The sequence below is a fragment of the Lissotriton helveticus genome, chromosome 1_2 (assembly GCF_964261635.1).
Source record: "Lissotriton helveticus chromosome 1_2, aLisHel1.1, whole genome shotgun sequence".
Lineage (NCBI taxonomy): Eukaryota > Metazoa > Chordata > Amphibia > Caudata > Salamandridae > Lissotriton > Lissotriton helveticus.
This window is the reverse complement of record NC_136058.1, coordinates 453115421-453403778: the sequence shown is the minus strand read 5'-3', so window position 1 is coordinate 453403778 and position 288358 is coordinate 453115421. Positions and strand designations below refer to the sequence as shown.

At 49.7% G+C, this 288358-nt stretch overlaps 2 protein-coding genes across 8 annotated transcripts; both read left to right on the top strand.

The window, feature by feature from the left end:
- Positions 1–87072: 87072 nt before the first annotated feature.
- LOC144807712 (uncharacterized) lies at positions 87073–259741 on the top strand. 5 transcript variants are annotated; one of them, XM_078673364.1, is made up of 5 exons: positions 87084–87215; positions 164691–164787; positions 187134–187171; positions 188319–188477; positions 255343–259741. In XM_078673364.1, the coding sequence occupies exon 5, from the start codon at positions 256335–256337 to the stop codon at positions 258297–258299; it is 1965 nt and encodes a 654-aa protein (XP_078529490.1). In that variant the 5' UTR covers positions 87084–87215; positions 164691–164787; positions 187134–187171; positions 188319–188477; positions 255343–256334; the 3' UTR covers positions 258300–259741. The 5 variants fall into 5 exon arrangements, with proteins under 5 accessions (XP_078529491.1, XP_078529490.1, XP_078529494.1 ...); XM_078673365.1 differs by lacking the exon at positions 187134–187171 and having other exon boundaries at positions 87073–87215; XM_078673363.1 differs by lacking the exons at positions 87084–87215; positions 164691–164787 and adding an exon at positions 186744–186865.
- A 24138-nt stretch (positions 259742–283879) lies between these two features.
- Positions 283880–288114, top strand: LOC144807711 (uncharacterized). 3 transcript variants are annotated; one of them, XM_078673362.1, is made up of 2 exons: positions 283880–286593; positions 286741–288114. In XM_078673362.1, the coding sequence occupies exons 1-2, from the start codon at positions 284875–284877 to the stop codon at positions 286762–286764; spliced, it is 1743 nt and encodes a 580-aa protein (XP_078529488.1). In that variant the 5' UTR covers positions 283880–284874; the 3' UTR covers positions 286765–288114. The 3 variants fall into 3 exon arrangements, with proteins under 3 accessions (XP_078529488.1, XP_078529487.1, XP_078529486.1); XM_078673361.1 differs by having other exon boundaries at positions 283880–286689; XM_078673360.1 differs by having other exon boundaries at positions 283880–288114.
- The last annotated feature ends 244 nt before the right edge of the window (positions 288115–288358 follow it).

The following is a 288358-nucleotide window of genomic DNA, read 5'->3' as shown; positions in this document are numbered from 1 at the left end:
ATATATAGTGATTTAACCGCAGTTGGTTTTGTCAATGCTTGTTTTGTCATGGGTTTGAGTGGCGGCTTCACCTGTGCTCTACTGAACTTGTACGGTGATCATTCGAAGCGACAGATGAACAGAGTGCGGAGCTGTTCTATCTTACAACTTTCTTCTAATATAGAGTGATTTAACCGCAGTTGGTTTTGTCAATGCTTGTTTTGTCATGACTTTGAATGGCGGCTTCACCTGTGCTCTACTGACCTTGTACGGTGATCATTCGAAGCGACAGATGAACAGAGTGCGGAGCTGTTCTATCTTACAACTTTCTTTTCATATATAGTGATTTAACCGCAGTTGGTTTTGTCAATGCTTGTTTTGTCATGGGTTTGAGTGGCGGCTTCACCTGTGCTCTACTGACCTTGTACTGTGATCATTCGAAGCGACAGATGAACAGAGTGCGGAGCTGTTCTATCTTACAACTTTCTTTACATATATAGTGATTTAACCGCAGTTGGTTTTGTCAATGCTTGTTTTGTCATGGCTTTGAGTGGCGGCTTCACCTGTGCTCTACTGACCTTGTACTGTGATCATTCGAAGCGACAGATGAACAGAGTGCGGAGCTGTTCTATCTTACAACTTTCTTCTCATATATAGTGATTTAACCGCAGTTGGTTTTGTCAATGCTTGTTTTGTCATGGGTTTGAGTGGCGGCCTCACCTGTGCTCTACTGACCTTGTACTGTGATCATTGGAAGTGACAGATGAACAGAGTGCGGAGCTGTTCTATCTTACAACTTTCTTCTCATATATAGTGATTTAACCGCAGTTGGTTTTGTCAATGCTTGTTTTGTCATGGGTTTGAGTGGCGGCTTGACCTGCTCTACTGACCTTGTACTGTGATCATTCGAAGCGACAGATGAACAGAGTGCGGAGCTGTTCTATCTTACAACTTTCTATTAATATATAGTGATTTAACCGCAGTTTGTTTTGTCAATGCTTGTTTGTACTGTGATCATTCGAAGCGACAGATGAACAGAGTGCGGAGCTGTTCTATCTTACAACTTTCTTTCAATATATAGTGATTTAACCGCAGTTGGTTTTGTCAATGCTTGTTTTGTCATGGGTTTGAGTGGTGGCTTCACCTGTGCTCTACTGACCTTGTACTGTGATCATTCGAAGCGACAGATGAACAGAGTGCGGAGCTGTTCTATCTTACAACTTTCTTCTCATATATAGTGATTTAACCGCAGTTGGTTTTGTCAATGCTTGTTTTGTCATGGGTTTGAGTGGCGGCTTCACCTGCTCTACTGACCTTGTACTGTGATCATTCGAAGCGACAGATGAACAGAGTGCGGAGCTGTTCTATCTTACAACTTTCTTCTAATATATAGTGATTTAACCGCAGTTGGTTTTGTCAATGCTTGTTTGTACTGTGATCATTCGAAGCGACACATGAACAGAGTGCGGAGCTGTTCTATCTTACAACTTTCTTTTAATATATAGTGATTTAACCGCAGTTGGTTTTGTCAATGCTTGTTTTGTCATGGGTTTGAGTGGTGGCTTCTTCTGTGCTCTACTGACCTTGTACGGTGATCATTCGAAGCGACAGATGAACAGAGTGCGGAGCTGTTCTATCTTACAACTTTCTTCTCATATATAGTGATTTAACCTCAGTTGGTTTTGTCAATGCTTGTTTTGTCATGGGTTTGAGTGGCGGCTTCACCTGCTCTACTGACCTTGTACTGTGATCATTCGAAGCGACAGATGAACAGAGTGCGGAGCTGTTCTATCTTACAACTTTCTTCTAATCTATAGTGATTTAACCGCAGTTGGTTTTGTCAATGCTTGTTTCTTCTAATATATAGTGATTTAATCGCAGTTGGTTTTGTCAATGCTTGTTTTGTCATGGGTTTGAGTGGCGGCTTCACCTGCGCTCTACTGACCTTGTACGGTGATCATTCGAAGCGACAGATGAACAGAGTGCGGAGCTGTTCTATCTTACAACTTTCTTTTAATATATAGTGATTTAACCGCAGTTGGTTTTGTCAATGCTTGTTTTGTCATGGGTTTGAGTGGCGGCTTCACCTGTGCTCTACAGACCTTGTACGGTGATCATTCGAAGCGACAGATGAACAGAGTGCGGAGCTGTTCTATCTTACAACTTTCTTTTAATATATAGTGATTTAACTGCAGTTGGTTTTGTCAATGGTTTTTTTGTCATGGCTTTGAGTGGCGGCTTCACCTGTGCTCTACAGACCTTGTACGGTGATCATTCGAAGCGACAGATGAACAGAGTGCGGAGCTGTTCTATCTTACAACTTTCTTTTAATATATAGTGATTTAACTGCAGTTGGTTTTGTCAATGCTTTTTTTGTCATGGCTTTGAGTGGCGGCTTCACCTGTGCTCTACAGACCTTGTACGGTGATCATTCGAAGCGACAGATGAACAGAGTGCGGAGCTGTTCTATCTTACAACTTTCTTTTAATATATAGTGATTTAACCGCAGTTGGTTTTGTCAATGCTTGTTTTGTCATGGGTTTGAGTGGCGGCTTCACCTGTGCTCTACTGACCTTGTACTGTGATCATTCGAAGCGACAGATGTACAGAGTGCGGAGCTGTTCTATCTTACAACTTTCTTCTAATATATAGTGATTTAACGGCAGTTGGTTTTGTCAATGCTTGTTTTGTCATGACTTTGAATGGCGGCTTCACCTGTGCTCTACTGACCTTGTACGGTGATCATTCGAAGCGACAGATGAACAGAGTGCGGAGCTGTTCTATCTTACAACTTTCTTTTCATATATAGTGATTTAACCGCAGTTGGTTTTGTCAATGCTTGTTTTGTCATGGCTTTGAGTGGCGGCTTCACCTGTGCTCTACTGACCTTGTACGGTGATCATTCGAAGCGACAGATGAAGAGAGTGCGGAGCTGTTCTATCTTACAACTTTCTTCTAATATATAGTGATTTAACCGCAGTTGGTTTTGTCAATGCTTGTTTTGTCATGGGTTTGAGTGGCGGCTTCACCTGTGCTCTACTGAACTTGTACTGTGATCATTCCAAGCGACAGATGAAGAGAGTGCGGAGCTGTTCTATCTCACAACTTTCTTCTAATATATAGTGATTTAACCGCAGTTGGTTTTGTCAATGCTTGTTTGTACTGTGATCATTCGAAGCGACAGATGAACAGAGTGCGGAGCTGTTCTATCTTACAACTTTCTTTTCATATAGAGTGATTTAACCGCAGTTGGTTTTGTCAATGCTTGTTTTGTCATGGGTTTGAGTGGCGGCTTCACCTGTGCTCTACTGACCTCGTACGGTGATCATTCGAAGCGACAGATGAACTGAGTGCGGAGCTGTTCTATCTTACAACTTTCTTTTAATATATAGTGATTTAACCGCAGTTGGTTTTGTCAATGCTTGTTTTGTCATGGGTTTGAGTGGCGGCTTCACCTGTGCTCTACTGACCTTGTACGGTGATCATTCGAAGCGACAGATGAACAGAGTGCGGAGCTGTTCTATCTTACAACTTTCTTCTAATATAGAGTGATTTAACCGCAGTTGGTTTTGTCAATGCTTGTTTTGTCATGGGTTTGAGTGGCGGCTTCACCTGTGCTCTACTGAACTTGTACGGTGATCATTCGAAGCGACAGATGAACAGAGTGCGGAGCTGTTCTATCTTACAACTTTCTTTTCATATAGAGTGATTTAACCGCAGTTGGTTTTGTCAATGCTTGTTTTGTCATGGGTTTGAGTGGCGGCTTCACCTGTGCTCTACTGACCTCGTACGGTGATCATTCGAAGCGACAGATGAACAGAGTGCGGAGCTGTTCTATCTTACAACTTTCTTTTAATATATAGTGATTTAACCGCAGTTGGTTTTGTCAATGCTTGTTTTGTCATGGGTTTGAGTGGCGGCTTCACCTGTGCTCTACTGACCTTGTACGGTGATCATTCGAAGCGACAGATGAACAGAGTGCGGAGCTGTTCTATCTTACAACTTTCTTCTAATATATAGTGATTTAACCGCAGTTGGTTTTGTCAATGCTTGTTTTGTCATGGGTTTGAGTGGCGGCTTCACCTGTGCTCTACTGTACTGTGATCATTCGAAGCGACAGATGAACAGAGTGCGGAGCTGTTCTATCTTACAACTTTCTTTTAATGTATAGTGATTTAACCGCAGTTGGTTTTGTCAATGCTTGTTTTGTCATGGGTTTGAGTGGCGGCTTCACCTGTGCTCTACTGACCTTGTACTGTGATCATTCGAAGCGACAGATGAACAGAGTGCGGAGCTGTTCTATCTTACAACTTTCTTCTAATATAGAGTGATTTAACCGCAGTTGGTTTTGTCAATGCTTGTTTTGTCATGGGTTTGAGTGGCGGCTTCACCTGTGCTCTACAGACCTTGTACGGTGATCATTCGAAGCGACAGATGAACAGAGTGCAGAGCTGTTCTACCTTACAACTTTCTTCTAATATATAGTGATTTAACCGCAGTTGGTTTTGTCAATGCTTGATTGTACTGTGATCATTCGAAGCGACAGATGAACAGAGTGCGGAGCTGTTCTATCTTACAACTTTCTTTTAATATATAGTGATTTAACCGCAGTTGGTTTTGTCAATGCTTGTTTTGTCATGGGTTTGAGTGGCGGCTTCACCTGTGCTCTACTGAACTTGTACTGTGATCATTCGAAGCGACAGATGAACAGAGTGCGGAGCTGTTCTATCTTACAACTTTCTTCTAATATATAGTGATTTAACTGCAGTTGGTTTTGTCAATGCTTGTTTGTACTGTGATCATTCGAAGCGACACATGAACAGAGTGTGGAGCTGTTCTATCTTCCATTTTTCTTTTAATATATAGTGATTTAACCGCAGTTTGTTTTGTCAATGCTTGTTTTGTCATGGGTTTGTGTGGCGGCTTCACCTGTGCTCTACTGACCTTGTACTGTGATCATTCGAAGCGACAGATGAACAGAGTGCGGAGCTGTTCTATCTTACAACTTTCTTCTCATATATAGTGATTTAACCGCATTTGGTTTTGTCAATGCTTGTTTTGTCATGGGTTTGAGTGGCGGCTTGACCTGCTCTACTGACCTTGTACTGTGATCATTCGAAGCGACAGATGAACAGAGTGCGGAGCTGTTCTATCTTACAACTTTCTATTAATATATAGTGATTTAACCGCAGTTTGTTTTGTCAATGCTTGTTTGTACTGTGATCATTCGAAGCGACAGATGAACAGAGTGCGGAGCTGTTCTATCTTACAACTTTCTTTCAATATATAGTGATTTAACCGCAGTTGGTTTTGTCAATGCTTGTTTTGTCATGGGTTTGAGTGGTGGCTTCACCTGTGCTCTACTGACCTTGTACTGTGATCATTCGAAGCGACAGATGAACAGAGTGCGGAGCTGTTCTATCTTACAACTTTCTTCTCATATATAGTGATTTAACCGCAGTTGGTTTTGTCAATGCTTGTTTTGTCATGGGTTTGAGTGGCGGCTTCACCTGCTCTACTGACCTTGTACTGTGATCATTCGTAGCGACAGATGAACAGAGTGCGGAGCTGTTCTATCTTACAACTTTCTTCTAATATATAGTGATTTAACCGCAGTTGGTTTTGTCAATGCTTGTTTGTACTGTGATCATTCGAAGCGACACATGAACAGAGTGCAGAGCTGTTCTATCTTACAACTTTCTTTTAATATATAGTGATTTAACCGCAGTTGGTTTTGTCAATGCTTGTTTTGTCATGGGTTTGAGTGGTGGCTTCACCTGTGCTCTACTGACCTTGTACTGTGATCATTCGAAGCGACAGATGAACAGAGTGCGGAGCTGTTCTATCTTACAACTTTCTTCTCATATATAGTGATTTAACCGCAGTTGGTTTTGTCAATGCTTGTTTTGTCATGGGTTTGAGTGGCGGCTTCACCTGCTCTACTGACCTTGTACTGTGATCATTCGAAGCGACAGATGAACAGAGTGCGGAGCTGTTCTATCTTACAACTTTCTTCTAATATATAGTGATTTAACCGCAGTTGGTTTTGTCAATGCTTGTTTCTTCTAATATATAGTGATTTAAGCGCAGTTGGTTTTGTCAATGCTTGTTTTGTCATGGGTTTGAGTGGTGGCTTCACCTGTGCTCTACTGACCTTGTACGGTGATCATTCGAAGCAACAGATGAACAGAGTGCGGAGCTGTTCTATCTTACAACTTTCTTTTAATATATAGTGATTTAACTGCAGTTGGTTTTGTCAATGCTTTTTTTGTCATGGCTTTGAGTGGCGGCTTCACCTGTGCTCTACAGACCTTGTACGGTGATCATTCGAAGCGACAGATGAACAGAGTGCGGAGCTGTTCTATCTTACAACTTTCTTTTAATATATAGTGATTTAACCGCAGTTGGTTTTGTCAATGCTTGTTTTGTCATGGGTTTGAGTGCTGGCTTCACCTGCGCTCTACTGACCTTGTACGGTGATCATTCGAAGCGACAGATGAACAGAGTGCGGAGCTGTTCTATCTTACAACTTTCTTTTCATATATAGTGATTTAATCGCAGTTGGTTTTGTCAATGCTTGTTTTGTCATGGGTTTGAGTGGCGGCTTCACCTGTGCTCTACTGACCTTGTACTGTGATCATTCGAAGCGACAGATGAACAGAATGCGGAGCTGTTCTATCTTACAACTTTCTTCTAATATATAGTGATTTAACCGCAGTTGGTTTTATCAATGCTTGTTTTGTCATGGGTTTGAGTGGCGGCTTCACCTGTGCTCTACTGATCTTGTACGGTGATCATTCGAAGCGACAGATGAACAGAGTGCGGAGCTGTTCTATCTTACAACTTTCTTCTAATATATAGTGATTTAACCGCAGTTGGTTTTGTCAATGCTTGTTTTGTCATGAGTTTGAGTGGCGGCTTCACCTGTGCTCTACTGAACTTGTACGGTGATCATTCGAAGCGACAGATGTACAGAGTGCGGAGCTGTTCTATCTTACAACTTTCTTTTAATATATAGTGATTTAACCGCAGTTGGTTTTGTCAATGCTTGTTTTGTCATGGGTTTGAGTGGCGGCTTTACCTGTACTCGACTGACCTTGTACGGTGATCATTCGAAGCGACAGATGAACAGAGTGCGGAGCTGTTCTATCTTACAACTTTCTTTTAATATATAGTGATTTAACCGCAGTTGGTTTTGTCAATGCTTGTTTTGTCATGGGTTTGAGTGGCGGCTTCACCTGTGCTCTACTGACCTTGTACGGTGATCATTCGAAGCGACAGATGAACAGAGTGCGGAGCTGTTCTATCTTACAACTTTCTTTTAATATATATAGTGATTTAACCGCAGTTGGTTTTGTCAATGCTTGTTTTGTCATGGCTTTGAGTGGCGGCTTCACCTGTGCTCTACTGACCTTGTACGGTGATCATTCGAAGCGACAGATGAACAGAGTGGGGAGCTGTTCTATCGTACAACTTTCTTTTAATATATAGTGATTTAACCGCAGTTGGTTTTGTCAATGCTTGTTTTGTCATGGGTTTGAGTGGCGGCTTCACCTTTGCTCTACTGAACTTGTACGGTAATCATTCGAAGCGACAGATGATCAGAGTGCGGAGCTGTTCTATCTTACAACTTTCTTTTCATATATAGTGATTTAACCGCAGTTGGTTTTGTCAATGCTTGTTTTGTCATGGGTTTGAGTGGCGGCTTCACCTGTGCTCTACTGACCTTGTACGGTGATCATTCGAAGCGACAGATGAACAGAGTGCGGAGCTGTTCTATCTTACATCTTTCTTCTAATATATAGTGATTTAACCGCAGTTGGTTTTGTCAATGCTTGTTTTGTCATGGCTTTGAGTGGCGGCTTCACCTGTGCTCTACTGACTTTGTACTGTGATCATTCGAAGCGACAGATGAACAGAGTGCGGAGCTGTTCTATCTTACAACTTTCTTCTAATATATATAGTGATTTAACCGCAGTTGGTTTTGTCAATGCTTGTTTTGTCATGGGTTTGAGTGGCGGCTTCACCTGTGCTCTACTGAACTTGTACTGTGATCATTCGAAGCGACAGATGAACAGAGTGCGGAGCTGTTCTATCTTACAACTTTCTTCTAATATATAGTGATTTAACCGCAGTTGGTTTTGTCAATGCTTGTTTTGTCATGGGTTTGAGTGGCGGCTTCACCTGTGCTCTACTGAACTTGTACGGTGATCATTCGAAGCGACAGATGAACAGAGTGCGGAGCTGTTCTATCTTACAACTTTCTTCTAATATAGAGTGATTTAACCGCAGTTGGTTTTGTCAATGCTTGTTTTGTCATGGGTTTGAGTGGCGGCTTCACCTGTGCTCTACTGACCTTGTACTGTGATCATTCGAAGCGACAGATGAACAGAGTGCGGAGCTGTTCTGTCTTACAACTTTCTTTTAATATTTAGTGATTTAACCGCAGTTGGTTTTGTCAATGCTTGTTTTGTCATGGGTTTGAGTGGCGGCTTCACCTGTGCTCTACTGACCTTGTACGGTGATCATTCGAAGCGACCGATGAACAGAGTGCGGAGCTGTTCTATCTTACAACTTTCTTCTAATATATAGTGATTTAACCGCAGTTGGTTTTGTCAATGCTTGTTTTGTCATGGGTTTGAGTGGCGGCTTCACCTGTGCTCTACTGACCTTGTACGGTGATCATTCGAAGCGACCGATGAACAGAGTGCGGAGCTGTTCTATCTTACAACTTTCTTCTAATATATAGTGATTTAACCGCAGTTGGTTTTGTCAATGCTTGTTTTGTCATGGGTTTGAGTGGCGGCTTCACCTGTGCTCTACTGACCTTGTACTGTGATCATTCGAAGCGACAGATGAACAGAGTGCGGATCTGTTCTATCTTACAACTTTCTTTTAATATATAGTGATTTAACCGCAGATGGTTTTGTCAATGCTTGTTTTGTCATGGGTTTGAGTGGCGGCTTCACCTGTGCACGACTGACCTTGTACGGTGATCATTCGAAGCGACAGATGAACAGAGTGCGGAGCGGTTCTATCTTACAACTTTCTTCTAATATATAGTGATTTAACCGCAGTTGGTTTTGTCAATGCTTGTTTTGTCATGGGTTTGTGTGGCGGCTTCACCTGTGCTCTACTGACCTTGTACGGTGATCATTCGAAGCGACAGATGAACAGAGTGCGGAGCTGTTCTATCTTACAACTTTCATTAATATATAGTGATTTAACCGCAGTTGGTTTTGTCAATGCTTGTTTTGTCATGGGTTTGAGTGGCGGCTTCACCTGTGCTCTACTGACCTTGTACGGTGATCATTCGAAGCGACAGATGAACAGAGTGCGGAGCTGTTCTATCTTACAACTTTCTTTTAATATATAGTGATTTAACCGCAGTTGGTTTTGTCAATGCTTGTTTTGTCATGGGTTTGAGTGGCGGCTTCACCTGTGCTCTACTGACCTTGTACTGTGTTCATTCGAAGCGACAGATGAACAGAGTACGGAGCTGTTCTATCTTACAACTTTCTTCTAATATATAGTGATTTAACCGCAGTTGGTTTTGTCAATGCTTGTTTTGTCATGGGTTTGAGTGGCGGCTTCACCTGTGCTCTACTGACCTTGTACGGTGATCATTCGAAGCGACCGATGAACAGAGTGCGGAGCTGTTCTATCTTACAACTTTCTTCTAATATATAGTGATTTAACCGCAGTTGGTTTTGTCAATGCTTGTTTTGTCATGGGTTTGAGTGGCGGCTTCACCTGTGCTCTACTGACCTTGTACTGTGATCATTCGAAGCGACAGATGAACAGAGTGCGGAGCTGTTCTATCTCACAACTTTCTTTTAATATATAGTGATTTAACCGCAGATGGTTTTGTCAATGCTTGTTTTGTCATGGGTTTGAGTGGCGGCTTCACCTGTGCACGACTGACCTTGTACGGTGATCATTCGAGGCGACAGATGAACAGAGTGCGGAGCTGTTCTATCTTACAACTTTCTTCTAATATAGAGGGATTTAACCGCAGTTGGTTTTGTCAATGCTTGTTTTGTCATGGGTTTGAGTGGCGGCTTCACCTGTGCTCTACTGACCTTGTACGGTGATCATTCGAAGCGACAGATGAACAGAGTGCGGAGCTGTTCTATCTTACAACTTTCTTTTAATATATAGTGATTTAACCGCAGTTGGTTTTGTCAATGCTTGTTTTGTCATGGGTTTGAGTGGCGGCTTCACCTGTGCTCTACTGACCTTGTACTGTGTTCATTCGAAGCGACAGATGAACAGAGTACGGAGCTGTTCTATCTTACAACTTTCTTCTAATATATAGTGATTTAACCGCAGTTGGTTTTGTCAATGCTTGTTTTGTCATGGGTTTGAGTGGCGGCTTCACCTGTGCTCTACTGACCTTGTACGGTGATCATTCGAAGTGACCGATGAACAGAGTGCGGAGCTGTTCTATCTTACAACTTTCTTCTAATATATAGTGATTTAACCGCAGTTGGTTTTGTCAATGCTTGTTTTGTCATGGGTTTGAGTGGCGGCTTCACCTGTGCTCTACTGACCTTGTACTGTGATCATTCGAAGCGACAGATGAACAGAGTGCGGAGCTGTTCTATCTCACAACTTTCTTTTAATATATAGTGATTTAACCGCAGATGGTTTTGTCAATGCTTGTTTTGTCATGGGTTTGAGTGGCGGCTTCACCTGTGCACGACTGACCTTGTACGGTGCTCATTCGAAGCGACAGATGAACAGAGTGCGGAGCTGTTCCGTCTTACAACTTTCTTCTAATATATAGTGATTTAACCGCAGTTGGTTTTGTCAATGCTTGTTTTGTCATGGGTTTGAGTGGCGGCTTCACCTGTGCTCTACTGACCTTGTACGGTGATCATTCGAAGCGACAGAGGAACAGAGTGCGGAGCTGTTCTATCTTACAACTTTCTTCTAATATATAGTGATTTAACCGGAGTTGGTTTTGTCAATGCTTGTTTTGTCATGGGTTTGAGTGGCGGCTTCACCTGTGCTCTACTGAACTTGTACTGTGATCATTCGAAGCGACAGATGAACAGAGTGCGGAGCTGTTCTATCTTACAACTTTCTTCTAATATATAGTGATTTAACCGCAGTTGGTTTTGTCAATGCTTGTTTTGTCATGGGTTTGAGTGGCGGCTTCACCTGTGCTCTACTGACCTTGTACTGTGATCATTCGAAGCGACAGATGAACAGAGTGCGGAGCTGTTCTATCTTACAACTTTCTTCTAATATATAGTGATTTAACCGCAGTTGGTTTTGTCAATGCTTGTTTTGTCATGGGTTTGAGTGGCGGCTTCACCTGTGCGCTTCTGACCTTGTACAGTGATCATTCGAAGCGTCAGATGAACAGAGTGCGGAGCTGTTCTATCTTACAACTTTCTTTTAATATATAGTGATTTAACCGCAGTTGGTTTTGTCAATGCTTGTTTTGTCATGGGTTTGAGTGGCGGCTTCACCTGTGCTCTACTGACCTTGTACGGTGATCATTCGAAGTGACAGATGAACAGAGTGCGGAGCTGTTCTATCTTACAACTTTCTTCTAATATATAGTGATTTAACCACAGTTGGTTTTGTCAGTGCTTGTTTTGTCATGGGTTTGAGTGGCGGCTTCACCTGTGCTCTACTGACCTTGTACTGTAATCATTCGAAGCGACAGATGAACAGAGTGCGGAGCTGTTCTATCTTACAACTTTCTTCTAATACATAGTGATTTAACCGCAGTTGGTTTTGTCAATGCTTGTTTTGTCATGACTTTGAGTGGCGGCTTCACCTGTGCTCTACTGACCTTGTACTGTGATCATTCGAAGCGACAGATGAACAGAGTGCGGAGCTGTTCTATCTTACAACTTTCTTCTAATATATAGTGATTTAACCGCAGTTGGTTTTGTCAATGCTTGTTTTGTCATGGGTTTGAGTGGCGGCTTCACCTGTGCACTACTGAACTTGTACGGTGATCATTCGAAGTGACAGATGAACAGAGTGCGGAGCTGTTCTATCTTACAACTTTCTTTTCATATATAGTGATTTAACCGCAGTTGGTTTTGTCAATGCTTGTTTTGTCATGGGTTTGAGTGGCGGCTTCACCTGTGCTCTACTGACCTTGTACTGTGATCATTCGAAGCGACAGATGAACAGAGTGCGGAGCTGTTCTATCTTACAACTTTCTTCTAATATATAGTGATTTAACCGCAGTTGGTTTTGTCAATGCTTGTTTTGTCATGGGTTTGAGTGGCGGCTTCACCTGCTCTACTGACCTTGTACTGTGATCATTCGAAGCGACAGATGAACAGAGTGCGGAGCTGTTCTATCTTACAACTTTCTTTTAATATATAGTGATTTAACCGCAGTTGGTTTTGTCAATGCTTGTTTTGTCATGGCTTTGAGTGGCGGCTTCACCTGTGCTCTACTGACCTTGTACTGTGATCATTCGAAGCGACAGATGAACAGAGTGCGGAGCTGTTCTATCTTACAACTTTCTTCTAATATATAGTGATTTAACCGCAGTTGGTTTTGTCAATGCTTGTTTTGTCATGGGTTTGAGTGGCGGCTTCACCTGTGCTCTACTGACCTTGTACTGTGATCGTTCGAAGCGACAGATAAACAGAGTGCGGAGCTGTTCTATCTTACAACTTTCTTTTAATATAGAGTGATTTAACCGCAGTTGGTTTTGTCAATGCTTGTTTTGTCATGGGTTTGAGTGGCGGCTTCACCTGTGCTCTACTGACCTTGTACTGTGATCATTCGAAGCGACAGATGAACAGAGTGCGGAGCTGTTCTATCTTACAACTTTCTCTTAATATATAGTGATTTAACCGCAGTTGGTTTTGTCAATGCTTGTTTTGTCATGGGTTTGAGTGGCGGCTTCACCTGTGCTCTACTGACCTTGTACTGTGATCATTCGAAGCGACAGATGAACAGAGTGCGGAGCTGTTCTATCTTACAACTTTCTTTTAATATATAGTGATTTAACCGCAGTTGGTTTTGTCAATGCTTGTTTCTTCTAATATATAGTGATTTAACCGCAGTTGGTTTTGTCAATGCTTGTTTTGTCATGGGTTTGAGTGCCGGCTTCACCTGTGCTCTACTGACCTTGTACTGTGATCATTCGAAGCGACAGATGAACAGAGTGCGGAGCTGTTCTATCTTACAACTTTCATTAATATATAGTGATTTAACCGCAGTTGGTTTTGTCAATGCTTGTTTTGTCATGGCTTTGAGTGGCGGCTTCACCTGTGCTCTACTGAACTTGTACGGTGATCATTCGAAGCGACAGATGAACAGAGTGCGGAGCTGTTCTATCTTACAACTTTCTTCTAATATATAGTGATTTAACCGCAGTTGGTTTTGTCAATGCTTGTTTTGTCATGGGTTTGAGTGGCAGCTTCACCTGTGCTCTACTGACCTTGTACGGTGATCTTTCGAAGCGACAGATGAACAGAGTGCGGAGCTGTTCTATCTTACAACTTTCTTCTAATATATAGTGATTTAACCACAGTTGGTTTTGTCAATGCTTGTTTGTACTGTGATCATTCGAAGCGACAGATGAACAGAGTGCGGCGCTGTTCTATCTTACAACTTTCTTTTAATATATAGTGATTTAACCGCAGTTGGTTTTGTCAATGCTTGTTTTGTCATGGGTTTGAGTGGCGGCTTCACCTGTGCTCTACTGACCTTGTACGGTGATCATTCGAAGCGACAGATGAACAGAGTGCGGAGCTGTTCTATCTTACAACTTTCTTCTAATATATAGTGATTTAACCGCAGTTGGTTTTGTCAATGCTTGTTTTGTCATGGGTTTGAGTGGCGGCTTCACCTGTGCTCTACTGACCTTGTACGGTGATCATTCGAAGCGACAGATGAACAGAGTTGTTAGACGGGGACCCTGAGGGTCGGCCGGATACCGAGGGAGAGATCCCCGAGGGGGACCGTCTCCGGCGATCGTACAGACAAGTTACCTCCCTCCCCACAAACAGGCACCACACCAAGTCGAGTTCAAGGCTTTATATAAGGTTCTTAAGGCAAGGATATCAGCGATACAGGATATCTTGGACCCGGGGGTCCTCTCACTTCTAGTCTCTGTAGGGAAAGGGGGTAGCGGGACAGTCTTGGTACCGGATCGGTACAGGTGGTGGTAAAAGGCGAGCTCACAATCCTCGAGCTGGAGTGTCTGTGGATCGGGCCGCGGCAGCGCCAGCAGGCCAAGGTGATAGTCTCATAAAGCAGAGGGCCGCGGCAGCGCCAGCAGGCCAAGTCGATGGTTTCACGAGGCAGAGGGCCGCGGCAGCGCCAGCAGGCCAAGACGATGGTTTCACGAGGCAGAGGGCCGCGGCAGCGCCAGCAGGCCAAGACGATGGTTTCACGAGGCAGAGGGCCGCGGCAGCGCCAGCAGGCCAAGACGATGGTTTCACGAGGCAGAGGGCCGCGGCAGCGCCAGCAGGCCAAGACGATGGTTTCACGAGGCAGAGGGCCGCGGCAGCGCCAGCAGGCCAAGTCACGGATGAGTTCTTCTCGGGTCTCTCGACTCCAGGATACAACTGCCTTCCTGGTCTGGCCCTGCCCCAGTTATAGGTCTGGTCCCCTTTGATGTCCGGACCCTCGCGCCTGGGGGCCGGGAGGTCCGGGATGAGGGAGTCCAGACACCCAGCAGGGGGGTGGAGCCAGCGCCCAGGCGGCCTGGGGTGATCGACACCTGGCGGAGGAGAGCCGTTGACGATTCCTTCTCCTATTGACTCGCCAAGTGATCACTCTGCCTCCTGGGAGGATGGTGGGGCCTCGATGTCGGGGCTGGCCGGGCCCGGGGTTAGGGTCGAGTTGAGGCCACGCGGCCTCGTGCTGCAGTGCCCCAAGATGGCGGCCGGGTCGATGTCGTGGGGTAGATGGTGACCCGGGCCAGCTGGGTCCGGAGCTGGTGTCTTGTAGTGGAGGGATTGCAGGGTACTTCGGGTGGTCGTTTGTGGACTCTGGCTGGGGATGCAGGGAGAGCCAGGGTCCTGGTCCCATTGCGGGGAGGGGGGACAGCTCGAACATGCGGCCTGTCCAACATGCGTCCCCCCCAGCTGAAGGCGGGGAGAGTCAGCCATCTTCCTGGGGACTCTCCTCGCTGAGGCGGAAAAAGCGTGACAGGCCGTCGGCGTTGGCGTGGTCCTGGCCTGGACGATGTTCCACCGTGAAGTCCATCCCCTGCAGGGAGATGGACCAGCGCAACAGCTTCGGGTTCTCCCCCCGCATTTGCATCAGCCATTGCAGGGGTCGGTGGTCTGTTTGCACCCGGAAGTGGGTGCCGAAGAGGTATGGCCGGAGCTTCTTGAGTGCCCAGACTACGGCGAAGGCCTCCCTCTCAATGGTGCTCCAGCGCTGTTCTCGGGGCAAGAGGCGTCTGCTGATGAAGACCACCGGATGGTCGACCCCCTCGGTGTTGAGTTGGGAGAGGACGGCCCCCACACCATGATCGGAGGCGTCCGTCTGCACAATGAATTCCCGGCTGTAGTCGGGAGCCTGGAGCACGGGGGCCGTGCACATGGCGGTCTTTAGCTTCTCGAAGGCTGATTGGCAGTCCGGGGTCCAGTTGACGGTTTTGGGGCTCTTTTTGGAGGTGAGCTCTGTGAGGGGCCCCACGATGCTGCCATAGTCCTTCACGAACCGCCGGTAGTATCCGGTGAGCCCCAGGAAGGCCCGGACCTCCGTTTGGCTCGTAGGGGGTTGCCAGGCCTGGATGGCAGCAATCTTGAGTTGGAGGGGGGCCACCAGCCCGCTTCCCACCTGGTGTCCCAGGTAGGTCACGGACCCTTGGCCAACTTGGCACTTGCTGGCCTTGATGGTGAGCCCGGCTTGCTGGAGGGCGTGTAGAACCTCCCGCAGGTGGCGGAGGTGGTCGGTCCACTGGTGGCTGTACACAGCAATGTCGTCCAGGTAGGCGGCGCTGAAGTCTTCCAGGCCCGCCAGTACCTGGTTTACCAGCCGTTGGAACGTTGCCGGGGCGTTTTTCATGCCGAAGGGCATGACTTTAAAGTGGTAGTGCCCGTCTGGGGTAGAGAAGGCGGATCGTTCTTGGGCCCTAGGGGTGAGGCCGATCTGCCAGTAGCCCGCTGTTAGGTCGAAGATGCTCAGGTAGCGGGCGGCCCCCATCCGGTCAATTAGCTCGTCTGCCCGGGGGATGGGATGAGCGTCGGTCCGGGTAACTGCATTCAGCCCTCGATAGTCCACGCAGAACCGGAGCTCAGGGGCAACGCCCGGGGCAGCTGCCTTGGGAACCAGGACGACTGGGCTCGCCCAGGGACTGTCTGAGGGTTCGATCACTCCTAGGGTCAGCATCTTGGACACCTCGGTCTGGATGCAGGCTCGTACCCGGTCTGGTACGCGGTATGCTCGGTGTCGAATAGGAGGGCTGTCCCCGGTGTCCACATCGTGGAGGCACCAGGGGGTGACTCCGGGGGTGAGGGAGAACAGGGAGGCGAACTGCCTCAGGAGCGTTTGGCAGTCTTGGCGTTGCTCCGGGGACAGGGCCTCGGAGAGCTGGACCCCTTCCACTGAGCCATCCTGCTCGAGGGCCCTCAGTAAGTCCGGAAGGGGTTCGGAGTCTTCTTCTGTCCCAGTATCGGTAGCCATCAGGAGGCTGAGTTCGGATCGCACAAAATGGGGTTTGAGCCTGTTGGCATGGAGGACCCGTAGGGGGTTCCGGGCAGTCTCCATGTCGATTAAATAGGTGACGGGCCCCTTGCGTTCGATTACCTTGAAGGGCCCGGACCATCTGTCTTGGAGGGCACAGGGCTCAACCGGGGACATCACCCAGACCTGTTGTCCAGGTTCGAACTCAATGGAGGACGTGTGCTGATCGTACCACCTCTTCATGTCCTCCTGACTGGCCTCGAGGTTGGCTTTGGCGGTGTCTCGGAACCGCCGGGTCTGGTTGCGGAGAGCCAGGAGATACCGGTAGATGTCCGGGGGAGTTTTCTGGGGAGGCTGCTCCCAACCTTCCTTGACTAGGCTGAGGGGGCCCCGGACGGGGTGCCCGTACAGTAGTTCAAAGGGGCTGAAGCCGAGGGACTTCTGCGGGACCTCCCGATAGGCAAACAGGAGGCATGGAAGCAGTACGTCCCACTGGCGTCGAAGGGGTTCTTCTAGACCCATAATCATCCCCTTGAGGGTGCGGTTGAATCTCTCGACCAGTCCGTTTCCTTGCGGGTGATAGGGGGTCGTGAATTTGTAGGTGACCCCGCATTGCTGCCAGAGGGACTTCATATATCTGGAGATAAAGTTCGTGCCCCTGTCACTGACGACCTCCCGGGGGAACCCCACCCGGGAGAAGATCCCCATCAGGGCCCGGCCCACCACGGGGGCCGTCACAGTCCGAAGAGGGATGGCCTCGGGATAGCGGGTGGCGTGGTCTACAAGGACCAGGATGAACCGGTGTCCTTGGGCTGTTCGAGGGTCGAGGGGCCCCACAGGGTCTATTCCCACTCGTTCAAACGGGGTGGTGACGACAGGAAAGGGTTGTAATGGTGCTTTGCTTTTTCGGCCACTTTTTCCGCTGGCCTGGCAGGTGGGGCAGGCCTTGCAGTGGTTGGTGACATCCTTCCGCATGTGGGGCCAGAAAAAATGGGTCACCAGGCGGTCGTAGGTTTTATCCTGCCCCAGGTGTCCGGCAAGGGGGACATCGTGGGCTAAGTTCAGGAGGAAGTCTCGGAAGCGAAGGGGCACCACCAGCACCCGACTGGCCCCTAGTTCTGCAATTTTCTGCTCGCTGTAGAGCAGGTCTTGGTCCCAGTAGATCCAGTGGGCCCCCGAGGTATCCCCGGTGCTCTGGGCCAGGGCTTGCTGCCGGAGTCCTTCGAGAGAAGGACAGGTTTTTTGCTCGGCCCGGAATTGTTCCTGCGTGGGGCCTCCCTCCTGCCGCCATTGTGCCAGGTCAGGGACGTCCCGAAGCTGGTCGGGTCCTTCCTCGGTTTGGGTCAAGGGAATGGCTTCTGGGGCGGCCTCCTCTGGGATGAGCGCGGGAGGAGGTTCTGGCCACTCGGGCTCTTCTGGGCTGGGGACCGCGCGGGCGGTCATGGACCGGGTCGTGACGCAGACCCATTCGGGGAGGCCAAGCATCCCCAGGTGCTCCCTCCGTTCGACAGCTGCCCAGGGAGAGCTTTCAAGGTCGTTTCCTAGGAGGCAGTCCACGGGGGCATCATCGCGGACAGTTACTTTTAACATCCCTGTTACTCCTCCCCACTCGAAGGGGACGCAGGCCATGTGGCATAGGCTTTCGGAGTTGTCGGCTGATCGAACAGGGCAAAGAATGTTCGGCAAGATTTGGTCTGGAGTGACGAGGTGGCGTCGGACCGCCGTTACACTGGCCCCGGTGTCGCGGAGGGCTTCCGCCCGGCGGCCATTGATGTTGACCCATTGACCGTACTTCTGTGTGTTGGCGGGAAGGGGGGCCCGCGGAATCATGTCTCTCTCCCCTAAGCAGACCAGTGCCATGGCGGCGGGTGCCCATTCAGAGGGATCGGTCTCGTACTCCTCTTGGTCTTCCGGGATTATTTCTTCCCCTAGGGCCGCCGCTGCAACTTGGCGGGGAGTAGTGTTCGGATTCTTTGGGCAGTTGGGATCACTGGCGTAGTGGCCGGGTCGCTGGCACCTGTGGCACGTAATGTTGGCCCGGAAACCGGCCCGGACGGCAGGGCTTCCCCGGCCAACCGGGGTCGAGGGGTTTCTGGGGGGTGACGAGGGGCCGGGGTCTCTCCCCCGACCCTGACTTCCTCCTCCCCCTCGGGGGCGATACGATCTGGATACTTCGCTGGGTGCGCTCCGGCCAACTCGGGTGCTTTCCCACCGGTCGGCTTCGGCGGCGAGTTGTCGAGGGTCGGTTAGCTTGCTGTCCAGGAGGTGTTGCCGGAGCTCCACGAAGCAGTTGTTCGACAGGTGTTCCCATACGATAAGCTCAAAGAGTTGTTCGTAGGTGGTTACTTTGTTGCCCTTGATCCACCCCTCGAATGCTCGGCTAAAAAAGTTCACGTACTCCACCCAAGTTGTACCCGGAATCCGTTTGCAGTCGCGGAACCGTTGGCGGTACATCTCAGGTGTGAGCCCGTATCGAGTGAGGAGGGCGGCCTTCATGTGGTCGTAGGAGGTCATCAGCTGGTCCGGGAGTTGCAGCAGGGCGTCCCGCCCTTCGTTGACAAACCTCCCCCATAATCCGGCTCCCCAATCGCTTCGGGGAATCCGGTGGGAGGTCATTGCCACCTCATAGGCTTTAAACCACTGCTGGATATCATCGTTCTTGTGGTATTCCCGGATGACATCTTTGGGGATGTGAACCTTGGGTTCGGTCGAGGCAGACGGGGTCGGTCGTTCGGGGAGCCCGAGGTCTTTATTCTGTTTCTGGATCTCCAGTGCTTTGAGATTGCGCTCATGTTCGTACTCTAGTCTCTTTTCCTCTAGCTCTCTCTGTCTTTGCTTGTCTTCCCGCTCTTCCCTGAGCCGTAAGTGTTCCAGGGTTATTTTTTGTTCTGCCAGCTTGAGTTCCCCATCCAAGCGAAGTCGGGCAAGTTCTAATTCGTGGAGTCTGGTTTTTTCTCTTTCTCGGATCTCTTCCAGGGAGAGATCCGCTCTTTCTTTAGTTGGTGCGGGGCTCGTTTCGGTTGTTTGTGTTCGGGGTACGGCCGTACCCGTTTCTGCCCAAGCTTCTAGGGCTCGTTTGAAGTCTTCCTTTGTGCTAAGACCTGTGGTTGGAAGTCCAAGTTCTATGCAATATTGCTTCAGTTCCCGGTGGTTGTAGTCTTCCAATTTTTCCATCTGAAATTTTTCCGTTGTTCCGCTCTCTATTGACATGGTTGTTGTGTGTGGTGGGGCGAGTGACTTTCTGTACGATTATGCGTAGGTTCGGATCCCGTCGCTGGCCACCAATGTTAGACGGGGACCCTGAGGGTCGGCCGGATACCGAGGGAGAGATCCCCGAGGGGGACCGTCTCCGGCGATCGTACAGACAAGTTACCTCCCTCCCCACAAACAGGCACCACACCAAGTCGAGTTCAAGGCTTTATATAAGGTTCTTAAGGCAAGGATATCAGCGATACAGGATATCTTGGACCCGGGGGTCCTCTCACTTCTAGTCTCTGTAGGGAAAGGGGGTAGCGGGACAGTCTTGGTACCGGATCGGTACAGGTGGTGGTAAAAGGCGAGCTCACAATCCTCGAGCTGGAGTGTCTGTGGATCGGGCCGCGGCAGCGCCAGCAGGCCAAGGTGATAGTCTCATAAAGCAGAGGGCCGCGGCAGCGCCAGCAGGCCAAGTCGATGGTTTCACGAGGCAGAGGGCCGCGGCAGCGCCAGCAGGCCAAGACGATGGTTTCACGAGGCAGAGGGCCGCGGCAGCGCCAGCAGGCCAAGACGATGGTTTCACGAGGCAGAGGGCCGCGGCAGCGCCAGCAGGCCAAGACGATGGTTTACGAGGCAGAGGGCCGCGGCAGCGCCAGCAGGCCAAGTCACGGATGAGTTCTTCTCGGGTCTCTCGACTCCAGGATACAACTGCCTTCCTGGTCTGGCCCTGCCCCAGTTATAGGTCTGGTCCCCTTTGATGTCCGGACCCTCGCGCCTGGGGGCCGGGAGGTCCGGGATGAGGGAGTCCAGACACCCAGCAGGGGGGTGGAGCCAGCGCCCAGGCGGCCTGGGGTGATCGACACCTGGCGGAGGAGAGCCGTTGACGATTCCTTCTCCTATTGACTCGCCAAGTGATCACTCTGCCTCCTGGGAGGATGGTGGGGCCTCGATGTCGGGGCCGGCCGGGCCCGGGGTTAGGGTCGAGTTGAGGCCACGCGGCCTCGTGCTGCAGTGCCCCAAGATGGCGGCCCGGTCGATGTCGTGGGGTAGATGGTGACCCGGGCCAGCTGGGTCCGGAGCTGGTGTCTTGTAGTGGAGGGATTGCAGGGTACTTCGGGTGGTTGTTTGTGGACTCTGGCTGGGGATGCAGGGAGAGCCAGGGTCCTGGTCCCATTGCGGGGAGGGGGGACAGCTCGAACATGCGGCCTGTCCAACAAGAGTGCGGAGCTGTTCTATCGTACAACTTTATTCTAATATATAGTGATTTAACCGCAGTTGATTTTGTCAATGCTTGTTTTGTCATGGGTTTGAGTGGCGGCTTCACCTGTGCTCTACTGACCTTGTACGGTGATCATTCGAAGCGACAGATGAACAGAGCGCGGAGCTGTTCTATCTTACAAATTTCTATTAATATATAGTGATTTAACCGCAGTTGGTTTTGTCAATGCTTGTTTTGTCATGGGTTTGAGTGGCGGCTTCACCTGTGCTCTACTGACCTTGTACGGTGATCATTCGAAGCGACAGATGAACAGAGTGCGGAGCTGTTCTACCTTACAACTTTCTTTTAATATATAGTGATTTAACCGCAGTTGGTTTTGTCAATGCTTGTTTTGTCATGGGTTTGAGTGGCGGCTTCACCTGTGCTCTACTGAACTTGTACTGTGATCATTCGAAGTGACAGATGAACAGAGTGCGGAGCTGTTCTATCTTACAACTTTCTTTTAATATATGTGATTTAACCGCAGTTGGTTTTGTCAATGCTTGTTTTGTCATGGGTTTGAGTGGCGGCTTCACCTGTGCTCTACTGACCTTGTACTGTGATCATTCGAAGCGACAGATGAACAGAGTGCGGAGCTGTTCTATCTTACAACTTTCTTCTAATATATAGTGATTTAACCGCAGTTGGTTTTGTCAATGCTTGTTTTGTCATGGGTTTGAGTGGCGGCTTCACCTGTGCTCTACTGACCTTGTACTGTGATCATTCGAAGCGACAGATGAACAGAGTGCGGAGCTGTTCTATCTTGCAACTTTCTTTTAATATATAGTGATTTAACCGCAGTTGGTTTTGTCAATGCTTGTTTTGTCATGGGTTTGAGTGGCGGCTTCACCTGTGCTCTACTGACCTTGTACTGTGATCATTCGAAGCGACAGATGAACAGAGTGCGGAGCTGTTCTATCTTGCAACTTTCTTTTAATATATAGTGATTTAACCGCAGTTGGTTTTGTCAATGCTTGTTTTGTCATGGGTTTGAGTGGCGGCTTCACCTGTGCATTACTGAACTTGTACTGTGATCATTCGAAGCGACAGATGAACAGAGTGCGGAACTGTTCTATCTTACAACTTTCTTTTAATATATAGTGATTTAACCGCAGGTGGTTTTGTCAATGCTTGTTTTGTCATGACTTTGAGTGGCGGCTTCACCTGTGCTCTACTGACCTTGTACTGTGATCATTCGAAGCGACAGATGAACAGAGTGCGGCACTGTTCTATCTTACAACTTTCTTTTAATATATAGTGATTTAACCGCAGTTGGTTTTGTCAATGCTTGTTTTGTCATGGGTTTGAGTGGCGGCTTCACCTGTGCTCTACTGACCTTGTACTCTGATCATTCGAAGCGACAGATGAACAGAGTGCGGAGCTGTTCTATCTTACAACTTTCTTCTAATATATAGTGATTTAACCGCAGTTGGTTTTGTCAATGCTTGTTTTGTCATGGGTTTGAGTGGCGGCTTCACCTGTGCTCTACTGAACTTGTACTGTGATCATTCGAAGCGACAGATGAACAGAGTGCGGAGCTGTTCTATCTTACAACTTTCTTCTAATATATAGTGATTTAACCGCAGTTGGTTTTGTCAATGCTTGTTTCTTCTAATATATAGTGATTTAACCGCAGTTGGTTTTGTCAATGCTTGTTTTGTCATGGGTTTGAGTGGCGGGTTCACCTGTGCTCTACTGACCTTGTACGGTGATCATTCGAAGCGACAGATGAACAGAGTGCGGAGCTGTTCTATCTTACAACTTTCTTTTCATATATAGTGATTTAACCGCAGTTGGTTTTGTCAATGCTTGTTTTGTCATGGGTTTGAGTGGCGGCTTCACCTGTGCATTACTGAACTTGTACTGTGATCATTCGAAGCGACAGATGAACAGAGTGCGGAACTGTTCTATCTTACAACTTTCTTTTAATATATAGTGATTTAACCGCAGTTGGTTTTGTCAATGCTTGTTTAATCATGACTTTGAGTGGCGGCTTCACCTGTGCTCTACTGACCTTGTACTGTGATCATTCGAAGCGACAGATGAACAGAGTGCGGAACTGTTCTATCTTACAACTTTCTTTTAATATATAGTGATTTAACCGCAGTTGGTTTTGTCAATGCTTGTTTTGTCATGACTTTGAGTGGCGGCTTCACCTGTGCTCTACTGACCTTGTATGGTGATCATTCGAAGCGACAGATGAACAGAGCGCGGAGCTGTTCTATCTTACAACTTTCTTTTAATGTATAGTGATTTAACCGCAGTTGGTTTTGTCAATGCTTGTTTAATCATGACTTTGAGTGGCGGCTTCACCTGTGCTCTACTGACCTTGTACTGTGATCATTCGAAGCGACAGATGAACAGAGTGCGGAACTGTTCTATCTTACAACTTTCTTTTAATATATAGTGATTTAACCGCAGTTGGTTTTGTCAATGCTTGTTTTGTCATGACTTTGAGTGGCGGCTTCATCTGTGCTCTACTGACCTTGTACGGTGATCATTCGAAGCGACAAATGAACAGAGTACGGAGCTGTTCTATCTTACAACTTTCTTTTAATATATAGTGATTTAACCGCAGTTGGTTTTGTCAATGCTTGTTTTGTCATGGGTTTGAGTGGCGGCTTCTCCTGTGCTCTACTGACCTTGTACTGTGATCATTCGAAGCGACAGATGAACAGAGTGCGGAGCTGTTCTATCTTACAACTTTCTTTTAATATAGAGTGATTTAACCGCAGTTGGTTTTGTCAATGCTTGTTTTGTCATGGGTTTGAGTGGCGGCTTCACCTGTGCTCTACTGACCTTGTACTGTGATCATTCGAAGCGACAGATGAACAGAGTGCGGAGCTGTTCTATCTTACAACTTTCTTTTAATATAGAGTGATTTAACCGCAGTTGGTTTTGTCAATGCTTGTTTTGTCATGGGTTTGAGTGGCGGCTTCACCTGTGCTCTACTGACCTTGTACGGTGATCATTCGAAGCGACAGATGAACAGAGCGCGGAGCTGTTCTATCTTACAACTTTCTTTTCATATATAGTGATTTAACCGCAGTTGGTTTTGTCAATGCTTGTTTTGTCATGGGTTTGAGTGGCGGCTTCAGCTGTGCTCTACTGAACTTGTACAGTGATCATTCGAAGCGACAGATGAACAGAGTGCGGAGCTGTTCTATCTTACAACTTTCTTCTAATATATAGTGATTTAACCGCAGTTGGTTTTGTCAATGCTTGTTTTGTCATGGGTTTGAGTGGCGGCTTCCCCTGTGCTCTACTGACCTTGTACGGTGATCATTCGCAGCGACAGATGAACAGAGTGCGGAGCTGTTCTATCTTACAACTTTCTTCTCATATATAGTGATTTAACCGCGGTTGGTTTTGTCAATGCTTGTTTTGTCATGGGTTTGAGTGGCGGCTTCACCTGTGCTCTACTGACCTTGTACGGTGATCATTCGAAGCGACAGATGAAGAGAGTGCGGAGCTGTTCTATCTTACAACTTTCTTTTAATATATAGTGATTTAACCACAGTTGGTTTTGTCAATGCTTGTTGTGTCATGGGTTTGAGTGGCGGCTTCACCTGTGCTCTACTGAACTTGTACTGTGATCATTCGAAGCGACAGATGAACAGAGTGCGGAGCTGTTCTATCTTACAACTTTCTTTTAATATAGAGTGATTTAACCGCAGTTGGTTTTGTCAATGCTTGTTTTGTCATGGGTTTGAGTGGCGGCTTCACCTGTGCATTACTGACCTTGTTCAGAGATCATTTGAAGCGACAGATGAACAGAGTACGGAGCTGTTCTATCTTACAACTTTCTTTTCATATATAGTGATTTAACCGCAGTTGGTTTTGTCAATGCTTGTTTTGTCATGGGTTTGAGTGGCGGCTTCACCTGTGCTCTACTGACCTTGTACTGTGATCATTCGAAGTGACAGATGAACAGAGTGCGGAGCTGTTCTATCTTACATCTTTCTTCTAATATATAGTGATTTAACCGCAGTTGGTTTTGTCAATGCTTGTTTTGTTATGACTTTGAGTGGCGGCTTCACCTGTGCTCTACTGACCTTGTACTGTGATCATTCGAAGCGACAGATGAACAGAGTGCGGAGCTGTTCTATCTTACAACTTTCTTTTAATATATAGTGATTTAACCGCAGTTGGTTTTGTCAATGCTTGTTTTGTCATGGGTTTGAGTGGCGGCTTCACCTGTGCTCTACTGACCTTGTACGGTGATCATTCGAAGCGACAGATGAACAGAGTGCGGAGCTGTTCTATCTTACAACTTTCTTCTAATATATAGTGATTTAACCGCAGTTGGTTTTGTCAATGCTTGTTTGTACAGTGATCATTCGAAGCGACAGATGAACAGAGTACGGAGCTGTTCTATCTTACAACTTTCTTTTAATATATAGTGATTTAACCGCAGTTAGTTTTGTCAATGCTTGTTTTGTCATGGGTTTGAGTGGCGGCTTCACCTGTGCTCTACTGACCTTGTACTGTGATCATTCGAAGCGACAGATGAACAGAGTGCGGAGCTGTTCTATCTTACAACTTTCTTCTAATATATAGTGATTTAACCGCAGTTGGTTTTGTCAATGCTTGTTTTGTCATGGGTTTGAGTGGCGGCTTCCCCTGTGCTCTACTGACCTTGTACGGTGATCATTCGAAGCGACAGATGAACAGAGCGCGGAGCTGTTCTATCTTACAACTTTCTTTTCATATATAGTGATTTAACCGCAGTTGGTTTTGTCAATGCTTGTTTTGTCATGGGTTTGAGTGGCGGCTTCAGCTGTGCTCTACTGAACTTGTACAGTGATCATTCGAAGCGACAGATGAACAGAGTGCGGAGCTGTTCTATCTTACAACTTTCTTCTAATATATAGTGATTTAACCGCAGTTGGTTTTGTCAATGCTTGTTTTGTCATGGGTTTGAGTGGCGGCTTCCCCTGTGCTCTACTGACCTTGTACGGTGATCATTCGAAGCGACAGATGAACAGAGTGCGGAGCTGTTCTATCTTACAACTTTCTTCTCATATATAGTGATTTAACCGCGGTTGGTTTTGTCAATGCTTGTTTTGTCATGGGTTTGAGTGGCGGCTTCACCTGTGCTCTACTGACCTTGTACGGTGATCATTCGAAGCGACAGATGAAGAGAGTGCGGAGCTGTTCTATCTTACAACTTTCTTTTAATATATAGTGATTTAACCACAGTTGGTTTTGTCAATGCTTGTTGTGTCATGGGTTTGAGTGGCGGCTTCACCTGTGCTCTACTGACCTTGTACTGTGATCATTCGAAGCGACAGATGAACGAAGTGCGGAGCTGTTCTATCTTACAACTTTCTTCTAATATATAGTGATTTAACCGCAGTTGGTTTTGTCAATGCTTGTTTTGTCATGGGTTTGAGTGGCGGCTTCACCTGTGCTCTACTGACCTTGTACTGTGATCATTCGAAGCGACAGATGAACAGAGTGCGGAGCTGTTCTATCTTACAACTTTCTTTTAATATAGAGTGATTTAACCGCAGTTGGTTTTGTCAATGCTTGTTTTGTCATGGGTTTGAGTGGCGGCTTCACCTGTGCATTACTGACCTTGTTCAGAGATCATTTGAAGCGACAGATGAACAGAGTACGGAGCTGTTCTATCTTACAACTTTCTTTTCATATATAGTGATTTAACCGCAGTTGGTTTTGTCAATGCTTGTTTTGTCATGGGTTTGAGTGGCGGCTTCACCTGTGCTCTACTGACCTTGTACTGTGATCATTCGAAGTGACAGATGAACAGAGTGCGGAGCTGTTCTATCTTACATCTTTCTTCTAATATATAGTGATTTAACCGCAGTTGGTTTTGTCAATGCTTGTTTTGTCATGACTTTGAGTGGCGGCTTCACCTGTGCTCTACTGACCTTGTACTGTGATCATTCGAAGCGACAGATGAACAGAGTGCGGAGCTGTTCTATCTTACAACTTTCTTTTAATATATAGTGATTTAACCGCAGTTGGTTTTGTCAATGCTTGTTTTGTCATGGGTTTGAGTGGCGGCTTCACCTGTGCTCTACTGACCTTGTACGGTGATCATTCGAAGCGACAGATGAACAGAGTGCGGAGCTGTTCTATCTTACAACTTTCTTCTAATATATAGTGATTTAACCGCAGTTGGTTTTGTCAATGCTTGTTTGTACAGTGATCATTCGAAGCGACAGATGAACAGAGTACGGAGCTGTTCTATCTTACAACTTTCTTTTAATATATAGTGATTTAACCGCAGTTGGTTTTGTCAATGCTTGTTTTGTCATGGCTTTGAGTGGCGGCTTCACCTGTGCATTATTGACCTTGTACGGTGTTCATTCGAAGCGACAGATGAACAGAGTGCGGAGCTGTTCTATCTTACAACTTTCTTTTAATATATAGTGATTTAACCGCAGTTGGTTTTGTCAATGCTTGTTTTGTCATGGGTTTGAGTGGCGGCTTCACCTGTGCTCTACTGTCCTTGTACGGTGATCATTCGAAGCGACAGATGAACAGAGTACGGAGCTGTTCTATCTTACAACTTTCTTTTAATATATAGTGATTTAACCGCAGTTGGTTTTGTCAATGCTTGTTTTGTCATGGCTTTGAGTGGCGGCTTCACCTGTGCATTATTGACCTTGTACGGTGTTCATTCGAAGCGACAGATGAACAGAGTGCGGAGCTGTTCTATCTTACAACTTTCTTTTAATATATAGTGATTTAACCGCAGTTGGTTTTGTCAATGGTTGTTTTGCCATGGGTTTGAGTGGCGGCTTCACCTGTGCACTACTGAACTTGTACGGTGATCATTCGAAGCGACATATGAACAGAGTGCGGAGCTGTTCTATCTTACAACTTTCTTTTAATATATAGTGATTTAACCGCAGTTGGTTTTGTCAATGCTTGTTTGTACTGTGATCATTCGAAGCGACACATGAACAGAGTGCGGAGCTGTTCTATCTTACAACTTTCTTTTAATATATAGTGATTTAACCGCAGTTGGTTTTGTCAATGCTTATTTTGTCATGGGTTTGAGTGGCGGCTTCACCTGTGCTCTACTGACCTTGTACTGTGATCATTCGAAGCGACAGATGAACAGAGTACGGAGCTGTTCTATCTTACAACTTTCTTTTAATATATAGTGATTTAACCACAGTTGGTTTTGTCAATGCTTGTTTTGTCATGGGTATGAGTGGCGGCTTCACCTGTGCTCTACTGACCTTGTACGGTGATCATTCGAAGCGACAGATGAACAGAGTGCGGAGCTGTTCTATCTTACAACTTTCTTTTAATATATAGTGATTTAATCGCAGTTGGTTTTGTCAATGCTTGTTTTGTCATGGGTTTGAGTGGCGGCTTCACCTGTGCTCTATTGACCTTGTACGGTGATCATTCGAAGCGACAGATGAACAGAGTGCGGAGCTGTTCTATCTTACAACTTTCTTTTAATATATAGTGATTTAACCGCAGTTGGTTTTGTCAATGCTTGTTTTGTCATGGGTTTGAGTGGCGGCTTCACCTGTGCTCTACTGTCCTTGTACGGTGATCATTCGAAGCGACAGATGAACAGAGTACGGAGCTGTTCTATCTTACAACTTTCTTTTAATATATAGTGATTTAACCGCAGTTGGTTTTGTCAATGCTTGTTTTGTCATGGCTTTGAGTGGCGGCTTCACCTGTGCATTATTGACCTTGTACGGTGTTCATTCGAAGCGACAGATGAACAGAGTGGGGAGCTGTTCTATCTTACAACTTTCTTTTAATATATAGTGATTTAACCGCAGTTGGTTTTGTCAATGGTTGTTTTGCCATGGGTTTGAGTGGCGGCTTCACCTGTGCACTACTGAACTTGTACGGTGATCATTCGAAGCGACATATGAACAGAGTGCGGAGCTGTTCTATCTTACAACTTTCTTTTAATATATAGTGATTTAACCGCAGTTGGTTTTGTCAATGCTTGTTTGTACTGTGATCATTCGAAGCGACACATGAACAGAGTGCGGAGCTGTTCTATCTTACAACTTTCTTTTAATATATAGTGATTTAACCGCAGTTGGTTTTGTCAATGCTTATTTTGTCATGGGTTTGAGTGGCGGCTTCACCTGTGCTCTACTGACCTTGTACTGTGATCATTCGAAGCGACAGATGAACAGAGTACGGAGCTGTTCTATCTTACAACTTTCTTTTAATATATAGTGATTTAACCACAGTTGGTTTTGTCAATGCTTGTTTTGTCATGGGTATGAGTGGCGGCTTCACCTGTGCTCTACTGACCTTGTACGGTGATCATTCGAAGCGACAGATGAACAGAGTGCGGAGCTGTTCTATCTTACAACTTTCTTTTAATATATAGTGATTTAATCGCAGTTGGTTTTGTCAATGCTTGTTTTGTCATGGGTTTGAGTGGCGGCTTCACCTGTGCTCTATTGACCTTGTACGGTGATCATTCGAAGCGACAGATGAACAGAGTGCGGAGCTGTTCTGTCTTACAACTTTCTTTTAATATAGAGTGATTTAATCGCAGTTGGTTTTGTCAATGCTTGTTTTGTCATGGGTTTGAGTGGAGGCTTCACCTGTGCTCTACTGACCTTGTACGGTGATCATTCGAAGCGACAGATGAACAGAGTGCTGAGCTGTTCTATCTTACAACTTTCTTCTAATATATAGTGATTTAACCGCAGTTGGTTTTGTCAATGCTTGTTTTGTCATGGGTTTGAGTGGTGGCTTCACCTGTGCTCTACTGACCTTGTACGGTGATCATTCGAAGCGACAGATGAACAGAGTGCGGAGCTGGTCTATCTTACAACTTTCTTCTAATATATAGTTATTTAACCGCAGTTGGTTTTGTCAATGCTTGTTTTGTCATGGGTTTGAGTGGCGGCTTCACCTGTGCTCTACTGACCTTGTACGGTGATCATTCGAAGCGTCAGATGAACAGAGTGCAGAGCTGTTCTATCTTACAACTTTCTTCTAATACATAGTGATTTAACCGCAGTTGGTTTTGTCAATGCTTGTTTTGTCATGGGTTTGAGTGGCGGCTTCACCTGTGCTCTACTGACCTTGTACGGTGATCATTCGAAGCGACAGATGAACAGAGTGCGGAGCTGTTCTATCTTACAACTTTCTTCTAATATATAGTGATTTAACCGCAGTTGGTTTTGTCAATGCTTGTTTTGTCATGGGTTTGAGTGGCGGCTTCACCTGTGCTCTACTGACCTTGTACGGTGATCATTCGAAGCGACAGATGAACAAAGTGCGGAGCTGTTCTATCTTACAACTTTCTTCTAATATATAGTGATTTAACCGCAGTTGGTTTTGTCAATGCTTGTTTTGTCATGGGTTTGAGTGGCGGCTTCACCTGTGCTCTACTGACCTTGTACTGTGATCATTCGAAGCGACAGATGAACAGAGTGCGGAGCTGTTCTATCTTACAACTTTCTTTTAATATATAGTGATTTAACCGCAGTTGGTTTTGTCAATGCTTGTTTTGTCATGGGTTTGAGTGGCGGCTTCACCTGTGCTCTACTGACCTTGTACGGTGATCATTCGAAGCGACAGATGAACAGAGTGCTGAGCTGTTCTATCTTACAACTTTCTTTTAATATATAGTGATTTAACCGCAGTTGGTTTTGTCAATGCTTGTTTTGTCATGGGTTTGAGTGCTGGCTTCACCTGTGCTCTACTGACCTTGTACGGTTATCATTCGAAGCGACAGATGAACAGAGTGCGGAGCTGTTCTATCTTACAACTTTCTTCTAATATATAGTGATTTAACCGCAGTTGGTTTTGTCAATGCTTGTTTTGTCATGGGTTTGAGTGGCGGCTTCACCTGTGCTCTACTGACCTTGTACTGTGATCATTCGAAGCGACAGATGAACAGAGTGCGGAGCTGTTCTATCTTACAACTTTCTTTTAATATATAGTGATTTAACCGCAGTTGGTTTTGTCAATGCTTGTTTTGTCATGGGTTTGAGTGGCGGCTTCACCTGTGCATTACTGACCTTGTTCAGAGATCATTTGAAGCGACAGATGAACAGAGTACGGAGCTGTTCTATCTTACAACTTTCTTTTCATATATAGTGATTTAACCGCAGTTGGTTTTGTCAATGCTTGTTTTGTCATGGGTTTGAGTGGCGGCTTCACCTGTGCTCTACTGACCTTGTACGGTGATCATTCGAAGCGACAGATGAACAGAGTGCGGAGCTGTTCTATCTTACAACTTTCTTCTAATATATAGTGATTTAACCGCAGTTGGTTTTGTCAATGCTTGTTTTGTCATGGGTTTGAGTGGCGGCTTCACCTTTGCTCTACTGACCTTGTACGGCGATCATTCGAAGCGACAGATGAACAGAGTGCGGAGCTGTTCTATCTTACAACTTTCTTCTAATATATAGTGATTTAACCGCAGTTGGTTTTGTCAATGCTTGTTTTGTCATGGGTTTGAGTGGCGGCTTCACCTGTGCTCTACTGACCTTGTACGGTGATCATTCGAAGCGACAGATGAACAGAGTGCGGAGCTGTTCTATCTTACAACTTTCTTCTAATATATAGTGATTTAACCGCAGTTGGTTTTGTCAATGCTTGTTTTGTCATGGGTTTGAGTGGCGGCTTCACCTGTGCTCTACTGACCTTGTACTGTGATCATTCGAAGCGACAGATGAACAGAGTGCGGAGCTGTTCTATCTTACAACTTTCTTCTCATATATAGTGATTTAACCGCAGTTGGTTTTGTCAATGCTTGTTTTGTCATGGGTTTGAGTGGCGGCTTCACCTGTGCTCTACTGACCTTGTACTGTGATCATTCGAAGCGACAGATGAACAGAGTGCGGAGCTGTTCTATCTTACAACTTTCTTCTAATATATAGTGATTTAACCGCAGTTGGTTTTGTCAATGCTTGTTTTGTCATGGGTTTGAGTGGCGGCTTCACCTGTGCTCTACTGACCTTGTACGGTGATCATTCGAAGCGACAGATGAACAGAGTGCGGAGCTGTTCTATCTTTCAACTTTCTTCTAATATATAGTGATTTAACCGCAGTTGGTTTTGTCAATGCTTGTTTTGTCATGGGTTTGAGTGGCGGCTTCACCTGTGCTCTACTGACCTTGTACGGTGATCATTCGAAGCGACAGATGAACAGAGTGCGGAGCTCTTCTATCTTACAACTTTCTTTTCATATATAGTGATTTAACCGCAGTTGGTTTTGTCAATGCTTGTTTTGTCATGGGTTTGAGTGGCGGCTTCACCTGTGCTCTACTGACCTTGTACGGTGATCATTCGAAGCGACAGATGAACAGAGTACGGAGCTGTTCTATCTTACAACTTTCTTCTAATATATAGTGATTTAACCGCAGTTGGTTTTGTCAATGCTTGTTTTGTCATGGGTTTGAGTGGCGGCTTCACCTGTGCATTACTGACCTTGTACTGTGATCATTCGAAGCGACAGATGAACAGAGTGCGGAGCTGTTCTATCGTACAACTTTCTTCTAATATATAGTGATTTAACCGCAGTTGGTTTTGTCAATGCTTGTTTTGTCATGGGTTTGAGTGGCGGCTTCACCTGTGCTCTACTGACCTTGTACGGTGATCATTCGAAGCGACAGATGAACAGAGTGCGGAGCTGTTCTATCTTTCAACTTTCTTCTAATATATAGTGATTTAACCGCAGTTGGTTTTGTCAATGCTTGTTTTGTCATGGGTTTGAGTGGCGGCTTCACCTGTGCTCTACTGACCTTGTACGGTGATCATTCGAAGCGACAGATGAACAGAGTGCGGAGCTCTTCTATCTTACAACTTTCTTTTCATATATAGTGATTTAACCGCAGTTGGTTTTGTCAATGCTTGTTTTGTCATGGGTTTGAGTGGCGGCTTCACCTGTGCTCTACTGACCTCGTACGGTGATCATTCGAAGCGACAGATGAACAGAGTGCGGAGCTGTTCTATCTTACAACTTTCTTCTAATATATAGTGATTTAACCGCAGTTGGTTTTGTCAATGCTTGTTTTGTCATGGGTTTGAGTGGCGGCTTCACCTGTGCATTACTGACCTTGTACGGTGATCATTCGAAGCGACAGATGAACAGAGTGCGGAGCTGGTCTATCTTACAACTTTCTTCTAATATATAGTGATTTAACCGCAGTTGGTTTTGTCAATGCTTGTTTTGTCATGGGTTTGAGTGGCGGCTTCACCTGTGCTCTACTGACCTTGTACTGTGATCATTCGAAGCGACAGATGAACAGAGTGCGGAGCTGTTCTATCTTACAACTTTCTTCTAATATATAGTGATTTAACCGCAGTTGGTTTTGTCAATGCTTGTTTTGTCATGGGTTTGAGTGGCGGCTTCACCTGTGCTCTACTGACCTTGTACGGTGATCATTCGAAGCGACAGATGAACAGAGTGCTGAGCTGTTCTATCTTACAACTTTCTTTTAATATATAGTGATTTAACCGCAGTTGGTTTTGTCAATGCTTGTTTTGTCATGGGTTTGAGTGGCGGCTTCACCTGTGCTCTACTGACCTTGTACGGTGATCATTCGAAGCGACAGATGACCAGAGTGCGGAGCTGTTCTATCTTACAACTTTCTTTTAATATATAGTGATTTAACGGCAGTTGGTTTTGTCAATGCTTGTTTTGTCATGGGTTTGAGTGGCGGCTTCACCTGTGCTCTACTGACCATGTACTGTGATCATTCGAAGCGACAGATGAACAGAGTGCGGAGCTGTTCTATCTTACAACTTTCTTCTAATATATAGTGATTTAACCGCAGTTGGTTTTGTCAATGCTTGTTTTGTCATGGGTTTGAGTGGCGGCTTCACCTGTGCTCTACTGACCTTGTACGGTGATCATTCGAAGCGACAGATGAACAGAGTGCGGAGCTGGTCTATCTTACAACTTTCTTCTAATATATAGTGATTTAACCGCAGTTGGTTTTGTCAATGCTTGTTTTGTCATGGGTTTGAGTGGCGGCTTCACCTGTGCTCTACTGACCTTGTACGGTGATCATTCGAAGCGACAGATGAACAGAGTGCTGAGCTGTTCTATCTTACAACTTTCTTCTAATATATAGTGATTTAACCGCAGTTGGTTTTGTCAATGCTTGTTTTGTCATGGGTTTGAGTGGCGGCTTCACCTGTGCTCCACTGACCTTGTACTGTGATCATTCGAAGCAACAGATGAACAGAGTGCGGAGCTGTTCTATCTTACAACTTTCTTCTAATATATAGTGATTTAACCGCAGTTGGTTTTGTCAATGCTTGTTTTGTCATGGGTTTGAGTGGCGGCTTCACCTGTGCTCTACTGACCTTGTACTGTGATCATTCGAAGCGACAGATGAACAGAGTGCTGAGCTGTTCTATCTTACAACTTTCTTCTAATATATAGTGATTTAACCGCAGTTGGTTTTGTCAATGCTTGTTTTGTCATGGGTTTGAGTGGCGGCTTCACCTGTGCTCCACTGACCTTGTACTGTGATCATTCGAAGCGACAGATGAACAGAGTGCGGAGCTGTTCTATCTTACACCTTTCTTTTAATATAGAGTGATTTAACCGCAGTTGGTTTTGTCAATGCTTGTTTTGTCATGGGTTTGAGTGGCGGCTTCACCTTTGCTCTACTGAACTTGTACGGTGATCATTCGAAGCGACAGATGAACAGAGTGCGGAGCTTTTCTATCTTACAACTTTCTTTTAATATATAGTGATTTAACCGCAGTTGGTTTTGTCAATGCTTGTTTTGTCATGGGTTTGAGTGGCGGCTTCACCTGTGCTCTACTGACCTTGTACGGTGATCATTCGAAGCGACAGATGAACAGAGTGCGGAGCTGGTCTATCTTACAACTTTCTTCTAATATATAGTGATTTAACCGCAGTTGGTTTTGTCAATGCTTGTTTTGTCATGGGTTTGAGTGGCGGCTTCACCTGTGCTCTACTGACCTTGTACGGTGATCATTCGAAGCGACAGATGAACAGAGTGCGGAGCTGTTCTGTCTTACAACTTTCTTTTAATATAGAGTGATTTAACCGGAGTTGGTGTTGTCAATGCTTGTTGTGTCATGGGTTTGAGTGGCGGCTTCACCTGTGCATTACTGACCTTGTACTGTGATCATTCGAAGCGACAGATGAACAGAGTGCGGAGCTGTTCTATCTTACAACTTTCTTCTAATATATAGTGATTTAACCGCAGTTGGTTTTGTCAATGCTTGTTTTGTCATGGGTTTGAGTGGCGGCTTCACCTGTGCTCTACTGACCTTGTACGGTGATCATTCGAAGCGACAGATGAACAGAGTGCTGAGCTGTTCTATCTTACAACTTTCTTTTAATATATAGTGATTTAACCGCAGTTGGTTTTGTCAATGCTTGTTTTGTCATGGGTTTGAGTGGCGGCTTCACCTGTGCTCTACTGACCTTGTACGGTGATCATTCGAAGCGACAGATGAACAGAGTGCGGAGCTGTTCTATCTTACAACTTTCTTTTAATATATAGTGATTTAACGGCAGTTGGTTTTGTCAATGCTTGTTTTGTCATGGGTTTGAGTGGCGGCTTCACCTGTGCTCTACTGACCATGTACTGTGATCATTCGAAGCGACAGATGAACAGAGTGCGGAGCTGTTCTATCTTACAACTTTCTTCTAATATATAGTGATTTAACCGCAGTTGGTTTTGTCAATGCTTGTTTTGTCATGGGTTTGAGTGGCGGCTTCACCTGTGCTCTACTGACCTTGTACGGTGATCATTCGAAGCGACAGATGAACAGAGTGCAGAGCTGTTCTATCTTACAACTTTCTTCTAATATATAGTGATTTAACCGCAGTTGGTTTTGTCAATGCTTGTTTTGTCATGGGTTTGAGTGGCGGCTTCACCTGTGCTCTACTGACCTTGTACTGTGATCATTCGAAGCGACAGATGAACAGAGTGCGGAGCTGTTCTATCTTACAACTTTCTTTTAATATATAGTGATTTAACCGCAGTTGGTTTTGTCAATGCTTGTTTTGTCATGGGTTTGAGTGGCGGCTTCACCTGTGCTCTACTGACCTTGTACGGTGATCATTCGAAGCGACAGATGAACAGAGTGCTGAGCTGTTCTATCTTACAACTTTCTTCTAATATATAGTGATTTAACCGCAGTTGGTTTTGTCAATGCTTGTTTTATCGTGGGTTTGAGTGGCGGCTTCACCTGTGCTCTACTGACCTTGTACGGTGATCATTCGAAGCGACAGATGAACAGAGTGCTGAGCTGTTCTATCTTACAACTTTCTTCTAATATATAGTGATTTAACCGCAGTTGGTTTTGTCAATGCTTGTTTTGTCATGGGTTTGAGTGGCGGCTTCACCTCTGCTCTACTGACCTTGTACTGTGATCATTCGAAGTGACAGATGAACAGAGTGCGGAGCTGTTCTATCTTACAACTTTCTTTTCATATATAGTGATTTAACCGCAGTTGGTTTTGTCAATGCTTGTTTTGTCATGGGTTTGAGTGGCGGCTTCACCTGTGCTCTACTGACCTTGTACTGTGATCATTCGAAGCGACAGATGAACAGAGTGCGGAGCTGTTCTATCTTACAACTTTCTTCTAATATATAGTGATTTAACCGCAGTTGGTTTTGTCAATGCTTGTTTTGTCATGGGTTTGAGTGGCGGCTTCACCTGTGCTCTACTGACCTTGTACTGTGATCATTCGAAGCGACAGATGAACAGAGTGCGGAGCTGTTCTATCTTACAACTTTTTATTAATATATAGTGATTTAACCGCAGTTGGTTTAGTCAATGCTTGTTTTGTCATGGGTTTGAGTGGCGGCTTCACCTGTGCTCTACTGACCTTGTACTGTGATCATTCGAAGCGACAGATGAACAGAGTGCGGAGCTGTTCTATCTTACAACTTTCTTCTAATATATAGTGATTTAACCGCAGTTGGTTTTGTCAATGCTTGTTGTGTCATGGGTTTGAGTGGCGGCTTCACCTGTGCTCTACTGACCTTGTACTGTGATCATTCGAAGCGACAGATGAACAGAGTGCGGAGCTGTTCTATCTTACAACTTTCTTCTAATTTAGAGTGATTTAACCGCAGTTGGTTTTGTCAATGCTTGTTTTGTCATGGGTTTGAGTGGCGGCTTCACCTGTGCTCTACTGACCTTGTACTGTGATCATTCGAAGCGACAGATGAACAGAGTGCGGAGCTGTTCTATCGTACAACTTTCTTCTAATATATAGTGATTTAACCGCAGTTGGTTTTGTCAATGCTTGTTTTGTCATGGGTTTGAGTGGCGGCTTCACCTGTGCTCTACTGACCTTGTACGGTGATCATTCGAAGCGACAGATGAACAGAGTGCGGAGCTGTTCTATCTTACAACTTTCTTCTAATATATAGTGATTTAACCGCAGTTGGTTTTGTCAATGCTTGTTTTGTCATGGGTTTGAGTGGCGGCTTCACCTGTGCTCTACTGACCTTGTACTGTGATCATTCGAAGCGACAGATGAACAGAGTGCGGAGCTGTTCTATCGTACAACTTTCTTCTAATATATAGTGATTTAACCGCAGTTGGTTTTGTCAATGCTTGTTTTGTCATGGGTTTGAGTGGCGGCTTCACCTGTGCTCTACTGACCTTGTACGGTGATCATTCGAAGCGACAGATGAACAGAGTGCGGAGCTGTTCTATCTTACAACTTTCTTCTAATATATAGTGATTTAACCGCAGTTGGTTTTGTCAATGCTTGTTTTGTCATGGGTTTGAGTGGCGGCTTCACCTGTGCTCTACTGACCTTGTACGGTGATCATTCGAAGCGACAGATGAACAGAGTGCGGAGCTCTTCTATCTTACAACTTTCTTTTCATATATAGTGATTTAACCGCAGTTGGTTTTGTCAATGCTTGTTTTGTCATGGGTTTGAGTGGCGGCTTCACCTGTGCTCTACTGACCTTGTACGGTGATCATTCGAAGCGACAGATGAACAGAGTGCGGAGCTGTTCTATCTTACAACTTTCTTCTAATATATAGTGATTTAACCGCAGTTGGTTTTGTCAATGCTTGTTTTGTCATGGGTTTGAGTGGCGGCTTCACCTGTGCTCTACTGACCTTGTACGGTGATCATTCGAAGCGACAGATGAACAGAGTGCGGAGCTGTTCTATCTTACAACTTTCTTCTAATATATAGTGATTTAACCGCAGTTGGTTTTGTCAATGCTTGTTTTGTCATGGGTTTGAGTGGCGGCTTCACCTGTGCTCTACTGAACTTGTACTGTGATCATTCGAAGCGACAGATGAACAGAGTGCGGAGCTGTTCTATCTTACAACTTTCTTCTAATATATAGTGATTTAACCGCAGTTGGTTTTGTCAATGCTTGTTTTGTCATGGGTTTGAGTGGCGGCTTCACCTGTGCATTACTGACCTTGTACTGTGATCATTCGAAGCGACAGATGAACAGAGTGCGGAGCTGTTCTATCGTACAACTTTCTTCTAATATAGAGTGATTTAACCGCAGTTGGTTTTGTCAATGCTTGTTTTGTCATGGGTTTGAGTGGCGGCTTCACCTGTGCTCTACTGAACTTGTACGGTGATCATTCGAAGCGACAGATGAACAGAGTGCGGAGCTGTTCTATCTTACAACTTTCTTTTAATATATAGTGATTTAACCGCAGTTGGTTTTGTCAATGCTTGTTTTGTCATGGCTTTGAGTGGCGGCCTTACCTGTGCTCTACTGACCTTGTACTGTGATCATTCGAAGCGACCGATGAACAGAGTGCGGAGCTGTTCTATCTTACAACTTCCTTTTAATATATAGTGATTTAACCGCAGTTGGTTTTGTCAATGCTTGTTTTGTCATGGGTTTGAGTGGCGGCTTCACCTGCGCATTACTGACCTTGTTCTGTGATCATTCGAAGCGACAGATGAACAGAGTGCGGAGCTGTTCTATCTTACAACTTTCTTTTAATATATAGTGATTTAACCGCAGTTGGTTTTGTCAATGCTTGTTTTGTCATGGGTTTGAGTGGCGGCTTCACCTGTGCTCTACTGACCTTGTACGGTGATCATTCGAAGCGACAGATGAACAGAGTGCGGAGCTGTTCTAATATCGTACAACTTTCTTTTAATATATAGTGATTTAACCGCAGTTGGTTTTGTCAATGCTTGTTTTGTCATGGGTTTGAGTGGCGGCTTCACCTGTGCTCTACTGACCTTGTACTGTGATCATTCGAAGCGATGGATGAACAGAGTGCGGAGCTGTTCTATCTTACAACTTTCTTCTAATATATAGTGATTTAACCGCAGTTTGGTTTTGTCAATGCTTGTTTTGTCATGGGTTTGAGTGGCGGCTTCACCTGTGCTCTACTGACCTTGTACGGTGATCATTCGAAGCGACAGATGAACAGAGTGCGGAGCTGTTCTATCTTACAACTTTCTTCTAATATATAGTGATTTAACCGCAGTTGGTTTTGTCAATGCTTGTTTTGTCATGGGTTTGAGTGGCGGCTTCACCTGTGCTCTACTGACCTTGTACGGTGATCGTTCGAAGCGACAGATGAACAGAGTGCGGAGCTGTTCTATCTTACAACTTTCTTTTAATATATAGTGATTTAACCGCAGTTGGTTTTGTCAATGCTTGTTTTGTCATGGGTTTGAGTGGCGGCTTCACCTGTGCTCTACTGACCTTGTACTGTGATCATTCGAAGCGACAGATGAACAGAGTGCGGAGCTGTTCTATCTTACAACTTTCTTCTAATATATAGTGATTTAACCGCAGTTGGTTTTGTCAATGCTTGTTTTGTCATGGGTTTGAGTGGCGGCTTCACCTGTGCTCTACTGACCTTGTACTGTGATCATTCGAAGCGACAGATGAACAGAGTGCGGAGCTGTTCTAATATCGTACAACTTTCTTTTAATATATAGTGATTTAACCACAGTTGGTTTTGTCAATGCTTGTTTTGTCATGGGTTTGAGTGGCGGCTTCACCTGTGCTCTACTGACCTTGTACTGTGATCATTCGAAGCGACAGATGAACAGAGTGCGGAGCTGTTCTATCTTACAACTTTCTTTTAATATATAGTGATTTAACCGCAGTTGGTTTTGTCAATGCTTGTTTTGTCATGGGTTTGAGTGGCGGCTTCACCTGTGCTCTACTGACCTTGTACGGTGATCATTCGAAGCGACAGATGAACAGAGTGCGGAGCTGTTCTATCTTACAACTTTCTTCTAATATATAGTGATTTAACCGCAGTTGGTTTTGTCAATGCTTGTTTTGTCATGGGTTTGAGTGGCGGCTTCACCTGTGCTCTACTGACCTTGTACGGTGATCATTCGAAGCGACAGATGAACAGAGTGCGGAGCTGTTCTATCTTACAACTTTCTTCTAATATATAGTGATTTAACCGCAGTTGGTTTTGTCAATGCTTGTTTGTCATGGCTTTGAGTGGCGGCTTCACCTGTGCTCTACTGAACTTGTACGGTGATCATTCGAAGCGACAGATGAACAGAGTGCGGAGCTGTTCTATCTTACAACTTTCTTTTAATATATATACAGGCACATGCATCAAGCCAGGATTTTGCGAGTCCTTAATTGCGATTATTAAGGATTCGCAATTAAGGACTCGCCTATTCCTTATTTGCGAGTCGCAAATTGCAATTCGCAAATAAGGAATGGCTTCCCATTCATTCCTATGGGCCTACAGGCCCATAGGAATGAATGGGAGATTGCATGCGCAATTTGCGAGAACCAATAGGTCCTCGCAAATTGCGCATCCAATTTCAAGGGTGTAAGGGTGTCAAAAGAACACCCTGTTGCACCCCCTGAAACTGATCTGTGCACAAATGTTGCGCACACACATGTCCCAAGGACATGTGTGTTTAACCTACAACTTTGAAAAATGCACTTTAGTGCATTTTACAAAGTTTTTGCAAATTACCATGAAGTTCAACTTCATGGTAATATGCTACACCTAGTAGCAAAATCGCTACTTCAAAGGTGTTCTTTCATTGCATTTAAGGAATCACAAAATGCGATTCCTTAAATGCAATCGCAATTTGAGAACTCAAAATTAATTGCAAATTCTCAAATTGAGAGGGCCTTGATGCATCGCAAAAGCTAATTTTGCGATCGCAAAAAGCTTTGCTGCATTGTGTCTTCTGAAGGCGACGAGTCTTCAAATAATCGTGTCTTTGGTTACATGCGCCGCTAGAGTGTGTCTGATTTTTAAGTGTCTAAACACCTCCAGGTCAGCAAATGTATATTATAGTGCCTCTAGGGACATACTGCTGTCTTTTACCCAGATATCCCAGAGGGTGGTGATGCCTATTAGATCCCACCAGATTAACTCTTTCAATTAACCCCCTTCCGAGAGAGCATCGCTGGCTAAAAAACGGGGTTTGCTTTGTGAATTGCTTTTCCCAACCGAGATTTTTTGTGGCCTGCTTCCAGACTTGTGCCACTGTCAGTGTGTACTTGGGGGTCTTTTAAAAAAAATGTTTTATAGAGAATTAAGGGGCAGATGTATCAAGCCTTTTGCGTTTCGCAAAGGCCGAAATTCTGCGAATTTCGGCCGTTGCGAGTCGCAAACGGCTTTTCTGCATTATTTGAAATGTATGATAAAATCGCAAAATAAGGAATCACAAAAATTTGCGATTCCTTATTTTGCTCAAGCATTTAAGGAATCGCAAATTTTGCGATTTCTTAAATGCGATGTATGAAGCTTTTAAAAATTGCGATTTTGGGTTTAGAAATCGCAAATTACCACTAACTTGTAGTTGGTGATAATTTGCAATTTCATTTGAAAATGCCCTATTTGGCATTTGTGAAGGTGGCATGTGACGCACATACATGCCCTATCGCCATATGCACACACATGTAAATTTCAGGGGTGCAGCAGGGTGTCTTTGAGACACCCCTGCACCCTTGAAATTATTCCTTAATTGCGAATTCGCAAAATGCGGTTTGCAAATTAAAATTAATGCACAATCATTCCTATGGGCCTCCTGGCCCATAGGAATGCATGGGAAATTATTCCTTATTTGCGAATTCGCAAAGTGCGAATTCGCAAATAAGGAAGTCTAAGAAATCACAAAAAAATAGCGATTTTTTACATACATTCCATTTTGAGAATTCTAAATAGCGATTCCTTAAAAATCGCTATTTAGAAATCGCAAAAGGGAACAATGATACATCTGCCCCTAAATGTTTCCTAGCTCATGTGAAGGAAAGTTTCAATTCTATTAAGGACACGGAGACGAGGATTATGCTGTTCTTTCTTCGCTTTATTCAAATAGCAGCCACAAAAGGATTACATCAAAACGTTGAGGGGCTTTCTTTCCCATGAACACTAGGGAAAGTGGAGAAAAAAACAAAAGCAACAAAATTAACCAATAATGATGGCATATTCAGCAAGGTTCACTGTGTTCTCCCTCTTTCTTCGTGAGACGATCGACATCTCATCCTGGACTTTTATTCTTGTTTGGACGAGTCGTTACCTATGAATACAGAGCATGTATAAGCAAAAACACGAAATAATCTGTCCATTTTTCAAAACTATTCCTTAATAATCATAAACAATGAAATCAATAGAAGCTTTACAATAAAAGACGTATAAAAGGACCATTACTTACCGGATATGAAGCCATAATTAACCAGAATTACTGATCGCTGACCCATTAGTGATATAATCCTCGCCTATGTCCTTAAAATAATTTAACAAATTCCTTCACAAGAGGTAGGACATTTTTCATTCTATGTCAGGACCGGAGGCAGGGATAACACTAGTTTAAAACTTATCACCAGGGAAGCCAAGTTAATTACCGGCTTGAAGTAAAATCTTTTAAAAGCAGAATCGGAAGACCAATCCGCTGTGTTGGTAATATCTTCCAATCGGGCGCCCAGCTTGAATGCCTTAGAGGCCATTGCCTCTCTCATAGAATATGCACCAAACATCTGGGTATCAATACCCGCTTCTTGTATCACTCACCTGACCCGACGTGCAATGGTTTCTATATAGATATGAGGAGTTGCCTCTCCCTCGGGGGTCTCGACTCTTCTGTCATGGTCTCATATGCTTTGATGCGTCTAACCACGCGCGGAGATACCCCTTCGGGGGTCGATTCCTGCGCTATATAAGAATATAAATAAATAAATAAACCAAGCAAAGCTTGCGATTGTCATGAAAAGAAGGATAACAGATTTCACTAGTGTCAGTCTTTGTCCTGTGGGGAAGGGAACCCCTTCAGGGGTAAATACTCTATCTATAAAATCAAGAGATCGAACATCAGAGGCTCTCCGACAGGAGATGAAATATAGTAGCAAGGCCAGCTTACCTGACAGTTCCCTCCTTGACAGGTACCGCTTGCTTTGGAATGATAGGAAAATGTTAAAAACTCTGACATCCGGGGAGGAGCTTCGCGCGCAACCAAGATGGCCGCGTGAGCAAAGGGCTCCCGAGACCCTCGTAACCTCCCGAATATATCCTGTCTCTTATCCTGTTGGCAGATGACATCTTGGTGCGGATGAACCACCGGTGATCCTGAAACTGTTTCCGCCGTCCCGATCGGACCCCGGTGGCCGGAGTTGTGGCGCTGAGAAATTTGCGGCCTTCGTCTCCTGGATGACCGGCGCCCGAGTTGACATGGTGCCCGGGGCATAATTAAACAACAACGGCTTGGTGCAGCACAGAGCCCCGGTTCAGTTCAGTTTCACTTTCGTTTTTGATTATCACTGGGGTCTTTGGCTTGTGACGCCTCATTGACATCCAAAAGGGACGAATACCTGGGTTCCGGTGGGATCAACAATTGAAAACCTCTCCTTAATCCACACTGCCCACAGGATGCTCCCCTACTGGCAGATCCTCGATGGGGTCATAACCAGCGATTGGTGGCAGCGCACAGCCAGTGCCAGGTGTGGATGATTACAAGCGTGCACTGGAGGATTGGGTAGTGGTTAGCATAGTGAATGATTTGGAGGGGTTATCCGATCTAGCCCCATTGGACCCTAGGCTCAGAAATTATTTTCCAGGTTTGCACCACCCTGGGTTAGGGTGTGGGCTCCTTGATTCCCAGGAGCCTGCACGAGAACCAGACCCCTGGTCATGGGTCCAGGGGCCTGAAGAGGCCCCAGAGCGGGAAGAAGGGCCAGATGGCGTGAGGAGATCCCAGAGTAGGGGGGAGGGATTGCTGGCTAGCCCCTTGTCTCCAAAGAGGGGGGGGGGCAGAGTGAGCAACACCCCAGGGATCAGCAGCACCACCCAGGAAACTGGGGGGGTCGCAGGAGAGCCCCTGGCTGGAGGCCTCGTGCCTAGTTGCCAGCAGTGTGGGGAAGAACACCTAGGGTCAGGAGGGCGTGGGGAGTCTGGAGTCAGAGCTCCTGCCATCCTGAGGTTTGTGGGTGCCATTCCTAAGTGGCAGGCCCAGAAAATAAATGGAAGGTTAAGAGAGGATTGTGTTCCCCAGTGGGGACAACAGGGGGACAGTGTCCAGCCAGTACGGCTGGGTCCCCTAGGAGTGACCAAGGTAGACCCACTCTTAACCTAGAGGACTGTATGATTGGAGGTAGTATCCTGACCGATGCGCCTCCCCACGATACCACTCCAGGGAGGGGTTGGCATAGGTCCAGCTCCCCTGGAGGGGTCCCCCTAGCAGTGAGGGATCCATGGAACAGCATTGTTGGCTCGGGGAATCGTGATCAAGAAGTTCCCCTGGGGGTAGGAAGGCGAGGAACAGGAGGGTGTCCCTGTGGGAGAGGGCCTGCGTCCTGGTTCTATCGCCCGAAGCCGGGAAGTCCATCAAAGTAATGATTGGTCTACCCTGGCTTTTGGCTGGGAGGGGGTTGTGTAGGACTTGGCCTTTTTGGCTACGGTTCCCTAAACTTTTTGCTTTCCCCTGGACCGTTTTCCTGACATAGAGTTGCCAATTTAGATGCTTTGGGTACTTTGCCACTGCCGATCAGTCTCAAAGTACAAGAGTTCCCTTTTTAAAATGTAATAGTGATTGGTTGACCATGATTGGTATGTTGCCTTACTAGTAAAAGTCCCTAGTGATGTGCAATGTGTGTGCCAGGGATAGTAATGCAAGGGTGTGCAGAGAAGGGAACTCAGGCCTTCGGTGTAGGGCCTGCTCGCAGAATGCTAAGTTAGCATGTTGTCCTGAAAAGTGCAACCACTTCTCAGGCCTTACTTTCCCTTTTACATACACATTGGGCACCCCTGTGGTAGATCCCAGGTAACCCCTGGGCAGGGTGCAGTGTAGGTAAAAGGCAGAACATATCCTGAGATGTGTGTTATGTTCTGATAGTGAACAACTCTCCATTTCGTTTTTCACTGCTGAAAGGCCATTCTACCCATAGGACAGAATGGGGGAGGCTGAGTGTTGTTTGTTATGTTATGTTATGCACTTTTGTATTGCGCACAGCTGCCCCAGCTAAGGGGCGTCCTGGCGCATGGCAGGCAATGTGCAACAGTTAGCAGAGACACAACACAGATAAAAGAGTTTATTTAAAAAGGAAAGTTTTCAGTGCTTTGCGAAAGGCCAAGAGGTCATCCAATAGCCGCAAGTCCACTGGGAGGGAATTCCAAAGTTCAGCCGCCCTAACCCGGAAAGAGCGGCCACCAACCCGACACAGCCTGTATCAGGGGACCACCGCGAGCGCTAGACTTCCCGATCTCAGAGCGCGGGAAGGAACATACCACAACAGGAGATCAGCAAGAATTGGCGGACCTACTCCCCTCAAGATCTTAAACGCCAAGCACAACACCTTAAACTGGATGCGTGATTTGATGGGGAGCCAATGCAAAGATCTCAAGACTCCCGAGACAGAGCTCCTTCGAGGTAAGCCAACAATGGCTCTCGCCGCGGCATTCTGCACGCGTTGGAGGCGGGTGGTCTCCGCCACATTGGTCCCTGCCAAAAGCGAGCTGGCATAGTCCAGGCGAGATAATACCGTGGCCTGGACTTTCAGCTGCCTGGTACCACGGTCAAAGAACTTAAGAATGGGCCTCAGCGCCCGCAAGATGCCAAAACAGCAGGCCGCGATTTTCTTCGAATGGCCCTCGTAACTAAGAGCAGGATCCATCCAAACTCCCAGATTCCTAAGTTCAGTGACCGGGAGAGGGACCGGCCCCAGTTCAACGGGCCACCACTTGTCCCCCCACAGTTTCGCCCTCCTGCCGACGATCATGATCTCGGTTTTCTTCGCGTTGAGCTGGAGACAGTTGTTCTTCATCCAGCTTGCCACCTCCCTAAGTCCACTCTGAAACCTGGGGGCATCCCGGTCCGCATCCCCGCTGATAGTAACCGCTAGCTGAGTATCGTCAGCATACGAGACCATAGTCATGTCCCATTGCTTGACGATCTCAGCCAGCGGTCTCACGTACAGATTGAACAGCATGAGACTCAGCGAGGAGCCTTGCGGGACCCCCTGTCTCAGAGGAAGGAATTGGGACTGGAACGGTGGCAGCGCAACGCTAAAGAAACGATCGTTCAGGAAGGAGCGAAACCACTGGAGGGCAGAGCCACCCAGCCCGATCTCCTCCAGGCGATGCAACAGGATAGGATGGGACACGGTGTCGAACGCGGCGCTCAGATCTAATAAAACGAGCGCCGCTGTCTGCCCCGCATCCATCACTGTGCGCAGATGTTCAGCCATGGAGAGAAGGGTGGTCTCCGTGCTGTGACCAGCACGGAAGCCATTTTGGGTGGGATCCAAGATGTTAGCCTGGATAAGGTGGGCCGAGAGAGCTTTGTTGACATGGGCCTCCATTACTTTGGTAGGCCAGGGAAGCAAAGAGATAGGCCGATAGTTTTCAGGCTTGTCTGGGTCCAATGAGGGTTTCTTAAGAATGGGAGAAACCACCGCCCGCTTCCAGCTAAGGGGGACCGTGCCCGACTCCAACGAGATGTTGATCAAGGAGTGTACCACGGTCCGGCCCAAGAACGACTCATCTCTAAAGAGAGCCGAACTAAGAGGGTCAGCGGGGGAACCAGATTTCACCTGCTTTGCCAAGATGTCAAACCCTTCAGATGTCAACAGGGGCAGCGCGTGCAGGGCCGCGTCTCCACAGATGGAAATCGGAGACTCAACTGGGGGTCCTGTAGATGGAAAGGTCTTATAGATGTTTTGGACCTTTTCCTGAAAGAACACCGCAAGGGCCTCACAATGTGCAGTGGAGCCAGTCGTCGGAGCATCAGGGCGCTTAGCTAGAAGATCCTTCATCAATTTGAAAATAGTTTTCGAGGGATTAGAGCTGTTGCCAACTTCGGCAGTATAGTACGTTGCCCGAGCACGGCACACAGCCCGATGGTACACTTTGACGGAGGCGAGATAAATAGCTTTTTTCCCCGAATCGTACGCCTTCCGCCAAGCCCTCTCTGCACGCCTACAGCTACCCTTTAGCGCACGTAGGGCGCCATCGTACCACGGGCTAGATTCTCTAGCACTGGTCTTACAGGCGGTGAGTGGAATGAGCGCATCTAGCGCCTTGGAGATCCACGCGCAGAACCCATCGTAACCTGAATCAACAGTTACAAACGGGTCTAATGGCTCTGCAGCGAGGACACGGTGCAGATCTTCCAACCGTAATTTGCCCCAATGCCGCCTTACGACCAGCTTGGCAGGAGGAATGACAGTCCTACCTGGTAAAGGGGTACTAATGGCGACCAAAGAGTGGTCAGTCCAACCCAGGGGCGAGACGGCAGTGACAGAAGCATCTGCCAAATTAGTGAAGAAGGGATCTAGCGTGTGGCCACCAGTGTGGGTGGACTGCTGAACAAGTTGCGACAGCTGTGAAGCCTCCAGATCCGCGAGAATGCCATTGACCGCAGGTAGGTTAGGTCTGTCGAAATGGAGATTAAGGTCCCCCAAAATCGAAAAATTGGGACACCCTACCACCAAGGAGCTGACCACATCAGGGAAAGCAGTGCGAAACGCCGCCTCGCTCCCTGGGGGACGATAGACCACCATCCCCGAGAGTGAAAAGTGAGGAGTAACCAGAATTTTAAACATCGCACTTTCACATCCCGCAATGGTCAGTGCAGTCCAGGAGCAAGTGAAACTAGAACGAATAGCCAGGGCAATTCCCCCTCCCCTAGAAGATCGATTAAGGGTACGGACTGTATAGTCAGGGGGGAATGCCAGATTAATAATGGCTGCGTCCTTGTCTTTCAGCCATGTCTCGGTGATAGCCACGATGTCTGGGCTTTCATCCTGCAACAGGTCAAATACTGCCTGATAGTGCGACACCAAAGACCTAGCATTAAAACTAAAAATGCGGAAAGCATGCTCCGGGCGGTTATTGCAGACAGCTGCCACCGAATGCGTAGGGGCGATGGAAGTAGCTCGCTCCAAAAACCACTGACAGCCAGCACAATAATAAGGACCGACTAACGGGTGTAAGAGAGGTAAACTACACCCAGCAGTCCGGCGTCCTAAGTCTCGCAAGGTGTCACAGGAGTATGTCAACATGGCTGGAAAAAGCCACCCGCACACCGTACCAGCAGGGCCTAGCCCGAGTCCCGCACGTCCTTAGCGCGGACGGGCGCAGACGGGCAGGACTCAGGCACGAGTGTGTTTGTTAGTCTAGTTTCCTGTCAGTTTATAATGGATAATGGAGAGGTGAAGTTTAGTATCTACGAACTCACAGTGTTATAACACATCTTTCGGTGAAGGTGGTTTTGTCACTGTGATCATAAACCACTCTTTTAGAAAGTGGCTGAGTTTTATGCTCTGAGCATTTCTGTGCGTCTCTGAAATGTGGATTGTCTGTCTGGAACTGAAAGGTGAGAGGAGCTGGGAGAGGTCTTGACCCAGGGAGGGGTTGAGATGGCCCTAGGTTGCCCTGCATCTGGAGAGCAGGGGGAGGAGAAGCCCGGGAGGTGAAAAGGCCTGGGCTGGTACTAAAAACCAATTGACCCATCTCATGCTGAGTGATTAGGGATCCAGACCCCCAGTATCAAAGGGAGAGAGGGGACACTGGGAGGGAGACACCCAGAACTGATTTAGGGAGGGGTCATGTACCCCTGGGCACATACAAACTTCAAAGACATTAACGGGTATAACTAGGAGAGTTGAAACCCCTGAAAGTGGGAATGAAACAGATATGCATTGAGACTGTAAAGGCTTGGACACATTCCGTGGTCGAGAGTAACCTCTGCTAAAGAAGAAGCAACTGAACAGACTGCGGTGGAAAGACCAATCCTTGCTTCGTGATCTGGGGCTGGTCTGCAGTTTGCTGTTCTAACTAAGGGAGAGACTGTTGGGACTGAACTTGGAGGCGCTGGGTCCCCCTGCTTGAAGAAAACTGTGCTTTGTGCTGTGTCTTGAACCCCAAAGGGCCAGAGGTGAGCTGGTTTCCTGTTTGGAAATACAGGATCATAAAAGTTTCCGGAGAAATCCCAAGCAACGCGGTGTGCGCGTGCTTTTGCAGCTTGAGACCCTCAGAAGTTGTGCCGTGTGATCGTGGGTGTTAGACCTGGCATCACTGGCGTAGGTCTCCCTTCTCCTACGACTCTTCCTGTCTTGTATGTTGGCTGGATGTAGATGTTCTGGGCGCCGTGCCACTGCTAATCATTGCCACAGCGCAAATGCTCCATGTATAACTCTAATGCTTACATTTTAGTAAAGACCGTTTAGGTATTATGGGCCAGATGTAGGAGCCCTAATACCGGTCGGAAACGGCCGATTTTGTCCGTTTCCGACCGGTATTAGGGTTTTCAGATGTAGGGGCATGTAATTTAAAGAATCGGTAATTTTACCAATTCGGTAAATATACCGATTCTGTAAAATACCGAATCGGTATATTTACCGATTCGGTAAATCCATATGTAGCTGACACTCCTAAGAGTGCCACAGGCCCTTAAGAGTCGGTATTTTACCACCCAATCCTACTGGGTGGTAAAATACCGAATTCAGGTGTGCATGCACATCTGTGCATGCACACCTGTGCAATGTGACACACAGACATGCCCTTAGGGCATGTATGTGTGCCGCATGTCACACAAACCTGTACTTGGGGTGCTAGAGGGTGTCAAAGTGACACCCCCTACACCCTTGCAGGATTCGGTATTTACCGATTCGGTAAATACCGAATCGGTATTGCCCATTGATTCCTATGGGCTTCAAGGCCCATAGGAATCAATGGGCAATACCGATTCAGTATGTTACAGATTCGGTAATTCAAAATAAAAAATTACCTACATCTCCCTCCTTCTAATTTACCGATTCATAAATACCGAATCGGTAAAATTCGGTATTTATGAGTCGGTAAATTAGAGTTACCTACATCTAGCCCTATATGTTGTGAAATGCCTTTCCTGAAAACGTTGTTGTTTCTTGTTTAAAGCTTTACTGCAGGCTGTTGCGAGTAGGCGTATTGGCCGTCTGGTTTTGGAGCAGCAGGGCCAGCTGGGTCAGCCCTGGCTGGAGAGAGAGATTGGTATTCAAAGCGTGGGGAGGGGTGGCTCTTTGATCCAAGCAGGGTTGTCCCTGGCAAGGTGAATGATGGCTCCACCTCCCACTGGGTGTGTGATAGCAGACCCCCTCATGCGGAAAGGGCAGGATGCTGCCTCGTAATCCAAGTGCTCCTCGACCCCACCGAACTGGTTCTGACTGGAGTTAGTGATTTGCGACCTTAGAGAACAGAGACTTTTTTGGTATAAAATGCTGCGCTGGAACTCTGGCCAAGTGTGTTCCTTCTGGATGTCAAGACGAAACTCTGTCCGAGTGAACAGAGGAAGCAACTTTGACCAATCTTGCCGAAGAAACTACCCGAGGGCTCAAATCAAGGGAGCGTCCTTTCGAAGTCTCAGGGACATTAGACTTCACCCAGTCAGCCATCGGAATTCCCGTGCGAGGAGTTCTGCTTGCAGGTGAGGTCCCCGTCGAGTAATCCAGAGCCTCTAGTTCTACTGTAAGGGTGGTGGACGGGGCATCTTCTGAACTTTTGCTCAACCTGTGTGGGACGCTGCAGCTAAGACAAGAGCCGCCACCGCTGAGAGCCCACCCAAATCTGAGTTGGGATCTTCTAAACTTTTGCTGAACCTGCGAGGGCTGCTGCAGCTCAGAGAGAACTGCCGTCGCTGAATGCCCACCTGACTCTGAACCTTCGAGCCTTTCTTTGCTGAATCTGTGTGGGCCGCTACAGCTAAGACGAAAACTGCCGCCGCTGAGAGTCCACCTAAATCTGTACCCTCCAACCTTCCGCAGGATCCGTTTGGGCCACTGCAGCTGAGGGAGGGCTGCCGCTGCTGCGAGCCGCCAGAACCTGCACCATTGTCAATCAATCAATCAATCAATCAAGTAATTTGTAAAGCGCGCTACATACCCGCTAGGGTCTCAAGGCGCTGGGGGGAGAGGGGCTGCAGCTGGTGGTCAAAGAGCCAGGTCTTTTATTTATTATTTTTTTTTTTAAGACCTTTATTTACTTCATCTATGTTACACAGCCACGAGCCTACAACCCAGTGGGCCGGCATGCAATGTGTCAGCAAATGCTTAATCAGGAACAAGCAGAATATAAATCAGCCTTTATCATCAGCCGGAGTCGCCCCTGGCTTAACCTTTGCAGGCCTCGCGGCTAGCAATTCGATATGAGTCTCACATTCGGAGTTTTATAGAAAAAAACAGTAATAGAACACAACATAAAGACCAGACATCAAAATTGACCATATCTGACTGCACTCTCTTGTTAACGGATCTGGGTGTCACTTCGGACCATGTAATAGCCATGTTTAGCCTGCACATCATCTTTTGCCACCTTTGAATGTGTCACTAAACCTTTTATATTTCTATTTCCTCTTCCTGGGAGTTAAGGAAGTCTGTTAGGAAATGCCAGTAGTCCTTCGGCCTAGATTTCACAGGGAGGTTCTCTTCGTACGTCATCAACTTGTCTCTACATACTGACATGTCACGAAGCCACGTGGATTTTTTGGGTACCTTCCGGCTATTCCAGCACTGCGCCACCTGTCTCTTAGCTAGCAACAAAGATATCACGCAGAACTTGCGCTTCAGTGCCCGAAACTGTGGGACAATCCCAAGGAGACAGATCTGCACCGTGCATTGTACCTCCTCCTCTAGTATGACAGTGAGAGTGGATGTAACGTCTGCCCAGTATTCTGATATTTTGGCACAATACCATGCGAGGTGCGCAAAGTTCGCACCTTCCTTAATGCATTTCTTGCACCTGTCCTCGTCTTGCAACCCAAATTTAAGCAAATTGGAAGGGGTGTAGTATGCCTGGTGGATGAATTTGTAGTGTATAATTCTCAAGTTTCCGTTAGGCGTGAGAATCTGAGTCAGGGCACACGTTTGTTGCCATTCTTCATCTGTTAACGGAGCCTCTAGTTCCAAGTCCCATCTAGCCCTGGCCCTTGCTGGAACCTGCGCTATCTCAGCCTGTGCCGCCGTGTATAACCTGGACACCAGATGTGATAGATCCTGTGTTGTAATTATTAGCTGGAGTGATGCTAAGCACTCTGGTTCTAACGGAAATGTTGGATAGTGTTCCCGCAGGGCTCTCGTTAACCTGTAGTATGTGAAGCGGAAGTGGAGTAGTGTGGCTCACTGGTTAGAGGCGGCAGACCCGAGAGCAGAAGTCGGCCCGGGACAAGGGTTCGATTCCCGACGCGGCAGGGTCGTGGACCTTGGTCAGCGGACTCGATAATTCTCGCTTCGGTGCTTACTCTAATCAGGGATCACACTCAGCAACTCTGGGCATTAGCTTGCCTAATCTCCACAACGGCCCCACCAATTCCGGGGATGCCTGGCTCCACCTTGAGGACTCCCAGCAGGGACCATCCCACAGGGAAAGCCAGGACGGGTTCCCCAGAGTTATACAGCGCCGGGACGCCCCGTTGCTGGGGCAGCTGTGCGCTTTACAAGTATACTACATTTACATTTACATTTACATGGGGGTCATGTGTTGTATATATGTTAACTGTTCGATGTCCCTGAATGATCCCTCCTGAAACACATCTCCCATAGTGTCTATTCCGGCTTTACGCAGTAAGGACATGCCTACCTGCTCACTAGTGACTGACAGAGCTTGATGGTGGCACAGGGGTAGCGCCGGTGCATACAATGGACTTTTACGGGACAATTGTCCAAGTTTGCGCCAGGCCTTGATGGTGGTATCAATAGTGTTTATGTCCTTCGCATGTAGCGGCGGTCTGGTGTGTGTAATTATCGCTGATAGGGGTACAGGGCTCGCATCACTCTCTTCTATGGCCGTGTGTGTGAGGTACGGTACCTCGTGATACCAATAAGCCGCGTATTGCGCCTGGGCACACAGATAGTATAGGAGAAAGTCTGGTACCCCAAATCCTCCCTGTGCATACGGGAGCGTTAACGTCTGGAGATCGATTTGGGCCTGTTTGCCGGCCCATATCAGTGTCAGAACCATTGACTTAATGCGGCGGAAGGTTTCTTTGGTGGGCGTGATAGGAATGTTGTTAAAAAGGTAGAGAAGTTTAGGTAATATATTCATCTTAACGATCGCGATCCGATCAGCCAGGGAGAGAGGTAAATGGGTCCAGCGCTGGATTTTGTCCTCCAGTTTGGATATCACCACCCCATAATTCGCGCGCAGAACTTCTTCCGGGTCTCTATGATACATGACCCTAGATAGCGAATTGGTTCCTGTTGCCATTCCAGGGGATAGTCAATCTCAAAGGGGGTGGTGGTGTCTGTTAACGGTATTATGGAAGATTTGGACCAGTTAATTGTCAGTCCCGAATGACCCCCAAATCTTATATATTCTCTGAGTATATTATTCAGATGATTCTCTGGATCGCGTATATACAGCAGCATGTCGTCCGCGTATAAAGATATGTGTAGTGGTCTGGACGCAAACTGCAGAGCTGAATCCTTGTAATTTTGTCTAATTATACATGCCAGGGGCTCCAGCGCTAACGCGAAAAGTAAGGGGGAGAGGGGACAGCCCTGTCTAGTGCCACATTCTATAGCAAAGGGAGCGGAGATATAACCATTTATCCGGACTCTTGCGCATGGTTGGGTGTATAGTAGTGTTATCCATTGGACGAATCGTTTGGGAAAGCCCTTCCTGTGTAAAATAGCAATCATATAACTCCACTCAATAGAGTCAAATGCCTTAGCGGCATCGAGCATGACCGCCACTGCTTTAACTGAAGGTAGTGGGAGAGAGCGAACAAGGATCTTGTATTGTGGGAAGTGGATCGTGTGGGGATAAAACCAGTCTGATCTGGGAGGACCAGACGGGTCATTAAAGGGGATAAACGTTCCGCCAGCAGTTTCGCGAGTATTTTCGAATCTACGTTAATAAGCGATAAAGGCCTGTAGCAGTCACAATCTTCAGGGTTTTTGGACGGTTTCAGGAGGGCAATGATTAATGCCTCACGGAGCGTAGGGGGAAGTATCGATTTCTCAAAGGAGGCGCCGAACATGTCTACCAGGTAAGGTGCAATAATGTCTGCGAAGTGTTTGTAAAACTCATTAGTGTACCCATCCGGGCCTGGCGCCTTGCCATTAGGTAGTGACTTAATCACTGTTGTCACCTCCTCTACTGTGATGGGCATTGCTAGGTGTTCCCTCTGCGCATCCGACAGCCAACCAATCGCCACATCATGCAAATAGTCAAAAACCTCGCTTGCCGATTGTGTGGGTTGCGATGTGTAGAGTGCGCCAAAGGAGTTCACAAAGTTACGTAGAATGTCTTCCGATTGGGTCTGTATTAGGCCCTCTTTTGATTTAATGCTAAGTATGGCTGAGTGCCCTCTCCCCTCGCATATCTTCCTCGCCAACATCCCACCCGGTCTGCCCCCCTCACCAAAGTTCCTAGCTATGTGTTTGCGATCCAAATATTTGATTTCGACCTCTACTGCATCAGTATGCTCAGTATGCAGGTCCCGCAGTTCTGCTAGTAATGTAACATCCTGTGTAGTCTCATATGCTAGTTCTAAATTTCGGATGCGGGTCTCACAATGATGTATCTGATTTCTGATGTCTTTCAGTATCCCTGCAGTGGTGCCAATGCAGACACCTCTTATCGTAGCCTTAAAGGCCTCCCATAAAAGACCCGGATCTTCGACAGTGTTAGAATTAATGTGAAAATATTCTTTGATTGCCTTTGTTATGGTGTCTTCATAAACGGGATCTGATAAAGCTTGTGAATTGAATCTCCACTGAAATGGGGGAGGTGTGTATTGTGGTATTCTTATCTGTAATAGGACGGGGTTGTGGTCCGACAGTGTGCGTGGCAAAACCTGAAGTTCCTTCACCCACAGCGTGACATCATTCGTACCTAACCAATAGTCTAATCGAGACCAGCTGTTATGATAGGCTGTGATGTGAGTGGCACCTGGTTCATTGACATATTTCCGTCTCCAAATATCCGTTAACGACAGATCTTTCATCATGTGTCCCAACATTGTTCTAGCCTGTTTATGTTGTTCAGAGGAGTTGGAAGAACGGTCCAACCCGTCCACCAATGTTACGTTCCAGTCCCCACCGCATATTATGTGTGTGTTCGCGTGTGGTTGTAAGTGGCCCCACACCTCCCTGAAGAACTCTGGTGAATCCGTGTTAGGACCATATACGTTAAGAAGTGTCACGCGTTGGCCGCGTAATGTGCCCGAGACCAATACGTATCTACCATTAGGATCTTGTGTAACGTGCTGTGACTTGAAGTTTACCCCTTTCCGAATCAAAATCAATACTCCTCGTGAATAAGTGGAATAGGAGGCCCTATATGTCGATTCCGCCCATCTGGTTCCCAGAAGTGGGTGCGTGTTGGGTGCTAGGTGGGATTCCTGTATTAAAGCAATATCTATTTCCCATCTAGTGAGGCTTGCAAAGACCTGTCTGATCTTGCGCGGTTGTGTGAAGCCCCTAATGTTCCAAGTGAGGACGTTCAGATGGCTTCTATCAGTATGCCTAGAACCGTGAGATATGTATAGGCCTGCATCGGTCGATCCCTGTGCGATTCATAACCAAAGTGGACATTAGTATCATTGCATTCTGAGTACATAATCTAGTGATAGCAGTTCTCCTCCAGGGAGAATTCTGAGTTTCGTACAATTTCGATGTTATTGGTCTAACTAAACATTCAAAACTCTCAAAGCTTCCCAACCCACCCACTCCAGCAGCCCCAACATGCCGAAACCATCAACCCTTTGAAAATAAACCCCCCAAACAAAAAAACAAACAATCCCGTATCCATCTTACAACTTGTGTTGGGTATCACCCTCGTGGAGGACCGCAGGGGGCACAGTCTTGCACCCAATGTTATGGGTGTGGGCGATACTTCAAAAGCTGACATAGTCGTGATTCATGAGTCTGTGATTCCACTCCCCCCCCCCCCATCAACAGTTGCAAGTACATGTCAGGAAACGTGTGCCAATAGCAGTCTGCCAGACCTCTCCTCCCGCTGAAAGTCATATCAATCGGCAAAATGTTCCGCTGTGTACAGTGTATGGCTCGATCACAACATAAAGCCCGGTACCTCTCTCACCCATTGCAACATATAGAAAGATTTGTGTGTGGAGTGAAAGTTCATGTCCTCACCGCAGTACTAAGCGTGTTAGATTGTATTATGGTGTGGGCTGTTAGGTATGTCAAGTCAATATTACCAAAATGGCGTGAACAACCAACAGTGTCTATCCATGTTGTTACTACGGGTGTCCCATACCTTTCTCTGCTGCCTTGTTTGCCCATCCGTCGTCACACCGCCGCCAAAGTCTACCCTCGGAAGCGGGCTGTGGTATCGTGCAGGCCCCATACGCAACCATTGGGAGACTTACCGTCAAGTGTTGTAGGGACCCACCGGTGACTCTAGTCCGAGTCTTGATGTTGTGCATCCCGATCACTCTGTCTGTTCTCCCGCTGCACCTTTTTGACGAAGTCTAGGGCCACTTTGGGTGTGGGTAAAACAACCGCTTTCTCCTTCCACATTACTCGAAGTCTGGCAGGATAAAGCATGGAGTAGCTTATGTTTAGGTCCCTTAATTTTGCCTTGACAGTCGCGTACTCTTTCCGTGCCTGTTGAACCGCAACAGTATGATCCGGATAAAACTCCAGAGAGTTGCCTTGGTGTGTGATTTTGCCCCTCTCTCTCGCCAGTCTGAGGATGGTGTCCCGGTCTCGATAATTAAGTATTCTCGCCACTATTGGCCTCGGCGTTGCTCCAGGCGGTGGACGCGGCGCCAACGATCTGTGGGCCCGCTCTACAATGAAAAACGGCGACAACGCCTCCGCGCCAAAAAGATCCTTGCACAAGTTTTCGACGTATATTTCCATGCGTCCCGTGTTGGTCGTCTCCGGCAAGCCTGTAATGCGCACATTATTGCGCCTCGAGCGCGCCTCCAAATCCTCCTCCTTTGCTTTAATGACCTCCAGGATACGCTCTATTCCCGTACACTTGGTGGTGGAGGTGCACGCATCATCTTCCACTGCCGATAGACGCGTTTCGGCCTCGTCTAGGCGCTCACCATGCTTCTCTTGTCTTGCAGCCATACCGTCCATACGACATGTTAGGTTATCCAGCTTACCGTTGATATCTTGTAAATTCGACTGGATGGCCAGTAGTATTTTCTCCATGTTATTGTTTGGTGGTGTCTCGACTGCACCGCTGACGTCTGCCAAGTCCTCTGTGGTTTTGTTAGATTTTCTGCTGTCGAACGAGAGCTTGGGCTGTTGCTTGTCTTCAGCCTGATGTGTGGTAGCCCCGGACACGGTGCCCCTTGCCCTCGTGACTCTGGTCGCAGTGGCCGTGATGCCCACTTTGGCAGATGGCTGCACACCCGAGCGGGCAACGAACATGAATTGGCCCGCAATCTGAGTCTGCCCAACGTCGCTGTGCGTGCATGTGCCGCCTGAGGGGGAAGCGGGGTACCCCCGGTGTCACTCCAACAGGTACAATGAAGACGTTTACTCTGTGATGCAGCCTAGGATGGGAAGGGACGGTCGCTGCAGAATGGCAGAGCCTCACAGTATTCCCAGAGGAGCGGAAGCCTTATCTTCAATGCACGGCCCACGGAGCCAGTATCCGGCCTTTAAAATCGCGCTCTCGCAATGCCCTGCCCAGTCGTAAATTTGCCCATGTGGTAGTGTGCAATAGCGCTGGATCGCTGGGATGCGGGCTCATGCGGGCACAGATCCTGTGGCGCTGTGTCTTGAGTGCGGCATGCGGGGCCTGCGGCGTGTTGTGGACCGGCCAGATCTGCCCCCCGGACCGTTAGAATGGAGGCAGTGACGCTGTGGTAGTGGGCGCCACCATCTTGTCAGGCGAGTGGTCCAGTTTAGCGGCTGTGACGGGCGATGGGGCTCGTGCACTTCTGCTCCCTAAGTCGGCGATCTGGGAGCAGAGGGGGATGTCTCTTACCCGCTATTACTTCGACCAGCCGTCGCACTCCCCGCATTGGTCAGTCAGCCACCGCGTCTTCCAGCAGATCGGCGAGTCGGCTGTCCGCCATCTTGTCAGGTGAGCCGCGTATCACCGCTATCGTCGGTAATTATCTGTTCCGCCGCTATGATGCCGTGGTCCGCTGCATTTCGACGAGAGCACCGTCTCCCCACACGCCCGTGTGGCCGTTCTGTGGTCGATTTGGTGGGGTTAGCAGTAGGTCCAGCTCACATTGTTGTTGATCGCCCAGTGGAGCTGTGAATCACCCAGCCATCCCGCTGTGCGCCCCCTAGCGCCTCAACCAAGAGCCAGGTCTTGAGCAGTCTTCTGAATGCCGGGAGGTTTGTGGTCTGTCGTAGGTGGAGGGGGAGAGCGTTCCAGCTCTTGGCGGCACGGTGGGATAAGAATCTACCTCCGGAAGTGGTTCTGTGGATGCGTGGGATGGCGGCCAGGGATAGGTCGGCGGAGCGGAGTTTCATGTTGGGTACGTAGAAGGAGAGTCTGCTGTTGAGGTAGGCAGGGCCGGTCTTGTGGAGTGCTTTGTGTGCGTGGATCATGAGTTTGAAAGTGATTCTTTTGTCGACGGGGAGCCAGTGCAGTACTCTGAGGTGCGAGGTGATGTGGTCTCTGCGTGGGACGTCTAGGACCAGTAGTGTGGAAGCGTTCTAGATTCTTGGGAGTCTGCTGATGAGTTTGGCCAGGGCTCCGGCGTAGAGGGCGTTTCCAAAGTCGAGACGGCTGCTGATGAGGGCGTGGGTGACGGTTTTCCGAGTGTTCGTCGGGATCCATCTGTAGATCTTGCAGAGCATGCGCAGGGTGTTGAAGCAGGCTGAGGAGACTGCGTTGACTTGGCTGGTCATGCTGAGCTTGGAGTCGAGGATGACCCCCAGGTTGCGTGCGTGGTTGGTGGGTACTGGGGGGTCCCAGAGATGGGGGCCACCAGGAGTCGTCCCATGCTGAGGGGTTGGGCCCAAGGATGAGGATCTCCGTCTTGTCCGTGTTCAACTTGAGCCGGCTTGCTTCCATCCAGTCTGCGACGGCCTTCATTCCCAGGTGCAGGTTGGATTTGGCGGTGAGGGGGTCTTTGGTGAGGGAGAGGATGAGTTGGGTGTCGTCGGCATAGGAGATTATGTTGAGGTCGTGTAGTCTGGCGATGCGAGCGAGGGGAGCCATGTAGACGTTGAACAGCGTCGGACTGAGGGAGAATCCCTAAGGGATGCCGCAGATATTTTTGGTGGTTCCGGATTGGAACGGGGGGAGGAGGACTCTCTGGGTTCTGTCGGTGAGGAAGGATGTGGTCCAGTCCAGGGCCTTGTCTCTGATCCCTGCGTCGTAAATGTAAATGTAAATGTATTGCGACTTATATAGCGCACGTATCACCCGAAGGCATCAAGGCGCTTGCTTAGGGAACCTGTCCTGGTATTCCCCTGTGAGAAACCCCAGCAGGGTATCCACAAGGTGAAAGCAAGGCATCCCGCCACGAGGGGGCGTAGTGGAGATTAAGCAAGCTATTGCCCAGAGTCGCAGAGTGTGACCCCGTGAGTCGAGTAGGCACCGGAGCGAGAATTGTCGAGTCCGTGGAATTTTTGAGCCCGAGACCCGCCGAGGCAGGGAATCGAACCCTGGTCCACGGCCAATCTCAGCTGCCGGGTCTGCCGCCTCTAACCACTGAGCCACGCTTCTCCGTAGAGGCGTGTGCGAAGTGTGTGGTGGCAGACGGTGTCCAAGGCGGCGGAGAGGTAGAGGAGGATGAGGGCTGCTGTCTCGCCGTTGTCGAGTAGGATTCTGATGTCGTCTGTGGCAGCGATGATGGAGGTCTCGGTGCTGTGGTTGCTGCGGAAACCAGATTGGGAGGGGTCCAGGATGTTGTTGTCTTCTAGGTAGTGAGTGAGTTGGGTGTTGACGGTTTTTTCGATGACTTTAGCTGGGAACGGAAGCAGGGAGATGGGCCGTAAGTTCTTGAGGTTGCTCGGGTCCACCTTGGGCTTCTTAAGAAGGGCGTTGATCTCGGCGTGCTTCCAGGCCTCGGGAAAGGTGGCAAAGGAGAGGTTGATGACGTTGCGTAGGTGGGGTGCGATGAGGCTACGTGGTGGGGGAGAGGGACCGACGGGGAGCCTGAGTGGATGGTGCTCATGGTGTTGATTATGTCCTCGGTGCATACGTTGGTCCATGTGGTCAGAGAGACGTGGTCGTTGGGGTTGGGTGTGTTCGTAGTGGTAGGGTACGTCTGGTTCATTCGGGGGTTGAAGCTTTTGTGGATGTTGGTGATTTTGTGGTGGAAGAAGGTGGCGAGGGCGTTGCACAAGGCTTGTGACGGCTGGATGTCGTTGGTGCAGGAGCTGGGGCTGGAGAGTTCTTTCACGATGCTAAAGAGCTCTTTGCTGTTGTGTGCGTTGTTGTCCAGGCGGTCTTTGAATGAGGCTCTTTTGGTGGTCCTGATGAGGTGGTGGTGGTTGCGGATGGCGTCTTTGTGGGCTGCGTGGTTGGCGGGTGTTCTGTCGCTGCGCCAGGAGTTTTCTAGTTTTCGGCAGGTGCGTTTGGAGGCCAGGATCTCTGGGGTGAACCAGCTGGCTCTCAGGCTGGTGTCTCTGTCGGTGGGTTGTCGTTCTGGTGCTATGGTGTTGGCACAGTTTTCCATCCAGAGTCTGAGTGAGCGGCCAGAGTCTGAGTGAGCGGCCCCGTCCTCTGGGTTGGTGGGGCTGGTCGAGGGATCGAAAGCGAGGTGGGTTTCCAGCTGTTCTTTGGTAACTTTGCCCCAGCGTCGGCGGGGGATCTGTGGGATGCGGTGGCGGTTGACGGGTTTTTGGAAGGTGAAGTGGACGCAGTGGTGGTCGGTCCAGGTGAGCTCAGAGGCATGGCTGTAGGCGACGTGTGGGCTGGAGGAAACGATGGCATTGAGCATGTGGCCGGCGATGTGAGTAGGGGTAGTGACGATCTATTTCAGTCCGAGGGTGGCGAGGTTGTCGACAAGGGTGGAGGAGTTGCTGTCGTTGTTGTTTTCCAGATGGAAGTTCAGGTCGCCGAGCAGGATGTAATTGGAGGAGGTCAGTGCGTGCATGCTGATGAGGTCGGCGATGGAGTTCCTGAATTGGGGGCGTGCGCCGGGTGGTCTGTAGATGAGGGTGCCACTGAGGGTGGTTTTGGGGTCCGTGTGGATCTTGAAGTGCATGTGTTCGGTGGTGGTGAGGGTGTCGTCGGTGTTCGTGGAGACCCTGATGGTGTTCTTGTGGACGATGGCGATTCCTCTTCCGGCTCCGTTGGCGCGGTCTCTGCGGGAGATCTTGTATCCGTCGGGAATGGCCACTGCGATGTCTGGGGAGGAGGTTTCGTTGAGCCAGGTCTCGGTCAGGAAGGCGATGTCTGGGGATGCGGTGGTGAGTAGGTCTCAGAGCTCGACGGCGTGCTTGCGTGCGGAGCGGGTGTTCAGCAGAATGCAGTGCAGTCGGTTGGGTCCCGTTTCTGTAGGTGCTTTGGTGTTGTTGGTGCAGGTGAAGGTGCAGTTTCGGCAGGTGACGGGGCCGTGGGTGCGCTTGGGGGTAGCTTTGTGGCAGGTAGGCGTCCGTCCATTGTTGAGCACACTGAGGGTGTTGCGTCGTAGTGGAGTCTTGCTCTGTCGGTGGCGGGAGGCTGGAAGGCAGGTCAGCAAATGGGCACGGGGGCGGGGCCGCACGGGAGGCAGCGGCGGGAAAAAAAACCGGGGTTGGGGCAGCGGTGATGGGGACAAGGCTATCAGCGCACACGGGGGTACAGAAGGAAAAAGAGGGCAATATAGGCAATACAGGTACACAGGGGCACAAAAAAGAAGAAGGGGCACAGGCAGGCACTGGCACACAGGGAAGGTCTCCCAGGGGGGCCACGAGCGGAGCGAGGCGTGAAGGAGATTCGGCGCAGGCAGGAGGAGTCAAACAGCAGAGCAGAGCAGATGGTAGGCAGGCAGGAGGAGGAGGGTCCTGGCACAGGTGGCGCTGCAGTGGTGGGGAAGCGACCTACCCAGAGAGTAGGTCACCCGTGGGCCGCCGAAGCCGAGAGAGAGCTGTAGCCGCTGAGTGCCCACACCATTTGTTACTGTGCACCCCCGTGAGCTGTCCCGTGGGCCACCGCAGCCATGAGAGCACTGCAGCCGCTGAGCGCCCACCACCCTTTGTTACTGGGCATCATCGTGCTTTGTTGTGTGGGCCGCCGCAGCTAAGCGAGAGCTGTAGCTGCTGCACGCCCACACCCTTGACTACTTTGCCTCATCAGAATTGTCCTGTGGGCCGCCGCAGCTGAGAGAGAGCTGTAGCTGCTGAGCGCCCGCACTCATGACACGTTGCATCCCCTTTGGAATTGTCCTGTAGGCTGCCGCAGCTGAGGGAGAACTGTAGCCGCTGAGCGCCCGCACCCTTGATAACTTTGCATCCCCTCTGGAATTGTCCTGTGGGCTGCCGCAGCTAAGAGAGAGGTGCTGCCGCTGTGCGCCCACCACGGAGCTGCATGACGAGAGTTCTCATTTACCCCAACCCGGGCCGCTGCTGCTGCTGCTGAGAGCTCGCCTGTCCCTGAGTGCCCGAGTCAGTGTGGGTGTACGTTGCGGACCTCTGCCTCCCCGGATTGTGGTCGCTGGGAGTCAGCCTGTCACCGACTCCACTTCTTCGCGATGCTGCATGCTGTCCCCCATTGTAATGGGTCGTTGTGTGCACCGGGAGAGGGTGCGCGTTGAGGTGCAAGCGCAGCATTGGTGAAGAGCGCTGGATAGTCATGAGCACCAGAGAAGAGGCGAGTTTTGGACATGCGGTGTGCGTGTCGAAGTGCAACCTGAGGCGCTGGTGTGGAGTGCCTAAGTAGAGGGTGCACCGAACTGGAATCCGCCGCACCCTGTGACGGAGTTCTGGATCAAGGCACAAGTCGCTGACGTCGGGGAGGAGTGTGGGGTCGCGTCCCGCAGGTAACGTGGATCAACAAGTAGGGTGCGGGCCCGGATGGACACTCTTTTGGCCTCCCGTTTCAGTAAGATGCACGAGCCGTTGCTTAGTCTTGGATCCTGACCCATGCTGACTCAAGTAGGGGCAGTGCTGGGGCCAGAGTGGGAAGCAGTACTATTGTGTCATCATTTGATCCATAACGGGGGCACTGTTAAAGGAGCACGTACAACTGTTGTCTTACACCTTGCGTTATTGCTGCTAACGAACTATCGAACTGTCGTATTTCGCCTGACCTACTTTGTGCCTGACAAACTGCATGCTTGGTGCACTACGCACTGCGTTATTTTTCCCCTGCATATTACCTGATTGTAATGTGGCGCATTGCATTATTTCTTCAGTGCACAGTATTTGAGTAGAACGTAGCGCAGTGTATTATATCTTCATTGCGCCGTACAGGATTGTAGCGTGATGCATTGCATTGTTTCTTCCTGGAACAGGGCATGCTGGTGGTGATACGCATGGCATTATTCCTTCAATTGCAAAGTACATAACTGTGGCGCTACGTATGGCGTTGTTTCTCTGTTGCACAGTATAAGAGAATATTGTTACACATTGCAGTATTTGTTTCCTTTTGCAACATGTGTGATTCTAGCAATACGACAGGCCTAACCTTTTGGAAACGGTTAGAAGTGAGCTTAACTGTTGGTTAGAAGCGGTGGTTGGGATTTGAACCTACCAACCCACCGGAAAGAATACTACCCATTCTTTTATGCTGATTTTGTATCGTGTGGTCTTATTGTATAATTGCTTATATACAGATTATACTCATTTCGGGTGGAGTCTATTTGTGGTGACATCATGGGGTTACTATGAGCGTGGTTGCAAATACTCAACACTCGTGCCTTGGAGATAAGCCTGGCTGCTCGTGCCAAACTACTAAGGGGGTGAGCAGGGCTATCTCAGACAGTGTCCTTACTTAGCCTAGCGTTGAAGCGAGGGGTCGGGGACCTCCGCCTCCAGCATTTGGTGGCGGCGGTAAGTGATAACGACCCCCTCTTCCAACAGTCACCAAACCCCATGTAAAGGAACCTTGAACCCACATAAATTCAACCAAAGTTACTGGCCCAATGTGAACCATTTCTCAGAAAAAATCCTAAACAATTCTGTAAAGAGATCCTCAAGCCACCCTTCTAAATTCATCTTTGAGTGACTAGTGGCATCTGCTGGCCTACTGGGCTATTGATTGCACGCATTTTCACTATTTACAGAAATTATCTCAGAGTACCCCCTCTTCTCTTCCTTGAAAAGTGGCCTTTAAACTATATGCAATTCCAATCAAAGTTCTTGGTCTAGAGTCCCTCATGGGAACATTTACGAATCATGACAATAGACACACGTGTCTCAAAGACCGGCCAGGGGAGTTGACAACACTGTACAAATGTCACCCTCATTTGTGCCTTGAAAAGATCAAAAGTATGATATGTGCCCTTTGAACTTGCCCACCTCAGCCGCTCAAGTGAGGCAAGCATGTCATGTGTTTGGCTGCTGAGTTCTGGAAGGTTTGAGTCTTCTAATAAGTTGTTTGGTGAGCCCGGTGTAGAGGGTGTTCCCATTGCACAACTTGCTGGTGACTAGGGTGGGAGTGACAGTGGGGCATATTATCAAGGGGGGCGATAGGCAATTATCGCCTATTTAGCGGCCGTTTTCAGCCTCTAAGCGGCAATAATTCTATCGCCCTATTAGCAAGCTGTCGCTAACTGATGTTAGCGACAGCTTTTAGGCGATAGCGAGCGGTTTGGGGCCCGCTTTGCATGTCAGCGATGTTTATCGCTAATTACATGCAAAGTGGGCGTACCCAACCTGTTAGCGACTGAAAGCAGTCGCTAACGTAACTATCGCCTATTAGCAAGGCAGGCGTAGCGTTGGAAATATTCGCGCTAAGCGTGAATATCTCCAAAAGCTAACACCTGCCCAGACCAGTTCTTAGCCATGTTATCCAATGGGAGGTGGATAACATGGCTAAGAGCATTTCGTCGCTAATGTGTGAATATCGCTGTATTCCCAGCGATATTCACGCATTTCGCCGCTATCGCTGGATATTTTAGCACAATGGAGAAAAACGTTGCTAATAGCATGTTTTCTCCGCTAACATATCCAGCGATAGGCAGCGATAAAAAAAGCATCGCTAAGCCTATTTAGCGATAAATATCGCTACTTGTTGGTAATATGCCCTAGTGTTTCTAGTGTTGATGGGAGCAATTCGAATATCTTCCTCCGCTTCTTCAGGGTCTGGAAACAGGATACAGTGATGACGTTGACTTAAACAATCATTGGTAAAGTAGGGTTGTAATCTTGGTGTGAGTTCTGGGTGTGAGTTTGGCCGGCCACCAGTTGGAGTCCCATAGTGAGGTGTTCTTGCCAAAGAGCACTACCTCGAACTGGTCGATGTTGAGCTTAACCGCTACCGCGCTAGCAGGTTTTCCCGCTGTGCGCTGAAAATTCAAAAATCCCGCGTTACGTGACAAAGCCAGCTCGTCATGCGCGTAGCGCAGGTAACGCCCATGACGAGCTGGCTTTGTCATCCGCATCGAAGGGGTTAAGACAGTTGGCTTTCATGCAGTTAGCGACTTCAGTCATGCAGGTGGTGAACTTGTTTCTTGTGTGGGGGAACTCTTGTCTTAAAGGGAGAGTATGAGTTAAATTTTAATGTCTTGTGAGGCACTCTGCAGATGCGTTTTTGGGCTTCCATTAAACAATAATTTTCAGAGCAGTTAAAGTCCTTAGTCCAAGCACTGGTTCGCTCCAGATTTGATTATGGGAACTCATGCCTCTCTTGTCTCCTGAAATCTCTTTTGTCACAGAATGTTTGACCACATCACCACTATCCTGCCCCCCCCCCTTACAATCATGCATACCTGATTCAGACGGAAGACCCCCAATTTTTGAAGCCAAGAAATGGCTACATTTTGACTCTGTATGGCCTCAAATTGCCTTTGTTTCGATAGAAGCAAATGGGGAAAATACATTCTCCAGAATTATTTTTTTATCTCCCGCTTTCCTGGTCTAAAATGTTGGCATTATACCTAGAATGGCTCCCCATTGAAGCAAGACATCAATCTAAGAATGAATGAATGAATGAATCAAACAGTATTTGTTAAGCGCATAGCTACCCATGGGCATCCCAGCGCTATGGCAGTAACAGAGAAGGACATCGAAGCACACTTAAGGGAAAAGCCAAGTCTTCAATAGTTTCCGAAAGGCTAGATGGCTGGATTCCCTATACAGGCAGAGGGGAAGGGTATTCCACAGCTTAGCAGCATTGTAAGAGAATAGGCGACCCCCACTTCTGGCTTTTTTAATCCTGGGAACAACGCCAGACATAGATCGTCTGAGCGCAGCCGTCTTTTCGCCGCATAAGGCTGGAGCAAGGAGTGGTTGATTGCAGGACCATTCCCTGTTAACATCTTGTGGGTGATGCAAATGGCCTTAAAGTTGACTCTCTCCCAAACAGGGAGCCAGTGAAGGGACTTCAAGGCGGGCTTTGCAGATTGCCAGTTTGAGATCTCCACAAGAATTCTCGCAGCGCAATGCTGCACCGTTTGGAGTTTTGTGAAGGTCGAGGCCGGAGCTCCAAGGTAAAGGGCAGTCCCATAGTCCAGGTGGGAAAGAATAAGTGCCTGTACCATAAGCTTTCTTGCCTGTAAGGGGAGGAGTGGAAGCACTTTGCGGAGCATCCGGAGGATGCCATAGCAGGAAGCCGCAACCTTCTGTGCCTGGAACAAAAAGCTGAGATCTTGATCCAGCCAGATACCCAGACTCTTCATCTAGGCCTTAGTGACCGGGACAGGGCCCATGGAAGCTGGCCATATAGCATCTGCCTTGAAGAGAGATGGATTACCAAGGAGCATCAACTCGGTCTTGTCACCGTTTAGTTTTAAGTATGATTGATTCATCTATTTGACTACCTCTTCTAGACAGAGATAGAGGCCAATAGAGGTATTATCAGAGTGGTTCAGAGCTACGGCCAGTTGGGTATCATCAGCGTAAGTCACTATATGAACCCCAAATGGGAGCACAATCTCTGCAAGCGGAGTCATATAGACATTAAAAAGGGACGGACTAAGGAACGACCCCTGAGGGACTCCGCAATGACGAGGCAGAGGTTTTGAGGTGACATCACCCTCGAACACCTGGAAGGATCTCTTACAAAAATGACGGCAGCCATGTTAGGGCTACTCCGGTCACCCCCAAACTTCTGAGTCGATGGATCAGGATTTGGTGGTTGACCGTGTCAAAGGCTTCGCTGAGGTCCAGGAGGACGATCACTGTTGAACCTCCTGTGTCAAGAATCGTTTTTGATTCTTCGACAACTGCCAACAGCGCAGTTTCTGTTCCTTGATGTGGGCGAAAGCCAGTTTGGGAGGGATGAAGGAGGTTGTGGGATTCCAGGGATGTCGAAAGTTCCGCGTTGACATGTTTCTCTGCTATGTTACGAATCCCTGGGAGGAGTGAGATAGGGCGGAAATTACTAAGTAGACTCTGATCCATGCATCGTTAATAAAACTGTTCACAACTCAGGTCCCTCCCATCTGTCAGTCATGACAGGTTCTCCAGGTCGATGTGTGACTAGCTGCACCAGTCCCGGTATTTTCTTTGGATTCGTAGACTTGTAGTCTTTTTTTATTCCATCATGAAAACATGACTAGGACTCCCAGTATTCTAAAGGAAAGAACCTAGGGGCATATTACCAACGATTAGCGATATTTATCACTAACGAGGCTTAGAAACGATTGTTTTAACACTAAGCATCGCCGGAATTTATCGCAGAGATAACTTGCTATTAGCAAGGTTTATCTCAGAGGTGATAAAAATCCTCGCGCTAACTGCCAAATGAGAAATTATCGCTGGAAAACCAACGATAATCTCTCTAAGTTTGGCGTTAGCTTGAGGCTCACAAACTTAGCCATGATATCCACCTTCCATAGGATATCATGGCTAAGTCAGGAAAATACCAGGTGTAAAAAAAGCAGTGCTAACCGCGGTTAGTGCTGCTTTTTTTATCACTAACCGGGTTAGCGAAATCCTTGATAATAGGAGAAATGTCGCTTAACAACATTTCTCCTATCATTTTTCTCTGAAACGCCCCCTTTGCATCTCATTAGAGATGCAAGGGGAAGCGTAGAGAAAAGGGTGCTAACATGCGAATTTGCGTGTTAGCACCCTGTTGCTGATAGGGAGATACTTTTATCTCCGCTTTCTTGGCTTTTAAAGCCAAAAAAGCGGAGATAAATCCCTTGATAATATGCCCCCTGAACTGGAGAAGCTCATCACGGATTAACCTGGGAAATTGATCTCCTGGGAAAATTATCTGCTATGGTCCGGAGAAAACATGAAAGTCTGTGGTGCTCAAAGGGGATCGAGGAATGCTGAATCCATTCTCCTGGAACTTTCAAGCACAAACGCTCGATGAATCAGGCCTTCTCTGGCAGTATGACAAGGACTGCGAATTGGAGCAGAATTTATAAAGCGCGTCAAATGCCCGAAGGCGTCAAGGCGCTGCAATGTCAGGGGAAAATTAAAGTCTGACGAAAAGGAAAAAAACACTTCCTAGATGGAAAGGAAAGGAAGACGTTTTAACGTGAAAAGCCAGGTCTTTAACCACTTGGATGCTAAGGGTGGTACCTGATGATCAATGTAATTTCCATTGAAGTCAATGGAAACTCCATGACTTGAGGCACTATCAGCAGATAAAGGTGAGCTGTTGGCAGATTTCTCCTCAGGATATTCTGCTGGAACACCGCCTTAATTCCTGCCGGACTCCTTTGATGAAGGGCCTTGTGCACTATGCGAAGTCCTTGTACATGGTGCACTCTTGTACGGGTAGCCAATGCAGCTCAAGCAGTCACCTGCTGCCATGCCCCTATCCCCTGGGGCTCTGCCCCAACCCCTGGAGCCCCCTTCCATCCCCTGGAGCTTCCCCCATCCCCCGGGTGCTCCCTCTCAGCCCCTAGAGCTTCCTCTCAACCCCCCAGTTAAGACAGGGAGCGCAGTCAATGAGGTTAAATACTTATTTACTTCAGTCAATTCTAAGTATCAAAATCCCACAGGCATAGAGAAGAGCAGGTCCACATGCCCAACGTTCTCTGTCATCACATATATATTACCTGAGTGTTCTATGATGACATAAGTGGGGGAATGGTACAGGGATTGGCTAACAGGGAAAAAATGCAAATAGCAAAGAGAACTACAATGAAAATAGAAGAAATATTAATTGCAGCGTACAACATCCCCCTTTCTAACAGGGAAGAAAAGAAGAATTAATACATTAAGAAGAATTCTAAAACTTTTGGCAAAGCCACAGATCTTCCAAGAGAACTATATGCTGCGTTAGAATTGTAACAAGTATTAGGTGTGTTAACTTCAGAACCTAGATTAACCAATTCACGGTTACCGTTACAATTAGGAATATCATCCACACTTTTCTGCAAATTAGTATCAACGTTGACTTCACAACCAGTTCCATTATTTACACCTAAAGGTGTAGACTCCACAACATCATAGGTACAGTCGCTTTCCCGGAGTCCCGGTTATCCAGAGGCCGAGTCACCGGGCCCGCTCTCCCTGTCCGCCCTGCCCCACCTCCACCCATTCAAAAAGCCCTGGACGCTGCTGCTTCGTGGGACACCTTCAGTTTTAATCTTCCGCTGTTGCTGCTACTTACAAGGACACCAAACCTACTCCTCGCGGTACCCGCTTCGCGGGTCCCGCATCGCCCTGTTGTTCTGACTGTTTGGCTCCTGTGGTTCCTGTGGGGTGTGTGACTGGCTGCAGGGCTGCGAGCGTTGGAACCGGGACTCGCTTTCCCAGGAGTCCCGGTTATCCAGAGGCCGAGTCACCGGGCCCGCTCTCCCTGTCCGCCCCGCCCCACCTCCACCCATTCAAAAAGCCCTGGACGCTGCTGCTTCGTGGGACACCTTCAGTTTTAATCTTCCGCTGTTGCTGCTACTTACAAGGACACCAAACTTACTCCTCGCGGTACCCGCTTCGCGGGTCCCGCATCGCCCTGTTGTTCTGACTGTTTGGCTCCTGTGGTTCCTGTGGGGTGTGTGACTGGCTGCAGGGCTGCGAGCGTTGGAACCGGGACTCGCTTTCCCAGGAGTCCCGGTTATCCAGAGGCCGAGTCACCGGGCCCGCTCTCCCTGTCCGCCCCGCCCCACCTCCACCCATTCAAAAAGCCCTGGACGCTGCTGCTTCGTGGGACACCTTCAGTTTTAATCTTCCGCTGTTGCTGCTACTTACAAGGACACCAAACCTACTTCTCGCGGTACCCGCTTCGCGGGTCCCGCATCGCCCTGTTGTTCTGACTGTTTGGCTCCTGTGGTTCCTGTGGGGTGTGTGACTGGCTGCAGGGCTGCGAGCGTTGGAACCGGGACTCGCTTTCCCAGGAGTCCCGGTTATCCAGAGGCCGAGTCACCGGGCCCGCTCTCCCTGTCCGCCCCGCCCCACCTCCACCCATTCAAAAAGCCCTGGACGCTGCTGCTTCGTGGGACACCTTCAGTTTTAATCTTCCGCTGTTGCTGCTACTTACAAGGACACCAAACCTACTCCTCGCGGTACCCGCTTCGCGGGTCCCGCATCGCCCTGTTGTTCTGACTGTTTGGCTCCTGTGGTTCCTGTGGGGTGTGTGACTGGCTGCAGGGCTGCGAGCGTTGGAACCGGGACTCGCTTTCCCAGGAGTCCCGGTTATCCAGAGGCCGAGTCACCGGGCCCGCTCTCCCTGTCCGCCCCGCCCCACCTCCACCCATTCAAAAAGCCCTGGACGCTGCTGCTTCGTGGGACACCTTCAGTTTTAATCTTCCGCTGTTGCTGCTACTTACAAGGACACCAAACCTACTCCTCGCGGTACCCGCTTCGCGGGTCCCGCATCGCCCTGTTGTTCTGACTGATTGGCTCCTGTGGTTCCTGTGGGGTGTGTGACTGGCTGCAGGGCTGCGAGCGTTGGAACCGGGACTCGCTTTCCCAGGAGTCCCGGTTATCCAGAGGCCGAGTCACCGGGCCCGCTCTCCCTGTTCGCCCCGCCCCACCTCCACCCATTCAAAAAGCCCTGGACGCTGCTGCTTCGTGGGACACCTTCAGTTTTAATCTTCCGCTGTTGCTGCTACTTACAAGGACACCAAACCTACTCCTCGCGGTACCCGCTTCGCGGGTCCCGCATCGCCCTGTTGTTCTGACTGTTTGGCTCCTGTGGTTCCTGTGGGGTGTGTGACTGGCTGCAGGGCTGCGAGCGTTGGAACCGGGACTCGCTTTCCCAGGAGTCCCGGTTATCCAGAGGCCGAGTCACCGGGCCCGCTCTCCCTGTCCGCCCCGCCCCACCTCCACCCATTCAAAAAGCCCTGGACGCTGCTGCTTCGTGGGACACCTTCAGTTTTAATCTTCCGCTGTTGCTGCTACTTATAAGGACACCAAACCTACTCCTCGCGGTACCCGCTTCGCGGGTCCCGCATCGCCCTGTTGTTCTGACTGTTTGGCTCCTGTGGTTCCTGTGGGGTGTGTGACTGGCTGCAGGGCTGCGAGCGTTGGAACCGGGACTCGCTTTCCCAGGAGTCCCGGTTATCCAGAGGCCGAGTCACCGGGCCCGCTCTCCCTGTCTGCCCCGCCCCACCTCCACCTATTCAAAAAGCCCTGGACGCTGCTGCTTCGTGGGACACCTTCAGTTTTAATCTTCCGCTGTTGCTGCTCCTTACAAGGACACCAAACCTACTCCTCGCGGTACCCGCTTCGCGGGTCCCGCATCGCCCTGTTGTTCTGACTGTTTGGCTCCTGTGGTTCCTGTGGGGTGTGTGACTGGCTGCAGGGCTGCGAGCGTTGGAACCGGGACTCGCTTTCCAAGGAGTCCCGGTTATCCAGAGGCCGAGTAACCGGGCCCGCTCTCCCTGTCCGCCCCGCCCCACCTCCACCCATTCAAAAAGCCCTGGACGCTGCTGCTTCGTGGGACACCTTCAGTTTTAATCTTCCGCTGTTGCTGCTACTTACAAGGACACCAAACCTACTCCTCGCGGTACCCGCTTCACGGGTCCCGCATCGCCCTGTTGTTCTGACTGTTTGGCTCCTGTGGTTCCTGTGGGGTGTGTGACTGGCTGCAGGGCTGCGAGCGTTGGAACCGGGACTCGCTTTCCCAGGAGTCCCGGTTATCCAGAGGCCGAGTCACCGGGCCCGCTCTCCCTGTTCGCCCCGCCCCACCTCCACCCATTCAAAAAGCCCTGGACGCTGCTGCTTCGTGGGACACCTTCAGTTTTAATCTTCCGCTGTTGCTGCTACTTACAAGGACACCAAACCTACTCCTCGCGGTACCCGCTTCACGGGTCCCGCATCGCCCTGTTGTTCTGACTGTTTGGCTCCTGTGGTTCCTGTGGGGTGTGTGACTGGCTGCAGGGCTGCGAGCGTTGGAACCGGGACTCGCTTTCTCAGGAGTCCCGGTTATCCAGAGGCCGAGTCACCGGGCCCGCTCTCCCTGTCCGCCCCGCCCCACCTCCACCCATTCAAAAAGCCCTGGACGCTGCTGCTTCGTGGGACACCTTCAGTTTTAATCTTCCGCTGTTGCTGCTACTTACAAGGACACCAAACCTACTCCTCGCGGTACCCGCTTCGCGGGTCCCGCATCGCCCTGTTTTTCTGACTGTTTGGCTCCTGTGGTTCCTGTGGAGTGTGTGACTGGCTGCAGGGCTGCGAGCGTTGGAACCGGGACTCGCTTTCCCAGGAGTCCCGGTTATCCAGAGGCCGAGTCACCGGGCCCGCTCTCCCTGTCCGCCCCGCCCCACCTCCACCCATTCAAAAAGCCCTGGACGCTGCTGCTTCGTGGGACACCTTCAGTTTTAAACTTCCGCTGTTGCTGCTACTTACAAGGACACCAAACCTACTCCTCGCGGTACCCGCTTCGCGGGTCCCGCATCGCCCTGTTGTTCTGACTGTTTGGCTCCTGTGGTTCCTGTGGGGTGTGTGACTGGCTGCAGGGCTGCGAGCGTTGGAACCGGGACTCGCTTTCCCAGGAGTCCCGGTTATCCAGAGGACGAGTCACCGGGCCCGCTCTCCCTGTCCGCCCGCCCCACCTCCACCCATTCAAAAAGCCCTGGACGCTGCTGCTTCATGGGACACCTTCAGTTTTAATCTTCCGCTGTTGCTGCTACTTACAAGGACACCAAACCTACTCCTCGCGGTACCCGCTTCGCGGGTCCCGCATCGCCCTGTTTTTCTGACTGTTTGGCTCCTGTGGTTCCTGTGGGGTGTGTGACTGGCTGTGGGCTGCGAGCGTTGGAACCGGGACTCGCTTTCCCAGGAGTCCCGGTTATCCAGAGGCCGAGTCACCGGGCCCGCTCTCCCTGTTCGCCCCGCCCCACCTCCACCCATTCAAAAAGCCCTGGACGCTGCTGCTTCGTGGGACACCTTCAGTTTTAATCTTCCGCTGTTGCTGCTACTTACAAGGACACCAAACCTACTCCTCGCGGTACCCGCTTCGCGGGTCCCGCATCGCCCTGTTGTTCTGACTGTTTGGCTCCTGTGGTTCCTGTGGGGTGTGTGACTGGCTGCAGGGCTGCGAGCGTTGGAACCGGGACTCGCTTTCCCAGGAGTCCAGGTTATCCAGAGGCCGAGTCACCGGACCCGCTCTCCCTGTTCGCCCCGCCCCACCTCCACCCATTCAAAAAGCCCTGGACGCTGCTGCTTCGTGGGACACATTCAGTTTTAATCTTCCGCTGTTGCTGCTACTTACAAGGACGCCAAACCTACTCCTCGCGGTACCCGCTTCGCGGGTCCCGCATCGCCCTGTTGTTCTGACTGTTTGGCTCCTGTGGTTCCTGTGGGGTGTGTGACTGGCTGCAGGGCTGCGAGCGTTGGAACCGGGACTCGCTTTCCCAGGAGTCCCGGTTATCCAGAGGCCGAGTCACCAGGCCCGCTCTCCCTGTCCGCCCCGCCCCACCTCCACCCATTCAAAAAGCCCTGGACGCTGCTGCTTCGTGGGACACCTTCAGTTTTAATCTTCCGCTGTTGCTGCTACTTACAAGGACACCAAACCTACTCCTCGCGGTACCCGCTTCGCGGGTCCCGCATCGCCCTGTTGTTCTGACTGTTTGGCTCCTGTGGTTCCTGTGGGGTGTGTGACTGGCTGCAGGGCTGCGAGCGTTGGAACCGGGACTCGCTTTCCCAGGAGTCCCGGTTATCCAGAGGCCGAGTCACCGGGCCCGCTCTCCCTGTCTGCCCCGCCCCACCTCCACCTATTCAAAAAGCCCTGGACGCTGCTGCTTCGTGGGACACCTTCAGTTTTAATCTTCCGCTGTTGCTGCTCCTTACAAGGACACCAAACCTACTCCTCGCGGTACCCGCTTCGCGGGTCCCGCATCGCCCTGTTGTTCTGACTGTTTGGCTCCTGTGGTTCCTGTGGGGTGTGTGACTGGCTGCAGGGCTGCGAGCGTTGGAACCGGGACTCGCTTTCCCAGGAGTCCCGGTTATCCAGAGGCCGAGTAACCGGGCCCGCTCTCCCTGTCCGCCCCGCCCCACCTCCACCCATTCAAAAAGCCCTGGACGCTGCTGCTTCGTGGGACACCTTCAGTTTTAATCTTCCGCTGTTGCTGCTACTTACAAGGACACCAAACCTACTCCTCGCGGTACCCGCTTCGCGGGTCCCGCATCGCCCTGTTGTTCTGACTGTTTGGCTCCTGTGGTTCCTGTGGGGTGTGTGACTGGCTGCAGGGCTGCGAGCGTTGGAACCGGGACTCGCTTTCCCAGGAGTCCCGGTTATCCAGAGGCCGAGTCACCGGGCCCGCTCTCCCTGTCCGCCCCGCCCCCACCTCCACCCATTCAAAAAGCCCTGGACGCTGCAGCTTCGTGGGACACCTTCAGTTTTAATCTTCCGCTGTTGCTGCTACTTACAAGGACACCAAACCTACTCCTCGCGGTACCCGCTTCGCGGATCCCGCATCGCCCTGTTGTTCTGACTGTTTGGCTCCTGTGGTTCCTGTGGGGTGTGTGACTGGCTGTGGGCTGCGAGCGTTGGAACCGGGACTCGCTTTCCCAGGAGTCCCGTTTATCCAGAGGCCGAGTCACCGGGCCCGCTCTCCCTGTCCGCCCCGCCCCACCTCCACCCATTCAAAAAGCCCTGGACGCTGCTGCTTCGTGGGACACCTTCAGTTTTAATCTTCCGCTGTTGCTGCTACTTACAAGGACACCAAACCTACTCCTCGCGGTACCCGCTTCGCGGGTCCCGCATCGCCCTGTTGTTCTGACTGTTTGGCTCCTGTGGTTCCTGTGGGGTGTGTGACTGGCTGTGGGCTGCGAGCGTTGGAACCGGGACTCGCTTTCCCAGGAGTCCCGGTTATCCAGAGGCCGAGTCACCGGGCCCGCTCTCCCTGTCCGCCCCGCCCCACCTCCACCCATTCAAAAAGCCCTGGACGCTGCTGCTTCGTGGGACACCTTCAGTTTTAATCTTCCGCTGTTGCTGCTACTTACAAGGACACCAAACCTACTCCTCGCGGTACCCGCTTCGCGGATCCCGCATCGCCCTGTTGTTCTGACTGTTTGGCTCCTGTGGTTCCTGTGGGGTGTGTGACTGGCTGCAGGGCTGCGAGCGTTGGAACCGGGACTCGCTTTCCCAGGAGTCCCGGTTATCCAGAGGCCGAGTCACCGGGCCCGCTCTCCCTGTCCGCCCCGCCCCACCTCCACCCATTCAAAAAGCCCTGGACGCTGCTGCTTCGTGGGACACCTTCAGTTTTAATCTTCCGCTGTTGCTGCTACTTACAAGGACACCAAACCTACTCCTCGCGGTACCCGCTTCGCGGGTCCCGCATCGCCCTGTTGTTCTGACTGTTTGGCTCCTGTGGTTCCTGTGGGGTGTGTGACTGGCTGCAGGGCTGCGAGCGTTCGAACCGGGACTCGCTTTCCCAGGAGTCCCGGTCATCCAGAGGCCGAGTCACCGGGCCCGCTCTCCCTGTCCGCCCCGCCCTACCTCCACCTATTCAAAAAGCCCTGGACGCTGCTGCTTCGTGGGACACCTTCAGTTTTAATCTTCCGCTGTTGCTGCTACTTACAAGGACACCAAACCTACTCCTCGCGGTACCCGCTTCGCGGGTCCCGCATCGCCCTGTTGTTCTGACTGTTTGGCTCCTGTGGTTCCTGTGGGGTGTGTGACTGGCTGCAGGGCTGCGAGCGTTGGAACCGGGACTCGCTTTCTCAGGAGTCCCGGTTATCCAGAGGCCGAGTCACCGGGCCCGCTCTCCCTGTCCGCCCCGCCCCACCTCCACCCATTCAAAAAGCCCTGGACGCTGCTGCTTCGTGGGACACCTTCAGTTTTAATCTTCCGCTGTTGCTGCTACTTACAAGGACACCAAACCTACTCCTCGCGGTACCCGCTTCGCGGGTCCCGCATCGCCCTGTTTTTCTGACTGTTTGGCTCCTGTGGTTCCTGTGGGGTGTGTGACTGGCTGCAGGGCTGCGAGCGTTGGAACCGGGACTCGCTTTCCCAGGAGTCCCGGTTATCCAGAGGCCGAGTCACCGGGCCCGCTCTCCCTGTCCGCCCCGCCCCACCTCCACCCTTTCAAAAAGCCCTGGACGCTGCTGCTTCGTGGGACACCTTCAGTTGTAATCTTCCGCTGTTGCTGCTACTTACAAGGACACCAAACCTACTCCTCGCGGTACCCGCTTCGCGGGTCCCGCATCGCCCTGTTGTTCTGACTGTTTGGCTCCTGTGGTTCCTGTGGGGTGTGTGACTGGCTGCAGGGCTGCGAGCGTTGGAACCGGGACTCGCTTTCCCAGGAGTCCCGGTTATCCAGAGGACGAGTCACCGGGCCCGCTCTCCCTGTCCGCCCCGCCCCACCTCCACCCATTCAAAAAGCCCTGGACGCTGCTGCTTCGTGGGACACCTTCAGTTTTAATCTTCCGCTGTTGCTGCTACTTACAAGGACACCAAACCTACTCCTCGCGGTACCCGCTTCGCGGGTCCTGCATCGCCCTGTTGTTCTGACTGTTTGGCTCCTGTGGTTCCTGTGGGGTGTGTGACTGGCTGCAGGGCTGCGAGCGTTGGAACCGGGACTCGCTTTCCCAGGAGTCCCGGTTATCCAGAGGCCGAGTCACCGGGCCCGCTCTCCCTGTCCGCCCCGCCCCACCTCCACCCATTCAAAAAGCCCTGGACGCTGCTGCTTCGTGGGACACCTTCTGTTTTAATCTTCCGCTGTTGCTGCTACTTACAAGGACACCAAACCTACTCCTCGCGGTACCCGCTTCGCGGGTCCCGCATCGCCCTGTTGTTCTGACTGTTTGGCTCCTGTGGTTCCTGTGGGGTGTGTGACTGGCTGCAGGGCTGCGAGCGTTGGAACCGGGACTCGCTTTCCCAGGAGTCCAGGTTATCCAGAGGCCGAGTCACCGGGCCCGCTCTCCCTGTTCGCCCCGCCCCACCTCCACCCATTCAAAAAGCCCTGGACGCTGCAGCTTCGTGGGACACCTTCAGTTTTAATCTTCCGCTGTTGCTGCTACTTACAAAGACACCAAACCTACTCCTCGCGGTACCCGCTTCGCGGGTCCCGCATCGCCCTGTTGTTCTGACTGTTTGGCTCCTGTGGTTCCTGTGGGGTGTGTGACTGGCTGCAGGGCTGCGAGCGTTGGAACCGGGACTCGCTTTCCCAGGAGACCCGGTTATCCAGAGGCCGAGTCACCGGGCCCGCTCTCCTTGTTCGCCCCGAACCACCTCCACCCATTCAAAAAGCCCTGGACGCTGCTGCTACGTAGGACACCTTCAGTTTTAATCTTCCGCTGTTGCTGCTACTTACAAGGACACCAAACCTACTCCTCGCGGTACCCGCTTCGCGGGTCCCGCATCGCCCTGTTGTTCTGACTGTTTGGCTCCTGTGGTTCCTGTGGGGTGTGTGACTGGCTGCAGGGCTGCGAGCGTTGGAACCGGGACTTGCTTTCCCAGGAGTCCCGGTTATCCAGAGGCCGAGTCACCGGGCCCGCTCTCCCTGTCCGCCCCGCCCCACCTCCACCCATTCAAAAAGCCCTGGACGCTGCTGCTTCGTGGGACACCTTCAGTTTTAATCTTCCGCTGTTGCTGCTACTTACAAGGACACCAAACCTACTCCTCGCGGTACCCGCTTCGCGGGTCCCGCATCGCCCTGTTGTTCTGACTGTTTGGCTCCTGTGGTTCCTGTGGGGTGTGTGACTGGCTGCAGGGCTGCGAGCGTTGGAACCGGGACTCGCTTTCCCAGGAGTCCCGGTTATCCAGAGGCCGAGTCACCGGGCCCGCTCTCCCTGTCCGCCCCGCCCCACCTCCACCCATTCAAAAAGCCCTGGACGCTGCTGCTTCGTGGGACACCTTCAGTTTTAATCTTCCGCTGTTGCTGCTACTTACAAGGACACCAAACCTACTCCTCGCGGTACCCGCTTCGCGGGTCCCGCATCGCCCTGTTGTTCTGACTGTTTGTCTCCTGTGGTTCCTGTGGGGTGTGTGACTGGCTGCAGGGCTGCGAGCGTTGGAACCGGGACTCACTTTCCCAGGAGTCCCGGTTATCCAGAGGCCGAGTCACCGGGCCCGCTCTCCCTGTCCGCCCCGCCCCACCTCTACTCTCACGTTCTCATGGCCCTTACCCTATACGTACCAGAGAGTAACGCTGCGCGGGAGCGCGCGGTAGCGCCCGGGGCTAAGCCCGGGCAAAGGGCGGGCCCTCTGTGGCCCTCCGAGGCCTGTAGAGTCTGGTCTGGGCCAGACCCCTTTGTACTGTTATATTTGATTTGCTGGCGTTGTAATTGGGGTAACTACCATTGTAAGTCTTTTATTTTACCTTGCTGTATTAATTTTGCACATTGGTCCAGTTGTTATTAGGATTTGTTAGCCAGCTAGGCTTACTTCATTATTAGGAATGTGTACCCGGGAAACACGTAGCAAGACCAAACTAACTGGAAAGGAGGGTCTCTCAGGACCTCGCTAATGCGAGAAGGTCCTCTTTAGGTATCATCGCATCTGCACGCACACCTATAAAAATTCTTTCCATCCCTGATTCTAATCTAACTGTTTTGCCACCCATCTGTCACCCTACTAATGATGGTCAGGCTGCCTTACTTGATCCCCATATTTTGAACCCTTCCACTGTAGCTCTCCCCACACCCTCTGAGACCCCCCAGGTAGTCATTGCCCGTCAGTATGAGACAACTTATCTAAGGGGTGTAAGGGAGGGCGCCGTCCCCAAAACCTCTAAACCATCTAGTATGTGCATTGGTGATGGTACAGTGGGTGTTGATGGTGCGGGAGGCCCTATAGAGATTGCCAGCAACACCAGTGGCAATCTGGAGGGAAGGGATAGTATGGCCAAATTAGACCAAAGTGTTGATAGAGTAGAGGTCCCCCACGGGCCACATTCCCTCCCGTTGGGTATTCCTGACAATTCAGATTCCAATATCAGTCTTGCGAGCCTCTTAGAGTCAAGCAGCCTGGATGAGACGTCAGAGGGCCTGGAAGACAGAAGTGGTATATTTATGAGTACCCTAGCAAATCTCATCAAATCCTTACTTGCACCCCTGGAGACTAGACTACAAGGGATTGAACTACAGTTACAGGCTATATACCAAGAGGGGAAAAATAACCCCAACAATCCTGTTAATACAGCCTTGAGCACTCCGGTACTGCCTAGTAACAAACCATTGGCACCCCCTAAGCAGACAACAGGGGGAACTGTGATTTCCAAATCACTCCCATCTAAAACACCTACCTCTAAGGGCATCAATAGTAACATAACTAACTCAACATCCAATGCTCCCAATAAAATCCAGACCTCTGATAAACCCCAAATTCCAGTGTCTAAACCATCGATTCTTAAACCAGCTAAATCTAAGGTTCGCAGCAATATTAACTTACCACCTCACGCTTGCCCTTGTGTAATAGTGCTAACAGGCGTCCCTGAGCTTGCCCCTTCAACAACCAAATCTTTTTGGGCTCTCAAGAACAAAGTCTGCCATTGGTTAGACCAAAATCATCCTCTACCCTCAAATATCTATAGTAATTTACTCATGGTAGAGAGAGCACCCTGGGTAGGCGAGAATAAAAAAAACATCCAAGGGGACTGTGTTGTTGTGTCCTTTGAGGACTCGTGTCCGGTGGAACATATAATTGCAGGGCCCCCATGTATCACCAACTCTTCAATTTCAGCCAATCCCCTATCCTATTTCTACATGGTCTCAGACTATCGTAGTAATAGGTGGAGCTGGCTGAGAGGCCCAAACCATAGAGGAAGAGGAACAAGAGGGGATTCTTGGCAGGATCACAATTTCAATCAGTGGAATGGGCGTAATACCGGAGGGAGGAATCCACCACAACCTATAAGGGGTAGTCATTTCCATGATATTAACCAGCAAAATGGGACATGGTCTGGTAAATATAATCACAATACCACCAGCCAGTGGGATGGTGGCGCCAATGAAGGTTGGAGTGTAGTACCGAGAAGAACGGGTAGGCCATTGTATGGCCCAGACCTCCCTAATGGAGTATGGCCAGGACCACAATTCAATCCTCCGCCTATACCTTGTTTCAATCGTTACAGTGGGTTGGAAAATGTAGATTGACTTCCAGCAACTTCATCGGGGAAAACAATATTAAGGGATATGATAGAACCTTTAGGGTTTGAAGTATCTTTGTCGGGAGAGTCTGAAGTATATCTAAAAACCTATAACTCTGGGTTTGAAAACAAGCTAGCTGACCCTTTATACCCAAATGGAATGGAAAAAGCAGTAGTAAGGGAAAAGACAGAACGGATTGTAGCCGAAGTAGGTAGTGCCAAGATGGATGAGTTATATCTGGAACCTGGTGGACTTAGTCTCTCTTAAATGGAACCTGCCCCTATCCATTTATTAACTGCACCGACCGTAGACGGCACCCCTATTAATATCCTTTCCTGGAATATAGCAGGGCTCAAAAAAAATCTTGCAATTCCAGAATGGAATGATTTTATTGAACCATTCGATATTTGCATGTTCCAGGAAACGTGGTGTCTGTCTCCACAATATAAAAATGGGTATTCTACCTACTATGTTCCGGCTGTTTCCTCAGGGAAAGGCCGCCCATCTGGTGGCCTACATATATGGGTGAAAGTAAACCTAAACTATGTTGTTAACATGTTCAACGTTCCCTCAAACGACATCCTGTATATCTCTCTGAAACGCCCACAGGGGGGCAAAATACATATTTTTTGCATCTATGCAAGAGGAACGCAGGGCTGCCAAATCTCACAAACAATTGAGCTATTGGATTCCAAGTTATTAGAACTGGCTCCGGGGTCAAAAATTTTGGTGGGTGGCGATTTTAATTGTACTTTCGAACCTCTGGATGATGAGGACATACTGGGCTGGATCTCGGAGGATTGGAAGTACTCCATACCCACCCTAGATCTGGCACCTATCAAGAAATGGTATCCCAGAGCAATACAGTTGAACGCCCTAGCCTTGGCCCACAATTTACGAGCTTTGAATGGGCGGACCATCTCCGATCGCAATGGGGCGATGACCTATAATAGGCTAGTCTCCCCATCGCGAATTGATTATATTTTTTTAGACATCCATTCTTGGTCCAACCTCATAGACATGGAGATCAGGCAGTCCACAGACACTGATCATAACCCTCTATGTATGGTAATTAACTGGCCCAATGGGCAAAATGAGTCCACAGGACCGAAATTGATCACTAAGGAGGCTATCCCGTCCAACTGTAACAGGAAACTGAGATGGGAGGCGATCAAGTTTGAAGAGGGGATTCTTCATCATATCAGGGATTTAGTTACCGTGGAATCTTCTATTTTGTCAGCAATAAAGATGGACTTGGTTAATTTTAATACTTATGGGCCACAATTATTAACCCACTACCAAGATCTTGTAGATAAAATAGGAAAGTTTTTTCAAAAAACTACTAAGGGGAAGCTACCGGCTGAGAAGCGAACTCCAAAGACCAACCTTTGGTATACAGCTGACTGCAGGGGAAAGAGAAAGGCAATCGCATTAGCAATAAAGCTAAAAGACCCCAGAGCAGTAAGACTGGCCAGGGGGGATTACCGTAAAACCTTGGCATTATCCAAAAAGAATTGGGAGGAAGATCATTGGCAGCAACTCAAAACTGCAGCATGGGATAAGAACTCAGTGTCCTTTTGGAAATTAATTAATATTTTAGATCGAAGAGGAGTTGATCCTATTTTAAATCACATAAATGAGCAGCAATGGCATGCTCATTTTTTAAAGTTATATTGTGAAGATGAGACTCAAGTCCATCTATCACCAGCAATATCGTCCCTTTTACGAACAGATTCAATAACAGAGGCAGTCCCATTCGAAGTAAGAGAGGTCAAAGACGCTATCTCCAAAATTCTTCCTGGCAAAGCAGCTGGCCCAGATGGCCTGCCTGGAGACCTGTTGTCCCATGATCCTTCGATATGGGCAGACTTTATAGCTAGTCTAATGAATTTAATTCAGCTGGGTCTCCCCGTTCCAGATTCATGGAAAGGGGCGGAGGTAATTACGATCTATAAAAAAGGAGATAGAGAGGACCCTGCAAACTACAGGCCAATCAGTTTAATTGACACAATACAAAAGGTAGTTGGCAGGGTGATTGCAAATAGAATTGAGACATGGCTCATGGAAGAGGTTTTAACACACTTTCAGGCAGGGTTTAGACAGAATGTTGGTGCAATAGACCAGGTGTTCCGGTTCTGTGCGGTCTATTGGAAGTCAGTATCTATTAACAAAGGCAGTTTGTATCTGGCTTTCATTGACCTCAAAACCGCATTTGACGTCATTCCACGCTCCAAACTGTGGGAGGTTTTATTGGCAATGGGGTTCCCTAGCTATCTCTTGCAATTTATTATTAAGCTTCATGAGGACAACTTTGCGAGGATACGTGATGGCACCGACGCTGTTCTCCCTCTTTATAAATGGGGTGGTGGACCATTTGAGGGAGGACCCTGCGGATGCGCCCGTCCTTGCCGGTGAGAAGACCCCTACACTCCTCTTTGCGGACGATACCCTCCTGATGTCCAAGACCCCGCAGGGTCTGCAGAAATTGCTTGACCGTTTTTCTCTTTTCTGTAAGGGGCGAGGCTTAACAATAAACACCACAAAAACAAAGTTAATGGTTTTTTCGTCAAAAAGAAAGTCTAGGAAGGTATATATTTCACTTTTTGGGTCTCCTCTGGAGGTTGTCAACGAATTTGACTATTTGGGGGTTAGGCTATCTAATAACATGTCCTGGGGGCCGCATATATCTAAAATGGTACTCAATCTCAAAAGGGTTTCTGGAGCTATATTAAAAAATCAGCGCCAGTCCATCAGTAGACCTGTCGCTCCAGCCCTTTCAGTCTATGAGGGGAAGGCGGTAGCCTCGGCTGTCTAAGGTTCTGAAATTTGGGGCGCTGAAAATATTAGAGCCCTGACGGTCGCAGAGAATAAGTTTATTAGAGATTTGGTATCACTTCCTATGTCAACACCCTTGTTACCATTATTTTTTGACATGGGCAAGAAATGTATTGTTGATAAAGTCCATCTTAGGCCCCTATTATTCTGGGTGCGACTTAGAAGGACTAAGGAATTAAATGAATATGCTCGAGTGTTAGATGAGCTAATCACCCTCAATGTGAATAATAAGATAAAGTGGTTTAACAACCTCAAGCTTTTGGTAAACTCGATAGGTCTGGGTGAGTCTTGGATTTCGCAATGCCCTCCTACTAAACAACAAGTAAAAAAGTTATATTGGGAGTGGGTTGATTCCAAGGTTCATGCTAATCCAAAGTTAGGCCCCCTGACGACTAACTTCCTAGAACACAAAGTATCGTACAAGATTGAGCCCTTTCTGGAATTTATTCAACTGCCTAGAGATAGGACTTTGTTTTTGAAATTAAGATATGGCACCTTGCCTGTTAGAGAAAATATGGCAGGCTGGAAAAGCATGGAGGGGAAAGACCTAAATTGTCCAGGTTGCAGTTGCCCGAAGGAATCTTTGGGCCATTTCATATTCGCATGTTCAGCCTACAAACATGTTAGGAATAAATGGCTGAAACCAGTGTGTAAAACCTTGGGCGTGAAAGATCATAGATCAGCCCTGCGCATTATGACAACTAATACTGCCTCAATGTATATTGTTTGTGGGGTGACAAAATACCTTGCGGGTGCCTGGATAATTCGATCCAGATTGTTAGGTAACGCACTAAACCCATCCGAAATGATTATTTAGTTACACTATTCTATTTTTTAATTATCAGTGTTATTTTGCTTGGGATGTAGTACTTTGGGACAGACTGCTTTTCATGTATTTTTGTATGTATGTCTGTACTTTTATGATGAATATTTATCGAATAAAGTATTACAACAATATGTCTTCACTCTGTGCTTCTCTTCTCATGAGTAGTTGTTCTTGTCCTGGTTTCAATTTGACAATATCACTTTTATTCCACCAACCCTTTTTGTCCAAACAAACTGCACTAGTGGAGACTTCTTTGACAAGATATGGTGAGGTGAAATTAGATTCTCCCTTGGATACTTTGTAAGGCTTTTTTATGATGACAAAATCCCCTTTCTCAAACGATTTATTTTTTGCCTTGTTGTGCATATAACTGGAACGCTTAGTAGCTATTTGTTTTTCAACTATTCTCTGTTGGACATTCGTTTCATTGACATCAATTTCTTTACACATGGTTTTCTTTCTGAACCAGTCTCCTGTTTTGGGAGTGAGTATAGTGTTACAACTTCTCCCTCTCATTAAGTAAAATGGAGAATGAATTGTTATGTAATTTTTTGTAGTGTTTTAGCTGTTCACCTTATTACGGATATACTTTTTCACTGGTAATGCAATAGGTAATTGTAAGCCTGCACATTCAGTATCTTCTCAACATGTGTTCTCTGTCTCAGTGATAGGTAAACGTGACAAACAGTCAGCACGACAATTCATACCCCCTGGAATATACTTTATTTTAAAATGATACTCCTGTAACTTTGACAAAAGTCTAACTAGTCTGGAAGATGCTTTTCCATTGCCTCTACCGCTACCATCCATCATATGTATTAGAGGTTTGTGGTCTGTAACTAGTTCAAATTATTTAGCCCATAGATATGTCTTCAGTTTATCTACAGCCCATACACATGCTAGGGTTTTACGTTCTACAGTACTGTAGCATTGTTCTGCATTCTTCAATTTTCTTGAAATAAATGCAATGGTGTGTTCTTGTTCACCTTTCTTTTGACAAAATACTGCACCTATTCCTACTGCACTGGCATCGACAGTTATTATGTTTTTTTATGTAGGATCATATGGATATAGAGATGGTGCTTCAACAACAGACTTATTTATTTAATTAAATGCCACATCTTGTTCCTCGCACCATTCATTTTTTATGCCTTTGCGCAACCATTTCCTCAATGGTTCTACCTTATCAGCATATCCAAAAATGAAACGTGCATAGTATTCACTTTGCCCCATAAATGATTTCAATGCATCTTTATTTTCAGGTTTGGGTGCTTCTCTTATAGCTTTTACTAAGTCATGTTTAGGTTGTATCCCTTCTGAGCTAAGCACGTGTCCTAAGTACTCAATTTTGTCCTTTAAAAATGTACACTTATTTTTAGAGACGGTCATTCCTCTTTCTTTGAGTACATTTAAAACTTTATTCAATATCACATTATGTTGTTGAATTGCGCGTGCATGCACCAAAACGTTGTCTTGGAATTTTTGAACTCCATTCATATCTTTGAACAACATATCCATCAATTTTTTAAATACGCTAGCCGCGGAGGCTAGTCCAAAAGGTAACCTTACATATCTATATACATTGAAAGGCGTAACAAAAGTGGTGAGATCTTTGGAATCATCGGATAAACAAATTTGGTGGTATGCTGACCTGAGGTCAATCAAAGAGAAATACTTAGATCCGGTAGTAGATGCTAATATTTCTTGCACCTTCGGTAATGAGTGACAGTCAATGACTATATTTTTATTGAGTGATCTCAGGTCAGCACAGAGCCTAATATCTCCTGTCTTTTTTTTAGAAATGATTATAGCTGATACCCATTCAGATGAGTTTGTAGGTTCAATTATGCCCTCCTCACACCATTTTTCTAATAATTCTTTCAATTCTTTTCTTACTGAAAGTGGTGCAGTCCTCACTTTGTGTATTATGGGAATGGCATGCTCTTTTAATTTAATCTGGTGTTTTTTTTATGTAATCCCTTAACACATCCTATTTGTTCTTTGAAAACGTCTTCTTTTGTAATACATACAATATATTTATTTTTGATTTGCTTTAACTTCTTCATTGTTGCATGCACGCTCCAGCTCCTTGTGGGGGCCCCTGGCAGCAGTGGGGGCCCCTGGAAGAGAGGGGGGAGGGGTCACACCCCCGGCACGCGCAGGCCCACCACAGCAGGAAGCATTCCCAGTCCTCCATATGCGAGGTGTGGGGAATGGCGCTTCTGGGCATGCGCAGACATTCGGTACGACAAGTGCGCATGCGCAACGTAAGAAGAGCTTGGATTGTGCATGCGCAGATTGCTGGGTTCGGGCGACCACGGGCTCTATTTAGTGTCCCTAGTTCTGGGCATGCGCAGTCCACCCTGATCCTGCCTTATATCCATTGGCAGTGTGGTGTTTCACGTTCTGCGCATGCGTGGTCTACTCTGATCTCGCCCAAATATGGACTTTATTGTGTTTCTGGTTCTGCGCATGCGCAGTCCACAATGGTCCTGCCTTATTTCCATTGTCAGTGTGTCGTGTTCACCTTCTGCGCATGCGCAGTCCACGGAGGCCTTTGTTGTTGTTCGAAGCTCTTCTCTCGGGATCTGCCGTGGATCCGCCTGTGCTCCCCCCGATCCCAAGAGATCCCCCGAGGAGGAGGCGCCCGGCCTCGCTGAGAGCAGCCGGGGTCAGCGGAGGTGAGTCCGGGGGGGGCCTCCATGACACTCAGCGAGCGCTCAAGCCGCTGCGCCACCTCCAGGCGCCCCTCCCCCCCTCCCTCACCCTCCTTGTTCCTCCAGGCCCCTCTCCCAGCCCGGTGCAGCCCAAACCTCAGATCCATGCACAGCCCTGTCCTGAGGCTGCATTGCACCCCTCCCCCCTCACTCTCTGCCCCTCACCCCCCCTCTTTTGCAGTTTGTTTTGTCATCAGATCAAAATGCTCTGCCTAATGGTGATCATGTATCACTATTGTTGCACAGAGACCACTTTACTTTTATTTTTTCTGGTGCTCAGCAGCTGGTGATGTAAAACTGGGGCAGTAAGAAATTGGGTGAACACCTCCCCCCCCCCCCCCCCCCACACTTCCCAACTAGTCCTCAGAGAGCAGGCCAGGCCGCTGCCCTGGGTCCTGGGGGTTAATTTGTGACAGTCCTTGGGCCCCCTCGCAGGGCTCCAGGGGGCTCCTGGTGTCTGGGCTCCTCCTTAGTCCAGGGCTCATCCCAGGGTCAGTGTGAGGCTCACCCTCCTCTCCATCCCTCCTCCCCTGGAGTCCATCAGGGTTCACTGCTCCTGGTGTGTGGGGAGCCCTTGGTCCCCTCGCAGGGCTCCAGGGGGCTCCTGGTGTCTGGGCTTCTCCTTAGTTCAGGGCTCATCCCAGGGTCAGTGTGAGGCTCACCCTCCTCTCCATCCCTCCTCCCCTGGAGTCCATCAGGGTTCACTGCTCCTGGTGTGTGGGGAGCCCTTGGTCCCCTCGCAGGGCTCCAGGGGGCTCCAGGTGTCTGGCTCCTCCTTAGTTCAGGGCTCATCCCAGGCTCAGTGTGAGGCTCACCCTCCTCTCCATCCCTCCTTCCCTGGAGTCCATCAGGGTTCACTGCTCCTGGTGTGTGGGGAGCCCTTGGTCCCCTCGCAGGGCTCCAGGGGGCTCCAGGTGTCTGGGCTCCTCCTTAGTTCAGGGCTCATCCCAGGGTCAGTGTGAGGCTCACCCTCCTCTCCATCCCTCCTTCCCTGGAGTCCATCAGGGTTCACTGCTCCTGGTGTGTGGGGAGCCCTTGGTCCCCTCGCAGGGCTCCAGGGGGCTCCAGGTGTCTGGGCTCCTCCTTAGTCCAGGGCTCATCCCAGGGTCAGTGTGAGGCTCACCCTCCTCTCCATCCCTCCTTCCCTGGAGTCCATCAGGGTTCACTGCTCCTGGTGTGTGGGGAGCCCTTGGGCCCCCTCGCAGGGCTCCAGGGGGCTCCAGGTGTCTGGGCTCCTCCTTAGTCCAGGGCTCATCCCAGGGTCAGTGTGAGGCTCACCCTCCTCTCCATCCCTCCTCCCCTGGAGTCCATCAGGGTTCACTGCTCCTGGTGTGTGGGGAGCCCTTGGTCCCCTCGCAGGGCTCCAGGGGGCTCCAGGTGTCTGGCTCCTCCTTAGTTCAGGGCTCATCCCAGGGTCAGTGTGAGGCTCACCCTCCTCTCCATCCCTCCTCCCCTGGAGTCCATCAGGGTTCACTGCTCCTGGTGTGTGGGGAGCCCTTGGTCCCCTCGCAGGGCTCCAGGGGGCTCCAGGTGTCTGGCTCCTCCTTAGTTCAGGGCTCATCCCAGGGTCAGTGTGAGGCTCACCCTCCTCTCCATCCCTCCTTCCCTGGAGTCCATCAGGGTTCACTGCTCCTGGTGTGTGGGGAGCCCTTGGTCCCCTCGCAGGGCTCCAGGGGCTCCTGGTGTCTGGGCTCCTCCTTAGTCCAGGGCTCATCCCAGGGTCAGTGTGAGGCTCACCCTCCTCTCCATCCCTCCTCCCCTGGAGTCCATCAGGGTTCACTGCTCCTGGTGTGTGGGGAGCCCTTGGTCCCCTCGCAGGGCTCCGGGGGCTCCTGGTGTCTGGGCTCCTCCTTAGTTCAGGGCTCATCCCAGGCTCAGTGTCAGGCTCACCCTCCTCTCCATCCCTCCTTCCCTGGAGTCCATCAGGGTTCACTGCTCCTGGTGTGTGGGGAGCCCTTGGTCCCCTCGCAGGGCTCCAGGGGGCTCCAGGTGTCTGGCTCCTCCTTAGTCCAGGGCTCATCCCAGGGTCAGTGTGAGGCTCACCCTCCTCTCCATCCCTCCTCCCCTGGAGTCCATCAGGGTTCACTGCTCCTGGTGTGTGGGGAGCCCTTGGTCCCCTCGCAGGGCTCCAGGGGGCTCCAGGTGTCTGGGCTCCTCCTTAGTTCAGGGCTCATCCCAGGGTCAGTGTGAGGCTCACCCTCCTCTCCATCCCTCCTCCCCTGGAGTCCATCAGGGTTCACTGCTCCTGGTGTGTGGGGAGCCCTTGGTCCCCTCGCAGGGCTCCAGGGGGCTCCAGGTGTCTGGGCTCCTCCTTAGTTCAGGGCTCATCCCAGGCTCAGTGTGAGGCTCACCCTCCTCTCCATCCCTCCTCCCCTGGAGTCCATCAGGGTTCACTGCTCCTGGTGTGTGGGGAGCCCTTGGTCCCCTCACAGGGCTCCAGGGGGCTCCAGGTGTCTGGGCTCCTCCTTAGTTCAGGGCTCATCCCAGGGTCAGTGTGAGGCTCACCCTCCTCTCCATCCCTCCTTCCCTGGAGTCACTCAGGGTCACTGCTCCTGGTGTGTGGGGAGCCCTTGGTCCCCTCGCAGGGCTCCAGGGGGCTCCAGGTGTCTGGGCTCCTCCTTAGTCCAGGGCTCATCCCAGGGTCAGTGTGAGGCTCACCCTCCTCTCCATCCCTCCTCCCCTGGAGTCCATCAGGGTTCACTGCTCCTGGTGTGTGGGGAGCCCTTGGTCCCCTCGCAGGGCTCCAGGGGGCTCCAGGTGTCTGGGCTCCTCCTTAGTTCAGGGCTCATCCCAGGGTCAGTGTGAGGCTCACCCTCCTCTCCATCCCTCCTCCCCTGGAGTCCATCAGGGTTCACTGCTCCTGGTGTGTGGGGAGCCCTTGGTCCCCTCGCAGGGCTCCAGGGGGCTCCTGGTGTCTGGGCTCCTCCTTAGTCCAGGGCTCATCCCAGGGTCAGTGTGAGGCTCACCCTCCTCCCCATCCCTCCTCCCCTGGAGTCCATCAGGGTTCACTGCTCCTGGTGTGTGGGGAGCCCTTGGTCCCCTCGCAGGGCTCCAGGGGGCTCCAGGTGTCTGGGCTCCTCCTTAGTCCAGGGCTCATCCCAGGGTCAGTGTGAGGCTCACCCTCCTCTCCATCCCTCCTCCCCTGGAGTCCATCAGGGTTCACTGCTCCTGGTGTGTGGGGAGCCCTTGGTCCCCTCGCAGGGCTCCAGGGGGCTCCAGGTGTCTGGGCTCCTCCTTAGTCCAGGGCTCATCCCAGGGTCAGTGTGAGGCTCACCCTCCTCTCCATCCCTCCTCCCCTGGAGTCCATCAGGGTTCACTGCTCCTGGTGTGTGGGGAGTCCTTGGGCCCCCTCGCAGGGCTCCGGGGGGCTCCTGGTGTCTGGGCTCCTCCTTAGTTCAGGGCTCATCCCAGGGTCAGTGTGAGGCTCACCCTCCTCTCCATCCCTCCTCCCCTGGAGTCCATCAGTCACTGCTCCTGGTGTGTGGGGAGTCCTTGGGCCCCCTCGCAGGGCTCCAGGGGGCTCCAGGTGTCTGGCTCCTCCTTAGTTCAGGGCTCATCCCAGGGTCAGTGTGAGGCTCACCCTCCTCTCCAGCCCTCCTCCCCTGGAGTCCATCAGTCACTGCTCCTGGTGTGTGGGGAGGCCCGGGTCCCCCTCGCAGGGCTCCAGGGGGCTCCAGGTGTCTGGCTCCTCCTTAGTTCAGGGCTCATCCCAGGGTCAGTGTGAGGCTCACCCTCCTCTCCATCCCTCCTCCCCTGGAGTCCATCAGGGTTCACTGCTCCTGGTGTGTGGGGAGCCCTTGGTCCCCTCGCAGGGCTCCAGGGGGCTCCTGGTGTCTGGGCTCCTCCTTAGTTCAGGGCTCATCCCAGGGTCAGTGTCAGGCTCACCCTCCTCTCCATCCCTCCTCCCCTGGAGTCACTCAGGGTCACTGCTCCTGGTGTGTGGGGAGCCCTTGGTCCCCTCGCAGGGCTCCAGGGGGCTCCAGGTGTCTGGCTCCTCCTTAGTTCAGGGCTCATCCCAGGGTCAGTGTGAGGCTCACCCTCCTCTCCATCCCTCCTCCCCTGGAGTCCATCAGGGTTCACTGCTCCTGGTGTGTGGGGAGCCCTTGGTCCCCTCGCAGGGCTCCGGGGGGCTCCTGGTGTCTGGGCTCCTCCTTAGTTCAGGGCTCATCCCAGGCTCAGTGTGAGGCTCACCCTCCTCTCCATCCCTCCTCCCCTGGAGTCCATCAGGGTTCACTGCTCCTGGTGTGTGGGGAGCCCTTGGTCCCCTCGCAGGGCTCCAGGGGGCTCCTGGTGTCTGGGCTCCTCCTTAGTTCAGGGCTCATCCCAGGGTCAGTGTCAGGCTCACCCTCCTCTCCATCCCTCCTCCCCTGGAGTCACTCAGGGTCACTGCTCCTGGTGTGTGGGGAGCCCTTGGTCCCCTCGCAGGGCTCCAGGGGGCTCCAGGTGTCTGGCTCCTCCTTAGTCCAGGGCTCATCCCAGGGTCAGTGTGAGGCTCACCCTCCTCTCCATCCCTCCTCCCCTGGAGTCCATCAGTCACTGCTCCTGGTGTGTGGGGAGCCCTTGGCCCCCTCGCAGGGCTCCAGGGGGCTCCTGGTGTCTGGGCTCCTCCTTAGTCCAGGGCTCATCCCAGGGTCAGTGTGAGGCTCACCCTCCTCTCCATCCCTCCTCCCCTGGAGTCCATCAGGGTTCACTGCTCCTGGTGTGTGGGGAGCCCTTGGTCCCCTCGCAGGGCTCCAGGGGGCTCCTGGTGTCTGGGCTCCTCCTTAGTTCAGGGCTCATCCCAGGGTCAGTGTCAGGCTCACCCTCCTCTCCATCCCTCCTCCCCTGGAGTCACTCAGGGTCACTGCTCCTGGTGTGTGGGGAGCCCTTGGTCCCCTCGCAGGGCTCCAGGGGGCTCCAGGTGTCTGGCTCCTCCTTAGTTCAGGGCTCATCCCAGGGTCAGTGTGAGGCTCACCCTCCTCTCCATCCCTCCTCCCCTGGAGTCCATCAGGGTTCACTGCTCCTGGTGTGTGGGGAGCCCTTGGTCCCCTCGCAGGGCTCCGGGGGCTCCTGGTGTCTGGGCTCCTCCTTAGTTCAGGGCTCATCCCAGGCTCAGTGTCAGGCTCACCCTCCTCTCCATCCCTCCTTCCCTGGAGTCCATCAGGGTTCACTGCTCCTGGTGTGTGGGGAGCCCTTGGGCCCCCTCGCAGGGCTCCAGGGGGCTCCAGGTGTCTGGGCTCCTCCTTAGTCCAGGGCTCATCCCAGGGTCAGTGTGAGGCTCACCCTCCTCTCCATCCCTCCTTCCCTGGAGTCACTCAGGGTCACTGCTCCTGGTGTGTGGGGAGCCCTTGGCCCCCTCGCAGGGCTCCAGGGGGCTCCTGGTGTCTGGGCTCCTCCTTAGTCCAGGGCTCATCCCAGGGTCAGTGTGAGGCTCACCCTCCTCTCCATCCCTCCTCCTCTGGAGTCCATCAGGGTTCACTGCTCCTGGTGTGTGGGGAGCCCTTGGTCCCCTCGCAGGGCTCCAGGGGGCTCCTGGTGTCTGGGCTCCTCCTTAGTTCAGGGCTCATCCCAGGGTCAGTGTGAGGCTCACCCTCCTCTCCATCCCTCCTCCTCTGGAGTCCATCAGGGTTCACTGCTCCTGGTGTGTGGGGAGTCCTTGGGCCCCCTCGCAGGGCTCCAGGGGCCTCCAGGTGTCTGGCTCCTCCTTAGTTCAGGGCTCATCCCAGGGTCAGTGTGAGGCTCACCCTCCTCTCCAGCCCTCCTCCCCTGGAGTCCATCAGGGTTCACTGCTCCTGGTGTGTGGGGAGCCCTTGGTCCCCTCACAGGGCTCCAGGGGGCTCCAGGTGTCTGGGCTCCTCCTTAGTTCAGGGCTCATCCCAGGGTCAGTGTGAGGCTCACCCTCCTCTCCATCCCTCCTCCCCTGGAGTCCATCAGGGTTCACTGCTCCTGGTGTGTGGGGAGCCCTTGGTCCCCTCGCAGGGCTCCAGGGGGCTCCAGGTGTCTGGGCTCCTCCTTAGTCCAGGGCTCATCCCAGGGTCAGTGTGAGGCTCACCCTCCTCTCCATCCCTCCTCCCCTGGAGTCCATCAGGGTTCACTGCTCCTGGTGTGTGGGGAGCCCTTGGTCCCCTCGCAGGGCTCCAGGGGGCTCCAGGTGTCTGGGCTCCTCCTTAGTTCAGGGCTCATCCCAGGGTCAGTGTGAGGCTCACCCTCCTCTCCATCCCTCCTCCCCTGGAGTCCATCAGGGTTCACTGCTCCTGGTGTGTGGGGAGCCCTTGGTCCCCTCGCAGGGCTCCAGGGGGCTCCTGGTGTCTGGGCTCCTCCTTAGTCCAGGGCTCATCCCAGGGTCAGTGTGAGGCTCACCCTCCTCCCCATCCCTCCTCCCCTGGAGTCCATCAGGGTTCACTGCTCCTGGTGTGTGGGGAGCCCTTGGTCCCCTCGCAGGGCTCCAGGGGGCTCCAGGTGTCTGGGCTCCTCCTTAGTCCAGGGCTCATCCCAGGGTCAGTGTGAGGCTCACCCTCCTCTCCATCCCTCCTCCCCTGGAGTCCATCAGGGTTCACTGCTCCTGGTGTGTGGGGAGTCCTTGGGCCCCCTCGCAGGGCTCCGGGGGGCTCCTGGTGTCTGGGCTCCTCCTTAGTTCAGGGCTCATCCCAGGCTCAGTGTGAGGCTCACCCTCCTCTCCATCCCTCCTCCCCTGGAGTCCATCCGGGTTCACTGCTCCTGGTGTGTGGGGAGCCCTTGGTCCCCTCGCAGGGCTCCAGGGGGCTCCTGGTGTCTGGGCTCCTCCTTAGTTCAGGGCTCATCCCAGGGTCAGTGTCAGGCTCACCCTCCTCTCCATCCCTCCTCCCCTGGAGTCACTCAGGGTCACTGCTCCTGGTGTGTGGGGAGCCCTTGGTCCCCTCGCAGGGCTCCAGGGGGCTCCTGGTGTCTGGGCTCCTCCTTAGTTCAGGGCTCATCCCAGGGTCAGTGTCAGGCTCACCCTCCTCTCCATCCCTCCTCCCCTGGAGTCCATCAGGGTTCACTGCTCCTGGTGTGTGGGGAGCCCTTGGTCCCCTCGCAGGGCTCCGGGGGGCTCCTGGTGTCTGGGCTCCTCCTTAGTTCAGGGCTCATCCCAGGGTCAGTGTCAGGCTCACCCTCCTCTCCATCCCTCCTCCCCTGGAGTCACTCAGGGTCACTGCTCCTGGTGTGTGGGGAGCCCTTGGTCCCCTCGCAGGGCTCCAGGGGGCTCCTGGTGTCTGGCTCCTCCTTAGTCCAGGGCTCATCCCAGGCTCAGTGTCAGGCTCACCCTCCTCTCCATCCCTCCTTCCCTGGAGTCCATCAGGGTTCACTGCTCCTGGTGTGTGGGGAGCCCTTGGTCCCCTCGCAGGGCTCCAGGGGGCTCCAGGTGTCTGGCTCCTCCTTAGTTCAGGGCTCATCCCAGGGTCAGTGTGAGGCTCACCCTCCTCTCCATCCCTCCTCCCCTGGAGTCCATCAGGGTTCACTGCTCCTGGTGTGTGGGGAGCCCTTGGTCCCCTCGCAGGGCTCCAGGGGGCTCCAGGTGTCTGGCTCCTCCTTAGTCCAGGGCTCATCCCAGGGTCAGTGTGAGGCTCACCCTCCTCTCCATCCCTCCTCCCCTGGAGTCCATCAGGGTTCACTGCTCCTGGTGTGTGGGGAGCCCTTGGTCCCCTCGCAGGGCTCCAGGGGGCTCCAGGTGTCTGGGCTCCTCCTTAGTTCAGGGCTCATCCCAGGGTCAGTGTGAGGCTCACCCTCCTCTCCAGCCCTCCTCCCCTGGAGTCCATCAGGGTTCACTGCTCCTGGTGTGTGGGGAGCCCTTGGTCCCCTCACAGGGCTCCAGGGGGCTCCTGGTGTCTGGGCTCCTCCTTAGTTCAGGGCTCATCCCAGGGTCAGTGTGAGGCTCACCCTCCTCTCCATCCCTCCTCCCCTGGAGTCCATCAGGGTTCACTGCTCCTGGTGTGTGGGGAGTCCTTGGGCCCCCTCGCAGGGCTCCGGGGGCTCCTGGTGTCTGGGCTCCTCCTTAGTTCAGGGCTCATCCCAGGGTCAGTGTGAGGCTCACCCTCCTCTCCATCCCTCCTCCCCTGGAGTCCATTAGGGTTCACTGCTCCTGGTGTGTGGGGAGCCCTTGGTCCCCTCGCAGGGCTCCAGGGGGCTCCAGGTGTCTGGGCTCCTCCTTAGTTCAGGGCTCATCCCAGGGTCAGTGTGAGGCTCACCCTCCTCTCCATCCCTCCTCCCCTGGAGTCCATCAGGGTTCACTGCTCCTGGTGTGTGGGGAGCCCTTGGTCCCCTCGCAGGGCTCCAGGGGGCTCCAGGTGTCTGGGCTCCTCCTTAGTCCAGGGCTCATCCCAGGGTCAGTGTGAGGCTCACCCTCCTCTCCATCCCTCCTCCCCTGGAGTCCATCAGGGTTCACTGCTCCTGGTGTGTGGGGAGCCCTTGGCCCCCTCGCAGGGCTCCAGGGGGCTCCTGGTGTCTGGCTTCTCCTTAGTTCAGGGCTCATCCCAGGGTCAGTGTCAGGCTCACCCTCCTCTCCATCCCTCCTTCCCTGGAGTCACTCAGGGTCACTGCTCCTGGTGTGTGGGGAGCCCTTGGTCCCCTCGCAGGGCTCCAGGGGGCTCCAGGTGTCTGGGCTCCTCCTTAGTTCAGGGCTCATCCCAGGGTCAGTGTGAGGCTCACCCTCCTCTCCATCCCTCCTCCTCTGGAGTCCATCAGGGTTCACTGCTCCTGGTGTGTGGGGAGTCCTTGGGCCCCCTCGCAGGGCTCCAGGGGGCTCCTGGTGTCTGGGCTCCTCCTTAGTTCAGGGCTCATCCCAGGGTCAGTGTCAGGCTCACCCTCCTCTCCATCCCTCCTCCCCTGGAGTCCATCAGGGTTCACTGCTCCTGGTGTGTGGGGAGTCCTTGGGCCCCCTCGCAGGGCTCCAGGGGGCTCCAGGTGTCTGGCTCCTCCTTAGTCCAGGGCTCATCCCAGGGTCAGTGTGAGGCTCACCCTCCTCTCCATCCCTCCTCCCCTGGAGTCCATCAGGGTTCACTGCTCCTGGTGTGTGGGGAGCCCTTGGTCCCCTCACAGGGCTCCAGGGGGCTCCAGGTGTCTGGGCTCCTCCTTAGTTCAGGGCTCATCCCAGGGTCAGTGTGAGGCTCACCCTCCTCTCCATCCCTCCTCCTCTGGAGTCCATCAGGGTTCACTGCTCCTGGTGTGTGGGGAGCCCTTGGTCCCCTCGCAGGGCTCCAGGGGGCTCCAGGTGTCTGGGCTCCTCCTTAGTTCAGGGCTCATCCCAGGGTCAGTGTGAGGCTCACCCTCCTCTCCAGCCCTCCTCCCCTGGAGTCCATCAGGGTTCACTGCTCCTGGTGTGTTTGGAGCCCTTGGTCCCCTCGCAGGGCTCCGGGGGCTCCTGGTGTCTGGGCTCCTCCTTAGTTCAGGGCTCATCCCAGGGTCAGTGTGAGGCTCACCCTCCTCTCCATCCCTCCTCCCCTGGAGTCCATCAGGGTTCACTGCTCCTGGTGTGTGGGGAGCCCTTGGGCCCCCTCGCAGGGCTCCAGGGGCCTCCAGGTGTCTGGGCTCCTCCTTAGTTCAGGGCTCATCCCAGGGTCAGTGTGAGGCTCACCCTCCTCTCCATCCCTCCTCCCCTGGAGTCCATCAGGGTTCACTGCTCCTGGTGTGTGGGGAGCCCTTGGTCCCCTCGCAGGGCTCCAGGGGGCTCCTGGTGTCTGGGCTCCTCCTTAGTTCAGGGCTCATCCCAGGGTCAGTGTGAGGCTCACCCTCCTCTCCATCCCTCCTTCCCTGGAGTCACTCAGGGTCACTGCTCCTGGTGTGTGGGGAGCCCTTGGTCCCCTCGCAGGGCTCCGGGGGCTCCTGGTGTCTGGGCTCCTCCTTAGTTCAGGGCTCATCCCAGGGTCAGTGTGAGGCTCACCCTCCTCTCCATCCCTCCTTCCCTGGAGTCCATCAGGGTTCACTGCTCCTGGTGTGTGGGGAGCCCTTGGTCCCCTCGCAGGGCTCCAGGGGGCTCCAGGTGTCTGGGCTCCTCCTTAGTTCAGGGCTCATCCCAGGGTCAGTGTGAGGCTCACCCTCCTCTCCATCCCTCCTCCCCTGGAGTCCATCAGGGTTCACTGCTCCTGGTGTGTGGGGAGCCCTTGGGCCCCCTCGCAGGACTCCGGGGGCTCCTGGTGTCTGGGCTCCTCCTTAGTCCAGGGCTCATCCCAGGGTCAGTGTGAGGCTCACCCTCCTCTCCATCCCTCCTCCCCTGGAGTCCATCAGGGTTCACTGCTCCTGGTGTGTGGGGAGCCCTTGGGCCCCCTCGCAGGGCTCCGGGGGCTCCTGGTGTCTGGCTCCTCCTTAGTTCAGGGCTCATCCCAGGGTCAGTGTGAGGCTCACCCTCCTCCCCATCCCTCCTCCCCTGGAGTCCATCAGGATTCACTGCTCCTGGTGTGTGGGGAGCCCTTGGTCCCCTCGCAGGGCTCCGGGGGGCTCCTGGTGTCTGGGCTCCTCCTTAGTTCAGGGCTCATCCCAGGGTCAGTGTGAGGCTCACCCTCCTCTCCATCCCTCCTTCCCTGGAGTCCATCAGGGTTCACTGCTCCTGGTGTGTGGGGAGTCCTTGGGCCCCCTCGCAGGGCTCCGGGGGCTCCTGGTGTCTGGGCTCCTCCTTAGTTCAGGGCTCATCCCAGGGTCAGTGTGAGGCTCACCCTCCTCTCCATCCCTCCTTCCCTGGAGTCCATCAGGGTTCACTGCTCCTGGTGTGTGGGGAGCCCTTGGGCCCCCTCGCAGGGCTCCAGGGGGCTCCTGGTGTCTGGGCTCCTCCTTAGTCCAGGGCTCATCCCAGGGTCAGTGTGAGGCTCACCCTCCTCTCCATCCCTCCTCCTCTGGAGTCCATCAGGGTTCACTGCTCCTGGTGTGTGGGGAGTCCTTGGGCCCCCTCGCAGGGCTCCAGGGGCCTCCAGGTGTCTGGGCTCCTCCTTAGTTCAGGGCTCATCCCAGGGTCAGTGTGAGGCTCACCCTCCTCTCCATCCCTCCTTCCCTGGAGTCACTCAGGGTCACTGCTCCTGGTGTGTGGGGAGCCCTTGGTCCCCTCGCAGGGCTCCGGGGGCTCCTGGTGTCTGGGCTCCTCCTTAGTTCAGGGCTCATCCCAGGGTCAGTGTCAGGCTCACCCTCTTCTCCATCCCTCCTTCCCTGGAGTCCATCAGGGTTCACTGCTCCTGGTGTGTGGGGAGCCCTTGGCCCCCTCGCAGGGCTCCAGGGGGCTCCTGGTGTCTGGGCTCCTCCTTAGTCCAGGGCTCATCCCAGGGTCAGTGTGAGGCTCACCCTCCTCTCCAGCCCTCCTCCCCTGGAGTCCATCAGGGTTCACTGCTCCTGGTGTGTGGGGAGCCCTTGGTCCCCTCGCAGGGCTCCAGGGGGCTCCTGGTGTCTGGGCTCCTCCTTAGTCCAGGGCTCATCCCAGGGTCAGTGTGAGGCTCACCCTCCTCTCCATCCCTCCTCCCCTGGAGTCCATCAGGGTTCACTGCTCCTGGTGTGTGGGGAGCCCTTGGCCCCCTCGCAGGGCTCCAGGGGGCTCCTGGTGTCTGGGCTTCTCTTTAGTTCAGGGCTCATCCCAGGCTCAGTGTGAGGCTCACCCTCCTCTCCATCCCTCCTTCCCTGGAGTCCATCAGGGTTCACTGCTCCTGGTGTGTGGGGAGCCCTTGGTCCCCTCGCAGGGCTCCAGGGGGCTCCTGGTGTCTGGGCTTCTCCTTAGTTCAGGGCTCATCCCAGGGTCAGTGTCAGGCTCACCCTCCTCTCCATCCCTCCTCCTCTGGAGTCCATCAGGGTTCACTGCTCCTGGTGTGTGGGGAGCCCTTGGTCCCCTCGCAGGGCTCCAGGGGGCTCCAGGTGTCTGGCTCCTCCTTAGTCCAGGGCTCATCCCAGGGTCAGTGTGAGGCTCACCCTCCTCTCCATCCCTCCTCCCCTGGAGTCCATCAGGGTTCACTGCTCCTGGTGTGTGGGGAGTCCTTGGTCCCCTCGCAGGGCTCCAGGGGGCTCCAGGTGTCTGGGCTCCTCCTTAGTTCAGGGCTCATCCCAGGCTCAGTGTGAGGCTCACCCTCCTCTCCATCCCTCCTCCCCTGGAGTCCATCAGGGTTCACTGCTCCTGGTGTGTGGGGAGCCCTTGGGCCCCCTCGCAGGGCTCCGGGGGCTCCTGGTGTCTGGCTCCTCCTTAGTCCAGGGCTCATCCCAGGGTCAGTGTGAGGCTCACCCTCCTCTCCATCCCTCCTCCTCTGGAGTCCATCAGGGTTCACTGCTCCTGGTGTGTGGGGAGTCCTTGGGCCCCCTCGCAGGGCTCCGGGGGCTCCTGGTGTCTGGGCTCTTCCTTAGTTCAGGGCTCATCCCAGGGTCAGTGTCAGGCTCACCCTCCTCTCCATCCCTCCTTCCCTGGAGTCCATCAGGGTTCACTGCTCCTGGTGTGTGGGGAGCCCTTGGCCCCCTCGCAGGGCTCCAGGGGGCTCCTGGTGTCTGGGCTCCTCCTTAGTTCAGGGCTCATCCCAGGGTCAGTGTGAGGCTCACCCTCCTCTCCATCCCTCCTTCCCTGGAGTCCATCAGGGTTCACTGCTCCTGGTGTGTGGGGAGCCCTTGGTCCCCTCGCAGGGCTCCAGGGGGCTCCTGGTGTCTGGGCTCCTCCTTAGTTCAGGGCTCATCCCAGGGTCAGTGTGAGGCTCACCCTCCTCTCCATCCCTCCTTCTCTGGAGCCATCAGTCACTGCTCCTGGTGTGTGGGGGGCTCCTGGTGTCTGGCTCCTCCTTTGTCCAGGGCTCATCCCAGGGTCAGTGTGAGGCTCACCCTCCTCTCCATCCCTCCTCCCCTGGAGTCCATCAGGGTTCACTGCTCCTGGTGTGTGGGGAGCCCTTGGTCCCCTCGCAGGGCTCCAGGGGGCTCCTGGTGTCTGGGCTTCTCCTTAGTTTGGATTTGGATTTGGATAGGGATTTATAGAGCGCGTAGCTACCCTAAGGCGTCCCAGCGCTGACAGAAGACCTATCTTACCAAGGAAGAGATGGGGGACTATGGGAAGAGCCATGTTTTTAGATGTCTCCGGAAGGCAAGAAGATTGTGTTCTTTCCGGATAGAAATTGGTAGGGAATTCCACAACTTCGGGGCATTATAGGAAAACAGTCGCCCCCCTGAACGAGATTTTTGTATTCTGGGGACACTGGCCAGTGAGAGGGAATCCGATCTGAGCTGCCTGTTTGAGTGATGGGGTTTGATCATGGAACTCAGAATCGGTGGCCCTTTCCCCTGCATTATTTTATGCGAGATGCATAGGGTCTTGAAGTTGATTCTTTCTTTGACCGGTAGCCAATGTAGGCTTTTGAGCGCTGGTTTGGCTGAGCATCTGGGTTTGGTTCCTGTCAAGAGTCTTGCCGCGGCATTTTGTGCACATTGCAATCTGTGAATGACCGAGGCTGGGGCCCCTAAGTATAGAGCGTTTCCATAGTCCAGCCTGGAGTTCACTAAACCCTGCATGAGTAGTTTCCTGGATTGGAAGGGGACTAGGTGAAGGACCTTTCGTGCTGTTTTGATGAGGCCAAGACAGGCCCCGGCAGTTTTTCTTGCCTGAGATTTAAAATTCAGGTCCTGGTCTAACCAAATGCCAAGACTTTTAACTTCTGCTTTGGGTGGGGGGGGTGGGCCCATACAGCTTGGCCAGACGAGGGATGGGGGGAGTTTGCGTGGATTTCCCAGGAGGAGGATTTCAGACTTCTCGCCGTTTAATTTCAGCCGTGATTCAGTCATCCACTTATAGATATTCTCTAGACAGGCTGCTAGGTTGTCTAGGCTTTTTCTTGACTGGCTTATTGACACCACCAGCTGTGTGTCGTCGGCGTACATTACTGACTTAACGCCGAACGGGGAGATGATGTCTTCCAAGGGAGACATATAAACATTAAAAAGTGTGGGGCTCAGGGAGGAGCCCTGTGGGACCCCACACTGTAATGGAAGTGCTTTGGACGTGCTCGTACCGTCTGATACCTGGAAGGTTCTCCCTTCCAAGAAGGATTTGATCCAGGACAGGGCGGCACCAGCTATGCCTATCACGCTAAGTCGATGGATAAGGATAGCGTGATCCACCGTGTCGAAGGCGGCGCTTAGATCAAGGAGGATCACTGCCACTGATCCCCCCTGATCTATGATGGACCTTGCCTCCTCGACCACGGCTAGTAGTGCGGTGTCTGTCCCCTGTCCTGGTCTGAACCCCGTCTGTGAGTTGCGTAAAAGTTTATTTTTTTCCAGGTAAGAGGAGAGTTGTTGGTTGACAATTCGTTCTGCCACCTTAGAGTTGTTGGTTGACAATTCGTTCTGCCACCTTACTAATCACCGGGAGGAGCGAAATGGGTCGGAAGTTGGATAGGTCCGTAGGGTCTAAATGGGGTTTCTTCAGAAGTGCCCTGACTGTGGCCTTTTTCCAATTGGTTGGTACAGTGCCCATTTCCAGGGACGCATTGATGAGGTTGGTGAAGGAGGGGGCCACCGTAGTGGCGACTAATTGAAGTTTGCTGGTTGGTGCTGGGTCCGAGGGTGCCCCGCTCTTTATTGATTGCAGCGTGGTTAGGAACAACTCGATGGTCACCTGTTCGTAAGTATGGAGACCAGGAGCTTCTGTACAGGACAGGACGGAGAGGGGAGGAAGGGGGGTGGTCGGGGGAGGGAGGGTAGAGAGGATGGTATGGATTTTTGCTGAGAAAAACTCCGCAAGCTGGTTGCACCTAGTGCCCGAGGGGTCTAGTAGGGGCGGAGGGTCCGGGACTTTAGTGAGACTCCGTATTATGCGATACGTTTCTTTAGCTGAATTAGCAGCAGCTTGAATTTTTAGCTCCAAAAAACTTGCCTGTGTTGTTTTTATGCAGGTTTTATATTGCTTTACAGCGGCCCTATATTCGTTTTTATTAGCTGTGGCCCAGTCCTTTCTCCATATGCGTTCTCGCTTTTTACAAATTTTCCTGAGTTCACGCAATTCCTGCGTGTACCATGGGGACTTGAGCGTTCTCTTTTTACTGGGAAGGGGTATGGCAGGAAGGATGGCATCGAGGGACTGCTCGATCCAGCCACAGAGTTGCGTATCCGCTCTGGAAGGATCTGGGTCGAGCGCCGGCGTGGAGACAGCGAGGGTATCAGTCCATAAAGTAGTATTCAATTTCTGCCATGGGCGAGATGGTGCTTGAGGAGGGGCTCTCGCCGGCGTTTCGGACCGCAGTTGGAGTTTGAATGGAATTAAAAAATGGTCTGACCATGGAAGGGGAAGGGGGTTGCTCACCGTTAGATTAGTGAGGTTCGAGAAAATGGGGTCTAGCAGGTGGCCCTTAGAGTGGGTGGGATGGTTGCCTTTCAGGTGGAGATTGAGTGAGGCTAGGTCTTTTTTTAGGTCTTCGGCGATGTTGTTTGTAAAATCGTCGAAGTGGAGATTTAAATCTCCTAAGACCATAAAGTTCGGGGCCAAGCAGGACAGTGAGGCTGTACTTTCCACCAGCGAATTGCAGAAGGATCGCTGCTGTCCTGGCGGACGGTACACTAGGATACCCGAGAGAGTGGTGGATGGGGGTAAGTGGATGGAGAACAGGACGTTTTCACATTCCTGAACAGGGCTGTCCTTGAGGTGACAGACCAGGTGATCTCTATAGATGATGGCTATCCCACCTCCCGTCCCAGAGGGTCTGTCAAGATGTTTTATAAGATAGCCCGGAGGGAGGGTTTGAATTATGTCCGGGTCTGAGGTGGGGTTGATCCAAGTTTCTGTTAAAAAGAGAATCTCAATCACGGAGTCTTGTAGGAGAGAGTTGATTTCAGTTTGATGTTTCGGGAGGGATCTGCAATTAAGCAGCGCCATCTCGATTACGCGAGCTTTCAAGGGGAGATGAGGCGTTAGTCTGAATGGGCAGTTTGGGCAGCATGCGGGTCCGCCTGTTACAGTGATGCTGTTGTGACAGGGAACTGGAAATGCGTCCCTAAAACTGAGGAGGCTTTCCCTGGTGTACCTGATGGGCAAAGAGGTGGAGGAGGCAGGGGTCCTGGGTCTCGGGCTCGGTCTGGCGCGGACGGGCGCAGACGGGCTTCCTTTAGGCGCGCCTTCGGCGCGCAAACGGCGCTCCCGCTGCGCTCGTCCGCTGCGCTTCCGTCCGAGGCACATGATATAGGCTGGGGCGTGGCCTAGAAAGGGGCGTGGCCTCTGTCGTCGCCGGTAATGGCGTCGGAGGGTGTCTTGGTGGGGCTTCGCGGCAGCGCTAATATCCGCTGTGCGGCCCGGTCAGGGGCGAGCAAGTGCCCTGATATGGTCTCACGAGCAGGTGAGTTTAAAAACACAAAATTTATCGTGACAATCAATTTTTAAAAGTATACACAAATATCCCTCCCGGCTTCCGCCTCAGGAGATAGGTCTTACAGAGCGCGGCGCTTTTGATTCAGCGTCTTTTGTACCAGCGGCAGTGGGCGTGGCCTCTGAGGGGGGCTCGGCCTCTGTCTCCGCTGGTAGTGGCGTTAAGTGAGTGAAAGCAAGTTAAAGGTGACAAACAGATTTAAAATAAGTGCAAAATAACACTCCCGGCTTTCCGCCTCAGGAGATAGGACTTACTGACTGCGGCGCTTTAGATCAGCGCTTTTAACCTGGTGATTGTGGGCGTGGCCTAGAAAGGGGCGTGGCCTCTGCCGTCGCCGGTAATGGCGTCGGAGGGTGTCTTGGTGGGGCTTCGCGGCAGCGCTAATATCCGCTGTGCGGGCCGGTCAGGGGCGAGCAAGTGCCCTGATATGGTCTCACGAGCAGGTGAGTTTAAAAACACAAAATTTATCGTGACAATCAATTTTTAAAAGTATACACAAATATCCCTCCCGGCTTCCGCCTCAGGAGATAGGTCTTACAGAGCGCGGCGCTTTTGATTCAGCGTCTTTTGTACCAGCGGCAGTGGGCGTGGCCTCTGAGGGGGGCTCGGCCTCTGTCTCCGCTGGTAGTGGCGTTAAGTGAGTGAAAGCAAGTTAAAGGTGACAAACAGATTTAAAATAAGTGCAAAATAACACTCCCGGCTTTCCGCCTCAGGAGATAGGGCTCATCCCAGGGTCAGTGTGAGGCTCACCCTCCTCTCCATCCCTCCTCCTCTGGAGTCCATCAGGGTCACTGCTCCTGGTGTGTGGGGAGTCCTTGGGCCCCCTCGCAGGGCTCCAGGGGGCTCCTGGTGTCTGGCTCCTCCTTAGTCCAGGGCTCATCCCAGGGTCAGTGTGAGGCTCACCCTCCTCTCCATCCCTCCTCCCCTGGAGTCCATCAGGGTTCACTGCTCCTGGTGTGTGGGGAGCCCTTGGTCCCCTCGCAGGGCTCCAGGGGGCTCCAGGTGTCTGGGCTCCTCCTTAGTTCAGGGCTCATCCCAGGGTCAGTGTGAGGCTCACCCTCCTCTCCATCCCTCCTCCCCTGGAGTCACTCAGGGTCACTGCTCCTGGTGTGTGGGGAGCCCTTGGTCCCCTCGCAGGGCTCCAGGGGCTCCTGGTGTCTGGGCTCCTCCTTAGTCCAGGGCTCATCCCAGGGTCAGTGTGAGGCTCACCCTCCTCTCCATCCCTCCTCCCCTGGAGTCACTCAGGGTCACTGCTCCTGGTGTGTGGGGAGCCCTTGGTCCCCTCGCAGGGCTCCGGGGGCTCCTGGTGTCTGGGCTCCTCCTTAGTTCAGGGCTCATCCCAGGGTCAGTGTGAGGCTCACCCTCCTCTCCATCCCTCCTCCCCTGGAGTCCATCAGGGTTCACTGCTCCTGGTGTGTGGGGAGCCCTTGGTCCCCTCGCAGGGCTCCAGGGGGCTCCAGGTGTCTGGGCTCCTCCTTAGTTCAGGGCTCATCCCAGGCTCAGTGTGAGGCTCACCCTCCTCTCCATCCCTCCTTCCCTGGCGTCCATCAGGGTTCACTGCTCCTGGTGTGTGGGGAGCCCTTGGTCCCCTCGCAGGGCTCCAGGGGGCTCCAGGTGTCTGGCTCCTCCTTAGTCCAGGGCTCATCCCAGGGTCAGTGTGAGGCTCACCCTCCTCTCCATCCCTCCTCCCCTGGAGTCCATCAGGGTTCACTGCTCCTGGTGTGTGGGGAGCCCTTGGTCCCCTCGCAGGGCTCCAGGGGGCTCCAGGTGTCTGGGCTCCTCCTTAGTTCAGGGCTCATCCCAGGCTCAGTGTGAGGCTCACCCTCCTCTCCATCCCTCCTTCCCTGGAGTCACTCAGGGTCACTGCTCCTGGTGTGTGGGGAGCCCTTGGTCCCCTCGCAGGGCTCCAGGGGGCTCCTGGTGTCTGGCTCCTCCTTAGTTCAGGGCTCATCCCAGGGTCAGTGTGAGGCTCACCCTCCTCTCCATCCCTCCTCCCCTGGAGTCCATCAGGGTTCACTGCTCCTGGTGTGTGGGGAGCCCTTGGTCCCCTCGCAGGGCTCCAGGGGGCTCCAGGTGTCTGGGCTCCTCCTTAGTCCAGGGCTCATCCCAGGGTCAGTGTGAGGCTCACCCTCCTCTCCATCCCTCCTCCCCTGGAGTCCATCAGGGTTCACTGCTCCTGGTGTGTGGGGAGCCCTTGGTCCCCTCGCAGGGCTCCAGGGGGCTCCTGGTGTCTGGGCTCCTCCTTAGTTCAGGGCTCATCCCAGGGTCAGTGTGAGGCTCACCCTCCTCTCCATCCCTCCTTCCCTGGAGTCCATCAGGGTTCACTGCTCCTGGTGTGTGGGGAGCCCTTGGTCCCCTCGCAGGGCTCCAGGGGGCTCCAGGTGTCTGGGCTCCTCCTTAGTTCAGGGCTCATCCCAGGCTCAGTGTGAGGCTCACCCTCCTCTCCATCCCTCCTCCCCTGGAGTCCATCAGGGTTCACTGCTCCTGGTGTGTGGGGAGCCCTTGGTCCCCTCGCAGGGCTCCAGGGGGCTCCAGGTGTCTGGGCTCCTCCTTAGTCCAGGGCTCATCCCAGGGTCAGTGTGAGGCTCACCCTCCTCTCCATCCCTCCTCCCCTGGAGTCCATCAGGGTTCACTGCTCCTGGTGTGTGGGGAGCCCTTGGTCCCCCTCGCAGGGCTCCAGGGGGCTCCTGGTGTCTGGGCTTCTCTTTAGTTCAGGGCTCATCCCAGGGTCAGTGTGAGGCTCACCCTCCTCTCCATCCCTCCTCCCCTGGAGTCCATCAGGGTTCACTGCTCCTGGTGTGTGGGGAGTCCTTGGGCCCCTCGCAGGGCTCCAGGGGGCTCCAGGTGTCTGGGCTCCTCCTTAGTTCAGGGCTCATCCCAGGCTCAGTGTGAGGCTCACCCTCCTCTCCATCCCTCCTCCCCTGGAGTCCATCAGGGTTCACTGCTCCTGGTGTGTGGGGAGCCCTTGGTCCCCTCGCAGGACTCCGGGGGCTCCTGGTGTCTGGGCTCCTCCTTAGTCCAGGGCTCATCCCAGGGTCAGTGTGAGGCTCACCCTCCTCTCCATCCCTCCTTCCCTGGAGTCACTCAGGGTCACTGCTCCTGGTGTGTGGGGAGCCCTTGGTCCCCTCGCAGGGCTCCAGGGGGCTCCAGGTGTCTGGGCTCCTCCTTAGTCCAGGGCTCATCCCAGGGTCAGTGTGAGGCTCACCCTCCTCTCCAGCCCTCCTCCCCTGGAGTCCATCAGGGTTCACTGCTCCTGGTGTGTGGGGAGCCCTTGGTCCCCTCGCAGGGCTCCAGGGGGCTCCTGGTGTCTGGGCTCCTCCTTAGTTCAGGGCTCATCCCAGGCTCAGTGTGAGGCTCACCCTCCTCTCCATCCCTCCTTCCCTGGAGTCCATCAGGGTTCACTGCTCCTGGTGTGTGGGGAGCCCTTGGTCCCCTCGCAGGGCTCCAGGGGGCTCCAGGTGTCTGGGCTCCTCCTTAGTTCAGGGCTCATCCCAGGGTCAGTGTCAGGCTCACCCTCCTCTCCATCCCTCCTCCTCTGGAGTCCATCAGGGTTCACTGCTCCTGGTGTGTGGGGAGCCCTTGGTCCCCTCGCAGGGCTCCGGGGGGCTCCTGGTGTCTGGGCTCCTCCTTAGTTCAGGGCTCATCCCAGGGTCAGTGTGAGGCTCACCCTCCTCTCCATCCCTCCTCCCCTGGAGTCCATCAGTCACTGCTCCTGGTGTGTGGGGAGCCCTTGGTCCCCTCGCAGGGCTCCAGGGGGCTCCTGGTGTCTGGGCTCCTCCTTAGTTCAGGGCTCATCCCAGGGTCAGTGTGAGGCTCACCCTCCTCTCCATCCCTCCTCCCCTGGAGTCCATCAGGGTTCACTGCTCCTGGTGTGTGGGGAGCCCTTGGTCCCCTCACAGGGCTCCAGGGGGCTCCAGGTGTCTGGGCTCCTCCTTAGTTCAGGGCTCATCCCAGGGTCAGTGTGAGGCTCACCCTCCTCTCCATCCCTCCTTCCCTGGAGTCCATCAGGGTTCACTGCTCCTGGTGTGTGGGGAGCCCTTGGTCCCCTCGCAGGGCTCCAGGGGGCTCCAGGTGTCTGGCTCCTCCTTAGTTCAGGGCTCATCCCAGGGTCAGTGTGAGGCTCACCCTCCTCTCCATCCCTCCTCCCCTGGAGTCCATCAGGGTTCACTGCTCCTGGTGTGTGGGGAGCCCTTGGTCCCCTCGCAGGGCTCCAGGGGGCTCCTGGTGTCTGGGCTCCTCCTTAGTTCAGGGCTCATCCCAGGCTCAGTGTGAGGCTCACCCTCCTCTCCAGCCCTCCTCCCCTGGAGTCCATCAGGGTTCACTGCTCCTGGTGTGTGGGGAGCCCTTGGTCCCCTCGCAGGGCTCCAGGGGGCTCCTGGTGTCTGGGCTCCTCCTTAGTTCAGGGCTCATCCCAGGCTCAGTGTGAGGCTCACCCTCCTCTCCATCCCTCCTTCCCTGGAGTCCATCAGGGTTCACTGCTCCTGGTGTGTGGGGAGCCCTTGGTCCCCTCGCAGGGCTCCAGGGGGCTCCAGGTGTCTGGGCTCCTCCTTAGTTCAGGGCTCATCCCAGGGTCAGTGTCAGGCTCACCCTCCTCTCCATCCCTCCTCCTCTGGAGTCCATCAGGGTTCACTGCTCCTGGTGTGTGGGGAGCCCTTGGTCCCCTCGCAGGGCTCCAGGGGGCTCCAGGTGTCTGGCTCCTCCTTAGTCCAGGGCTCATCCCAGGGTCAGTGTGAGGCTCACCCTCCTCTCCATCCCTCCTCCCCTGGAGTCCATCAGTCACTGCTCCTGGTGTGTGGGGAGCCCTTGGTCCCCTCGCAGGGCTCCAGGGGGCTCCTGGTGTCTGGGCTCCTCCTTAGTTCAGGGCTCATCCCAGGGTCAGTGTGAGGCTCACCCTCCTCTCCATCCCTCCTCCCCTGGAGTCCATCAGGGTTCACTGCTCCTGGTGTGTGGGGAGCCCTTGGTCCCCTCACAGGGCTCCAGGGGGCTCCAGGTGTCTGGGCTCCTCCTTAGTTCAGGGCTCATCCCAGGGTCAGTGTGAGGCTCACCCTCCTCTCCATCCCTCCTTCCCTGGAGTCCATCAGGGTTCACTGCTCCTGGTGTGTGGGGAGCCCTTGGTCCCCTCGCAGGGCTCCAGGGGGCTCCAGGTGTCTGGCTCCTCCTTAGTTCAGGGCTCATCCCAGGGTCAGTGTGAGGCTCACCCTCCTCTCCATCCCTCCTCCCCTGGAGTCCATCAGGGTTCACTGCTCCTGGTGTGTGGGGAGCCCTTGGTCCCCTCGCAGGGCTCCAGGGGGCTCCTGGTGTCTGGGCTCCTCCTTAGTTCAGGGCTCATCCCAGGGTCAGTGTGAGGCTCACCCTCCTCTCCAGCCCTCCTCCCCTGGAGTCCATCAGGGTTCACTGCTCCTGGTGTGTGGGGAGCCCTTGGTCCCCTCGCAGGGCTCCAGGGGGCTCCAGGTGTCTGGGCTCCTCCTTAGTTCAGGGCTCATCCCAGGCTCAGTGTGAGGCTCACCCTCCTCTCCATCCCTCCTTCCCTGGCGTCCATCAGGGTTCACTGCTCCTGGTGTGTGGGGAGCCCTTGGTCCCCTCGCAGGGCTCCAGGGGGCTCCAGGTGTCTGGGCTCCTCCTTAGTCCAGGGCTCATCCCAGGGTCAGTGTGAGGCTCACCCTCCTCTCCATCCCTCCTCCCCTGGAGTCCATCAGTCACTGCTCCTGGTGTGTGGGGAGCCCTTGGTCCCCTCGCAGGGCTCCAGGGGGCTCCAGGTGTCTGGGCTCCTCCTTAGTTCAGGGCTCATCCCAGGGTCAGTGTGAGGCTCACCCTCCTCTCCATCCCTCCTCCCCTGGAGTCCATCAGGGTTCACTGCTCCTGGTGTGTGGGGAGCCCTTGGTCCCCTCGCAGGGCTCCGGGGGGCTCCTGGTGTCTGGGCTCCTCCTTAGTCCAGGGCTCATCCCAGGGTCAGTGTGAGGCTCACCCTCCTCTCCATCCCTCCTTCCCTGGAGTCCATCAGGGTTCACTGCTCCTGGTGTGTGGGGAGCCCTTGGTCCCCTCGCAGGGCTCCAGGGGGCTCCAGGTGTCTGGGCTCCTCCTTAGTTCAGGGCTCATCCCAGGGTCAGTGTGAGGCTCACCCTCCTCTCCATCCCTCCTCCCCTGGAGTCCATCAGGGTTCACTGCTCCTGGTGTGTGGGGAGCCCTTGGTCCCCTCGCAGGGCTCCAGGGGGCTCCTGGTGTCTGGGCTCCTCCTTAGTTCAGGGCTCATCCCAGGGTCAGTGTGAGGCTCACCCTCCTCTCCATCCCTCCTCCCCTGGAGTCCATCAGGGTTCACTGCTCCTGGTGTGTGGGGAGCCCTTGGTCCCCTCGCAGGGCTCCAGGGGGCTCCTGGTGTCTGGGCTCCTCCTTAGTTCAGGGCTCATCCCAGGGTCAGTGTGAGGCTCACCCTCCTCTCCATCCCTCCTCCCCTGGAGTCCATCAGGGTTCACTGCTCCTGGTGTGTGGGGAGCCCTTGGTCCCCTCACAGGGCTCCAGGGGGCTCCAGGTGTCTGGGCTCCTCCTTAGTTCAGGGCTCATCCCAGGGTCAGTGTGAGGCTCACCCTCCTCTCCATCCCTCCTCCCCTGGAGTCCATCAGGGTTCACTGCTCCTGGTGTGTGGGGAGCCCTTGGTCCCCTCGCAGGGCTCCAGGGGGCTCCTGGTGTCTGGCTCCTCCTTAGTTCAGGGCTCATCCCAGGGTCAGTGTGAGGCTCACCCTCCTCTCCATCCCTCCTTCCCTGGAGTCACTCAGGGTCACTGCTCCTGGTGTGTGGGGAGCCCTTGGTCCCCTCGCAGGGCTCCAGGGGGCTCCTGGTGTCTGGGCTCCTCCTTAGTTCAGGGCTCATCCCAGGGTCAGTGTGAGGCTCACCCTCCTCCCCATCCCTCCTCCCCTGGAGTCCATCAGGGTTCACTGCTCCTGGTGTGTGGGGAGCCCTTGGTCCCCTCGCAGGGCTCCAGGGGGCTCCTGGTGTCTGGGCTCCTCCTTAGTTCAGGGCTCATCCCAGGCTCAGTGTGAGGCTCACCCTCCTCTCCATCCCTCCTCCCCTGGAGTCCATCAGGGTTCACTGCTCCTGGTGTGTGGGGAGCCCTTGGTCCCCTCACAGGGCTCCAGGGGGCTCCTGGTGTCTGGGCTCCTCCTTAGTTCAGGGCTCATCCCAGGGTCAGTGTGAGGCTCACCCTCCTCTCCATCCCTCCTCCCCTGGAGTCCATCAGGGTTCACTGCTCCTGGTGTGTGGGGAGTCCTTGGGCCCCCTCGCAGGGCTCCGGGGGCTCCTGGTGTCTGGGCTCCTCCTTAGTTCAGGGCTCATCCCAGGGTCAGTGTGAGGCTCACCCTCCTCTCCATCCCTCCTCCCCTGGAGTCCATCAGGGTTCACTGCTCCTGGTGTGTGGGGAGCCCTTGGTCCCCTCGCAGGGCTCCGGGGGCTCCTGGTGTCTGGGCTCCTCCTTAGTTCAGGGCTCATCCCAGGGTCAGTGTGAGGCTCACCCTCCTCCCCATCCCTCCTCCCCTGGAGTCCATCAGGATTCACTGCTCCTGGTGTGTGGGGAGCCCTTGGTCCCCTCGCAGGGCTCCAGGGGGCTCCAGGTGTCTGGGCTCCTCCTTAGTCCAGGGCTCATCCCAGGGTCAGTGTGAGGCTCACCCTCCTCTCCATCCCTCCTCCTCTGGAGTCCATCAGGGTTCACTGCTCCTGGTGTGTGGGGAGCCCTTGGTCCCCCTCGCAGGGCTCCAGGGGGCTCCAGGTGTCTGGGCTCCTCCTTAGTTCAGGGCTCATCCCAGGCTCAGTGTGAGGCTCACCCTCCTCTCCATCCCTCCTTCCCTGGAGTCCATCAGGGTTCACTGCTCCTGGTGTGTGGGGAGCCCTTGGCCCCCTCGCAGGGCTCCAGGGGGCTCCTGGTGTCTGGGCTCCTCCTTAGTCCAGGGCTCATCCCAGGGTCAGTGTGAGGCTCACCCTCCTCTCCATCCCTCCTCCCCTGGAGTCCATCAGGGTTCACTGCTCCTGGTGTGTGGGGAGCCCTTGGTCCCCTCGCAGGGCTCCAGGGGGCTCCTGGTGTCTGGGCTCCTCCTTAGTTCAGGGCTCATCCCAGGGTCAGTGTGAGGCTCACCCTCCTCTCCATCCCTCCTCCCCTGGAGTCCATCAGTCACTGCTCCTGGTGTGTGGGGAGCCCTTGGTCCCCTCGCAGGGCTCCAGGGGGCTCCTGGTGTCTGGGCTCCTCCTTAGTTCAGGGCTCATCCCAGGGTCAGTGTGAGGCTCACCCTCCTCTCCATCCCTCCTCCCCTGGAGTCCATCAGGGTTCACTGCTCCTGGTGTGTGGGGAGCCCTTGGTCCCCTCACAGGGCTCCAGGGGGCTCCAGGTGTCTGGGCTCCTCCTTAGTTCAGGGCTCATCCCAGGGTCAGTGTGAGGCTCACCCTCCTCTCCATCCCTCCTTCCCTGGAGTCCATCAGGGTTCACTGCTCCTGGTGTGTGGGGAGCCCTTGGTCCCCTCGCAGGGCTCCAGGGGGCTCCAGGTGTCTGGCTCCTCCTTAGTTCAGGGCTCATCCCAGGGTCAGTGTGAGGCTCACCCTCCTCTCCATCCCTCCTCCCCTGGAGTCCATCAGGGTTCACTGCTCCTGGTGTGTGGGGAGCCCTTGGTCCCCTCGCAGGGCTCCAGGGGGCTCCTGGTGTCTGGGCTCCTCCTTAGTTCAGGGCTCATCCCAGGGTCAGTGTGAGGCTCACCCTCCTCTCCAGCCCTCCTCCCCTGGAGTCCATCAGGGTTCACTGCTCCTGGTGTGTGGGGAGCCCTTGGTCCCCTCGCAGGGCTCCAGGGGGCTCCAGGTGTCTGGGCTCCTCCTTAGTTCAGGGCTCATCCCAGGCTCAGTGTGAGGCTCACCCTCCTCTCCATCCCTCCTTCCCTGGCGTCCATCAGGGTTCACTGCTCCTGGTGTGTGGGGAGCCCTTGGTCCCCTCGCAGGGCTCCAGGGGGCTCCAGGTGTCTGGGCTCCTCCTTAGTCCAGGGCTCATCCCAGGGTCAGTGTGAGGCTCACCCTCCTCTCCATCCCTCCTCCCCTGGAGTCCATCAGTCACTGCTCCTGGTGTGTGGGGAGCCCTTGGTCCCCTCGCAGGGCTCCAGGGGGCTCCAGGTGTCTGGGCTCCTCCTTAGTTCAGGGCTCATCCCAGGGTCAGTGTGAGGCTCACCCTCCTCTCCATCCCTCCTCCCCTGGAGTCCATCAGGGTTCACTGCTCCTGGTGTGTGGGGAGCCCTTGGTCCCCTCGCAGGGCTCCGGGGGGCTCCTGGTGTCTGGGCTCCTCCTTAGTCCAGGGCTCATCCCAGGGTCAGTGTGAGGCTCACCCTCCTCTCCATCCCTCCTTCCCTGGAGTCCATCAGGGTTCACTGCTCCTGGTGTGTGGGGAGCCCTTGGTCCCCTCGCAGGGCTCCAGGGGGCTCCAGGTGTCTGGGCTCCTCCTTAGTTCAGGGCTCATCCCAGGGTCAGTGTGAGGCTCACCCTCCTCTCCATCCCTCCTCCCCTGGAGTCCATCAGGGTTCACTGCTCCTGGTGTGTGGGGAGCCCTTGGTCCCCTCGCAGGGCTCCAGGGGGCTCCTGGTGTCTGGGCTCCTCCTTAGTTCAGGGCTCATCCCAGGGTCAGTGTGAGGCTCACCCTCCTCTCCATCCCTCCTCCCCTGGAGTCCATCAGGGTTCACTGCTCCTGGTGTGTGGGGAGCCCTTGGTCCCCTCGCAGGGCTCCAGGGGGCTCCTGGTGTCTGGGCTCCTCCTTAGTTCAGGGCTCATCCCAGGGTCAGTGTGAGGCTCACCCTCCTCTCCATCCCTCCTCCCCTGGAGTCCATCAGGGTTCACTGCTCCTGGTGTGTGGGGAGCCCTTGGTCCCCTCACAGGGCTCCAGGGGGCTCCAGGTGTCTGGGCTCCTCCTTAGTTCAGGGCTCATCCCAGGGTCAGTGTGAGGCTCACCCTCCTCTCCATCCCTCCTCCCCTGGAGTCCATCAGGGTTCACTGCTCCTGGTGTGTGGGGAGCCCTTGGTCCCCTCGCAGGGCTCCAGGGGGCTCCTGGTGTCTGGCTCCTCCTTAGTTCAGGGCTCATCCCAGGGTCAGTGTGAGGCTCACCCTCCTCTCCATCCCTCCTTCCCTGGAGTCACTCAGGGTCACTGCTCCTGGTGTGTGGGGAGCCCTTGGTCCCCTCGCAGGGCTCCAGGGGGCTCCTGGTGTCTGGGCTCCTCCTTAGTTCAGGGCTCATCCCAGGGTCAGTGTGAGGCTCACCCTCCTCCCCATCCCTCCTCCCCTGGAGTCCATCAGGGTTCACTGCTCCTGGTGTGTGGGGAGCCCTTGGTCCCCTCGCAGGGCTCCAGGGGGCTCCTGGTGTCTGGGCTCCTCCTTAGTTCAGGGCTCATCCCAGGCTCAGTGTGAGGCTCACCCTCCTCTCCATCCCTCCTCCCCTGGAGTCCATCAGGGTTCACTGCTCCTGGTGTGTGGGGAGCCCTTGGTCCCCTCACAGGGCTCCAGGGGGCTCCTGGTGTCTGGGCTCCTCCTTAGTTCAGGGCTCATCCCAGGGTCAGTGTGAGGCTCACCCTCCTCTCCATCCCTCCTCCCCTGGAGTCCATCAGGGTTCACTGCTCCTGGTGTGTGGGGAGTCCTTGGGCCCCCTCGCAGGGCTCCGGGGGCTCCTGGTGTCTGGGCTCCTCCTTAGTTCAGGGCTCATCCCAGGGTCAGTGTGAGGCTCACCCTCCTCTCCATCCCTCCTCCCCTGGAGTCCATCAGGGTTCACTGCTCCTGGTGTGTGGGGAGCCCTTGGTCCCCTCGCAGGGCTCCGGGGGCTCCTGGTGTCTGGGCTCCTCCTTAGTTCAGGGCTCATCCCAGGGTCAGTGTGAGGCTCACCCTCCTCCCCATCCCTCCTCCCCTGGAGTCCATCAGGATTCACTGCTCCTGGTGTGTGGGGAGCCCTTGGTCCCCTCGCAGGGCTCCAGGGGGCTCCAGGTGTCTGGCTCCTCCTTAGTCCAGGGCTCATCCCAGGGTCAGTGTGAGGCTCACCCTCCTCTCCATCCCTCCTCCTCTGGAGTCCATCAGGGTTCACTGCTCCTGGTGTGTGGGGAGCCCTTGGTCCCCCTCGCAGGGCTCCAGGGGGCTCCAGGTGTCTGGGCTCCTCCTTAGTTCAGGGCTCATCCCAGGCTCAGTGTGAGGCTCACCCTCCTCTCCATCCCTCCTTCCCTGGAGTCCATCAGGGTTCACTGCTCCTGGTGTGTGGGGAGCCCTTGGCCCCCTCGCAGGGCTCCAGGGGGCTCCTGGTGTCTGGGCTCCTCCTTAGTCCAGGGCTCATCCCAGGGTCAGTGTGAGGCTCACCCTCCTCTCCATCCCTCCTTCCCTGGAGTCCATCAGGGTTCACTGCTCCTGGTGTGTGGGGAGTCCTTGGGCCCCCTCGCAGGGCTCCGGGGGCTCCTCGTGTCTGGGCTCCTCCTTAGTCCAGGGCTCATCCCAGGGTCAGTGTCAGGCTCACCCTCCTCTCCATCCCTCCTTCCCTGGCGTCCATCAGGGTTCACTGCTCCTGGTGTGTGGGGAGCCCTTGGCCCCCTCGCAGGGCTCCAGGGGGCTCCTGGTGTCTGGGCTCCTCCTTAGTTCAGGGCTCATCCCAGGGTCAGTGTCAGGCTCTCCATCCCTCCTTCCCTGGAGTCCATCAGGGTTCACTGCTCCTGGTGTGTGGGGAGGCCGGGGTGACCTCTGCTGGGAGGCAGAGTCATTAACCCCTTTGGCGCGGCCGCGATTCTGCGCCTGTGCAGCACTTTTATTGAGTGCGCGGGTTCATGACGGCCCCCAGCCGTCATCGGCACACGCCCACCGTGGTGCATCAGCATGGAAGGGGTTAACTTGGCTCTGTAGAGGGGGAAAGGCCTAGAATCAGATTTTGAGTGAGCCTGAGGATTATAACAATGTGGATGCATGCTGTTGGAAACTGCTCTTTCAAGGTCATTGTGCATGTTTTATCCCTGCTTTACATCCTGCTGGTGTGTGTGGTCCTAAGTCGAGCAAAACATGTTCTGGCAGATTTCACCTGTATGGTTTTTTAGGTCGAAGCACGACCTGCATTCAATGCGAAGCATTGATTGCAGTGCTTCGACAACTATTGTGATCCGTTTTTGGGAATGTGGGACACGACTCAGACGCGCGCTTTTGCAGTCTCAGTTTTGACCGCAGGAGCGCGCGTCTGAGCCGCGCCTGTGCAGATGAACTCCCAGCCCCTGCTTTCGCGTCGCTCTGCTCGCATGCATTAATGGCACACACACACAGACACAGCCAGCCCCCACCCCTCTGCATGCACACACATACAGACACACACAGACAGACACACGCACACACACACGCAGACAGACACACGCACACACACACGCACACAGACACACGCACATACACACACACATACACGCGCGCACCCCCTCCCCCCACACTTACCGGGATCTTTTCGTGTGTCCCTGTCTCCCTCGGCAGCCTGCGGTTCAGTCTTGACAACAGGCGGGGCTCTCCACGACCACGGGAGCTCCGCTAGTTCACAGGCAAATCTTCCGGCTGACTACAGAAGCGCGGGGCTCCCGTCCGCTTCCTGTTTGTGGCCCCGCCCCCGTCCCAAAACAAGTTGCCTGGCTTCCGTTCTAATCCGGACTGCAGACATAAAGCTCACAGGTAGGTCCCCGGGTTTCCTTTCACGGGTAATACCTTGTTTTTGTGTTGTAATGGTTTATGTGAAACAGACTAACGCTCGCCTGCGGCATATTCACAAATTGTCTCCGGTGCGAAGTGCGGTGTTGGCGTTGGATTTTACGGCCTATGGACTTTTTGATATCACAGAAGACGCCACGAACACTTCTGTGACCCCTTCTGTAGCATGGATCGCTCTGGACTTACCCCAAGGGAGAGCACTCTTATTTGCATGAGTCTGGCCCCATGCATTTCACGGAATCCATTTTCCCTGTGCTGTATTACAGACCCGGGCACAAGATGAAATTGGCCTCGGAAGGGCTCGGAGTGCGCGCCAATACGAGGCGGTGCAGTTTGAGAGTCCTCGGGAACATATCTTAGCCGGAGGGTAAAGGTGTTCCAGGGACCTCTAGACCTTTCTTCCCCAGCCCTCACTGTTCAGAGCCGCCTGTCCCTCTGCAATGCTGTACTGCTCCAGCGCAAGCACAAGTCTGAACTGCACCGGACACGGCATATCTTTTATGCGTAATTGGGCACAGACTCCCGGTCTGAGATGCGCGGCCATAATGAAGGGTTCACAAGGCGTAGATGAGTACAGTGCATCAATCTGTACTTCTGCACTTGGAGTACAGATGCATAACGACTGCGAAAAAAATGGTACCTTGCTTAATGGGGCTGTATTACCTATTGGGTGCACCGACCTAATCTGTGCTGTGGTGCGTCCATTACAGCCCAGGACAATGCCTCTAGAAAGCACCGAGAAAATGTGCTCGCGTAGACGCAAACTCCTAAGCTGGGCAGAGCCCATCAGTGAAACCATGCCTCTGTTTTCACTGCTTACAGACATAGAGGGAGCAGCCTCCTCCCCCTACAGCAGATGTAGTGTGTGACTGCACCCTCAGGCAGTTGCCTTGTGCCGAGCCCGCGCTGGGCATAAGCTGAGTGGACTGTTCCCACGGCCCCACAATCAGCCCATCAACACGTGATCTCACCGGCCCTCTTGTTCCTCCTCCTCCTCCTCAGACAATTAAGTTCGAGGCGGGTCTTGTGGCAACTGGGGAAGGGGAGGAGCCCCCACCCATGGGCCTCACTGCTATGGTGTAGCGCTGCGAGGTCCAGAAGAGGCATTCAACCCCCTGCCCCCCCCCGCGCAATTGGAACGAACGAGACTAACATTGACCTTAATTGGATAGAGAACAAGAAGAGTGGTGTAGCGGGCGGGGGGGGGGGGGGGGCATATTCGGAAGGTTTGTCCTGCAGTCAGCATTACTCCAGTACACCCCACCGAGAAGCACAGCGGGATGCCCATTGACATGCATTTGGTGCCCGCCTGCTTTAACTCTTTGAAAGTACTCTCTCGTTTTCTGCCCCTTCTGAGCTATGAAAGGGCCGTGGCTGAGGAAGGGGCTGCAGGACAGGAGGGGACCTGCACAGTGCAGCTTAAGGTGTAGTTCATCGGTTGGGAGGCAAAACCAGCCACATGCTTATAAACTGCCCTAAATATGTGAACGAAAACCGTGCTGGGCACCTGCCTTGGAAGTATACCCTTGGGGGCAGAACTGCTAATAAGTCACACAACGTGCTGCAATGCGTTGCATGAGGAGAGGGCAGGAATGGGCAAATATGTACTTGGATATGAGACATTCCTAAATTCTCCCTGCTCTGGCGCAGTGAGTGCAGCCTACCACCAACTCAGGCACTAGTGATCCATGGTGCAAGTTCACCTGCATTGCAGGCAAGCTTGTTTGTGTGCAGCCTACCACCAACTCAGGCACTAGTGATCCATGGTGCAAGTTCACCTGCATTGCAGGCAAGCTTGTTTGTGTGCAGCCTACCACCAACTCAGGCACTAGTGATCCATGGTGCAAGTTCACCTGCCTTGCAGGCAAGCTTGTTTGTGTGCAGCCTACCACCAACTCAGGCACTAGTGATCCATGGTGCAAGTTCACCTGCATTGCAGGCAAGCTTGTTTGTGTGCAGCCTACCACCAACTCAGGCACTAGTGATCCATGGTGCAAGTTCACCTGCATTGCAGGCAAGCTTGTTTGTGTGCAGCCTACCACCAACTCAGGCACTAGTGATCCATGGTGCAAGTTCACCTGCCTTGCAGGCAAGCTTGTTTGTGTGCAGCCTAGCACCAACTCAGGCACTAGTGATCCATGGTGCAAGTTCACCTGCATTGCAGGCAAGCTTGTTTGTGTGCAGCCTAGCACCAACTCAGGCACTAGTGATCCATGGTGCAAGTTCACCTGCCTTGCAGGCAAGCTTGTTTGTGTGCAGCCTACCACCAACTCAGGCACTAGTGATCCATGGTGCAAGTTCACCTGCATTGCAGGCAAGCTTGTTTGTGTGCAGCCTAGCACCAACTCAGGCACTAGTGATCCATGGTGCAAGTTCACCTGCCTTGCAGGCAAGCTTGTTTGTGTGCAGCCTAGCACCAACTCAGGCACTAGTGATCCATGGTGCAAGTTCACCTGCCTTGCAGGCAAGCTTGTTTGTGTGCAGCCTAGCACCAACTCAGGCACTAGTGATCCATGGTGCAAGTTCACCTGCATTGCAGGCAAGCTTGTTTGTGTGCAGCCTACCACCAACTCAGGCACTAGTGATCCATGGTGCAAGTTCACCTGCATTGCAGGCAAGCTTGTTTGTGTGCAGCCTACCACCAACTCAGGCACTAGTGATCCATGGTGCAAGTTCACCTGCATTGCAGGCAAGCTTGTTTGTGTGCAGCCTACCACCAACTCAGGCACTAGTGATCCATGGTGCAAGTTCACCTGCCTTGCAGGCAAGCTTGTTTGTGTGCAGCCTACCACCAACTCAGGCACTAGTGATCCATGGTGCAAGTTCACCTGCATTGCAGGCAAGCTTGTTTGTGTGCAGCCTACCACCAACTCAGGCACTAGTGATCCATGGTGCAAGTTCACCTGCATTGCAGGCAAGCTTGTTTGTGTGCAGCCTACCACCAACTCAGGCACTAGTGATCCATGGTGCAAGTTCACCTGCCTTGCAGGCAAGCTTGTTTGTGTGCAGCCTACCACCAACTCAGGCACTAGTGATCCATGGTGCAAGTTCACCTGCCTTGCAGGCAAGCTTGTTTGTGTGCAGCCTAGCACCAACTCAGGCACTAGTGATCCATGGTGCAAGTTCACCTGCCTTGCAGGCAAGCTTGTTTGTGTGCAGCCTACCACCAACTCAGGCACTAGTGATCCATGGTGCAAGTTCACCTGCCTTGCAGGCAAGCTTGTTTGTGTGCAGCCTACCACCAACTCAGGCACTAGTGATCCATGGTGCAAGTTCACCTGCATTGCAGGCAAGCTTGTTTGTGTGCAGCCTAGCACCAACTCAGGCACTAGTGATCCATGGTGCAAGTTCACCTGCATTGCAGGCAAGCTTGTTTGTGTGCAGCCTAGCACCAACTCAGGCACTAGTGATCCATGGTGCAAGTTCACCTGCCTTGCAGGCAAGCTTGTTTGTGTGCAGCCTACCACCAACTCAGGCACTAGTGATCCATGGTGCAAGTTCACCTGCCTTGCAGGCAAGCTTGTTTGTGTGCAGCCTAGCACCAACTCAGGCACTAGTGATCCATGGTGCAAGTTCACCTGCATTGCAGGCAAGCTTGTTTGTGTGCAGCCTACCACCAACTCAGGCACTAGTGATCCATGGTGCAAGTTCACCTGCCTTGCAGGCAAGCTTGTTTGTGTGCAGCCTACCACCAACTCAGGCACTAGTGATCCATGGTGCAAGTTCACCTGCCTTGCAGGCAAGCTTGTTTGTGTGCAGCCTAGCACCAACTCAGGCACTAGTGATCCATGGTGCAAGTTCACCTGCCTTGCAGGCAAGCTTGTTTGTGTGCAGCCTAGCACCAACTCAGGCACTAGTGATCCATGGTGCAAGTTCACCTGCCTTGCAGGCAAGCTTGTTTGTGTGCAGCCTACCACCAACTCAGGCACTAGTGATCCATGGTGCAAGTTCACCTGCCTTGCAGGCAAGCTTGTTTGTGTGCAGCCTACCACCAACTCAGGCACTAGTGATCCATGGTGCAAGTTCACCTGCATTGCAGGCAAGCTTGTTTGTGTGCAGCCTAGCACCAACTCAGGCACTAGTGATCCATGGTGCAAGTTCACCTGCATTGCAGGCAAGCTTGTTTGTGTGCAGCCTAGCACCAACTCAGGCACTAGTGATCCATGGTGCAAGTTCACCTGCCTTGCAGGCAAGCTTGTTTGTGTGCAGCCTACCACCAACTCAGGCACTAGTGATCCATGGTGCAAGTTCACCTGCATTGCAGGCAAGCTTGTTTGTGTGCAGCCTAGCACCAACTCAGGCACTAGTGATCCATGGTGCAAGTTCACCTGCCTTGCAGGCAAGCTTGTTTGTGTGCAGCCTAGCACCAACTCAGGCACTAGTGATCCATGGTGCAAGTTCACCTGCCTTGCAGGCAAGCTTGTTTGTGTGCAGCCTAGCACCAACTCAGGCACTAGTGATCCATGGTGCAAGTTCACCTGCCTTGCAGGCAAGCTTGTTTGTGTGCAGCCTAGCACCAACTCAGGCACTAGTGATCCATGGTGCAAGTTCACCTGCCTTGCAGGCAAGCTTGTTTGTGTGCAGCCTACCACCAACTCAGGCACTAGTGATCCATGGTGCAAGTTCACCTGCCTTGCAGGCAAGCTTGTTTGTGTGCAGCCTAGCACCAACTCAGGCACTAGTGATCCATGGTGCAAGTTCACCTGCATTGCAGGCAAGCTTGTTTGTGTGCAGCCTAGCACCAACTCAGGCACTAGTGATCCATGGTGCAAGTTCACCTGCCTTGCAGGCAAGCTTGTTTGTGTGCAGCCTACCACCAACTCAGGCACTAGTGATCCATGGTGCAAGTTCACCTGCATTGCAGGCAAGCTTGTTTGTGTGCAGCCTAGCACCAACTCAGGCACTAGTGATCCATGGTGCAAGTTCACCTGCATTGCAGGCAAGCTTGTTTGTGTGCAGCCTAGCACCAACTCAGGCACTAGTGATCCATGGTGCAAGTTCACCTGCCTTGCAGGCAAGCTTGTTTGTGTGCAGCCTACCACCAACTCAGGCACTAGTGATCCATGGTGCAAGTTCACCTGCCTTGCAGGCAAGCTTGTTTGTGTGCAGCCTACCACCAACTCAGGCACTAGTGATCCATGGTGCAAGTTCACCTGCCTTGCAGGCAAGCTTGTTTGTGTGCAGCCTACCACCAACTCAGGCACTAGTGATCCATGGTGCAAGTTCACCTGCCTTGCAGGCAAGCTTGTTTGTGTGCAGCCTAGCACCAACTCAGGCACTAGTGATCCATGGTGCAAGTTCACCTGCCTTGCAGGCAAGCTTGTTTGTGTGCAGCCTACCACCAACTCAGGCACTAGTGATCCATGGTGCAAGTTCACCTGCCTTGCAGGCAAGCTTGTTTGTGTGCAGCCTACCACCAACTCAGGCACTAGTGATCCATGGTGCAAGTTCACCTGCATTGCAGGCAAGCTTGTTTGTGTGCAGCCTAGCACCAACTCAGGCACTAGTGATCCATGGTGCAAGTTCACCTGCATTGCAGGCAAGCTTGTTTGTGTGCAGCCTAGCACCAACTCAGGCACTAGTGATCCATGGTGCAAGTTCACCTGCCTTGCAGGCAAGCTTGTTTGTGTGCAGCCTACCACCAACTCAGGCACTAGTGATCCATGGTGCAAGTTCACCTGCCTTGCAGGCAAGCTTGTTTGTGTGCAGCCTAGCACCAACTCAGGCACTAGTGATCCATGGTGCAAGTTCACCTGCATTGCAGGCAAGCTTGTTTGTGTGCAGCCTACCACCAACTCAGGCACTAGTGATCCATGGTGCAAGTTCACCTGCCTTGCAGGCAAGCTTGTTTGTGTGCAGCCTACCACCAACTCAGGCACTAGTGATCCATGGTGCAAGTTCACCTGCCTTGCAGGCAAGCTTGTTTGTGTGCAGCCTAGCACCAACTCAGGCACTAGTGATCCATGGTGCAAGTTCACCTGCCTTGCAGGCAAGCTTGTTTGTGTGCAGCCTAGCACCAACTCAGGCACTAGTGATCCATGGTGCAAGTTCACCTGCCTTGCAGGCAAGCTTGTTTGTGTGCAGCCTACCACCAACTCAGGCACTAGTGATCCATGGTGCAAGTTCACCTGCCTTGCAGGCAAGCTTGTTTGTGTGCAGCCTACCACCAACTCAGGCACTAGTGATCCATGGTGCAAGTTCACCTGCATTGCAGGCAAGCTTGTTTGTGTGCAGCCTAGCACCAACTCAGGCACTAGTGATCCATGGTGCAAGTTCACCTGCATTGCAGGCAAGCTTGTTTGTGTGCAGCCTAGCACCAACTCAGGCACTAGTGATCCATGGTGCAAGTTCACCTGCCTTGCAGGCAAGCTTGTTTGTGTGCAGCCTACCACCAACTCAGGCACTAGTGATCCATGGTGCAAGTTCACCTGCATTGCAGGCAAGCTTGTTTGTGTGCAGCCTAGCACCAACTCAGGCACTAGTGATCCATGGTGCAAGTTCACCTGCCTTGCAGGCAAGCTTGTTTGTGTGCAGCCTAGCACCAACTCAGGCACTAGTGATCCATGGTGCAAGTTCACCTGCCTTGCAGGCAAGCTTGTTTGTGTGCAGCCTAGCACCAACTCAGGCACTAGTGATCCATGGTGCAAGTTCACCTGCCTTGCAGGCAAGCTTGTTTGTGTGCAGCCTACCACCAACTCAGGCACTAGTGATCCATGGTGCAAGTTCACCTGCCTTGCAGGCAAGCTTGTTTGTGTGCAGCCTAGCACCAACTCAGGCACTAGTGATCCATGGTGCAAGTTCACCTGCATTGCAGGCAAGCTTGTTTGTGTGCAGCCTAGCACCAACTCAGGCACTAGTGATCCATGGTGCAAGTTCACCTGCCTTGCAGGCAAGCTTGTTTGTGTGCAGCCTACCACCAACTCAGGCACTAGTGATCCATGGTGCAAGTTCACCTGCATTGCAGGCAAGCTTGTTTGTGTGCAGCCTAGCACCAACTCAGGCACTAGTGATCCATGGTGCAAGTTCACCTGCATTGCAGGCAAGCTTGTTTGTGTGCAGCCTAGCACCAACTCAGGCACTAGTGATCCATGGTGCAAGTTCACCTGCCTTGCAGGCAAGCTTGTTTGTGTGCAGCCTACCACCAACTCAGGCACTAGTGATCCATGGTGCAAGTTCACCTGCCTTGCAGGCAAGCTTGTTTGTGTGCAGCCTACCACCAACTCAGGCACTAGTGATCCATGGTGCAAGTTCACCTGCCTTGCAGGCAAGCTTGTTTGTGTGCAGCCTAGCACCAACTCAGGCACTAGTGATCCATGGTGCAAGTTCACCTGCCTTGCAGGCAAGCTTGTTTGTGTGCAGCCTAGCACCAACTCAGGCACTAGTGATCCATGGTGCAAGTTCACCTGCCTTGCAGGCAAGCTTGTTTGTGTGCAGCCTAGCACCAACTCAGGCACTAGTGATCCATGGTGCAAGTTCACCTGCATTGCAGGCAAGCTTGTTTGTGTGCAGCCTACCACCAACTCAGGCACTAGTGATCCATGGTGCAAGTTCACCTGCCTTGCAGGCAAGCTTGTTTGTGTGCAGCCTAGCACCAACTCAGGCACTAGTGATCCATGGTGCAAGTTCACCTGCCTTGCAGGCAAGCTTGTTTGTGTGCAGCCTACCACCAACTCAGGCACTAGTGATCCATGGTGCAAGTTCACCTGCATTGCAGGCAAGCTTGTTTGTGTGCAGCCTAGCACCAACTCAGGCACTAGTGATCCATGGTGCAAGTTCACCTGCCTTGCAGGCAAGCTTGTTTGTGTGCAGCCTAGCACCAACTCAGGCACTAGTGATCCATGGTGCAAGTTCACCTGCCTTGCAGGCAAGCTTGTTTGTGTGCAGCCTAGCACCAACTCAGGCACTAGTGATCCATGGTGCAAGTTCACCTGCATTGCAGGCAAGCTTGTTTGTGTGCAGCCTACCACCAACTCAGGCACTAGTGATCCATGGTGCAAGTTCACCTGCCTTGCAGGCAAGCTTGTTTGTGTGCAGCCTACCACCAACTCAGGCACTAGTGATCCATGGTGCAAGTTCACCTGCATTGCAGGCAAGCTTGTTTGTGTGCAGCCTAGCACCAACTCAGGCACTAGTGATCCATGGTGCAAGTTCACCTGCCTTGCAGGCAAGCTTGTTTGTGTGCAGCCTAGCACCAACTCAGGCACTAGTGATCCATGGTGCAAGTTCACCTGCCTTGCAGGCAAGCTTGTTTGTGTGCAGCCTAGCACCAACTCAGGCACTAGTGATCCATGGTGCAAGTTCACCTGCATTGCAGGCAAGCTTGTTTGTGTGCAGCCTAGCACCAACTCAGGCACTAGTGATCCATGGTGCAAGTTCACCTGCCTTGCAGGCAAGCTTGTTTGTGTGCAGCCTAGCACCAACTCAGGCACTAGTGATCCATGGTGCAAGTTCACCTGCATTGCAGGCAAGCTTGTTTGTGTGCAGCCTACCACCAACTCAGGCACTAGTGATCCATGGTGCAAGTTCACCTGCCTTGCAGGCAAGCTTGTTTGTGTGCAGCCTACCACCAACTCAGGCACTAGTGATCCATGGTGCAAGTTCACCTGCATTGCAGGCAAGCTTGTTTGTGTGCAGCCTAGCACCAACTCAGGCACTAGTGATCCATGGTGCAAGTTCACCTGCCTTGCAGGCAAGCTTGTTTGTGTGCAGCCTAGCACCAACTCAGGCACTAGTGATCCATGGTGCAAGTTCACCTGCCTTGCAGGCAAGCTTGTTTGTGTGCAGCCTAGCACCAACTCAGGCACTAGTGATCCATGGTGCAAGTTCACCTGCCTTGCAGGCAAGCTTGTTTGTGTGCAGCCTAGCACCAACTCAGGCACTAGTGATCCATGGTGCAAGTTCACCTGCATTGCAGGCAAGCTTGTTTGTGTGCAGCCTAGCACCAACTCAGGCACTAGTGATCCATGGTGCAAGTTCACCTGCATTGCAGGCAAGCTTGTTTTTGTGCAGGAATCTGTCAAGGTTGCCCGAGCTCGTAAATTAGGCATGGAAGCGGGTTCGGGTTTCTCTATTGGCACTGGGCTCGCGGTGTGAATTAAACAAACGAATAACTGTGCAAACCGATAAGAGAGGAAAAGTCAGGGAGAAAGCCGAACGAACATGTGACGACAGAGAACAGCGAGGGAACAGGCCCCAGACAGCACAGGAAGGGTTTTAAGAAAATGGATGCTCGCCAGGCTTCCGGGGGATAAGTTAATACCGCGTCGCAAAAGCCTCAAAGTAGCTAGGACGGGATTGCTGGCAACTGGTTGTGTATTTTACCGAACAGGTTACTTACTCTGTGCTTTCAGTAGGATTGAAAAAGGTGGTGGGTCTCACATGCTAAAAAAGTATATGGAAAAATCTTTTACAAGCTTTGTGGCTTATGTAATGTAGTGCAGGGCCTAAAACATGTGAGCTAGAATCCATTGCAAGATCCAGGGTGCCACCAGAATAATTCAGTTACATCTTGGTGAATTTTCTGCGAGTGCATTAAACTACACTATACAACACAAGTTTATACCGAAAACAAGCCAGACCTTGGACTTACCAATGTTTGTTAGTGGAGATTTTATTCAACAATGGAGAACTGAGTAACGACAATGATACTGTTGTAAATAATTACAATTAAAATGCTTCTATTATGAAAATTAGAGATTTTGAAAAATTCTGAAATCATCACACTGAGAGTTAAAAATGACAAAGGTCTAAAAAAGGGGAAGAGTCCTGAGTGACAAGGCCCTCCCCATCAGTAAACACTACATTTTCTTTTCCTTAGGCACTGTCAATATTTTGACAGCTGCAAACCTTCTCCACACACTCTACCGTAAAATCATAATTTCATTTACAAGGGTCTCTCGTGCCTGACCAGAGGCCTGGATGAAGCTCTTTGCTCCCCGCCCCCTCTCCAGTCTGCCCATCAGCCCCTTCTCCAGGGTGCCTTCATTTACATGGGTCTCTCATGCCTGACCAGAGGCCTGGATGAAGCTCTTTGCTCCCCGCCCCTCTCCAGTCTGCCCATCAGCCCCTTCTCCAGGGCGCCTTCATTTACATGGGTCTCGTGCCTGACCAGAGGCCTGGATGAAGCTCTTTGCTCCCCGCCCCCTCTCCAGTCTGCCCATCAGCCCCTTCTCCAGGGCGCCTTCATTTACATGGGTCTCGTGCCTGACCAGAGGCCTGGATGAAGCTCTTTGCTCCCCGCCCCCTCTCCAGTCTGCCCATCAGCCCCTTCTCCAGGGCGCCTTCATTTACATGGGTCTCGTGCCTGACCAGAGGCCTGGATGAAGCTCTTTGCTCCCCGCCCCCTCTCCAGTCTGCCCATCAGCCCCTTCTCCAGGGCGCCTTCATTTACATGGGTCTCTCATGCCTGACCAGAGGCCTGGATGAACCTCTTTGCTCCCCGCCCCTTTTCCAGGGCGCCTTCATTTACATGGGTCTCTCATGCCTGACCAGAGGCCTGGATGAACCTCTTTGCTCCCCGCCCCTTCTCCAGGGCGCCTTCATTAACATGGGTCTCTCATGCCTGACCAGAGGCCTGGATGAAGCTCTTTGCTCCCCGCCCCCTCTCCAGTCTGCCCATCAGCCCCTTCTCCAGGGCGCCTTCATTTACATGGGTCTCGTGCCTGACCAGAGGCCTGGATGAAGCTCTTTGCTCCCCGCCCCCTCTCCAGTCTGCCCATCAGCCCCTTCTCCAGGGCGCCTTCATTTACATGGGTCTCGTGCCTGACCAGAGGCCTGGATGAAGCTCTTTGCTCCCCGCCCCCTCTCCAGTCTGCCCATCAGCCCCTTCTCCAGGGTTCCTTCATTTACATGGGTCTCTCATGGCTGACCAGAGGCCTGGATGAAGCTCTTTGCTCCCCGCCCCCTCTCCAGTCTGCCCATCAGCCCCTTCTCCAGGGTGCCTTCATTTACATGGGTCTCTCATGGCTGACCGAAGGCCTGGATGAAGCTCTTTGCTCCCCGCCCCCTCTCCAGTCTGCCCATCAGCCCCTTCTCCAGGGTGCCTTCATTTACATGGGTCTCTCATGGCTGACCGAAGGCCTGGATGAAGCTCTTTGCTCCCCGCCCCCTCTCCAGTCTGCCCATCAGCCCCTTCTCCAGGGCGCCTTCATTTACATGGGTCTCGTGCCTGACCAGAGGCCTGGATGAAGCTCTTTGCTCCCCGCCCCCTCTCCAGTCTGCCCATCAGCCCCTTCTCCAGGGTGCCTTCATTTACATGGGTCTCTCATGGCTGACCGAAGGCCTGGATGAAGCTCTTTGCTCCCCGCCCCCTCTCCAGTCTGCCCATCAGCCCCTTCTCCAGGGCGCCTTCATTTACATGGGTCTCGTGCCTGACCAGAGGCCTGGATGAAGCTCTTTGCTCCCCGCCCCCTCTCCAGTCTGCCCATCAGCCCCTTCTCCAGGGTGCCTTCATTTACATGGGTCTCTCATGGCTGACCGAAGGCCTGGATGAAGCTCTTTGCTCCCCGCCCCCTCTCCAGTCTGCCCATCAGCCCCTTCTCCAGGGCGCCTTCATTTACATGGGTCTCTCATGGCTGACCGAAGGCCTGGATGAAGCTCTTTGCTCCCCGCCCCCTCTCCAGTCTGCCCATCAGCCCCTTCTCCAGGGCGCCTTCATTTACAAGGGTCTCTCGTGCCTGACCAGAGGCCTGGATGAAGCTCTTTGCTCCCCGCCCCCTCTCCAGTCTGCCCATCAGCCCCTTCTCCAGGGCGCCTTCATTTACAAGGGTCTCTCGTGCCTGACCAGAGGCCTGGATGAAGCTCTTTGCTCCCCGCCCCCTCTCCAGTCTGCCCATCAGCCCCTTCTCCAGGGCGCCTTCATTTACAAGGGTCTCTCGTGCCTGACCAGAGGCCTGGATGAAGCTCTTTGCTCCCCGCCCCCTCTCCAGTCTGCCCATCAGCCCCTTCTCCAGGGCGCCTTCATTTACATGGGTCTCGTGCCTGACCAGAGGCCTGGATGAAGCTCTTTGCTCCCCGCCCCCTCTCCAGTCTGCCCATCAGCCCCTTCTCCAGGGCGCCTTCATTTACATGGGTCTCGTGCCTGACCAGAGGCCTGGATGAAGCTCTTTGCTCCCCGCCCCCTCTCCAGTCTGCCCATCAGCCCCTTCTCCAGGGCGCCTTCATTTACATGGGTCTCTCATGCCTGACCAGAGGCCTGGATGAAGCTCTTTGCTCCCCGCCCCCTCTCCAGTCTGCCCATCAGCCCCTTCTCCAGGGCGCCTTCATTTACATGGGTCTCGTGCCTGACCAGAGGCCTGGATGAAGCTCTTTGCTCCCCGCCCCCTCTCCAGTCTGCCCATCAGCCCCTTCTCCAGGGTTCCTTCATTTACATGGGTCTCTCATGGCTGACCAGAGGCCTGGATGAAGCTCTTTGCTCCCCGCCCCCTCTCCAGTCTGCCCATCAGCCCCTTCTCCAGGGTGCCTTCATTTACATGGGTCTCTCATGGCTGACCGAAGGCCTGGATGAAGCTCTTTGCTCCCCGCCCCCTCTCCAGTCTGCCCATCAGCCCCTTCTCCAGGGTGCCTTCATTTACATGGGTCTCTCATGGCTGACCGAAGGCCTGGATGAAGCTCTTTGCTCCCCGCCCCCTCTCCAGTCTGCCCATCAGCCCCTTCTCCAGGGCGCCTTCATTTACATGGGTCTCGTGCCTGACCAGAGGCCTGGATGAAGCTCTTTGCTCCCCGCCCCCTCTCCAGTCTGCCCATCAGCCCCTTCTCCAGGGTGCCTTCATTTACATGGGTCTCTCATGGCTGACCGAAGGCCTGGATGAAGCTCTTTGCTCCCCGCCCCCTCTCCAGTCTGCCCATCAGCCCCTTCTCCAGGGCGCCTTCATTTACATGGGTCTCGTGCCTGACCAGAGGCCTGGATGAAGCTCTTTGCTCCCCGCCCCCTCTCCAGTCTGCCCATCAGCCCCTTCTCCAGGGTGCCTTCATTTACATGGGTCTCTCATGGCTGACCGAAGGCCTGGATGAAGCTCTTTGCTCCCCGCCCCCTCTCCAGTCTGCCCATCAGCCCCTTCTCCAGGGCGCCTTCATTTACATGGGTCTCTCATGGCTGACCGAAGGCCTGGATGAAGCTCTTTGCCCCCCGCCCCCTCTCCAGTCTGCCCATCAGCCCCTTCTCCAGGGCGCCTTCATTTACAAGGGTCTCTCGTGCCTGACCAGAGGCCTGGATGAAGCTCTTTGCTCCCCGCCCCCTCTCCAGTCTGCCCATCAGCCCCTTCTCCAGGGCGCCTTCATTTACAAGGGTCTCTCGTGCCTGACCAGAGGCCTGGATGAAGCTCTTTGCTCCCCGCCCCCTCTCCAGTCTGCCCATCAGCCCCTTCTCCAGGGCGCCTTCATTTACAAGGGTCTCTCGTGCCTGACCAGAGGCCTGGATGAAGCTCTTTGCTCCCCGCCCCCTCTCCAGTCTGCCCATCAGCCCCTTCTCCAGGGCGCCTTCATTTACATGGGTCTCGTGCCTGACCAGAGGCCTGGATGAAGCTCTTTGCTCCCCGCCCCCTCTCCAGTCTGCCCATCAGCCCCTTCTCCAGGGCGCCTTCATTTACATGGGTCTCGTGCCTGACCAGAGGCCTGGATGAAGCTCTTTGCTCCCCGCCCCCTCTCCAGTCTGCCCATCAGCCCCTTCTCCAGGGTGCCTTCATTTACATGGGACTCTCATGCCTGACCAGAGGCCTGGATGAAGCTCTTTGCTCCCCGCCCCCTCTCCAGTCTGCCCATCAGCCCCTTCTCCAGGGTGCCTTCATTTACATGGGTCTCGTGCCTGACCAGAGGCCTGGATGAAGCTCTTTGCTCCCTGCCCCTTCTCCAGTCTGCCCATCAGCCCCTTCTCCAGGGCGCCTTCATTTACATGGGCCTCTCATGCCTGACCAGAGGCCTGGATGAAGCTCTTTGCTCCCCGCTCCCTCTCCAGTCTGCCCATCAGCCCCTTCTCCAGGGTGCCTTCATTTACATGGGACTCTCATGCCTGACCAGAGGCCTGGATGAAGCTCTTTGCTCCCCGCCCCGTCTCCAGTCTGCCCATCAGCCCCTTCTCCAGGGCGCCTTCATTTACATGGGTCTCTCATGGCTGACCGAAGGCCTGGATGAAGCTCTTTGCTCCCCGCCCCGTCTCCAGTCTGCCCATCAGCCCCTTCTCCAGGGCGCCTTCATTTACATGGGTCTCGTGCCTGACCAGAGGCCTGGATGAAGCTCTTTGCTCCCCGCCCCCTCTCCAGTCTGCCCATCAGCCCCTTCTCCAGGGTGCCTTCATTTACATGGGACTCTCATGCCTGACCAGAGGCCTGGATGAAGCTCTTTGCTCCCCGCCCCCTCTCCAGTCTGCCCATCAGCCCCTTCTCCAGGGTGCCTTCATTTACAAGGGTCTCTCGTGCCTGACCAGAGGCCTGGATGAAGCTCTTTGCTCCCCGCCCCCTCTCCAGTCTGCCCATCAGCCCCTTCTCCAGGGCGCCTTCATTTACATGGGTCTCGTGCCTGACCAGAGGCCTGGATGAAGCTCTTTGCTCCCCGCCCCCTCTCCAGTCTGCCCATCAGCCCCTTCTCCAGGGCGCCTTCATTTACAAGGGTCTCTCGTGCCTGACCAGAGGCCTGGATGAAGCTCTTTGCTCCCCGCCCCTTCTCCAGTCTGCCCATCAGCCCCTTCTCCAGTCCTTCCGGGCTCGGTGCTCGCACGCGTTCTGTACAAAAATGTTTGCAAAAGCTATGAGAAAAGGATTGATTCTACTTTCATGGTCACTCCACCATCACCTCTGAACGAGAAGGAAAACACAAGGAGAAAGACGGAATGTTCCTTTGCAGTTTTTCCTGTGCGGTTCACTGTGATGCATCTGCTACAGAAACCAGACCTACTTCTTCTTTTCGGTTACAGATGCCCCCAAAGCCTTTTGTTGAACTCGCCAAAAGGGTTTATAAATGTTCTTTGTAGTGCATAGCATGCCTTTGTGGAGGTTTGGACGTGTGATTTCTTGCGGAGCTGGTGGGGGGGCATGAGAAATCAGATGGGACAATGTCTGCCCTCTTCCCCCAACAAGGAATGGAGTCTCTAAAGGTCTCAGTGGGAACACCATTTCCGTTCTGTTTAACCTGATCATGTAGTGCTGTCAGTCAACATTAAAATCTCATGCTGTAACTATCCATTCATTTCACATTGTGCTTAATACAAGGTGTTAGCTTTTACTAGAGAGGTGACCTCAAGTAGACTGGTAAAGGTGACTCGTTACAGGAGCACACTTTGCTGCAGGCATACGTATCCATGCACCGTACAGAAAGGTTTTGCTCAAAATTAAAAATGTGGGACTGGCCAGAGTTGCAGAGGCCTGTCGAAGGCCTGAAGATGCCTCCTTTCCTTGTTGGCATGAAAGGTTAGAGTGATACCTCCCTGGAACTGTTGTGTGAATAATCCTGTCCAACCACTGTTCTGTTTTCCCTATTGTTGAGATCCGGGTTGGGCAGTTGTAGGATCCGATACCTTCACTGTTTCACAATCCTTTCCTTGTTGGCATGAAAGGTTAGAGTGATACCTCCCTGGTGTGCAGGAGCGGCTCGTGCAGGCAAGAGAGGTGGGAGGGGGGGGGATTTGACAGACGGTGAGGGGAAATTCAATCATTCATTTTCTGTCGCCTGTCAAATTCACGCCCCACCGCTCTTCCTGCACGAGCCGCTCCTGCTTGTGTTCCCTTCCATCCGTACTGCTGGGCTGTGAAATGCCTTCAGACACCATCCCTCTTGGCCTCCGAGTCCGCCCTTTGCAGTGGATTCGCCATCTCTCTACCCAATGCTTCAAAGAAAGCCTTGCAAAGTAGCCCCCTTTCCATGGGATCACAGTGCGCAGACTTTCACCTGAGGCAGGCAATGCTGCAACTTTTATTCTATTCGAAAGATATCTCTTGTAAAGGTAGATTATTAAAAACGACTAAACTAAGGAAGAGCCAATGTTGCTAACCTCTCTGGAGAATCACTGAGTAGAGTAGCAGGCAAAGAACAAAGCGAGGGTGCATTTATGTGAGGGCTTTACAGCAGCTGTGATCTTTGTTCAGGAAATACAAAGGCACCAACTCTGCCTAACACCCCCTCCCCACTTCCAAAACTTTACATATTTTTATTCAGCCTAACTCGCATCTTTTGCTTGCCTCCGGCTCCAAGTGTAACTCCGCTACCATCCCACAGCCAGTCCCTGGCTTGATTTGTAACCCCACAACCCCCACTGGCTCTTTAGGTAATGCGCCCCCCTATTCCCCCATCCCCCCGCAAACGATACTAGGCTCTGTGCAACCCCTCAGCCATACATTTCAGTCTCTCAGTGCAAGTCCTCTTCTGTCTCTGGCTCCCATCTAAGCCCACTTCCTTTTCTGATCGTCTCCAAGTATTTTTGCGTTTTTGGCATTCATATTCTTTATTAGAACATTGGAACGTTGGGAGCTCCATTGAAAACCATGGCGTGCTCCGGGCTTATAATGGCTGGTATAAGCCCCGAGCTCCAACATTCCAATGCTTCTTTGTTCACAGCTCTGGCTGTAAACAAAGGCTTCAGGGAGCCTGAGGGGATTCCAATCCCCTCGCGCTCCCAAAAGGCTTTGTTTTTTTTGTTAGAACATTCTGCCCTCTAGTGACAGAATGTTCTAATAGCCTTATAGCCCTTCGTAGATGGGCTATACCGCTATTAAAGTCCCTCTCCCTTGTTAAAGGCCCTCGCCTTCGGCTCGGGGCCTTTAACGCTGGAGAGGGCCTTTAATAGCCGATATAGCCCTCTACCGCGGGCTATAAGGCTATAGTATTCATATATTAAGCCGTTCCATGTCTGCGCGAGGGCATGATCGGATCATGTAAAGCTGTGGGTGAAAAAGATAATGACTTACTTTAAATCCCCCTGTTTCCAGAGCACAGGTCTCACCCCTGCCTCTGGTCACTCTTTACTTACTGAAGCTGCTGTCCTGAGAGAGAGAGAGATAGCCACCAGGGTTAGTGACGCCCTCCCGCCAGCTGGGAATGCATCCACCGCCTACTAACCCCATGGTGACGGCGACTGCTGGTTATTGAAAGTTTGTTCCTTTCCTTTTTCAGCTACATTCCTGCTACATTTCTTCGCTTATATTTATTTATGCGATTTGTTGAGCGCGAACAATTGCCCAAGGGCGTCTCGGGGCTAGATGCCATCAAATCTTCTGTCTTGCCCATTGCCTTCTTCATCCCATAAGCACAGATAACCCTCATATCCACCCTTGGTTCCTAGCTGGAGCACAAGTGTTTGTAGATGCCAGCATGAGTCGGGTTTGTGTTTTGTAAATGTAATTTATTTTCTATGTGACCAAAACATATATGATGTAAATATGTAAAATTGCTTTGCCTGTGCATTGTACAACATGCAAAGTTGTGATAGGCACCCATCTCCCAGTTGGAAACTTCTGAGTAAAGTTCTCTTGATGTTTGTAGCGGAAGAGGTGTGGCGCCGCGGCCAGGGCGACTGACGCTGGAATCTGGGGATCACGGTTCGATCCCTGGCACCGGCGGCAGATTAGCCCAGCACCATGTGACTCTGGGCAATAGCTTACTTAATCTTTCCGACGGCCCCCAGCGCCTAGAGACCCTAACGGGTGATTGTGCGCTTTACAAATGTGGATTATTATTATTATTATTATTATTATTATTATTTGGAGGGCTATCTACACTATTTACAACCACAAGTGCGTTCTGTGCAGGCTCGAGGCTAGGGGATTTAGGGAGTAAGTGGGACAGGTGGTTTTCTTTGCAGGGCAAGTAGATTACTGGAGCATGTATCTCTTTGGACAAGTTGTTAAAAATAAAATAAATTCTCCAGGCCAGTGCCCCTTACACTTGCGGCACTGCAGCGGCCTTATCTCAAAAGGTGGACACTGGTAGTAAACACAGGGGCATATTATCAAGGGGGTTTATCTCCGCTTTTTTGGCTTTAAAAGCCGAGAAAGCGGAGATAAAATTATCTCCCTATTACCTAGCTGTTGCTAACACCAGTTAGCGACAGTTAGTAGGAGATAGCGACCATCTTGGGCCCCACTTTGCATGTCAGAGAAATTGATCACTAATGATATGCAAAGTGGGCGTGCCAAGATGTTAGCGACTGGAAACAGTCGCTAACATCACTATCTCCTATTACCAACTTTAGGAGATATTCGCGATAAGTGCAAATATCTCCAAAAGCTAACGCCTGCCCAGAGCAGTTCTTAGCTATGTTATGCAATGGGAGGTGGATAACATGGCTAAGAGCATTAGCTCGGTAATGCATGAATATCGCTGACTTTTCAGCGATATTCATGCATTGCGGCCGATTTTTGTTGCATTTGCGATAAACCTTGGTAATACCAAGGTTTATCTGCGATAAAAATCGCTGCAGGTCGGCGATAAATTTTTGTCTCTAACCAAGCAAAAGCGATAATTATCGCTATTGCTTGGTAATATGCCCCACAGTTCGCATGAGCTTAGTACCACTACCAGGAGCTTAACTCGGGAAGCGAGGCTCGCCCACAAAGAGATTCAAAAACCAGTCCGTGATGAGCGAAACATCTAGGAGGACTAAAGGGGGAGCCGAGCACTGCTTTCACGGGCCCCGTATGTGTGTTCTGACCCCTAAAACACGTTGAATGTTTTTTTAAACCTTATTGCAATTGGTGGTTTATGGCCCTAGCCGCTAGGAAGCTATGGTTGCGGGTAACAACGAGCGGCTCCATCCATCAGTTCAGGCATCTTACTGGAATGCCCGCAAGCACCACAGCACTAAAAGGCAAACTATCTCAGCCAATAGACTCTTTTACGGATACAATCCTGCCACTATCCTTCACACTGCACTAGAGTGCACTGCACTTTGCCCTTAGCATTAACCGGTGTCGTTTGCTTGTTCTTTCCTTATTGATTTACTACAAACGCATCCGTGCTCTTTGGTATGCTGTTTCAGTGTTGTTCTGGTTGTCCTGATTTGAATAATCTGGGCTGGGTAGGTGCTGGTTCGAGTAGGGAACATTAAGCTCTCGCGTCTAACTTCTGTTGATAAGTCTGCCTCTATTTTATATATTGCACTCTGCACTTTGCCTTTCCTAGCCATTGAAGCAGTTGTCTGCACCAGCATTATCAATAAATGTAAAACAGGTGCTAGCTCCTGGCGAGAATATTAGACTCTTGCATCTAATTTTGACTCATTGTTTTATATCAATACTGTAAACATTTTCAGTCATTTATATTTTGTTTTAACATTGTTCACATGACTACTGATTGTAATGTTTTATCATTAAATGGAAAAAAAATTCTGGAAGCCATTTTGACCTGGAATTTTAACATTATCGATTGAAATGATTTTAAGTAACCAAACAATAAAATAAATAATATATTGTGTTAAAATATTATTGCCACATTTGTGTGTTGTGGAAATACATACACACATGGCATGGAAAGTTAAATGCCACTTATCAGCTGCAGCATCTTTTGTGCCGTCCTCTACAGCACAGTGTAAACATGGCTTCGGGCCTACTCTTTGTAGCGTGACAGCAGCTTGAACCCTGCTGCACAAACTTTTTAAAACTACTCTTCAGACAGGTTGGAAAACCTGAATTGAAATATTAAATACGTTACATCTAAACACACCTTGCTGCCCACAAGTATTTACACATGGAACATTTTTTACATTAGTAATAGCACGTTCCCTTGGTGACTAGGCCCATAACGACATGGTCACATCTTAGGCTGTAGATGGCACATAGCAAAAGTGAAAGTATGGATTATATACTTTAACCTATAACTTTACCAGCTACTGAATCAATTCAGAGATTCACATTTCTATTTTATAAAAATCCAATCTGATGGTAAAGTTGAATTTTTGTTAAATACCTGGAAAGTGGGACTTTTAGAAAGTTACCTTTACCCTGCCTGAAACTGCTGGAGGCTAACTTGCATCCAGCAACTGCCCAGCCTGATACTTGGTATGAATGAGGTTTGAAAGAGGTATGAGATTCCTCCAGGAGCTACACAATGGATTGATCTGAATAGGCTTAGATGACTCCTCTGACCTCAACAAAATATGCTGGTGAGGGCTGTATGTATCCTTTTGACACCGCAGTATCAAAATGTGCCCGACAGGTATGTTTAAGCCATATGCAATACTTTGGCACACTTGAAAGTGAGAGAACAGGATGGCAGGGCAATTTGTGTATCCCATTTCTGAGTCCTGTTGGACCCTACATTTGTCCTCCCAGTCTTCTGTCTCCTGGTTTGTTGTGGGTACAGGGCCTACTTCACACTGTATTTTAGTGTTAGATGTGGAAAGATACTAAAGATTACAATAGTGCACTCCCAGAGGTTGAAGTGAGCCAAGGGGCACTTGATGTCCATACGTTTGTTTTACATATTAGAAAAGAGAGGAGTGGAGAGGAGTTTTAGGGGAGAGGAGTTGGCCTAACGGCTCAGGCGCTCGACCTGGGGATCTGGGTTCGAGTCTCGGTAACGACGCCGAAACCTCCTGTGATTCTGGGCAAATCACTTAATCTCCCCGTGCCTAAAATGAATGTGTGTATGCAGTGTATCAAGGACCCCCTGATAAGGATATAATTCCTGGGTCAGGGCAATAATTCAATATAAAGGTATAAACCCAGGCCAAACAGAACAAAAAGGCACAAACAAGGCTATTTAAAACAACAAAATGTATAAGACCAAACACAACAAGGTACTATACTGATGTATAAAAATAATTTAATTATACTGATAAAAAAGGATTAAACACATACAATTATATGCATATAATTTGTTTGATACATTTGATACACTAAAAAACTTAATTGCTTTTCTTATTAAAAAAGTACATTAGTTATAATGGAAACACTGTAGTGGTGTTGTAGTTATTTCAAAAAGGAACGTGGGAGGCTGTTTTCTGTCAACGCGTTTCGACACGCATTGGTGTCTTCATCAGGACAAAATCTCATCCAGCCAAATTTCTAGAGAGAAAAATACTTTTAGATTCCTCGAATACATAGTACCATGTGTTTATAAAACCAGTTTTAAGTTTTTCTTTCTATTCTAGAGACTGATGTATTTTCAAAATCATAGAAAAGAGAGAGAAGAAGGGGTGAAATGAAGTAGTCAGGGGTTAACAGACCATCTATTATTATAGTAACTGGTGTAATTATTGGGGTTAGTTTTAATTAAACAAAAAGGGGAGTTCCTATTTCTAAGGTCCCAACCTAATTTTTGGAACCAGCTAATGTCGCCATAGCCTTAAACTATCTCTATTTTAAGTATCCTCTACTCTTTGTATTCGTTTCAGTATGGCAACAGTAGCATGGTGAGAGCAAAGAATCACTCAGCTTTGTTAAATGGGAAAACCACATTTCCCTGGAATTCAGTTGAAACCCAGGTGATAATTATAAGGCTGGAATAATAATAAAAGGCAATGAACAGATTTCTTAATTTATATTACAAAGTCATGTCTCTTATTTCACCATAACTATTATAGGGCAATGTTCAAGGTTTCAAGGTTCCAGATGTTCTAATCTACTGGGTTCCTACAATATAGTGACTAATCAGAAAATGAACATCTAATTATTCATCGCGCTTTTGTTCTTATAATCGTGTTTTTTGTTTTAACTATTATGTGGAGACAACTTTTTATGAGTCAAAACCTACACTGAGGTCCAATCTATTTGCCTACATTCCAGGTATTGGAAACTCCCTTAGATGTATCGTAGCTACCTTTCCATTTTTATGCTTTTTTTATGCTACCAAATGCACGATCCAGCTTATATTGTGAACGTGACTCTGATACTTATATGTAGCAAGTTCCACTTCTTACCTATAATGACTTCAGTCGCATTCTGTGTATTTCATAATCAGAGGCACAGAAAAAACGGGGCACCTTTTATTTCCTGTCATATAGGTATGTGAAATCTGCAAAAAAACGCGATTCCTGGCTTTTAATCGAATTGCTGTTAAAAGTTTTCATTTTAAACCCCTCATTTGCATAAGCACGTATATTATTTACATATTATCGCATTACCTTCGAGTTGCGATTTCACTGCACACATCCCATTTTTTCTGGCGACAGGTAAAACCCGATATGTTCTTTTAAAAGCCAATATTCTGTTGTGGGAAAAACGTGCACTTATCAGCTTAAAGATGTTTTATTCCGATTTACTCACAATCAAGATACTTTGGGTATGTTTCCATATTCGGGCGTTTGGATAGTACCTACATATGGCACTTCTCCTCGCAAGCATTACATGATTGTAAAAGAGGTTCGTTTATGTAAACGGCCGCAGCAGGTTAAATAACTGCACATTGCATTATTTCGGATGGAAATATACGCTAATAGAGGAGTTAGGCATTCACGTTATGCTGTCTGTTCTCGGTTGCGCTAAACCGCACTTGATAAATTTCAAAATATGTACCTTTAAAAACACGTGTGTTGCAGCCGATGACTTCGGCGTCTGAGGCGGGGAAACTTGTAACCGCCAGCTAAATGCGTCTAGGTTTGACAGCGGTAAACTTTTAAAAATCGAACAAACTGCAAGCAAAAGGTTACATTTAGGGGAGAGCCCACCATGTTATCCTAGCATTAAAATACTATTCCTAATAAATTCTATTTGAAGTGTAGCTTGTGTTTACCTTTGCGAGTATTTTTATTTTTCCGTGTAATCTGTCTTCAAAGATCTTATTTATTCGGCACTCACGGACGTGCAGAAAGATGAGGCAGACCTCGTCTCATCCCGCGCTACTCTCGAGGTCACTACCCCACAGCCGCTTTTTCTTGTCTGAATATCCGTATGACTGCAAAACATTAAAATGCAATCATAGTGTTACACGCCTTAGTTAAAGTGGATTTCTTTATAAAATTGGAGGAGTAAACCTCCTAGGGCTCTAGCAGAGAAACGCTTACCGGTTCTGTTTGAGGCAGACTCCTACCATGCGGCGGGCCAGGTGATTCGAGAAAGGAAAGGGGTTTGAGAGCCGCCTTTCCATTGGTATTTATACCGATGACCTCTAGTGTCATAACTACGGAGACACGCCTCCATTTAAAGGCCTAATACTCGAAAGAATAGTTCTACTATCAGTGTGCTTATGTAAGTAGACAGTACCTATCGCTTTTATAAAGCGCAACTCTAATTTTTAGATTTTCGGAAAATGAACTAGGCTGAACGCAAATTGATATTAGTAGCTACACATCTCATGACATGGAAGGAGACTTATTCATTACCAATCTTAATTGCCAAATTCTATTAGTTTGTATTAGTGCATGATAATTCATATTCAGGGCATAATCCTTTATATGAATCTCTTTTCTATGTAATGGCATTCTCCCAGGACAGTTCTTGGTTAAGGCCATGATCATAAGTACCAAGAGTAAAAATCCATGTTTGTCCGTCCTCATGTAACGTAACTGGTGCTATGTAAAGCGCTCTGATACCTGATTCGGTTTGGGTCTAGTTCGCGCTATATAAAACTCTATAAAACTCTACAAAAAAAAAAACAATTCCCCTACTTTTTTGTGAAAAGCAATCCATCCTGGGACACTTAATTTTGACAGTTGAAATGTTCCTGCTGAAGTGTAAGGTATCATCATCTGTGGGAGGAGACCGACTTATACTCTCTATGGCCACAAGGTACCCATCGGCCACTCCGGCTCACTGAACACAGTCCTCAGCCGAGTGCACTGTGAAGTTATGGTTCTGGCCACTCGGCTGAGGACTGTGTTCAGTGAGCCGAAGTGGGCGAAGGGTACCTTGTGGCCATAGAGAGTATGTCTGTCTCCTCCCACAGATAGAGATGGCGGATTAACGACCCATATCTTGGGTGCCTACTTTTGAAACTGCCAGTATAGCCATCTAACTACATTACATATGAGCGTGATATACATCCGTTTAGAGTGACGTGTACCTATATTTGGTTCTCATGAATGCCTAAGAACCCCTTGTGTAGTCTACTAAAGGCAGATACATGTTGACCTTCGAGGGGGTATATTTGTTTTGAACCCTCGTCCTCTGCTTTTTTAATCCTATTCAAGGGCATTACTGAATAAAACGATTTGAGCCCTTGAGATAGTTTTGTTATTGGGTTTAATTGGCGCCTGAATCACCCCTGAAGGGGTATCTCTGCGCTTGTGGACTGGCACTATGAGAAATGACTAAAACAAGTGCGTTTTCATTAATTTTCTAAACTTAAGATGGTCCGGGCACTGGCTCAGTGTGAGAGGGAGCGAATTCCAGTGCGGGGGGAGAGATACGAAAAAGCTTTCCCCCTGTCCTAGACTTATTGATCCTGGGCACTCTGAGATGGGATTTTGAACTGGTTCGTAGATCCCCCTAAGGGGAGTGTATTGGTAGAATTTCTCCGCAAGGTATGTTGGACCATTGTTAAACACCGCCTTATGGACGATGCAGCAAACCTTGAATTTGATGTGTTTGCGCACCGGCAGCCAATGCAGTTGCTGCAGCAGTGGAAGCGATGGGGATCTGTAGGGGGCATTAGGGACCAGCCTTGCCGCTGTATTTTGGACTACCTATAAGCGATCTAACGAGGCTTCGTTAGCCAAAATCAGTAGAGCATTACAGTAGTCGAGTCAACTCAAAACTAGTGCCTGAATGAGAGTCTTCTGTGTGTGATCTGGAAGAAAAGGAAATGCTCGTCTCAGTAGATAGTAGGTACGGCTTAAACAGGAGCCCTGTGGTACTCCCTTGGTCAACTTCTTAGTCGTAGATCTATAAGGTCCCAGGTTGACTGTCTAGGAACGATCCGAGAGGAAGCTAGTCATCCCTGCACAGCCTCTCCTTTTATCTCCGATTCCTCAAGTCTCCTCAGCAAAATCTTATGATCGACTGTGTCGAATGCCGCAGAGAGATCTAACAGCACAAACAGAGTGGATTGCCCTCTATCTAGTGCTAGTCTGATGTTGTCCGTGACAGCCACCAGGGTTGTTCCGGTACTATGTTTAGGCCTAAAGCCTGGTTGTGACACATCCAAGCTACCTGACGCTTCGACTTGAGGTGACAGATGTTGATTAATATGCTTTACCAAGATTTTGCTCAGTAGCGGTAAGAGGGATACTGGTCGCAAATTGGAGAGATCTGTATTTTTGCAGTATCTGATGACTTCTGCTACTTTCCATTCTAATGGTAGGTGACCTTCCTTTAATGACGCATTCAAGATGGAGCAAATTGGAGCGGACAGTTGTTTAGCAAGAACCGCAGAGATTTTGGCCGGTATTACATCGAGTGGAGAACCTGATTTTACAGTGTGTGATAAGGTTTCCACTTCTTCCCCAGTGAATGGAGGCAAGCTCATCAAAGGCTTCCCCCTTGTGTAGGAAGTGTGGTCATAAGTCCCGACCGACTTCATATTACCGGCTATGGTGATTCTATTATAAATCCGATACATTTTCTGCTCAAAGTATTCCGCTATAGTGTTGCATAAGGCTTGGGATGGAGGTTCTTCCAGATCACAGGCTTTGGGGTTCGTAAAAGATTTAAGGTTCTGGAATAAGGCCTTGGGGGCATTCCCTGCCCGAGTTAAATGCTGAGCAATGGATGCTTTCTGGGCTATTTTTATATTTTTGTGATACTGGGCTAATAATGTCCTATATTTGTATTTATCCCTTGTATTATGGGTCCGCCTCCATCGCCTCTCCAGATTTTTACAACGTCCTTTCTTACTGCGTAGTTCAGTGGTAAACCAGGCTGCTTGAGCCTGCCTAGGCTTACCCATTGAAGTTTTTAAGGGCGCAAGTTGATCAATTGCAGCCTTCGCCAAGGCATTGAAGTGGGCTAATCTCTCCTCTACCTTTTCGTGTTTTCCATCCCATGCCGCTGGGAAGGTAGCTGAAAAAGCCTCTGGAGTGATTTTGTGCCACTGTCTGTTGGACTTGGCCCTTCTGGCAGGTTCACCCCTAAACTTTTTGCTTTTAATGGTGACCTGGTGATGGTGATTTTTGGTTTCTGCGCACTTTTACTGTGGCCCAGTGGAAAGTGCGTGCGCACTCTGAGTGCATGTGGTGAGATAGGCCTGCCCTCCCATAGGAATGCATGGGGAATGTATGTGTCCCTGGTAGTTCCTGATGCGTGGGGTGTGCAGGCTCAAGTCTGGTATGTGCGGACTTGTGTGATTGAATGCTGCGCAATGATGCGTGCAGCCTGTTTGTGTCTAATATGGAAGTGCCACTTCTAGAAGTGTGCCTGTCTGTGCAGTGAATGTGCTGGCGTGTGATTGGCTGGAGCTGGCTGGGGTGCCAGGCTCCATGAGTCATGATGGGTCTGCCCCGGTGGTGAGTGGAGAGATTAGCATGTGTGATGTGAGGGAGTGGTGCACCTGGGACCTGAATAGGGCTGGGCTTTCCCCACACAATGCTGGCTACACCCCCTGTGGTGCGACTGATGACCCTAGCCTGCCAGGTGAATGGAAAGTGTGGCTGGGGAAAACAAAGTTCTCCAAAACCAGCTGCGACTGGTTTCTCCCCCACCCTGCACCCTGAGACAAAGGATTTTAATGTATAAAAAGGGGCTGTGTCCTCTTGCAATCTGTTCTCTTCCAGGATCCTGAGGGGGGCTGCTGCTGCTGCTGGCACCAGGAGGACCGCCACTTGGACTGCCTCCCTGCCTGGAGGCCCAGTGAGCTGGCTCTGGGCCCAGCCTTGCCCCCCTGCCTGCCTAAAAGAACTTTTCTGGAGCTTTATTTTACTTATAGCGCTTGGGAGCGCTTTATTTTACCTAGCGCCTGGGAGCGCTTTATTCTTCCTCTAAGCGCTTGGTAGCGCTTTATTTCCACTTTCACGGCTGCCCACGCCGCCTATTGCCGTGTCTTTTTGCCCTTGTGTGACCCCTGACGGGTGCCCACCCTGCCAGGGACCTGGTCCTGATTTGTGCCTCTTCACGGGAGTCCACCCTGTGTTATTTAATCACTTAATCCCGGGAGCCTACCCCGGATATTGCCCAAAAGAAGTCACCACCGCGGGCCTGGGAGATTTCGAACCGAGGGCTGCGCCCGCCCCCTTCGCGCTGGGATTGGTCCCTGGGCCACGAGGACTCCCGCATCGTCATACCTGGGCCGTGCAGGGATTGGATCAGCCTCAAGGGCGTCGGGCCGTGTGGCTTGCTGGCAGTTTTCAGGTAGCCTCTTTGTTGAAAGCCCCGAGAGGCTCCTCCTGAGTGTGGGGCCATTGTGCATTGAGTCCCCCGAGCGGGACTCCACCTAAAAAGGGACATTATTTCTTTAAGAGCCCCAAGGCTCCAGAGGCCTCCCGTTTTCGAGCCCTCGAGGCTCAGGGGGGACATATTTGCATATTTCGAGTCCCCCGAGTGGGACTCCAACGAGACGGGCATTTTTGTTGTTAGAGCCCCGGAGGCTCTAGAGGGCATTTCCTTTGTTCAGAGCCTATGAGGCTCCCACCTAGCCCCACCTTTTTCTCGAGTCCAGAGGGGCTCAGGGAGCATATTGTTGACGAGCCCCGAGAGGCTCGTGGCGGCATATTAATTTGGCAAGCCCCGAGAGGCTCTGGGGTGCCACATTTGCTCGAGCCCAGAGAGGCTCAGGGGGACATTGTAATTGTTTAGGGCCACGAGGCTCCAGCTTTGGCCCCATTGTCTCCACAGCTGCCCATCACTTAGTGGGCAGCTGCTACGTTTAGGCCCCTGACATTTGGGACACAGGGCGTCCTAGCCCTAGAGAGGCCAGTTGGCCTAGGGACTGCCACAGGTGGTGGCTTATGTGAATTCTGCGCTATTGTGTTCTCACACCTCTGAATGTGTTGTTTATGCATCATGTGTTCTCCTGTGCTGCACCTCTGAATGTGTTTTGATGCTGCATGTGCCTTGTTCTTACACCTCTGAATGTGTTGTTTATGCATCATGTGTTCTCCTGTGCTGCACCTCTGAATGTGTTTTGATGCGTCATGTGCCTTGTTCTTACACCGCTGAATGTGTTGTTTATGCATCATGTGTTCTCCTGTGCTGCACCTCTGAATGTGTTTTGATGCGTCATGTGCCTTGTTCTTACACCTCTGAATGTGTTGTTTATGCATCATGTGTTCTCCTGTGCTGCACCTCTGAATGTGTTTTGATGCTGCATGTGCCTTGTTCTTACACCTCTGAATGTGTTGTTTATGCATCATGTGTTCTCCTGTGTTGCACCTCTGAATGTGTTTTGATGCGTCATGTGCCTTGTTCTTACACCGCTGAATGTGTAGTTTATGCATCATGTGTTCTCCTGTGCTGCACCTCTGAATGTGTTTTGATGCGTCATGTGCCTTGTTCTCACACCTCTGAATGTGTTGTTTATGCATCATGTGTTCTCCTGTGCTGCACCTCTGAATGTGTTTTGATGCGTCATGTGCCTTGTTCTTACACCTCTGAATGTGTTGTTTATGCATCATGTGTTCTCCTGTGCTGCACCTCTGAATGTGTTTGATGCATCATGTGCCTTGTTCTTACACCGCTGAATGTATGTTTTTGCATCATGTGTTTTGTTCCCATGCCTATACCACTAAATGTATGGTGATACTTAGGTGGTTGATTTCTCCTAGTACAGGTGTTTCTAGTGAGGTCCTGGTTCCCTGCGTGACATTCTACTAAGGGGGTTAGGGTTGCGTAGGTGGTACTTACCTCTTACCAGTGATTACTGGTTGTGTGCTACATGATTATTTGGTGCTTAACTATCTCCAAGGGCTTGATACTGAGCTTGCCCCCTGACCAGAGTCCCAGGACCAGTGGACTCTATTGTGCCTTCCCTGACAAATTGCTGGGACTTGTCTGATCTCCTTGGGCCACTGGGGCCTCGCCTGAAGTGTACCTCGCTCACTCCCCTGCAGCTCGTGCCTAGCCGCCCCCGCCAAGAGCCGCACCGCTCCTTGTGAAGCCGTGCTCTGCTCCGCCTGGGCCGGCCGCATCCTGCACCTCGGCAGCTTGTGCCTTGGCCGCCCTCATGCCTCGAGCCGCGCCGCTCTCCTCTGAGCCGCGTCCGCTTTGCTGGGCCGCCCGCACCCTGCCCCCTCCTCCTCTGAGCCCACACCTTGGTCGCCCCAACCAAACGCTTGTAGCGCGCGGGTCGCCACCGCCCTCTCAGGCCTACTGAGGAGATCACTTGCATTATCCCTCGCAACCAGAACGGAAGGTACGGTCCGTATCCGCCGCCAGTTATTATATGTTGTATGTTCTAAAAGTGTTACTTCTAAAAATGCTTATTCCTGACAGTGTTCCAGGTGGCCCTGTCCTGTACAAATCCCCTGTAAATTCTGCCCGTGCCTGTTGGCACATTGTAAAGTGTGTGTTTCTATCTAATGTGTTTTGTAATACAAAGGCTATTTTTACATATACCTTGTGTGGAGTTCCTTTTGTGGGGGTCCTGGGATGTTGTTGCTGGGTGCGTGCGGAAATGCTTTACACTTCGGCTCTGAGATAAGCCTGACTGCTCGTGCCAAGCTACCAAGAGGGTGAGCAGGGGTTATCTTAGCGGGTGACTTCCTTACCCTAACTTAGGAATGGTGGTTTCTGCCTGGCTTTGGCGCAAGCCTTAGCCAACCAGAAATCCCATTTCTAACACTGTCTAAATGAGTGTTTGGAGTCAAGGCCAATCTTTTCCGTATCTCTGGGTCCCTGAATCTAAAATTGAGAAATGCATGGTCTGACCAACTCACGGGACGTGGAATTTCACATATGATGTGGGGTGAGTTAGTGAAAATAATATCTAAAGTGTGGTCAGCAGTATGTATTGAGCCTTCATTGATCTTAGTTATGTCTAATGCTGCGAGGTCGGCCAATAGAGCCGCGGCCTCCGTATTCTCCACGTACTTGCTATGCACGTTAAAATCTCCAAGTAGGAGAACATTTTAGTAGAAATGTCATATGGAGCTATTAATTCCATCAGCTGCAGCGAAATATCTCCAGTGGGGCCTGGGGGACGGTGACCAAAGCTCTCTTCCAGCTATGCTGTGGGGTTAGGTCTAGCCTGAAAATTAGGATTTAAATGTTTTCATTGCTCCGTTGCTCCTAAATAGTGACTGTAGCCCCGTCTCTGTAAACAATAGCTATCCCTCCCCCACCTTGAGGTGTCTGTCAAGTCTTTTATAACTTTTCTTGCACGTTTCACTGCACTCTGTCCCTCACTCACCGGAATCACTTTGTGGCAACCCTTTGCCTAAAAACACATCAGCTCCTCCCCACACCACCACTTTAGGTGGGGAGTTGTAGCCCACACCTGGGAGCATTTGGCCCCGATGTGCGGCGGGGGCCCAATGATGAAGCATGCCACCCTTGGGTGGGTGAGGGTTCTCGTCCGGTAAGGAGATCTCTTTCCCACATCACACTAAACCCCATTACTAGCAGGTCATATCCTTAGTGAGTTGTTAGATTCAGATAGGGAGTGATATGTTCCTTGTAGATCTCCCTTGGATCCTATGTGTGGTATTATTGCAAGGGGTTTACCAGCTGAGCTGTGAAGTGGCTGCTTTTAATGGAGTTATTACAAAAAAATGCACTATGTACAGTCTGAGTATTACTAAAATCTGTATATTGAAAGCACTTTTTTTTTATCTTAAACGTATTTGAACATTTAATAGCAGCCCACCTTCTACTGTGTGAAATGCGAGTTTAAAGTAATGCCTTGCACATTCACAGTGCTGTCTGTCACAGGCTAGGACCTTGTAAGCACTAAAAATACACAAGTTGCTATTCTTCACTGCTCCAACAGGATTCAGTTCTCTGGCTCTGTGGTTACACTACACACACACTTCTGCAATGTATTAACGAACAGAGGATTCATAATGTATGAGAGCTCATTTCCCACTGATTAACTTTACTTGCATTTATTTTTATTTAAACTGCGTTATTTTATATGTGGTCATTTGAAGCTGAAAGACCCAAAAGGTTACATAATATTTTGATTTTTAGCCATGCCTTTGACCCTGCCCACACGCTCACTGACACCCCACCTCCCAACCCTATTGCACACAGCATCACAGTTCCTGTACTTTTTAGGGCTCGCCTGTCAATGCGCTTGCGAGAATATAGGGGCTTATCCAGAGCTTAACTAAACTGGCGATTTCCTGCAGTGCCCGTGAAAAGGCAGCTCAATGCGCTAGCGCATTGACCTAAAAAGCGCGTGCACATCACTTCTACTCCCCCTAATTGCTTAAAGGGTTCGGCTCCCCGCCCCCTGCTTCACGGACGCTCCTCAGGCCACCAGCCTGCCACCCAGATCGCAGCCTGCCCAGCCTCACTCGCAATTAATTTCTCTTTCTCGTCTCCCTTCTTTGTTGGCAGCTAACATGATATGACAAACACATTTGGACGGAGCGTTACTCATTTGCACTATTCATTTCGATCCATTTTACTTCATAAATATAACTTGTTTGCACAAATAATATTTATTTGTAAAAAATAATCCTTGTGACTTGGAAAGAAGCGTTAGGTATCTTTTACTCTTATTAGGTTTGAAAAACTAAGTTCAGACCAAGAACGTAGCTGGTTTAGGACCGGAATACATTTGGGAAAAAAAGGCGGTTTATTTTGGTGTGTTATTTTAGCGACGGTTAGTGTTAAAGGGTTTACTGGTATAATCAAGCTAGACCCACGTTTTCTCATGCCAGTAATACATGTACAACAGCACTCTGAAAGCCTCCAGTGAAGCCACAGAGGAGGTTTAAACGAGTGACTAATGGATTTCAGTGTGGCTATGCAGAGACAAGCACTGAAATGCTTTCGTTTAACCCTTGATGTGCTCCACTTGTTTTACAGTGTTATGATATTGTTGTATCCCTTTAAAGCGCTATGATCCGTGTTTTGCAGCATTGTGAGCTAACATGCAAACGGGATAAGTTCAGAGTCCAGTCAGTTGTGGGCTGTGGCTCTCGCCCGTTCCCGACATTCCTTAGTCGGACCTCCGATTACATTATCCACACATTTTTCGATAAAAACATCACGTGTGAGAACGTTGCCCTGGCCAACAGAAGGTTGTTTAGAGTTTTTGAACATTCAGCTTTTAAATGTCACTCATTTACTACAGGTTTATTTCAAAAAATAGTTTAGCCAGAAGCATTGCGTCATAGTAGCGGACAAGTTTAAGAATTGAGAGATTTGGAAATATTTCTGTTGAAAGCTGTTGCGTTGTGTTATACAGCTCCTAACGCGCGGTTACCACAGCCAACAGCGCTTCTTGTTTATGACACGAAAATGTGATGGGCACACAAATATTTTCAAGGCACACCACATTATTTTTCTTAGAAAAGAACACAGTAACGGTGCCAGGCTGTGATAATACTAATTCTATGCCAGAACAGTGTAATCAGCTGACACCTGGCATGCAATTTAATAGCGGAGAACAAAATGTTCATTTTGATCCAAAAGGCCCATGGGTTGGTAGAAATCCCAACTCCGCAAATTGATTTCCACAAGTGCTTTGAGTACACGTGGGCATTGGAGCTACTGTGTGCAATTTCTTATACCTTGAATGCACCTCTCATTCTCAAAAGTTTGCTCAATTCCAAGAACATTTGAGAAGACAGGCATTTCTTTGCGCCTTGTTTTTTTATCAGGTTCCCGCCTGCTTTGTCAATAAAACCAATGCCTTTGATTGATATCATAAATTATAGCAGCTGCAGTTCCCCTGCATTGACGACTCATGAAAACGGGCACCAGCAGTAATGTTACTTTGCAGCTGCAATTTCGATGTTATTTTTGAATGATTAATGTTCAGCCGCTGCAGATTGACTTCCCGTATTCTGCTGCCTAAGGTCAGCGTCTACGTTGTCAGCGAGTCCTTTCTTGCACACAGAAACAAATAATATACCTAAGTCATGCAACTTAAACGTGCATTTCTTGGACTTTTTTTTTAACTTACAAAAAGGGAAGATATATGGTAAAAATGAGACTGAAAATTGAACACAAGGGTTTATTCTATTTTGAAATAACCTTCAAAAGCAACAAATAAAACCACCCCAAAAAGAAATTCTTGTTGTGCCCTTCTGCCCCCTGTTAGACTCGTTTTTTGTGCCCTTCTGCCCTCTGTTAGACTCGTTTTTTGTGCCCTTCTGCCCTCTGTTAGACTCGTTTTTTGTGCCTTTCTGCCCTCTGTTAGACTCGTTTTTTGTGCCTTTCTGCCCTCTGTTAGACTCGTTTTTTGTGCCTTTCTGCCCTCTGCATCACCTCATCATCACTCAGCGCTACCCCAGCATCACTCAGCACCACCACATTATCACTCAGCACCACCACATTATCACTCAGCACCAACACATTATCACTCAGCACCACCACATTATCACTCAGCACCACCACATTATCACTCAGCACCAACACATTATCACTCAGCACCACCACAGCCCCACCGAACTCAAAAACTACCGCCCCATCTCGCTCCTCCCATTCCCTGCCAAAGTCATTGAGAAAGCCATCAACAATCAGCTCGAAACCAACAAATCACTCGACTCCTCACAGTCTGGCTTCCGAGCCAAACACAGCACCGAGACCGCCCTCATCGCAGCATCAGACGACATTCGAACACTACTGGACAACGGAGACACAGTTGCCCTCATCCTCCTTGACCTCTCCGCAGCCTTCGACACAGTCTGCCATAGCACCCTGATACAACGCCTCAGAAACATCGGAATTCAAGGAAAAGCATTGGACTGGATCATCTCGTTCCTCGCTGGAAGAACTCAGAGAGTCCGCCTCCCCCCTTTTAAGTCAGAGGCCACCGAAGTCATCTGCGGTGTACCACAAGGATCATCACTCAGCCCCACCCTCTTCAACGTCTACATGAGCCCCCTCGCAACCATCGCACGTCAACACAACCTCAACATCATCTCCTACGCTGATGACACTCAGCTGATCCTCTCACTCACCAAAGACCCAACCACCGCCAAAACCAACCTACACGAAGGGATGAAAGAAGTAGCCGAGTGGATGAAGCACAGCCGTCTGAAACTGAACTCGGACAAAACGGAAGTCCTCATCTTAGGTTCATCCCCTTCCGCCTGGGACGACTCTTGGTGGCCAACGGCCCTAGGAAAAGCCCCCATACCGACGGACCACGCACGGAACCTGGGCATCATCCTGGACTCCTCACTCTCGATGACCAGACAAGTCAACGCCGTCTCATCATCATGCTTCAACATCCTACGCATGCTCAAAAAAACATTTCACTGGATTGTGGTAAATAAATAAATAATACCTCTATTTTTGACTGGATATAACAATAACAGATAGCTCAATAAATAAGAGTCAAGATTCGAGGTTGTAGGAGTTTGCAGGTTTAATACAGCATAAAGGACAGGAACAGGACAACCTGCACGGGCAAGATCTGGGATGGCTAGCCAACAGGGGGGCCCCGACAGCTGTCGGGCAGGAGCTGGAATGAGCGCGCTGGCTTTTAATAACAGTACACAAGTATATATAGTTAAAACAATTGCATTACAATACATACAGTAGGCGTAACAGTGGGCAGGGCCTGTAGCAGTCGCGAGAGATAAGGCAGAAAGTAGGTGTAACAAGAGGCGTGAACATAGACATGTGATGTAAACGTAACGGAATATGTCATAAATGGGGCGGAAACATGGAGGGGGCTACCTAAGGAGCCGGGACCTCTAACCTAGTGGTGCGCGCAAACTGACAATGACGTGTTACCAGGGAGAAGCTGGGGGCTATGACTTCTGCGCTAGGAGCAGAGACTGAAGTCTGGAGAGTCAGAGCGACATGTACCCAAACACTATCTAGTATCTGGTGTTTAGAGAACATGTTGATAGAATCCAAAAGTTATCAGGGTAAAGGCTAACAGACACTAAGACTGGTGCATGCATTATTCTACATGTAGTGCGTGTTGAGGAATATTAAATGACCATTAATACAGTATTTCTCTTACATGGAGACGTAAAGGCTAGACGATGACTGAAACTATTGATGCGATTCAGTAGCTTAGGAATGCAGAGAAGGAGGACTGAACTGATAACTGGAATCATAACATATTCTTGGCAGACTCAAAGGCAGAGCCAGCCTGAACCGGGCACTGTGAGGCAGGAAGTAAGTGAAGGGTCGAGGATACAGGTGGGGGCTGTATCCCTCCTCAGCGAGGCTTCAGGAGACAGGAGCTGAATCTGAGTCCGGGCCCTTTTGAGGCCTAGAAACGGGGACTTTACAATGAAATAACGTGCACACTGAGAAACGTGGCAACGTAGCTTTACATAGGCCTAATACTCGTAGCTTTCACGAGAACTGGAAACTGGCATACTGGAGATGGACACAACTGTAATTGCGTCTTTAATCGATCATGGGGAATACATATGCATATTAATCATGCACATACAACATAAGATGGGGAACACGTAGGGACACAGAACATGGCAAAATTTACTTTTCCACATTCCCTCCTTGTCACTACGTTTCCATCAGGAAACATCAATATTCATGATACCATCTATCATTTCATACAGTATCATTTGCTCGTCTCGAATTTTCTTGGAACGGGATCTAGGACGGGACTTGGGACTAGGAATACAAGAGGTAGCACAAATGCCGCAAATCGCAGGGCCACATTGTATACAGAGGCAGCAACTGAATATGATCGCTACTGCAATACCTAGAAATGACAATACTTTCCATCCCCAGGCAGAAATTATACTCCAAAACCAACCGGACCGTGTCCAGGTGCCTGGATTCTGGTGTAACTGATGGGCAATTTTATGAAGTCTGGTTATAGCTGAATAAACAGACGGCGCGTTATTAGGAATGAAAATGCAGCAACTAGATCCGATGACTCTACATGCTCCTCCTCTATCGGCCAGTATGACGTCAAGAACGAGACGATTTTGGAGCACGACAAATCTCATAGCAGATTGCTCTTCGGTTAAGTTACCTAGAGCAGAGGCAGTCTCATTCACTACTGCTTCAAGGATTCTGGTCAATCTACGTATTAACTTACTATTCTGGATAGGTCCTATAAAGAAGAAGAAACCTCTATTGAAATCTGTATACTGTTCTAGAGCAGTTTCAGTTTGATCGACAATCGGGGACTCGATCTCCCTTCTATGTCTAATGTGTACTAGATGTGTGTTTCTATGATAATCAGATGGGGCTAGAAAAACTGGTGGCAGTAGGAAGGCAATGTAACAGGTTCCATCCCAATCGAGGGGCAGACGAACATATGCGGTCTGACCACAAACAAAATAAGAATGACGTGAAGCTTTGAAAATAGATTTCCCACTGTCACTATACTTGACAATAGTAGTACAATCACTATGTCCTACATGTACGGAACCATTATTTCGGACACATAATTCGCCTTTGACTGGTAATACTGAAATAGCGGGTAAGTCTGGAGTAGGATCAGACTGAACATTCAGGACCATGAATTTCGAAGAATAATTACCTAAATTATAAACTTCATTTTCTAGATCTAACCCTGTTCTGTGGGGAAGACCTTGCTTGTCTGGAAAACATGTACTGTTCAAAAAGGACATATCTGTTGTGGATGACGTTAACATGGACCAGGCTCCACATGAACCGTTATGTGAAAATGGATAAGGAAACAGTGGCAGAACTCCCTTCGGTGTCTGGAAAGGGGGGAGTCGACCACACACCCAACAATTAGTGGCATTGCTGGTCTGGTGTGAATAGTGTAACATACGGATAAAGGAATTGTTACGCATAGCGAGGCGGTAAGAGAGTTCATGAGGAGGCAGATCACTAAACGTGTGCTCTACTGTAGCATTAGAAGACTTATTTATATGAGAAATTGGAAAACATAAATGAAATGCATAGCTCGTGCAGTTAATCATCAAGCTCAGAAACAATATAAAACTTAGAAAAACGATACATCGGATTGAGTTTTGACTAACTCTCTCACTATGGGGGTCTATTTCATACATGTCAGATACCTGTCTAACCGTTTCACCTAGCTGGTTTCAACTGGTTTCAACTGACTGACTTATTTTACTAGACCGGAGCTTACTTTTATACTCCTGCTGTGGAGTTTTCTCTAACAGGGGAGGCTTGGTATCAATGTCATTTGCGGGACAGTCCTTAAGAATAGTTTCTTGGCAGTCTTTAAAATCTTGACAATCCTTGGAAATGTTCTTGGAAACAGTTTTTAGTCCGTGAAATTTCTTGACGTGTGACAGATGCACCCACCCTTTCCTGCCTTCTAACTTGACGGCAGTACGGGTGGTCAGGAGGACTAACTTCGGCTCCTTCCAGCGAGGCTCCAGCGGACTCGAACGATCAAAATTCCGGACGAGAACCAAGCTTCCTGGAACAATTTCATGCGGTTTCACCTCGGTATTGTCTGGAAATGCGGCGGCAACCTGTGAACGACAAGAGTGTAGGGCAGACATCAAGGAAGCTAGGTAATCTGTCAGCATATTACTGGAAACATCTGTAATACTTCGGGGTCTGGGTGTACCCCACACGTTCGGGGGGCGGCCGAGTACGACCTCATAAGGGGACAGACCTGATCTGGAATGTGCGACCATGCGCATATAGAACAGGGCAACTGGCAGGGCAACTAACCAGTCTACACCTTTCTCTTTACAGACTTTGGCAATACGGATTTTCAAGGTTTGATTATGTCTCTCTACGAGACCGGCTGCTTCTGGATGGCGTACACAATGGAACTTCCACTGGTACCCTAGTAAAAGGGAAACGTGCTTCATGAGTTCAGATGAGAATGGCTGGCCGTTATCAGAATATACGACCCTTGGGAGTCCATAGCGGGGGAAGAACTCACGAACCAACTGCTTGGCAGTGGTCGCGGCTGTGTAATCTGGGACTGGATATGCTTCTGTCCACCTGGACAAAGCGCATACAACTACAAGGACATACTTGAAACCTCGACATCGCTCCATCGGAATATAATCCATCTGGAGGACTTCAAAAGGGTGGTCAGGAGGCTGGAATCCACCTTGTTCCACCGGGACACTTTTACCTGGATTGAACTGGCAACATATCATACAGGTACGGACTTTATGCTTGGCTGCAGTTCGTAAATGCTTGTTAAACCAAAGGTTCTGGATACTGTCTAACATGGCTTTTTCTCCTAAGTGTGCTGGACTATGTGCGGTATTGATAATGACTTGAACCATAGAGTCGGGGAGAAACCATGTGGCTCTACCCTTCGTCACCCATCCCTGATCTGTCTGGACCCCTCCTTGTTCGGACCATTTCTTGATTTCTTCGGGAGTAGCATGTAACTGGATATCTATGACATCTTGAGTAGGGTCCTTAACTGTCATACAAGTAGTCTGTTCTAGAGTGGATGTCGGTGTCTTGTTAACTGGTATGTCTGGTGTCTGTGCTGTAAGCTTGGCTGTTCGATCTGCTAGATCATTACCTTGAGAAATAATGTCAGTAACTTTCGTATGTGCTTTGCACTTCATGATAGCGATAGATGTCGGTAAATGTATTGCATCTAACAGAGCTTGAATAAGGAGACCATGCTGAATCTTGGTTCCATGAGAAGTCATGAAACCTCTCTCTTGCCAGAGCACTCCAAAGTCGTGTACAACTCCGAATGCGTAGCGTGAATCTGTGTAAATATTAACTTTCAGGTTCTTGGCGTGTATGCAGGCTTGTGTCAGAGCAACTAGCTCTGCTGCTTGAGCAGACAGGGTGTCAATACGGTGTGTTTCAATAACTTCAGTGTCAGTAGTCACTGCATACGCGGCTACTAGTTCTCCTGTACTCGTTCTCATACATGAACCATCCACATAAAGTGTCAGGTCGGGATCTGGTAATGGAATATCTGTCAGATCTTGTCTTGGCTTAGTCATAGTGTTAACAACTTCCACACAGTCATGTGTGGCAGGATTTGAAGTAACTGACGGTAACAGTGTAGCAGGATTTAGAACGTTGCAGCGTCTGATTTCTATGTGTGGCTGGAACAGTGTCAGTTCATAACCTGTCAAACGTGCAATTGTCAAGTGCTGAGTCTGTGTTCGGTTTAAAAGAACTTCCACGCAGTGTGGAACTTGTACTGTCAGGGAGTGTCCTAATACTATGGAATCACTTTGTCTGATAGCTAGTGCTGTGGCTGCAACTGACTTGAGGCACGCAGGCAGAGCCTGGGCTACTGGATCTAGTGTGCTCGAAAAATAAGCACAGGGCTTGTACTGTCCGGCTTGATCTTGTGTAAGAACAGATAATGCTGTACCATTACGTTCTGTGACAAAAAGTGTAAAAGGCTTACTGTAGTTCGGTGTAGCTAGAACGGGAGCTTGGCATAAAGCTTTCTTTAATTCATTGAAACTAAGTGTATGTTCAGATGTCCAAGGGAGGACAGTCGATACGGCTGCCTCCTGTGTCGTTAACTGTATCAGTGGTTTGGCTAGAAATGCATACTGAGGAATCCATTGTCGACAATAAGAAGTGAGGCCGATAAAAGCACGTACCTCCTTCTGGGTCTTGGGCTGAGGAAGACTCGCTATTAACTGGATGCGATCGGGTGTCAACTGCCTACCCCACTTGGACAGTAAGTGGCCTAAGTAGATCACTTGCTGGACACAGAATTGAAGCTTCGAAGGGGACACCTTGTGCCCCATCTCGGCTAGAAAATACAGGACTGTAAGTGATGCTCGCTCGCAAGCACGTTCAGAACGGGCTGTGATCAGTAGATCATCGACATACTGGAGCAGGGCAGTGTCAGTTGGCATGTGAATGTTGTCTAGTTGTCTCTTAAGTGCTTGACTGTAGATGCTAGGACTTTCTGTGAAACCTTGAGGAGCTCGTGTAAATTTATAGCTCCTTCCATTTAAACAGAATCCGAAAAGGTACTGGCTGTCTGGATGAATGGGGACACTGAAAAATGCGTTTTTGAGGTCTATGACTGTGAAAAATGTAGCCTCAGAATCAATGGCTGTCAATAGAGATGAGATATCTGGAACAACTGGGTACTGGGGAATGATACATTTATTGAGTTCTCGAAGGTCAATCACTAATCGATATACTGGGGGTGCATTTGGATCAGTACGTTTCATGACTGGAATGATAGGAGAATTACATACATTGGAGTCAGTTTCTACAACTACTCCTTGAGCAATGAGCTCGTCAATAATTTTGGATAAGGCTGCTACAGCCTCAGGTGGCAATCTGTACTGTCTGATTCTTGGCAGGACTATACCTTGCTTGAGAGTCACACGATGGGGTGTGATTTGCATAAAACCAACATCAGTTGGACCTTGTGCCCATAGATGCTGCGGAACATTAGACAATCTCGGATCAAAATCTCGTAAAACATAGTGACCCTTGAAGTCACGTAAAAACAAACATATCCCCTCTGGGGAACAACAAATAACTGCACCTAATTCTTTCAGTGTCTTAATACCTAACAAATTTTCTGGACATGACTTCGTAAGCAATAGATCAGTAGTTCGGGACAATGGACCTACTTCCAGAGTAACTGGCTTTGATATCTCGTTTACAATAGGCTTTCCTGAAAATCCAAGGGAAACATTTCTAGAGCCTGAGAGCGGAGCCCCTGGAACCTCGTCGTGACTAATAGTCGTCCTACTTGCCCCTGTATCAATCAGAAACTTTCTGTCTTTCCCTAATACTTGACTATGAACATAGGGACCTTCTTGATCTACAGGAATCTCGATGAGAGGCAAGCCTACCTCCCTCTCTAGGCTGTTTCATGAATACGCTTGATACTCTGGATACTCTGTCTGTGCATACTGGTACATTTGCTGTGTAACATGCTGAGTTGCAGCGATAGGCTGCGGTGCTGGAACTGTCTGTTGTGCATTCTGTGGCTGTGAAGTCTGTGAAACTTGTTCTTGTCTAGGCGGACGTGGTCTTTCTTTAGTTTTACCAGTGGCTATATTGTGTTTCAGAACTGCACACTCGTTTATAAAATGACCTGGCTGCTTACAATAATTGCATGTCCCTTTAACGGGAGCTGCAGGATGACTGGCTTGATTCGGACCCCTCTTCTGACTGTCTTGAGGAACAGATTGTGCAACTAGTACTTTCATTTTTGTGTCTTTCATACGTCTTCTCTCGTGTTCTTGCTCTTCTCTGATTCTATTCTGGTGGTACTGGAGCATCTGGAGCATTTGGGACGGAGTATTAGCTTGCCAGGTACTCTCGACTTTCAAAACTCGATTTTTAACTTGTGGATTTGAATTCTCGACTAGTTTAGTAACAAAAAGATGAGGGTATGACTCACTACTCGTCTTCAAACCACTGTTTATTATGAAACATTTCTCAAATCTGGAATAAAAATCACTAGTGTCTTCGTCTTGTTTCTGTTTACAGGCTGAGATTGCATCCCAGTCTTCCTTTTTAGTGGCTAATAACCTAGGCAAAACTTGTATTAACAATTCAGGTAATTCTTTACATTTGTCTCCAAGACCGGTACCTGGTACTCGTATCTTATCTTCAGCTTCTAGAGCTGTCCAATCGATCTTTTTCTCTCCCACCTCCCAATCCTTTTCCTTGAGTTTTTCGTATATGCCCGCAGGCAACAGGACTTTTAGCATTTTAATAATATCTGGATACGTGTATTCTCCCATACGGAGCATGTCTTTTAATTCTCGTTGGAACCATGCTGTATCTGTGTTGTGACAGGGAATTAATTTCTTCATCTCTAAGAGTTCCATCTTGGTAACTGGGGTGTAAACAAATACTCGTTGCATTTCACCATCTGGTGTCCTAACTGGGTGTACTTCTCGTAGCGGATGCTGTCTGTCTATGTAAAACGGTTTACTTTCTGGAGGTGAGACATGAACAAAATGCGGATTCAGAAACGTTCTATATTTGTGGCGCTGTTCTAGAATGACACTAATTAAATCGGTACCTAAACCTTTCCATCTATACTGGAGTAGCTCGTTCAGGATATCATGTAACGGACCTGGATCAGAATGTTGACCCTCATACAGTGTAATGAGGTGTTGGATCATATACATACCCACCAGTCGCTGCTCGGCTGGGGGCAGTTTCAGAAACATTTGTGGCACTATTTCGTCTGGAAAAGTGGTAGAATCAGTAATCCATCGGACTGCTGATCGGGCTAGTTCTTGTTCATGCATAGTACCTAATTCACTATAACCGATTCGTGATTTCAGAATTTGATCGGTAGCTTGAAATACTTGTTCTAGAGAGCCTTGTTCTGGTGCTGGAAGATGAAAGACTTTCTTGTGTTCTAGGCGTAAATGTCGGTCTGGAATTCTAGATTTACCCACATACGCTATTCTGGCGGGATTCTCGTCGTCTACCTCTTCAGTAGAAGAGTCATTTTCTTTCTCGCTTCCTAGAGCTTCTTTACGTTGTTCGTGTAACCTTATTATTTCTTTACGTATTTTCTTGTACATACTCTCTATACTATTGAGTGTCTTGTGCTTACCCTCGGCTATATTATCACTCCACTTTGTCAGAATTTTCATTTCGGTCGGGTCTTTAGTCGGGGAATCTTGTTCCCTAATTAAACAATTGATCAGAAACTTTAATAGCATAAACTGGATCTCAGATTTCCTGAGAGACATGACTTCAGCAATACTTTCTGGATCTTGTCCTGTACGAATGAAACGATACATTCTGTCTAGATCTTCTTTCATATTCGGTAGGGTGACCAAATACTCGGACACCTGCCTTATACGTACGGAATATATAACCATACTATCCTCGCCTGGGACTGGATCATAACAGCATTCAGTAAGAAGTCGCCTGATTTCTGCAATAGTCTTATATTTGGGCGTACGCTGTAACGCACGTTCATGTAACTCGACTGCTCCTAAACGTCTACTTGGCGGCGGGGTACCAGGAGGACCTCCTCCCGCGGCCCCTATACTGGAATCGTCGACTGATACTCTTCGTGCTGGCAGAGTGACTGATGTGGCGGGAATTTGTACTACGGGCTGGACCGGGGGTACCGTAACAGGTGTTGTAACAGGTGCCCCGGTGGCTGGAGGACCATGAATTACATTATTTACAGGAGCTGGTGGAACAGGATTTGCATATTCTGGGACTGTGTCGTCCAAATAGGACGAGAGAAAAATATCAGCTGCGGTCTGTTTGTGACGTAGCTTGGTCGGAACTAAGGGTGGCGGAAAATTACTGGATGCCTCCGGGGTTGCTTTTGGCAAGCCCTCGGCAAGAAGAGGATACATACCCTTAATGAGGGCATTCCTCTGTCTGTCTGACTGTTCGGTTTTAACTCGTTCACCTATTTCGATTAGTTCCCTTTCTTGGACTCTTTCTGAGGTTTCTCTACTTAATTCTGACTTTCTGATTTCTTTTTCGGTTCTTTTATGAGATTCTTTGCGCCATAACTCGATGGCATCTTTCTGTGACTGTCGGGCTTTCTTTTTCCATAATACTTCTTCTACTCGCATGATGCACTCGGCATCCCATGTACCCGATACGGGCCATCTGTACTTTTCTTCTAACTGTTTGGTGTACTCCACCCATAAATCTAGATATAATATGGCACTTATGCCATGCTTTTGATACATAAAATGACCTGGACTGTCCCTAGGCGGGACAGGAACTGCTTCTTCTAACAGACCTTTTCTAGTTTTTAACTGACGTAACTTGGAAAACAACGGCATGACTGAGCTGGAGTCTAGACACAATACAATACACAATGAACACGATAATTACACCACTTTCATACCACGACATTGAAATACATGGATGACATTTAAAATAACAGTTCTGACAAAATACTACCTGGAATACTGAAAACAGAATACATGAATTTCTCGAGAACAGAACGGACTAGAACAGAAACTAGATGCACTGCTAAAACAGTACGAAACTTACCGGTCTCATAAAGAGACACGTCAGGACCCGCATCCACCTAAGTGGACACTTCGTGTTGGATCTGTGTACCCAAACCCACGGACCAGAGACAATGCAATTGACCCTGTCTAGATACTACCCCAGCAACGGTACTCACCGGGCAGCAAGAACGGAAGGCCTCGGACTGGACTGGACTGCTACGACGCCGGACGGACGAACTTCGGACTTCTGTTACGGGTGGGCCTCCGGATACCTCGGACCTTGGACTCTCGGCTTGGGCTCTGGTCGGGACTCGCCGCGTTCCTCCACCGCCTCGTCTCGATGCTGGACCGCAACCTCCGTCTCCTCCGTGGGCCTGAGGGATACTTGAAGCAGAAATATCTGCACGTGCACGGTATGGTTCCGTCACGGCTGCAGAGGATCAGGGGGCTTGCGTGGCTTCACCGGCGCGTGGGGAAAGGGCAAGTCCCTATTCGGGCGCCATTATGTGGTAAATAAATAAATAATACCTCTATTTTTGACTGGATATAACAATAACAGATAGCTCAATAAATAAGAGTCAAGATTCGAGGTAGTAGGAGTTTGCAGGTTTAATACAGCATAAAGGACAGGAACAGGACAACCTGCACGGGCAAGATCTGGGATGGCTAGCCAACAGGGGGGCCCCGACAGCTGTCGGGCAGGAGCTGGAATGAGCGCGCTGGCTTTTAATAACAGTACACAAGTATATATAGTTAAAACAATTGCATTACAATACATACAGTAGGCGTAACAGTGGGCAGGGCCTGTAGCAGTCGCGAGAGATAAGGCAGAAAGTAGGTGTAACAAGAGGCGTGAACATAGACATGTGATGTAAACGTAACGGAATATGTCATAAATGGGGCGGAAACATGGAGGGGGCTACCTAAGGAGCCGGGACCTCTAACCTAGTGGTGCGCGCAAACTGACAATGACGTGTTACCAGGGAGAAGCTGGGGGCTATGACTTCTGCGCTAGGAGCAGAGACTGAAGTCTGGAGAGTCAGAGCGACATGTACCCAAACACTATCTAGTATCTGGTGTTTAGAGAACATGTTGATAGAATCCAAAAGTTATCAGGGTAAAGGCTAACAGACACTAAGACTGGTGCATGCATTATTCTACATGTAGTGCGTGTTGAGGAATATTAAATGACCATTAATACAGTATTTCTCTTACATGGAGACGTAAAGGCTAGACGATGACTGAAACTATTGATGCGATTCAGTAGCTTAGGAATGCAGAGAAGGAGGGCTGGACTGATAACTAGAATCATAACATACTCTTGGCAGACTGGCAGGCAGAGCCAGGCCGAGCCGGGCACTGTGAGGCAGGAAGTAAGTGAAGGGTCAGGGATACAGGTGGGGGCTGTATCGCTCCTCGGAGAGGGTTTAGGAAACAGGAGCTGAATCTGAGTCCGGGCCCTTTTGAGGCCTAGAAACGGGGACTTTACAATGAAATAACGTGCACACTGAGAAACGTGGCAACGTAGCTTTACATAGGCCTAATACTCGTAGCTTTCACGAGAACTGGAAACTGGCATACTGGAGATGGACACAACTGTAATTGCGTCTTTAATCGATCATGGGGAATACATATGCATATTAATCATGCACATACAACATAAGATGGGGAACACGTAGGGACACAGAACATGGCAAAATTTACTTTTCCACAGGATCCCCACCGAAACAAGAAAAACGGTCACCCACGCACTGGTTACAAGCCGTCTGGACTACGGAAACACCCTTTACGCCGGTACCACCGCAAAACTGCAGAAAAAACTCCAACGCATCCAAAATGCTTCAGCCAGACTCATACTAGACATCCCCCGCACAGACCACATCTCCGGTCACCTGAAAGACCTTCACTGGCTCCCGTCAACAAGAGAATAACGTTCCGTCTCCTCACCCACGCACACAAAGCCCTATACGAACTTGGACCTGATTGTCTCAACACGCGCCTTTCCTTTTACACCCCCAGCTGCGTTCGTCCAACCAAGCCCTCGCCGCTGTTCCGCGCATCCACAAAGCCACCATGGGGGGAAGATCCTTCTCCTACTTAGCGGCCAAAACCTGGAATTCCCTTCCCATCCACCTCCGCCTTACTCAAAACCACCTAGCCTTCAGAAAACAGCTTAAAACCTGGATATTCGATAAGTAAACCTCCCCCCCCCCTTCCTCAAGCGCCTTGAGACCCTCTGGGTATGTAGTGTGCTATATAAATTCTGACTTGACTTGACTTGACCCAGCACCACCACAGCACCACCCAGCAACACCACAGCACCACCACCACATTATCACTCAGCACCACCACAGTACCACTCGGCACCACCACTCGGCACCACCACTCGGCACCACCACTCGGCACCACCACTCGGCACCACCACTCGGCACCACCACTCGGCACCACCACAGCACCACCTCAGCACCACTCAGCACCACCACATTATCACTCAGCAACACCACATTATCACTCAGCACCACCACATTATCACTCAGTACCATCACATTATCCCTCAGCACCACTCAGCACCACCTCAGCACCACTCAGCACCACCACGGCACCACCACAGCACCACTCGGCACCACCACAGCACCACTCGGCACCACCACAGCACCACTCGGCACCACCACACGGCGCAACCAAAGGCTCACTCAGCGCAACCACAGCATCACTCAGCGCAACCACAGCATCACTCAGCGCAACCACAGCATCACTCAGCGCAACCACAGCATCACTCGGCGCACCCACAGCAGCACTCGGCACGACCACAGCATCACTCAGCACCACCACAGCATCACTGGTTCAAATATGTTCTCTAAATGTTTCAAGCTTTATTACAAATGTCACAAAAAGATGTTAATATTTAACTTCTGTTCTTGGATACACTGAACATAATCTTCACAAAAGTTATTTACAAAAGTTTAAGCTATTGCCATTATAAATTACAATCACTTTTATTTAAGTATTAATTATTTAAAAAAATTAAAAGCCATTGTTATTTGTAATATCAATACATCTAAGTCACATAAATACAAAACATGTTGCATTACAAATGCTATAGGTGTCACATTTGCGAAAGTTATAACTATTGGCATTGTAAATGACAAAGCTGTTAATTTAGCTATTTTCAAAAACAACACATAAATAAAAAAACATTGTCATTTACAAGACCAATAGCTCAAACTTTCCTAATGCGAGCCCTATTGCATTTCCAATGCTTGTTTTAAATGCACTTCGGCTTCTGTACACTCCCACAACTCTCAGAGCCCAAGTTTAGTGTGGCTGTAGACATTCACCATTCTAAAATGCTTTGGCACATGACATTTGGGCACGTTGGCAGTAAAGCAAACCGTAATTACTGAGAAAGAAGGTATGCCAGGGCATGAGAACCTTTACTCCTAGAGTTACTAGGAGTGCCATATGTGTCCTCCACCCACAGGCTGGTGTCCTCTACAAAGCTGAACCTTCATACACCATTCTTCTGAACACTTTCTGGACCTGAAGAAGAACAGAGGAGGACTGGACCTGGTGTCTGGGGAGCTCAAAAGGACTGGGCCTGCTCTACTCAAGACCAAGAAGTGAACTCCAAAGGGTTTGTTGGTTGTTGCTACAGGGGCACAAAAGCCGAAAGATGCAGTTTCCCTACAATTCCCAGCTGACCAGTGGCAACTGGGACTTGGAATTTACTTTGCTAGTTGCCTCTGCCTGGCACTCTGCGCCCAATGTCCTAGGCGGCTTGGAAATGTATTCCTGATGTTGCTTGGACTCCAGGTAAAGGTTTGACAACTTTTACTCCAGCGCCTAAAGGACCTACTGTGAAACGTACCCGACCGGCAGTTCACCAGCATTGGATTGAGTTTCAGATTTGTCCCACTAACAGGCCCCAGCACCTGAAAAACCCACAAAGTCCCTTTCTGTTTTGGAACTTGAAAACTTTTTCAAGCAACATCTTCGACCGCTTCAGAGCCTTAGTAGGACCAACCTGTGGCAAGTATCCAATGGCAGTTCCACTGCGGCAGCTACGATTTCCAATTTGTGTTATGGGAAGACAGCCTTGTCTTACAGTTCAGTGGAATCAGTCTACATGGGGTATCGAACCAGGGCTCTGTCGCAGACTCAAATCGCACCCACATCTCCGTCTACCGCCTCCTTTGAGTATCCTTGTCGTCTGTGCTTTTTTTGCACTATTTTTGCTTAAACCGTTTAAAAAAATATATTTATATCTCCTGTTCCCTGCATTTGATTTGTGTTGTTTTGGGTTTGTTTCACTGATTAAAAATCCTCAATATATATTTTTTAATTGGAGTGGAATTTAATTGTGTTTTGTGTGACTTTTTCTACTGTGTGTATACTGCTCACATACTTTACTTGTTTCCTTTGATTATAGTCTGACTGCTTTGAATCTCATCGGGGAATCGACCACTGGTTTATTTAATTGAATTTGTGTGACATCTAGCAAGTGATGGCCTTATCCTTTGTGGTGGACACCTGTTCAGTCCAAATAATTATGCACTTTATATTTATTATAGCTTATTTTTTTTTCTGCATGTTTTAAAATTTTAGCATATTTAAATGGATATATATTTTTTTTGCCCTCATTGCATTTTGTCGGTTGCTGTTGGTAGTCACCATAATTTTAAAACTGTGTTGTCTCCTTCCTTTTTTAAGGTCAATCAAGTGATAAGCTGGAGCTGTGAAACTCTGTCGGTTCTTCATCATTGCCTCTTATCTTGAGTGTCGACGCCATTCACCGATATCGCCACAGGTAAGGAGAAGCGCAAGTACTTTTAAGTCTCTTTCCCATGGTATCTTGCTTTCAGTCTGCACCAGATAACACCAGGTCCAGGAAAACCTGACCTGTTCAGTTTAAATCTGGAAACACTCTTTGCAGTATGAAGGAGTGGTAGTCCTCTGGGAATACCGCCCACTATACTTGTAATGATGCCCACGGAGACAGTCTCAGGACTAACTAGGTGAATTTATAATATGTTTTAAAACAACACGTAACAATCATGGCAAATAGGTACTAAAACTCATAATCTATTAATGTCATTACCAAGGAAAACGCACAGATGGTAAAACACTTCTTTCCTAGAAATATAACTTCAGGGAAATTATGGAGAACATGATTTTTTGTGTTTCTTTCAGGAGTAAAAGGAAGGGCATTAGTCACTATGACATAACCGTGTTTCGCTTGATGTGCGTTTGCCCCACACTCCATTTTTAGGTCTCGCCTGAGCCAGCTGCTCTGGCGAGACTTTTAGTAAGGGCTTCAGAAAATGCTACCACTGTGGCCTAGCGCTTGCGTGCATGTGCGCGCGCTTACGAGCAGAGGCACGAAATGGCTTTCCTCTCTCGTCATGGGTCGTTAGCTTTCACGATACGAGAGCTTTCTTTCACTTTCCATCAACTTTTTGTCCAGATGACTTGTTAACAATGACGCAGATACTTGATCTGATAATAAAAGAAACATTTTAATTAGAGATTCAAATGGGGGACGTTAGGCCATAAAAATTATGTTTCTACGTTTTGCATCATATAAGAAAGCAATTCTGTTTTCCCCGTACTGTGAATTCAACCTACTCGGAAAGTTCCTAACACATTGCAACCACCATGTGGCGTAACGGCAAACCAGACCCGTGCTTTTTGGGTGGCTCTCATATTCCGTAAGATTTAGCAGTGAGCATATGTATTGTATTAATTCTTTTCCAGTACGAAAGAGCTTTGTAACCCGCTATAAAACCCGCTTAGAGGCAGCCACAGATAAGGCGAGGTCATTTTGAAGGAGACTCATCTTTAGGAAAAACAGTTTATGAACTGAACACGTCTCTCTTTTTAAAAGTAAAAATATACGGCATATTTATTTGGCTGGAGAGAGTTTTTATTTTGCTTACACTTCGCTCTGAGACAAACAAAAAGTTTGCCTATTCCTAAAACCAACCCCAGTGACTAACCGGGTCATCCTTTTCTATTCCTGAACACATTCATTTATAAACCTGCGAATACAAAAATATGTCCGAAACATATGTTTTGAGTATTCCTGTTCAGTCTGATTGCGCGTGTCCTTTCAGATTGGTGTCACAAGGCAAAGACACAACTTGTTCAGTTCTCCAGAACTTTAAGATACGCTTTGGCAGAGGAAACCGCTGCAAAATGGGAGGTTTATTAACAGCAGGGAATGAAAGTAGGCTGCCCTATATGGAAAGAATATGTTTCCGTCTACGTTGTAAAGTTGTCCAAATAGAGCAGCCTTCCATCAAGCTCTGCCTTTTCTAATAAATTCCAAACAGAACATTTTAATTTTGCATGTGCGGCCTATTGATAGCTTGCGGTTTTGGCACCTCACCCCCAAGCTAGTATTACTGCTCTGTTTGCAAAGATTCATAAGAGAGGAGTGAATTAAATAGCGAGGATTTTATTGGGAAGCAATCTAGAGAGCCACCAACCAGGGTTCACCAGATTACCACTAGACCAATGAGATGGAGCTGTACTCTAAAGGAAGGGGTGGGGCCAAACGTCACGGCACCCAGAGCACCAACATTTCTAGGCTCAGCTTGGAAGAGGTTTTAAGAGAATATAAGTTGAGGTGAAAAGAATGTAAGTGGCAACTGTTGATTTCACCAAGCAGGCACAGTTCGGACTGCGGTGATATTTTCCGTCAATGGAGTGTGATTGGGGTCTAAACTACCATTAACTTTATTTGTTACTGTTAATTACCATTAGTATGGCATAGAGGCCTTGTTTTATATTCTGAATATGACTTTCTAAATGCTTCCATCGCAGCGTGAACTTTGATTCAGATTCGTGGACGGGTGCCCTCCGTAGGCTGAGTGATGTGAGTGTGTCAGTTGTAATGAGTTGTGAGGGTATTGTTTGGGTGGGTGAGAGCGGAGAGCAGTGCCAAATTGGTTCCATGCATTTCCTCGGTTGCCACAGGTGCTGACTGCCCTGTGGATAAGTGTGGCTCAATGGTTAGAGCGGCAGACCCTGATGCAGAGGTCTGGCCCGGGACCAGGGTTCAATTCTCCGCCTCGGCGGGTCTTGGGCTCAACTTCCTCGGACCTGATAATTCTCGCCTCTGTGCCTGTTCCAATCATGGAGTCCCACTCTGCGACTCTGCGCAATAGTTTGCTTAATCTCCACAACGGCCCCCACAACGCTAAGGATGCCTGGTCTCCACCTTGGGGGTGCCCAGGAGTGGACACCTCACAGGGAAAGCCAGGAAGGGTTCTACAGCGGTATGCGTATAGTGCCAAGACACTCATGAGTATAAGTGCGCTTTACAAGTACGAACCAATTCATTTCATTTCATTTCAGATGTACATGTGGGGTAGGGAGCTACTGATATGTGCTGGTGGACATCTTTATAACCAGTTAATTGCATATTCTGACATGTTGGGTGTATGTTCAAAGTTAGAACTTAATTTATGCTGTTGTAAGGTGCTGTGTGGTGATGCATGGTATTGTGTTCTGAGGGACGTTTAGACCGTCTTGTGCGGCAATTTAAAGACAGGTACAGACAGTTTAGGCAATCAAAGAAAAAATGTAAATCCCAATCATTACATTAAGTTTAACTTTGGAAAGTGCCATCAAATAAAGAGTTCTGCTGCACTGTGAGTTTGTAGGCACGCGCTCTTCGAGGTAAGGCCATATCATGCATACTTCAGACTATGCTGAAATCAGATGCACACTTCAGCAGGAGGCTACCCCGGGGGCAACTAGGATGTGGGCACAGGGAGACGAATGCCCAACACAGGAACTCTGACTGCAATGGAACGACCCTCAGCAGCATGGGATCCCCAAGTAACACCCATATAATGTCATCCAAATGTACTCTAAAGAAGCTACAGGCAGACAGCCGCTGATATAAACAAGCATTTACAATGCAACGGTCTCGCCGTTGCAAAAGTTACAGCTATTGGCATTGTAAATGACAAAATTGTTATTTATGTGTTGGTTTTGAAAATAGATAAATAAATGGCATTGTCATTTACAATGCCAACAGCTTAATCTCTCGCAAATGTGAGACCTATTGCAGTTGCACCCCCCCACACACACAGAGCCCCACACACTCATACACACACCGGGCCACACACAGGGCCACACTCACACAGCCACTCACAGCCACACACAGCCACACACACAGCTACACACACAGAGCCACACAGAGCCACACACACACAGCCACACACACACACAGGGCCACACACACAGAAACACAGACACACAGACACACACACAGAGCCACACACACACACACACACAGAGCCACACACACACACAGAGCCACACATACACACAGAGCCACACACACACACACAGAGCCACACACACAGCGCCACACACACACACACACAGCACCACACACACAGCACCACACACACATACACACACAGCACCTGGTGTGTGGGGGTGAGCGTGTGAGGGTGAGGGAGTGAGGGGGTGTGAGGGTGAGGGGGTGTGAGGGTGAGGGGGTTTGAGGCTGAGGGGGTTTGAGGCTGAGGTGTGAGTGGTGTGAGGGGGTTTGAGGCTGAGGGGTGAGGGGCGTGGGGGTGAGGGGGTGTGAGGGTGTGTGTGAGGGTGAGGGTGTGTGTGAGGGTGTGTGAGGGTGAGGGGGTGTGTGAGGGTGAGGGGGTGTGAGGGTGAGGGGTTTGAGTTTGAGGGGGGTGTGTGAGGATGAGGGTGAGGGGGTGTGAGGGTGAGGGGGTGTTGGGGTGAGAGTGTATGAGGGGGTGAGGGTGTGCGAGGGTAGGAGTGTGTGAGGGTGAGGGTGGGTGAGGGTGTGTGAGGGTGAGGGTTTGTGAGGGTGAGGGTATGTGGGGGTGAGGGTGGGTGTGTGTGAGGGTGAGAGTGTGTGTGAGGGTGAGTGTGTGAGGGTGAGTGTGTGAGGGTGAGTGTGTGAGGGTGAGTGTGTGGGTGAGTGTGTGTGTGTGAGGGTGAGTGTGTGTGAGGGTGAGTGTGTGTGAGGGGGTGTGTGAGGGTGGGGGAGAGGGGGTGGGAGGGTGAGGGTGTGTGAGGGTGTGATGGGGTGAGAGGGTGAGGCACGTACACCTATTTTTACAACCCCTTATCTACCTTTAAATAATTTGTCTGGTCTCGCTGAGCGTAGGTATATCAGGGTAGACATTTCTCTAAAAGTCACGGACTCCGTAAGACATGGATGAAAGGTCAAAAAAGCCTGTGCCAGCTGAGGCAAGAAACCACTATACATGTGTAAACAACAACGCCTCGGGAAAAGAATTACAGGGGAAAAAACCACTGACGTTTTCCTTTAAAAAAATGCTGCAGCGAGTGATTTGGAAGCGCAAGAGAAAAGAAAAGCCTTTTGTCTGTAAGCCCCGTCCTTTTCAGACTGGGGGGCGTGTTTTTGACAGTTGTTTACATCAAAGAATGTAAGAAAGAAAGTCAAAAACACGCCCCCCAATCTGAAAAGGACGGGACTTCGAGAGAAAGAAGAACGTCACTAGGACCTCTTCTCCAATGACTGGCCACCGTTTAGGAGGCCAGCCAATGGAGAAGAGGGTCGGGGCTTAATCCTCCTAGTGAAGTTCACTAAGACATAAAATCTCACTAGCTCGACTGCGCATGTGCGCAGTACGGCACGCGAGACCTAAAAAAAACTTTAATAATATGCAAATAACTATAACTAATCCTAGGGGCATCATATTTCTCGCTACATGGAAATTCCCTATAATCCACCAAGCACCCCATGTGGGAGGGCGGGTTTGATAAACAGGCGTGGAGGCTGAAGTATGGGTTTAACAAAAAGTGGTTTATTGATAATAGGTGGGGCTGTAGACTGTTGGGATGGGTGTCCTTGGCGGTCTTCTTCTTCTTCCCCTGATCAGTCCTGTGAGCTGGAGGGGTTTGATGTGGGCAAAGGTGTTGTCCTGCTTCCGGGTTCCCTTTGACCGAGGTGGTCTCCCCGGAGGCTCATAGGAGGATAAAGAAAACAAGCATTGGAAATGCAATAGGTCTCGCATCATTAGAGTTAGTGCTTTTAGAATTGTTTATGGGTTTTTTTTAAAAATCTTTAGCATTTTTGTTTCCTGTAGCCAATGCTAAAGAATTACAAATAAAAAAAGCCATAAACATTTCTAAAAGCTCTAACTCAAATGCTGCGAGACCTATTGCACTGTCGGCTGGGGTTTTTTGATGGTGCTGTGCTGGGAGAGAGAGTGGGGAGGGGTTGGAGAAGGGAGGGGGCGAGACCTTCCCTGCATCCCATGGGGGATGCAGGGAAGCTAATTTCTGTTTGCTGAACTGTGTTGTCACGGGGAGCGCTTGGAGGGAGGATCAGAAGGCAGGATAGAGGGAACTGATTGGGTTTAGACTGAGGCAAAAAAGCGGGAGGGGGAGCGGTGGGCAGTAATTTAGGCAGCTAAAGAAGAGATAGCGAGGGGTCTGGTTAAAGGGTGAATGGGGGGGCGAGGCCATCTAAATGAAGGAATTTTTTCCAGATAAGGAGAACAGGGTGGGTGATGACTATAATCCAGTAGGCGGTCCCTCACATCGGATCTGTGCGTTACGGGGTTGGCACCATTCCGACAATACACAGACTAATTTAATGTTACAAACATAAGGAGAATACAGTTTAAGAAATGCACAAAGCAGCCAAGGTTTTGGTTTGCTAAGTGTGACATTTTCAGTGGGGTGAGTGACGTGTTAGCCGCTGTGAGTGCCGCTGTCCGGCGGCAGGGGTTGGGTAGTGGGTAGTGAAGTGGGTTTGTGAAGCGCTCTGACACCTTCGGGTAAAGTCTGCGCTATATAAACAAGTTGTGAGGAGCCTGGAAATAATTTAAAAAGTTCTGTCGCACGGCCTGAAAGATGGGAGGGAGGTGATGCGGGAGAGACATATAGAGACAGCAAGACATAGAGAGAATGAGCGGCAGACACAAATAGAAAGAATATGAGAAAGGGTCAGAGAGGGGTGAGCTGCAGTGGTGTCAGGCGGCAATAGGTCCATTGCATCTGTGTGCCATAGATATAAAAAAAGAGGCATTATCTTCACCAAGCTAACATACTGTGATTGCTGAAAAGAAGCATAAACAACCAGATGACAAGGCTGGAATGTTTAGTACTAATGCTTTACAAATCTGCTTAAAGCCACGGCTTTAGGAAAGCCTATTTACTTCCATGTTTTATAGAGCACGCCGGGCAGCCCGTCTCTGGGGCAGACAGACCTGGATTTACATACGTGGAAACATACGGGAACTTCGATCCCGAATTTGCTAGCGGAGAGGAAGCAATTTTATTGGGTCGTGCCAAATATGGAGAATGAAATTCACCGGAGCTATAACTGCCGGCCGAACCTGGGGACTGCAGAGCACGGTATTCTTAGTTCACGTGTTCATGTTTTTGGAAAAATAACGCATCTATTTGAATTTTGGAGCCGGGAGATGGGCAAGTTGAAAGAAGTGGTTTCCCATGAGGTTACACATTTTCTGAGCGCTGTGCAGCAAAACATAATTTTAAATGTTTTTGTTTAAAGCTTGTATTTCCTGGCGAGACAGATCAGTGTTGCCCCTCATTTAAGTGGCCTGTTGCTAACTGTGGAAAGGTTTTCAAAACCAGCATGCGCAACACCCCTCAGTGCGAGGTCAGTGTGTATCCCAGATGGGAGGTTTAAAAAACAAGCAGAAACACGAGAGACGGCCTGCGGCCGTCAAAGTGAAGTGGACACGGCGGGAGGGGGCGGAGCGGGGAGAGCGGCATGTGGGTGTGAAGAAGCCGGGGCCTTTGAAGTGAAGCTAAGCTTCACTTCAAAAGGTGTCGGAGGAATGCGGCTGAGGGAACAGACGGCGATTGCGGCTGAGGGAACTGATGTGCACGCGCTTTTAAGCTCAATGCACATGCGCATTGAGCTTAAAAGTCACGGGCACTGCAAGGAATCGCCACGATTCCTTGCAACTTGGTTAAAGACTGTTTAAGCCGCAATAGGCTCGCAAGCTCGATGCGCATGCGCATCGACAGGCGAGACCTAATAAAGGAGCCGTCAGAATGATGTTTTTATATGATGGGCTGTAAGCTCCCGTCACCCCACATTTGTGCTCTATGTACTTAGTTGGTGCCCAGTCTGTTAATAGATTTGAGCAAAAGCCAAGGAGAAGCAATTCTTTGGAAGAGGGAAATAAGAGGGGGGGCTGGAAACAGAAAGAACTTTGTAGGAATATTTAAGTGCCTAGAAAAATGAAAATAAGAAAGGTGCACAATCCCATAGCAGTTATTCAGTATCCTGGATTATGGAATGGCGTTTAACTCCACAGAAGGGGGGGGTCGCAATAGCCAGTAGTACCCTCTGGTTCAAACTCCCTCCCCTGTAATCCCACCCGCTTCTTCTCCCTCCCCTCTCCTTGCCAGCCCCGAGCCGTCAACACTCACCGGCTCCGCCGTAACTCTCCTGAGTTACGGCCGCTCCCCAGCCTCCTCCGGACACCACCAGTCCTTGTACCAGCTTTCCTCGCCGTCCTCGGGGTTCCCTGGTATCCTGGCGTCCGGTAAGTCGGGTCCCGCGTCTTCTTCCTTGGTTCCCGCGGCTTCTCTGCTTCTCTCGGGTCCCGCGTCTTCTCTCTCTGGTCCCGCGTCTTCTCTCACGAACTCCCCACTTCGGCGTTCTTCCTCTTCGTCTTCCGCCCCTTCTGTTTGAACCTGCCGCCTTTCATTGGCCCATGGATTCTTCTTCCGGTTTGCGGGGACGGTACTTCGGGGGTATTACTGTGACTGTGTTCCTGTGGAAATAGAGTAGAGGAGTCTGAGTGGCGTAGTTCTGGCATTTGTCGTGGAGTCAGCACCCGTGATTGTGTGTCCCCCTTGGCGTTAGACAGGTAAGTGGCTCTCTCCTCAAGGTAGCTTCCTCACACCCCACTAATGTTATGTTTTGTTGTTGGCATTTATACAGCGTTAGGTTGTTTGACGCTGTAACTTAGTAGCGATGTAGACTGGCTGCAAACACAACTGTTTGATACCTTGACATATGTAGGTCTCTTTGTGGCTTTTCGACATCGACTGGTGCCTGGCTTTAAGTGGGCCGGGTCATGCCAGGTCTCTGCACCGACAGATCTAACAAACATTGGCATAGGTCTCGCTTTTGCTACCTTATAAGTATTTAGTTATGCAGCACAATATCCTCAGTGCAGTAACATCAACTGTTGCACGGCTAAAAACTTAAAAGGTCGCAAAGGCGAGACCTATTGGCTATGCCAATGCTTGTTTAGCATGAAATTAGAAGCCAGAGGCCAGCAGTGCCTGGTGCTGTCTCTTTTCATGCTTTTGGCAGTCAACTTAGTGTTTTCATTAGTTACCTGCAGGATGGAGTTTGAAGTCAGCAGGGCTGCATTCATGTCATGGAAATGGGATTGGCGGCCTCTGACCATTGGAGACGGTGCTCCTTAAGACCCCCACTAGACTGAGGGTAGAAATGCACACAGTGGAATGCACTGTATGAACGTGGTTGAGGCTGGCAGCGTTTACTGGCCAGGATGAGATGGACTCCCCCGGACTCCCCTTATTGAACACTCTGCAATTGGAGGTGAATTGTGAACCAGCTGCTAGGGAAATATGGTTTCACAGGCACCTCTACACTATAGAAGATATGTACAGAGAGGGCTCCTTTCACACATTTAAGTATTATAGAGACAAGGGGATCACTTGTCCCGATCAGTGGGAGCCCTACTTGGTGTCCTCTGCCGTACCAGAGGGCTGATAACTGCTTGGACTCGTGATGTTGTGAGTCCTTCCAACGAGGCGGATGTCCCTCTTGTATGCCACAGCACTTCAGACTGTGCTCAGAACGGAAATACAAAATACAGTCCGGATGAGCTGGATGCAAGACATGGGAGAAGATGCAAAGAATATCCGCTAATGGCAGGCACGACTGGTGCACTATACATACCTCTATTGGATATGCCCCTCACCACTCGGCCTATGTAGAAGAGAGCTCAGGACAGACACTAGATATTGGAAATGTGGAGCCCCCAGAGTGGGATTTCTGCTCCTGTTGTGAACATGCCCAACAACTTATCCATCCTGGGAAGGAGGTCTTTGGGAAATTGAGCTCAAGGATTGATTCCCAGCTAAACAGGACACCTTTTGTGGCACTGCGGGCGTATGTACGAGATCTACCTCAAACATATAGAAAGTTCATGGTGATAGTACTGTTAACTAAACGAAGGGTTGCTGTTAGAAATGGAGTAGCCAATTCTACAGGGGGTAGCATGGAGCAGAGCGGGCAGGCCAAACTTCAGAGGACATGTGTGAAGCATCCACGCAGTACCCACAGACGACACCCCAGGCACACCACAAAAGAGACACGACACCGCTTCTGGTTGGAAAAAGAATAAGTTTAGTATTATCTCCAACCTGCAAAGGTAAAACACAATAATAGCAGTAATCACAAAAAGGGCGCTAACGGGCGCCAGAGCAATGAATGCATAGGGGATTATTTACAAGGAAAAATGGGAGAAGTAAGAAGAAGGGTTAAGGACGTTCATTAGTGTCCAGCTGAAATAAAAGTGTTATCATTGGCGTGGAACCTTAGCAGAATACGTGAGGGAAAGAAATACTAATGCTGAAACCCAAGGTCCATATCGCAGGGCCAACTCAGGCCTTAATCATTAGCCTCACCTCGGAGTAAGCTGTAAGCATTAGACATAAAATACACATTAAGTAAGAAGGCATAGCATAACTTGCATCAGCATAACATCGAACATTGGAGGTAAGAGCCCAATATGCCTGGCCTTAGCATGAATCTTCATTACCATTAGCAACAGGAGGTAAATCTGAAACCTGTCGGGCCTAAAACACCTTTAACAAGGGACTCAACCTCAGCACCTGGGCCTAGGCCCATTAGCATGTAGGTGTCACCATTATCTAGGCCCACATTCTTTAGGGGCAGCACATGGGCTAGAGGCTACCTCAGGGATCTAAAGAGTGGTAATGGGCGCAGTCCCCCAGCCCAGTCCAGTGGGCTCCGGTGTACAATTAGGGCCAACGACCGTTCCTCCTCCGGGGGCGGGCACCAACCTGGTGCCCCGACTCACCCCCCCAACAAAGTCTAACGTAGCCCACACTCGCTGGACTTCTGCTGTTCTTGCGGGGTTCTGTGGGGCTCTCCTCAGAGTATGAGAGCTCTGGGGCAGCTTCTTGGATCTGTACGGGTCACACGGGGCCCGCGAGGCCTCACTCAGGCCCCTGCAGCACAGCGCTGGACTTGCGGCAGCACACGGGGCTCCCCTTCCACCGCGAGGGCCCCGGCAGCTCTTCTGCTCGTTCCAACGGTTTCCTCTTGTGGGGCACAGACCGGCGGGGTGGGCTCCCGCTCCGCTCGCTCTCCACGGGGCTCCCTCTAGACCACGGGGGCCCCGCAACAGAGCCTCTCACCTCCTGCTTCACCGGTGTTCCCTCCTGGGACCCGGGGCCTAGGATCGATGTCTTCCGGCTCCCTTCCTGCCTCTCAGCCGGCCTCCTCGGACGGCCCGGGCGGCAGCCAATCGATGCTCGGCCTTTGGTGGGTTCAGCCACTCTGGCCAATCCGTGCGCGTGGCGGGGCGGTCGGCGCCCCCGTCACGTGATGGCGGCACTCTGCGGCTTCGGGGCCTAGTGCGGCCCACACCTCACTCCATCTGCCCTCTCCTGTCACCGGGGTCCGCCGCGGGAGACCAGCACAGCGCTTTTTCAGACGGCCCTCGGGCTGCGGCGGTGAGAGCAGCACTTCCGCGGGATAGGCACCTGCCTTTTTAATTATTCAAGACACGGGGTAGGCACCCGGCATAGTATTCTGGCGCAAATCATACCTGACACATGTGGCCAAAAGCGCGCCAAAACGCGGGCAGACCGGCGCTGGTCAGTTATAGCGCCTCGGGGGCCACAACAGTCACAGGGCACAGTGCTTCAGCAGGCAACAGGGTGCAGGGGTCCAGCGCTTCTCCAGGGCCACAGCACTCTGGGGACACAAGCAGTATAGCGCTTAGCAGGTAGTCAGTTCCTTCAGGCCAAGCAGCACTTCTGCAGCACAGCGCAGGGGGGGCGGACAGTCCCAGCATCAAGCCCAGGGGTCCCAGGGTAACTCTTCTCACCTCCTGGGGGGTCCAGTCCACGACACTCCTTCCCTTCTAGGCGCTTATTTGCGCAGCGCCTGCGTGGTGCAAGGTCTCGGCAGCCACAGGGACCTAGGAGGGCCCTCCTTCTTCAGGGGCCCTGGGGACAGAGCAGTAGCACTACTGGGCCAGGTCAGCAGGTAGTGGGGGCATCATCAAAACAGGGTGGTAGGCTTTCACCATCCCCACTGCAGCGTGGCCCTCCTCCCACACGGCAGCCTGTACTCCTGAAGTGGGACTTCACAAGCCATGGGGACAGTAGGGGGGTTCTAGATGGGTGCAGGGCCCAGCACACAGGCCCAAGTGGTGGTATCCCCTTGCAGCAGGTCCCCTCACATTCCTGTCCCAGCTCTGTCTCAGCACATGGTGGCACATCCCCTTTATTTATATCCTCCTCCCAGACAGTGCCAGAGCCTTCTAGAATTCTGTGGCAAACTGGTCTAAACTGGCTCAGGGGGAGGAGTAGAGCACCCTGGGTGCCAGGCTTCCCTCCAAAAGCTAGGGGTGGCTGGGTACTTAACAACTAGACCGCTAACCTCCTGCAGTCAGGTGGCACAACGTACAGCCATGGCATCCATTTCAAAAATAGCATTTCATCAGGGTACATTTGACACCATGGGGGAAAATAAGTGCTCACACCATTGCATGGCATTACACATTAACATGGCCTCTCACACCACACATGGCCTATAAAGTAACCTTACCATGGGGGAGACATCTTACAATAGGGGGGTAAAAAGCGAAATTTTTTGGGGAAAGGGGCCAAGTCCAACAGTAGCCATATGCTGGGGCAGGAGCAGATCTCCCAAGAGCAAAGACTGGATGCTTGAAAGAATCTGATGCAGTTCGCAGTTGGAGATCTGTAGCATACGACTAATGCAGCACTTGCGACCTAGAGACATATGGGGTCCTTCGAGGCAATACCTCCTACTAGAAGAAGACAACACGGACAGTGACAGCGAATACATGATAAAGAACATATCTGTGAGGTGCCACATTACCATCTATGTAAAGTATCCAACGGATAGATTGTGAATTGTACAAGTGTGTCAACACCCTGCGCATAAGCCGCTTTACAGGTGACCACACTGTCGATATAACTATCATTCCGTATGTATCAACTGATTTTTGACCAGTGAACTGGTTTTTGATTTCTGTCGTAAGACTTCAAAACGTAAATAACATTTTAAAAAGAGGATACGGCAAACACGTACGTTTGACAATAGCCTGGCAGGCCGTGCAACTTGTATTATTTGAATTTTCTTTAGCGTGCTATCAGTCAAATGTCTGTTGCGCTGTGGCTCAGGAGACACATCAATTCTGGCAAAAGCCAGGTTTTAAGCATTTTGCTAAAAGACATGCTGTTTACCAAAATGTTAAGAAGTTTTATTAATGAGCTCCAGGATGTAGCTAGTTCGTACGAAGAAGCTCGGCCATCCCAGAAAGCTTGATAAACAACGAGAATACAGAAGGCAGGAAGAATGCAGTAATGTGGCTGGCATGTACTGTGGGAATCTTTTGGCCACGTAGTTAGGTAATAAGCATATATAAAACCACACATAATGTTATGTTATTTTTATTTATACAGCGCGCAGCTGCCCCAGCAAAGGGGCGTCCTGGCGCTTGATTCACGCAGATTCACAATCACAAGGTCACAAGCTCAGCAGGGCCAGGACTGATCCAAAGCGCAGCTCCTCAGAGCTCCGATTGAACCAAGCCAGAGCTGAGCCAAAGCGTAGCTCCTCAGAGCTAGGATTGAACCAAGCCAGAGCTGAGCCAAAGCGCAGGTCCTCAGAGCTAGGATTGAACCAAGCCAGAGTTGAGCCAAAGCGCAGCTCTTCAGAGCTAGGATTGAACCAAGCCAGAGCTGAGCCAAAGCGCAGCTCCTCAGAGCTAGGATTGAACCAAGCCAGAGCTGAGCCAAAGCGTAGCTCCTCAGAGCTAGGATTGAACCAAAGCCAGAGCTGAGCCAAAGCACAGCTCCTCGGAGCTCCGATTGAACCAAGCCAGAGCTGAGCCAAAGCGCAGCTCCTCAGAGCTAGGATTGAACCAAGCCAGAGCTGAGCCAAAGCGCAGCTCCTCAGAGCTAGGATTGAACCAAGCCAGAGCTGATCCAAAGCACAGCTCCTCATAGCTAGGATTGAACCAAGCCAGAGCTGAGCCAAAGCGCAACTCCTCAGAGCTCCGATTGAACCAAGCCAGAGCTGAGCCAAAGCGCAGCTCCTCAGAGCTAGGATTGAACCAAGCCAGAGCTGATCCAAAGCACAGCTCCTCAGAGCTCCGATTGAACCTAGCCAGAGCTGAGCCAAAGCGCAGCTCCTCAGAGCTAGAATTGAACATAGCCAGAGCTGAGCCAAAGCGCAGCTCCTCATAGCTAGGATTGAACCAAGCCAGAGCTGAGCCAAAGCACAGCTCCTCATAGCTAGGATTGAACCAAGCCAGAGCTGAGCCAAAGCGCAGCTCCTCAGAGCTAGGATTGAACCAAGCCAGAGCTGAGCCAAAGCGCAGCTCCTCAGAGCTCCGATTGAACCAAGCCAGAGCTGAGCCAAAGCACAGCTCCTCAGAGCTCCGATTGAACCAAGCCAGAGCTGAGCCAAAGCGCAGCTCCTCAGAGCTCCGATTGAACCAAGCCAGAGCGGAGCCAAAGCGCAGCTCCTCAGAGCTAGGATTGAACCAAGCCAGAGCTGAGCCAAAGCGCAGCTCCTCAGAGCTAGGATTGAACCAAGCCAGAGCTGAGCCAAAGCGCAGGTCCTCAGAGCTCCGATTGAACCAAGCCAGAGCTGAGCCAAAGCGCAGCAGAGCCAGAGCTAGGATTGAACCAAGCCAGAGCTGAGCCAAAGCGCAGCTCCTCAGAGCTAGGATTGAACCAAGCCAGAGCTGAGCCAAAGTGCAGCTCCTCAGAGCTAGGATTGAACCAAGCCAGAGCTGAGCCAAAGCGCAGCTTCTCAGAGCTAGGATTGAACCAAGCCAAAGCTGAGCCAAAGCGCAGCTCCTCAGAGCTAGGATTGAACCAAGCCAGAGCTGAGCCAAAGCGCAGCTCCTCAGAGCTCCGATTGAACCAAGCCAGAGCTGAGCCAAAGCGCAGCTCCTCAGAGCTAGGATTGAACCAAGCCAGAGCTGAGCCAAAGCGCAGGTCCTCAGAGCTCCGATTGAACCAAGCCAGAGCTGAGCCAAAGCGCAGCAGAGCCAGAGCTAGGATTGAACCAAGCCAGAGCTGAGCCAAAGCGCAGCTCCTCAGAGCTAGGATTGAACCAAGCCAGAGCTGAGCCAAAGTGCAGCTCCTCAGAGCTAGGATTGAACCAAGCCAGAGCTGAGCCAAAGCGCAGCTTCTCAGAGCTAGGATTGAACCAAGCCAAAGCTGAGCCAAAGCGCAGCTCCTCAGAGCTAGGATTGAACCAAGCCAGAGCTGAGCCAAAGCGCAGCTCCTCAGAGCTCCGATTGAACCAAGCCAGAGCTGAGCCAAAGCGCAGCTCCTCAGAGCTAGGATTGAACCAAGCCAGAGATGAGCCAAAGAGCAGCTCGTCAGAGCTAGAATTGAAACAAGCCAGAGCTGAGCCAAAGCGCAGCTCCTCAGAGCTCCGATTGAACCAAGCCAGAGCTGAGCCAAAGCGCAGCTTCTCAGAGCTAGGATTGAACCAAGCCAGAGCTGAGCCAAAGCGCAGCTCCTCAGAGCTAGGATTGAACCAAGCCAGAGCTGAGCCGAAGCGCAGCTCCTCAGAGCTCCGATTGAACCAAGCCAGAGCGGAGCCAAAGCGCAGCTCCTCAGAGCTAGGATTGAACCAAGCCAGAACTGATCCAAAGCGCAGCTCCTCAGAGCTCCGATTGAACCAAGCCAGAGCTGAGCCAAAGCTCAGCTCCTCATAGCTAGGATTGAACCAAGCCAGAGCTGAGCCAAAGCGCAGCTCCTCAGAGCTAAGATTGAACCAAGCCAGAGCTGAGCCAAGGCGCAGCTCCTCAGAGCTAGGATTGAACCAAGCCAGAGCTGAGCCAAAGCGCAGCTCCTATGAGCTAGGATTGAACCAAGCCAGAGCTGAGCCAAAGCGCAGGTCCTCAGAGCTAGGATTGAACCAAGCCAGAGTTGAGCCAAAGCGCAGCTCTTCAGAGCTCCGATTGAACCAAGCCAGAGCTGAGCCAAAGCGCAGCTCCTCAGAGCTAGGATTGAACCAAGCCAGAGCTGAGCCAAAGCGCAGCTCCTCAGAGCTCCGATTGAACCAAGCCAGAGCTGAGCCAAAGCGCAGCTCCTCAGAGCTCCGATTGAACCAAGCCAGAGCTGAGCCAAAGCGCTGCACCACAGAGCTATGTTTGAACCAAGCCAGAGTTGAGCCAAAGCGCAGCTCCTCAGAGCTAGGATTGAACCAAGCCAGAGCTGATCCAAAGCGCAGCTCCTCAGAGCTCCGATTGAACCAAGCCAGAGCTGAGCCAAAGCGCAGCTCCTCATAGCTAGGATTGAACCAAGCCAGAGCTGAGCCAAAGCGCAGCTCCTCAGAGCTAAGATTGAACCAAGCCAGAGCTGAGCCAAAGCGCAGCTCCTCAGAGCTCCGATTGAACCAAGCCAGAGCTGAGCCAAAGCGCAGCTCCTCATAGCTAGGATTGAACCAAGCCAGAGCTGAGCCAAAGCGCAGCTCCTCAGAGCTAGGATTGAACCAAGCCAGAGCTGAGCCAAAGCGCAGCTCCTCAGAGCTCCGATTGAACCAAGCCAGAGCTGAGCCAAAGCGCAGCTCCTCATAGCTAGGATTGAACCAAGCCAGAGCTGAGCCAAAGCGCAGCTCCTCAGAGCTAAGATTGAACCAAGCCAGAGCTGAGCCAAGGCGCAGCTCCTCAGAGCTAGGATTGAACCAAGCCAGAGCTGAGCCAAAGCGCAGCTCCTATGAGCTAGGATTGAACCAAGCCAGAGCTGAGCCAAAGCGCAGGTCCTCAGAGCTAGGATTGAACCAAGCCAGAGTTGAGCCAAAGCGCAGCTCTTCAGAGCTCCGATTGAACCAAGCCAGAGCTGAGCCAAAGCGCAGCTCCTCAGAGCTAGGATTGAACCAAGCCAGAGCTGAGCCAAAGCGCAGCTCCTCAGAGCTAGGATTGAACCAAGCCAGAGCTGAGCCAAAGCGCAGCTCCTCAGAGCTAGGATTGAACCAAGCCAGAGCTGAGCCAAAGCGCAGCTCCTCAGAGCTCCGATTGAACCAAGCCAGAGCTGAGCCAAAGCGCAGCACCTCAGAGCTATGTTTGAACCAAGCCAGAGTTGAGCCAAAGCGCAGCTCCTCAGAGCTAGGATTGAACCAAGCCAGAGCTGATCCAAAGCGCAGCTCCTCAGAGCTCCGATTGAACCAAGCCAGAGCTGAGCCAAAGCGCAGCTCCTCATAGCTAGGATTGAACCAAGCCAGAGCTGAGCCAAAGCGCAGCTCCTCAGAGCTAAGATTGAACCAAGCCAGAGCTGAGCCAAAGCGCAGCTCCTCAGAGCTAGGATTGAACCAAGCCAGAGCTGATCCAAAGCACAGCTCCTCAGAGCTCCGATTGAACCTAGCCAGAGCTGAGCCAAAGCGCAGCTCCTCAGAGCTAGAATTGAACATAGCCAGAGCTGAGCCAAAGCGCAGCTCCTCATAGCTAGGATTGAACCAAGCCAGAGCTGAGCCAAAGCACAGCTCCTCATAGCTAGGATTGAACCAAGCCAGAGCTGAGCCAAATTGCAGCTCCTCAGAGCTCCGATTGAACCAAGCCAGAGCTGAGCCAAAGCACAGCTCCTCAGAGCTCCGATTGAACCAAGCCAGAGCTGAGCCAAAGCGCAGCTCCTCAGAGCTCCGATTGAACCAAGCCAGAGCGGAGCCAAAGCGCAGCTCCTCAGAGCTAGGATTGAACCAAGCCAGAGCTGAGCCAAAGCGCAGCTCCTCAGAGCTAGGATTGAACCAAGCCAGAGCTGAGCCAAAGCGCAGCTTCTCAGAGCTAGGATTGAACCAAGCTAGAGCTGAGCCAAAGCGCAGCTTCTCAGAGCTAGGATTGAACCAAGCTAGAGCTGAGCCAAAGTACAGCTCCTCCGAGCTCCGATTGAACCAAACCAGAGCTGAGCCAAAGCGCAGCTCCTCCGAGCTCCGATTGAACCAAGCCAGAGCTGAGCCAAAGCGCAGCTCCTCAGAGCTAGGATTGAACCAAGTCACAGCTGAGCCAAAGCGCAGCTCCTCAGAGCTAGGAATGAACCAAGCTAGAGCTGAGCCAAAGCGCAGCTCCGCAGAGCCCCGATTGAACCAAGCCAGAGCTGAGCCAAAGTACAGCTCCTCCGAGCTCCGATTGAACCAAGCCAGAGCTGAGCCAAAGCGCAGCTCCTCAGAGCTAGGATTGAACCAAGCCAGAGCTGAGCCAAAGCGCAGCTTCTCAGAGCTAGGATTGAACCAAGCTAGAGCTGAGCCAAAGCGCAGCTTCTCAGAGCTAGGATTGAACCAAGTCACAGCTGAGCCAAAGCGCAGCTCCTCAGAGCTAGGAATGAACCAAGCTAGAGCTGAGCCAAAGCGCAGCTCCTCAGAGCTAGGATTGAACCAAGCCGGAGCTGAGCCAAAGCACAGCTCCTCCGAGCTCCGATTGAACCAAGCCAGAGCTGAGCCAAAGCGCAGCTCCTCAGAGCTAGGAATGAACCAAGCTAGAGCTGAGCCAAAGCGCAGCTCCTCAGAGCTAGGAATGAACCAAGCCAGAGCTGAGCCAAAGCGCAGCTTCTCAGAGCTCTGATTGAACCAAGCCAGAGCTGAGCCAAAGCGCAGCTCCGCAGAGCCCCGATTGAACCAAGCCAGAGCTGAGCCAAAGGGCAGCTCCTCTGAGCTAGGATTGAACCAAGCTAGAGCTGAGCCAAAGCGCAGCTTCTCAGAGCTAGAATTGAACCAAGCTAGAGCTGATCCAAAGCGCAGCTCCTCCGAGCTAGGATTGAACCAAGCCAGAGTTGAGCCAAAGCGCAGCTCCTCCGAGCTAGGATTGAACCAAAGCTAGAGCTGAGCCAAAGCGCAGCTTCTCAGAGCTCCGATTGAACCAAAGCACAGGCAGAACACCAGCGCAGGAGAGCCGGGAGTGAGCCAAATCACAGCCAGAGCATGGGCCAGGGTAAAGCAGATTTAAAGCGCAGCCATTTAATCCTGAGCAGAGCCATGGCTCTGCCAGAGAAAATCCAGACCATGGCTACACTTCAACAGACTTATCCCCCTGCTCAGGGAGCTCGAGCTCCGAGAATCACCAATCTCTAGAAGCACCGCGTGTTCCTATGATTCTGGCACAGAGAGGAAATGGGATATAACCAGCAGTTAAAGTGTATGTAAAAGGTTTGGGAAGTCTGATGCTGCATGCAATGGGGTGGGGTCAGTGAGTGAGGGGGCGGGGTGAAAGGCATACCTAAAAAACAAATATTCTAACTTTTTTGGGTCATCCACCTTTAGATAACTACATTTAAAATAATGCACAGCTTTAATGAAAAATACATACCAGTGAAGTTAATCAGTGCATTTCGCACTGATCATTTTTGGTCTCCCACGCAGGGCAAAAGCCTCTGAACTTCTAAGGAGACTGCATTGGCTGCCCATTGCCAAAAGAATCACCATTAAGGTGTTGACCCTGGCATTTAAGGCACTCCATTCAATTGGCCCAAAGTATATGGAGAAGCGCCTTTTTTTTTTTTTTGTCCCGAGGAGGTCGCTCCGGTCGGCCTTGCTGGCCAAAGCCGTCGTTCCCCCGATTAAACTTGCCCGGATCGGAGGGCGTTTCTTCCGATACTTGGTCCCGCGCTGCTGGAATGAGCTACCTGTCTCCTTAAGAAAGTCAAACAGTCTCCTTGCTTTCAGAAAGGAGCTGAAAACTTGGCTCTTCTCAGCTTGATTTTTTGGTGGGACCTCCGTGAGCTGCTGTGTTGTGTTTCTTTTCTGCATTTCTCTTTGCCAAAGCGCCGGGACGCCCCTCGGGGTAGCCGTGCGCTATAAAAGAGACTTAAACATAACATAACATATATTTTGAAACCTCCATTAGATAATGCACCGCAGAGGTCTGTGTCTGTAACTAGAGAGCCACAGAATTGAATTCTGGTTGGTGCAGTGGAGAATTTGTGTATTGTTTTTTTTTTTTAGTGCTACGAGGTCTCATCCTCCGACAGAAAGCACTGTCATTATTTTAGACGTGCGTTACTCGCAGTATACGATGAGCTTCGACAAAATGCGCAAAAAGATTTCAAATAAAGTGCTTCCAAAATATATGTTTTAATAATATCCAGATTGTATTTAGTGCATATTTTATTTTATAACTGCCCATTACAAGCACACCCTTCACAGCTCAGCTGGTAACTGCCTTGCAATTCCTTTCCCAAAAACAATGAATCTGTGTCATCAGGAAGCTTCAAGCAGTTCCATCAAGTGAAGCCAACACCGGCTTCCAAGCAGCTTTTACGCTTGCAGATTACGCAAATGCGCATGTTTACATTTCTTTCAGGCTGCAGACCCCTGCCCGGAAGATGTGTTTATTGTTCCTGGTGGCAGTACAGGAATGAGACTCATTGGGAAATGAGTTTTTATTTTTTATTTTTTTTTTATTATTTTTAATTTTTAAAATTTTTTAAATAAATTAATTACATTGGCCACGCCCCTTTGAGAGACCCCCAGTGTTTGTCTCGCTGAGCCAACGTGCATGCGTTACTCTGCGAGAGTTAAGTAAGGGGCTTTCAAAAGAGCTCCCAAAGGCTGCAGGCGGGTGAGGTACAGTGCATGTGCGCCAGGCGCGCGCACCATTTGTCAGCCTGCAGCCTTTGGGAGCACTTTCGCGGCTGCTTTGATGTTCTCAGTGAACCGCGTGGCCTCTGAGAACATCAAAGCAGCCGCGAAAGTGCTCACCATTAGCCACCCCCTCCCTAAATGCTCCCTTTCTTAAATCCCACTTCTACTGTGCTCCCAACTTTCTTTTTTTCTTTACCCTCTTTACTTCCTTCTTCCCTCATCTTGCTTCCTTACATTCTCCCTCGCCCCGCCAACCCCCCTTGCCCCCCGCCTCTACATCAATTTCTCGCTTTAGGCTTCCTACATCCTTATCTTCCACTTTCATTATCGTATTTCCTGCTTCGTTGCATCAGTCATTCTTCCTTTCTCTCCTCTTGCCTGTTCTTTATTCCTTATATCCTTCCCAGCCATGAGAAACTCTGCATCCATCTCTCGCTTTTATCTTTCTGCCTTCCATCAAGTCCCTCCCTCGATCTCTTCTCCCCCCTCTCTCTCTCCCCCCTCAGCTCTCAATTAACAGTTTAATATGACCTTTGTAGGTGTGCCACTGAGCTCTTTTACGCGCCCCTCCCCGGTGCCGATCCTGGCACTCTTTGATGCAAGCACCCCTTCCCTCCGCTGCCAGTCCCAGGCCTTATCTCCCCTCTCCTCCTAAGCTGTTCCCCTGCCCTCGCCAGCGCCTGTCTCTCACCGCGAGGAGCTCTCCCCTCTCCCAAGCCCTCCAGTGCCATTAGAATTAATGGTAGCGGCTAAAAATGCACGTCTTAACAGCTGCTAATGTTATATTTTTACACATAGTGCTTAAGAATATGCAAATAGGAGGCTGGCGCAGCTGATATGTCACCGTGCCCCCCTATCTTCCTGAGGACAGAGAGGAAGTCGTCCTTTCGAGCTGTCCCCAATGTATAATCCTGGCTGCTGCTCCCTCTTTTAATTATTCTACTTACGGGCTCAAATAATAAACATTGACTTGTTCTTAACATAGCGGTTCGTTCTACTCTTCGGTTGTGTCGCAGCGCTGTATGTAACTGGTGTCTGTATCATAGAATGTAATGACCCTAGAAAGATGAGACAGCCAGGGCCGGTATTAACCCAGTGACCTGTTGATGACCGCCTGTTTATGGCTCGCTGAGCTATACTTTAGTCAAATAGTAAGCAAAGGTGTCCGTCATCCATTAGAGCACACTTTAAGGATGCAAAGATTGTTTAAAAATCTATTCAATCTGTAAGATCTCCTTTATATTTTTAACTCACCAAGTTGGTATAAAAAAAGGCATATGGAAAGAGCGATTCGTGATACATTTAACAAGCATTGGCATAGCCGATAGGTCTCGCTTTTACACGAGTTTGAGCCATTGGCTTTGTAAGTGACAATGGCTTTTTGTTTAGTTTTTGTATTTATATTTTAATAACGAAAATAAAAAGAAAATGATTTATTTGCAATGTCAATAGTTCAAACTCGCCTAAATAAATGAGAGACCTCTTGCATTGCAAATGCTTGTTTTTTTTATGCTACTTTAAGCCCTGCCTTAAGCTATCTCTAGGCAGACATGCACCCCCTGCCCCCTGGGCTGCTGCTGGGCAGACCTTCTTGGCCCCCTGTGAGTGAGTCTCAGCAGTGGGGGCTCTTGGGGGCCCCTGGGGTCCTTCTACTAGGCAGTCTAGTGTCTCCACGCATGCGCAGCATTACGGCGAGGGTGGCGCATGACGATATGCATCAGCCGTGGAGGGTGACGTCGCCCTGCGTGGACGTGCGCAGTCTGGTTGTCGTGGGCATGCGCAGTGTGTTAGTATTAGTAGATCTGGGCATGCGCAGTGTCTTCTGACTTAGTGTGCGCATGCGCGGTAGTTTACACGCTGTAGTGTCAGTCGCCCGCAGTGTATTTATGGCTGGCTCTGCGCATGCGCGGTTCAGTAGTGGATCCCACTCTCTGAGGGGTCATTGTCTGGCTGACCGCGGGTTCGAGGCCCGGGATCCCCCCCGAGGATCCACCGAGGAGAGCGAGCGAGGGACGCGGAGCACGAGGAGCAGGTGAGGCCCGCGGGAGCTCGAGAGCAGCCGCCGAGGGTGCCCCCCCCCGGTGCGAGCCCCGCGGGGGGCTCCATCCCCCCCCTCCCCCGGGGGCTCTCCGGGTCTGCCCCCCCCCTCGGACCCCCCCGCCCTCTGTGTCCCGTCGCCGCCATTTGGGAAGTGTTTTTTTTCCATGTTTTTTTTTTTGTTTATTTAATATTGTTGTTTTTTCCCCATGGTTTAAAAAAAAATGTAATATTCTTTTTTTTTCCTCCTTTCTTCCCTTCAGCGCCGCCGGGACCCCCCCGGCCCCCACCGCCCCCGCAGGTAGGTCCAGGCATGCAGGGTCAGAGACCCCCCCCCCACTTCTGCACTCACATTTAAGGATCACCCTTAGCAATCAGTCTCTCTCAGCCCCCCTGCAAGTAAAGCACACTGATGGCGGCGCAGCCTCTCCAGAAACACAACTACAAGCAATGACTGATCCACTGCTGGGAGACATGCTTTCTTTGCTGTGTTTGTGTGTGTGTGTGTCTGTCAGTGTGTGTGTGTGTCTGTCAGTGTGTGTGTGTGTCTGTCAGTCTGTGTGTGTGTGTGTGTGTGTCTGTCAGTCTGTGTGTGTGTGTGTCTGTCAGTCTGTGTGTGTGTGTGTCTGTCTGTCAGTGTGTGTGTGTGTCTGTCAGTCTGTGTGTGTGTGTGTGTGTCTGTCAGTCTGTGTGTGTGTGTGTCTGTCTGTCAGTGTGTGTGTGTGTCTGTCAGTCTGTGTGTGTGTGTGTCTGTCAGTCTGTGTGTGTGTGTGTCTGCCCGTGGGTTCCCGTTACTCTTCCTTTGCTCTCTTCCTGGACACTCAACACTCTCTTTTCAAGCCCTTTTGTTTACTTAGTGAGATTAGAAGCCGCCCATGACTTCCCATTGGTGGCTTCAAGGCGCCCTCCACTGCTTGCTGTCTGCTGCTCACTCCCCTCTCCTCGCATGAAACCTCCCCTAGAGCGTGGCCCAAGTACTGTGTCTTTACACTGCTTGCACCTATGGGGACTATTGTCTTTCTTTATGTTGAGTGAGTGAGTGGGCTTGGAGGCGCTCCACGACTTCCCATTAGTGGCTTCAAGGCGCCCTCCACTGCTTGCTGTCTGCTGGTCACTCCCCTATATATATATATATATATCTATCTATCAGCCCTACAGTCGGCACTCACGTCACCTTCCCCTAGAGCATGACCCGAGTGCTTGTGTCTTTACTCTGCTTGCAACTATGAGCACTATTTTTTTCTGTTTGTTGATGCACTCTACTGCATCTTTCGTAGGTGACTCAGTCGTCGTCTCCCTCCGCCATTCTTCAACTCTGCATGTTTATTTAGCTTCAACCACTGTTTGCAATTACATCTCACCAACATCCTTTGTGTTTATTTTGAAACCATTCACTTAACTTCAATCAATCAATCGGCCTTTGTAACGCGCAACACTGTCACTTTTAGGGTTATCTGGGAGCTGAGGATGCAGTATCGACAAGCCAAGTCATAAGTCTCTTTTTAAAGTCCTCCGCGGAGAGCGTTGTTAGAAGCAGCAGGCCGTTCCAGGTCTTGGCATCTCTGTAGGAGAAGGACCAGCCACTGCCAGAGATGTGAGGGGTGTAGGTGAGTAAAGAGTAACACAGAAGTCTGAAGGGTTGATGGAAATGAGATCGATGTATGATGCTCCTTGATCATGGGGGCTTTGTGAGCGTGCGGGGTGATCTTGAACTGACATCTCTTCTGGATGGGGAGCCAATGGAGGTCTCTCACCTTGGGGCGAGGTGTGATCATTTGGGAAGTTCCAGGATGAGTCTGGTAGCCGCATTCTATATGGTCTGTAGTTGTATGAGGAAACGCCGGCAAAGGGCATTCCAATAGTTGAGGCGGGTGGTGACGAGGACCTGGGTGACAAACTTTCTGGTGTTGGGGATCAATCTGAAGATTATGTAGAGCGTGTGGAGAAAGTGCAAGCAGGAAAAGGCAACTGACTTGACTTGTCGTTTCGTGGTCAGTTGACTATTGAAAATGATCCCTACGTACATCAGTACTTGTGTCTTGTCTGAGCCAGTTGTTCCTCATCCAGTTGGCTACGTTGCTCATGGTGCTGAAGAAGTTGGTTTTGGCGTTGGTGTATCGTCTGCATTGGGGGATATGTTCAAACCGTGGGATCTGGCGACGTCTGCGAAGGCCGTCATATAGATGTTGAATTGGGTGGGGCTGAGGGATGATCCTCGGGGTATGCCGCATATGATGTCCCTGGGTGCGGAGGTGAAGGGAGGCAGCCAGATACTGAGTGTGCCCTGAAAAGGAGGAGGTGGACCACTTCAGTGTGTTTTGCTGTATGCCAATGTTGTAGAGTCTGTTCATGAGGGTGTTGTGGCAGACTATGTTGTGGTGCTCCTTTCACATTGCAAGTGAAAGCAGCATGGGATGCACATTTTCCTATCTCAAACGAAATGGACCTTGCTTGTGAGGACATGTTTACCGTTATTCCACTCATTCTAGCTCATGGTCAAGATTTACATTCAGCTTTGAATTTACCTTTATGCCACCTCAGACAACTCTGCCTTACATTTGTTTTGATGGATTGCTTGGAGCAATATTTGCAACTGCACCTCACCCACAACCTAACTTTTATTTTCAACTTAACTGTGCCAAATGTTGCGTTTCAGGGACGTGGCTTTGCTGGGTTTTAAAAATTTGTTTAAGAACAAATAGCATTCATTCTTAGCTCAATCACACATTGTGACGTTTTGGGAACTGCTTGCTTGTTATACACACACACACTTTCAAATTCTTTTTTCCTTTGAGATAAGAAAGTGTTTCAAATACTTTCTTCACTTGCAACGTTACGGGGAATGTCATTCATCTTTTTTCTTAAATGTGCATGTTTCCAATATATGGTTTCTTCAGGGCACTTGCGTGTCCTCCCTTTGCGCTGTGGCAGAGTCCAAGGTCCTGTTGTGCGGTGATAGTGTTTTCTTTGTGCGGTGATAGTGTTTTCTTTGTGCGGTGATAGTGTTTTCTTTGTGCAGTGAAAGTGTTTTCTTTGCATCTTCTTGGACTCCGACAGAACTGAGGTTCTGGTGTTGGGGGAACTTCTTAAGTCCTAGCTTAGGGGGCGTTAAGGGCGTGAGGGACAGCAGCCAGTGGGCTACTGGTCCCTGCTGCTATGCTGTTCCTGCAATGACAATGCAGTAGGTGTACGTCACTTTCCTACCCAAAGTCCTCTGATCTTCTTCCAACATGGTAGAACCCTTCCTTGGCTGTACAGACTTCCTAGTCCACCATAAGGTGTGGCAAGCCTTTTTTAGGCGTACACCTCCTGAATAACTAATGTTCCCGTCCGCCTGCATGGACGGGGCGGAAAGGGCTTTGTGCTCAAGTGGGGAGCAAGAAATTACACCTCGAGGGCAGTGGAAGCCTTTAGGCTCACCGTCTTGAGGACTGTAAATATTAGCCTTTTTTGGGAGGGAGGAGGTCTGACCTTCATCCTTCCAAGGTCCTTTGTCTCAGATCCCGTCGACATGCTAGAACGACCAGCAGAAGGGCAGACTCTCGTCTTGGCAGCAAATAACTCTGGGGAGCCCGCCAAGGCAGTGGGTCACCGTATACTAGAGGGGTATCCGCTTAGGGTGGCCAGCTCGTCTTACTCTATGGATCGCCGTTCACTTACAGAAAAACCTTGCTTTACGAGGTTACTGTAGGGATAATATATAGGGCATACTGGCGTGTTCTGGCGAACTGACAAAGAACGTGTGTTATCTCACTCAGAATAAAGGAGCAATAAAGATGCATTTAAATCTTGTTTGTATCTTGTCACACTTACTCTGCATTCGGAGACAGAGGTCAAAGGCCAGTTTATTTCTTCTTACAATTTTATCCTGGGGATGTACTTTTCTTTTTCTCACTGCAGCCCAGAAGGATTTTGTTAAGTGAACTGTGTAAAATGAGAGGACTGTAGGATATCATCATTTTTTTCTAACCTGCAAGATTTAAGTAGCTTGTCAAACTGTACAAATATTTTAAAATATATTTCAGTAGCCATGAGTGCATTTTTGTAACTTTTGATTGGAAAAAAATATTTTATTTGTGATCAACAACATTTTTGATAATCCCCAGATTCTGATTGTCTATATGCTATATAGGTAAAGCCTGGTGGTAAGGAACAGAAACCCTACGATGCTCCTCCACCATGGAAGAAGACTCCCATGGAGAGTGGAGCATTGTGTTTTTGCTTTACAGAATAATATGCATTGCCAGGAACTGCAGTAACGGCAGTTCCTGGCAGTGTTTTTAGACATGACCGCCTTCTTGGTGGTCATTTATAAATTTGGCGGGCAGCCTCTACACCATTAGGACCAAGTAGTTTACTCTGACTCATGGCAGAACAGCAGGCTGTCCGCCAAGAAAAAAATTGCCCCCTTCGTGTTAGCAGCAAAAGTATAATGTTAAAGGTGTTAATTGATCTAGTGCAAAGGAAATGGAGAGAGTGAAAAGGTATTTTATCTTGGGGGTACACCTTATCTTTCCTAGGGGAACTTGAATCTACAGTCAAGAGAATCCTCCCAGAATTCACTTATGCAAATCATTCCCAAAAACAAAGGCGGGATATTTAGTAGGTGAGTTTTCAAAGTGCTACTGGCTGGCCTAGTGCTTGCGTTCACGCGCGCTGCCGCCGTCTGTCTTTCACGGGTCATTAGCACCACTCGGCCGCACGTCTTTCGCTTTGATCGCGAACACTTTTGCAATACAGCCGTTTGTCTGTCCGTCCGTCCACCCACCCCTCTTTCTTCGTGCTCATTACGCTACTTTTGTGTATGCCTCTGACTAACTATATGTAGCTACATAAGCCGTACAAATTGTTCATCTGTGTATATAGCAGTCTCTCTGTTTCTTTATCGCTCTCACGCCTTCGCCACCTTTCTCTCTTTTTCTCCCTCATTTCTCTTGCTATCTTTTCTTCAGTCTGTCTATATGTCAGTCCATCTGTTTGTCTTTCTGTTGGGTCTGTCTGTTATGTCTGTACAACAATACAACTCCCCATCTGTCTTTGTTTTTCTGTCTAATAAACTGTGTATCTGTATTTGTTTGTCTACGCTACGAATACCAAGCTATCATTTATCGAGCCATCTGTCCTTGTCTTCTTGTACATCAGTCTAACGGTTTCTGTCTACAGACCCACGTGTCTGTTTTTCTCTACTTGTTCTCTCCGTCTGATTTTTCTCTGGTATGCTCTTTTCTCTATCCTTGCCTGTCTCGCTGTTTACTTCTCTGTTACTGTTTCTGCTGAATGCAAAGATTAAGGCTCCATCTCTTTGTGTCAAATAATTTTTCTGGTCTTTTAAGGATAACTTATCATCAATAAAGTATCCCAGATATTTATAATTTGATACCCTTTCAAGCCTTTTTCCTTCAATGCAGATGTTGTAATCTTTTAAGCGTTGGTTGGTAATTAACATTGTTTTAGTCTTAGATAAATTCAAAGACAGTTTGTTTACAGACAGGAAAACTGAAATTTCTGTTAGGAGCCTGGACATACCGACTTTTGTTAAGCTCATGGGGCCTGGACACGACCTTGTTTTAATCCGGTTCTTGTGAACACTTTTCTTGATAATCGGGAGCCATCCCCTAGCCTTACTTGTGTCCATGTGTCTGAGTAAAATAGCAACAGGCCCCTTAATATGCTCTCAGGTATAGCCCATGATCTCAATTTTGCCCATAATAGGTCCCGATCCACACTGTCAAATGCGGCTTGCAGATCTATAAAACATAAGTTCAGCTCCTGTTTGGTGCGCTGGCATTTTTCAGCTATCATAGTAATGGATAAAATATTTTAAATTGTTCCGATAACCTCTCTAAACCCTGTTTGGTTAATTGGGATCAGTTCTCTTTCTCCAGACCAAGTTACCAAGTCGTTTAAGAGAAGTGAGGCAAAATATTTTGCTTCCACGTCCTGCAGTGCTAATAATCGGTAGTTAGGTGGGTTGGTTCTGTCGCCACCTTTATATATGGGCATTATTATGGATCCTTGCCAGCCTTCCTGGACTTGGTTGTAAGTTTGTACATCAGCAAAGAGGTTCTCCAGAAGTGGGCTCCAATATTCGGGTGCGTGTTTGTAAGTAGCTTGCGGGATGCCGTTTGGCCCCGGTGCCCCGTTGCTCTTGCCCTTTTTAATTACTTTTATTATCTCCTCCGCAGTGTACGTTCTGAGCGTTGTAGCCAAGGTTGGAGCTTTGCTTGGTTTGTTTATTAATTGCTGACTGCAGCTTTCCACCTCATTTGTCCTTTTATGATGATATTGCAGAACAAATTGATTCCCTGATATTTTTATTGTATTTTCTTTAAATTTTAATGAAAGAAAAGTAGCCCATTCACTTTCCTGCACATTTGATGTAAGTACATTCGAAGGTCTGGTTAGTTGATTTATAATTTTCCAGAAAGTAATTTAATTCGGGAGGTTGGAGCGAAAGAGCAATTTAGTCCAAAAATTCTCATTTATCCCTTTTTTATGCTCCCAAACCTTCTTTTTGTACAACTTTCTTAAAGCCTGGAAAATATCCAATTGACAAGAGTCTTTGACATTCGATTGTAAGTTTTTTTTTTAATGTGTTTTTCGCAAATCCCATCTTAGGTCTTTCAATTCCTTTGGCAATTTGTTATTTAAACCGAGTCTGTTGGCCTTCATATCTGGTGATTTCATTTTTAGCTTTAGATTCTCTAGAAAGAGAGACCATGCTTGAATATTATTCATTGTGGTGTCACCTAAATTGTTAATCGTATCCTCTATAATTGAGAACCACTCGATTTTATTCGAATTCGACCAGTTTATACGTTTTTGATTATTTGTACATAGTTGGCCCTCGAGTGTATATGAAGATTGGAATCTTTCCACGCACAAGTAAAATTTTATGTGTTGCATTGCATGATCACTCGTGGGCGAATATTCAATATAAAAACGATTTAATAAGGGAAATAGCGAAAGGCTCACAATTGTATAATCCAGTATTGATTGAGCATGCGGACCATAGGTTTTTTTAGGTGGTCGATCCTCATCAGTCCTTCTGTTCAGGACGCGCATGCCTAAGTACTCTGTCACCAATTGAGTGCCTAATCGATCCATTCTAGTCCTTGCCCCACCTTGTGACTGCTGCGGAACGCACCAGTGCATGTTATCTGCAGTTAGTATTTCATCTTCCTCCAAGGAGTGTATCAAGTTGGAATTAAAGTCACCGGTTATTATGTTCCACAATGGCTCTGTGCTACGAAGATCCGTTATTACATCGCATAATACGGCATTTTTTATCTTTTTCACTCGAACTTTTGGTTGCGTGTAATAGTTAATCAGGATGGTTGTCATTTTATTGCTTGCAATTAGTCCTGATAATTTAATTACTTGAATACTTGGATCAGGAGATTTAAGTTGTTCTGAATTAATTTTTAGGGCTGATGACACGTAGACTGAAAGACCACCGATGGCTCTGCCATAGATTTTACATTTTTCAGCGGCTACCAAATGGAGCGTGAAGCCAGCCAACGCAATTTCTTCTTGCAGCCATGTCTCTTGTAAAGCAATAATATCGCAATTTGCCCATTCATCTAGGGCTAACCCATCCTCCAATAGTCTTTTTGCACCGGCTATGTTCCATGATAGAACGTGTATACCACTTTAATCAACTTGCTACGCATTATCTCTAATCGGCCACATGGTTTCAATTTCCGTGAATGGAACCATGAGTCATACATCCATCAAACTTGTTTCACATTTCCAAGCCCTGCTCATGCCTTGAATTCTGACTCCCAATTGTCAGACACATATCCCTCCAGATATGAAGTTCTAAAACAATTATAAAAAATGCATGCGTGTAAAACATGTCAAATGATATAACGAGATCTGCATCTGTCATGTAGAGCTCTAAATACCCCACACCAAGCTTAAACTTGAGCATAACTAGTAATACTGTTTTTTTTCTTTGTGTAGCGCATTAATACCTTTTTGGATTGCACTCTCTAGTCAAAGAGGGCCATTTGTATTATTTATTTATTGTTTTAGAGATAGGTTGTTAGCACTAGGGGGTATTTAGGTGCTATAGAACAATCTTGTTGAGTCTCTTAACTACTGTTTTTGTCTAAAGCTTGTTTTATGTCGGAACATAGGACAATTTCTTTGTTATGCTTAATTATTTTCGATAATTTTTGTACATTATTCATGGAAATACTGTATGGAACATTTGTAAAAAGAACACACACCACAGTTCTGGTTTTTGCAAGAGTGTTCTTATTTTTCGATGTCTTGCATGAGTTAATCACAGATAAAAGTAGGCTGTCCAAAACAATGGTGACTAGGAATCACAGATAAGGTGAGGTGCTAAGGTGAGCGGTAGTGACAGGTGGTGGTCTGACTGTGAGGTGACACAATAACCTATAAAGACATAAATTAACATCCGTCCATCATTTGAAATCAATGGTTTCAACAAATACGATTATTCTTTCTTTTCAGTTGAAACTTAGTATGGACAGATTGATAGTACTAAGTCGACGTTTCGACCCTAGTAAGTGGTGCAGACTTTTTAGCAACCGTATCGGGTCTTCATCAGGAGAAGGAAAGTAGGACAACCTGATGATTTTGAAGGTATGAAGGCTTCTTCAGTAGCCTGTGCGGGCGGGGTGCCAGCCGACACCCTCGCAAGGATTTCTCAATTAGTGGTATCTTTGGCAATGTATGCAGATTTCTACACCAACTGATTAGTAATGCTTTCATCCTGTTGGCGCTGAATGTTTGAGCATCCTTTGCTGCCAAAGTAATGCTTGAAAAGCTTGCCTCATTCTTCCCATACTGTGGTGGTTGTGCCTGGTTAAGCAAGGAAGAAAAGCTGTATAATTTTCTTTGAATCCATACTGAATGCGCTTGTTGCAAAGACAAAAATCATACATGGTGGCACTCTTCCCTAGGATAAGTTATTTAAGGTTGGCAAAGTTATGATGACCCTCCATACTCTCTTTGCCCAAGTACCCCTTACAACCTGCTGTGAAGGAAAAATGTTTTTAAAGTGGCTGTTTTTAGAACCGAAGATAACCCTACATAATGCCCTCCAACCTCTGGGGGGCAGCAGGCTTCTATTTTCAACAGAAGCCTGCCTTCCTGGGTTTGATTTTACTGGTGGGTGGGGCTTTTGCTCCAAAAACACAGCTTGTGTGGGCTGCAATGGCGTAATGCCAGAGGAGATGCCTTCTGCTGCAGCCATAAGGCGTGAGGCTGCGCCATTTGGGAGAAGTCTAAAGGTCAGGGGGCAGCAGACAACCACTAAGGCCATAGGCGGTGGTCTTCAGAGGTTAAAGCGAGAAGGGGACAGGAGCTTGCTTGCAGCCCCATTGTACGCAAAGTGTAGTGCTTATTAGTGATCGGACCTGGGCTGACTTGTTCTGCACTCCATAAGTAAGCTAACACAGACCTCAGAGATGGGGAAGCCTGAAACGCGCCAACCAAAGAAACTTTGATAAAAGATCTAATAAAGGTGCAGACCGTGATGTTGGCTAGCAGGAACAGTGCCACGGATCAGCCTCCTGCCTAGGACATTAGGGAAAAGTTCAAAGATTTAAAGTCTAGTTTGCAAGGAATAGACACTAAGATGGACTCACTGGCGGAAAGGATGGACAGAATCACTCAACGTGTCGAGAAACACGAAGGCCGCGTGAGTGTTCTGGAGACTAGGATCACGGAAACGGAGGAGGGTCAAACCAACATGGAAAAGAAACTGAGAGGTATGGGTGGAGTATTGCAGTTAAGGCATAAGAACATGGATTTCGAAGCTAGATCAAGGAGGAACAATGTATGCATTAGTGACAATGGTTGAAGATCCGTGTCATACACGTTGGAAACACAGAGGTGCATGTCGTGGGTAAACTGTACTGTGATCAGCGTTCTTTCAAGCATCATGGTAGCGGGGTGGGTGCGACTATTTTCTTGGAGTTGAATGGTTGAGAAGTATTGACTGGCTGTTACGGTATAACGTATTGGCTCATTGTTCTGGGCTGCGGTTATGTGTTGCAGTCTCGGCCACCCCACCAAAAGAGTGGGGTTGGTTTGCCAGTGACCTCGCGTTACCCCACGGGATTATTCCCTTATGTTCAACACTGTGGACTGTATGTTGTTGGTTCCTGGGGGAGAGGGAGGGAGACTCACAGCCTGAGTGGGGGGTTGGTGTGGGAGAGGGGAGGGGTGGGGATCTTGTTTTGTTTGTTGAACCTGCCATGTCGAAACTAAAGTGTGAATTAGACTTGGATTACACCGGTGCAATTCAGTTGGCAGTTCATAGAGGTAGACACATCTCAATTCACACTGCTGTTCCTAGGCATAGAATGCTCACTGTGGACATAAGTTAGAATGCGAAGTCACAGATATCACCTGTCCTTGCGGCGATCATGACGACCATCACATGTCTTTCTTGGAATGTGGGGGGGTATGTAGTGATGACACCCTCAGCAGACAGACTGACAGAGGGCGGCTCATGAGCATCATCCTAAGGCAGCGGCCATGTTGTGGGATATTGGTAGATACATGACGATCTCTTCACCCGAAGGCGAGAGAGGGCACGTGCGTGACACATCATCGGAACGCTTGGTCCAGACTGGACTATTGGCTGGTGTCCAGGGATGTACACACTTGGGTAACTGAAGCTACACATCATCCACACACACTATCTGATCACGCACCCACTCGGATACAATTGCAGATTCCACCGAAGTACATACAACCATTTAGTTGGAGATTCCCATCTCCAGCATTGCGGGATCAGGTTTTTCGGGAAGAACTTAAGGAGAACATAGTTGAATATTTTGAGATAAATGAGGGATCGGTGGATTTGCCGAGGAGTCTGTGGGAGGCCTTCAAGGTGGTCACCAAAGGTCATTGCATGGCAATAAAGTCAGGAGTACTGGGGGCTTTATGTAACACGCTACAAAAATTGAAGCAAGATATTCAGACCCTGGAAAGGGATAACCGGTTGTGCCCGTCAAATGCTACTACGGCTAAACCTAGGGCGAAATTGACTGAATTCCAGGAGGCGGCAGAGAGGGAGAGACGGTGTATCTGCATAAACACGCACAGGCCAGGCGCTATGGTGAGGAAGACAGGGCTGGGAAAACGTTAGCTAACCTACTCCGAGCCCCAAGAGGCTCTGAGTACATTACTGAACAGCACACAGAGGCTGGGGAGGTAGTCGGAACTCCATAGGGCATTCTCCATACTATGGCCCAATTTTACCAGTCATTGTACACTTCCCGTACAGACCCGTCTCACTCCGACATCGCTGATTATTTGGATACCATTGTACTGGCGTGGTTCAATAATGGTGGAAGAGAATATAGGAAATTGCTTATTACGGTAGATGACATGAAGCAGATAATCTCTGGCATGCCTTCGGACAAATCTCTGGGGCAGATGGACTCGCCGCCGCCTTTTATAACAAATATGTGGATATCGTTGCGCCTAGGCTTCTTCAGGTTTATCTGGAAGCAATGGAAACAGGAATACATCCTCCTACTTTAGGAGAGGCCACCATAATAACCTTATTAAAGTCAGATTCGGATCCTACCAAACCAGACTCTTATAGGCCATTATCATTGATTAACCTTGATGCCAAAAGTTATGCTAAACTCCTGGCTAACAGATTACAGCCAATGGTTCCACAGATGGCCCTCCCAGACCAATCCGGGTTGATACCGGGTAGATCGCCATCACATACTTTGAGTGTTATTTGGCCTATTGCATTACTTTGCACCACATGTTCAGGCGTAGCAGCACTGCTAGCTAGACGCTACTAAAGCGTTCAACTCTTTTGAATGGAAATTCCTATTTGCCCTGCTGACTAGGCTGGGATTTAGTCCAGTCTTCATTAAACCAATCCAAATAATATATAACCCCCTCTTCGGCGAGAGTGAAGGCGAATGGACCGATATCAAAACCATTTGTTATAACTAGGGGGACGAGACAGGACTTTGATAACTAGGGGGACGAGACAGGTCTGTCTGCTATCGCCCCTACTCTTTGCGATCGCTACCGAGCCACTGGCGGCGAGTCTTAGTCAACAACGTAGCATTGGTTTCACTTCTAGGGGGCTGCTAATATCTATGTATGCCGACGATTTGGTGATTTATTCAGTAAACCCCAAAGATAATTTTGATGTAGTCATGAGAGAACTGGTTAGATGTGGGGGATTGATGGGGGTGCAGATTAATTGGGCGAAATCTGTGATGCTCCCACTCACGGACAATACCGTCCAATGTGACACCGAGTTCCCTGTCCAGTGGGCGTCAGGCGAAACAAGATATTTGGGTTTACGGATAAGCAGATCACTACAGGAGTTATGGCTAGCCAACTACGGAAAAGTGATAGACTGAATGGAAAATAAGATACAGAGGTGGAAGCGTCTACCGCTTTCCTTAACTGGGCGAATTGCAATTACTAAAATGGTTATACTCCCTAAGTTATTTGTGAACATACCTATGCCTTTGAACACTCACTTCTTTAAGCGACTACGTACGAGGATCCTTGACCTGGTATGGGCAGGTACGCAACCCCGAGTGTCTTGGAAGCTTTTAACCCTACCGTTCATTCAGGGAGGTCATGGGGCTCCTGACTTTCAGCTTTATGCCTATAGTGCGCAGGCACAGTACTTACACTTCTGGCAACATCCTACTCCATATCAGCCCCATGTGGCGATTGAACTAGATACGGCTGCTCCTACCCCTCCCAGTACAGCAGCATATCATCCATATAAGAGATCTCAGTCAGACATAAACACTGTAGAGACCATGAGATGGGCATGGAGGAACATAGCAAAGAGGGCAGGACACAAAGAATTATATGCTCCATCTATGCCACTGGGGGGGCAACCTGCTGATTGGCCCGCTCAAGGACAAGGCTATTACTGAGCGGGCAGGAGGTCGAGGATTAACGGTGGGGCTGGATTTATACCCAGGAGATATACTTTTATCTTTTCAGCATATGCGTGAGCCCGATTCACCTACAGCTTCGGATATGTTGCTATACTATCAACTCAGGGCGGCATGTAGGCCGAGATATGTTGAATTCCCAAAAGCTACGCCTTCACTACCAACCCTAGAAAATATTTTGACCAATCATTCCCCTCGTAAATTGATAACGAGAATCTATAGCGTAACGCAAGAGTCAGTCCCTGTTATCTTAAACACATCAAGAGTAGAGTGGGAGAAGGAAGCCGGGATTGCCATTTCAGACAAACAGTGGCAGTTTTGCTGCTCCCGACTAGAACATCTTTCGCCGAATTATAGGTTACGACTTATACATTTTAATTATTTACAAAGAGTTTATCGTACACCGATTCAGTTACACCGGATGGGCTTACAAAGGGATTCGAGATGTTGAGAAGTGGGGCACTAGATGTTACGTTTATCCATTTAGCGTGGTTCAGACACATTGGTAAAATTGTCAATGTCACGCTGCAGGTCACCACCCTTGTGCCTTTGCTAGGATTTGTATTGGAAGTTCCCAAGGGCCCCCATAAATTGACATCCATTTTACTCCTGCTCGCCAAACGACAGGTGGCAATACACTGGAAAAAGTCACATCCGCCTACAATAGAGGAATGGATAAACACGTTAGCCTACTGTAAGATCAATTATTGACCTATTGGGATTTAATGCCCAGCAGATCTAGACCATTGAATATATGGGCATCATTTGTGACTTGGCTGGAACAGGGGGGTTCTGACCCCCGGGCCGATCATACTTATTGAAACACTGCTAGCCTACTGATATGACGCATTGTATTCACCCAGTGGAGTCACCCTAGCTCAGTGGTTGGTCCCTGGATTATGAAGTGATATGGTCCTTCGTGACTGGAAATGAGTGTATGTGTGGAAGTAGTTTTTTGGTTCATTAGGAGCAGAGTTATGGCGAGCTTGCAAACTTGTTGACCTGGTGGGGGGGAGATGGGGTGGGGTTATCTGTTCTATAAGTTGTAAGAACGATATCTGAATATATGCTTTTAATCTTCACAGTGTGCACATGTTGGTTAAATTACATGCAATGACTTCTGATTCGCTGCCGGTCCCCTGGGATGTCGGTGTAATTGCGGTGTTCAATGAAGACTTACTGTTCCATAATATGCTGCCGGCCTCAGGGTTGTAGGCCTGTGGCTGTGTCACTTGTGCAGATCGTAATAAAGGTTTTAAAAAATAAATACATGAATAAACCTTCGTTATTCTGTAGCCTGTAGGGATGGCCAGGGAGGTGTCTGTATTGAAGCTCTCCCTCAGCCAGGTTTCCGTTAGAAATGGGACATCCCAATCATTAGTCTTTAAAGAGAGCCGGATGTCACATGCATGTTTAGGGAGAGATCTAGAATTGATCAGGCATGCCCTAATAGGCGACCTGGGACTGGGTCTGAAAATAGGTCCGAATGTCGGGGCATCCGCTGGATTATGGATATCTCCCGAGATACCATGTCCAATTTGAAAGTGCAGGACCTGCCGTGAAACTCATCGTGGCCACATTCCTCATCCCCCTCTAAACCAGGATCAAAACACGTAGGCTTTAAACAACCTGAAGTTGCTATAGCAAGTAACCGCTCTCTGGTGCAAACCGTTCTGACCTGAAGGGAGCTACAAGCAGCATGGCTGGCACTGGCCGCGGACGGGCGCAGGCAGGCTTGCCTTTGGTGCGCCCGCTGCGCGCGTCCGCCATTCTCCCTTTTTAGGTCTCGCCCTGGAACAGGGACAGAGACTCTATAGCCGTCGGATGGCGGGGAATGAGGGACACAAAACTGGCACTATTTTTAGCAGTCGGATTTGGCTGCGTGAACGCGCACGTTCCGTCCTGCGCCGCCCTCCCATCCTACTGCGCATGCGCCGCCCTCCCAGCCTACCGCGCATAACACACACACACACACACACACGTCGCAGACAGACACTCGCTCACACACACACCCCCTCCCTCACAGTCACACACACGCACTCCAAGACACATACACACACGCACGCACACACATACACACACATACACAGCCCGCCTCCCCCCGCGCCTACATGCTCCTCTCCCTCCGCCCGCCCGCCGCTCAGCAACGCACTCACCGGCTTCCTCTCCTCAGCTGCAAGGCCCGGCAGCAGGACTCTTCTTCCCTCCTTCGGCACCGGGGCGTCGGGTAGGCTCCTGCCTGCTCCGGTGCTCCCTGCTCCCAACACGGCTCCAATCGCGGCTCTTCCGTGGGAGGCGGGGTAGGCTCCCGCCCTCCTACTTCCTGTTTCCGGGTGTCGCGCCGGCCTGCCTGACTTCCTGGTCGCAGGCCGGCAGAGTAACGAGGATGTTTTGCGGTATGTGTTTATTTATTTAATTATGCATTTTTATATAGCGCAGACTTTACCCGAAGGCGGTATTTATTTTTTTATGTATTTATGCATTTTTATATAGCGCGGACTTTACCCGAAGGCGGTATTTCTTTATTCATGTATTTATGCATTTTTATATAGCACGGACTTTACCCGAAGGCGGTAATGCTTGCCTTTAAATACTGCATAAATAATTTTAACAACAAATACTTTATATGTAGCTTTTTATGTACATAAGAAAACTATAGCATAAAGCAAAAAACATTGCCATTTACAATAATAATAGCTCAAAGTTAAATAATGCGAGACCTATTGCATTGCAAATGCTTGTTGTAGAGAAGACGTCAGATCAACTAGCCCGCTGACCGCACTTCCTAAAATGCCGGCCGGGCATAGCAAAATACAATTGTGAAGCGAATGTGCAAGAGCGCAATCACCTAGCAGCGCAAAGGTACGCTTATTCCATAGCCAACTTGCATAGTAGCACCACCCCAAAGCCAGCTAAGAGTAACCGACTCCAAGGGAGCCCTTACTAGCATTCCTCGTGACATCATGGAACCCACTGGGAGTTCCATGTACCTTAATGGTACAGTCTCAACCTCCAGTGACCGCCAATCTAATGATGACCGCAAGCTGACATATCTTTTTCTGAGACTGCTGACTGTGGTCTCAAAAGCACTAACTCGGTAGCACAGTGCTTCCCACATGATTGACCTGTTAGGTTTTTCTGCAGAGGAGGCTGATATCAGGAGTTCCCTGGCACATGCTCTGCATAGTCTGGTATGGGTTCCTCCTGGCAAAGTACTGGAAATGGTGTTCACTGAAAATTATTTCTAAAGTGTTCTGGGTGAGGACATGTGCTGATTGAAAGTCATACTGTACAGGCCTTGTTTGTCCGCACCCTGAGCTCTCCCAGCACAGTCCCGATCTGTCATAACATTGTCACCCCCACATTCCACAGTGTGAGATGTGTGCATATTGTGTACATGGAAGGTTTCAGTACCCCAGGGTGAGAGTCTCCAAGAAGCTGCCTTGCCCCCTACTTAGTTGTGGCCAGAAGCACCGAGGTTTATCATCTGAATGAACGGGGTGCCTGCTCACCCCCATCCGTGCCCAGCTTGGAAGGAATCCCCTCTAACAAGCTCTGACAGACTTCGGCAAGAGATGGCGCGTGTGCCGCGGCACAGAAGCAGCGACTGGCGCATGTGTCGCGGCACAAGGGGAGGGACATGAATCGGGGCTGCTTTAAGGCACGTACATTCTGTGAGGGCCCAAGGCACTGCTACTCTACGCTTATTCAGCTAACTTTCAAAATACAAGTGAGAAGAAAACCACATTCTAAAAAAGAAACCTGGAAATAACAAATGATAGTCGGAAAACATTTAGAAAATGTAAACAAACAGTTAAACTAGGTAAGTGGGGATTAGGAATGGCTTTTGTTAATGGTCTGGGTTATGATAAAGCTGAAGTTATGGAGTTGTGAATAAATTGACGATGTGTGTCATTTCAGGATAATCGGCTGGTTTCATGGATGTGGGTGAGACTTGGTGATGGGGTCAGGGCTTGAGATAAGAGAGTAGGTCTAAGAAATGGAGTTCAAGTTATTGTTGGAAATTTGTCCCTTCCGCAGGGTCACCTCAGATTTATCTTTTACCTTTTTGCTGGCTATAGAACTCTGCACTGCTAACCAATTTGTGCCAACAATCCCAAACCATGCTCAACGGAGCCACTCCCGTGACTGATGCTAAACTGGACCTTCAGAGGATGTTTTTTTCTTAGGTCCAGTTATCCAATTTTGCAAGGAAAACCCTGCCTGCCACCTTCATAATTGAATCCAACAAAGAAATTGGTCTGCAACAGGCTGGGTTTGCTTTGTCCCCTTCTAAAGTGGGACCATTATTGATTTTGACCACAATTGTGGTGGGTAATATGGCGCAGCAGCCCGGAGCTCAGTCGTTCCAGTCGGAGCCCACAAATCAACTGGTTTTAACTCCTTCCATGCTGATGACGAGCTCAGCTCGTCATCAGCACACCCAGAGCCACTCACACACACACCCAGAGCCACTCACACACACACCCAGAGCCACTCACACACACACCCAGAGCCACTCACACACACACCCAGAGCCACTCACACACACACCCAGAGCCACACACACACACCCAGAGCCACACACACACACCCAGAGCCACACACACACACCCAGAGCCACACACACACACCCAGAGCCACACACACACACCCAGAGCCACACACACACACACCCAGAGCCACACACACACACACCCAGAGCCACTCACACACACACACCCAGAGCCACTCACACACACACACCCAGAGCCACTCACACACACACACACCAGAGCCACTCACACACACACACACAGAGCCACTCACACACACACCCAGAGCCACTCACACACACACCCAGAGCCACTCACACACACACCCAGAGCCACTCACACACACCCAGAGCCACTCACACACACACCCAGAGCCACTCACACACACACCCAGAGCCACACACACACACACCCAGAGCCACACACACACACACCCAGAGCCACACACACACACACACACACACCCAGAGCCACACACACACACACCCACACACCCAGAGCCACTCACACACACACCCAGAGCCACTCGCACACACACCCAGAGCCACTCGCACACACACCCAGAGCCACTCGCACACACACCCAGAGCCACTCGCACACACACCCAGAGCCACTCGCACACACACCCAGAGCCACTCACACACCCAGAGCCACTCACACACCCAGAACCACTCACACACCCAGAGCCACTCACACACACACCCAGAGCCACTCACACACACACCCAGAGCCACTCACACACACACCCAGAGCCACTCACACACACACCCAGAGCCACTCACACACACACCCAGAGCCACTCACACACACACCCAGAGCCACACACACACACACCCAGAGCCACACACACACCCAGAGCCACACACACACACCCAGAGCCACACACACACACACCCAGAGCCACACACACACACACACACACCCAGAGCCACTCACACACACACACCCAGAGCCACTCACACACGCACCCAGAGCCACTCACACACACACCCAGAGCCACTCACACACACACCCAGAGCCACTCACACACACACCCAGAGCCACTCACACACACACCCAGAGCCACTCACACACACACCCAGAGCCACTCACACACACACCCAGAGCCACTCACACACACACCCAGAGCCACTCACACACACACCCAGAGCCACTCACACACACACCCAGAGCCACTCACACACACACCCAGAGCCACTCACACACACACACACACACACCCCCAGAGCCACTCACACACACACACACACCCAGAGCCACTCACACACACACCCAGAGCCACACACACACACCCAGAGCCACACACACACACCCAGAGCCACTCACACACACACCCAGAGCCACTCACACACACACCCAGAGCCACTCACACACACACCCAGAGCCACTCACACACACACACCCAGAGCCACTCACACACACACCCAGAGCCACTCACACACACACCCAGAGCCACTCACACACACACCCAGAGCCACTCACACACACACACCCAGAGCCACTCACACACACACCCAGAGCCACTCACACACACACCCAGAGCCACTCACACACACACCCAGAGCCACTCACACACACACCCAGAGCCACTCACACACACACCCAGAGCCACTCACACACACACCCAGAGCCACTCACACACACACCCAGAGCCACTCACACACACACCCAGAGCCACTCACACACACACCCAGAGCCACTCACACACACACCCAGAGCCACTCACACACACACACCCAGAGCCACTCACACACACACCCAGAGCCACTCACACACACACCCAGAGCCACTCACACACACACCCAGAGCCACTCACACACACAGAGCCACTCACACACACACCCAGAGCCACTCACACACACACCCAGAGCCACTCACACACACACCCAGAGCCACTCACACACACACACCCAGAGCCACTCACACACACACCCAGAGCCACCCACACACACACCCAGAGCCACTCACACACACACCCAGAGCCACTCACACACACACCCAGAGCCACTCACACACACACCCAGAGCCACTCACACACACACCCAGAGCCACTCACACACACACCCAGAGCCACTCACACACACACCCAGAGCCACTCACACACACACCCAGAGCCACTCACACACACACCCAGAGCCACTCACACACACACACCCAGAGCCACTCACACACACACCCAGAGCCACACACACACACACCCAGAGCCACACACACACACACACCCAGAGCCACACACACACACCCAGAGCCACACACACACACACCCAGAGCCACACACACACACACACACACACCCAGAGCCACTACACACACACACCCAGAGCCACTCACACACACACCCAGAGCCACTCACACACACACCCAGAGCCACTCACACACACACCCAGAGCCACTCACACACACACCCAGAGCCACTCACACACACACCCAGAGCCACTCACACACACACCCAGAGCCACTCACACACACACCCAGAGCCACTCACACACACACCCAGAGCCACTCACACACACACCCAGAGCCACTCACACACACACCCAGAGCCACTCACACACACACCCAGAGCCACTCACACACACACCCAGAGCCACTCACACACACACCCAGAGCCACTCACACACACACCCAGAGCCACTCACACACACCCAGAGCCACTCACACACACACCCAGAGCCACTCACACACACACACCCAGAGCCACTCACACACACACACCCAGAGCCACTCACACACACACACCCAGAGCCACTCACACACACACACCCAGAGCCACTCACACACACACACCCAGAGCCACTCACACACACACACCCAGAGCCACTCACACACACACACCCAGAGCCACTCACACACACACACCCAGAGCCACTCACACACACACCCAGAGCCACTCACACACACACCCAGAGCCACTCACACACACACCCAGAGCCACTCACACACACACCCAGAGCCACTCACACACACACCCAGAGCCACTCACACACACACCCAGAGCCACTCACACACACACCCAGAGCCACTCACACACACACCCAGAGCCACTCACACACACACCCAGAGCCACTCACACACACACCCAGAGCCACTCACACACACACCCAGAGCCACTCACACACACACACCCAGAGCCACTCACACACACACACCCAGAGCCACTCACACACACACACCCAGAGCCACTCACACACACACAGCCACTCACACACACACCCAGAGCCACTCACACACACACCCAGAGCCACTCGCACACACACCCAGAGCCACTCGCACACACACCCAGAGCCACTCGCACACACACCCAGAGCCACTCACACACCCAGAGCCACTCACACACCCAGAGCCACTCACTCACACACCCAGAGCCACTCACACACACACCCAGAGCCACTCACACACACACCCAGAGCCACTCACACACACACCCAGAGCCACTCACACACACCCAGAGCCACTCACACACACACACCCAGAGCCACTCACACACACACACCCAGAGCCACACACACACACCCAGAGCCACACACACACACACACCCAGAGCCACACACACACACACACCCAGAGCCACACACACACACACACCCAGAGCCACACACACACACACCCAGAGCCACACACACACACCCAGAGCCACACACACACACCCAGAGCCACACACACACACACACACACACCCAGAGCCACACACACACACCCACACACACCCAGAGCCACTCGCACACACACCCAGAGCCACTCGCACACACACCCAGAGCCACTCGCACACACACCCAGAGCCACTCGCACACACACCCAGAGCCACTCGCACACACACCCAGAGCCACTCGCACACACACCCAGAGCCACTCGCACACACACCCAGAGCCACTCGCACACACACCCAGAGCCACTCACACACACACCCAGAGCCACTCACACACACACCCAGAGCCACTCACACACACACCCAGAGCCACTCACACACACACCCAGAGCCACTCACACACACACCCAGAGCCACTCACACACACACCCAGAGCCACTCACACACACACCCAGAGCCACTCACACACACACCCAGAGCCACACACCCAGAGCCACACACACACACACCCAGAGCCACACACACACACACACCCAGAGCCACTCACACACACACCCAGAGCCACTCACACACACACCCAGAGCCACTCACACACACACCCAGAGCCACACACCCAGAGCCACACACACACACACCCAGAGCCACACACACACACACACACCCAGAGCCACTCACACACACACCCAGAGCCACTCACACACACACCCAGAGCCACTCACACACACACCCAGAGCCACTCACACACACACACCCAGAGCCACTCACACACACACCCAGAGCCACTCACACACACACCCAGAGCCACTCACACACACACCCAGAGCCACTCACACACACACCCAGAGCCACTCACACACACACCCAGAGCCACTCACACACACACCCAGAGCCACTCACACACACACCCAGAGCCACTCACACACACACCCAGAGCCACTCACACACACACCCAGAGCCACTCACACACACACACACACACCCAGAGCCACTCACACACACACACACACACCCAGAGCCACTCACACACACACCCAGAGCCACACACACACACACCCAGAGCCACACACACACACACCCACACACACCCAGAGCCACTCACACACACACCCAGAGCCACTCGCACACACACCCAGAGCCACTCGCACACACACCCAGAGCCACTCGCACACACACCCTGAGCCACTCGCACACACACCCAGAGCCACTCGCACACACACCCAGAGCCACTCGCACACACACCCAGAGCCACTCGCACACACACCCAGAGCCACTCGCACACACACCCAGAGCCACTCACACACACACCCAGAGCCACTCACACCCAGAGCCACTCACACACACACCCAGAGCCACTCACACACACACCCAGAGCCACTCACACACACACCCAGAGCCACTCACACACACACCCAGAGCCACTCACACACACACCCAGAGCCACTCACACACACACCCAGAGCCACACACACACACCCAGAGCCACACACACACACACCCAGAGCCACACACACACACACCCAGAGCCACACACACACACACACCCAGAGCCACTCACACACACACCCAGAGCCACTCACACACACACACCCAGAGCCACTCACACACACACCCAGAGCCACTCACACACACACCCAGAGCCACTCACACACACACCCAGAGCCACTCACACACACACCCAGAGCCACTCACACACACACCCAGAGCCACTCACACACACACCCAGAGCCACTCACACACACACCCAGAGCCACTCACACACACACCCAGAGCCACTCACACACACACCCAGAGCCACTCACACACACACCCAGAGCCACTCACACACACACCCAGAGCCACTCACACACACACCCAGAGCCACTCACACACACACCCAGAGCCACTCACACACACACCCAGAGCCACTCACACACACACCCAGAGCCACTCACACACACACACACCCAGAGCCACTCACACACACACACCCAGAGCCACTCACACACACACACCCAGAGCCACTCACACACACACACCCAGAGCCACTCACACACACACACCCAGAGCCACACACACCCAGAGCCACTCACACACACACCCAGAGCCACTCACACACACACACACCCAGAGCCACTCACACACACACACCCAGAGCCACTCACACACACACACCCAGAGCCACTCACACACGCACACCCAGAGCCACTCACACACACACACCCAGAGCCACTCACACACACACACCCAGAGCCACTCACACACACACACCCAGAGCCACTCACACACACACCCAGAGCCACTCACACACACACACCCAGAGCCACTCACACACACACCCAGAGCCACTCACACACACACACCCAGAGCCACTCACACACACACACCCAGAGCCACTCACACACACACACCCAGAGCCACTCACACACACACCCAGAGCCACTCACACACACACCCAGAGCCACTCACACACACACCCAGAGCCACTCACACACACACCCAGAGCCACTCACACACACACCCAGAGCCACTCACACACACACCCAGAGCCACTCACACACACACCCAGAGCCACTCACACACACACACCCAGAGCCACTCACACACACACACCCAGAGCCACTCACACACACACACCCAGAGCCACTCACACACACACACCCAGAGCCACTCACACACACACACCCAGAGCCACTCACACACACACACCCAGAGCCACTCACACACACACACCCAGAGCCACTCACACACACACCCAGAGCCACTCACACACACACCCAGAGCCACTCACACACACACCCAGAGCCACTCACACACACACCCAGAGCCACTCACACACACACCCAGAGCCACTCACACACACACCCAGAGCCACTCACACACACACCCAGAGCCACTCACACACACACCCAGAGCCACTCACACACACACCCAGAGCCACACACACACACACCCAGAGCCACACACACACACACACACCCACACCCAGAGCCACTCACACACACACCCAGAGCCACTCACACACACACACCCAGAGCCACTCACACACACACACCCAGAGCCACTCACACACACACACCCAGAGCCACACACACACACACCCAGAGCCACACACACACACCCAGAGCCACTCACACACCCAGAGCCACTCACACACACACCCAGAGCCACTCACACACACACCCAGAGCCACTCACACACACACCCAGAGCCACTCACACACACACCCAGAGCCACTCACACACACACCCAGAGCCACTCACACACACACCCAGAGCCACTCACACACACACCCAGAGCCACACACACACACACCCAGAGCCACACACACACACACACACCCACACCCAGAGCCACTCACACACACACCCAGAGCCACTCACACACACACCCAGAGCCACTCACACACACACCCAGAGCCACTCACACACACACCCAGAGCCACTCACACACACACCCAGAGCCACTCACACACACACCCAGAGCCACTCACACACACACCCAGAGCCACTCACACACACACCCAGAGCCACTCACACACACACACCCAGAGCCACTCACACACACACCCAGAGCCACTCACACACACACCCAGAGCCACTCACACACACACCCAGAGCCACTCACACACACACCCAGAGCCACACACACCCAGAGCCACACACACCCAGAGCCACACACACACACACCCAGAGCCACTCACACACACACCCAGAGCCACTCACACACACACCCAGAGCCACTCACACACACACCCAGAGCCACTCACACACACACCCAGAGCCACTCACACACACACCCAGAGCCACTCACACACACACCCAGAGCCACTCACACACACACCCAGAGCCACTCACACACACACCCAGAGCCACTCACACACACACCCAGAGCCACTCACACACACACCCAGAGCCACTCACACACACACCCAGAGCCACTCACACACACACACCCAGAGCCACTCACACACACACACCCAGAGCCACTCACACACACACCCAGAGCCACTCACACACACACCCAGAGCCACTCACACACACACCCAGAGCCACACACACCCAGAGCCACACACACCCAGAGCCACACACACACACACCCAGAGCCACTCACACACACACCCAGAGCCACTCACACACACACCCAGAGCCACTCACACACACACCCAGAGCCACTCACACACACACCCAGAGCCACTCACACACACACCCAGAGCCACTCACACACACACCCAGAGCCACTCACACACACACCCAGAGCCACTCACACACACACCCAGAGCCACTCACACACACACCCAGAGCCACTCACACACACACCCAGAGCCACACACACACACACCCAGAGCCTCTCACACACACACCCAGAGCCTCTCACACACACACCCAGAGCCACTCACACACACACCCAGAGCCACTCACACACACACCCAGAGCCACTCACACACACACACCCAGAGCCACTCACACACACACCCAGAGCCACTCACACACACACCCAGAGCCACTCACACACACACACCCAGAGCCACTCACACACACACCCAGAGCCACTCACACGCACACCCAGAGCCACTCACACGCACACCCAGAGCCACACACACACACACACACCCAGAGCCACTCACACACACACCCAGAGCCACTCACACACACACCCAGAGCCACTCACACACACACCCAGAGCCACTCACACACACACCCAGAGCCACTCACACACACACCCAGAGCCACTCACACACACCCAGAGCCACTCACACACACCCAGAGCCACTCACACACACACCCAGAGCCACTCACACACACACCCAGAGCCACTCACACACACACCCAGAGCCACTCACACACACACCCAGAGCCACTCACACACACACCCAGAGCCACTCACACACACACCCAGAGCCACTCACACACACACCCAGAGCCACTCACACACACACCCAGAGCCACTCACACACACACCCAGAGCCACTCACACACACACCCAGAGCCACACACACACACACACCCAGAGCCACACACACACACACACCCAGAGCCACACACACACACACACCCAGAGCCACTCACACACACACCCAGAGCCACTCACACACACACCCAGAGCCACTCACACACACACCCAGAGCCACTCACACACACACCCAGAGCCACTCACACACACACCCAGAGCCACTCACACACACACCCAGAGCCACTCACACACACACCCAGAGCCACTCACACACACACCCAGAGCCACTCACACACACACCCAGAGCCACTCACACACACACCCAGAGCCACTCACACACACACCCAGAGCCACTCACACACACACCCAGAGCCACTCACACACACACACCCAGAGCCACTCACACACACACACCCAGAGCCACTCACACACACACACCCAGAGCCACTCACACACACACCCAGAGCCACTCACACACACACCCAGAGCCACTCACACACACACCCAGAGCCACTCACACACACACACCCAGAGCCACTCACACACACACCCAGAGCCACTCACACACACACCCAGAGCCACTCACACACACACCCAGAGCCACTCACACACACACACCCAGAGCCACTCACACACACCCAGAGCCACTCACACACACACACCCAGAGCCACTCACACACACCCAGAGCCACTCACACACACACACCCAGAGCCACTCACACACACACACCCAGAGCCACTCACACACACACACCCAGAGCCCCACACACACACACCCAGAGCCACTCACACACACACACCCAGAGCCCCACACACACACACACCCAGAGCCCCACACACACACACACCCAGAGCCACACACACACACACACCCAGAGCCACACACACACACACACCCAGAGCCACACACACACACACACACACACACACACCCCCAGAGCCACACACACCCCCAGAGCCACACACACCCCCAGAGCCACACACACCCAGAGCCACACACACCCAGAGCCACACACACACAGAGAGACACACACACACACACCCACACCCAGAGCCACACACACACACACCCAGAGCCACACACACACACCCAGAGCCACACACACACACACCCAGAGCCACTCACACACACACACCCAGAGCCACTCACACACACACACCCAGAGCCACTCACACACACACACCCAGAGCCACTCACACACACACCCAGAGCCCCACACACACACACCCAGAGCCCCACACACACACACCCAGAGCCCCACACACACACACCCAGAGCCCCACACACACACACCCAGAGCCACACACACACACCCAGAGCCACACACACACACACACACACACACCCCCAGAGCCACACACACCCAGAGCCACACACACACCCAGAGCCACACACACACACAGCCACACACACACAGAGAGCCACACACACACACACCCACACCCAGAGCCACACACACACACACCCAGAGCCACACACACACACACACACACACACACCCAGAGCCACACACACACACACACACACACACACCCAGAGCCACACACACCCACCCAGAGCCACACACACACTCAGGAGAGCAAGCGCAGCGAGGGGGCAGGAGAGCAAGCGCAGCGAGGGGGCAGGAGAGCAAGCGCAGCGAGGGGGCAGGAGAGCAAGCGCAGCGAGGGGGCAGGAGAGCAAGCGCAGCGAGGAGGCAGGAGAGCAAGCGCAGCGAGGGGGCAGGGAAGCAAGCGCAGCGAGGGGGCGGGGAAGCAAGCGCAGCGAGGGGGCGGGGGAGCAAGCACAGCCAGGGGAAGGGGAACTAGGGGGCGGATGCCCATCATCTGCACTGGCACACCTCTGCTGTGTGCCGTCACAAAGATACACGGTACAGGACAAACATCAACTGCAACCTACGTGTCTGATATGCACACCTAAAAGGAACATCTGCACTCCTAGCTCCAAAGTGCCAGCAGACACATACATCGTGTGTACATAGAGCCATTTCAGGAACCTTTTCTTAGCGCCACCACCTCACCTTCACACTCTGGCAACTCTCCAGGCGGGGCACAAGCTAGACATCCACTAGCAGCTTTTGAAGCAAAGAGGAGTATGTAGTCGGAGTACCAGCCATGTCATTACCTCTTAAAAAAGTAATTTCTAAGTACTTGGAAACTGAGCAAAAAAGGGTCCAAAAAATAAAGTTAAAAAATGTAAAGAGAAAATGCATATAATTCAAAACAGGCTTAACTTTTGGCAGTGTTTTAAATGTTTGAGACTGCGTCTTACAACAGGCTTATCACATGAAGAACATCAAAACCTTATTTTAAATAACCCTAGGAACCACGTCTGGGATCCCTCATGGAATGGATAATAAAAACGGTAGAGAGGCTCATCACAGAATGGTGCACGACTTAGCAGTTTTTCTATAGAGATCCACACACATCCCCTGTCGCCTAGTCCTCCAAACTCAGCACACTTTAATATAAAGAGATAACGACTTTTGCAAAGTTAACTAGGCAATGTGCGACACAACACACAAACCTAAAAGGATCCGTTTTAGGAAAGCAACTACAAAAACAAGGGACCAAAAATAAAGACAGAAAACCAAGGAAGAGAGATGAATGAGATTGGACAAGGGTGTGTGTGAGAAGCCCTCGAGTCGCATCCCTCACTCTAACTCATCCAAGCAGTGAGAGGGGTCATCTCTCTTTCAACAAGCACCAACATCAAGTCACTGCATGTGCAGGCAGCTACTTGCAAGCACAGAAATAGCCACAAAGCAATCCATATTCAGTTTGCATCCACCAACAGTATGTCACAGTTCAGCTCTGCCATGATTTTGACTACATGCAACGCCCTCCTCTAATCAAGCTTCGTGTGTTCTGGCAGCATAATTACCTTATCATGCAACATTGAGGTACTCTGACTTCATGAGGATGCCGAATCAGAATCTGTCAGAGAGTGGCTGTGACCTCACCTCTGCCACCTTCACAGGTCCTGGATACATATAGGGCCCTCCTTCTCCAACCACTTCTTGTGTAGGCTGACTGCATTCACTAACCCACCAATACCCTCCTAGTGTGGGCCGCTTGTGTGTATGGACTTCGCCTCAACAGACATCACCTGACACAGTTCTTGCAGCAACCTCACTCTTCAATACTGGCATGCTGTATCTGAATCCAGTAACCTCACCACTGAGTTCTTATGAGAGTTGGCCGCATTGTTGGACCATGCCAGCGCGATCTTCACACATTCTTGCGGCATGCAGCCACCAAACCATACAGTCCTTGCAAGTTCTGGGTGCACACAGTAAACTAACTACAGAATCTTGTGCTGACATGTTTGGGCCTTACATCTGCAATTTTAGTATGTTCTGACAGCAGACAGTGATCTCACAGTAAACTCTTTCTACAATAGGCAGAGATCTTACCATGCAATCCTGGCATGTTCTGGCTGGTTGCAGTGAACTACAAAACCTTGTTTGGGCAGGCTGCATGCTGTGCCCTCTTATCACAGACCTCCTTGGCAGTAACATACTTGGATCAAGCTTCATTTGACGATCATCTTGATTTCAGTTTGCCCAATAAGGCTCCCTCCAGAAAGCATACTGCTTGATAATATGGGATGCTCTCGTCAGGCATTGCCGTATCCACTTGCAATGCTGTACATCAGCATGTACCGCTGGAACTACAGCATGAAGGGTCAACAGGACACTACACACCGTAGTTACGGAAGAACTGAGAAGTGCACTCCCAGCTCAGCAATGGTGCAAAGTGCTCCCTGTACAATAACTGTTACACACAGAACTATCCACTCTCCTCAAAACAGCATTACTGCTCCTCACAGCACTGGGATGTGCTCACCTCAGCATTACTGTTCCACCCAGCAGAACCCACCGAAATGATAACAAAACGTTTGCTTTACACAGCACCACATTCCTCCCTGCAGCATTACCCCTGCACACAGCACTACCACCCTGCTCATCAGGACACCAACGTCTCCATACACAGCTCCTCGCCCTGTGCTGTAGGCCCATCCCTCACCCAGGTCTGTGCAAGCAGCCGTGTCTCACACAACACTTAAAAGCTGAAAGTGCAGGCAAAACAAACGAGGTGAAGGTGGGGCAGCCTGCCAAGATGAAGACACGAGATTCCATGGGAGAAAAGGAGGGTGGAAGGGGGCGGGGGTAAAGAGGGCTGAGATGGGAGATGGAAGAGAGGAGACTGGAAACGATCGCAGCGCTGGAGACAGAGTGACTGACTCCGGATCAGCCAGCGCTGTAGAAATGATCCAAGTAGAATTGTGTCGGGGGCTGAGGGGGCGCTGGGACTTGCATAGAGAAACTTGTGAACTGAATCACCTGACAGTGGGAGGGGGGACGGGCACACGGACAGCGGGAGGGGGGACGGGCACACGGACAGCGGGAGGGGGGACGGGCACACGGACAGCGGGAGGGGGGACGGGCACACGGGCAGCGGGAGGGGGGACGGGCACACGGACAGCAGGAGGTAATATCCCTTAAATGCGCCTTCTAAGGCCATCTTTGATGGCTGAAATATAAGTTTACCCAATGTGAAAAAACAACCCTTAACAAAGCACAGAAAATCCCCTCTTATGTAAAGTGCATCCTCGTTGCGTTGCGCTCACAGCTAGCTTCCTTTCCCAAATCCCCTTATGTGCCTGAAATTCCTGAGGCAACACCACGTGTGTCGTCATAAACTGCACAGTGGATCCAGGCGCATAAGGAAACGGTGCGCTTTGGAATATGATAGCAGAGCTACACAAACACACTGTTCCGCCATGCTGCCCAGGCCGTGCCAATATCTGCTGCACGCGGCACTTTTCATGTTTCCCTCTGGCACACTTTTAGCTTAACAAGGCTTTTCTCCACATAAACAATACAGCAAATGTTCTGAAATCTCATTAAAACGATCACGCTGTGCACGGTTGCAGTTTACAGGAGTACAAAGGCAGCGGCGCACAGCACTACCACCCTGCACTACCACCCTGCTCATCAGGACACCAACGTCTCTATACACAGCTCCTCGCCCTGTGCTGTAGGCCCATCCCTCACCCAGCTCTGTGCAAGCAGCCATGTCTCGCACAACACTTAAAAGCTGAAAGTGCAGACAAAACAAACGAGGGGGAGGAGCGCCTTGAATCAGAGGTGAAGGTGGGGCAGCCTGCCAAGATGAAGCTACGAGATTCCATGGGAGAAAAGGAGGGTGGAAGGGGGCGGGGGTAAGGAGGGCTGAGATGGGAGATGGAAGAGAGGAGACTGGAAACGATCGCAGCGCTGGAGACAGAGTGACTGACTCCGGATCAGCCAGCGCTGTAGAAATGATCCAAGTAGAATCGTGTCGGGGGCGCTGGGACTTGCATAGAAAAACTTGTGAACTGAATCACCTGACAGTGGGAGGGGGGAGGGACGGACAGTGGGAGGGGGGACAGGCTCACGACAGCGGGAGGGGGGACGGGCACACGGACAGCGGGAGGTAATATCCCTTAAATGCGCCTTCTAAGCCCATCTTTGATGGCTGAAATATGAGTGTTCGAGGCATATGGGCTGCAGATGGTACATTTATGAATAGATCGCCATCTGGTGTTGGGCTCGGATGATTGCACTTTGTTTTTCTTCTGGAGAAGTCTTTGTCGTCATAGGTGACTCCTCCTCTCGGTGTTAGTGCGCATGGGCATCGGCTCCATCCTTAGATTGTTTTTTTCCGCCATCGGGTTCGGATGAGGATCGAAGCGCTCCGGACCGACTTCAACAAAGAAGGTTATAACCGGCGCGTATTCCTTTCCAAATCGACGGTATCGTTATCGAACGCGACTTTACTCCATACCGACGCGATTCAAAGGACGACGACTACGAGAAACTCGACGTAGTCCAGCCCGGGGTCCATGGAAAGGACTCCATTCAAAAAATGTCCAACGTGTGGTTCTAAGTTCCCACACAAGGACCTACACGAAGTGTGCAACCTCTGCTTGTCCCCTGAACACGAATCCAGGGACTGTGAGGCCTGTGCAGCGTTCTCGTCAAAGTCGACGATTAGAAACCGTCGAGCCCGAAGACACGAGGTATCGAGAATGCAGTCACAAGCAATCCCGGAGCTGTTCGAGGACCAGCACCCAGAAGAGGAGGAAGAAGAGGCCGACGAGGCGGGGTCAGAAGCGGACGAGTCCGACGTCGAGGAAATCGACGTCCAACAAACCGTGAGTGACGACGTCCCTTTACCGAAAAACAGACCCCGCACGGTGTCGACCCCGCCCTCGAGCCCGGTCAGACAACCGAAAAAAGTTTCCAACGCCCCGCCTTCGAGCCCGGCAACGAAACAGAAACCGAAACACTCGGTCCCCCATCATAGTGGTTCCGGTTCCGATAAACTGACCACATCGACACCGAAGCACCAGGTCAAGGAAAGCTCGAAGTCGAAGCAGTCCATGTCGACACCGAAGCACGCTTCGGCGCCGAAAACACCCTCGACACCGGGGACATCTTCGATACCGAAGTCGGATCCGAACAAAACTTCGGCACCGAAAATACAAATGGACATTTCAAAGAAAAAACACCTTTCGGAACCGAAAACTGCGGTACCGACACAGGAACACGGAACGGATCCTAAACAAAAGACTTTGTTTATTGACCCAAAGACTGGCAAGGTAGTCACAGAACTACCTAAAAAGAGGAAACATGAACAGTTGGACGACAAGGCTCATCCAAAGAAGAGAACAATGGGGACGAATACAACTCCTCCCCCTTCTCCCAAACCTCACACACCATCTTCGCCTCTTCCTCACAATAGGCCAGATATTCCTCCCACACGTCCATCTACACCTACAACAGATGGAGAGAATGACACAGGGGAGGGGGGACACCCTGGGGATGATGAGGACACAATCCCAGAGGAGGCAGACCCATGGGAGGAGTATAATGTGGGATCAGGTAATGATACCGACCTTGAGTCATATCCCTCAAAACCTTCACCTCCTGATGACAATACTGGGTTTGCACAACTCATTACTAGAGCAGCAACATTTCATAAGGTAGACCTACATACAGAACCTCTAGTACAGGACTTCTTATTAGAGACACTACCTACTGCACAAAAAACATCAGGAACACTACCAATGCTAAAGGGCCTTCTCAGTCATACATCAGAGATATTCAAAGACCCAGTGAGGGCTAGGGTATTGAACCCAAGAATTGATAAAAAATATAGGGCAGCTCCAAAAGACCCAATATACATTAAGGGACAAATTCCTCTAGACTCACTAGTGGTCACAAACGCTCGCAAGAGAGCAAACTCTTTATCTACAGGAGAAGCGCCACCTCCTGACAAAGAGTCTAAACTAATAGATGCCTCTGGCAAGAGAGTAGCATCTCAAGCGGCAAACAGTTGGCGCATAGCTAATACGCAAGCACTACTTGCAAGGTATGACAGAGCGCATTATGATGAGTTAGAAACACTCATCAAACATCTCCCTAAAGAACATCAAAAGAGAGCTGATCAACTTATATAAGAAGGGAAGTTAATTACTAACACTTCAATAAAGTGCGCCCTAGACGCGGCAGAAACTGCGGCAAGGTCGACAAATACAAGCATCATGTTAAGGAGACATGCATGGCTCAGAGTGTCAGGATTCAAACAAGAGGTACAAACCTCGTTACTTAACCAACCTTTTGATGGGAAAACACTTTTTGGCACAGGGACAGATGAGGCCCTAGAAAAGATGAAGAAGGATACAGAAACGGCTAAATCAATGGGAGCATTGCAACAGCCGACACAAAGAGGTTCCTTTCGTAGATCCACCTATAGAGGAGGATCCAAAAGTACAGGTACAAACCAACAGCAAACCTCTTTTACACCTACATCACCCAGAGGTAATTCTAGAGGTGGATACAGGGGTAACAACAACAAGGGTAGAGGTCGCGGAAACAACAACCGCAACTCTCCAACCCCAAAACAGTGACTTCATAGAGCTTCCCCCAGACCATATAACACCGGTAGGGGGACGCCTATCACAGTTCCTACCTGTCTGGGAAAACATCACATCAGACAAGTGGGTAAGACAAATTATCCAACATGGTTATTGCCTAGAACTCACAGCTACCCCACCAAACATCCCCCCCAAACAGCGTCCAATGAAACAAGATCACCTGACACTGTTAAAACAGGAAGTAATATCACTGCTAGGAAAGCATGCCATAGAGAAGGTTCCACAGCACCAACAGGGAACAGGAGTATACTCCCTATACTTCCTAATCCCCAAAAAGGACGGGTCTCTAAGGCCAATACTGGACCTAAGACCTCTCAACGCATACATAAATTCGGAACATTTCCACATGGTCACGCTCCAACAAGTACTTCCTTTACTGAAGAAAGGGGACTTTCTTTCTACACTGGATCTAAAAGACGCTTACTTTCATATCCCTATTCACAAAGCCCACAGGAAATACCTCAGGTTTGTGGTAGAAGGACAACATTATCAGTTCAAAGTCCTCCCATTTGGTGTCACGACGGCACCAAGGGTGTTCACAAAATGCCTGGCAGTGGTAGCAGCTCACCTAAGAAGACAACAAATTCATGTCTTCCCATACTTGGACGACTGGCTAATAAAAGCCAGGTCGCAAGAGGAGTGTCTGCAACACACACAAAAGACAATTCAGCTACTACACCAGCTAGGGTTCACGGTGAACTACACAAAGTCACACCTACAACCAAACAAAGTTCAACAATATCTGGGGGCTACCATAGACACAGAAAAAGCCAAAGTGTACCCCAACCCAATCAGAGTCCAAGCAATGCTTACAATCATTCAGAGATTTCAGCCACAACACTCACTAACAGCAAGAGTGTTCATGCAGCTATTAGGCATGATGTCATCCTGCATACTGCTAATACCATATGCAAAACTACAAATTCGTCCGCTACAAGAATGCTTAGCGACACAGTGGAATCGGGCTCAAGGACAGATTACGGATCTGGTGTTGGTAGACGACCGCACACACCGCTCTCTGAAGTGGTGGAACAGAACAAACATTACCAAGGGGCGGTCGTTCCTAGAGCCAATTCCACAGGTGACAATAACAGCAGACGCATCGCTCACCGGATGGGGAGCACATATGGACAAATACACAGTACAAGGAAGGTGGAGTGTGCAGGAAAGAACACTGCACATCAACTATCTAGAACTACTGGCAGTGTTTCTAGCATTGAAAGCCTTTCAGATACATGTTATCCACAAAGCAGTCCTGATCAGAACAGACAACATGACAGCAATGTATTATATTCAAAAACAGGGGGGGACGCACTCTCTACAATTATCCAGACTAGCACAGGAAATTTGGAGATGGGCCATTCCTCAAAACATCTGTTAGCCGAACACCTACCAGGAGTTCAAAACCAGATAGCAGACATCTTAAGCAGACAGTCGGAACAAATACACGAATGGGAACTGCACCAACAAATACTGCAGCCATTCTTCCAAAGATGGGGACAACCAGAGATAGACCTATTTGAACGCAAAATGCCAAAGCTTCGCGTCCAGGTACCCACATCACCTGTCGCAGGGCAATGCGTTATGGATAAATTGGTCCAACAAATTTGCATACGCTTTTCCCCCTCTCCCACTAATCCCATTAGTGGTCAGGAAACTGCAACAACATTCAATGACCATGATACTAGTAGCACCCACGTGGGCAAGACAGCCGTGGTTCACCACGCTCCTGCAACTCTCACAAGTGCCACATCAAAAGCTACGAATTCTACCCATGCACCTTACACAGAACCATGGAGAAATAATGCACCCAGATCCAACTCAATTGAACTTAGCGATCTGGCTCCTGAAATCCTAGAATTTGGGTACTTAGATCTCCCCCCAAATTGCATGGAAATAATTAAACAAGCGAGACGTCCAACCACCAGAGCATGCTATGCAGCTAAGTGGAAGAGGTTTGCTATACACTGTACTAATAACAATATCAACCCTCTAGACGTATCAACAAGGGAGATTATTTGCTACTTGTTACACTTACAGCAATGTAATCTAGCGTACACATCTATCAGAGTACATCTAGCAGCTATAGCAGCATACCTACAAAACAGGCAGCGCATATCACTGTTCAGAGTACCAGCGATAAAAGCATTCATGGAAGGTCTTAAAAGAGTCATTCCACCAAGATTACCACCTTCCCCAGTCTGGAACCTCAACGTAGTACTCACCAGACTAATGGGGCCACCCTTCGAACCTATGCATAGGTGCGAAATACAATTCCTTACATGGAAGGTGGCATTCCTTATAGCCATTACCTCACTCAGAAGAGTAAGCGAGCTACAGGCATTAACAATACAAGAACCATTCCTACAGATACACCAGAATAAAGTGGTTCTTAGAACAAACCCAAAGTTCTTGCCTAAAGTAATTTCAGCATTCCACATCAATCAGCCAGTGGAATTACCAGTCTTCTTTCCAAAGCCACAGACGGTGGCAGAAAGGGCTCTACATACACTAGATGTTAAAAGAGCCATTTTGTACTACATAGAAAGAACACAAGACTTCAGGAAAACTAAACAACTATTTGTAGCATTTTCCCCAACACATAAGGGCAATCCTATCTCTAAAGCAGGCATCGCAAGATGGATTGTAAGATGTATACAAATATGTTACATTAAAGCAAAGAGAACATTAACTGTTCCTCCTAGAGCTCATTCCACAAGAAAACTAGGAGCATCTATGGCATTCTTAGGGAACATTCCCCTAGATGACATATGTAGAGCAGCAACTTGGTCTACACCACATACATTCACAAAGCACTACTGTGTTGATGTACAGGCTGCACAACAAGCCAGAGTGGGCCAAGCTGTATTAAAAACTCTATTTCAGACAGTTGCGACAGACACTGGTGACCACCGCTAGGGAGGTAACTGCTGTACAATCTATTCATAAATGTACCATCTGCAGCCCATATGCCTCGAACGGAATATGCTACTTACCAGTATGCATCTGTTCTTGGCATAGAGGGCTGCAGAGTGGTACATGCCCTCCCTGCCTCCCCGGAAACCTGTGTCTGTCCCAACATTATCTTATTTAGATACATTTACATGGGCATATCTTTATGTACTACACTACACTACTCCATCTAACCCTACTATGGCAAAACAATCTAAGGATGGAGCCGATGCCCATGCGCACTAACACCGAGAGGAGGAGTCACCTATGACGACAAAGACTTCTCCAGAAGAAAAACAAAGTGCAATCATCCGAGCCCAACACCAGATGGCGATCTATTCATAAATGTACCACTCTGCAGCCCTCTATGCCAAGAACAGATGCATACTGGTAAGTAGCATATTCCTTACCCAATGTGAAAAAACAACCCTTAACAAAGCACAGAAAATCCCCTCTTAAAAAAGATATCAGATGCCTATGAGGAGGAGGAAACCTTTTCATGATTTGGTAATTCAGCATAAAGAGTTACGGCCAGCCTCCGATGTTGACTCGCTCCCTGCCCTGTTTGCGAGTTTTTAACCATCAGGCTTGGTAATTCAGCTGCGGAGTATGGGAAGGCAGGCGGGGTCCAGCCTCCAGTAGCCGTTGTGTTGACAAATAAACAATACACTTTGTTTGGTGTGCGGTAAAAGCCGGGGAGCCCGTGGCATCGGATTGCACGGTCGAACGTGCCTCACCAGAGGTATCTCTTCCTGCCCTGCTTTCCACGGGCGCTTTTGAAAGTCCGGCCTTTGTCACCCGAGAAGAGAGCTTCTTGTTTCTGCCGGTAGTCAGGAGAGTGAGAGTGCTCACCTCTGCTCCCCGTCCGACGGCCTCTTTGAAGCCATGGAAAATGCGGCGGGCACAGCGAAAATGCTGAGTCAGTGCACACTCCGAGCCGCAAAAAGACCAGGAAGAACAGCAGTGGATAACTAAAGCTGCCACAAGCCGTATGGAGCCAACGATAGCTGGGCACAGAAAGAACGTGCGTGAGGTTTCCACCGGCCGGAGACACGGACAGCGGGGGTGTGGGGGACGGAACGGACAGCGGGAGGGGTGGCGGGATAGGTTTAAGAAAAACGCTTAGCGGCTCCCGCGAGCTGAGGAGCTCTTATTTGTGTTGCATCAGGGGCTGAAATCACTCTCCACCGGGCGCCATCTTCAAAGAAATGCCCAAACAAACCTAAACACAAAAAAAATAAACCACCGCCGTATGACGTAGGGAAAGGGGTGGGATGAGAAAAATCGCGGGAACGCCCCCGAATCTGGTCCGGCCTTGACGGACAGATCCGGCTTCCAATGGCTAGCCTCCATTTATGGAGCTAGCCAATGGAAGAAGGGGCGGATTCAAGTCCCCCATACTGCAAAACAAAAAATTTCTCCTGGGCGGAGCTAGGAGCTCCAGCACCAGGTGAAACCTATAAAGGGTTTACAAGAGATAATGTGCTTTGGTCTTTTAAAGGGTATCCCGTAGTTTAAACAGGTGTCGATGTGGTTTAAAAAAAAATAGGAAAACATTATTGGGATAACCCTTCAGATTTAACCAGGGCATGTAGTAAGGTCGTAAAATGTTCATTCTGGAATTACATAAGTACTAACCTTCTACATGATACCAGTTTAGGATCTTTAACCACATCCTTCCTCTTGTTGAAAGATACTCCTCCGTTCGAACCATTGTTGGACGAGGTATGCCCACAAATTGCCAAATCACTGTACCTGAAATTCAGGTATGGGGTTCAACAAACAAATGATAAGAAATCCAAATGGGGTAGTAATGCAAATGACAAAGACTTTGATAACTGTACTTTTTGTAAAAGTCGGTCTCAAGTCAAGGAAAACGGTACACGTATTTTATTTTTCTGCCTGCATACGAGAATCCGAGAAAAAGATGGATTAAACCATTATGGAATACTTTGAAATGAAGACACTGCGGGCAGGCAGAGCGTATTTTAAGGTCTGACTCCACGCAATTGGTGGTCTTTTGTGTATCGAGATTTCTTTGCTATGTGATGTACATTAGAGCTGGAAACGGACTGAAATTGTAAAAACTGTAGCATAAAATTCTAGTAACTAATGGGAATAATTGGTTTTCGCAACCCAGTGATGAATTGTTTTCAACCTCTTAAAGTCTGTGGAGCAACCAGACATTATTTGTCATGATCAACTAGTAATACTGAGACGTGTGATGATCTATTTTATCTTTTTAGGTTGAGGCTACTGTCGCACTGCGAAGCAGTGAGCGGAGCCGAAATGTTATGAGTTCAACAGTGGTGCTTTAACACGCCTCTCTCTTCCATTGGCTAGCTTCGTAAATGGAGGCTAGCCATTGGAAGAGATGTGTGTCAATTACTCTTTTCCCCGCCTTGATGCGATCCGTGGGCGTTTCTGTCTCTTTTTTAAGTCCTGCCCCCCCACACCCTCCCTCTCGCCGAGGTGTGGTAAATAAATAAATAATACCTCTATTTTTGGATGAATAAATGAATAACAGATAGCTCAATAAATAAGAGTCAAGATTCGAGGTAGTAGGAGTTTTGCAGGTTTATTACAGCATAAAGGACAGGAACAGGACAACCTGCATAGGAATAGGATGGCAGGGCCCAGCAGCTGCTGGGGCTGGATTTGGAATGAGCGCGCTAACATTAAATAACAATACACGATCATATATACTAAAACAGTTGCATTACAATACATACGATAGGCGTAGCAGTGGGTGGAGCAATAGGCGTGACGCGTAGCAGTCGCGAAAGATAAGGGTGAAAGTAGGCGTAACAGAGGCGTATACATAGACATGTGATGCAAACGTAACAGAATATGTCATGAATGGGGCGAAAACATGGAGGGGGCTACCTAAGGAGCCGGGACCTCTGACCTGATGGTGCGCGCAAGCTGGCAATGACGTGTTACTAGGAGAAGCTGGGGGCTTCGAACTCTGTGCTAGGAGCAGAGACTGAAGTCTGGAGAGTCAGGGCGACATGTACCTAAGCAGTATCTAGTATCTGATGTTTAGAGAACATGTTGATAGAATCCAAATGTTATCGGGGTAAAGGCGAACAGACTCTAAGACTGGAGCATGCATTATTCTACATGTAGTACGTGATGAAGAATATTAAATGATCATTAAATGCAGTATTTCTCTTACATGGAGACGTAGAGACTAGACAATGACGGAAACTATTGATGCGATTCAGTAGCTTTAGGAATGCAGAGAAGGAGGACTAACTGATAACTGGAATCATAACATACTCTTGGCAGACTCAGAGACAGAGCCAAGCTGAACCGGGCACTGTGAGGCAGGAAGTAAGTGAAGGGTCGAGGATACAGGTGGGGGCTGTATCGCTCCTCAGCGAGGGCTCAGGAGACAGGAGCTGAATCTGATGTCCAGGCCCTTTTTGAGGCCTAGAAACGGGGACTTTACAATGGAATAACGTGCACACTGAGAAACGTGGCAACGTAGCTTTACATAGGCCTGATATTCGTAGTATTCACGAGAACTGGGAACTGACATACTAGGGGTGGACACAACTATAATTGCGTCTTTAATCGAACATGGGGAATAACATGCATATTAATCATGCACAGATAACATATGATGGATGACACGTAGGGACACAGAACATGGCAAAATTTACTTTTCCACATTCCCTCCTTGTCACTACGTTTCCATCAGGAAACATCAATATTCATGATACCATCTATCATTTCATACAGTATCATTTGCTCGTCTCGAATTTTCTTGGAACGGGATTTAGAACGGGGCTTGGGACTAGGAATACAAGAGGTAGCACAAATGCCGCAAATCGCAGGGCCACATTGTATACAGAGGCAGCAGCTAAATATGATCGCTACTGCAATACCTAGAAAGGACAAGACTTTCCATCCCCAAGCGGAAATTATATCCCAGAACCAACCGGACCATGTCCAGGTGCCTGGATTTTGGTGTAACAGATGGGCAATTTTATGGAGTCTGGTTATAGCTGAATAAACAGACGGCGCGTTATTTGGAATGAAAATGCAGCAACTAGATCCGATGACTCTACAGGCCCCGCCCCTATCGGCCAATATGACGTCAAGGACGAGACGATTCTGTAAAACGACAAATCTCATAGCAGATTGCTCTTCGGTTAAGTTACCTAGAGCAGAGGCAGTCTCATTGACTACTACTTCAAGGGTTCTTGTTAACCTACGGATTAGCTTACTATTCTGGATAGGTCCTATAAAGAAGAAGAAACCTCTATTGAAATCTGTATACTGTTCTAGAGCAGTTTCAGTATAATCGACAATTGGGGACTCGATCTCCCTTCTATGTCTAAGGTGTACTAGATGTGTGTTTCTATGATAATCAGGTGGGGCTAGGAAAACTGGTGGCAGTAGGAAGGCAATGTAACAGGTTCCCTCCCAATCGAGGGGCAGACGAACATATGCGGTCTGACCACAAATAAAATAAGAATGACGTGAAGCTTTGAAAATAGATTTCCCACTGTCACTATACTTGACAATAGTAGTACAATCACTATGTCCTACATGTACGGAACCATTATTTCGGACACATAATTCGCCTTTGACTGGTAGTAATGAAATAGCAGGTAAATCTGGAGTGGAATCAGACTGAACATTCAGGACCATGAAATTCGAAGAATAATTACCTAAATTATACACTTCATTTTCTAGATCTAACCCGGTTCTGTGGGGGAGACCTGGCTTGTCTGGAAAACACGTACTGTTAAGAAAAGACATATCTGTTGAGGATGACGTTAACGTGGACCATGCTCCACACGAACCATTATGTGAAAATGGATAAGGAAAAAGTGGCAGAACTCCCTTCGGTGTCTGGAAAGGGGGGAGTCGACCACACACCCAACAATTAGTGGCATTGCTGGTCTGGTGTGAATAATGTAACATGCGGATGAAAGAATTATTTCGCATAGCGAGGCGGTAAGAGAGTTCATGAGGAGGCAGATCACTAAACGTGTGCTCTACTGTAACATTAGAAGACTTATTTACATGAGAAACTGGAAAATACATGTAAAATGCATAACTGGTGCAGGAAATCATAATGCTGAGAAATAATATGAAACATAGAAAAACGATACATCGGATTGAGTTTTGACTAACTCTCTCACTATGGGGGTCTATTTTATACATGTCAGAAACAGTCTAACCGTTTCACCTAGGGGAGGACTTAGACAATCAAACTGGCTGACTTATTTTACTAGACCGGAGTTTGAGTTTATACTCCTGTTGCGGAGTTTTCTCTAACTGGGAAGGGTTCGTAGCAATGTCTTTTGCGGGACAGTCCTTAAAAATAATACTTTGGCAGTCCTTTGAATCCTGGGAAATGTTCTTTGAGACTGGTTTCAGTCCATAAAACTTCTTTATGTGCGAAAGGTGCACCCAGCCTTTGCGTCCCTCCAACTTTACGGCTGTACGGGTGGCGAGGAGGACCTGTCGGGGCTCCTTCCAGCGAGGCTCCAGCGGACTTGAGCGGTCAAAATTCCGGACAAGGACCATGGATCCTGGAACGATTTCATGCGGTGCCACCTCGGTGTTGTCTGGAAATGCGGCGGCAACCTGTGAACGACAAGAGTTGAGGGCAGACATCAAGGAAGCTAGGTAATCTGTCAGCATATTACTTGAAACATCGGTAATACTTCGAGGTCTGGGTGTACCCCACATGTTGGGGGGACGGCCGAAAACGACCTCATACGGGGACAGACCTGATCTGGAATGTGCGACCATGCGCATATAGAACAAAGCGACTGGCAGAGCTACTAGCCAGTCCACACCTTTCTCTTTACATACTTTGGCGATGCGAATTTTCAGGGTCTGGTTATGTCTCTCTACGAGACCTGCTGCTTCAGGATGGCGTACACAATGGAACTTCCACTGGTACCCTAACAAAAGGGAAACATGCTTCATTAACTCTGAGGAGAATGGCTGGCCGTTATCAGAATATACGACCCTAGGGAGTCCATAACGGGGGAAGAACTCACGAACCAACTGCTTGGCAGTGGTCGCGGCTGTGTAATCTGGGACTGGATATGCTTCTGTCCACCTGGACAAAGCGCATACAACTACGAGGACATACTTGAAACCTCGACATCGCTCCATCTGAATATAATCCATCTGGAGGACTTCAAAAGGGTGGTCAGGAGGTTGGAATCCACCTTGTTCCACCGGGACACTTTTACCTGGATTAAACTGGCAACATATCATACAGGTACGGACTTTCTGCTTGGCTGCAGCTCGTAAATGCTTGTTGAACCAAATGTTCTGGATACTGTCTAACATAGCTTTTTCTCCTAAATGTGCTGGACTATGTGCGGTATTGATAATGACTTGAACCATAGAGTCGGGGAGAAACCATGTGGTTTTACCCTTCGTCACCCATCCTTGATCTGTCTGGACCCCTCCTTGTTCGGACCATTTCTTGATTTCTTCGGGAGTAGCATGTAACTGGATATCTATGACATCTTGAGTAGGGTCCTTAACTGTCATACATGTAGTCGGATCTGGAGTGTGTGTCATGTTAGCTGGAATGTCTGGAGTCTGAGCTGTAAGCTTGGCTGTGCGATCTGCTAGATCGTTACCCTGGGAAATAATGTCAGTAACTTTCGTATGTGCTTTGCATTTCATGATAGCAATGGATGTCGGTAAATGTATGGCATCTAACAGGGCTTGAATAAGGAGACCATGCTGAATCTTGGTTCCATGAGAAGTCATGAAACCTCTCTCTTGCCAGAGCACTCCAAAGTCGTGTACGACTCCAAATGCATAACGTGAATCTGTGTAAACATTAACTTTCAGGTTCTTGGCGTGTATGCAGGCTTGAGTCAGAGCAACTAGCTCTGCTGCTTGAGCGGACAGGGTGTCAATACGGTGTGTTTCAATAACTTCGGTGTCGGTAGTCACTGCATACGCGGCGACTAGTTCTCCTGTACTTGTTCTCATACATGAACCATCCACATAAAGTGTCAGGTCGGGATCTGGTAATGGAATATCTGTCAGATCTTGTCTTGGCTTGGTCGTGATGTTAACTACTTCCACACAATCGTGTGTGGCCGGACTTAAAGTAACTGATGGTAACAGTGTAGCAGGATTCAGGATGTTGCAGCGTCTGATTTCTATGTGTGGCTGAAACAGTGTCAATTCATAACCTGTTAAACGTGCAATTGTCAAGTGCTGAGTTTGTGTTCGGTTTAAAAGAACTTCCACGGAGTGTGGAACTTGTACTGTCAGGGAGTGTCCTAACACTATGGAATCACTTTGTCTGATAGCTAGGGCTGTGGCTGCAACTGACTTGAGGCACGCAGGGAGAGCCTGGGCTACAGGATCTAATGTGCTCGAAAAATAAGCACAAGGCTTGTATTGTCCTGCTTGATCTTGTGTGAGAACAGATAATGCTGTACCTTCGCGTTCTGTGACAAAAAGTGTAAAAGGCTTACTGTAGTTCGGTGTAGCTAGAACTGGAGCTTGACATAAAGCTTTCTTTAACTCATTGAAACTAAGTGTATGTTCAGATGTCCAAGGGAGGACAGTCGATACGGCTGCCTCCTGTGTCGTTAACTGTATCAGTGGCTTGGCTAGAAATGCATACTGAGGAATCCATTGTCGGCAGTAAGAAGTGAGGCCAATAAAAGCACGTACCTCCTTCTGGGTCTTGGGCTGAGGAAGACTCGCTATTAACTGGATACGGTCAGGTGTCAACTGCCTACCCCACTTGGACAGTAAGTGTCCTAAGTAGACCACTTGCTCGACACAGAATTGAAGCTTCGAAGGGGACACCTTGTGCCCCATCTCGGCTAGGAAATACAGAACTGTGAGGGATGCTCGCTCGCAAGCACGTTCAGAACGGGCTGTGATCAGTAGATCATCGACATACTGGAGCAGGGCAGTGTCAGTTGGCATGTGAATGTTGTCTAGTTGTCTCTTCAGTGCTTGACTGTAAATACTAGGACTTTCTGTGAAACCTTGAGGAGCTCGTGTGAACATATAGCTCCTTCCATTTAAACAAAATCCGAAAAGGAACTGGCTGTCTGGATGAATGGGGACACTGAAAAATGCATTCTTGAGGTCTATGACAGTGAAAAATGAAGCTTCGGAATCAATGGCTGTCAATAGGGAAGAGATATCTGGGACAACTGGATACTGGGGAATAATACATTTATTAAGCTCTCGGAGATCAATCACTAATCGATATACTGGGGGTGCATTTGGATCAGTACGTTTCATGACTGGAATGATCGGAGAATTGCATACATTGGAGTCAGTTTCTACAACCACTCCTTGAGCCATGAGCTCGTCAATAATTTTGGATAAGGCTGCTACAGCCTCAGGTGGCCATCTATACTGTCTGATTCGTGGCAGGACTACACCTGGCTTGAGAGTCACACGATGGGGTGTGATTTGCATATAACCAACATCAGTTGGACCTTGCGCCCATAGATGCTGCGGAACATTGGACAATCTGGGATCAAAATCTCGTAATACATAGTGACCCTTGAAGTCACGTAGGAACAATCGTATTCCCTCTGGGGAACAGCATATAACTGCACCTAGCTCTTTCAGTGTTTTAATACCTAACAGATTTTCTGGACATGACTTAGTAAGTAACAGATCAGTAGTACGGGACAATGGACCTACTTCCAGAGTAACTGGCTTTGAAATTTCATTTACGATAGGTTTTCCTGAAAATCCAAGGGAAACATTTCTTGAGCCTGAGAGCGGAGCCCCTGGAACTTCGGGGTGGCTAATTGTGGTCCTACTTGCCCCTGTATCAATCAGAAACTTTCTGTCTTTCCCTAATACTTGACTGTGAACATAGGGACCTTCTTGATCTACAGGTATCTCGATGAGAGGCAAGCCTACCTCCCTCTCTAGGCTGTTTCATGAATATGGCTGGTACTCTGGATACTCAGACTGTGCATACTGGTACATCTGCTGTGTAACGTGCTGTGTTGCAGCGATGGGCTGCGGTACAGTAACTGTCTGTGGTGCATTCTGTGGCTGAGGAATCTGTGAAACTTGTTCTTGTCTAGGCGGACGTGGTCTTTCTTTAGTCTTACCAGTAGCTATGTTGTGTTTCAGAACTGCACACTCGTTTATAAAATGACCTGGCTGTTTACAATAATTGCAGTTCCCTTTAACGGGAGCTGCAGGGTGACTGGCTTGATTTGGACCCCTCTTCTGACTGTCTTGAGGAACAGATTGTGCAACTAGTACTTTCATTTTCGTGTCTTTCATACGTTTTCTCTCGTGTTCCTGCTCTTCTCTAATTCTATTCTGGTGGTATTGGAGCATCTGTAACATCTGGGACGGGGTATTAGCTTGCCAGGTACTTTCGACTTTCAAAACTCGATTCTTAATTTGTTGACTTGAATTCTCGACTAATTTAGTAACAAAAAGGTGAGGGTATAACTCACTACTTGTCTTGAGGCCACTATTGATGCTAAAACATTTCTCAAATCTAGAATAAAAATCACTAATGTCTTCGTCTTGTTTCTGTTTACAGGCTGAGATTGCATCCCAGTCTTCTTTTCTGGTTGTCAATAACCTAGGCAAAACTTGTATTAACAATTCTGGTAATTCTTTACATTTCGCTCCAAGACCGGTACCTGGTACTCGTGCCTTGTCTTCAGCTTCTAGAACTGCCCAATCGATCTTTTTCTCTCCCACCTCCCATTCTTTTTCCTTGAGCTTTTCATACACCCCTGCGGGCAACAGGACCTTTAACATTTTAATTATATCTGGATACGTGTATTCTCCCATACGGAGCATGTCTTTTAATTCTCTATGGAACCCTGCTGGATCTTTATCATGACAGGGGATTAATTTTTTCATCTCTAAGAGTTCCATCTTTGTGATCGGGGTGTAAACAAACACTCGTTCTAGTTCGCCACCTGTTCCTCTAACTGTTCCTCTAACTGGGTGGACTCCTCGTTCAGGATATCATGTAACGGGCCTGGATCAGAGTGTTGACCCTCATACAATGTAATGAGGTGCTGAATCATATACATACCCGCCAGTCGTTGCTCGGCTGGGGGCATTTTCAGAAACATTTGTGCCACTATTTCGTCTGGAAAAGTGGTAGAATCAGTAATCCATCGGACTGCTGATCGGGCTAGTTCTTGTTCATGCATAGTACTTAACTCGCTATAACCGATTCGTGATTTCAGAATGTGATCGGTAGCTTGAAACACTTGTTCTAGAGAACCTTGTTCTGGTGCTGGATGATGGAAAGTTGACTTGTGTTCTAGGCGTAAATGGCGATCTGGAAATCTAGATTTTCCTACATACGCTATTCTGTCGGGATTCTCGTCATCTACCTCTTCAGTATCAGAGTTACTTTCTTTCTCGCTTACTTGTGCTGCTTTACGTTGATCGTGTAACCTTATTATTTCTTTACGGATTTTTTTGTACATACTTTCCATAGCACTGATGGTCCTGTGCTTACCCTCGGCTATATTATCACTCCACTTTGTCAGGGTTCTCATTTCGGCTTGATCTTTGGACGGGTAATCTTGTTCTCTTATTAAACAATTAATCAAAAACTTTAGTATCATGAGCTGGATCTCGGCTTTTCTTTGAGACATGACTTCGCCAATGCTTTCTGGATCATCCCCTGTACGGATGAAACGATATATTCTGTCTAGATCTTCTTTCATATTCGGTAGGGTGACTAGATACTCGGTCACTTTTCTTACACGTAATGAATATAAAACCATATTATCCTCGCCTGGGACTGGATCATAGCCGCATTCATTAAGGGCTTTTCTTATTTCTGCTACAGACTGATGTCTGGGCGTACGCTGTGACGCTTGTGCATGTAATTCGGCTGTCGTTAAACGCTTATGTGGCGGCGGGGTCTGAGGAGGACCTCCTCCTGCGGCCCCTAAACTAGAATCATCGACTGATGCTCTTCGTCCTGGCAGAGTGGGAAATGGAAATGCAGGCTGGACTTGTATGGCGGGCTGGACCTGGGGGACCGTAGCAGGTACTGCAAGGGGTACCCCGGTGTCTGGAGAAACGGGGAGTGCCTGATTTACAGGGACTGGCGGAGCGCGAACAGGATTTGCATATTCTGGAACTGTGTCGTCCAAATAGGACGAAATGAAAATATCAGCTGCGGTCTGTTTGTGACGTAGCTTGGTCGGAACTAATGGTGGCTGAAAGTTACTGGATGCCTCCGGGGTCGCTTTTGGCAAGCCCTCGGCAAGAAGAGGATACATACCCTTAATAAGAGCATGCCTCTGTCTGTCTGACTGTTCGGTTTTAACTCGTTCACCAATCTCGATTAATTCCCTTTCTTGGGCTCGTTCCAAGGATTCTCTACTTAATTCTGACTTTCTGATTTCTTTTTCGGTTCTTTTATGAGATTCTTTGCGCCATAACTCGATGGCATCTTTCTGTGACTGTCTGGCTTTCTTTTTCCATAATGCTTCTTCTACTCTCATGATGCACTCGGCATCCCATGTGCCTGATACAGGCCATCTATACTTTTCCTCTAGCTGTTTGGTATACTCTACCCATAAATCTAGATACAATATGGCACTTATGCCATGCTTCTGGTACATAAAATGACCTGGACTGTCCCTAGGCGGGACAGGAACTGCTGCTTCTAGCAGACTTTTTCTAGTTCTCAACTGACGCAGTTTTGAAAAGAGCGGCATGACTGAACTATGATCTGGACACAATACGATACACAATAAACACGATAACTACTTCACACTCATTCCACGACATCAAGATACATGAATAACATTCAGAATAACAGTTCGAACAGAATACTACCTGGAATACGGAAAACAGAATACATGAATTTTCTCGAGAACAGAACTGACTAGAACAGAAACTAGATGTACTGCTGAAACAGTACGAAACTTACCGGTCTCATACAGAGACACGTCAGGACCCGTATCCACCGGAGTGGACACTTCGTTTGTGGGACTGTGTACCACCAACCCACGGACCAGAGTCAATTAAATTGACCCTGTCTAGATACTACCCCAGTAACGGTACTCACCGGGCAGCAAGAACGGAAAGCCTCAGACTGGACTGCTACGACGACGGACGACGAACTTCGGACTTCAGTTACGGGTGGACCTCCGGATACCTCGGACCTTGGACTCTCGGCTTGGGCTCTGGTCGGGACTCGCCGCGTTCCTCCACCGTCTCGTCTGGATGCTGGACCGCCTCCTCCGTCTCCTCCGTGGGCCTGAGGGATACTTGAAGCAGAAATATCTGCACGTGCACGGTATGGTTCCGTCACGGCTGCAGAGGGTCAGGGGGCCGGCGTGGCTTCACCAACGCGTGGGGAAAGGGCAAGTCCCTGTTCGGGCGCCATTATGTGGTAAATAAATAAATAATACCTCTATTTTTGGATGAATAACAGATAGCTCAATAAATAAGAGTCAAGATTCGAGGTAGTAGGAGTTTTGCAGGTTTATTACAGCATAAAGGACAGGAACAGGACAACCTGCATAGGAATAGGATGGCAGGGCCCAGCAGCTGCTGGGGCTGGATTTGGAATGAGCGCGCTAACATTAAATAACAATACACGATCATATATACTAAAACAGTTGCATTACAATACATACGATAGGCGTAGCAGTGGGTGGAGCAATAGGCGTGACACGTAGCAGTCGCGAAAGATAAGGGTGAAAGTAGGCGTAACAGAGGCGTATACATAGACATGTGATGCAAACGTAACAGAATATGTCATGAATGGGGCGAAAACATGGAGGGGGCTACCTAAGGAGCCGGGACCTCTGACCTGATGGTGCGCGCAAGCTGGCAATGACGTGTTACTAGGAGAAGCTGGGGGCTTCGAACTCTGTGCTAGGAGCAGAGACTGAAGTCTGGAGAGTCAGGGCGACATGTACCTAAGCAGTATCTAGTATCTGATGTTTAGAGAACATGTTGATAGAATCCAAATGTTATCGGGGTAAAGGCGAACAGACTCTAAGACTGGAGCATGCATTATTCTACATGTAGTACGTGATGAAGAATATTAAATGATCATTAAATGCAGTATTTCTCTTACATGGAGACGTAGAGACTAGACAATGACGGAAACTATTGATGCGATTCAGTAGCTTTAGGAATGCAGAGAAGGAGGACTAACTGATAACTGGAATCATAACATACTCTTGGCAGACTCAGAGACAGAGCCAAGCTGAACCGGGCACTGTGAGGCAGGAAGTAAGTGAAGGGTCGAGGATACAGGTGGGGGCTGTATCGCTCCTCAGCGAGGGCTCAGGAGACAGGAGCTGAATCTGATGTCCAGGCCCTTTTTGAGGCCTAGAAACGGGGACTTTACAATGGAATAACGTGCACACTGAGAAACGTGGCAACGTAGCTTTACATAGGCCTGATATTCGTAGTATTCACGAGAACTGGGAACTGACATACTAGGGGTGGACACAACTATAATTGCGTCTTTAATCGAACATGGGGAATAACATATGCATATTAATCATGCACAGATAACATATGATGGATGACACGTAGGGACACAGAACATGGCAAAATTTACTTTTCCACAGAGGTCCCAGTCTATTCCTCCTGTAATGTACCCTTTACTACCGCTTGTACTTTGTTTGCTCACAATTGTCACTTTTGCCTCATGTAATGTAACGTTTGCTTTTGTAATTTGTTCACTCGTAATCTTCTCATGTATCATTACTGTTCCTATTGTGAAGGCCTCTGACACACCGCCTGTAGTGACCTGAAGGAGCCGCCGGGCTGCCGGCGGCGACCCAGAAGTGCTTTCCCCCCAGGACCCGGAAGTATAGGCAGCCAAGCAGGAAGCAGCGGGAGCCTACCCCGAGCTCCTGCGCCCAGGTAGAAAGTCGCCGGTGAGCTGATAGGGATATTCTTCACTTCTACTGTGCCGCCAGATCCACTCTAGCCAGCCTTTAAATCGTTGAGTAGCTCTATTGTTTAAGGTTAACGGGACGCGGCTCGCTGGCAGACAATCCGCTCTTGCCACACTCTGGGTCCGTGTGTGAGTGTTGATACTTCCAGTGATCTCGGGAGCTGCAGTGACAGGACCCGCGCCCCCCTAGCCAGTGATCTCAGGAGCTGCAGTGACAGGACCCGCGCCCCCCTAGCCTGCTGAGTCGTTCACCATGGCCCGCTTCGCCCTTCTACTCCCATCTGCCTTCGCCCTGTTGTTTTTCAGCGTCGCCTCCGCTTCTGACGTGCTCGAGTGAGAGCGGGGTGAGGCTGTGCGGGCGGGAGTTCATTCGCACCGTGGTCATGTCCTGCGGGGGGTCCCGGTGGAAGCGCTACTCCCCGGAGCTGGGCCAAGGCAGCACCAACCCCTACAGCGAGTACTCATGGTGGGGCGGGGGTCTCCCCAGCTACCCTGTCTGCCCCTTCCCGACCCTCACTAACTCTCTGTTTCTGCTTTTGTTTGCTCTGGGTGAAAGTCCTGTGGGGAAAAATAAATGCTGCAACCAACGGCGCATATTCAGCAGCGATTATAAGTTCCATGACTAGATGGTACTGTCCTGTCCAACTGTCCAGGGCAGAACTGCTGGTCTGATGCTTCTGAAATAGACTGCGGGCATTAGAGGTTTCTCTCAGAATTCTGAAGCTGCCTGAGAGGGCAGTGAAGAATGGTTCTTTCTTTCTCTTCCACTCGTGTCTTTTCTCGGCTCTCACACAGACATCTGATTATCTGGTAGCAAACTATATGTAACGGAAACTGCAATCACCGAGCTGTTTACAGGTAATTACATATAAGGAATGTGGTTCTGGCATCTGATTGTCAATGCTATTTATAAACAAAAAACATTACTTGTTTCAAACTGCCTAGAACGGCTGGCGTTTAATCTTGCACCCTTGAATTTAACTAACCACTGCACCCTCTGCTCACGTCTGATCTTACAGGGCTCAAACTTTTCAAAGTGCCTAGAGAAGACATTCACTGCACCCTCTGCTGATGCGAACGTCCGGCCTTACAACGCCCGAACGTTTCATAGTGCCTAGAAAAGCTAGCGTTCTCCAACTTTTAGCCTAGATCCCAACAACTAACCATTCATTGCACCCTCTGCTCATGTGAACGTCCGGCTTTATAGCACCCAAACTTTTCAAAGTGCCTAGAAAAGCCATTCACTGCACCCTCCGCTCACGTCTGAAGCCGACCAGCCGTGTGTGAGAACAGACCCCAGGAGCGGCCATGGCGGGTCGTGGAAAGCTGATTGCTGTGATCGGGGACGAGGACACCTGCACCGGCTTTCTACTGGGGGGGCATTGGGGAGCTGAACAAAAACCGCAAGCCCAACAATTTGGCCGTGGAGAAGGACACAAGCGTGACTGAGATAGAGGAGAACTTCCGGTGAAAAGGGGGGGGGAGGAAGTTACCGGGGAGGTTGGTGTGGGGAGATAGGGGTTTCGAGAGTGTCGTGAAGGGGTTCGCGAGACACAATTATCTACCCCAGCCCTTTAAAAGGAGGGCTCTTTGGTACCGTTCCCGTTTCAGACATGTGATCGTATTTATGAACCTCGTGAAGGTATTTAAGTGGGGGGCATCATAGGTTCGTGGCTTAAACACGTACTCTAAATGTCTGTGATTCCCAGCCGACGAGTATGTTGTTGTGTCTCTGAGCCTTCTGTTAATCCCTCTCTTAAGATGTGTAACATAACTGCCATACATCCAGAACCAGCCAGGACTGGGCGCTATTTCAAGAGAGAAGCCTAGAAGGGGATGGCAATGTTTTCTGAACATATTTTTGACACTTTAGTGGACAGGACTCTAACTCTGATAATTTCAGTCGTATTGGGTACCCTTCCCATCTCGTGCTCATCTGTGCATGATGGTAGAACCTGATACTACGGGAGGAGACCTTCAAATCATGGGGTCCAGGATCCCTTTGGCTCACCTGTCTGTGAGTTTATGCACAACACAAGGACTTATCTCCTCACGAGTGCAAATATATCTAATTGTTAACAGTTAATGGCATATGATCCTCCTTAAATGGTCGGTGCTGTCCGCAACCTGGATCTCAACAAAATACTGAATTGTTTACCAGGGTCCTTGCTTGGCATCGCACCTTGAGCAAGTTTAAACAAAATTCACTCAGAATGAAGTTTACAAAACTGACTTTGCGTGTGGCTGGCCGACTGCCCAGTGTTTAAAGCCGGCTTCAATGGTCAGTGAAGATGGACGCCTGTCCCGTTCCTCCTGAAGCTGAATAATTACTAGTTGCATAGGAACAGCAGTTTAAAAATTGACAGCACAACAGACCTTCATGCAACAGGCTGGTCTTCCTGAATATTGGTGCTGCCCCAACCTGGGATCAAGCTGTAAGATTTCGGCCTAGGACTGGGCCTCCTCTACCTGCTAAAGAGGGTGTCTGTTGAATGAAAGGACCCAGAGTGTGTGTGTTTGTTGGGTGAGGGCTTTAGTGACTGACCATCGTTGGGGTTGTTTTCCTACCCCTGGTCCAAAAACTATGACCACAATAAAGATCAGCAAAAGATGGGAGGAGGAGGAGGAGGAGGAGGAGCAGATGCAGAAGACAAGGATTAAAACAGAGCAGTGTTGAGTAGTGAGGTTGTTTGAGCCTACTCCCATGCACCAAGGAGAGGCCAAGTATTCCCCTCATGGGCCCTCTTCTGCCTGGCTAGCCTTGAGTAGGGTCGATGAACCCCCTTCAGATGCACCGTCAAACATTTGCAACTTTAATAGTAGATCATGAGAGAATGTCATTTGAAATTCCCACCAGAAATAGGAATCTTGGACTCACAGGGCACCAGAGGAGCTTCACCACCACTGGTTGGTTCCAATATACTTTCCTGTCGGGCCGGATTTTCGGCATGGGTGAGCAGGGCACAGGGCACCTGCAATTAGAGAGGTGCACACATGGATCACCTCCCGAGCTTCCATCAATGTTTTCATTCTAGGCTGCCTTTCTGTTCATTAACTCTGGAGTGCAAGCCCTATACTTTCGTTATCCTTAATAATAATAATAATAAAAACACTTATAAAGCGCCTGGCTGCACAAACTGTGCGTCCCCGCGCTAACTGCTTATAAATCATCCAAAAGGTGGACCCAGAGATACTAGAGAAAGAGTCATATCAGCTAACTATTTAGGGAAGAGGAGCGTTTTGAGTTTTGCCCTGAAAATTCTTTCGGACGGTTCCATCCGCAATTGAAGGGGGAGATCATTCCAGTGCTTAGCAGCTAAAAATCGGAAGGATTTACCACCCATTTTAGCTTTTTTAATGCGGGGGATTTTAAATTGCATTGCACCAGATGACCTTAGAGCTCTCATCGGTCGGTGTATAGTCAGAAGACTACCTAGGTACAGGGGGCCTTTGTTATGGGCTATCCTATGGGCATAGCAGAGATTTTTAAAAATAATTCTTTCCTTGATAGGAAGCCAGTGCAGTTTGGTTAGGGCAGATTTAATAGAAGTTTTTCTCGGGAGACCTAACACCAGACGAGCCGCCGTATTTTGAATGCATTGGAGCTGGTGAAGGCCTTTGAGATTGAGACCTATTAAAAGGGCATTACCATAGTCCAAATGTGGCGTTATTAAGGCGTGAACTATGGTTTTTCTTGCTCCTATAGGAATCAAGTCAATGATTTTTCGGAGAGTTTTAAGTATGCCAGTGCACTTTCCTATAGTTTTATTCACATGGGTTTTGCCCGACAGGTCAGAGTCTATCATGACCCCCAAATTCTTTACCACTTTAGCAGGGGTGGGGAGATTTCCCAGTTCACAGGGCCACCACGCATCAGACCACACAGATGTTTCTTTCCCCACCACCAATACCTCTGTCTTCTCTCCATTAAGGCGCAGACAGTTATCGTCCATCCAAGTGGCTACTGCCGACATGCAATTTGAAAAATTTGCGGCATTTTCCTTACAGCCCGGTGTAATTTTAAACATGAGTTGAGTATCATCAGCATAACTAACAATGCCCACCCCAAAATTCCTTACTATGTCAGCCAGGGGTTCCATATAGATGTTAAACAAAGTAGGGCTCAAACTAGAGCCCTGTGGAACCCCATGGCTGACACTGCGGGAAGATGACCTGAAGGGTGGGCAGTGTAGTTGGAATGATCTCATGGTAAGGAAAGATCTAAGCCAGTCGAGTGCTGGACCATTCACTCCTAATTTTGATAGGCGAGATAGCAGCTTAGAGTGCAGCACAGTATCAAATGCTGCACTGAGGTCCAGCATGACCAGTGCTGCAGTCTCGCCCTCATCCACCATCATTCGGATACATTCCGTGGAATACAGAACTGCCGACTCAGTGGAATATCCTGGCCTGAATCCTGATTGAGAGGGATGGAGTAAGTTCTCTTTTTCTACAAAATCCATGAGTTGTTTATTAACAACTTTTTCTATAATTTTGGCGCAGTATGGAAGAAGTGATATGGGTCTTAGGTTATTAAACTTTGAAATGGGAATGTTTGTTTTTTTTTTTAACGGTATCACTTGCGCTAATTTCCAGGCTTCCGGGACAAAACATTCCTGGAAGGATAAAGAGATCATATGGCTGATGTGGTCAATAAGAGTGTTTTCCATGATGTCCTTACTTTTATCGTATGGACATACATCCCTGGGGGATCCAGAATGTATACTTTTAATAATATTAAGTAGATCCTTTTTATCTGGAATGGTAAACATAGATAATGTCGGATTTTGAGTGGCGGGAGTTATTATGTCTACGTTATCCCTTACATCAGGGGTTTTGGAGAAGGTAGCATGGATCTTCTCCACCTTTTCCACAAAAAAATCAGCGATTTGTTCGCATATTTCCGTGGAATAGGTATCCAGAGTCTCTAGACGGGACGAGCTGGTCAGTTCTTTATAAATACGGAATAATTCCTTTGTAGGGTGGGCAGCTTCCTCAATTCTAGTGTTGAAAAAGATACTTTTTTCTTCTCTAACCATTTTTTGGTATATTTTTAGTTCGGTTCTATACTTCACTTTGAGGTCTGGTGCATAGCTCTTTCTCCAACTGCGCTCAATTGATTTACAGTGGGCTTTTGCAAGTCGGAGTTTTTCCGAAAACCAGGGCTCAGATTTAGCACTCCTGGTAGGGGGTTTAGTAGTCCAGGGGGCTATTTTATCTAGAGCATTCTCTAACCATTGCTCGTAGTTGTTCCATACCTCTTGAAGTGAGGTCCCTCTGGTAAGGGGATGCTCATCTAGGAAGCTTTTAAACTGAGCCGGAGTGAACTTTTTCCAGTTACGGCGCTTCAGCGAGTGGACTTTGATAGGCGGGCTTTTATTTTGACTGATTAAAATCTCACAAGTTACCAGGAAGTGGTCGGACCACAATAACGGGGTCGGGGGAAAAGGGGCAGCAATTCCCTCCCAATTTACAAAAATCGGGTCAAGTAGGTGCCCATGTAGGTGGGTAGGGTTAGGTGCCATGAGTCTTAAGCCTAATGAGCTAAGTGCGGTTTTTAATGAGCACGCTTCTTTAGCGTTGTGGTCTTCAAAATGAAGATTTAAATCTCCCAAAATCATAAGATTTTTATGTCTTATTGCAAGCTGGGTGGCAACTTCTATGAGATGATTACAGAAAAGTCCTGTGGGGCCAGGTGGTCGGTAAATAAGTAAGCCAGTGATAGTGGTAGTGGAATCCAATTTAATAGAAAAGAATCCACATTCACTATTGGGGATGGCCAGATTAGTAAGCGTACATTCCAAATTTTTTTGAAAAATGAGTGCCAGTCCCCCCCCACGTTGGTGTTTCTGCCTATCTAGTCTGAGGAGAGTATAGTTATTGGGTATGGCTTCTAAGATGTCTGGGAGCGAGGCTTCTTCCAACCATGTTTCTGTGAGAAACATAGTGTCAAAAGCGTTGTTTTCCAACAAATCATGGATTTCCATTTTATGCTTTACCATAGACCTGCAGTTCAGCAATGACCTCTTACGTGTAACTGTTGGTTCTGAGGTACCATTAGGGGAAGGGAGTATAGTATTACATATAATGCAGGACCTGGGCACTTCCTCAGGTTCTATGGTATGAAGGCAGAACTGATTAGGCTTCTTACCAAGATTAAGTAGGGCCGCTTTGGAGTAGTGGATCTTGTGGTTGTCCATTGGCCGTGCTGTGCCTGATAGCGAGTTTATAGAGTCCTGGAGTCCTGCCCCGCGTCCCGGTCGTTCGCGGACGGGCGCAGACGGGCAGGACTCTGGCTTGACTCCGGCGCGCGATCGGCGTGCCCGCAATGCGCGTCCGCTGCGCGGAGCCATAGCCGTATGAATTTATGCTGTCTGCCGAGCGCCGTGCAGAGCGAGCCCTCACTAAGATGGCCGCTATCCTTACTTCGATGGCTCTAATGATACCCTTCTTCCAATTACCTTTTCCCCCATCATTCTCCCTCACCTCATTCTCCCTCACCCCCTAACATGGACTCTCCCTTCAGTTTAGCAACTGAATAGGTAATTAAGGTGAGGTGACAAGGGACAAACGTGTACTAACAGGCTGTTCACTGGGCTGAGGTGTTGAGCCAGGACTGACCAGGGAGCACTAACGGGCCTCCACCAGCATCACCAATGGGAGGCGGAGTTAGGGAAAGGGTTGGGGAGGAGGATCCGGTTGAGCGCCAAATTTAGTTTTGCCCAAGGCGCTGTTGTCCGATATAACCACGCTGTCCATGAAGTGACCCTTCATGGAAAATCAGCAGACCGAGAAGTCTTCAATCCCCTTTCAACCTCAAACTGCTTTTTTAGTGTTTGAGTCCTCCCTATCAAATTTTACTTCCATTTTATTTGACAAATAATGTTTAGAATTTTCTTAGGAATCATAAATGCTAAGCTCTTTTGGTTTTCACTTTTAAACGCCTTAATTGTTTAGCTTTTCTAGCCATGATAACTGAGGTGTTAGCGCTGGTTATTTGGCCACCTGTCTCTAGTGGCAAGGAAATAACATATTGTAAAATTGATCACAAAGCCGAAATCGAATTGGTTTTGAATAAGGGCCAGCAAGCAATGTACATTAACCTTTGCACTGTTGGATTACTCGCAATCAGGATTACAATTGGAAAAGTAGTTAAAGTGCAGTCTCTTGGCTTAAACAGATACACCAGACTCCGTAGCATAAAAATCTTAGTTTCTTGATGATGCACATGGGTTCTGTCTATTGGCAGGACACCGCCGTTCTCAGTCACGTTGGTGCCACAGGGGAGGTTGGCCAGTCTCAGGACAGTGTTGGCACCTTGCCTGTCCTGATCTCAGACATCTGGGATTAGGCAAGGGGATGCACAGAGGTCTCATAGTGATGTTGCCACTTCAAGGTGGTACCATACCAGTCTCTGCAAGCTGCACACTGCCTCGCGTGGGATTTGATGGGTCAGACATACTCCGGTTGAGACATTGTATTTCTGGGAAGTGAAGGAAATTGGAAAGGTTGCACTCCATTTGTGGCTAGCTCAATAACTTCTCTTTTTCCCAACTCTTTGTTTGCAGCAAGGAGACAGTCACCATCATTGAAATCTCCTCAAAGGAATCTAGATTCTCTAGAGGCCTGACAGCCTATCTACTTTTTTCAAGTTGCAGCAGCAAAGATTTTATCCGGCGGTTCCTTACTCCTTCAGGGGAGGCTGATCAGGTTTCCTGCCTCTGGACTTATTATTCCTAAAGGATCAGTTTGTATTCATAAACAGTGGCAGATGGGCACCATCTCCCTACATGTTAAGTTGGCCCCAATGTTCATCTTACACCATACTAATTCAACACTAATCCTTATGGGTGCTGGAGTTTCGTGCTACTTGCCAAAAGAAGCGCTTCAAAACCCCATCAGGGGTAGCAAGCGCTATAAAAATACATTCCTCTTCTATCCCGCCACCTACCCGTCTCTATCCAAATAACTGAATAACATATCCACCACTCAAATTTCTTCATATTTCACTATACTATTAACACTAATCCTATATGGGTTCCAGAGTAGCATGCAATTCCCCAGAAAAGCGCTTCAACACCCATCAGGGGTAACAGGTACTATATGAATGCAAACCTTTCTTCCCCTTGTATCCCTCCGCTATCCTTCTCACTCAAAATAACTGCCTAATATCCACCACTCAAATTACTTTCATATTTCACCATACTAATTCACCATTAATCCTTTTTTTGTTGCCGGATGGATTTACTGATTTGTGAGCAGGTAAGCAGCATTTTTTTGTTATCTAGTTTGCCCGAGATTGTCCCCGCCGCACAGCGCCCGGACTGGAAGTAAGGCAGGCCGAGGGCGGGACTGCGGGACCACAGGAAGAGGCTGCGAGCCCACCCCGCCTCCTCTGGAAGCTGCCGTGTCCGGAGAGATACTGCCGCAGCAAACTCCCTCCCCCCAAGGGCTCCCAAGAGCTTGGGAGAGCTCCGGGGAGTGAGAGGAGAGATAGAAGTCCAGCCGCGAGGCTCCCAGAGTAAAGGGAGAGCCACCCCGCAGCCAGTGAAGGGAGCCGCCGCCTCGAGCAGCGCGGGAACGACGAGGGGGCTCAGCAGTGGTTCTAGAGCGGCCCCGGTTATCGGGCGGCACCAAACCCATTGGCCTTGCCAGTGTTTGTTTTTATCTCCCAAAAATGTAAAGCGGAGTCTTCGTTCTCCGTGATCGTGCATATTCGACCCGCTGAGCTACCCGACCCGCTAATGCTGCCAGGCGATGGGTGTGCACACCTGAGGTACAGTAAAGTGCAGCTCGGACAAACGTCACTTTATTCTTAATGTCGGGTGGGACAGACATTCATGCAAATATGTCATGGCATGAAAGGTGAAAATGCTGTCATTCCTCCTTGAACGTTTGCAGAGGGTGGTGCACCATCGTTCGTCGTGTTTCACAATCGGGCAGTGGGGTTAGCCTCGAATTGGCTGGGGCTGCCCGGAGCTCTGCACCTCATATCACTAAACTTTATTCAGTCATAATAAGAACCAGAAGTGTAAAACTCTGCGCTTTAAAACATGGAATGTTACTAAAACTCAAGGTAGATTTTGTTGCAGTGCGGGGAGGCGCGTCAGGTGAAGCGCCTTGACGCCTCGTAGGGAAATAGTGAATTATAGTGCCTCTGCGAGGTAGAGTGATCTGGGAGGCCCGACAGAGACGCATGCCTGGTGCAGATTGGGGGATGGGAGTTGAGCGGCATTCACAAGTGTGAGGCACTGCGGTGATCATAAGTGTGGTTTCACTAAAGTGAGCGAGGTTGACTGGCGAGGGTATGTGCCTACTAGAGATCTATTGTGAGAGTAGGCGCTGGGGTCGCAGTGAGGGCGAAGGCAGACGGCAGAGTGTGACTAGAATATGCAGTGGTGGGTGGGCGCCGGAGGGGGAGGGGGATTCACTTAAACGAGATGGGCAAGGCCCGATCAAGGGATTCCTCTCGACATTTTGAAAAGAATGATTCAGCTGTGTACCCGCCGTCCATTTCCCGCAGCCACTCCTCAGAACGGTGACCACCACAGCTAGGCCTGTGTCAGTCCGGCTTAGCGTTCTTTGGGGTTCCCGGTCATATTTAGTGTTGAAGGTCCCTTCCACGGATTTATAGCAGATGAACTGGAAATCCCAATGGCCTTTTGGCGGTTTCGTTCCGGTTAAAAAATGCTTTGACTAGCTGAACAGTAACTCAGCCAGCCCCGGCATTGAATACGGTTTAGAGCCTGGTCCGAAAACAGTCCTCAGCAGATCTGTTCAGGGTCACAGAACCTTTCACCTAAGGGTCGCCAGATCGAAACTGAACCTGGGTGCGAAGAGAACAAAATGTATTGACATTCAGACAGCTAGTTGTCAATTTTAGCAGAGTTGCCAAGTACCAAATGGTCAGGGAGTCTAAACTCCGACAGTTCCTCCGCTGGACATGATGGGCATGGATTTTTCAGGGAAGCTTGCGCTGCTGTAACAGAAGGTCCGACCTGCAGTTCTATACATAGATACATACATAGATAGGCCTCTCTGCTCCCCTGCCCCCGATCTGGTTTTTGTGCCTCTGTACCCCCCCACCCCCGTTGGTTGTGCTTGCTGTCCTGACCCCCCACCCTTGTTGGTTGTGCTTGCTGTTCTGACCCCCCCCCCACCCTCGTTGGTTGTGCTTGCTGTCCTGACCCCGCCCCCCCCCAACCACCACCACCACCACCCACCCACCCTCGTTGGTTGTGCTTGTTGTTGATTTGCCAAAGATTTGGGGCATGCAATATTTTCATCAATGTTTACATTATTTATTGTGTGTAGTAGTCCTGTGACAGATCATTTGTTCAGGGCATTGATTAGTGCCCACAGGATCCTAAGTCTGCTTCTTTGACGTCTGATTTCCTATAGAGCACTAAACAATGGTACATACTTTCCCTTTTGTAAATTATCCATAACTTCGTTGTTAACAACATTGTTTACGTCGTCCGTTGTTGCATCTGAGGTCTCCGTGTTCTGCAGTAACACATACAATTCATAAAATATTATTAACAGTCGTAGTATAGTGTTATTGTCACTAAACTCAATGGTACTTATTTTACTGACATCGGAAGGAGTATTGCTGAGTTAAGGCAATAATGTGCAGGCGATAAACCTGCCTCTAAGTTGTTGAATTAGTCAGCTGTATGTGTGTGGGTGGCTGTGTGTGTGTGTGGGTGGCTGTGTGTGTGTGTGGGTGGCTGTGTGTGTGTGGCTGTGTGTGTGGGTGGCTGTGTGTGTGTGTGTGGGTGGCTGTGTGTGTGGGTGGCTGTGTGTGTGGGTGGCTGTGTGTGTGTGTGGGTGGCTGTGTGTGTGTGTGGGTGGCTGTGTGTGTGTGTGTGGGTGGCTGTGTGTGTGTGTGTGCGGCTGTGTGTGTGCGTGGGTGGCTGTGTGTGTGGGTGGGTGGCTGTGTGTGTGCGTGGGTGGCTGTGTGTGTGCGTGGGTGGCTGTGTGTGTGCGTGGGTGGCTGTGTGTGTGCGTGGGTGGCTGTGTGTGTGCGTGGGTGGGTGGCTGTGTGTGTGTGGGTGGGTGGCTGTGTGTGTGTGGGTGGGTGGCCGTGTGTGGGTGGCTGTGTGTGGATGGCTCTGTGTGTTTGTGTGTGTGGCTGTGTGTCTGGGTGGCTGTGTGTGTGGGTGGCTCTGTGTGTGTGGGTGGCTCTGTGTGTGTGTGTGGGTGGCTCTGTGTGTGTGTGTGGGTGGCTCTGTGTGCGTGTGGGTGGCTCTGTGTGCGTGTGGGTGGCTCTGTGTGCGTGTGGGTGGCTCTGTGTGCGTGTGGGTGGCTCTGTGTGTGTGTGTGGGTGGCTCTGTGTGTGTGTGTGGGTGGCTCTGTGTGTGTGTGTGGCTCTGTGTGTGTGTGTGGGTGGCTCTGTGTGTGTGTGTGGGTGGCTCTGTGTGTGTGTGTGGGTGGCTCTGTGTACGTGTGTGGGTGGCTCTGTGCGTGGGTGGCTCTGTGTGTGTGTGTGGGTGGCTCTGTGCGTGTGGGTGGCTTTGTGCGGGTGCAAATGCAATAGGTCTCGCATTTGCGAGCAATTAAGCTGTTGGCATTGTAAATGACAATGCCATTTATTTATGTTTTAAAACATAAATAAAAATGTCATGAGCAATGCCAATAGCTCTAACTTTAACAATGCCGAGACCATTGCATTGTAAATGCTTGTTAATGAAGTTAGCTTTTTTTAATTTTAAATATTTTAAATTCTATTTATTGTATTAGAAACTAACTTTTTTTAATTATAAATAGACGATGAATTTGGGTAAATCATGACGCCCTCCGCCCACCACTGTCAAAGTTATATAATCGCTATGATCTTGATATCGATGTGTTATAATTCTTTTTATGTACTTTTATGGTCTAAATAGACCAAAATAAAGTTATAATTGACATACATCTTAAAACTGAGAATGTACTTTAACACACCAGGGTCTCCTATGTTGAAAATGCGTTCATTCAGATTCAAATATGCTAAAAAAAAATCCATAATAGAGACCAATCATGCTAGATGCTTGCAGCCGCTTTGAATAAGGCCTTCCCAGTGGTTTTATAAGCTGTTATTGTGATTGAAATTGCTGTTCTATAAGTTAACCGATATGTTCTTGTTGTAGCCCGTACCTTTCAAGCAAGTCCAGTATATGCCAGAAAACCAGTAAAGCCAATTTAACTGTAATACAAAAAGCCAGCCCACCCATGCCTCTGCCCGAATTTGAATCTATAACTTATGTGCTGAGAAAGAAAACCTTCACTAAAAACAGATCAAGTCCCTTTGCTTGATCAAAGTTGGCCAATCTGGGTGAATCGATTTGAAGTTGATACTCACTACTTTCAAAGAAACTCTCTTAACACTATTCTGTGACTGAAGACCTGTGACATTATTTAGCATGCAGTAAGCATGCAAGAGTTATCCCTTCTACATTGGTGCAGTACTCCCTCCCCCCAACATATTTCCCTTTGTAATATGATCGTAATGGTGTTTCATTGTTTTCCAATGCCTCTAGAGGGGCAAATACATTTCCAACTAGGGTATTAAGAGGGCAGGCCACGCATTAGAATTGTTGTGTAGGGATGACTGGTCATGGCAATGCCTGTTCTCAACAAACTGTAGAAGTGGCCCAAAGAGAGGTCCTTGATCTGACCAGTCTTCCATGAAGATGATCCTTTACAGAGTAATAATTGCCTTTGGTCATCCGTTCACTGTGGGCCTGTGTCTGAATTCACCACTCCGTTTCAGTCAAGCAGAAATGAATTCAGGGCTGATTTGGCACTGTTTGCATTTCCCTTGCATGTCAGCGACTTTGAGAGAGAGCTTTAGGTCATCCCCCTTGTCTGGCCGTTGGGGTCATTATCGACATTGCTAAGTTAGCATGAGCACTGATGCCATGATGCTGCTTTTGCGCACGTTACTACATTACATCATTTTGCAAGTCTATGTTTGTGCCTTTCACATGAGACCTGTCTGCTTTCTGCGTTCTCTGTCTGGAGTTTAGTCTGAACACAAGTGTAAGGTTGATAAACAATTCCCTCACCAAGTGTGTGTTAAACTAACATGCAACCCCATAATATCAAAGCACTGGTTTCCAGCAGCTGTGTAGCATATTTTGTCCAAGTGCTAGAGACTGACCAGAACAGAATAACCAGGGGAAAAGTCTGCGATCATTGTTATATAGACCCGTAAGTATTTCACTTAGTGTACTTGAGGCTTAAAAGGGGCATGTCTTTCTCTTGTTGCCCTATCCATCTATAATTGTAGCAGTTCAGGTTTCTTTTTCTGAACCTTGTGCCGTGAGACCCTGACAAAGTACTCCACTAGAGTTAAAAGGTAGAGTGTGTAAATAATTGCCTCAGACAGTGAAGTCCATAATAAACTAAGAGCGAGAACCTGTATTCGACCCTCCCCAAATCCCAGTCCTTGTATTTCCTGGGTTTGCCATTGTAAGCGGCTCCGTTGTCATGGCAAAGAGCTATGGTGACATTCGACACACCTGCCCGGTACACCTCCTACGTCAGGATCTGAGCAGATCCCATTGACTAGGAGTCTAATTTTCATAAGTAGCATGACCGAAGTTTAATGTTGGTGACCTATCTCTAGTTGGCTAAGCAGTACGAGGACTCCTGTTCAGTGATACATCTAGCCATTAAGGATTAAAATACAACACTTAAGGTTTAATCCTTCTAACACAGTAGCCTCAAAAATCCTCCGCTCTTTGTGGGACTGAGAATTCCTAACCCGTTACTAGTTAAACTATGTTGTCCGAATACATTTTATCCTTTAAAAGTATCTTTAGTATCTCAATAATAAAAAAAGATTTCAAAAAGCAGAGAAGAGTGAACACGTCTGTATGGCTCCTCCTTTTTGGGTCTCGCTGGCAATGCATCCGCAAGCGGATGCATGTGTCCAGCTGGAGACGTATAGCGATCAGTCTGGGGGGAAGGAGGACAAGAGGGTGTACGAGCTTTCTTTCGTGGATTCGTGTGCGCGAACGCGCACGTCGCGTCCCGCGCCGTACACATGCGCGCGCAGACAGACACGCGCTCACACACACCCCCTCCCCCACAGTCACACACCCCCCCCCCCCCCCCGCTGCCGCAGCTCAGCAACCCGTGCGGCGGCTCTCCTCAGCTGCAGGGCCCGGCAGCAGGACTCTTCTTCCCTCCTTCGGCACCGGGGCGCAGGGTAGGCTCCTGCCTGCTCCGGTGGCGCTCCAAACAATCACGGCTCTTCCGTGGGAGGCGGGGTAGGCACCCGCCCTCCTACTTCCTGTTTCCGGTTGTCGCGCCGGCCTGCCTGACTTCCTGGTCGCAGGCCGGCAGAGTAACGAGGATGTTTGATTTGCGGTATTTATTTATTTATGCATTTTTATATAGCGCGGACTTTACCCGAAGGCGGTATTTATTTATTTATTTATGTATTTATGCATTTTTATATAGCGCGGACTTTACCCGAAGGCGGTATTTATTTATGTATTTATGCATTTTTATATAGCGCGGACTTTACCCGAAGGCGTCAGAGCGCTTCACATTAGGAACAGAAATGAAACATAATGAGAAACATTACAAAAGAACAGGTTGCAAAAACATACGTTACTTACATAAGGTAATAGTGACAATTGTGAGCAAACAAAATACATGAGGTAGTAAAAACTATGAGCAACCAAAAATACATGAGGTAGTAAAGGTAATAGTGACAATCGTGAGCAAACAAAATACTTGAGTAAAAATTGTGAGCAACCAAAATACATGAGGTAGTCCAAAGTGCACAAGAGGAAATGAAAGTGACAAGTGTGCAGTTATAAGAGAAAACAGAGTATAATTAGAGGTATAGTCCTGCAATAGGTGCCATGACACTCAGGCTCAGGAACAAGCGTTACATGGGCAAGGTGGCACTTGTGCAAGTATCAAAGGCAAAGACATGTGAGAGGTAGCAGCCGTGTGTTGCAAGGGCAGAGTGGTGTGTGCATGTTACAAAAGGGCACCGAACACCAGTACATGGAAAATACTGCAAAAAGGCAGACCCTCCAACCACAGGCATACACTGGGAAGGCACTTCCATGGTCATGGAAAGTAGAAATTATCAGTAGTGGGAAGTCTTCCTCACAAATAGCAAGAGGACGTGAATTACTTTTGGAGGTGTCTCTGGAGGAGGAGAACTTTGAGGTCCCTTTTGAAGGCCTGGGAGGAGGCGGTGGTCCGGAGCTTTTATTGTCCTCTCGCGGTTTGTAAATACAAAACATATTGCATTACAAATGCTATAGGTATCACATTTGCGAAAGTTATAACTATTGGCATTGTAAATGACGAAGCTATTAATTTAGCTATTTAAAAAAAAAAGAAACATAAATAAAAACTTTGGCATTTACAATCCCAATAGCTCAAACTTTCCTAATGCGTGACCTATTGCATTGCAAATGCTTGTTGTTATTTATCCACAACTAGCACTCTGGCCTTTGATAGCGGGTATACAGTAGAAAAAGCCATAAATAATTGTCCCTCCCATATTCAACAGTCTCATCACTGTAAATAGTCCAGTATCCTATTATTATTTTATTTTAATTCATGGTTTTGCATGAGCCAAATATCGTGTCTGCTTTTATCATAACATCTTCAACTTCATACACATTAATCATCTGCTCTTATGCGCTATACAGATACATTGCACACATTAATCTTTGTGTTTTCACATCCATAATGATCATCCCATATTGGAATGGCCCAGATGTATTTAAACAAACTGCTACCCATGGAATCCTAAACTCTGGCCGTTGTCAGTAAGTAGATTTTGTCGCACTGAGTCTTCTTACTTTAATGATGACCGACTGGTCCCTGCTTACTAATGATTATTGAGAAGCTTCTTCTCTTTCAGTATAAACTCTTATTAAGATTTCAGCATTCGCATTTATTAAAGGACTTGGTTAACAATTCAGTCATTGTGATTGGTCCTTATGTGGCTTAAGTACGATCATGAGGACTGGTTCTTTCATTTATAATTCAAATTATACTGTATCACAGCTGTTATTGAATAATTCTGTCACATAGGAACCACATAAAACACAAAGTGTCATAGTGCTCTACAGGAAATCTTTCAAGACCAGGGGATTTTCCTTTGCTTAACCTTTAAATATATTTTTCCTCTAATATGCTTTGTTTCTACTTTTTGTTTTCTGGCTACCGATAATTTTCCCACATGAACCCTTGTTAAAGAGGAAGCCATTCTTTGTCTACTTCAACCAGTTCACGTAACAAAGAAAAATAGAGTACATTTTATAGAGGCCCCTTCCCCTTGCTCCCTGTAACTTTTAGATACTTATAGTATAAGTTCTCCTGATTTTTATCGTAGTTGTATGTAAGACTCAGTATCGTCTTTTATTTTCGCTTATCTGATTGTTTACTGACATTCTATTAGAACATGCCTGCTATCCGATCATGCTACTGAAGTTTATATTGCACCCAATATTATGTCGCGTCACCCTCATGCTATCGTCCTCCCCTGTTTCTGTGAAGCGCTCTGATATCTGTAAAGATCTGGTTCGCGCTATATAAAACTGAATAAATAAATAAATAGATTCATGTTCCCTCCGTGGGTCTTGTTTGGTTAGTTTGCCATTAGTGATCCCGAGTGTATAAAACATTTTTTGTGGGCTAACAATTGCTCATTCTTTTTCCATTGTCCTAATTTTTGTACTACTCTAAAGTGGTCTTGTTCTGTTTTTCTTCATACATTATGTTGATTTCATAATTTGTTGTTAAAACTTTTCTTTTTGGATCCATTCTATTTCTAGTTGCACAAATTAATTTTTAAGTGACTTCAGTTCCTGCTCTTTAAGCTCCTAGGGTCCTGTATTATACCAGGGTAGTGCACCCTTTCCATGTCGCAGGCCACTATTAAATGAATATATTGGGGGGAGACTAGGGCAGTGTGCCCTTTCATTGTTGCTACCCCGCCATAGCCTGTACTTTTCTATAGGGAGATCTCCACCCCTGTGGTAGAGCTCTCTGTTTATGTGTGAAAAATTACTAGTAGTAACTTAACACTTGTGAATTCTGTCCTGATGTCTCTACCCCCTAAACTGGAGACATGTAAATTTGAACTTAAGTTCAAATCTATACTCCTGTAGACTTGATTCTGAGTGCAGAAGTACGTTTACACAAGCGTAAAGCTACAACATTAAGTTTACCTTTGTGAATAGAACTGTCTTTTGTTGCGATGCTAGCCCTTTTAAACGGGGCTAAGTTGCGATAAGGCAGGTATTAAACCTGTTCATTTCACACTTACGTTTGCTTACTTTGGTTTGTTTATCATTCAGATGGAACAATTAGGCAGTGATTTCCAGAGATGCAGTGTGGCGAGGGGTCCTTGCGATGAAACCGAGGTTTTATGAGCTGTAAATGGCCTTTAGTATAGCGTTCAGGTGTTGAGATACATGTTACGGGACTTGGCAACATGGTTCAGCCCAGGCCTCAGAAGCTGACCAGGGATTTTCTTAAACCAATGTTTGTTGCTTGCCTGTATGCTTTGCCTATCAAACTACTATTACTCTGCATTAAATTAGTTCAGATAGTAAGTTTTTGTACCAATTCACATTCAGTAACGGTCTCTGGTTTTAATTCTGCAGGTACCTGAAGCTGGACAGAAAAAGTAAAATGTCAGTTTAGTAAGAAAATTCCTCATAGAACAAAGGTTTATTCTGAAGATGTGAAGCTGCCTCGGTGTTCCACGAAGGAAGAAATGTGTAGAAGCCAAGAGTGATGAGGAACTGAGAGCGAAGAAAACTACTGAATGACTTTCTGATTCCATATATTTCAATATAAATCACTTAACCTTCAAAGTAAAATCACCAGATTTTTTTTTTTTTAAAGTGGTTTCGAAAAACATTTAAGGTTTAAATAGCCTGCCGTGAATGGAATGCAGCGGTAAACTGAAAGGGGACAGGTCAATATTTACTTCATGGTGCATATTGGATAAAACAACCTCTTGTGATTTGTCTGATGCAACATTAGGAATTCTGTTGGGAACAAGAAGAATACTTTGCAGAGCTTGATGCTTTTTCTTAGACAAAAGCAATCACTACAAAATTAGTGAACAGAGGTTAGTTTGAACACTCAACTGATTAAGGACGAAGGAACAGTCTCAGGACATAAGAACGTCATTGAAATAGCTGTTTCCCAGATTACGGCAAAGGCTCTAAAGTTGTTCCTTCCAACCTTAGAATTCATTAACCCTACTGTAGACCTTGCCACCTCACAAGTCCTTATCTCCTGAATTTATATGTATGTAAACTGTATCCAAATTGTACATATAAATCCTAGTCAAATACCTTAGTTTTTTTTTTTTATTTCTAAAGAACTTAATGAGAAAGCTTCAGTCACAAGTAAAGCCTGCTGCTGCATGAGAAACCGCATAAAGGTGGAGGCATTAACCCCACTATAGAAGCTCTTCTTTAGCCAGTAGGAAATCGCAGAGAAAGTTAACGTTACAACTTACATCGGCTTCCTATAGGGTTAACAACATAATAAACACAAGAAATGGTGATCATGGTCTAAATGCAATCGTTGAGAAGGCTTCTTGTAGATTATTTCACAGGTTAGTGTTGAACATTTTCTAAACATGTCAAGACTCTGGAAAATAATTAAGATCAAGATAGGACATAAAAAACGCAAAACCCAACGTGTTAAGAAACCATCTTTTAAATGCACTGATTGCAAGAAAACCTTTAAATTTCAATCCCACCTTGAGAGACATAAGAGAAAGCACACTGGGGAAAAACCTTACCAGTGCTCTGAATGCCAGAAATGCTTTAGTCTAAAATCTACACTCATTCAGCATGAGAAAACACACAAGGGGGAAAAGACTTATAAGTGTGCTGAATGTCAGAAAAGCTTCACTCAGAGAGCAAGTCTCACTAAACACGAGAGAACACATACTGGAGAAAAACCCTTTCAATGTTCTGTATGTGAAAAAGCCTTTAGTTACAAATTTACCCTGACTCTACACGAGAGAACCCACTCTGGCCAAAAACCTTATCAGTGCTTTGTATGTTACAAACCCTTCAGTCAGAAATCTGATTGCACTAAACATGAGAGAACACACACAGGACATAAGCCTTATCAGTGCTCCGTATGCCAGAAAAGCTTCATTCAGAAAGCCAATCTAACTCAACACGAGAGGATTCACACTGGGCAAAAACCGTACCAGTGCATGGAATGCCTAAAAAGCTTCAGTCAGAAATCCAATCTCACTCAACATATGAGAACCCACAGTGTTGAAAAACCATATCAGTGCACTGAGTGCCAGAAATGCTTTGTTCTTGAGGCCAGGCTCACTCAACACGAGAGAACACACACTGGGCATAAGCCTTTTCAATGTTTTAAATGCAAGAAAAGTTTTAGTCAGAAAATAAATCTAACTAAGCATGAGAAAACACACACAGGGCTTATCAGTACCTTGGAGCAGGTGGCTTTGGAACAGATAAATGAGCAGATGCCACAAACAGTGAGTAAGGTGGCCCTCGAACAGAAAGATGAGCAGCAGCCGCAAACAATGCATTGGGTGGCCATGGCACAGGAAAATGAGCAGCTGCCGCAAACCCTATATAAGGTGGCCCCGAAACAGATAAATGAGCAGCTGCCACGAACAATAAATGCGGTGGCCTCGAAACAGATAAATGAGGTGGCCATGGAACAGGAAGATGAGCAGCGGCCGCAAACCATAAATAAGGTGGCCTTAAAACAGACAAATGAGCAGTTTTCACAAACAATACATGAGGTGGCCATTGAACCGAAAGATGAGCAGCTGCCGCAAACAATAAATGAGGTGGCCATGGAACAGATAAATGAGCAGCTGCCACAAACAACAACAAATGAGGTGGCAATGGAACAGATAAATGATCAAACTCCACAAGCAACAAGTGAAATGGCTATGAAACTAATAAATGAGCAGCTGCCACAAACAACAAATGAGGTGGCTGTGGAGAAGATAAATGAGCAGCTGCCACAAACCACAACTGAGGTGGCCCTGGAGAAGATAAATGAGCAGCTGCCACAAACAACAAATGAGGTGGCTGTGGGGAAGATAAATGAGCAGCTGCCACAAACAACAAATGAGGTGGCTGTGGAGAAGATAAATGAGCAGCTGCCACAAACAACAACAAATGAGGAGGCCATGGAACAGATAAATGAGCAGCTGCCACAAACGACAACTGAGGTGGCCCTGGAAAAGATAAATGAGCAGCTTCCACAAACTACAACTGAGGTGGCCCTGGAAAAGATAAATGAGCAGCTGCCACAAACCACAACTGAGGTGGCCCTGGAGAAGATAAATGAGCAGCTGCCACAAACAACAAATGAGGTGGCTGTGGAGAAGATAAATGAGCAGCTGCCACAAACAACAACAAATGAGGAGGCCATGGAACAGATAAATGAGCAGCTGCCACAAACGACAACTAATGAAGTGGCCATGGAAAAGATAAATGAGCAGCTTCCACAAACTACAACTGAGGTGGCCCTGGAAAAGCTAAATGAGCAGCTGCCACAAACGACAACTAATGAGGTGGCCTTGGTACAAAAAAACTAGCAGCTGCCACAAACAACAACAAATGAGATTAAAGAGGAGATAAAATAATTCTAAAGCATCGTAGCAAAATTTCTGGTCTGTCTTGCAGGTCTGAAATTATAACTAGCCACAAATATAAATATAAAGCAATTGATGTAAACATAAGAATCTCTCCATAGCACTCTGTTTATTTAGAAAAGACCACACATTCCCAGATTGCACATTCCAAGAATAGGAAGCGAGGGGCCATATTGAAATAGATTAAACTAATATTACCAATAATAGGCCTGGATGAATACATAACCACATCGAAAGATTCCAGTGTACAGAATGTACTGCAGTATGGGTTATTGAGGGCCAACCCGAAGTCCAACATCAAACTTGGACACGCATTTTGCAAAACAGAAGTCCTTACAGGAACGAAAGGGATCATTGTCCTTGTGTTACAGGTGATACCCTCTGCAATCTGCGTGGGTCTGACTCAGTCTGAAGCAGTCTGCATACTGTTCCAAGGCTTGGAGAGATAGGACCACTTCATCTTCTGGCCACCATTTTGGATGTGAGGGGCTGTCAACGTTCAGTCCTGTAGTGGACCGCCTTATTACACAGTGACCACAACTTACCTTCACTAGAGTGCTTCCCCAAACTAGTAGAATTCCCCTCAGGTATCCGGATTACTGATAACTGGGTAGAAAAGCATAAAGAGAATGCTTCTCACTCCATTAATTGCTGATTACGCCCCATCAATTGGATATTATCTTTCATGTGGTCCGTGACCTTTGACTATTTTGACCTGCAGTCCTCCTGTTCTAATTCAGACTGTGTTTCTAGGCCCAGGTATCGTTTTAAGATATATTGCTTGTTTTCTGCTTTCGGAGTGTTCTGAAGAGCGCTATACGCACGTGTTATATATGCAAGATAGCAACAATGCATTATTTTTGTTAATGCTTTCATATTATCTTTCTTTCAAGTGACGCTTTTTAATGCTATTATCTGCTTTCCAGTTTAAAAAGACGTTCATATTGTTAATGAATTAAATTTTTCAGATGTATATCCTATTTTAACAATTGTAGTTATACATTTTCTTTTGATGGCTGAAGTTGTTGTTCCGTCGTGATTTTTCCTTTGATCTAATAAATTACGGAGTCAGACTTTCTGTGAAAAGGTCTTCGAACAGAATGCAGCGAGGGTGGCAGAGACGGGTATATAGTAGATCCCACTGTGGCAGACACGCTGTGATACCCATTTAACTGAGCGCAATATTGTATACAGTTTTGCCTTGTAGATTGGCTAATGTAATACAAAGTATTGTACCCTGAGGAGACAAAGGTTAGGTGGGCTTGAGAAGCAGATACCTTTATTTTCTGGGGTTTTTTCCATTTTCTCTGAAGTTTTATGTTAATGACGTTATATGCCTTTTTCATTGTATGCTTGTAATGGATAATAAAGAGTTCTAATTCAGACTAGCACCTCCTTTTTTCTTCAAAGCTTGCTTAAAGTCCTGCCTGCATATAAGACGGGGAAAGGGCTTACGTTTGCATGGAACCTTTGCAGTGCTTTTCCTTGCAACCCATCACTCCAAAATGTTTCTCTTTTAAAATTACTTCTCATCCAGTTTATTGTGATTGCACATATCTTATGCCTTTCTTATCTTTCATCAAATATGTTGACACTTGGCTGGAGACATACTGCTGTTTCTTCAAGACTTCAGTTTTTATTTAACTCCAACAGTTTGTGATGTAGCAGAAAATGTCAACAGTCATAGATGTTAAATATATGGAGCTATTCACAGTAGTATCTTAAATGTAGGAGTGATTACAAGTGTATGTTTACCTGTTTACTGTAGGTGATATTACTACTTTTGGTCATTAACCACATTTGAGTGTGAAGTTACTCAGGAGTGTAGACTTGAATGTTTCCACCCCCTGAAAAAGGAGGTGAAGCCAAATTTGCTAAAGTAATTTAATACAGCCGGAAAGAAGCTGTGCCGGGTCAAGCACCGCTCCTTCCCAACCACTGATAGCGGCAACACCCTCCCATAGAAAACAAGCCTTGGCAAACCCAATAGGTTTCGCCTATGCGACATATGTTGGCTTTGTTTAAAATGAGGCACAGCCGTGCGAGCTACTGTGCTACATAGCTTAAAACATTATAGCTTTTTTCTTTTATTAATAGAAGCTCTACAAATACTACCTAGTCCCCACTGCTGAAAATGCCCCCTTTGTGTATTTTCCATATCTAGACCTCTTTTAACTTGGAAGAGAGCTGACAGGCAGGGTATGCATTTAAATATATCTACATTTCCTTTATATTCAGTTCATTTTGCTGGTTTCTGTTAGAATGTTTGTGTTTCACTTATCTTAGTCTGAGCATCAAAATAATGGAGCTATGCATCACACGCATTTCAACAGCTCTAAGACCTACTAATTTCTGCCCCTTCATGGTTTTTGCTAGCATTTACTAGAATGCATCCCCGCAGGTCTCTGAGAACAAACCACTAGCAGAGAAAAAATGTGCTCCAACCAGCTGTCGCTGAAAAAAAAAAAACAGAGAGGTGGTGATGAGAGAGGAGAAAAATGTATGTTATTTATAGCAGCGCAAGATGGCTGACTCGCTGCTGAGAATTCGGCTCACGGTTTCTTGGCAGAAAAACGCAAACTAAGCGAATGGTAATTAAGTTGTGGTAATTGGTCCTCAGGCTGCTAGAGCCAAGTAGCCTCCCTGTATTGTGTAAACATGTAATATTACTGAACGGCTTGCATTGTTATACAAGTAAATACCCCACTGCTGCTTGCAGTAAACATCGCTTTATAACTCTGCATAAAGTGCACAAAAATAATTTTTAGTTGGCAGGAGTTGGCCTAACGGCTAAGGCACTCGACCTCGGACCTGGGGATCTGGGTTCGAGTCTCGGTAACTACGCCTAAAACCTCCTGTGATTCTGGGCAAATCACTTAATCTCCCCGTGCCTAAAAAATAAAATTAAAGTGTGTCCTCATGTAACGTAACTGGAAAATATGTACAGCGCTCTGATACCTGATTCGGTTCGGGTCTAGTTCGCGCATTATAAAACTCTGCAAATGAAAAGTGCATGCACGACGAGCATGTTTCAGGGCTGGTGCAAGCAGCAATGTGGGGGAAGGGGCTCTGATTAGAAGCAAACCATGCAAAAGGAATGCGAGGGAGAAGGGGAGACCATCCGAAAACATGTCAACATGAAATGTTAAAAAGTAAAAGTTGAGAAAAATAACTGGCGAAGCATGCGTTAAGTTGAAGGATGTTGGCTGCCAGCCAGAAACTATTTGATTCAGGCTTCAGGGAACAGCAGAGGAAAGAGAAAGTGAAACTTCATGACATGACCATGATACTGCTGACTAGAGAGAATCAAGAAAATGAGTGACCAGAAAGGTAATGAATGGTAAGTAATGGGCAGGCTGTAAGCCCCTTTTAAGATTTGTTTTTTTTAGGTCGAGCATTCGAGACCTCTTGTACATACTTTAGTATATACGTTATCTATGTATGTACTTTGTGGGCTCTGGAGATCAGCCCTAGTACTGGTCTGCTTTCTCTTAGGGACTTTTGTTTCTGTTCAACTGCCTCTATTTAACTGTTTTGATAGAAACCGACCAGCAGAGGTCAGTAAAATACCAGAATCACTTTAGAATTCTCTAGATTGCAGTCCATAGAAATTGTCTTCCAAAATCACCCATAGACCATATTGTTTTCAAATCTTGTATTTTCAGTGATCTGACCACCGAAGATTCCTGATATTGTATTAAAAACAGCTTTGGACTATACCATTTCCAGCTAAAAGGCAATATTTCTCTCCATGTGTTCCCATATCTGGCATGTCACGCAGTTTGGTGCTTACTTTCCCACCATGTTAAAGAACAGTAGATGTTTCAGCACCCAGGCTAATGTGCTGCAGAGCTAAATACATATAGGGTCTCAAAGGCAAGACCAATTGCATTGTGTTGGACTTGGCCTTTTTCCCCCAAAATTTTTCGCTTTTGACCCCCTAACTTGAATGTCTCCCCCATGGGATTAAACCTGTATAGGCCATGAGTGGTGTGAGACCCCTTGTTGAAAATGTAATGTTGTTAAATGGTGTACAGAAAATATCCCCCATTTTGAAAATGTACCTGACTAAAATGTACTGTGATTTTAAAATGGATGCCATGGCCCTGGGTAGTGCCACCTGACTGCGTTAGGTTGGCGGTCTAGTTAATATTACCCAGCTACCCCTAGCTTTTGGAGGGAAAGCCTGGCACCCAGGGTGCTCACCCCCTCCCCTAGAACCAGTTTAGGCTAGATGTGCCAACATTCTAGAAGGTCCTGGCACTGCCTGGGAGGAGGGTATAAATAGGGAGAAGTGTCACCAGAGAGTCAGTCAGCGCTGGGACAAGGAAGGGAGGGGGACCTGCTGTGAGGTGCTACCGCCACATGGACCTGTGAGCTGGGCCCTGCACCCCTATAAACCCCCCCGCTGCTGTCCCCATGGGCCCCTGACAAGGGAGGACTCTTCATAGGTCCCTGACGCCGTGGGACCTTGAACTACGCCAGCGCTGAGGGAAAAAGGTACCCAGAAGAGGAGGAATGCTGTGGGCTTGAACCCCCCAGGAGGTGAGGAGTGTGCCCCTGGGACTGGCTGTGGAGCTGTTCGCCCCCCTCCGTGAGAAGCGCTATAATTTGGAAGCGCTGGGCTGTGAGGTGCCTATGGTGACTGGCTGTGGACAGCTGACAGGCGTAAACTGCCGTATCACCCCATAAGCGCTGGATGTCTAAAGACTGTTGCTGCCTGTGGAGCTGCCTGGGGAGGATTGTGCCCCCAAGGGACTGTGCCCTGTGAATGATGTGGCCCCCGAAGTGCTGTTGGCCCTGAGGACTGTGTGGGCAGAGGAGGGAGTAGTGCGCTGTGAATGGCGCCATTCTCCTGAGGAGAATCACGCTGGAGGAGCCTACCCTCGTTTCAGCGCGCTGTCTGCCGCATTATTAATTAATTAAGAAGGGAGCCTACCCCTTGTCGCAGCCGGAGATCACCGTCGCAGCCCGGGTGCTGAGGAGACTGTGAAGGGACTTAATATCCAGAAAGGGAGCCTACCCCTTGTCCGGTCCTCGCGCTGTGTGGCAGCGCCGAAAATCACCGCTGCCGCCCGGCGCCGCCGTGAGGAGACCCCCCTGCTGGGGTGTGCATCGTCGCGGCAGCCCCCGATGCCAGGAGGGGGCCGCCGAAGTAGAGTGAGGGCCGCGCTAGGCCTGGAAGCCGTCCAGGCCCGTGTCATGTGACGGGGGCGCCTGGTGGCGTCATTGGCCACGCCCCCGCCACGCCGCGCACGGATTGGCTGCGCGGCCGAGCCCCCGAGAAGGCCGGCGAAGGAGGCCAGCCGGAGCGGGTGCCCACACTGCCGGTGAGTCCCCCGCCCGGCTCGGGAGTAAGGAGAGGCCTGGGCGGAGGCAACGGAAAGGCTACGGGGCCCCCAGTGAGCTGAGAGGAGCCCGCGACTGAGGGAACCGCATGCCTGTAGGTAGGCGCCAGAAGTCCACGCAAGGGGCCTGAAGGCCCGAAGATAGCAGGTAAAGCCCCGGGGAGGGCGGAGAACCGGCACAGAAACGGGGCCTTCCTGAAGCAAGTAGGGGGACCCAGAACTGCCTCTCCCCTCAGAAGGACTAGAGACTGGCCCCCTTAAGGTACCAGAACTGGGCCGGGTGCCTATTAAGGATTAACCCCGCGCTGGGGGTGCTGGTGATTGTAAATTCCTAAGGAAAGGTGCCTACTTACCTGATGTTTCCTGCCTGTTGGTTGATCCGTGACTATTGAAATGATGTGCAGGTGCTGGTTCCAGGAAATGCTAATTGAGCTCCTTTTTATTGCCTTTCTTGCAGGGGCGGGCTTGGTGGAATGTTTATGGTGAAGCTACCAGGGTCATAGACTTGCACCCCTGTGAAATGTTTTAATAGGGGAAGGTAGGGAGAGGTTGACTACCCCCCTTTGCTCCTGCGGTGGGAGGATTAGTAGACTAAGCTGCATTGTGATGAAATGCCCAGTGTTACGCCTAAGCTAGGGGATCGATGCCCAAGTGCAGTGGGATTCAAGCCTGGTTCAAATGTTATTAATGCCAATGCACTACCTGATGTTTGTGTTGCAGGTTGGGGGCTAAGGAGTCATGTTCCCCAGGTCTTTTCCCTAAGGCTATAGCACCGGGGTTCTGTATGCCCTGTAGAGCTTGCGAAAGTGGCTTAAGAGTCCTATGGTTATGCCCACCTGCTAGTGGATGCTGGTATGCCATGATGTCTTTCCTTACAGGGGTTATGCAGGATGCTGCCTGTTGTAATTACAGCCGCTACCGAGGATGAAGGCCTGAGTTGGCCCTGCCTGACGCATAGTTCCTTAGGTGGAGGGGGGGAAGAAACCTGATGTTTTATTACAGGTGCTCCTGCCTAATGTTAATGCCAGGTGATTCCTATTCTTTTTGCAGGAGTCGCCAATGCCAGCTATTTTGGGTTCTTACCCCTAATGTTTGATTGCATGTTTAATGGGCAAATACACCAAGTGCATTTTTCCCTTATATAGGTGTCACTGATGTTACATGCCAAATGCTAACCCTTTTATATTTCAGCTAGACACTATGGACTATGGACTAAACCCTTTTTGTCCCATGTAAATAATCCCCCACTGAAATACTTGGCTTGGGTGCCAGTTGGCGCCATGTTATGATTACCAGTGTATTTTTCCTTTTTACCTTGCAGGTTGGAGATAATACTAAAATTATTCTTTTCCAACTAAAGGTGGAGTTGCGTCTCTTTTGTAGTGTGCCTGGTGTGTCGTTTGTGGGTACTGCGTGAGTGCTTCACATGTCCTCCAAGTTTGGCCTGCCCGCTTGATGCCATGCTACCCCCTTTGAGACTTGGGCAACCCCCATTTCCAACATTTGGTGGCAGAGCGGTGGGATAGGACTTGTGTTTGCGCAGTACCACAGCGGCCACGGGTTACACTGCAAATAGAGCTTTGGAGGTAATCCGAGCCTTGTTGTGGGGATTATTGTTGCTTCCTCCTGAAAGTGTTTGACAATTGTGTCCCCTTGTTCCACTGGGAGGGTGTGTCCCGGGTGTATCTCGCCACGATGGGGTTGATTTACCAGGAAGTGGAACTGATGGAGTACACCGAACAGGAGGTGATAGACTTCCTCCTGGAGAGAGGGATACCCCCAGTAGGGAACATTAGGAGGAATTTGTTTCTCTATGAGGCCCTCAAGAGGGGAGAGGCCTTAGAGGTTAATGGGGACTTGTCTGACTACCCCCCCGAAGTGTTGAAGGGTCAGTGGGTTAGAGACCAGAGTGAGGGCTCCCCATCCAGAACCCAGGGAGGTAGTTGCTCCGATGAGGAGGAGGAAGAGTCTAGCAGGGCAGAGACGCCAGTAGCTGTGGAGGACACCGGAGATAGGGAGTCTCGCACTGGGTCCAGTCCCGGGGGCACTGCCCCATCCCTTTCCCTGTCCCCAGAAGAGTGGGTAGATAGGAGGGAGGAAAGGGAGTATCAGCTGTCGCTGGCAAAGCTCAGGCATGCCGAGGGCTTAGCGCAGCTGAGGGTAGAAGAGCAGCGACTAGAGACTGAAAGAGTCCTAGCGCTGGAGAGGATGGCAGAGGCGGAGAGGGCCTTCGCCAGAGAGAGATCAGCTCAGGTGGGTAGGTTGTCCCCTGAGAGTGGTTTTAGGAGTCTGGATTCACCGAAGAGGGTGGGATCCAGTGGTGGCAGCGAGTGTAGGTCCAGTGCAAGGAGTCCCACTCCCGAAGCCCAAGAGACTGTACCTGATTCCCCGGAAGAGGAGGACGGGTTAGTGTTTAGGGGCAGGGGAAAGCTGTTCCATCAGTCCTGGGGAGAGTTCGAGGAGGAGTGTTGGACTGTACTGGAGGATTGGGTGGTGAGGAGAGCAGTGGAGGATTGGGAAGGGCTGTGCCATGCCGTTATCCGGGAGCACATGCTAAGGAGTTGTGTCCCAAGACTGCGTCACCATCTGTTGCGGTGCGGGTTCTCAGACCCCAGGGAACTTGCACGGGAGGCAGACCTCTGGGTAAGTGCCAGAGCGTCTGGGAAGGCTGAGGGGAGTGATCCTGAAGGGAGTGAGGCGGGGAGGTGTCCCAAGGTACCCCAGCTGCGGCCACCAGGCCTGGAGTGTTCTTTAAGAGAACCCCAGCTTGGGAGGCTAGGCGGCCCCGATGTGTCATCCCGAGGGAGGGATCCCCTTATGTCAGGAGAACCCGGAGCATCATTAATCAGAGCTCCAGTGGTTCGGGGGACTGACCAGTCACAGGGTTTAGATCCTGGACTGGGGTTTCAGGTTCAGGGGTTGCCTGACCTGGAAGGTGGGGTTCCTGTAAAGCAGATCTCTACCAAATTGACTCCCAGGGGTACCACTTCCAGTGGGAGGGTGCGGAACTCTGGGAGGGGGTGCAGAGGGAGGAAGGTCTCCTCTCTGTCACCGGCTCAGCCACAGGGCGCAGATCCTGGGTTGGGTGGCCAGGGACAGGGTTTGCCTGCTCTGGTGGGAGGGACCTCTGTAACCAGAGTCCCCCCGGAAGTGACTCCCAGGGGTACTACTCCAGTTAGGAGGGTGCGGGACTCTGGGAGGGGGTGCAGGGAGAGGGAGGACTCGCCCCTGTCACCGGTTCAGCCTGTGGGTTTCGGCTCCAGGTTGGGGAGAGAGTTGTGTGAGGGTGTCCCCCAGCGTAGGAGATGGAGGAACCCTAGGAGGAGAAGTAGGGGGAGGAGAGCCTCGCCCCTAAGGGCTGGTCAGTCTGAGGGTGTAGACCCCAGATGGGTGGACCAGTGGCAGTTTGGAGAGAAGAGAGTGGTCCAAGGGAATTACAAGCCTGAGGCTAGAGCCTCCCACTCTAGGAAGGAGAGACATCCCACTAGGGAACACCAGTGGGGTGGTTTTGTTGGTGAAAGGAGGGATGCGAAAGAGAACCATTGGGTTCCAGAGTGGAGGAGAGACTGCAGGTGCTCCTGTAGTTGCAGGCCTGCGTCCACCTTTTTCCGCCCCAAGCAGGGAAGCCCATCAAGGCATTGATATGTCTACCCTGGCTTTTGGCTGGGGGGGAGTCGTGTTGGACTTGGCCTTTTTCCCCCAAAATTTTTCGCTTTTGACCCCCTAACTTGAATGTCTCCCCCATGGGATTAAACCTGTATAGGCCATGAGTGGTGTGAGACCCCTTGTTGAAAATGTAATGTTGTTAAATGGTGTACAGAAAATATCCCCCATTTTGAAAATGTACCTGACTAAAATGTACTGTGATTTTAAAATGGATGCCATGGCCCTGGGTAGTGCCACCTGACTGCGTTAGGTTGGCGGTCTAGTTAATATTACCCAGCTACCCCTAGCTTTTGGAGGGAAAGCCTGGCACCCAGGGTGCTCACCCCCTCCCCTAGAACCAGTTTAGGCTAGATGTGCCAACATTCTAGAAGGTCCTGGCACTGCCTGGGAGGAGGGTATAAATAGGGAGAAGTGTCACCAGAGAGTCAGTCAGCGCTGGGACAAGGAAGGGAGGGGGACCTGCTGTGAGGTGCTACCGCCACATGGACCTGTGAGCTGGGCCCTGCACCCCTATAAACCCCCCCGCTGCTGTCCCCATGGGCCCCTGACAAGGGAGGACTCTTCATAGGTCCCTGACGCCGTGGGACCTTGAACTACGCCAGCGCTGAGGGAAAAAGGTACCCAGAAGAGGAGGAATGCTGTGGGCTTGAACCCCCCAGGAGGTGAGGAGTGTGCCCCTGGGACTGGCTGTGGAGCTGTTCGCCCCCCTCCGTGAGAAGCGCTATAATTTGGAAGCGCTGGGCTGTGAGGTGCCTATGGTGACTGGCTGTGGACAGCTGACAGGCGTAAACTGCCGTATCACCCCATAAGCGCTGGATGTCTAAAGACTGTTGCTGCCTGTGGAGCTGCCTGGGGAGGATTGTGCCCCCAAGGGACTGTGCCCTGTGAATGATGTGGCCCCCGAAGTGCTGTTGGCCCTGAGGACTGTGTGGGCAGAGGAGGGAGTAGTGCGCTGTGAATGGCGCCATTCTCCTGAGGAGAATCACGCTGGAGGAGCCTACCCTCGTTTCAGCGCGCTGTCTGCCGCATTATTAATTAATTAAGAAGGGAGCCTACCCCTTGTCGCAGCCGGAGATCACCGTCGCAGCCCGGGTGCTGAGGAGACTGTGAAGGGACTTAATATCCAGAAAGGGAGCCTACCCCTTGTCCGGTCCTCGCGCTGTGTGGCAGCGCCGAAAATCACCGCTGCCGCCCGGCGCCGCCGTGAGGAGACCCCCCTGCTGGGGTGTGCATCGTCGCGGCAGCCCCCGATGCCAGGAGGGGGCCGCCGAAGTAGAGTGAGGGCCGCGCTAGGCCTGGAAGCCGTCCAGGCCCGTGTCATGTGACGGGGGCGCCTGGTGGCGTCATTGGCCACGCCCCCGCCACGCCGCGCACGGATTGGCTGCGCGGCCGAGCCCCCGAGAAGGCCGGCGAAGGAGGCCAGCCGGAGCGGGTGCCCACACTGCCGGTGAGTCCCCCGCCCGGCTCGGGAGTAAGGAGAGGCCTGGGCGGAGGCAACGGAAAGGCTACGGGGCCCCCAGTGAGCTGAGAGGAGCCCGCGACTGAGGGAACCGCATGCCTGTAGGTAGGCGCCAGAAGTCCACGCAAGGGGCCTGAAGGCCCGAAGATAGCAGGTAAAGCCCCGGGGAGGGCGGAGAACCGGCACAGAAACGGGGCCTTCCTGAAGCAAGTAGGGGGACCCAGAACTGCCTCTCCCCTCAGAAGGACTAGAGACTGGCCCCCTTAAGGTACCAGAACTGGGCCGGGTGCCTATTAAGGATTAACCCCGCGCTGGGGGTGCTGGTGATTGTAAATTCCTAAGGAAAGGTGCCTACTTACCTGATGTTTCCTGCCTGTTGGTTGATCCGTGACTATTGAAATGATGTGCAGGTGCTGGTTCCAGGAAATGCTAATTGAGCTCCTTTTTATTGCCTTTCTTGCAGGGGCGGGCTTGGTGGAATGTTTATGGTGAAGCTACCAGGGTCATAGACTTGCACCCCTGTGAAATGTTTTAATAGGGGAAGGTAGGGAGAGGTTGACTACCCCCCTTTGCTCCTGCGGTGGGAGGATTAGTAGACTAAGCTGCATTGTGATGAAATGCCCAGTGTTACGCCTAAGCTAGGGGATCGATGCCCAAGTGCAGTGGGATTCAAGCCTGGTTCAAATGTTATTAATGCCAATGCACTACCTGATGTTTGTGTTGCAGGTTGGGGGCTAAGGAGTCATGTTCCCCAGGTCTTTTCCCTAAGGCTATAGCACCGGGGTTCTGTATGCCCTGTAGAGCTTGCGAAAGTGGCTTAAGAGTCCTATGGTTATGCCCACCTGCTAGTGGATGCTGGTATGCCATGATGTCTTTCCTTACAGGGGTTATGCAGGATGCTGCCTGTTGTAATTACAGCCGCTACCGAGGATGAAGGCCTGAGTTGGCCCTGCCTGACGCATAGTTCCTTAGGTGGAGGGGGGGAAGAAACCTGATGTTTTATTACAGGTGCTCCTGCCTAATGTTAATGCCAGGTGATTCCTATTCTTTTTGCAGGAGTCGCCAATGCCAGCTATTTTGGGTTCTTACCCCTAATGTTTGATTGCATGTTTAATGGGCAAATACACCAAGTGCATTTTTCCCTTATATAGGTGTCACTGATGTTACATGCCAAATGCTAACCCTTTTATATTTCAGCTAGACACTATGGACTATGGACTAAACCCTTTTTGTCCCATGTAAATAATCCCCCACTGAAATACTTGGCTTGGGTGCCAGTTGGCGCCATGTTATGATTACCAGTGTATTTTTCCTTTTTACCTTGCAGGTTGGAGATAATACTAAAATTATTCTTTTCCAACTAAAGGTGGAGTTGCGTCTCTTTTGTAGTGTGCCTGGTGTGTCGTTTGTGGGTACTGCGTGAGTGCTTCACATGTCCTCCAAGTTTGGCCTGCCCGCTTGATGCCATGCTACCCCCTTTGAGACTTGGGCAACCCCCATTTCCAACACATTGCAAATGCTTGTTTTTTTTATTGGAAATTTCGCAGGCAGACGAAACTTTTAAAGAAAATGGAGAGGCGGACCACACAAAACAGCACTGCTGGCAGACATGCACATATGAGTGTCATGCAATCTCAAGGAACCATTTCTACGCTGGCATGATAAAAACTTGTTCTGTATATGATGGCGTCTCTGCAGTTTGAAAAGGACAGTTACACAGAGCGTTGTGGTGTTTGATACTCCGGAGCTGTACAATTTTCTTTGTGACTTTTTACCTCCCAAACTCATTACCACACAAACTATGTACAGGGGCAGCGTAGCTACGGTTCACAAATGTATGGATGACTGCTAATTTAACTCCAGATTCTGGCCAGCACATAGCTCACGCGCACAATGGCTTGAATTCTACATGTACAGTCACCCTTACCGAACACAAATATACGTCAACCTGCACACAGCTCTTGCAAAATTGTACCAGCTTTGGCACCACATTGCTAAGTGTTGATCCAGTGCAGCGGGTCAACCAAAGTAGCACCCTATGCTTGTCAACATTATGCAGCATGGCGTGTCTGATGTGACCACATCATGCGTAGACACATTGCACCTCACAACTCACTCAGCGAATCTTCAGCAATCTGACCCCTACTAAATGACGTCCGCTGCGGGGACAGACGAGCAAGACCACTGAGTCTTTGTCAGTGAAATTGCTCTCCTCCCTCGCAGCTCCAACATTGAATGTGGCTTCCCACAAGCCCCTGCACATGCTAGTGTGAGTGTTAGAAGGCCTCCTCCAGCCGCAGGTTAACGTGCGCCACATCCCTCGTGCCCCAGTGGACCTGTCTCCTGCTTTCCGCTCCTTTTTTCACTCGTTACAAATTGCCACTACACTTCTTTTCACCCTAATACATTGACCGTAGGGTCCCCATCTGTCGCAGCACACCGGTTCCCCCACCTACCCCTCCCCAACTGGCCCCCTGCCCCCAACAAGAACCCCCCCACCCCCTCCCCAAAAGTCTTCCCCCCTCAACTCCCTACCACCCTCCCTAACCCCAACTTGAAAACCCCAAAGTTCCATTTCAGTCTATTACCCATCATGCCACGATGTGGGCATGTGGTAAGTAGAAAATCGGGGGTAGTGTGTGGACCAATCGTCCTGGGGGAGGAGCTGGACCTCGTCTAGGCAGTCCAACCCGATGGGCCCTGTCGTCCGGGGGAGGAGCCGGCCCTCGTCTAGGCAGTCCAACCCGATCGGCCCTGTCGATGCAAATTTAGAAGTCTTGGTGCTCCCCCAGAATGTTTTGAAACACACCCTGCAGATACTGGGTTATATTTGGCCCCTCCATTTTTGAGGGAACTCCTCGGATGCTGATGTTGTTCCATCTCGATTGGTTCTCGAAGTCTTCAGTGTGTGCCTGCAAATCTAGTTTTTGGTCACGCAGGCGAAGCACTTCTTGTTGGAGTTGTTAAATTTCTTCTCCCTTGGTGGCTCCCCAGTCCTCTTTGGCCACCACTCTCTCTCCAACTGCATCTACATCCCTGCGGATCTCTTGCACTTCGCTCTTCACTTTGTCTTTAAGTGTTTGGAAGTCCCCTCTTAGAACGTCGAAGAGTGATTCCAGGAAGGAACGTGTAATAGGGACCTCTCCATCGTCTGTATCCGCGGTTGTTTTCGGACTGGTGGACAGTCTACTTTCTTTGTCACCGGGGGGGGGGGGACCTTTAATGAGCATGATCCTCAGGGAACGTTCCCCTTTCTTCCGCACTGAAGCCATCCCTGAATCGTCCGTCAAGGGGGAGGGGGGGCGCCCCAAGATCCCTCCCAATTAAATCATCTGGATTTCACTCTTTTTTCAGCACCTCCGCTACCCGGCTCGTAAGTGGAACCCACTTGTATTCACGATGTGCTGTGGTCTTTTGCGTTCGTCCCCTGCTTCCTTCCTTAAGTGTAGTTTTGTCTCGTAAGGCACCTCGTCGCAACCTTCCCTCCTGATTGCTCTGGACGGGTAGGCATTCAATGCCTCGATATTCAGTTGGGAGTTCCTCCACCAGTTCAGTGCTTTAGCCGGGGGATTGTCTTCCGCCTGTCTCTAGGCCCACGAGAGTCTTTGTACGTCGTTATTGGCTCGGTCCCAACGCTCTGGGCCTTGGCTGCGTGTACCCCCGCTCTTAGGGATGGTCAGTGGCCCTCCCTCGACGCCTCTACTAGATGCCCAAGCTCGCCTCTAGACACTTTGATTGCGCACTGTAGAATACGGCTGGATCAGATCAGTTGCACCCTGTTGCCTCTTAGGGGGGTCTTGTCTCCTCTATTTTGCCCGTTGGTAATGTTCAGCCAACCGCACGCCAACAGGTTTTGCCCCCTTGGTGCGAAATCCACTACGCGGGGGCTGCGTGCCGGGACCAGGCTCTGTATGGCTGCGCCAGGGGAGGGTTCCACCGCCGCCTCCACTGAATGCCGTCTCCCGGGGGCCCCCACTTCCACAGCACCTCAAGACGATGGCCCGGGACAGGTAGATGTCTCCCCGCCGCTCCGCAGCCGGTCTACTCCTGCTCTCCCCTCCTCATGGCCTCAATGCTGCTCCTTCGCATAATCCTCTGGCGTAGTCCCGGGAGTAGGGCCCACCGCTCCGTCAGCAGTCCCAGGAGCGGGTTTCAATCGGGAAACAGTAATGTAATGTAATGTAAGGGACATTTCTACCGCGCACTTTCACTCCAAGGAGTATCTTGGCGCTCACACACCTCAGGTGGAAGAGTTGGAAGGGAAGGATGTTCTGCATTATACACCACAGTTACACCAGAGTTCTACATGTAGCATCGGGCAGAGAGAAGATCCAGGTTTTTAATGCTTTCCTAAAAGGGGCTTCTAAAGAGAAAGTACGTAAAGATAGGGAAAGCTTATTCCAGGCCTTAGTGCCCAGTACAAAATGGGATTTGCCCCCTTTTGTAGCCAGCTTGAACCGAGGAAGAGTGAGTAGGTTCTGACTGGTGGATCTAAGGCAGCGCGTCGGATGGTATCTTTTGAACCCATGAAGTAGGTATTTTGGGCCACGCTGGTGGAAAGCCCTAAAGGTAATTAAAAGAATTTTAAACAAAATTCTTTTGCATACAGGCAGCCAGTGGAGAGTATTATGTGCTGCTGAAGCTGAAGACCTCCGTGGCCAACGTAGTACGAGGTGGGCTGCCGCATTTTGGACCATTTGTAACCTATGGAGAACGCTTTTGTTGGCTCCAGCATATACTCCGTTACAATAGTCTAGCCTAGAACTTATTAAGGCCACTGCGACTGTTTTCCTCGCTGACAGTGGGAGCAGATCGAAAAACTTCCTCAGTGCTTTGATTTGAAAGCACATGCCTGCCACTGCTATAGCCTGGGGCTTAAAGGATAATTGGTTGTCAAATTTAATGCCCAGGTTGCGGGCAAATGCAATTGTGTTGGGGGGAGCTTCTGCCTCCGTTGGCCAACACATTTTTGGTGAGAACAAGTTATGGCTCCCAACAGGAAGAATTTCAGTTTTGCCGGTGTTGCACTTTAGGTGGTTGTCATCCATCTAAATGTGACTGTCAAACACTCCTTAAGATTTTCCTCTGCGCCTGGTCGTTCTCTGTCCAGAACCAGTATGAGCTGAGTGTCGTCAGCATATGAGATGGAACTGATCTGGAATGACGCGATCAGTTTCACAAGGGGTACCATGTACAAGTTGAAGAGGACAGGGCTCAATCTTGAGCCCTGCGGAACCCCTGAGCTGACGTTTTTGGCTTCAGACTGGTATTGGCCTAACACTGTCACTTGGCGTCTGTTGCTGAGGAAATTCCTGAGCCATGCCAAGACCTGGCCTCCTACTCCTGCGGCAGCCAACCGGTCCACTAAGATGTTATGTGAAACCGTATCGAAGGCTGCCGACAGGTCGAGTAGGATAAGGACGGCCTTTTTTCCTTGGTCCATTGCTGCCCGTAAGGTTTCTGCGGTGAAAAGTAGGGCCGTCTCAGTGGAGTGTTCTGACCGAAATCCTGATTGATGAGGATGGAGAATGTTATTCTTCTCCAAGAAATTAGTCAGTTGGTTATTGACAAATTTTTCGGTCAGTTTAAACAGGACAGGTAGTAAGGAAATAGGTCGCAGGTTAGACAGGGTAGTAGGGTCGGCCAGTGCTTTTTTTTGGAGTGGCTTGACAGCTGCCAGCTTCCAGTCATTGGGGATGTTTGCCATGGCTAGAGAGGAATTGATAATCCTGTTAATTATAGGATTAGCCAGCTCGACCAAAGTATGCAACACCGGGGGGGGACAAGGATCGAAAGGGGAACCCGATTTGCAAGCCAGGATAGCTTTAGAGGTATCCTCAATGGACACTAGGGCAAACTCCTCAAAGCAGGGGGAGGTCGTCATTTCGCTACCTTGTTCAATTTCCACAGTTGTCATTTCTCCTGATGGAAAGGTGTTTACAATGGCAAGAATCTTGTTGTCAAAATAGTTGGATATCGCATTACAGAGATCCTGAGATGGTGGAATCTCCTGCGATAAAGCTGAAGGATTCATAAAATCCTTGACAATCTTAAAGATTGCTTTTTGTTCCTGGCCTGCTGTGGACAAAGCCTGTAAATAGTAGGTTTTTGTTGCGGATTTTATTTCTGCATGATATTTTCGTCTTGCTATTATGTAGATATTACGTGTGGTGGTGTCATCATTTCGACGCCATCTTCGTTCTAATACTCTGACCTTACCCAGTTCAAGTTTCAGAGTCATTGAGAACCAAGGGGCACTCTTTTTAATCCTGCTGGTTTTAGAATTATTATTTCTAAGCGGACTTAACAGAAGTCCTGCTCTAGCAATCCAATCACAGAAGCTCTGATTATCTACTGGGGTAGAGTCAGTTAGAACTGGTAGATTGTCTTTAAGTTTATTCATTACATCAGGTCTATTAGTTAAAGATTTCCAATCAGGCGTAGATGTAGTTTGGACTTTATTTATCCGAGTTGTAGGGTTAGTGATGGATTTCAAATTCCATACAATATTAAAAGGAATAAAATAATGATCCGTCCATGTCTGAGGACTGGGAGGTTTAACTCTCAGATTGGGAGCATTGGAACATATGCAGTCCAATAGGTGTCCTGCCTGGTGGGTGGGCTCATGATTCAGAAGTGAAAGTCCTAGTACTTCCATGATTTCCATAAAGCAGCCTACTCCGGGGTCATTAGGAGACTCTAGGTGCAGATTTAAATCGCCCAATACTGCAAAATGGGAAAATCTGAGTGCTAATTCACTCAGAGCAAAAACAACAAGTGATGGACTGAATGTGGATCAATGTCACACACTCCCCCAGTCAAAAGATCTGGGCCCAAATCCATCGTTTTTTTGCACTCCACACCACCCTGGGTTAGACAATGGCGATATGCAAATCAGCTCTGACCCTGTTGCCCCATGGGAACAGTCCAGTCCGAACTACAAAAGCCATGTCCTTCCCAGAACGGAATCAAGCATCCGAGGACCGGACCGGTTTCGAGGTAACACCTCTCTTCAGCCCGGCTAGCTTGACTCCAAGTGGTGTGGAGTGCCTGGGACCCACGTCTGGGCATCCCCAGCGCACTTAGGGCGGCAATTGCAAAAACAACAAGTGATGGACTGAATGTGGATCAATGTCACACACTCCCCCAGTCAAAAGATCTGGGCCCCAAATCCATCGTTTTTTTGCACTCCACACCACCCTGGGTTAGACAATGGCGATATGCAAATCAGCTCTGACCCTGTTGCCCCAGACGTGGGTCCCAGGCACTCCACACCACTTGGAGTCAAGCTAGCCGGGCTGAAGAGAGGTGTTCCCTCGAAACCGGTCCGGTCCTCGGATGCTTGATTCCGGTCTGGGAAAGATATGGCTGTTGTAGTTCGGACTGGACTGTTCCCATGGGGCAACAGGGTCAGAGCTGATTTGCATAAAGCCATTATCTGACCCAGGGTGGTGTGGAGTGCAAAAAACGATGGATTTGGGCCCAGATCTTTTGACTGTTCAAGAAGCCTAAGGAATAGCAAAGACTTGAAGCTCTTCTGCCCTCAGCACTGGGGACTGTGCGTTTTGTGCTGCAACAGAAGAAAAAGCAACCAGACGCCGCCTACAACGCTACTGCCAACTTCGTGTCCTGAAGGCACCGCAGAGGGCCCTGCCGCACCGCGACCTTTGTCTCACCGATGACGCCTGCTGACGCCTCCACAGAGCCACTGCTCGCACCGCACCCTGTGGGCACTGCACTCCACACCGCCTCGCGACGACTCCTTGGTATCCCCAATGATGCCGCACCACGCCGAAATCTACGCTGCTGCTTGCACTGTGGTTCGAGGGCACGGCTCGTAAAGTTACATGACGCACCACCCTCATCCCATACTGCAGCCTTGGGCTACCGGCGGCATTGACTCCAGACGAGAGCGCTTCAACGATGACGCTTCTTGCACCGTGACCTGCGAGCACCGCATTCACTTCGCACCGTGACCCTGGTCTCACCGACGTTGCCATCTAAAGCCGCCACCGAGCTGCTGCTCACAAGCGACCTGAGGGCACCGCACCGGTGCACTTCACACAGCAGCATCTGACACCTGCCGACGCCAGCGTGCCTAACTTCAACAGGAAGAGTTCAATCTGCAACGCATGTAACTACGGATGCTGTGCTTTCGGAAGTTTAACGAGAGATCGCCTACGCCCTGCGTTTCTAAAAGGTACTGTTTGCGTGTCTTCCCGACACCGTAGCTGGCCTGCGACACCGCAGTCAGCCAGAACTGTTAGGATTTGTTTGCTCACGACGCCGGGATAGCCCCCGATGGAGCTATTGACATCAAGGTACTGTTTTTCAAGCATTTTTTGATAGCTAAAGATTTTTAAATATTGTACTGTAAAATGTTATCATATTGAAGTCTTGTCTTAAGTAAATAAAAATATTGGATATTTTTCTAACTGGTGTGGTGTCCTTTTCTAGTGCTTTCACTGTATTACTGTTGGTTAAGTGCAAATGCTTTACACGCTGCCTCTAACATAAGCCTGACTGCTCGTGCCAAGCTACTAAGGGTGTATGCAGGGGTTATTTTAGGAGTGTAACTCCCTTGTCCTGACTAGAGTACCTTGGAATCGCTTGAGGGAAAGCCCGTCCTCTCTGCAGTCCAATGGCAGGAGTCTGCCTGTGTCCTAGGCGCTGCTATCTGACAACACCCAAGCCCCATAGTCGCAGCCCCAGGCCTTGACTTCGGTGCTCAGGTGCTCCGAGGGAAGGCCTGTGCTTGAATGCTCAGGCCCTAGAAAACGGCCTGCCTGAGTCTGAGCAAGTTGTTGCTGTACGGAACCACACTGTCTCCACGCGCGCTTCTATGCAGCGTAAGATAGGTGGCGCTGTTGGGCTAAACTAAATAATGAAGAGGCCTGCGCACAAACAAAATTATCTTTACAACAGAAAAAAGTGCTACAGGATTACGTTTTATAATATAAACATTTAACTAGTGGGAGAGGAGTTGGCCTAACGGCTAGGGCGCTCGACCTCGGACCTGGAGGAACTGGGTTCGAGTCTCGGTAACGTCGCCAAAACCTCCTGTGATTCTGGGCAAATCACTTAATCTCCCCGTGCCTAAAATGAAAGTAACTTAAAAATGTAACGTAACTGGAAAAATATGTAAAGCGCTCTGATACCTGATTCGGTTCGGGTCTAGTTCGCGCTATATAAAACTCTGCAAAAAAAAAAAACAACTAGTTTTGTCCTCAAAATAAGGCTGTGAGCTACTAGAAGGGAATTGGTAAGCTACCAGTAGCTCGCGATCGACTGGTTGGAGACACCTGCATTTGGTGTTAAAAGAGCCCTTATGTACTATATAGATATGACCCAAACCTGTCATAAAACTAAACAGTTATTTGTAGCATTCGCTAAACCTCTAAGAAGGACTGCTATTTCAAAGCTGGGAATTGCTTGCTGGCTAGTCGAGTGTAATCAAACATGCAAATCAAAGCCAAAAGGTAGCTCATGGCACCTCCAAGGCCACACTCCTAGTAAAAGAGCAGCATCAATTGCTTTTTTTTTTAAAGGCAATATTCCTATTGCAAACATTTGTAGCATTGCTGCTTGGTCCACACCACACACTGTGGCCCCCCAATTATGGAACTCTCTGCCTCTTACTCTTCGGGGAGCCACTAGTTTATTAGCCTTTAGAAAGGATCTTAAAACTTGGCTATTCACCCAGTAGGTCTCCTGTTTTGCTGTCTGTTTTGTTATTATTCGCTATTCTCATCCTCTTTTTAAATGTGTTATGTTTGCAGCCTACCATAAATAAAAGCGCCGGGACACTCTTTTTGAGTAGCCGTGCGCTCTATAAAAACCAATATAACATAACATAACATAACACTTTCACTAAGCACTGCTGTCTGGACGTCCTAGCAAAACAGCAGTCCCAGGTGGGAGAAACTGTTCTACGTCCTCACTTATGGACCTGTTGACTATGTTCAGGCTTGTTGACGGGTCAAAACTATGGCAAATACTAAGGGCAATGGGCATAGAAGACGGTCTCATGAGTTTGCTAAATGTATTTTTACATAATTGCCTTTGGTCATCAGTTCACTGTGGGCCTGTGTCTGAATTCACCACTCCATTTCAGTCAAGCAGAAATGAATTCAGGGCTGGTTTGGCACTGTTTGCATTTCCCTTGCATGTCAGCGACTTTGAGAGAGAGCTTTAGGTCATCCCCCTTGTTGTATGGCCGTTGGGGTCATTATCGACATTGCTAAGTTAGCATGAGCACTGATGCCATGATGCTGCTTTTGCGCACGTTACTACATTACATCATTTTGCAAGTCTATGTTTGTGCCTTTCACAGGAGACCTGTCTGCTTTCTGCGTTCTCTGTGTGGAGTTTAGTCTGAACACAAGTGTAAGGTTGATAAACAATTCCCTCACCAAGCGTGTGTGTTAAACTAACATGCAACCCCATAATATCAAAGCACTGGTTTCCAGCAGCTGTGTAGCATGTTTTGTCTAAGTGCTAGAGACTGACCAGAACAGAATAACCAGGGGAAAAGTCTGAGATCATTGTTATATAGACCCAAAAGTATTTCACTTAGTGTACTTGGATCTTAAAAGGGGCATGTCTTTCTCTTGTTGCCTTATCCATCTATAATTGTAGCAGTTCAGGTTTCTTTTTCTTAACCTTGTGACGTGAGACCCTGACAAAGTACTCCACTAGAGTTAAAAGGTAGAGTGTGGAATTAATTGCCTCAGACCGTGAAATCCATAATAAACAAAGAGCGAGAACCTGTATTCGACCCTCCCCAAATCCCAGTCCTTGTATTTCCTGGGTTTGCCATTGTAAGCGGCTCCGTTGTCATGGCAAAGAGCTATGGTGACATTCGACACACCTGCCCGGTACACCTCCTACGTCCGGATCTGAGCAGATCCCATTGACTAGGAGTCTAATTTTCATAAGTAGCATGGCCCAAGTTTAATGTTGGTGACCTATCTCTAGTTGGCTAAGCAGTACGAGGACTCCTGTTCAGTGATACATCTAGCCATTAAGGATTAAAATACAACACTTAAGGTTTAATCCTTCTAACACAGTAGCCTCAAAAATCCTCCGCTCTTTGTGGGACTGAGAATTCCTAACCCGTTACTAGTTAAACTATGTTGTCCGAATACATTTTATCCTTTAAAAGTATCTTTAGTATCTCAATAATAAAAAAAGATTTCAAAAAGCAGAGAAGAGTGAACACGTCTGTATGGCTCCTCCTTTTTGGGTCTCGCTGGCAATGCATCCGCAAGCGGATGCATGTGTCCAGCTGGAGACGTATAGCGATCAGTCTGGGGGGAAGGAGGACAAGAGGGTGTACGAGCTTTCTTTCGTGGATTCATGTGGGCGAACGCGCACGCCGCGTCCCGCGCCGTACACATGCGCGCGCAGACAGACACTCGCTCACACACACCCCCTCCCCCACAGTCACACACACGCACTCCAAGACACATACACACACACACGCACGCACACACACAGCCCGCCCCCCCCGCACGCACGTGCGCAGACACACGTTCCCCCCCCCCCCCGCCGCAGCTCAGCAACCCACTCACCGGCTTCCTTCGTGCGGCGGCTCTCCTCAGCTGCAGGGCCCGGCAGCAGGACTCTTCTTCCCTCCTTCGGCACCGGGGCGCAGGGTAGGCTCCTGCCTGCTCCGGTGGCGCTCCAAACAATCACGGCTCTTCCGTGGGGGGCGGGGTAGGCACCCGCCCTCCTACTTCCTGTTTCCGGTTGTCGCGCCGGCCTGCCTGACTTCCTGGTCGCAGGCCGGCAGAGTAACGAGGATGTTTGATTTGCGGTATTTATTTATTTATGCATTTTTATATAGCGCGGACTTTACCCGAAGGCGGTATTTATTTATGTATTTATGCATTTTTATATAGCGCGGACTTTACCCGAAGGAGTCAGAGCGCTTCACATTAGGAACAGAAATGAAACATAATGAGAAACATTACGAAAGAACAGGTTGAAAAAACATACGTTACTTACATAAGGTAATAGTGACAATTGTGAGCAAACAAAATACATGAGGTAGTAAAAACTATGAGCAACCAAAAATACATGAGGTAGTAAAGGTAATAGTGACAATCGTGAGCAAACAAAATACTGGAGTAAAAATTGTGAGCAACCAAAATACATGAGGTAGTCCAAAGTGCACAAGAGGAAATGAAAGTGACAAGTGTGCAGTTATAAGAGAAAACAGAGTATAATTAGAGGTATAGTCCTGCAATAGGTGCCATGACACTCAGGCTCAGGAACAAGCGTTACATGGGCAAGGTGGCACTTGTGCAAGTATCAAAGGCAAAGACATGTGAGAGGTAGCAGCCGTGTGTTGCAAGGGCAGAGTGGTGTGTGCATGTTACAAAAGGGCACCGAACACCAGTACATGGAAAATACTGCAAAAAGGCAGACCCTCCAACCACAGGCATACACTGGGAAGGCACTTCCATGGTCATGGAAAGTAGAAATTATCAGTAGTGGGAAGTCTTCCTCACAAATAGCAAGAGGACGTGAATTACTTTTGGAGGTGTCTCTGGAGGAGGAGAACTTTGAGGTCCCTTTTGAAGGCCTGGGAGGAGGCGGTGGTCCGGAGCTTTTTTTGTCCTCTCGCGGTTTGTAAATACAAAACATATTGCATTACAAATGCTATAGGTATCACATTTGCGAAAGTTATAACTATTGGCATTGTAAATGACGAAGCTATTAATTTAGCTATTTAAAAAAAAGAAACATAAATAAAAACTTTGGCATTTACAATACCAATAGCTCAAACTTTCCTAATGCGAGACCTATTGCATTGCAAATGCTTGTTGTTATTTATCCACAACTAGCACTCGGGCCTTTGATAGCGGATATCCAGTAGAAAAAGCCATAAATAATTGTCTCTCCCATATTCAACAGTCTCATCACTGTAAATACTCCAGTATCCTATTATTATTTTATTTTAATTCATGGTTTTGCATGAGCCAAATATCATGTCTGCTTTTATCATAACATCTTCAACTTCATACACATTAATCATCTGCTCTTATGCGCTATACAGATACATTGCACACATTAATCTTTGTGTTTTCACATCCATAATGATCATCCCATATTGGAATGGCCAGATGTATTTAAACAAACTGCTACCCATGGAATCCTAAACTGTGGCCGTTGTCAGTAAGTAGATTTTGTCGCACTGAGACTTCTTACTTTAATGATGACCGACTGGTCCCTGCTTACTAATGATTATTGAGGAGCTTCTTCTCTTTCAGTATAAACTCTTATTAAGATTTCAGCATTCGCATTTATTAAAGGACTTGGTTAACAATTCAGTCATTGTGATTGGTCCTTATGTGGCTTAAGTACGATCATGAGGACTGGTTCTTTCATTTATAATTCAAATTATACTATATCACAGCTGTTATTGAATAATTCTGTCACATAGGAACCACATAAAACACAAAGTTTCATAGTGCTCTACAGGAAATCTTTCAAGACCAGGGGATTTTCCTTTGCTTAACCTTTAAATATATTTTTCCTCTAATATGCTTTGTTTCTACTTTTTGTTTTCTGGCTACCGATAATTTTCCCACATGAACCCTTGTTGAAGAGGAAGCCATTCTTTGTCTACTTCAACCAGTTCACGTAACAAAGAAAAATAGAGTACATTTTATAGAGGCCCCTTCCCCTTGCTCCCTGTAACTTTTAGATACTTATAGTATAAGTTCTCCTGATTTTTATCGTAGTTGTATGTAAGACTCAGTATCGTCTTTTATTTTCGCTTATCTGATTGTTTACTGACATTCTATTAGAACATGACTGCTATCTGATCATGCTACTGAAGTTTATATTGCACCCAATATTATGTCGCGTCACCCTCATGCTATCGTCCTCCCCTGTTTCTGTGAAGCGCTCTGATATCTGTAAAGATCTTGTTCGCGCTATATAAAACTGAATAAATAAATAAATAGATTCATGTTCCCTCCGTGGGTCTTGTTTGGTTAGTTTGCCATTAGTGATCCCGAGTGTATAAAACATTTTTTGTGGGCTAACAATTGCTCATTCTTTTTCCATTGTCCTAATTTTTGTACTACTCTAAAGTGGTCTTGTTCTGTTTTTCTTCATACATTATGTTGATTTCATAATTTGTTGTTAAAACTTTTCTTTTTGGATCCATTCTATTTCTAGTTGCACAAATTTATTTTTAAGTGACTTCAGTTCCTGCTCTTTAAGCTCCTAGGGTCCTGTATTAGACCAGGGTAGTGCACCCTTTCCATGTCGCAGGCCACTATTAAATGAATATATTGGGGGGAGACTAGGGCAGTGTGCCCTTTCATTGTTGCTACCCCGCCATAGCCTGTACTTTTCTATAGGGAGATCTCCACCCCTGTGGTAGAGCTCTCTGTTTATGTGTGAAAAATTACTAGTAGTAACTTAACACTTGTGAATTCTGTCCTGATGTCTCTACCCCCTAAACTGGAGGCATGTAAATTTGAACTTGGGTGTAAATCTATACTCCGAAATGGTGAAAAGCAAAAAAGTGTAGACTTGATTCTGAGTGCAGAAGTGCATTTACACAACCGTAAAGCAACAACATTAAGTTTACCTTTGTGAATAGAACTGTCTTTTGTTGTGAGGCTAGCCCTTTTAAACGGGGCTAAGTTGCGATAAGGCAGGTATTAAACCTGTTAATTTCACACTTACGTTTGCTTACTTTGGTTTGTTTATCATTCAGATGGAACAATTAGGCAGTGATGTCCAGAGATGCAGTGTGGCGAGGGGTCCTTGCGATGAAACCGAGGTTTTATGAGCTGTAAATGGCCTTTAGTATAGCGTTCAGGTGTTGAGATACATGTTACGGGACTTGGCAACATGGTTCAGCCCAGGCCTCAGAAGCTGACCAGGGATTTTCTTAAACCAATGTTTGTTGCTTGCCTGTATGCTTTGCCTATCAAACTACTATTACTCTGCATTAAATTAGTTCAGATAGTAAGTTTTTGTACCAATTCACATTCAGTAACGGTCTCTGGTTTTAATTCTGCAGGTACCTGAAGCTGGACAGAAAAAGTGAAATGTCAGTTTAGTAAGAAAATTCCTCATAGAACAAAGGTTTATTCTGAAGATGTGAAGCTGCCTCGGTGTTCCACGAAGGAAGAAATGTGTAGAAGCCAAGAGTGATGAGGAACTGAGAGCTAAGAAAACTACTGAATGACTTTCTGATTCCATATGTTTCAATATAAATCACTTAACCTTCAAAGTAAAATCACCATATATTTTTTTTTTTTTAAAGTGGTTTCGAAAAACATTTAAGGTTTAAATAGCCTGCCGTGAATGGAATGCAGCGGTAAACTGAAAGGGGACAGGTCAATATTTACTTCATGGTGCATATTGGATAAAACAACCTCTTGTGATTTGTGTGATGCAACATTAGGAATTCTGTTGGGAACAAGAAGAATACTTTGCAGAGCTTGATGCTTTTTCTTAGACCAAAGCAATCACTACAAAATTAGTGAACAGAGGTTAGTTTGAACACTCAACTGATTAAGGACGAAGGAACAGTCTCAGGACATAAGAACGTCATTGAAATAGCTGTTTCCCAGATTACGGCAAAGGCTCTAAAGTTGTTCTTTCCAACCTTAGAATTCATTAACCCTACTGTAGACCTTGCCACCTCACAAGTCCTTATCTCCTGAATTTATATGTATGTAAACTGTATCCAAATTGTACATATAAATCCTAGTCAAATACCTTAGTTTTTTTTTTTTTAATTTCTAAAGAACTTAATGAGAAAGCTTCAGTCACAAGTAAAGCCTGCTGCTGCATGAGAAACCGCATAAAGGTGGAGGCATTAACCCCACTATAGAAGCTCTTCTTTAGCCAGTAGGAAATCGCTGAGAAAGTTAACGTTACAACTTACATCGGCTTCCTATAGGGTTAACAACATAATAAACACAAGAAATGGTGATAATGGTCTAAATGCAATCGTTGAGAAGGCTTCTTGTAGATTATTTCACAGGTTAGTGTTGAACATTTTCTAAACATGTCAAGACTCTGGAAAATAATTAAGATCAAGATAGGACATAAAAAACGCAAAACCCAACGTGTTAAGAAACCATCTTTTAAATGCACTGATTGCAAGAAAACCTTTAAATTTCAATCCCACCTTGAGAGACATAAGAGAAAGCACACTGGGGAAAAACCTTACCAGTGCTCTGAATGCCAGAAATGCTTTAGTCTAAAATCTACACTCATTCAGCATGAGAAAACGCACAAGGGGGAAAAGACTTATAAGTGTGCTGAATGTCAGAAAAGCTTCACTCAGAGAGCAAGTCTCACTAAACACGAGAGAACACATACTGGAGAAAAACCCTTTCAATGTTCTGTATGTGAAAAAGCCTTTAGTTACAAATTTACCCTGACTCTACACGAGAGAACCCATTCTGGCCAAAAACCTTATCAGTGCTTTGTATGTTACAAACCCTTCAGTCAGAAATCTGATTGCACTAAACATGAGAGAACACACACAGGACATAAGCCTTATCAGTGCTCCGTATGCCAGAAAAGCTTCATTCAGAAAGCCAATCTAACTCAACACGAGAGGATTCACACTGGGCAAAAACCGTACCAGTGCATGGAATGCCTAAAAAGCTTCAGTCAGAAATCCAATCTCACTCAACATATGAGAACCCACAGTGTTGAAAAACCATATCAGTGCACTGAGTGCCAGAAATGCTTTGTTCTTGAGGCCAGGCTCACTCAACACGAGAGAACACACACTGGGCATAAGCCTTTTCAATGTTTTAAATGCAATAAAAGTTTTAGTCAGAAAGTAAATCTAACTAAGCATGAGAAAACACACACAGGGCTTATCAGTACCTTGGAGCAGGTGGCTTTGGAACAGATAAATGAGCAGATGCCACAAACAGTGAGTAAGGTGGCCCTCGAACAGAAAGATGAGCAGCAGCCGCAAACAATGCATTGGGTGGCCATGGCACAGGAAAATGAGCAGCTGCCGCAAACCCTATATAAGGTGGCCCCGAAACAGATAAATGAGCAGCTGCCACGAACAATAAATGCGGTGGCCTCGAAACAGATAAATGAGGTGGCCATGGAACAGGAAGATGAGCAGCGGCCGCAAACCATAAATAAAGTGGCCTCGAAACATATAAATGAGGTGGCCATGGAACAGGAAGATGAGCAGCTGCAGCAAACCATAAATAAGGTGGCCTTAAAACAGACAAATGAGCAGTTTTCACAAACAATACATGAGGTGGCCATTGAACCGAAAGATGAGCAGCTGCCGCAAACAATAAATGAGGTGGCCATGGAACAGATAAATGAGCAGCTGCCACAAACAACAACAAATGAGGTGGCAATGGAACAGATACATGATCAAACTCCACAAGCAACAAGTGAAATGGCTATGAAACTAATAAATGAGCAGCTGCCACAAACAACAAATGAGGTGGCTGTGGGGAAGATAAATGAGCAGCTGCCACAAACCACAACTGAGGTGGCCCTGGAGAAGATAAATGAGCAGCTGCCACAAACAACAAATGAGGTGGCTGTGGAGAAGATAAATGAGCAGCTGCCACAAACAACAACAAATGAGGAGGCCATGGAACAGATAAATGAGCAGCTGCCTCAAACAACAACTGAGGTGGCCCTGGAAAAGATAAATGAGCAGCTGCCACAAACGACAACTAATGAGGAGGCCATGGAAAAGATAAATGAGCAGCTTCCACAAACTACAACTGAGGTGGCCCTGGAAAAGCTAAATGAGCAGCTGCCACAAACAACAAATGAGGTGGCCCTGGAAAAGATAAATGAGCAGCTGCCACAAACGACAACTGAGGTGGCCCTGGAAAAGATAAATGAGCAGCTGCCACAAACGACAACTAATGAGGTGGCCTTGGTACAAAAAAACTAGCAGCTGCCACAAACAACAACAAATGAGATTAAAGAGGAGATAAAATAATTCTAAAGCATCGTAGCAAAATTTCTGGTCTGTCTTGCAGGTCTGAAATTATAACTAGCCACAAATATAAATAAAAAGCAATTGATGTAAACATAAGAATCTCTCCATAGCACTCTGTTTATTTAGAAAAGACCACACATTCCCAGATTGCACATTCCAAGAATAGGAAGCGAGGGGCCATATTGAAATAGATTAAACTAATATTACCAATAATAGGCCTGGATGAATACATAACCACATCGAAAGATTCCAGTGTACAGAATGTACTGCAGTATGGGTTATTGAGGGCCAACCCGAAGTCCAACATCAAACTTGGACACGCATTTTGCAAAACAGAAGTCCTTAAAGGAACGAAAGGGATCATTGTCCTTGTGTTACAGGTGATACCCTCTGCAATCTGCGTGGGTCTGACTCACAGTCTGAAGCCCTCTGCATACTCTTCCAAGGCTTGGAGAGATAGGACCACTTCATCTTCTGGCCACCATTTTGGATGTGAGGGGATGTGAAAGTTCAGTCCTGTAGTGGACCGCCTTATTACACAGTCCCACAGTGACCACCACTTACCTTCACTAGAGTGCTTCCCCAAACTAGTAGAATTCCCCTCAGGTATCCGGATTACTGATAACTGGGTAGAAAAGCATAAAGAGAATGCTTCTCACTCCATTGGTTGCTGATTACGCCCCATCCATTGGATATTATCTTTCATGTGGTCCGTGACCTTTGACTATTTTGACCTGCAGTCCTCCTGTTCTAATTCAGACTGTGTTTCTAGGCCCAGGTATCGTTTTAAGATATATTGCTTGTTTTCTGCTTTCGGAGTGTTCTGAAGAGCGTTATACGCACGTGTTACATATGCAAGATCACAACAATGCATTATTTTTGTTAATGCTTTCATATTATATTTCTTTCAAGTGACGCTTTTTAATGCTATTATCTGCTTTCCAGTTTAAAAAGACGTTCATATTGCTAATGAATTAACTTTTTCAGATGTATATCCTATTTTAACAATTGTAGTTATACATTTTCTTTTGATGGCTGAAGTTGTTATTCCGTTGTGATTTTTCCTTTGATCTAATAAATGACGGAGTCAGACTTTCTGTGAAAAGGTCTTCGAACAGAATGCAGAGAGGGTGGCAGAGACGGGTATATAGTAGATCCCACTGTGGCAGACACGCTGTGATACCCATTTAACTGAGCGCAATATTGTATACAGTTTTGCCTTGTAGATTGGCTAGTGTAATACAAAGTATTGTACCCTGAGGAGACAAAGGTTAGGTGGGCTTGAGAAGCAGATACCTTTTTTTCAGGTTTTTTTCTCCATTTTCTCTGAAGTTTTATGTTAATGACGTTATATGCCTTTTTCATTGTATGCTTGTAATGGATAATAAAGAGTTCTAATTCAGACTCTAGCACCTCCTTTTTTTTTTTTCTTCAAAGCTTGCTTAAAGTTCTGCCTGCATATAAGACCGGGTAAGGGCTTACGTTTGCATGGAACCTTGGCAGTGCTTTTCCTTGCAACCCATCACTCCAAAATGTTTCTCTAATG

What these genes read in the sequence shown, in the direction of transcription:
- LOC144807712 (XM_078673365.1), top strand. Translation starts at nt 256,335, where the DNA reads ATGTCAAGACTCTGGAAAATAATTAAGATCAAGATAGGACATAAAAAA.
- LOC144807711 (XM_078673360.1), top strand. Translation starts at nt 284,875, where the DNA reads ATGTCAAGACTCTGGAAAATAATTAAGATCAAGATAGGACATAAAAAA.